This window comes from Prionailurus viverrinus, chromosome B1, assembly GCF_022837055.1.
Source record: "Prionailurus viverrinus isolate Anna chromosome B1, UM_Priviv_1.0, whole genome shotgun sequence".
Lineage (NCBI taxonomy): Eukaryota > Metazoa > Chordata > Mammalia > Carnivora > Felidae > Prionailurus > Prionailurus viverrinus.
Window position 1 is genome coordinate 44,544,978 of NC_062564.1, and position 267,306 is coordinate 44,812,283.

At 44.4% G+C, this 267,306-nt stretch overlaps 8 protein-coding genes, 1 long non-coding RNA gene and 2 pseudogenes across 17 annotated transcripts; 6 read left to right on the top strand and 5 right to left on the bottom strand.

Moving 5' to 3' along the window:
• Nucleotides 1-206: 206 nt before the first annotated feature.
• BAG4 (BAG cochaperone 4) lies at nucleotides 207-31,656 on the bottom strand. Of its 2 annotated transcripts, none has more exons than XM_047856606.1 (5): nucleotides 31,275-31,656; nucleotides 14,072-14,176; nucleotides 2,652-2,906; nucleotides 1,950-2,204; nucleotides 207-1,221 (listed from the first exon to the last, which is right to left on the bottom strand). In XM_047856606.1, exons 1-5 carry the CDS (start codon nucleotides 31,542-31,544, stop codon nucleotides 736-738), a joined length of 1,371 nt encoding a protein of 456 aa, XP_047712562.1. In that variant the 5' UTR covers nucleotides 31,545-31,656; the 3' UTR covers nucleotides 207-735. The 2 variants fall into 2 exon arrangements, with proteins under 2 accessions (XP_047712562.1, XP_047712561.1); XM_047856605.1 differs by having other exon boundaries at nucleotides 2,652-2,909.
• A 267-nt stretch (nucleotides 31,657-31,923) lies between these two features.
• Nucleotides 31,924-42,345, top strand: LSM1 (LSM1 homolog, mRNA degradation associated). Its single transcript, XM_047856608.1, has 4 exons — nucleotides 31,924-32,133; nucleotides 36,317-36,385; nucleotides 37,738-37,853; nucleotides 41,832-42,345. The coding sequence occupies exons 1-4, from the start codon at nucleotides 32,088-32,090 to the stop codon at nucleotides 42,000-42,002; spliced, it is 402 nt and encodes a 133-aa protein (XP_047712564.1). The 5' UTR covers nucleotides 31,924-32,087; the 3' UTR covers nucleotides 42,003-42,345.
• Nucleotides 42,346-50,950: 8,605 nt separating this feature from the next.
• STAR (steroidogenic acute regulatory protein) lies at nucleotides 50,951-55,952 on the top strand. Its single transcript, XM_047856607.1, has 7 exons — nucleotides 50,951-51,047; nucleotides 52,395-52,508; nucleotides 52,836-52,963; nucleotides 53,602-53,760; nucleotides 53,896-54,080; nucleotides 54,650-54,743; nucleotides 55,238-55,952. The coding sequence occupies exons 1-7, from the start codon at nucleotides 50,984-50,986 to the stop codon at nucleotides 55,349-55,351; spliced, it is 858 nt and encodes a 285-aa protein (XP_047712563.1). The 5' UTR covers nucleotides 50,951-50,983; the 3' UTR covers nucleotides 55,352-55,952.
• On the bottom strand, nucleotides 53,731-88,762 carry ASH2L (ASH2 like, histone lysine methyltransferase complex subunit). Of its 4 annotated transcripts, none has more exons than XM_047856600.1 (16): nucleotides 88,534-88,761; nucleotides 87,800-87,866; nucleotides 87,523-87,668; nucleotides 83,759-83,847; nucleotides 83,378-83,472; nucleotides 78,300-78,395; nucleotides 77,576-77,671; nucleotides 76,140-76,215; nucleotides 73,844-73,937; nucleotides 72,877-73,094; nucleotides 64,968-65,135; nucleotides 64,482-64,675; nucleotides 61,485-61,577; nucleotides 60,094-60,192; nucleotides 59,290-59,349; nucleotides 58,459-59,195 (listed from the first exon to the last, which is right to left on the bottom strand). In XM_047856600.1, the coding sequence occupies exons 1-16, from the start codon at nucleotides 88,719-88,721 to the stop codon at nucleotides 59,088-59,090; spliced, it is 1,887 nt and encodes a 628-aa protein (XP_047712556.1). In that variant the 5' UTR covers nucleotides 88,722-88,761; the 3' UTR covers nucleotides 58,459-59,087. The 4 variants fall into 4 exon arrangements, with proteins under 4 accessions (XP_047712557.1, XP_047712556.1, XP_047712559.1 ...); XM_047856603.1 differs by lacking the exon at nucleotides 88,534-88,761 and adding an exon at nucleotides 88,172-88,409; XM_047856602.1 differs by lacking the exon at nucleotides 88,534-88,761 and adding an exon at nucleotides 88,085-88,409.
• A 16,353-nt stretch (nucleotides 88,763-105,115) lies between these two features.
• EIF4EBP1 (eukaryotic translation initiation factor 4E binding protein 1) lies at nucleotides 105,116-128,812 on the bottom strand. Its single transcript, XM_047856609.1, has 3 exons — nucleotides 128,611-128,812; nucleotides 108,442-108,621; nucleotides 105,116-105,570 (listed from the first exon to the last, which is right to left on the bottom strand). The coding sequence occupies exons 1-3, from the start codon at nucleotides 128,753-128,755 to the stop codon at nucleotides 105,539-105,541; spliced, it is 357 nt and encodes a 118-aa protein (XP_047712565.1). The 5' UTR covers nucleotides 128,756-128,812; the 3' UTR covers nucleotides 105,116-105,538.
• On the bottom strand, nucleotides 110,428-113,911 carry LOC125164112 (40S ribosomal protein S2-like; annotated as a pseudogene).
• Nucleotides 128,813-143,991: 15,179 nt separating the features above from the next.
• Nucleotides 143,992-144,332, bottom strand: LOC125164292 (60S ribosomal protein L37a-like; annotated as a pseudogene).
• A 23,330-nt stretch (nucleotides 144,333-167,662) lies between these two features.
• On the top strand, nucleotides 167,663-169,696 carry ADRB3 (adrenoceptor beta 3). The gene is made up of 2 exons (XM_047857249.1): nucleotides 167,663-168,836; nucleotides 169,561-169,696. The coding sequence occupies exons 1-2, from the start codon at nucleotides 167,663-167,665 to the stop codon at nucleotides 169,581-169,583; spliced, it is 1,197 nt and encodes a 398-aa protein (XP_047713205.1). The 3' UTR covers nucleotides 169,584-169,696.
• Nucleotides 169,697-189,868: 20,172 nt separating this feature from the next.
• On the top strand, nucleotides 189,869-219,689 carry GOT1L1 (glutamic-oxaloacetic transaminase 1 like 1). 3 transcript variants are annotated; one of them, XM_047854855.1, is made up of 9 exons: nucleotides 189,869-190,094; nucleotides 190,856-191,037; nucleotides 191,773-191,884; nucleotides 192,132-192,241; nucleotides 192,460-192,549; nucleotides 192,643-192,793; nucleotides 193,302-193,467; nucleotides 193,966-194,108; nucleotides 219,307-219,689. In XM_047854855.1, the coding sequence occupies exons 1-9, from the start codon at nucleotides 189,980-189,982 to the stop codon at nucleotides 219,474-219,476; spliced, it is 1,239 nt and encodes a 412-aa protein (XP_047710811.1). In that variant the 5' UTR covers nucleotides 189,869-189,979; the 3' UTR covers nucleotides 219,477-219,689. The 3 variants fall into 3 exon arrangements, with proteins under 3 accessions (XP_047710811.1, XP_047710810.1, XP_047710812.1); XM_047854854.1 differs by having other exon boundaries at nucleotides 192,457-192,549; nucleotides 219,307-219,687; XM_047854856.1 differs by lacking the exon at nucleotides 219,307-219,689 and adding an exon at nucleotides 194,356-194,529 and having other exon boundaries at nucleotides 192,457-192,549.
• Nucleotides 219,690-223,730: 4,041 nt separating this feature from the next.
• LOC125163320 (uncharacterized) lies at nucleotides 223,731-230,094 on the top strand. Its single transcript, XR_007151406.1, has 3 exons — nucleotides 223,731-223,758; nucleotides 224,436-224,472; nucleotides 229,820-230,094. It is a non-coding gene; the product is annotated as an uncharacterized LOC125163320 (long non-coding RNA).
• Nucleotides 230,095-230,225: 131 nt separating this feature from the next.
• RAB11FIP1 (RAB11 family interacting protein 1) lies at nucleotides 230,226-263,404 on the top strand. 3 transcript variants are annotated; one of them, XM_047856376.1, is made up of 6 exons: nucleotides 230,226-230,674; nucleotides 245,727-246,169; nucleotides 247,423-248,227; nucleotides 249,744-251,618; nucleotides 252,397-252,505; nucleotides 260,256-263,404. In XM_047856376.1, the coding sequence occupies exons 1-6, from the start codon at nucleotides 230,298-230,300 to the stop codon at nucleotides 260,472-260,474; spliced, it is 3,828 nt and encodes a 1,275-aa protein (XP_047712332.1). In that variant the 5' UTR covers nucleotides 230,226-230,297; the 3' UTR covers nucleotides 260,475-263,404. The 3 variants fall into 3 exon arrangements, with proteins under 3 accessions (XP_047712332.1, XP_047712334.1, XP_047712333.1); XM_047856377.1 differs by lacking the exon at nucleotides 230,226-230,674 and adding an exon at nucleotides 240,297-240,557; XM_047856378.1 differs by lacking the exon at nucleotides 249,744-251,618.
• Nucleotides 263,405-267,306: the final 3,902 nt, after the last annotated feature.

The following is a 267,306-nucleotide window of genomic DNA, read 5'->3' on the forward strand; positions in this document are numbered from 1 at the left end:
TAACATGAAAAGTAGGAGTGGTAAAACTCTACCCTAAAGATCTATACAAAAAAGGAGACAAGATACCTCAGGAACTCAATACACATTGCAATATGTTCAAGTGGTGCAAAGATAGAAATTCATTCAGAATTGCCATACTATCGGGCTACCAATATAGTCTCTTGAATAATTATATTAAACATATTACTACAAAACGTACCAAGAAGTAGAGAATAATACTATATTTATGAACTGCAAATAACAAAACAAAACAGAGGTCCAAGAAGGCTAAAGTCCAAGCTGTAATTTACACATGAAGTGTATGCTGAAAGCAGTCACAATGTACAAAAATGTGACAAGTAATCCAGATGTTTAAAAAAACAGAGCCTGTTTGCCTCAGATTGTATCCAGTCTCATCTGGTAGGTTTTTGATAAGCCTGTTACATAAAGCATGTTTCCCTCCTGCTGATAAGAAGCAGCTTGTAGATATCCACAAATTTCTTAAGGAGTGAGTCTACTTGGCAATAATGGTAACTCCACAGTTTCCTATTACATTCATTGGTCTGAAAACTGAAAACAACTCATAACTAAAATGTTCTTTCAAGTCCTTTACCAGTTTTTCAAGTTTTAATCAAAGGAAAGTTGGAATGTATTGCTTCTTGTCACCAACAAGCATTTCAAAAAGAGGGTTAATTAACCAAAATCAAGAGTTCTTTGGTCAAGTTAGTAACAGGCTTCCCCTTTGTTCTAAGTCGTTCATAATCCTTTTTTTTCCAATTTTTCCAGTATGGCCTGGATTTTACAAACAGCCTCTTTCCTGGCCTGCCGGACAGAGTCCTGGCCCCCAGTCTCAACTGAATCCAGTTCCAAAAGTTCCTTAGTTAGCATTTCTTCCAGAAGCCAGTATGCTTTGTCTGTCTTTTTTCCTACGAATTCTTCTACTTCTTGCTCAAGATATTGGACCTTCTCCAGCACATGTATGATTTTTTTAATACTTGGGGGAGTACCTTCATCTGAAGATAGACACTCTTCAGGAAGATTATCACTTTGATCTTGATTGCTGGGGTGTTCATTGGTGGCATTACCATAAAGTTGAGGCTCAGCACTGTACTGGACTTGGGAATCCAAAAGATCTGAATTATCATTGTTCATTGTTCCCGAGGACTCGTACTGATGGACATTGCAAGGAAAGTTGTGCCGGTTCATGCCTTGATCTGATTGGCTGTAGGTGTAGGAGGAGTCCTTGGAGTGGGAGAGCAAAGAGGGGAAAAGAGCTGTTTTAATGGCAATCCATCAACATCAGGGTGGTTAGCCAACATCTTTCACCAGACTGTGAAGTACATGAAAAGAGTCCCCACTAAAAAAACTAGGCATCCCTACTTAACAATTTGAGGAAAACACAACCCTAAAAAGACAAAAGGAGTGCTCTGTCAAGTAAAAGGCAGAGAATTCCTGAGTATAATGAATCTACCCTGAAGTGTTCATCCTCATGAACACCTCACAATCACTCCTTTCCACCTCACAATCTACCCAGTGACTTAATAAATAGGAATTAGATAGTCTTCCTCTGAAGAGTTAAAACCTAAGACAGACCTTAAAAAGGAATGTAGCCACAGACAGATGATGTTTATGTCTGTGGTTTATACAATTTCACATTGATATCGTCTTCTGTGTACTGACTGAGGTAATAAAATGCAATCTTTGATTTTGTTTAACATTCAGATAGCATTACAACAAACAGTAAATGAGCGTTTTTCTGTCTTTTACAAAAAAGATGCGAACCTATAACTGCTCTAAAAAATAAAGTATATTAAAAAAAAAGAGGAAGAAACTGGGCTAAAGCTATAGGTAGTAATCACCAACTTTTTGCAATTAGTCCCCATTTGATACACACCAACGCAGGAAAGTTTCACGTTGTGCCTTTTCAATTACCCAAACATGAAAAGAACAATTTTTAGAAGGCCTCCTACCTTGGGCTGCTGGGGTGGTGGTGAGTGAGGGGACTGAGGAGAGCTGCTGCTGGGCCATGATGAAGTACTCTCACTCATGTAGAGATTCCCAGGTGGTGCTGAGGGCGCAGTTGAAGGCCAGGGGTAACGGGTTCCCATTCCATAAGCACCAGGAGAAGCCCATGAGTCCTCCTGTTGTCGTACAGTTGGTCCTGGTTGTGGAACACTACGATTACCATCCCCATAAGGATAATGGGGCAGGGTCATTCCAGGGTTCTAGATTGAAAGGAAGGAAATATGCTGGTCACTGCTAAAAACAAAAACAAAAACAAAAAAACCTGAACGAAGTAATGAAAATAACTCTAGTATCAACAGATTGAGATGCTTCCTCTCTCCTTAACAGATGTACTTTGGCTGCTACCAGGCTAAGTGGTAGCATCTCTAATCAGTTGCAGTCATTTCTTCACGCCCAAAAAAAGCTTCATTCTGAAGATACCAGGGACAGATTTAGAGACAATCAAACTCAGAAGGAAGAAGGCTTAAAATTCAATGGCTAAATTATAGCATAAATCTGTCCCAAGATACGAGAAATAAGTGGACCCATATGCTATAAGGAATAACAAATTAAGATGTATCAGAACTCCCCTTGAAGGGACAGAGAAACAAACATGGTATCACTCATAGAATATTAAACAAATAAAAACCCAACAGATAACTGCTCACCTGTGAAGCAGGATATCCTGGAACCTGCCCCCGAAGAGAGGGTGCTTCAGTCTGGCAGTCCTGCTGAGGATACAGCCAACGAGAGACTGGGGCTGGGCTGTGGCCAGGTGAACGGTAAGTGCTTGGAACCTCTGGGGAGTAACTGGTCTGAGTATATCCAGGTGTGTAATAAGCCCCAGAGTACGATGCAGTATTCGCCCCAGGGCCAGGAGGGTATGGTGGACCATATGCTCCATTTGTATAAGAATTCAAACTCTGCTAAAAAAAAAAAAAAAAAAAAAAAAAAGAAAGTAAAAAAAGTGACTGAGTAGAAGAACTGAAGTGCTCTGACCCAACTTTGAAAAGTTTGGGAAGGGACAAAGGTCAGTAACTAATGAAAATATGAACTGCCTAAGCAATCTGTGAAGCATTCTTTCTCTCATGTATTATGGCCATATACCATATATTAAACTCAGATTATCACTGTAGAGTCTGTGTTGTAGCAATGACAGGGTATATTGTGATGAATGAGGAAGTGAAGGCCTCAGGGCTGTGCTTCCCAAACACTTCCATAAGTATACCTAACAATTACAACTGACAGTGGAGAACCTGTGCCTGCCACCTAGAGAGGGGTCCTGGGAGACCTAAGATAATGGCTAGTCACAGAAAAAAATAACCAGGGTACAACTAAAAGAGAAGACTAGAGGAGCACCTGGGTGGCTTAGTCGGCTATGCATCCGACTTCAGCTCAGGTCATGATCTCACAGTTTGTGGGTTCAAGCCCCACATCAGGCTTTCTGCTGACAGCTTGGAGCCTGGAGCCTGCTTCAGATTCTGTGTCTCCCTCTCTCTCTGACTCTCCCCCACTCATGCTATGTCTGTATGTCTGTGTCTGTCTCTCTTTTAAAAATAAACATTAAAGCAGGGCGCCTGGGTGGCTCAGTCAGTTAAGCGTCCAACTTTGGCTCAGGTCATGATCTCACGGTTCATGAGTTCAAGCCCCACATCAGGCTCTCTGCTGACAGCTCAGAGCCTGGAGCCTGCTTCAGATTCTGTGTCTCCGTTGCTCTCTGCCCCTCCTCCACTTGCACTCTCTTGCTGTCTCCAAAATAAATAAACATTAAAAAAAATAAAAATAAACATTAAAAAAAAGAAGAGAAGACTAGAGAGACCAAGCTCTCCCATAGGCTTTGTGTTTAATCTCTCTGAGCTTTTCTCTACCAGAAAAAATGGAAATCATAAACTTACCTGGTAGGACTACTGTGAAAATTAAATGAGCTGATATATATAAATGCTTAGCACAGGGTCTGGCACTCGGTATGCTCAATAGATAGTAATTATTTATAATATCATTGTTGTTATTACTATTATGGCAATACCAAGAAATGAACCCAGATCTGAAAAGTACAAAGCCCATGAAAAGCCTACGTTCTTTGTACTATCCCACTCTGCTTCCCAAGTAAATAACAACAGGCTGCAATGAACTATTGGGACCTCACCAAAAAAGAAAAGCTTCTGCACAGTGAAGGAAACAATCAGCAAAACTAAAAGGCAGCCGACAGAATGGGAGAAGATATTTGCAAATGACGTATCAGATAAAGGGTTAGTATCCAAAATCTATAAAGAATTTATCAAACTCAACACCCAAAAAATAATCCAGTGAAGAAATGAGCAAAAGACATGAATAGACACTTCTCAAAGGAGACATCCAGATGGCCAACCGACACATGAAAAAATGCTCAACATCACTCATCATTAGAGATACAAAGCAAAGCCATGATGAGATACCACCTCACACCTGTCAGAATGGCTAACGTTAACAACTCAGGCAACAACAGATGTTGGCGAGGATGTGGAGAAAGGGGATCTCTTTTGCACTGATGGTGGGAATGCAAGCTGGTGCAGCCACTCTGGAAAACAGTATGGAGGTTCCTCAAAATATTAAAAATAGAACTACCCTATGACCCAGCAATTACACTACTAGGTATTTATCCAAGGGATACAGGTATGCTGTTTTGAAGGGGTACAAGCACCCCAATGTTTATAGCAGCACTATCAACAATAGCCAAAGTATGAAAAGAGCCCAAATGTCCATTGATGGATGAATGGATAAAGAAGATGTGGGGTGTGTGTATGTGCGTGCACACACACACACACAATGGAGTATACTCAGCAATCAAAAAGAATGAAATCTTGCCATTTGCAACTACACGGGTGGAACTGGAGGGTATTATGCTAAGTGAAATAACTCAGAGAAAGACAAGTATATGACTTCACTCATGTGAGGAATTTAAGATACAAAACAGATGAACATAAGGGAAGGGAAGCAAAAATAATATAAAAACAGGAAGGGAGACAAAACATAAAAGACTCTGAAATACAGAGAACAAACAGATGGCTTCCGGAGGGGTTGTGGGGGCGGGGGAGGGAGATGGTCTAAATGGGTAAGGGGCATTAAGGAATCTACTCCTGAAATCATTGTTGCACCACATGGTACTAACTTGGATGTAAATTAAACAATAAATACATTATAAAAAATAAAATAAAATGTTTTAAAAAAAGACTACAAAGGCAAATTCCTCATGTGTTGCTGTCATTTTTTTTAAAGATTTTATTTTTAAGTAATCTCTACACCCAATGTGGGGCTCAAACTCAGAACCTCAAGATCAAGAGTCTCATGCACTGCTGACTGAGCCAGTCAGGCGCCCTGTTCATTATAGTTTTGTTTTTTTTTTTCAACGTTTATTTATTTTTGGGACAGAGAGAGACAGAGCATGAACGGGGGAGGGGCAGAGAGAGAGGGAGACACAGAATCGGAAACAGGCTCCAGGCTCTGAGCCATCAGCCCAGAGCCTGACGCGGGGCTCGAACTCACGGACCGCGAGATCGTGACCTGGCTGAAGTCGGACGCTTAACCGACTGCGCCACCCAGGCGCCCCCATTATAGTTTTAAATCACCCATCCACACTACTATTGGCACCCAGAATCCTAGGTTAGATATCCAAATGAATTACAGCCAAACTTTACATTTAAATGACTATCTTAATGTTTCAATTAACTTCTGCTTCATCTTTTAGAAATGCTAAAAACACAGAATCAAGTTTTCCAGTACTTGTCTAAGACTACATAATCTTTTCCACTTCGGGTAGAAAAACAAGCAAAGAATCCTATGATGTTAACTAGACTTACTGTGGTGATCATTATGCAATGTATGCAAATATTGAATCATTATGTTGTACATCTAGAACGAATACAATGTTACATGTTAATTACACCTCAGTTAAAAAAAAAAAAAAAAGACAGCTGGGGTGCCTGGGTGGCTGTCGGTTAAGCGTCTGACTTTGGCTCAGGTCATGATCTCGCCATTTGTGAGTTTGAGCCCCGCATTGGGCTCTGTGCTGACAGCTCAGAGCCTGGAACCTGCTTCAGATTCTGTGTCTCCCTCTCTCTCTGCCCGTCCCCTGCTCATGCTCTCTCTCTCTCTCTCTCAAAAATAAGGAAAACATTAAAAAAATTTTTTTAAAAAGACAGCTGCTAATAACCGAAAAAATAATAGTCAAATTTGATTTCTAGTCTAACACATCAAAAAATGAGATGGATCGGGACATCTGGGTCATTCAGTGAGTTAAGCACCCAACTCGATTTTGGCTCAGGTCATCATCTCACACTTTATGAGTTCAAGCCCCACATCTGTGCTGATAGTGCATAGCATACTTGGGATTCTCTCTCTCTCCCTGCCTCTCTCTCTGTCCCTCCCCAGCTTGTGCTTGCGGCTCTCTGTCTCTCAAAATAATTCTTTTTTAAAATGAGATGGATCAAAGTGGCAGGACAATCATAATTCTGTAGAAAATAAACTCTTAGCCATATTTTTATGGCAAGAGGATAAAAGACAGGGTATTATCACCACATGGTCAAAAAATTCCATGCAAGGACAGGTGCTTGGAAGATCCAGCAAGGCATTCCCTAACCAGAGGGATGACTGAACCACCCCTTGTTAAAGCCACTGGAGGGCTGTTAAGATCTTCCACCTAGATGTGCCTAAAAATAGAATCCTTAATACAATGTATGCTGTTAGAAACTTGATAAAACATCATGTGGCTTTTTGTACTATTATTCAACTTCTAGAAATTCTTCCTAAGGAGAAGATTCAACTACAGAAAAAGTTATAGGCATGAATTTGTTCAACACAGCATTATTTATAATCACACAAAACTGTAAACAACCTAAATTTCCTGTAATAATGGAATGATTAAGTACATTACAGGCTATTCATGGAGGGAATTTTATTGTCTTAAAATTCACTGTTAGACTGACCGGACATTTAATGATATTAAAGAATTATTTTTAGTTTTTTTAAGTTTTAAAAATGACATTGTTATGGGGCGCCTGGGTGGCGCAGTCGGTTAAGCGTCCGACTTCAGCCAGGTCACGATCTCGCGGTCCGTGAGTTTGAGCCCCGCGTCGGGCTCTGGGCTGATGGCTCGGAGCCTGGAGCCTGTTTCCGATTCTGTGTCTCCCTCTCTCTCTGCCCCTCCCCGTTCATGCTCTGTCTCTCTCTGTCCCAAAAATAAATAAACGTTAAAAAAAAAAAAAAAATTTAAAAAAAAAATGACATTGTTATGTTTTTAAATCTTCTTTACATTTTAAAGATATATACTTAAGTATTTACAAGTGAAATAATATGGTGTCCAGAATTTACTTCAAAATAACTCAAGGATACAGATGAAACAAGAAGTCTGTGCACTGATATTTACTGAAACTAAGATGAGTACATAGGAGATTATTGGGCTACTGTCATTGCTTTTGATTATGTTTGAAAATTTCCTTAATGTTAAAAAAAAAACTTCACCTCTTATTTTACCCTATAACATGCAGAGTACATATGATAAATGAAAAGCCATACAAAAAAGTTTATATACCATAAGTTTAAAGCTGTGTAAACATAATAGGAAAAATGCAAAAACAAATTTACCAAAATATAGATCTTTTAGGATGGCAAAATTAGTATTTTCCTCCTTTTCTTTATTTCCCAAATATTTAGTAATAAAGTTGTATTACTTTTGTAGCAAAAAAAAAAAAAAAATTATGCTATTACAAATGTCGTGAAATCCCAAGTGTGTCTAGAATCCAGCGGGCTGCCAGGACCAGAGCAACTTCATCAGTGTCCAAGTAGACTATTTTACTGAAGGGAAACTTGTGTCTAAGGAAAAGAAGTTACAATTTGAAAACTGTCAGCTGATACGGCAACAGATAAAATCTGAAAGAGAAACTATAAGAATTAAGTAAAATCTTTGACAGTTATTAAATTTCTGTAAAAGTCTCATTCTGGCTTCCAGAAGAAATCAAGAGACTGGAAACTCAGAAATCCCAGTTGCTACTCTTGTTCTAGATGTAAATACAGATATTACCTAGCATTCAAAAGTCAAACTAACATCACATCATCTGGCGTCTCCTTGCAAGCTAAAAATCACCCATATGAATACTTCTTCCAACAGTCAATTTCACAGTTGATGGACTGTTGTATAGATGTAGAATCCAAAGAGGAGAAAAGTGGTCAAGTCTCTCACACGGACAGCGATACACTGTTCGGCGGATTCCCTTTCCATTCTACAGCAAACAGACCCAATCCAAGCAAAAACAGATTACCTTTCAGCAACACAGTTCCTCCTATTGTGCTTCTCTTGAAAAACATGGAAACTTTCACCACAAAAGTGCTCCAAGAGTCATAATCTTCAGCAGTCGACATCAACTTGAATTTCTCTAATACTCATTTTTGGAACTAACAAATCTATGATCATCCACAGGTTGCTTCCTCTATTTATAGAACTTTTCCAATTTTTGTCTCACAGGAGCTCCTGACCAGTTTTTAATAGGCTGTAGTTTACAACCTAGTTATCCTTCAAATTCAATGAAATTTCTGACCAGTGTCTTTCTGTATCATGATTCCTGAATTCAGAACCCTATCAAAGGACTTCAGTATTTTTTGTTAGAACTTTGCCAGTTCCTCAAAGTGTTAAACACAGCAGAACTACCTACCGCATGACCCAGTAGCTCCACTCCTACATATATAACCAACAGAAAAGACATACGTCCACATAAAAATTAGCAAACAATGTTTATAACAGCATTATTCATAACAGCCAAAAAGTGAAAAAGACTCAAATTTCTATCAACTGATAAATGGATAAAATAAATGTGGTATATCCATAGAATGGATAGTACTTGGCCACAGACAGGAACAAAGTATCAATACATTGTCACAACATGGATGAACATTATGCTAAAAGAAAAAAGCCAGTCACAAGATATCAAATGTGATACCATTCCTGGGGTGCCTGGGTGGCTCAGTCTGTTGAGCATCTGACTCTTGATTTCAGCTCAGGTCATGATCTCACAGTTCGTGGGATCAAGCCCCATGTTGGGCTCCATGCTCACAGCACAGAGCCTACTTGAGATTCTCTCTCTCCCTCTCTCTCTGCCCTTCCCCTACTTACGGTCCCTCTGTCTCTCAAATTAATAAACATTTAAGAATATATGTTATATAATTCAGTTTAATGACATGTCCAGAATAGGCAAATCCATAGAGATAACAAGTATACTAAAAGTTGCCAGGTGCTAGGGGGAGAGAAGAATGGGGTGATAGGTACACAGTTTCTAACTGGACTGATAAAAATATTCTAGAATAGATAGTGATGACAGTTGCACAATCTTGTGAGTAGACTAAAAACAACTGAATTGTACATTTAAAGGGTGAATTTTATGATATATGGCCAAACCATAAGCATATCACATTAAGCAATAACAATGTGTGCCTCTCAATTTCAGTCACAGGAATGCAGATGACAGAAGTAAAATACAAGTCTGTGATAAGTGGTAACATGGTTTTGGGGCGCCTGGGTGGCTCCGTTGGTTGAGTGTCCGACTTGAGCTTAGGTCATGATCTTGCAGTTCGTGAGTTCAGGCCCTGCATCTGGCTCTGTGCCGACAGCTCAGAGCCTGGAGCCTGCTTTGGATTCTGTGTCTCCCTCTCTCTCTACCCTTCCCCTGCTCATGCTCTGTCTCTGTCTCTCAAAAATGAATAAACATAAAAAAAAAAATTAAGTAGTAACATGGTTTTTTCTTTGTGTTCCATGATCTCCTACAACCTTATCCTAAAGTTGATTTACACATAATCATTATGAAAAATCAATTGCTTTTATATTTTCTTTAAGTAAAATAAGCAAATCTTGCTCTAACTTCAATGAATTCTTCTGGCTCAAAATCAATCTTAAAGGATTATATAACCAAATTGATGAGAAAAAAAGGGAACATGATTCTTTTTTTTATTTTATTTTAAATGTTTTTTATTTATTTTTGAAGGAGAGAGAGAGAGAGAGAGACAGAGGATGAGTGGGGGAGGAGCAGCGAGAGAGGGAGACACAGAATCCAAAGCAGGCTCCAGGCTCTGAGCTGTCAGCACAGAGCCCGATGCGGGGCTGGAACTCACAAACAGCGAGATCACGACCCGAGCCGAAGTCAGACGCTTAACCGACTGAGCCACCCAGCTACCCCAGGAACATGATTCTTTTAATGAATTAATTATTCAGCCCCATAAAGAAACTTCTTTTCATTATTTCAGCCTCCATATCACCAGTAAGTCAGAACAGAATTGAACATATTATTTGACTATTTGAAATCTATCAGAAGAATTATATTAATGTTTTATGGCGATCTGAAAATTTAATTCTGCAGAGAATATCAGTTTACAGAGAATTCTGACCTGGATCTAAATTCAGATCCTTTGAAAGCTACTAAAATGCAACTGCTTTAAATTTGTATATACTACAGTCTTATTTTTTAAAAAAGTATTTGCATATGCAAAGATGGTACCTCAATAGAAAAAAAAATGTGACAATTATTGCTTTATTAGGGTTGGCAGATTATGGGTGACTAACTTTTTAAACATTTCCTCATTTCCACAATGATACAACCATGGTGAAAAGTAATTTGGCTACATTTAATTAGCATGTATACCAAACCCCAACAATTCCATACTCCAGGAAAGTTCTTTCCTCAAATGTATCCAATAGAAAAATGGAAAGCAATGTTGAGTAAAAAAGCAAGCTGCAGGAGAATGCTAGTATGAAACCACTGATATCAAGTTTAAAAACAAGTTAAATAATATTATATAAATGTGTATACAAGTAGTACAAGCACAAAAACACATATGAGATCAAAATATAACTTCAGGAAATAGAAAGAAGTGTTATATGTGACTTCAACTGGGTTTATTTTACCCCCCTTTAAAAATCTGAAACAGGGGCGCCTGGGTGGCACAGTCGGTTAAGCGTCCAACTTCAGCCAGGTCATGATCTCACGGTCCATGAGTTCGAGCCCCGCGTCGGCCTCTGGGCTGATGGCTCAGAGTCTGGAGCCTGTTTCCGATTCTGTGTCTCCCTCTCTCTCTGCCCCTCCCCCATTCATGCTCTGTCTCTCTCTGTCCCAAAAATAAATAAACGTTGAAAAAAAATTAAAAAAAAAAAAAATCTGAAACAAATGTGGCAAACTTAATTATTGACAAAGCTTGGGGCACCTGGATGGCTCAGTCAGTTACACATCCGACTTCCACTCAGGTCATTATCTCACGGTTCATGAGTTTGAGCCCAGCAATGGGCTCTGTGCGGAAAGCTCAGAGCCTGGAGCCTGCTTCAGATTCTGTGTCTCCCTCTCTCTCTGACCTTCCCTGGCTCACACTCTGACTCTCTCCCTCTCTCTCAAAAATAAACATTTAATAAATAAATAAATAAACAGTAAAAATTTTTTAATTAAAAAAATTTGACAAAGCTAGGTGCTGGATAAAAAGATGTACGGGGGCACCTGGATGGCTCAGTCAGCTAAGCATCCAACTTCGGCTCAGGTCATGATCTCACAGTTCCTGAGTTTGAGCCCTGCATTGGTGCAGACCTTGCTTCAGATCCTTTGTCTCCCTCTCTCTCTTTCCCTCCCTTGCTCTCTCTCTGTCGCTCTCAAAAATAAATCAACCTTAAAAAAAGATGTACATATTTTCTGTACTTTTTCAGTTACTTGAAATATTTAAAATTAAATATTTGTCCTAAGAGGTCAGTTTTTTTGACATCAAAAGCAAAGGCAACAAAAATAAAGGTAAACAAGTGGGACTACATCAAACTAAAAAGCTTCTCCATGGCAAAGGAAACCACCAACAGAATGAAAAGGCAACCTACTAAATGGAAGAAAATATTTTCAAATCATGTATTTGATAAGGAGTTAAAAACTAATATATATATATATAAGAACTCATAAAACTCAATAGCAAAAAAACAAACAATCCAATTAGAATACAGGCAGACAACCTGAATACTTTCCCAAAGAAGACATACAGGTACATGAAAGGTGCTCAACATCACTAATCACCACGGATATACAAATCAAAACCACAATGAGATATGACCTCACACCTGTTAAAATGGCTATTCTCAAGACAATAATAAGTGCTGGTGAGGATATGGAGAAAAGGGAACCCTTGTGCACTGTTGGTTGGGAATGTGAATTGGTATAGCCACTATGGAAAGAAAACAGCTTGGAGATTCCTTGAAAAATTAAAAATAGAGTGACCCAGTAATGCCCCTATTTGCAATATATCCAAAGGAAACAAAAAAACTAACTCAAAAAGATATCTGAATCCCCATGTTCATTGTAGTATTACTTACAATAGCCAAGACATGGAAGCAACCTAAGTGTCTACTGATGGATGAATAAAGAAAATGTGGTGTATACAAAAACAATTTACTATTACCCAGCCATAAAAAAGGAGGAAATGTTGCCATCTGTGACAACACAGATGGAAATAAGTCAGACAGAGAAAGACAAACACTGTATGATCACATTTACATATGCAATCTTAAAAAAAAAATTCGGGGCGCCTGGGTGGCTCAGTTGGTTGAGTGTCCAACTTCAGCTCAGGTCATGATCTTGTGGTTCACGAGTTCGAGCCCCGCGTGGGACTCTGTGCTGACAGCTCACAGCCTGGAGCCTGCTTCAGATTCTGTGTCTCCCTCTCTCTATGCTCCTCCCCTGCTCACACCCTGTCTCTCTCTCAAGAACAAATAAAGATAAAAAAAAAATTTTTAATAAAAAATAAAAATTCCTAAATTCAGATAACAGACATGGTTGCTAGAGGTGGGGCCAGGGATGCAAATGACTGAAGGGCGTCAAAAGGTACAAACTTCCAACTTCCAGCTATAAAATAAGCAAGTCATGAGTAAGTAAGATACAGCATGGCGACTATAGTTAATACTGTGTTGCATATTTGAAAGCTGTCAACAGAATAAATCTTAAAAGTTTTCATCAGGGGGCACCTGGGTGGCTCAGTCAGTTAAGCTTCTGACTTCGCTCAGGTCACGGTTTGTGGATTTGAGCCCTGCGTCTGGCTCTGTGCTGACAGCTCAGAGCCTAGAGCTGCTTTGGGATTCTGTGTCCCCCTCTGTCTCTGCCTCTCCCCTGCTTACATTCTGTTTTTCTCTGTCTCAAAAAAAAAAAAACAAAAAAAAAAAACCATTAAAAAAAAAGTTCTTGGGGGGTGTGGGGGGCTCAGTCAGTTAAGCATGTGACTTGATTTCATCTCAGGTCATGATCTCCCGCAGTTCATGAGTTCAAGCTCCACATGCAGCTCTGGGCTGACAGCTCGGAGCCTGGAGCCTGCTTCAGATCCTGTGCCTCCCTCTCTCTCTGCCCCTCCCCTGCTTGCACTCTGTCTCTGTCTCAAAAATAAATAAACATTAAAAAATATTTTTAGGGGCGCCTGGGTGGCGCAGTCGGTTAAGCGTCCGACTTCAGCCAGGTCACGATCTCGCGGTCCGTGAGTTCGAGCCCCGCATCAGGCTCTGGGCTGATGGCTCAGAGCCTGGAGCCTGTTTCCGATTCTGTGTCTCCCTCTCTCTCTGCCCCTCCCCCGTTCATGCTCTGTCTCTCTCTGTCCCAAAAATAAATAAAACGTTGAAAAAAAAAAATTAAAAAAAAAAAAATTTTTTTAAAGTTCTCATCAGAAGAAAAAATTTGTAACTATATGTGGTGATAGATGTTAACTAGATTTAATTGTAGTGATCATTTCACAATAGACACAAATATCAAATCATTACATTATATACCTGAAACTAATATGGTATTACATGTCAATTATATTTCAAAAAAAAAGTCAAACTTAGAAAAATAAGTACATTTTATGTTTATTGTTTCCAGGTCCTAAGAAATAATCTATTACGCTTCAAACTACTTTTGCTAAGGGTAATAGTTGCCTAGATATTTCTTTATCTCTGAGACAAAAACATGAAGACAGAGTCCATTAAATAACAAAAACCCACACATCATTATTATGAAATCTCACATGTTTTGAAAATCAGTATATTAAGAAAAAATTCAGAAAGTCTGGCAATTTTAGACCATACCTGGCCTTGCATTTCCGGTCTTACAGGATATGTACTTGGGTATGGAGCCCTAGGTCGTGCAGAATTCCAATAGTTAGAATTGTAGCTAGGATATGGTGGCTGGTCCTAAGGAGGGAAAAAAAAGTCACCTTTAATAATATTCTTACATCATATTGAAAAGTTGATAGAGGCAAGTATAATTATAAAAAAAAAAAAAAAAGGCAATAGAACCCTACTATAAAATGGGGCACCTGCATGGCTCAGTTGGTTCAACATTCGACTCTTGGTTTCAGCTCAGGTCATGATCTCAGGGTTCTCACAGTTCATGAGTTCAAGCCCTGCATGGGACTCCATGCTGTGTAGGGCTCCATGCTGACAGCATAGAATCTGCTTGGGATTCTCTCTCCCTACTCCTCCCCAGTTGCACATGGACTCTCTCTCTCTCCCAAAATGAATAATCAAAAAAAAAAAAAACTCCATTAGTTACAAACAGAGAGGGAGAGAGGCAAACCGTAAGAGACTCTTAAATACAGAGAACAAACTGAGGGTTGCTGGAGGGGTGAGGGACAGGGGAAAATGGGTGATGAGCATTGAGGAGGGCACTTGTTGGGATGAGCACTGGGTATTGTATGTAAGCGATGAATCACGGGAATCTACCCCCAAAACCAAGAGCACACTGTATGTTAGCCAATTTGACAATAAACTATATTTAAAAAATAAAAAAATCAATAAAAAATAAAAAGAGAACTTTACTATAAAATCACTCATTATTAAATTGATGCTTGAATATTATATTGTAAGTCACATGCCCTAGAAAAAGCAATTATTGACTATCTAGGTCTATTCTTATGCATTATGATACCAAATGACATATAAAGGAAATCTACTATTTTAAGATGATTATCAAAACCAGATACCTAGATTCCTTTGTCCCTCTCCAATCACCAATCCTATCACTACCAATTTAATTAGCACAACAAGAATATAGTTCTTTGCCACTGTTAAGAATAGTATTTGCCCAGGGGCACCTGAATGGCTCAGTCAGTAAGCATCTGACTTCAGCTCAGGTCACAATCTCACAGTTTGTGAGTTCAAGCACAGCAGTCAGGCTCTGTGCTGACAGCTCAGAGCCTGGAGCTCACTTCAGATTCTGTGTCTTCCTCGCTCTCTGCCCCTCCCCCATTCATGCTCTCTCACTTTCAAAAATAAACATAAAGGGGCGCCTGGGTGGCGCAGTCGGTTAAGCGTCCGACTTCAGCCAGGTCACGATCTCGCCGTCCGTGAGTTCGAGCCCCGCGTCGGGCTCTGGGCTGATGGCTCAGAGCCTGGAGCCTGTTTCCGATTCTGTGTCTCCCTCTCTCTCTGCCCCTCCCCCGTTCATGCTCTGTCTCTCTCTGTCCCAAAAATAAATAAACGTTGAAAAAAAAAAATTCAAAAATAAACATAAAAAAATTGTTTTTAAAGAGTAATATTTGCCTATCTCAACAACTTTGAAGCTTGAAAATATTACCACTAAACTTTACTTCAAACACAGACAACTTCAATACTCGTTTGCCTGCCATACTAGTTTTTTCATATTTCTTTGCTTTCTGATATGGCTACACCTTCTGCTGGCAGTCTACAACTAACTCCAGCATCAGGAATTGATACAGAACTACCACTCCAAGAAGAAAATCTAGCTATGACATTAATCTCTACAGCTGTGCACTACAACTCAAAGAGTTAATGATTTGCAATAAGCCAATAAACTCTAAGAGACTAGATCAACTCAAAAAAATTTTAGAGTCTATTTAATGTATACACTTGTTCCTAGAAGTTATTTCCCTTTGAACTTTATAGTTTTAGTTTTAAGCTTAAACAAGATCTTCAAATTGTTTCACAAAGAAATTCACTGGCAGTTGTAATCACTGAGTTTAATTGTCACCATCTTAGCTTAACTGCACTAATCAGTTTCATAATGCTTTGTTTTCAAAGCACGAAACTCTTCCATAAGACATTATACAAGCTGGGCAAGTAGCATCTCCTTTACATAATGCAGAAATTAGAGAACAGAAGATTTAAAAAAAAAAGATCACAGGCATACTTCAGATCCTAACTACCAAATTTCTTAATCAGGCAGATGCCCCCAATTAATGCCCTCCCTTCCTTCCCCTGGTGAAAGGGTAAGCATTTGACTAACTGATTTCTCTCTACCAAGAACATGAATTGTGAGTAAAGATGAAAAGACAAGAGTTGAAGCTGACTCACCCCGGCAGTGTTGAACTAATCCCTAAATCTCCAAAACTAGGTTCCTCTAGCAGGAACCGGGTTCCTGTTCTCTCCTACTGACTCTCTGAGGTACCCACATTTTCACTACTTCACACTCCTATCCCTCACCCTGCCCAGGTCCTCACTTCCTTCCTTCCTCAGCTTACCAACACCTAATCCTTTGCCACTGCTTCCCTCAGATACACTCACCCTGCAAAAACCCAGCCCTGTCTAAACCCAACTGTCCACTGACTTCGCATCTGCACTTCCTCTAAATACTGGTGGAGAAACACAAGCTCTAGTTTCACTTATTTAGAGGCCATAAATCTCAAGTAGAGACCACACTTCCTTAGAATGTTCATCTCACTCTCCAGAATAGTTCCACTCTTCTTGTTCCCTCAAATTCTAATATCCTCTTAGCCTGGGGTGCCTGGGTGGCTTAGTTGGTTGAGCCCTGACTTCAGCTCAGATCATGATCTCACAGTTCGTGGGTTTGAGCCCCACATCAAGCTCTCTGCTGACAGCTTGGAGTCTGGCACCTGCTTCAGATTCTATGTCTTCCCTCCTTTCTGCCCCTCCCCCGCTCGTGCTCTGTCTCTGCTGTCAAAAATAAACATTAAAAAAAAAAAATCTACCAGTATCCTCTTAGCCCATCCCTCATTTTTCAACTGACTTTATCTCATATTTCACCTTAAAAAAAAAATAGGAAAAAGGAATCAGAAGTGCCATCTTCCTACTTAACTAAATTGAATGCACCCTATCTGCCATAGTCTTCCCAGAAAGCGTGAAGGAAGTGCCTCTGGTCCTATTAAAAGCTGATTCCTGGAGCTTCTGGGTGGCTAAGTCCATTAAGCATCCAGCTCTTGATTTCAGCTCAGGTCAGGATCTCAGTTTGTGAGACTGGGGCCAAGCTCAGGCTCCATGCTCACGACACAGAGCCTGCTTGGGATTCTCTCCCACCCTCTCTGCTCACGCCCCACTCATGCTATTGTGCTCTCTTTCTTAAAATAAATAAACATTAAAAAATAAATAAATTAAAAAACTAACAAATTGGATAACCACACACAAAAAATAATTCATTCAAGTAACTCCTGAACAGGTTTCTGAATGGATAGCCTCAGTGGTATACATTCTAAAGGCAAAATAAATACAAAGAAATATTAAACTTTATGTAGAATATTCTCAGTAGTGATATTAGCATTTTAATTTTTAAACTATTTGTGTGTATTTCAGAATAGAGGAAATAAATAGAACAATGGTATTGGGAACCAGTATTTTCACACTAGAAAAGAAAAATAACATATTAAATGGAGAAACATCAGAAGTATTGTGTAGAGTGGATTTGAATTAGACATACAAGTATAAACATATTCTAAAATGTAATTTAACATTTTTTTAAGTTTATTTATTTATTTTGGGGAGAGGGGAGTGGAGAAGAGAGGGAAGAAGAGAGAGAATCCCAAGCAGGCTCCACACTCAGCGCTAAGCTCTATGCAGGGCTTGATCCCATGACCTCTGGATCATGACATGAGCCAAAATCAAGAGTCGGACACTTAACTGACTAAGCCACCCAGGTGCCCCTAAAAATGTAATTTCACCATTTAAGCAAAAGAAACAAATATGTGTGTGTGTGCCACTTCCAAACAAAGGATTTAGGAATTAATGCAAACTCTAGCAACTCTTTTGCATACCTGTCCTCCACCATGAAACCAGCATATCCCATACAGGAGCTGTGATTTCAGCTTCAGTCCCAGAACAAAAAGACACAAGAGCAAACCAAACCCAACCTGGAGCCTGGAGAAGAGTCACTACAGCAGACTCACAGAACATGAGCAAGAAATAAATGTTTACTGTTGGAAGCCACAATTCTTGAAGTGTTTTTTTTTTTACTATAGGAAAAGTCAGGAATACGATAACTAAATACCAAGTTGGTAACAAAACCATACAGAAAGAATTATTTCAAATGACTTTTAAATAGCAGTATTTTTACTATACATCTTCAGTGGAATATATTCTAGGGATAAGCTCAACTGCAAAGAAACCTAAAATTGCACTCATTAGTTAACTGTTAGTCATAACATTGCTGTTATTATTTTTATTAACAGCTTTACTGACATATAATTCACTACAATTTAACCATTTAAGTTGTACAATTCAGTGGTTTTAAGATTCACAGATAAGTGCAATCATCACTAGAACCAATTTCAGAACATTTTCAAAACCTCCAAAGGACACACTGTACCCTTTAGCTATACCCTCCTACCTCTGCACTCTCCCAGCCCTGTGCTACTACTAATGTACTTCTATCTCTATGGACTTGACTATTCTGGATATTTCATATAAATGGGATCATATATGTGATATCTTGTGGCCAGCTTCTTTCACTTAGCATAACATTTTTGAGGTCCAACTATGTTGTACCATGTATCACTACTTCATTTTTTGGTGTGGCCAAATAGTATTCCATTGTGTATAAATTCCATTGTGTATAAATTCCATTGTTTATCCATTCATCAGTTGACAGACATTTTTATTGTCTGTTGCCATCTTTTGGCTATTATAACATTATGTTAATGTTAATATAATACTATAAAACATATTTAATATATATATTTAACGTATATTACATACTTATTTACATAATATATAAATATATGAATATTTAATATATATTTTAATATATAATATAATAATAAAGCTGCTATAATCACTCGTGAAATTTTTTAAAGATTTTTAAAAGTTTATTTATCTTGTGACAGAGTGTGAGGACCCACGCACACAACCAGGGAATGGGCAGAGAGAGAGAATCCCAAGCAGGCTTTGTACTGTCAGCGCAGAGCCTGATGCAGGGCTCGAACTCACAAATGGAGAGATCATGACCTAATCTGAAATCAAGAGTTGGATGCTTAACCGACTGAGCCATCCAGGTGCCCCTTCATGAATAATTTTTTATGTGAACATACATTTTCAGTTCTCCTGGGTATATGCCTAAAAGTGAAATTGTTAGGTCATATGATAACTGTGTTTAACAATTTGAGGAACTAGAAACTGCCAAAGCAGCTACACCAATTTACATTCCTATTAGCTATGTGTGAATTCTGATTTCCCCACATCCTCAGAAACAGTTTGTCTGTAGTTTTGTGTTTATAGCCATCCTAGAGGGTGTAAAGTGTTATCTCATTGTGGTTTTGATTTACAGTTCCTCATGACTAATGATGTTGAGCACTTTTTTCTTGTGCTCATGGGCCATTTTTTGTCTTCATTAGAGAATTATCTGTTCAGATGTTTTGCCCATTTTTATATTGGGTTATTTGTATTTTTATTGTTTAGAGTTTTTCTTTAATGTTTATTTATTTTTGAGACAGAGCAAGAGACAGAGTGCAAGCGGGGGAGGGGCAGAGAGAGAGGGAGACATAGAATCTGAAGCAGGCTCCAGGCTCTTGAGACCAGAGCCCGACGCGGGGCTCGAACTCACGAACCATGAGATCATGACTGGAGCTGAAGTCAGACCCTTAACCGACTGAGCCACTCAGGCCCCCTACTGTTTAGTTTTAAGAGCTCTTTATGTATCTTATATACAAGTCCCTTTTCAAATATATGATTTGCAAACATTTTATTCCTTTTCACTTTCTTGATAGTGTCCCTTGAAAAGTTCTTCATTTTAATGAAATCCAATTTATCTATTTTTTTCTTTTGTTGGTTGTGCTTTTTGGTGTCTTATCTAAGAAACTGTTAGGCAGGAAGCTAGGCATGAGCAGCAGGAGAATGGACCTTACATGTCCTGACAGACAGCCCCAACTGAGGACCGCCCAGGGACTACCTTATTCCACTCATCTAGCAGTCGGTTTGTGGTTACATTATCACAGCAGAGAAAGAGTTAAGTTTGTTGTGCCTGTCCTTATCTGACCTATGTTTCTAGAATACAAATAATATTGCCGTTTCCTATCCCATGCAGGCATTTCCAATACTTCTTGGAAAGGAAATACATAGTTGACTAATTATCATGTATTCCAGGCCTATGTTGTGACCCTAGAACCCACCCAAAAGAAAAAACGGATACAAGTTCACACCCCAGAGTTTGCAGGGCCCTTGTCTGTCTTCACTGGTCCGCTCCTCCCTTGAGTGTACTTAACGAAATTCTGCCCTGCTTTTGCTGCCCTGTAACTCTTTACTATGGCAGTGAAAAGAATCCAGGCTTCCTTCCTTTTCCATCTAACACTCCGTAACATAACCACTCCAAAATCCCAAGTAATGAAGATTTACCCCTTGTTTCTTCTAAGAGTTTTATTTTATAGTTTTAGCTCTTACATCTAGGTCTATGATCCATTTTAAGCTAATTTTTATATATGGTATGAGAGTCCAAACTTTATTGTATATGGCTATCCAGTTGCCATGGTATTGTATGTTGTGCCATAGACTGTTCTTTCCCTCTATTAAATGGTCTTGGATGGGGCCCCTGGGTGGCTCAGTCAGTTAAGTGCCCGACTTTGGCTCAGGTCATGATCTTGCCATCCATCAGTTCAAGCCCCGTGTTGAGTGCAGAGATTACCTAAAAAAATAATATCTTGCAAAAAAAATTTTAAAATTAAAAAACACTTGGGGCACGTGGGTGGCTCAGTTGGTTAAGCGTCCGACTTCGGCTCAGGTCATGATCTCACAGTTCATGGGTTCAAGCCCTGCATCGGGCTCTGTGCTGACAGCTCAGAGGGTGGAGCCTGTTTCAGATTCTGTCTCCCTCTCTCTCTGCCCCCCCCCACTTGCGCTCTGTTTCCCTGTCTCAAAAATAAATAAACATTAAAAAATAAATAAATAAAAATTTAAAAACATTAAAAAAACCTATTTCACAACTCTGTCCATTGAAAGGGTCTAGAAGCAGTGATAACACAATTGCAATCAGTATACCTGGCACCCAAATTTAACTTCTGTACCAGTTATTAAGCTATTGTCCCTCAACTCCACAAATGCAGTGCTTTTCTGTGATGCAGGATTTGGAACATTTCTCCTCTGCTGCTTGCTTATTACTATTCAGTTCTACCATAGGAGGCACCAGGTTAGAGGAGGAGAGAAGAGATTTGCTCCTTCCTGTTTGCTTGTTTGCTGTTTCTGTGTCAGCCCAGCAATGCCCTACAACCTGGAGGCAGCAGTTAGTAGCAATCTCCAGATTCTTCTGGTTTTCCAGAACTCCCTCAGAGAGACCAGCAGCAGCTAGGCAGTGCCTCTTCCTGGATTCCAGCTCCAGCAGGCCATTCTTCCAAGTTTGCTGGTTCTAATAACCTTACCTCTTCTCTTATTTTCCAGCCCTAGGAACTGTAGTTGTTTCCTGCAGTCACCATCTTCTGTGTTACCTCCCTTTTCTCTTTTTGCCTTTTGAGATCTCTAACACCCACTTAACTAATTTCCTAAAACAAATTCTTTCTTTTAAAAGAACTAGCGTGTGGGGCGCCTGGGTGACGCAGTCGGTTAAGCGTCCGACTTCAGCCAGGTCACGATCTCATGGTCCGTGAGTTCGAGCCCCGCGTCGGGCTCTGGGCTGATGTCTCAGAGCCTGGAGCCTGTTTCCGATTCTGTGTCTCCCTCTCTCTCTGCTCCTCCCCCGTTCATGCTCTGTCTCTCTCTGTCCCAAAAATAAATAAACGTTGAAAAAAAAATTTTTTTTAAATAAAAAAATAAAAGAACTAGTGTGGGGCGCATGGGTAGCTCAGTCGGTTGAGTGTCCGACTCTTGATTTCAGCTCAGGTCATGATCTCACAATTTGTGAGTTTGAACCCCACAACAGGCTCTGCACTGACAGTATAGATGGAGCCTGATTGGGATTCTCTCTCTCTACTTCTCTCTCTCTCTGCCATTCCCCCATGCTCTCTCTCTCTCAAAATAAGTAAACATTAAAAATAAAAAATAAATTAAAGTAGGTTCTGTTTTCCTGCCTAGGTCCTGACATAAATGTTTCTGAAAACAATTCCCCATTTAAAAAAAAAAAAAAATCAAGGCTTCTTAAAGGAATGGTTGATTATATGTCTGGACAGAATATATACAAAATAAGCCTGGCACATCTTGTACCAGAAATCACAGAAGGTGACAAAAATCAATGGGTCATGTCAAAAGGACTCAGAAGCTAAGAAGAAGGAACTCCCATTGGCACGATATGAGATCATTTAAGCAATAGAAATCAAATGACTGCAACTGCTTGAAACGCATTGAAAATACTGAATATATTTTATATGTGTATACATACATTTATTCAGGTTATGCAAATGAGATCATAATGATACTTCAAACAACAAACAAGAAAGTTACTTTCCTATAATTTTAATAGGGTTTAGAAGTGAATGAAAACTAAATCTTACATCTTTTTTTTTTTAAGTTTATTTTTGAGAGAAAGAGAGAGAGCACACACGAGCAGGGAAGGTGGGGGGTGGGGAGAGAGAGAGAGAGAGAGAGAGAGAGAGAGAGAGAGAGAGAGATTCCGAAGTAGGCTCCAGGCTCTGAGCTCAAATCCACCAACCATGAGTCATGACCTGAGCCGAGGTTGGACGCTTAACCGACTGAGCCACCCAGGTGCCCCTTAAATCTTCCATCTTCTCTTGGGAATCTTTTTTTTAAAAGATGGGTCAAGGGCGCCTGGGTAGCTCAGTCAGTTAAGTGTCCAACTTTGGCTCAGGTCATATCTCACAGTTCCTGAGTTGGAGCACCGCATTGGGGTCTGTGCTGACAGCTCAGAGCCTGAAGCCTGCTTCCGATTCTGTGTCTCCCTCTCTCTCTCTGCCCCTCTCTGGCTCACATTCTGTCTCTCTCAAAACTAAACAAACATTAAAAAAAAAAAAAAAAAAAAAAAAGAGAGAGGCACCTGGGTGGCTCAGTCAGTTGAGCATCAGACTTCAGCTCAGGTCATGGTCTCCCAGTTTGTGAGTTCAAGCCCCACATTGGGCTTTGTGCTGACAGCTCAGAGCCTGGAGCCTGCTTCGGATTCTGTGTCTTCTCCCCCCCCTCTGCCCCCTCCCCCGCTCACGCTCTGTCTCTGTCTCTCAATAATAAATAAATGTTAAAAAAAAAAAAGTCAATATCTATACCTTGATTATGGTAGTGGTTACATAACTGTATACGTTTGTCAAAACTCACAGAACTATATCTGTAAAAAAGTACAATTTACAGAATGTAATTATACCATAATTTTCAAAATGGAAAAAAAAAAAAAAAAAGAACGTTGTCTATGGTCATACCACCCTGAATACTCCCAATCTTGTCTGATCTCGGAAGCTAAGAAAGTTCAGGCCTGGTTAGTACTTGGATGGGAGAAGGTCTTCAATGAAGTAGTAAGAATTATTATTAATTTTATTAAGTCTTAATAAAAAAATTGTCTTCACTTCTTTTTTTCCTCCCTTTTGGACAAAATGGAACAAATCTAAAAATATCCCCAGTAATGATGAAAGTCTGCAGCTCAAGTTCCTCCTAACACAACACTAATTCTATGAAATAGCATTTGGTCTCACAGGAAGCTGGCTGAAGCTGATCTCTGTTTTATAAACTGAGTTGCCAATTTTATCACATGCTTAACTCTTTCCAAACTTTTTATTTGTTGTCTGAAACTAGACAAAGGTGCTAAAAGGTGATATAAATCAGACAGAGGTAAGAAAAGGCTTTCACAAGAGGTAGTAATTAATGTGAATTAAAGTTCTTATGGCACTGGAAATTTGATCAAAATTATGCAAGAATAAATTAATTTACTTCCCTTTTGAGAAGAAATACTTAAATCGTAGATGAAGGCTGGAGTCAACTCCTTTCACGTTTATCTTAGAACTAGTTAACAAACAGAAAACTAGGGTTGAAGAAGTGGATACAAGATTAAATTTACAAAGTAACTTACCAACATGCCTCCAAAATATGACCCCAGCCCAAGCAAATCTAACCAGCAGAGGAAGCTGACTAGTGCTGCTACTAAACTCCATTTACAGATTTGTTTACCTTGTTAACAAGAATTAGACAAAAACAATTAGAAAAGTACATTAAAAATGGTTTTTATAGCTATCTATGTCCAAATCACTACAAAAGCACTTTATGTTCCTGTATTGACCACCATCAAAAATTTTTCTCAATCTCATTTGGGTCTCTCCCGTGCTTCTCTACAATTTTCCACTTTCCCCTAGCACCTGTTTCAAATATTCATCATATCAAGTTCCCAGCTTAATCCCTGCCATTTCCTTTCCTCTCAGATGACCTCACCTCCTACTTCATCAAGGACACCAAGAGCTATAAACTCCTTCAATGTTCCTCCACTCTGACTCCAAACTGATTTTTCCTTCCTCTGGCTTGGATGGTTTTCCAGCTCTTCCTCACTTTTTTTTTTTTTTTAATATTTTATTTATTTTCGAGGTGGGGGGGAGGGACAGGATCAGAGTGCGAGCAAGGGAGAGGCAGAGAGAGAGGGAGACACAGAACCGGAAGCAGGCTCCAGGCTCTGAGCTGTCAGTACAGAGCCTGATGCAGGGCTCAAATGCATGAACCGTGAGTTCATGACCTGAGCAGGAGTTAGACACTTAACCGACTGAGCCACCTAAGTGTCCCTTTTCCTCACTTCTTAATTCCTCTTTCCACAAGCCACATTCTATTCTTTTGTTCTCATCTTTCTTCTCATTCTACTAGGTTACCCTCCTTTGCTTACAAACATATTCAAAATCACCTAATCCTAAAAATTCTTCCCTCAATCCTGGTTTGCAATCAGCTAACTTTCTCATTTACTAAACTTCTGGAATTACAGTTTTTACACTGGTTGTCTTTTCACCCAAACCTCCTATTCATTACTTTTAATACGATTTTAAACTGTCATCACTAAAATCAACAAGGCCCTTTTAATTGCCAAATCCAACAGCATCTTTTCAGTTCTCATTACCACTTACCTGCAAAACAGTATTACGTCCTTGCTTGCTTTGCATTGCATGACTTTCCTGATTTCCCTACTGTCTTTCCACATATTCTGATTGTCTCCTTCTGGAACCTCTTTCTCTGTCACTATTCTAGATCACTATTTAAAGATCTCCCACAGGAACATTACCCAGTTTAGTACCTCGAATATGCTTCAATCTGATAACTCTCAAATTACTATGGCCATCCCCCATCACTCACCTAACTCCACATCTATTGTTTTGTCCTACCAACAACTCCTGGATGCCAGACTCTAAAATTTGACATCAATGGGTACCTGACTGGTTCAATCGGGAGAGCATGTGACTCTAGATCTTGGGGGGTTTAAGTTCAAGCCTCATGTTGGGTGTAGAGATTACTTAAATAAAATCTTTAAGAAAAAAAAAGGTGACATCAAAAAACCCAAAACATAAACAAAATCATAAACTTCTCTCTAATCAATCATATACACTGCATCCAGAGGTTGGCACATCATAAGCACCATGAGTAACCGACTTCCAACAGAAATGAAATAAATGTAGCACATAAACCCTTGCCAAGTCTTTGTATTTTTTTAAGCTTCTCTATTAAACAATCACTAGTTCTTCTGGTACAAAACTAAACTATTATCTTCCCATTAAAACCTGTTCCTCCTTGGGAATGCAAGCTGGTGCAGCCACTCTGGAAAACAGTATGGAGGATCCTCAGAAAACTAAAAATAGAACTACCCTACAACCCAGCAATTGCACTACTAGGTATTTAGCCAAGGGATACAGGTGTGCTGTTTCGAAGGGACACATGCACCCCCATGTTTATAGCAACACTATCAACAACAGCCAAAGTATGGAAAGAGCCCAAATGTCCATCGATGGATGAATGGATAAAGAAGATGTGGTATATATATATGTACACACACACACACACACACACACACACACACACAATGGAGTATTACTCAGCAATCAAAAAGAATGAAATCTTGCCATTTGCAACTACATGGATGGAACTGGAGGGTATTATGCTAAATGAAATTAGTCAGAGAAAGACAAAAATCATATGACTTCACTCATATGAGGACTTTAAGAGACTAAAACAGATGAACATAAGGGAAGGGAAACAAAAATAATATAAAAACAGGGAGGGGGACAAAACAGAAGAGACTCATAAATATGGAGAACAAATTGAGGGTTACATGAGGGGTTGTGGGAGGGGGGATGGGCTAAATGGGTAAGGGGCACTAAGGAATCTACTGCTGAAATCATTGTTGCACTATATGCTAACAAATTCGGATGTAAATTTTAAAAAAATAAAAAATAAAACAAGTTAAAAAAAAACACAAACCTGTTCCTCTTCCTTTTTATTACTATGGAATATTTACTCCTAGGAAATACTAAAACCTCAGGATCACCTTGTTTCTCCAGCTTCCCTCACTTCCAATTGACATACACTTTTAAAAATGTCTTTCAAATCTATGCAACTTGCTTTGAAATGCATTCAAAAAGTAAGATAGAGGTGCCTGGCTGGCTCAATCGGAAGAGCATGTGACTCTGATCCTGGAGTTTTGAGTTTGAACCCCATGTTGAATGTAGAAATTACTAAAAAAAATATATAACCTAAAAAAAAAGTAAGAGTAAGCTACATAGGTATGATAAAGCAAATATAATAAATGCTAATTACAGAATCTAGTTGGTGGCTACATAGGTATTCACTGTGTAGTTCGATTGTTCCGTATGTTTGAAAATTTTTGTAACAAAATGTTGAAAAAAAGCTGTGTACATTCATTGTTCAAATGCTTGCCTTTTTTACCTCTCCTCTGAACTACTCTGAGAGCATAACTGAGCTGTTTCCCCAGTCCTTCCCATTGTAATCACCCCCTAAGATGGCTCCCAATGATCCCCTAGTGTGGTATTTTCACCTTTGTGGCGATGGCTCCCACACTGTACCAGAATTGGTCTCTGTGACCATAGCACACAGCAGAATTGGTCTCTATGACGCAGAGCACACAGTGATGGTCTATCACTTCCACGACTGGGTTGTAAGACACCAACCCCGCAGCTTCCAGCTTCCATCTCAGCTCTCTCTCTCTCTGATGACTCATTCTGGGGTAACATGCAGATCACCTAGGGATCTTGTTAAAATATACACTTGATTCTGGAGGGCAGGGGCAGGGCCTAACATACGTAATTTCCAACAAGCTCTTAAGGAATGCAGATGCTGCTAGTTCAGGGAAGGTGCTGTAAGTATAACTAACAAGTTAAGGAAAGAAAGAAAACAGGGATAGTTAGATTTCCATTTTCTTCCCCTGCATATTTACATATGTTAATACAGAGTCAAGTCCTTGTAGTGGTTCAATGCAACATCACATCAGTATCTTTAATTCTATACAGCAGTGCTTCTCAAACATAAACAAGCATAGAATCACCTGGGGATCTTACTAAACTGCAGCATTAAGTATGGAGTAGGAGAGATTCTGCATTTCAAACAACCCCCAGGTGACACTGAAGCTTCTGGTCCATGGACCGCATTTTTTGAGTAGTAAGATTCAAAAGTCTCCTATATATACCTCCCAGGCCCCAGAGAGAGAGAGAGAGAGAGAGAGAGAGAGAGAGAGAGAGAGAGAGCGAGCGAACACGTGTGCACGCTAATGAGCATGGGAGAGGGGCAGGGAGGGGGAGAGAATTTCAAGCAGGCTCCACACTCAGCATGAAGCCCAATGCAGAGCTCAATCCCACAACCCTGGGATCATGACCTGAGCCAAAATCAAGAGTTGAATGCTCAACCGACTGAGCCACCCAGGCGCCCCCTCCTATACCTTTTGTTTTTTGACATATTTGATTATATAAAAATGTAAAACGTATTATATGTCAAAAACCACATTAAGTTAAAAGACAATGAATTTGGAAAATACATTTGCAACATCTGACAACATGCATATCTTTTGCATCAATTTTCTATTCCTGTGTAAGAAATTGCCATCCTATGCTTTTCAAGTTTCCAGAACACTAACATGAAAGATAAATTCTTGAAATGGTTTACAAATACCCATAACACATTCCAGCTTCATCGCCAACCACTCCTACTCCAGCACCATCACCCATCTTACATGCACACCTATGCTCCAACCATACCTTACAACACCCTACACAATTCTAAAATCTTAACTTCTCTAACCTCGCCCAGAAAACACACTTTTGTTTTCAGAATACTGCAAGTCCAAGGAGAAGTGTATCGGTCCTCTCTTTTCTTTCCCCTGATCTTCGGTCTAGTTTGCCTACCTATAAGCCAAGCATTTCATCACTCTGATCCCATGGAACTAAAGTTCCATAGCCTGCTTATTCCAGATTTAGACAAAAAAATATATAACCCTTCTTCACAGTTAACCGGTACTACAACATGTTGTTTCTCGCATAATTTTTTTTTTCAACGTTTTTTATTTATTTTTGGGACAGAGAGAGACAGAGCATGAACGGGGGAGGGTCAGAGAGAGAGGGAGACACAGAACCGGAAACAGGCTCCAGGCTCTGAGCCATCAGCCCAGAGCCCGACGCGGGGCTCGAACTCACGGCCGCAAGATCGTGACCTGGCTGAAGTCGGACGCTTAACCGACTGCGCCACCCAGGCGCCCTCGCATATTTTTTTTTTAAAGATAGGACTATCATAGCATAAAACCCACCCTTTTATTTTATTTTTTTTTTAATTTTTTTTTTCAACGTTTATTTATTTTTGGGACAGAGAGAGACAGAGCATGAACGGGGGAGGGGCAGAGAGAGAGGGAGACACAGAATCGGAAACAGGCTCCAGGCTCTGAGCCATCAGCCCAGAGCCCGACGCGGGGCTCGAACTCCCGGACTGCGAGATCGTGACCTGGCTGAAGTCGGACGCTTAACCGACTGCGCCACCCAGGCGCCCCAAAACCCACCCTTTTAAAGTGTACAATTCAGATGCACCTGGGCAGCTCAATCAGTTAAGCATCTTACTTGGGCTCAGGTCATGATCTCTCCGTTCGTGAGTTCAAGCCCCACACTGAACTCTCCACTCTCAGCACAGAGCTGGCTTTGGATCCTGTCTCCTCTCTCTGTCCTTCCTTCGCTCGCATGTGCGCGTGCTCCCTCTCTCCCTCTCTCTTTCAAAAATAAACATTTTTTTAAAAAATAAAGTGTACGATTCTTAGTATATTCAGTATACTCAAAGTTGTGCAATCATCATCACTATCTAATTCCAGAATATTTTCATCACTCCAAAAAGAAACCCCATACCCTTTATCATCACCTCAGAGTCCCCAGTCCCCCTAGCCCCTGTCAACCACTAATCTTTCTCTCTACAGATTTGCCTATTCTGGACATTTCATATCAATGAACTCATACAGTATGTGGTCTTTCTGACTGTCTTTATTCATGTAGCATGATGTTTTCAAGGTTCATCCACATCATAGGACATATCAGTACTTATATCCTCCCTATGGCTAAATAATTCCATTGTATAAGTGAACCATATTTTATCTATTCATCAGTTGATGGACATTTGGGTTATTTCCACTTTTGGCTGCTCTGAGTAATGTTGCCACGAACATGCTTGTTGGTCATAAAAACATGTAAGTTTTTACATAGACATGTTTTCAGTTCTGTTGGGTACATAATCAAAAGCAAACTTGCTGAATAATATACTAACTCTACACTTAATGCTTGAGGAACTGCCAAACTATTTTCCAAAGCACTGAACCATTTTACATCCCCACCAGCAATGCATGAGAATTTCACTACTACATTTTCAACCCATGAAGATGCTATTAATTACTGAACAAAAACAGAGGTGTGCACCTCACCATATAATAATTCTCTACTAAGAATACTGAAATTAGCAAAAGAGAGTATATATCTGGCAAGAATACAAGGAGTAAAATGCTGTAAATCCGAGTGTACAGGTTTCCCCTGCTATCTTGAAAGTAGGACATTCCTATGAAATCTTTTGCAAGCCAAAATGGCATAAGGCGAAAAAGCGATTACCATTAATTTTTATGAAAAACGTTTGCGCAATCCCAGACCCTCAAAATAACCTTTCTGAGGCTTTTCTAATACCTTAGGACATATCCTGCTGATGGATGCACAAAATAAATCGAGATAAAACACAGATGCTCACAGACACAGTTCAAAGCTATGGCAGCATGATACTGAGATGCGGAGTGCAGTTCCCAGGGAAGAAGCTTGGCGGTGCCACTCACTGCCCAGTTGCGCACTGCCTCTACAACTGCTTGCTGCAAAACAAACGCTGAAGCTATTTTCGCTTTTCACCTTTTTTCGTGAGAGCAAAACTCTTCTTCAGATTTCTTTTCGTTAAGTAAAAATAGGCACTAATGTAGGTCTTTCCTGAAAAACCTGAAGTGGCAATGAGGTGAACCTTCAAAAAGCCGGGGATACCTCTATTGACCAAGTTAAGTGAGTTGACCTCTCAGAGCCAACTATTTAAGCATAAAATAGGGAGACTGTGATGACATTTACGTTGCAGCCGCAGTGAAGATTAAGTTAATAATCCAAGTAAAGGTGTTTTCTAACACTGATTATTGGTGATTCAATCCTGGGCAAAGTATTAGGGGCAAAGGGCTAAATGCCGGATCCCTCCTCTTCCTTCACCGCTCCTTCCCGGCGGGAGGGGTTGCTGAGTGACAGCGGGGGCTGCAGCCACCTCCCTTCTTGGGGAGAGCCGGCCATATGAGCCACGCAGGATAAATTGTCAGAGCTCGAAAAGCTTGCCCAGGTCACTCCGGCCCAACATCAATTCTAGGCGAGAGACTCCGCAGCCTGCTACTTAGCTTAGCAAGTCAGCGCAGTATCTTTCTTCCTTTTTTAATGGTAATAGACACATTTACTATGGTCGAAGCAGGAAAGGAAAAGCAAAGAGAACACAAGCATATCCCCCCGCCCCCGCCACGATTCCGGTCTCCGTCTCTCCAATCCTCCCATAAGGAAAACAAATATGAAACCTGATCCATTATGAACTCTGGAGGTTTATCAATCCCGATGGCCCTCACCCCCCACCCAAGACTCCCCTTATCGGAACCCCCTGGGACAGATGGCGCAAAGCTTACCTGGTGGCTTCCTCCAGCTCGACCTGTCTCTGACCAGGCGCCTGCAGAGGCATAGTAGCCATCGCCTCCTCCGCCTTCTCCCGGCCAGGTGGTCTCAGCCGGGCCGCCCCCGCGCACCCGCCAGGAAATGGGAGGCTGGGGAGGTTCTGGGCGAGGAGGATACAAGGGCGGAGGTGGGTGCATGGGCACATCTCCACCCCCTGGCCCGTAGTAGCGGCCATACGACGGGCCGTCACTGGGGCCGTAGCCCGAGCGCCTCAAGGCCGACATGGGGCTCTACTGCCCCTAAGCGCTTCCCGCCCCCCACGACCGTCCCATTGCGCAGGCGCCTGCCCGCGAGAGGAACTGGACAGCAGTGAAAGGGGTCGGCCGACAACAGCCAATCCCAGACCCGGTCCCGCCCCTTCGGCTGTCGAGTCCCGACAATTGAGGAACGGAGGTCCGTGACTTTGGGGTCTGGGAAGTAAGAAGGCAGGCGGGAGCACCGCGTTCCTCAATAGGTAGAATACGTCTTCCCTGCCATCTAGTCAATCTAGATTCCTCTTCCCCTTTTATCAGGGATGGGGAAATGTTGTCTCGGGACCGCACGACAGTCCCGCCTCTTCCTGAGGACGGGCACGTGGTACCGGAAGTGGGTGGGAATAATATGGAGGCGTTTCCGGCAGGCCCCGGCTGCTGAAAGCCGGGGCAGAAGTGCTGCTCCTGGTCGGGGTCCTTGTCCCAGTCCCGCCCAGGCGGCGACTGCGGTCGGAGGAAGGTGTTGGACACGCTGGGCCACCGCCGCTGTACACTGCAGCCTTATCTCAGCTCAAAATGAACTATATGCCCGGCACCGCCAGCCTCATCGAGGACATCGACAGTGAGTAGCTCATCTCCCCTGGATGAAGTCCGGGGTGAGATCCTTCCTCCTGGGCGCGTATCTCTTCGGGAAGGGGCTCGTAGAATGAGTCTGGGGCGGGTTGAGTGTGTTTTTGACACAATTCAGGGTGTTTGGCGTTGACATCCTCCACGTGAGTGAAGAGCCGCAAGACGCTCCGTTTGCCCACCCCCTAGCCGTCTACCTCTGCCCTGCCTCTGGCAGCCTCCACCAATCCCGGGGTCGGTAAGCCACAAGCTGTAGAATTTAAGTCCTGCTGTGGAAGGACGCGGCTACTGAGGCCCAAACACGAAAATTGCCCTCCCCCCGTCTACTATCTCCCACCTGCGATATATCGAAGTACCAGGTTGTTAATGGTGGATGAATCAGAATAGAGAAAGGATTCATTAAGAAACGAAAAATTTAAGACCAACAGTGGTTGGACGTAATTGACACTAAACATAGGCTTTATGCTGTGTAGTCATTGCAATATTCTTCTACCGTAAGGGTCTTAAGCACTTTCAGGTTATGATAGTAGAGATCGCTGTCAGACAAGGTGTTGACTTTTCTGGAAAGGCTGAATCACTTCCAATTTTTTTTTCTTTTTCTGTTCGACAGTTTTCTTTTATTCCTACTAATAAGACATCTCTTATTGCCAGTAATTGTCCTGAAGATGAGTACAGTCCTGTACAAAAGAGGAGCCAACTTAATAGTTGTCCTATCTTTCCTTTTTTCTAAGCTCTCATCTGTGAATTATTCCTCAAGCAACATTTTATAATTTTAATCGTGTGATCTGTCTCATTAACTTGTAATTGCTGTAGAATGGTTTACACGGTTTTGAACAAGTCACAACAATCACAGTTACTGTGTATGCAAATTTAAAAAGTGAGTCTGTGTGGCCCCTGGCTGGCTCAGTCAGTAGAGCATGCGACTCTTGGTCTCTGGGTTGTGAGTTTGAGCCCCATGTTGGGTGTAGAGATTACTTAAAAATAAAATCTTTAAAAAATAGTAAAATAAGGGGCACCTGGATGGCTCAATCAGTTGAGGGTCCAACTTCGGCCCAGGTCATGATCTCGTGGTTGGTGAGTTCAAGCTCATATGGGGCTCACTGCTGTCAACTTGTCAGTGTAGAGCCTGCTTAGGATCCTGTCCCCCTTTCTCCATCCCTCCCCCACTTGTGCTCTCCCAAAACTAAATATTAAAAGATAATAATAATAAAATAAAAAGTGAGTCCATGATCATATTCTCTTTTTATCATTGTCTGAAATCATTTTTTAAATCAAAATTAGTGATTTTGCTGTCAAAAGAAAGTGTAGTGTGAATTGGACCATATTCATATATGAATAAGAACTGCACAAGCTTATCTGTAATATGTAATGAAATCTTCAATTTCTGTCGTCTGTGGATGCCCTTTTGCCTCCACCTCTCGTTTTGTATATCTGAATTATGTGAGGCCCCTAATACATTCTGCTGTTTTACTAAAAATAATGTAGTAAAGCCCTCTAACCCATTCTTTGTAGATTCCAAGCCCCTTCCTTTACTAAAAAGTTTGAAACAATTCTTATGCACCTTTCACTACCCCCACAACCACACATACAATTTCATCTTCTCTCCTCAGTCTTTCTGCATATTCATTCATTGTCTCATCTGAGTAGGAAGTGTTTCTCCCTTTCAGTCTCTTTTATTCCTCTTTCTTCCCACTGCTTCTTCCATTAATACCCTTTTCCTCTCATATCTTCTCTCTTCCCCTAAATTCTTTCCTTCATTTATATTCTTGTGTGTCCATCTCATATTTTCTCTCAGTTATGTCTCCTCAGCAGACTCCCATTCCTTTTTTCCTATCTTTACCCCCAAACCTTTTTAATCTTCTCCATTTGATTCTACTTCCTGAGCACCTCCGTTACCCCTGCAGTCTGATTTTTCTTGTCATCATACCGCTGAAGCTGCATTCTTTTAAGTTTATTTATTTTGAAAGAGAGCGTGCCGCAAGAATGTGCGGAGGAAGAGCAGAGAGATAGAGAATTACAAGTAAGCTCTGAACTGTCAGCGTGGAGCCCAAAGCAGAGCTCAATCTCAGGAACCGTGAGATCATGACCAAGAGGGTGGACACTTAACCGACTGAGCCACCCAGGTGCCCCTGAAGCTGTATTCTTGAAAGGCAGCAGTCTGATGCCTTCTTCTGGGTTCTTCCCTCCCCTCTGCAGCACTGTGATACTGTTACTACTAGATTCTTAATTGTTTTCTTTTCTTGATTTCGCCAGATTGATACTTGGTGATTTTATTACCTAACTCTCACTATTCCCTAAAATAGGTGGTCCCTTAGGTTCTGTCTTTGGTGTACTTCTTTCTTTAAATCTCTAAGAGAGTTCCTGGACTTTAATAATTATATCACCTCCCTGTGGACTTATCCAAAATTCTAATTCTGACCTCTTTGACATTCCAGTCTTAACATTTACAACTGCCTGTTGACATCTCTACATAGGTGTCCTGGTTAGCACTTCAGAATCACAAATACCTAAATAGTCTTCCACCTTAAGCTTCTTTTATTCCCAACTTTTGATAAATGACCCGCCCTGACATGAAGACTCAAAATTCCTACATTTCCTTAACTCCTCTCTTCAGCACTCACCCCCTCCACCCTCCCACACCTTTACAGACTCAGCTGACCAGTCCCATCATTTCGAACTACATAGTGTTGGGGTGCCTGGATGACTCAATTGGTTGAGCATCCAACTCTTGATTTTAGCTCAGGTCATGATCCCAGGGTTATGGGATCAAGCCCCACATCAGGCTCCTCACTGAGTGTGGAGCCTGCTTAGGATTCTCTCTCTCTCTTCCTCTGTCTTTCTCTTGCATGCATGCTGGTGCTGTCTCTCTCTCTCTTTCTCTAAAAAGGAAAAAGGATCACACACAGTCTTAGTTCTCTCTGCCTCTCCGTTTCCATTGGCCTTGGCGTAGGTTTCTTTTTCATGTCTCACATTCTGCTCTCCCTTTTCTGCCGTTTCAGTCTTCAGTGTTTTCTTGTGAAGCATAATGCGAGCTGAACCTGCTTCTGGTACTTTTTGGACTTTATCTCCTGTGACTTCCCTTTACACCCCCAACTTTTAGCCAAACGTATGGATACATACAGACCTATTTTTTTTTTTTTCCTGCTGCCTAAATTACAGATTTCCCTTTCTCTCCCCTTCCCTGTCACTCTTCCCAGAGGCCAAAAATTATCTACCTTTCAAGGTTGAACTCAGATACTTCCTCCAGCTAAATAGTTTCTCTCAGTTTCATATAATTAAGATTTGCTTTCTTGTAATACTTATTTATAGCCCAAAGAAGACTACAGATTCCTTCAGGGAAGAATCACTGTCTTGTTTCTCTGTTATGCTTCTAGTAAGTACTTTATGGCATTAAAGAAATTAATGAATTTTGCTACCTAGTCTAGCAACTGGCTTATTGTCATTCTTCAGTATCAGCTGAAAGTCACCTCTTCAGAGAGGTTTTTCCTAGCTACTTTCTCTCTCTCTTCGTCATACTATCCTGCTGTCTTGTTTGTTATTACATTGCACTAATCACAGTAGGTCGTTTTTTGGTTTTTTGCCTTCCTCCACCAGGAATATAAGTTGATAAGGTTGATCACTTTGAGTCTTCTCTACTGTATATCTCAGCCCCGGAACAACACATAGCTTTCAATAAATATTCATGAATTTTTGCTCTAGCTGATTGTCAGCATCCTTATTTCACTTGAGGCATTGTTTGTATTTAAAACCTTCCCTGATTCCAAAGGGTGAAACAGAAGCTCTTCTAAGTTGAGAGGAAAATAATTGTGGAATTAAGATCACAGAGGTCATCTAGACTAAATTTCTCAATTTGTGGATGTAGAAACTGACATGACACTGGGAGGGTTTAACTGCCAACATTAACATCTAGAGCTGGGAGTCATGCTTCCGTGCTCCTCACCCAGTCCTTTGCCCACTCTGCCACACGCTTCTGCTCCTTTTCACCACGACTGTTGTCATCTAAACCCCAGAATACCTTGGTCCTCTTTCTAATTTCCCAATGAACTCTGCCATAAATACATTGGAAGAGGAAGTGGTGGAGCTTAAATTGCTATTAACTTTTTTTTATTGTTAATCCTGTAAACTAATCCTGAAGCTAACAGTTCTCATTTTTTAAAGATCTTTTTTCCTCTCCCCAGAAAAGCATTTGGTCCTGCTTCGAGATGGAAGGACACTTATAGGTTTTTTAAGAAGCATTGATCAATTCGGTATGTACTAGTTGTGGAGTCTTATCCTCTGGATAATGAGAGACACCATTGTTATGTATTTTTGTGTTAATTCATGTTGAAATTGACTTACCTGCAGCTTTCTCAAGTGTCTGGCATAATGGAATACTGTTTTGAGTCATTACATCATTGTTTTCTAAATTATGATTAGGTGATTCAAAAGCTAGTATTTACAAGTTCGTATTTCTAAAACTGGTTTTCACTAGAACATACGATTACAATGTTTTGGACTGTTTTTTTATTTTCCCCAGTAGAGGGAGCCAAATGATAGAAATAAACTCAGTCCACTGAAAAAGCTGCTCATTTGTACATTGGCTTGGGTGCTACTACTCTTCAAAGCAGTTCCTGCACTGAAGGTAATCCCTCCCTGTCCAATGAAAGTTGGATAGAAGGTATTTCCGGAAGCTTTTTAGGGATCCCAACGTTAAGTTCAAGATTTTACATTTTAGGGATACATCAGACTCAAGAGTCTCGATCTTTGTTTTGCACCTTGCATTTTTCTAAAGAGATCTATATTTGCTTCTGTTTCAAGGAACTTCTCAGTTCATACCAACATTTGTTGGATTCCTGCTAGTGGATTTGGGCATGGGGAAAAGTAACAATTGAAACACTTTATAGGAATTGGGGAAGATAACATAGATATTTGCTTTTCTTCAAATAAGACAAATAATACCAATTTTAAAAGAAAAGTAGTTACTCTTAACAGATTAGAGTTCTGAATCGTAAGTCAAATTTGTCTAATTATTTGGGGGGGGGGGAGTAGCAAATGCTTTATTCTCAGTTTACCAGGTATGGTTATCTGACAGTGTGAAAAAAAGTTTTTGTATGTCATAACCCATGGATACCTGCACTGGGTTAAATGAATCCTAAGTACTGAAACAAAGTTAAATCTTTGGTAAATCGTCATATACACATACCCACACGACATAGAGAGATTGCTTTTGTCTTAAAAAATTTTGATCTCTGCAGTTGTTTAGGCTTTAGAGTCTTCCAAGTGTCCTACTCCTTTGTATTTTCTTACATTCATGTTGATATTTTCAATTTAACTGATAAAGGAAGTTAATTTTTGTGACTGATTCCCACCAACATTCATGCATCAGTGCAACATAATCCCAAATGCTTTCTCAGTTTGCAATTGTTTAGAAGTCTCTCCCAAGTGGTATGTCTTAGTGAAACAGGAGAAGACTATTTCAAATTTTAGCTTTTGACCAGAATTAGAAAATTTTAAAATCATGTTTAGCTAAATCTTTTCTACTCAACTGATTATTTGAGTTGTGGACCTTTACCCAATAATTTGAACTAAATATCTTTGTTTCTTCCCTATACACTTATAGCTAATTTAGTGCTACATCAGACTGTGGAGCGTATTCATGTGGGCAAAAAATACGGTGATATTCCTCGAGGGATTTTTGTGGTCAGAGGAGAAAATGTGGTCCTACTAGGAGAAATAGTAAGTGAAAACTGTTAAGCTGCTGTGGGTCTTGATAATCATGCTAGTTAGGTTTCTTTTTGTCTTTTTAAGAAGGAAAAAATACATTTTTCACGTTTCTCCCAGCTTCTCATAGGAAACCACCAAGTTAGCTTAGGAAAGCTAGAGTGGTAAAAGGAAAATTACAGAGAATAATTAACTTTGTTTCAGTGCCTCTTGGCATTTTAAAGATTTTGATCCCATTAGCAGCAAAGTATCATTGATTTTACTGGATACAAAAATACCATCTGGTACAAATATGTTCATTAATATATTATTTCTGTTATCTTTAATAGCAGAAAATTTAAAAACTTATACCTAACAAGAAATCAATAGTTCAATAAAGAATGATTTATATACACTGGAATATTTTGCAGTCATTTAAACAATTGGTTACAAGTAGGTTTTCATGACATAAAGCTAATGAGCAGGGTTTGGGGGAAAGACACATTGCATGTACAATATGATGTCCCTGTTTTTTAAGGGGGGAAGGGGAAAGAATGGCTGTAGGAGAAGCCATCTGTTACCAGTCCTGAGAATAGAGTTCAGCTTCACTTGGATTCTTAGCTCACAACTAAAGAGGTAGCTGTGTATCTATGCCAGGAAGACCAGTTGGCAGGTGAAAAGTTAAGTCTTCTAACCTGTTATACTGTAGATCTGTGTGTGTAAATACATAACTGTGCGTATACATATATGTAAGCATATATACATACAAAACTATTAGAAAATCATATATAACTATTAGAAATACTCACACTTTGTTTTTTAGCTTTTAAAATTTTTTTTTATTTTTAATTTTTTATGTTTGTTTATTTTTTGAGAGAAAAGGAGAGCACAAGCAGGAGAGGGACAGAGAGGGAGGGAGACACAGAAACTGAAGCAGGCTCTAGGCTCTGAGCTGTCAGCACAGAGGCTGACACGGGGCTTGAACTCACGAACTGTGAGATCATGACCCGAGCCAAAGTTGGATGCTTAATGGACTAAGCCACCCAGGCGCCCCTTATTTTATTTTATAAAGTCTGTTTACTTATTTTGAGAGAGAGAGTGAGCGTGTGGGGGGGGGGGGGAGAGAGAGAAAGAAAGAAAGAGAGAGAGGAAGGAAGGAAGGAAGGAAGGAAGGAAGGAAGGAAGGAAAGAAGGAAAGAAGGAAAGAAAGAAAGAATCCCAAGCAGTCTCCAACACGGAGCCTGACGTGGGGCTACATCTCACCAACCATGAGATCGTGACCTGAGCCAAAAAACAAGAGCGGATGCTCAACTGACTGAGCCACCCAAGTGCCCCTTAAGTTTTTAATTCCAGTTAACAGATTGTTATATTAGTTTCAGGTGTACAATATAGTGATTCACAGACATTTTTAAAAGAAGATAAAACTTGACTTCATGTTTTACATAAAATATTTACTTAAAAATGCTTTCTCTAAAACCTTTGACTTTGCTTCTGATTATTGGGTTTGTCAGGAAAATCAAACTAAAAAACTTTGGCATTTGCTTAATTTTATCCTTTCCTATTTTGTTTTCAATGTAGTTTCTCAATACCTACCCACATCTTAAGTTAGGTTTACATAAGTCTTTGGAGTGGAGTGGTTTGGTCTGTAGCAATTTTCAATAATAAGCCATTTGAGAAAGTAAGATAATTCTGCCAGGATCAGGTTGGTTTAGAGACCTCATGTTGAAACAGCTAGAGATTACTAATCAGTATTATCAATAAATAGCAGTATTGCTAAGTGCTGCTATGAAATGTATGAAATGGTTTTTTCTAATTTTTAAAATGTTTTTGTGGTTGCTATTTTTGGTCCATTAGATCATTTTTTGCACTGTTCAGCAGTTGAAATTGTCATCCCGTCATAATATGTAAAAGTTGAAATACAGCACTCTGGTATCCTGGGGTGTGGGGAGTGGGGCTAGTAAATGTTAAGTTGTTGCCAGTATATTAAGAGAGCTAACCCCTCTCTGGACAGTAGGAGTGTGGGTGATTATTTTTCCTTTGTTTATACTTTTCTCAATCTATTGTTTAAAGAGGAAACATACTCCTTTGCTATCAGAGGAAAAGATTTAAGTTAAAATATTCATACATACTCTGCTTTGGTTTTATAGTTGTAAACACCACAGAAATGCTTTGTGTGCCAGTTAACGTTGGCACAAATGTACCCCTGTGTAGATGTATATGTGTGTGGGGAGGAATGACCTTGCATTTGTTCTTGAAGGTTCATTGTTTCCTAGGGGCCCTTTTGTGGAGAAAGTACTCTTATATGTTAATTGTTTGGATGCTGCAAAATTTCTACAGTGGTACCACTAAACACTTAACGGTTCAAGTAAGTTGAACCATACACAGCTTATGAAATCAATAGTCAGTGTGAAGAAATTAAGTACCAGCCCTAGGGAAGCTCATACCCAGAAACCATTTAGATTCTGTGAACATCTTGTTTAAGAAGTCCCTGGATTCTGCCTCAAGGACAGTAATGCACACAACCTTAAGTAATAAGACTGCTTGTTGGGAATTGGCATCATCATAACCACATGCATAGCTTGATGAATAGCATATTGAAAAGTCCAAGAAGCAGTACACCGGCCTAAGACCTTATCTTCCCTGCAGCTGCTACCCATAGATTGTGAGGGCAGGTTACATTTGATTAGATATATTTTGCCCAGTACAGTTAACATTTGACCCAGGGCAGGACTTGTGTAATTTATTTGGCTTTCTTTCTAACCTCTCTGGTGAGAATCTTCCATCTGCTGTCACTGCCTGTGGCTTTTGAGGCCTTGGCAGGCACATGAAGTGTTAGTATCCGGGGTAGGCTGGAGCATCTGGAGCACATTGTCGATGTGTTGATGCCTTCCCAGAATTTTATTACTGAAAATCATAGAGGAAGAGAAGAATACCTGTGTGTATTGGCCTTCCATGTTACAGAAACACAGAATTGTTTAAGGAGAATAAACAATCTGTGGATAATGAGATACTTTTATAGCAAGGTTCTGCATGAAAAGTTAGTTATCAAATGTTTGTAAGGTGTTCAGACATAAAAATATTAAGCATATGATGCCAGAGTAAGTGAAAAAATTACAGTTAATGTTTGCATTGTAGATTTTTTTTAAGTCAGTATATACATAGAAAAATTGGAAGGATGTTCACCAAAATATTGTTCTATACTGGAATTATAGATAATCTTAAAAAAATTTTTTTTCTGCTGGTCTGTTTTCTAAATTTCATACAGTGAGTGTGTATTTTTAAAATAAGGGGAAAAATGAGGCACCTGGGTGGCTCAGTCAGTTAAGCGTCTGACTCTTGACCTCAGTTCAGGTCTTGCTCTCAGGGTCGTGAGTTCAAGCCCTGCACTGGAGGTGGAGCCTACTTAAAAAATAAAATAGGGGGAAAAATAACTTTTTTTTTAACGCAAAAATATTTTAAATTAAAATAGTGGAGCCAAGCTGATTTTTAGTAACCTAACTGGTCTAATGAGGTTTTCCCTAGAAGACTTGTTGTCTTTGGGTGGGGGTACGTCTTTGAATCAGTGTTCTCTACCTTAGTGAGCCACAACCCCCAGAAATTAAGCTGACTTTGATCATGTAAAAATACAAAACTTATCTAAAGCCATCTTGGCCTCAGTAACTTTTCTCTGGTGTCCTTTGGGGCTGGGGAAATAGCTATTCATACATATATATGCATATATGTCATCTTTTTAAGAAAAACAGTCCTTGAGTAATGTAGGACTTCAGATAACTTAAAGTTTTCTATACACACTGGTACTGATCCCCAATACTGTGTTCATCTAAGTATGTATTCTATAGTAGTGTTGCCATTTCTCTGTGAAACTTCTCTGTCCTCAGGAGAAGGATATTTCAGCCGTGTTACAATCATGAAAAATAACCCAAGCCTGGCATAGGAATCCATTTGCCTAAAGATTTATAATATTTTCTATTCTTGGTCGTCAGTGGAAGTTTTTCAACCCTGCTTATTTTGTAGGACTTGGAAAAGGAGAGTGACACACCCCTCCAGCAAGTGTCTATTGAAGAAATCCTAGAAGAACAAAGGGTAGAACAGCAGACCAAGCTGGAAGCCGAGAAGCTGAAAGTTCAAGCTCTTAAGGATCGGGGTCTCTCCATTCCTCGAGCAGATACTCTTGATGAGTATTAAGTCATTTGCTCAGAGGCCATGGCTCTTGGGAAGCAGGGGCTCTCACTGAATGAAAGTGACATCCTGGTCTCCTCACACGTTTGACTAGAGACTGTAGAGTTTGGAAAGTCGTTTTTATTTTGAATTCTTTCGCATGTGCAACATGAAGAAATCACATGGCTTTGTTGTTTTTTTTCCTTTTTAATGACAAAATCATTGTTTAAGAAAAACCAGTAGCAAGGACTCCTTTCACACGTCACTGTGGAGCCAGCAACTACTTCTTTATGTTGTTCTTGTTCCAAATTAGCGTTCACAGGAGACATTCTTCATTTACTTGTAAATAAAATATGAATCTCCAAACTCATGTTATTTCCCAAGTTTGAGTTGCCGCCAGTGAATTGACAAATTAAGTTTCTGTTCCCAGTGGTAAATGCTGTCCACGGACTGCGATTGCTCCGTGCTGTGAGAGTTCCAAGTTGCTAGTTAGTTGTGAAGGAACATTTTCAGGTCCACCCCTCTCCCCTTTTTGTATTTTTGTCTGGTAAGACAAACGCATTTTCAGGCTTGAGGAAGGAGCTTTCGGTCCAGGTATGCAGTTACTGATGAGAACAGAAGCCTCAGTTTTGAGAAACAGCATCCCAACTGTATTTGCTGTCCTGCTTCACCGACAGCTATTCCAAACTGTGTTCCCATGAGATACAGCACTTTACGAAGGTGACTTCTTCTCTAAATCTTCTGTTAATTTCATGAGGTTTTCCTGTTCTTCGGATTGAGTCTTGAGCCTCTTCTATGTCCTCAAAAAGCACAAATGAAGTGGTGTTTCAGTGGCTGGTAATCTAGGTTATTCCCGGCTAACAACCCATGCGGATGCCACTTTGCTGGCATGGTGCTGATTGTACAGGGAGTGTAACAGACCGTGTTTTGAGAGTGCAGTGTAGTGTGATGGGCAGCGTACTGAACTAGGAGTTCAAACACACTGGCTGATAACTCTGTTCTCTCTGCTAATCTCTCTGACTCCATTTTTTTTTTAATGTGGAATTACTCCAGATAATTTCCTTTTTGTAGTCTGTTGAGCAAAGAACTTTTCCTTAGATACTTGTATCCAATCCCTATGTGTTGACAGTATTAAATATACTTAACGTTTTACAGGTTCAGGTATTTTTAAAACTGCCCCAGATATCTGTAAACCATTTGACTGCTGAGCTATTCATCATTGGATTGATTTTAAAGTAGATAATTTGTTTTTTGGTTTTTGTTTTCTTTTTAACATTTCTTTTTGAGGAGGGTATAAGTAGGGGAGGGGCAAAAGAAGGGGGACAGAGAATCTGAAGCGGACTCTGTGCTGACAGGCTGACAAGCAGCAAGACTGATGTGGGGCTCGAACTCAAGAATAGCAAGATCGTGACCTGAGCTGAAGTCTGACGCTCAGCCGACTGAGCCACCCAGGTGCCCCCTTAAAGTAGATAATTTGTGAAGAAACTATTGCACGTAATGATTTATCTAGTGTTTTGCCTCTAATCTTACTGTTTAATAACCAGAATTTGTTATTAACACAGAAAGGGGAAAAAAAACCATCACCAACCTTTGAAAAACCTGTGTATCTCTACAAGAATTACAGCATCTTTTTCTGAGCACCACTGCATCAGAACATCGGACACCTTCAAGAAATTTGGATTCACTAGGTTTTCTTGTTTTTTCGGCCTCCTTCAAACAATTCTGAATGCAGTAACGAGTTATCGTTTATGAGAAAAAGGGACTTAATTTCCACAATAGAATTTCCCGGCCTTAGCAAGCTTTGATCATTGCTTTCTAACCTTTTGTCACACAACCAGCAGCTAAGAGTTTGACCCAAAGGATGAAACGACTACCTGCTTCCTTCCTTGGTCTCCAGGCTGCTCGGCCCAATGGCTCGCCTTCAGCTCTGCCCAGCCCAGCCTTTTTGCAGATACTGAAATCTGGTGCTTTTTCTCCTGGACCATTGCTAGCCCTCTCTTCCATTATTAGATTTCGGAATCAACCTCAGTTCACACTTTTCTATTATCTTTAATACTTTCTTCCAATAGGGGTTTCCATGAAGCTGCCTTCTAGGGAGACAAGGATAATCTACCAAAGCCCCTTTCCTGTCCATCTTTATTCTGATGACATTGAGTACAGCAGCGTATCTCTTTCCCAGCTGTTCTTTTTCCCTTTCCTTGGCCCTTGACCTTATATTGCGTGCTCTTAGCTAATTTAAACCACAGTATCTGCTCCCCTCCCCTGGCTCTGATAAACTAACAGGTCCTGGATATTTAGTAAAGCCAGATAGTCTCACACTGTTCATTGTGCAGGGCTTTTCAGGGAAGCCCTGTCAGCGTGAACCCAGAGGTATTACATGGGTGAAGATGGCTGAAAGTGGTCTCATTTTGCTCCCAAGAGTATAGGGCTGGCAGGCTCAGGCAGAGTGCAGTACAGACAGCAGACGCACCAGGCAAGCTGTAGCCTCAGAGCCATACGTGAGATTCATAGCACTGCCCAGGTCAGGGAACCAATCCCAGGAACTACCTTACAAGAAAATACTAGAGGAGAAGCAATTAACAAACAATTCCACACCCCCATTCTCCCCCAAAAGAAGTTCTATGTATGTACATATCTGTGGGGGCATTTTTCACCTTTCCAAAGGCATGTTACCAGATGAGCTCCATCCAACTTCCTTTCCCATTAGAAGCCAGGGTTCTCAGGTAGAAAGAAGGCATCCTGGTTGCAGATGTTACAGGCCGATGCTCTCGTGTGGAAACAATCCTGCAGCTTTAAGCTACAACCGACACTCTGCTCATAATGAAGGAAAGTAGCAAGAGAGTCTAGTCTGAGCTGTCACCTTGGAGTTATTATGAGCTGAGCAGAGTGTCATCTGTGATAAAAGGTCACATGCACACATGCTCTACCAATGCCGCTGATTCCTAAGGGTGACCCCCCAACCTGTTAGAACTACAGTTGACTAGGGGCACCTGGGTGGCTCAGTTGGTTAGGCATCTGACTTCGGCTCGGGTCATGATCTCATGGTTTGTGAGTTTGAGCCCCGCGTCGGGCTCTGTGCTGACAGCTCAGAGCCTGGAGCCTCTTCAGATTCTGTGTCTTTCTCTCTCTCTGCCCCTCCCCTGCTCACACTCTGTCTCTCTCTCTCTCAAAAATAAATAAACATTTTTTAAAAATTAAAAAAAAAAAAAAAACTACAGTTGACCCTTGAACAATGCAGGGGTTAGGGACCCCAGCCTCCCCCCACACACACTCAGTCAGAAATCCCCGTGTAACTCTTGACTCTCCACAAATTTAACTGCTGACAGCCTACTGTTGCCCAGAAGCCCTACCAATAACATAAACAACACGTATTCTGTATGTTCTATGTATTATATACTGGATTCTTGTAAGCAAGGCCAGAGAAAATGTTACTAAGAAGATCATAAGAGAAAATACATTTACCATCCTGTACCGTATGTATCTATTTATCAAAATATCCACGTATACATGTACCTGTGCAGTTCAAACACCTGCTGTTCTAGGGTCAACTGTTCATTAAATCCAAGAGAGGTCAGGTTTTTGCCCATGAGACTCAACATGTGGACAGCTGGAGCCAATGAACAACCAGCAGGAGTGATTAGTAGAGACCCTTACACTGAATATGGAGATGTGCTCTTACCTTAGACTACAGCCCTCCAAGTGTGAAGAGTGGAGAGAACTGATGTAAAAATGTCTGGAAGAGCATCCCAGGGAAACATGAGGTTGCAGGTAGGGGACGACGCGTCAAGGTTGCTGGAAGGAAAGAACATGCTCTTCTTTCAGCCTGTCTTCTTCCCAACTGCCATGCCCCACCCCCATCACCCTCCAGCAGCTCCCAGGTAAGAAGAGCAAGAGACTGCTTGGTGGACGCTTGCTTTCCAACTAAGCAGGTCTTGTATCCAGTTAAGTGATCCAAAATCAAAAGTAATTTTTCCTATCCCATCCCTTGATCTCCTAGCCTGAAAAAATTAGAAAACCAACCCTAGGAAATGGAGGCTGGCTGTTTACTCATCTGGGTGGGTGCACTTGGTTAGGACTCCCCTACCTCTCTGCTTCTCCGGTTCTGCCTGGGGTCTTGAAGTAGAGAATAAAATCAAGTTCTTCTTTTGTTTTCTCCTATCTCTCTTCACCACTTTGCCTCTTTTTCCCCTTTTTGTACCCATTCCCCTTTTTAAAAGAAAAAAATTTTTCCCCTAATTCCAGCCACTCAATAGCGGTTGCTGTCACTTGGCTAAACCCAGGGGTAGAAAATGGCCTCAACTGTGGCTGCTCTGGGCAGCCAGCTAGCCCCTAGCAAGGACAAAAAGAAGAGCGAGGGTTCAGTGCTGAGTGTATTTCAAGGTCAGATATCCAGATGGCCTGGGGATTTATCTCTAAGACCAGATTTTTTGCTGTATCATTTACATACAGTAAAATCCCCTCTTTCAATGTACACAGTCCTAGGAGCTTTAACAACTGCATATAGTTATGTACCCAATATTCCTGGCCCTTTGAATTTAACTGCTCCCTCCTTTCCAGCCCCTGGCAGCCAGCCACTGGTCTATCTGTTGTTGCTATAGTTATGTTGGCAACTGATTCAAAATTTTCTTAAAATAGTGTACAGGTCAAAAAAATCTGGAAGGTTAAATTTATCCCACCCACCTTCAGTTTGCTCTTCTGGATTAAGCTATTCCAAAAGGCAGAAAGCTTTGTTTTCTGTGCCCAAATCCCTGGGCAAGGTGACCTAAAGTCTGGCTCACCTGTAGGGGAGATGGAAAGTGAAAGGGAAACAAGGGACCAAATATAACTTAATAGTTGGCCCTGGTTTTCAGAGAGAAACTTGAGATTTTAAAAAGTTAAGCTGTGGGCGCCTGGGTGGCTCAGTCGGTTAAGTGGCTGACTTCGGCTCAGGTCACGATCTCACACTCCGTGAGTTCGAGCCCTGCGTCGGGCTCTGTGCTGACCACTCAGAGCCTGGAGCCTGTTTCAGATTCTGTGTCTCCCTCTCTCTGACCCTCCCCCATTCATGCTCTGTCTCTCTCTGTCTCAAAAATAAATAAACGTTAAAAAAAATTTAAAAAAATAATAATAAATAAAAAATAAAAGGTTAAGCTGTAGGGGTGCCTGGGTGGCACAGTTGGTTGAGCATCTGACTCTTGGTTTCGGCTCAGGTCATGATCTCACGATTCATGGGATCGAACACTCTGCGCTGACAGACAAAAGCAAGACTCCTTGGGATTCTCTCTCTCTCTCTGCCCCTCCCCTGCCTGTGCTCCCTCTCCCTCTCTCAAAAGAAGTAAATAAGCTAAAAAAAAAAAAAAAGGTTAAGCTGTATAACAAAGCACAGACTAGATTGTCTGGTTTTGCATACCAGCATCTTCATAGCTGTCTAAGTTTGGTCAAGCTGCTTACCTCAGTGCCTCGATTTCCTCATCTGGAAAATAGGTATGACTATAGTAACAACTTCTTGGGTGGTGGTTGTAAGAATAAAGTAAGTTAATATGGGTGAAGAGCTTAGAACAGTGCCTGGAACAGAAAGAGTGCTCAGCGTCAGCTACTATAATCCGCTCAATATCTGATATGTGCTGGATTCTTGGGATAGATGCCATACCCTCGATGAACTGATACTTAGCAGTCTCCTTTGTACACATAAGGATACCTTGTGAGGCACCTGGGTGGCTCAGTCAGTGAAAAGTCTGACTTTGGCTCAAGTCATGATCTCGCAGTTTGTGAGTTCAAGCCCCGGATCAGGCCCTGTGCTGACAGCTCGGAGCCTGGAGCCTGCTTTGGATTCTGTGTCTCCCTCTTCTCTCTGCCCCTCCCCTACTCGTGCTCTGTCTCTCTCTCTGTCTCTCAAATATAAATAAATATTTTTTAAAAAAAGAAATAAAATTGAATCCTCTTTCATTTAAAAACAAGAATCAAATAAGGATACCTTGTGAAATACCAGTGACCGACTTGAATTAAGGAATTAAGTACTGACTATACCCATAATTACCTCAAGTCCAACAAGTCAAGTTTGCATTAACTTTCTGCTTCCCTCTCACGGTGGCACCTATGGAGGAAAACACCACATTTTTTCAATACTGAATAAGCATTTACCCTATAAGCAGCCCGGGTTTGTCCTCACCTCCAGGCTGATCACCCTTAAGAAGTAGAAGAAAATCAGTATTTATTGAGAATTTACAAATCAGTATTTATTGAGAAAGCACAGAGTTCTTTCTAATCATGCTTTCTAATCATTCATTAAACATTGATTCAAGATCTTGTCATTAGTACTGTGCGAAGTGCTGGGGATTCAAGAACCTGCAAAAGAGCCAAATTCTCCTAGAGTTTACAGGTCCTTATGGAGCTTACAGACATGTAAAAGGGGGGGGGGGGGCTGCACGTGTGGGGACAGGGGGTACATGAAAAATCTCTGTACCTTCCTCTCAATTTTGCTGTGAAGCGAAAAGTACTCAAATAACTTTAAAAAGGTATATGTGGGGGAGAATGGTCTTACTGATACTGTGCTACACATTTGCCAAGAGGGCCCAAAGGAAAAAGTATTGAATTCTAGTTAAAGAGCAGAGTGAGTGGGGCCCAAGGGGGATCTTTGAGGGGAGGTGATGCTGTGAGCTACCCAGCCATGAAGGTGTGCACAGGGCAGGCCCCTGAGGAACTTGCTGAGCCCTGCCGGAGAAGACAGCTAGGGTGCGAAGCTGGAGGGCCCAGAGATTGGGCTAAGAAGTCTGGACTTACTCTGTGGGCTCCTGACGTATCACCTGATTTCAGCTGGGTCACACCCAGGAAAAGAAAAAGAAAACATATCCCCATTTCACAGATCAGCGAGTCTGGATGGAAGTAGTGAGTGGCTCGCAATCACGAAGCGAGAGGCGGGCCTGGGACCGAGAATAGGACACCTGTGCTTTCCCCACTGCAGCCCCCAGGCTCCCCACCTGACCCCCGGGTGCACAGTGGACACTCAGCAAGGGGGCGTTGAAGGAATGAGTGGAGTCCTCTCTTCTCCAGGCCCTGCCTCTCTCCCTGGCCCGCTGTGTCCACCTGGTCTCCTTCCTTGGGGGCTCTGCCCTCCTCAAATAGCAAAGCCAGACACAGACGACTCCTAGAGCCAGAGGTAATTCCAGACCTGTCCCCCCACCTTACTGCTCAGAGGGACAGTGAGAGTTAACTAGTCATTCGTCCTGGAAAGGATGAGGGAGGATAAAGGGCCTTGGCCTTGGGGGAGGCCACCAGCACCCCTCCCTGAGTCAGTGGCAGCTTCTGACATCAGCAACAGCTGTGTGCCTCAGTCCCGAAGTCTCCCCCCCACCCCCAGCTGCGCCCTCTCACAGTGGCCATAACTCTCCACAGGATGGCAACAGCAGGGCCTTGAACATTTTCTGCACCATCCGTCCATAATAAGCCCCTCCCCACTCCCCACCACCTCCACTGAGGTACACATGTGCATGAGGGCTCACGTGTACAGGCAGAGAGGAGAAGCCTGGGTACCTGGTGTCCGACTTCTGCCGCATGCCCTCTGCACCTCCTCTTTCCAGCCTGTGAAAGGTTAAGTCCCCCCCAACCCCTCACCCAGGCCAGAGATGAACCAGAGGCCAAGGCCCATCCCTTTGGTGTTGTCTTCCCCAGGACTCCACAGGGGCTGGAAACGAAGCCTACAGGCACGTTTCCTAAGCCAAAGACATAGCTACGCCCCCACCCCCCACCCCTGCGGCCCCGCAACTGTTCACCCAACAGAGAAGCACCAGTCTGCTCTGTGCCCCGCCTCGAGCTGAGTGTGGGGGCGGCGGGGGGGGGGGGGGGGATGCGGGGAAGGGGACATGCCTCAGGGAGAAACAGTCCCACAGAAGAGACAAGCCAACACTTACCAACTGTTATACAAAAGGGGACTTGAGATGATGAGCCCTCTGGGGGTAGTGACAGGGTGTGCTTCAGAAGAACAAACCATTCCAGAAGGTTGAGGTGGTCAAGGAAGGTCTCCAGGGGAAGAGGGCCCACAGTGGGCCTCGAGAACTGGGCCTCCAGGCAGCCACCGCTCGGAGAGGAGCCCAGGACAAGGGCCTCTGGATTACTGGACCCTTCCCACTCTCCATGAGGAGTTGACAGGGCAGGTGTGGGACTCTGTTCTGTAGGGGCTCCGGGTACTGGGCCAACCTGAACAGGTCCTGTCCCCTTCATCTTTCTATAGTGAGGAACCCAGCAAGAGCCAGTGGGGACCACCACTGCTCCCCACTTTTCAGGCCTTCCCTCCCTGACTCTGGACAGCAGTGCTAGGACACAGAACTCTCTCACACAGAAGGCCCTGGGCCAGGGGCCAAGCCAGTGTGCTTCTCTCGCCCCCAATACTCTTGCTAGGTGAATCTGGCTTGAAAGCAACCACAAGTTCAACCTTAAAGGGAAAAGACTTTGTCCCAGACCGGGGCAGGGTTTCTCAAAGAGTAGCGTGCAGTTCACAGGATACCTGCGCGGCAACCCGGGCATTCTAGCCTCAATTCTAGACCGGGTTAGATCTAGAGTTTCTGAGGCCAAGGGCCGGAAATCTGCATTTCACATGCTCTTTGAATACCACAGTTGGATGGTGTATGCTTTCTTCTAAACGGCCTTGACCTCAGCTGCTGCTTTTTCTCCCCGCTCCATCCGCTGGAGTCTGGCACCAACCTCCCTGCTCCTTTCTGTGCACCCGCCTCCCCCCCCCCCCCCCGCCTCCCCGCAAATGGCCAAAGCCATGGCGTGAGGCAATCCCTCTGCCCTTGACCCTTTCCTTTGCATAGCGAGTGATGGCTTTTTTATCTCCTGATGATGAAATACAGCCTTCAGCTGGGGGGCATTTAAGACACGGGACATGCAGCTGGGCGCAGCCACAGCCGCAGGACCCAGAGGTAGACGTTGACAGCTGGGGAAGGAGGGAAGAAGCCACCCTCGTGAGCAGAGGCCACAGCAGCAGTGGCAGCAGCACCGTTACCCTGCCTGTCCCCCGCCACCTGGAAACAATGCTCCTAGCGACGTTCAAGCTGTGTGCTGGGAGCTCCTATAGACACGTTCGCAACATGAAGGGTGAGTTCTGGGGCGAGAGGCTGGCCGTGTGGAGGCCATGTGGTTACTGGGACGGTGGGGGGGGGGGGGGGGCGGGGTGGCGGCCACTCCGCGCTCATCTCACTTGCGCCTCTTGTTGGGTGAATGTGAGCAAATCTCTCACCTTCTGGGACCTCCCTTTTCCCACCTGAATGGTTGGCCTGGATACGAAGACGCCTCTGTCTCTTCTGGATTCTGTCACTTGTGCTGTCCTCTCTGGGGCACCAATCTTTCTTGAACTTTGCCTGGATTGGCACTAAGGGTACCAAGAGAGCCACAGCCACAGTGGCAGAGGTGGGAGTGAGCCTTGACGCCAGTGAGCAGTGTTGGCAGGCCTGAGACATCATGGGCAGGGAAGAGAGGAGAAAAAAAAGAAAGTGGGGAAGGCCCCGAAGAGCAAGGCAGAGAGAGGAAGTGGGTGCAGCAGGAAGTCGTGTTCCCATCCTACAAGGAGGAAGCAGAACCAGGTACTGAAGTCTGGTTTGGTAGAGCTAATCAGGACCCAGGGCCATCCTAGTCAGTCCCCTGCAGTCACTGAAGGGTACACAAACCAATCTAAAGTCCTTTCCAATTACCCTGGGTTGAACAGGCTTCCGTTTATTTTATTTTCTTAAGTTTATTTATTTTGAGAGAGAGAGAACACACAAGCAGTGGAGAGGCAGAGAGAGAAAGAGAGAGAGAGAGAATGAATCCCAAGCAGGCCCTGCACTGTCAGCGTGGATCCCAATGCAGGGCTTAAACTCACAAACTGTGAGATCATGACCTGAGCCAAAACCCAAACTGGACTGAGCCACCCACCCAGGCATCCCTGGGTTCTGTTTAGAAGGAAGCCGTGCTTAGAGACCCGGCCCAGCAGTAGGGCTGTTCCACCAGATCAACAGGATCCCTTGCTCAGACCCCAGTGGCACGCAGAGCAGTTACTCATGTGAAGGACCCCAGCTGCTGACAGCTACACAGGCCTCAAGGGCTGGGGGTCTTGAATTCTCCTTCCACAGCCAGGATTTTTCTGCTTGTTTGAACAGAGCTTCTTTCCCTTTCAAGAAGGAAACTGCAGCAGGTTCTGGTGCAGCCCCTGCCTCCAGGCAGCACCAGGCCTGGCCAGCCCAGATGGAAGACCGACTCTGGGCCCAAAGGCGGCCTGGCACAGAGTGACAGCACTGGGTGGAGGTGGCCTGGCTCTCATTCAGACCCCACCAGGGATCTGTGTTCCTGTGCAAGTTACGTCTCCCTCCACGCATTTCCTCCCCTGTGGCAAAACGAAGGGGTGGAACCATCTCGCTCTAAGGGGATTCCTCTGTTCTACGCAACAATATTCTCTCCTCTCTGCAGGGCTGAGGCACCAAGCCGTGCTGGCCATCGGCCAGGAGCTGAACCGGAGGGCACTAGGGGGCCCGACCCCAGGTGCATGGATTAACCAGGCTCGGCGTCGGAGTTCTCTGCTTGGTGAGTGCTGACGCTTCTGGGCTTGTGCCAGTGGCAGGAGCTTGTGTACATTGCTCTGTGCACGACCCACCTCCCCCTAACTAGCCCTCAGCTGGCCTTTCTCACTTTGAGGGGGTGGGACTGGGGTGCAAGGCTCTGCAGACCCCCTGTCGGCTGTAGCTGTGTGTCTAACTTCACCTGCAGGCCGGACCCTATGACTTTGGCCTTGGCTCTTCAGAGGAAAGAGCAGATCCAGACTCAAGGATGGAAGCGCGGGTGGCAGGTGGGGGCGGGTGATAGGCTAAGGAAACGGAAGCAAGCTCGGTCTCTCCTGGGCTGTGTATCCAGGTTCTCAGCTGGAAGACACTCTCTACAGTGACCAGGAGCTGGCCTATATCCAGCAGGGAGAGGAAGCCATGCAGAAGGCCCTGGGCATCCTCAGCAGCCGGGACGGCTGGAAGAAGGAGAACCAGCAGGTGAGGGTGGGCCTGGAACCCCCGTGCCTCACTGTTCCATTGCCATCCTCAAGGCCATTCTCACAATTCCTGCCTCACGCAGCAAGTGGTTTTAACTTACATGCTGCCTAGTGTCCAGAGTTCAGGTAAACCCTCTCCTTCTCCCAAGTTCTGAGTTAGCAGACACTAGTTTGGGAGTCAGGAAATCGGGGATGGAGACCCAGCAGTGCCCCAAGGGTCTCTACATCTTTCTGGTGTAAAATGAGGACTGAAAACATCCTTAAGATCTCACCCAATACTGTGTGTACGTAATGAGCTGGTTGTAGACCAGACTTTCCCGCTTCCAGTTTTGTTTTGCTCAGGAAATTTGAGCTTCTGAGGTCAGGTAGGGGGGCCTTTTCAGTTGGACCTACCCACATTTACTACCAAGAAACAAGGGTCCAGAAGCAGGCAGGTTACTGCTCAAGGTTTCAGCAGATGTATGAGGCTCATGGCGGGAAAGATGACCAACTGTCTGAGAAGAAGCAATTTTAGGCTTCCTCATGCTTAGAGTTCTTTGTGCTGTTCCCCTTCCTGCCTTGCCTGTCCTTGTCATATTCCTGCCTAGGAATATTTTTCTGTAAACTTTATCCTAAAGCTCCTTTTTTTCTCCCTGACAGGCAAATGGGGACACGGTACTGAGTAAAGTGGTCCCAGATATGGGCAAGGTGTTCCGGTTGGAGGTGGTGGTGGACCAGCCCATGGAGAGGCTTTATGAAGAGCTTGTGGAGCACATGGAAGCGATGGGAGAGTGGAACCCGAACGTCAAGGAGATTAAGGTGAGGAGATTCCAGGTGTGGGTGGCAGGAACCCATGGGAGCCCAGTCTGAAAGGTGTGCCAAAAAGGTTGCAAGCTGTGGGTGGTGCCTTAGCCTCAGCACTGGCTAATGATTCTGGCTCCCCGTGGCCGGTAGGTCCTGCAGAAGATTGGAAAAGATACAGTCATCACCCACGAGTTGGCTGCAGAATCAGCAGGAAACCTCGTGGGGCCCCGGGACTTCGTGAGCGTGCGCTGCACTAAGCGCCGAGGCTCCACCTGCGTGCTGGCTGGCACGGCCACACGTTTCGGTGAGATGCCCGAGCAGAAAGGCATCATCAGGTAATACTGGCAGTCGCCCAAAAGCTCTCTTCCCTCACGCAGGCTTGTGGGCACGTGCCCGGCGAGGGTGTGATGAATCCTCGGCTCCAAGAAACCAGTCCTTGGTCCCTACCTTCAACTGCCTTTTGCACAGGAATATGGAGGAAGACAAGTTCGGCCCTAACCAACCTTCCTAGAAAGTTTAAGAACCTTAATAATTTTCTAAAACATGAGGTAGGGCTGAGGTTTAGCTGGTACGCTCAGGTCTGGCCATACTGGCGACTGAAATGCAAGCCATACTGCTTAGAACACAGCTGCTGTTTGTGAGGGGCCACACCCATCACCCGGGACCCTTTCCCTGGCATCCGGCAACTCACAGGCACCACAGGGGGCCTTCAGGCTCCAGCCCCAACCAGCATGTGTTCCGGTGAGCTGGTAACCAGGCCAACTGTTAAGTTTATCACCCTTGACAAAATAGTTCTGAGACTTAGAAAAGACAAGGTACCAGAGAAGTGTGGCTCGTATAACTGGTCAGCATAAAAAGAGCATTCTGCCTTGTCCTCCTGACTGGACTGCTCTCCATTTGCCAGAGGAGAGCATGGTCCCACTTGCATGGTGCTCCGTCCCCTGGCCGGAAGTCCCTCGAAGACCAAACTCACGTGGCTGCTCAGTATTGACCTCAAGGTGAGGGGCACAAGAGGTGGCTAGTGGGTAGGGGGTGGGGAGAAAAACTGACTCTTACCCTCCCACGTGATCCTGCAAGAACAGGAAAAACCCTCCTCCATTTTGAGAGACAGACTGTTGGGAGAAAGACGAGGCTTGAGTATCGGCCTGCTATTCCATCATCTCCACAGACTACAATAGCTCCCTTTTACCTCATATCAAATTTCAACTCTGTAGTTGCCCGTTTGGAAAGAAGGAAACTTAGGCCCCCAAAGATATGGTTGCTAGCTCAGGGTCACACAATTGACCTTTGTCTTGACACAATTGACCGTTCTTACACGGTCATGACACAGCAGGGCAGTAGGGCAGTCCTCCCGGGTCAACTCCAAGGTCACACCTATAAACAGAGCTGGAAGACCAAGCCCCAAGCAATCCATGTTTGTGACAGGGTACAGAGGTGTCTACAGGGGAACACCACCCACAAGGTGGCCAAATTCTTCTATCTTCTACTCTAGGGATGGCTGCCAAAGACGATCATCAACCAGGTCTTATCACAGACCCAGGTGGACTTTGCCAACCACCTGCGCAAGCACCTGGAGTCCAGCCCCGCTCCTGACGCCAGGTGTTAAGGACCAGCCTGCTGCTTCCAACTGTTTCTAGCGCACTGGCTCGCATGCCCTTCAGGGAGATCCCTGCTAGAAGCCTACAAGTCTGTTTAAGCTCTTCATCCAGGGACTGTGGAATGGGCTGGAGTATATTTAGGATGCTGGGACTGGCAAAATTTTAGGACCAAGAAAATGGGGACAGAGCTTTTAAGAGAAAGAGCTTTCTAACTCTATTCAATGATTAGCTCTGAAATGAAGGTTAAGGGCTCCAAAATATTTGTAAAACTTCCTTCTGGGCCCTTACACATCTATTTAAAAACATCTTTATAAAATGCTACTAGCTGACACAGGGTGCAAGTACAAGGACTGGGACCTCATACTTTAGGGGCTCAAGAGCTCCATTCCCCGCAGTGTGTGGGGGGTCTTACAAAAGGGACTCCAGCAACTCTCTGCTCCTCTACCAAACAGGTAGAGAGCTGCATCAAAGACCAAGTAACTCCCCACAGCGGATGCGTTCTAGAAATGTAGTCTAAGTTTTCTTGATTGAAAAAGATATGAAACTAATTAAACTAGTTACCCTATTTCTTCCATGGGCACCAGTCAGAATAAAGAGTTATAACTAAGACGCAAACTTCAGTCTGTACCTGTTTAAAAATTCTACTCTTAAAAAAAAAAAAAAATCATTCTAGTAAACAGCAACTTCATGCTAAAGGAGTCCTGGACAAAGATTTTAATTAAACTAGATCCCCGAGCTCATTAAAAGGAAAAACTACTGGGGACATAGGTCACTCAATTATTTAGAATCTGCTGCCAGAATCTTTCATGAGTACTTAATTTCCACAATAAGCACAAGCCTAATTCAATTTTTTAAAGTTTATTTAGACAGAGAGAGTAGGAGTGACAGAGGGAGAATCCCAAGCAGGCTCAGTGCAGAGCCTGATGTAGGGCTCGAACTCACGAACCCCAAGATCATGACCTGAGCTGAAATCAATAGTCGGATGCTTACTGACAGAACCACCCAGGTGCTCCAAGCCTAAATCAATTCTTAAAAGAATTCTAGAACTGGTAGCTGACAGGCATTGCAAGATGAAGGTGATGACTGAGGATTTTTATTTATGTAATTAAAAGATAGGATGGTACCAAATGAAGAAAATTAATGATATTACTAAGATAAACAAAAACAAATTTTATTATTTTCCCTTCTGTGAATGTTGACACCTAACAAGGGAACTGAATCTGTAAGGTTTACTTATTTATTCTGAGAGAGAGAGAGAGAGAGAGAGAGAGAGAGAGAGAGAGACAGGGGCAGAGAGAGAGAGGGAGACTCCCAAGCCGGTTCCACACTGTCAGGGCAGAGCCTGACACTGGCCTCTCACAAACCCCAAGATCATGACCTGAACTGAAGTTGGACACTTTACCTACTGAGCCACCCACGTGCCTTGGAAACTGAATCTTCAGTTCACTCAATTACATCTGCTTCCAGCTTGGCTCAGGGCTGCCAATTTCACGGCTTTTAACAGGTCACTGTTTTACTATTTTGAGAGGCCAAAAGAGGGAATATGGTGAGAGCAAATTCCCCTTTCAAGATTCAGAGAATTTATGCTTTCACATATAGATTGGGGTGGGATTACTTTGCTAAGAAGGGTGAGTAGGATGAAAAGCCAGCCATTACCACTTGAAACTTTCCCATTCTAGTTATAACAGCACTGATGATTTAAACCGTCCAGAAACAGAGCCCCGGCTTGTTAAGTAAACAGGTTAGCAGTCGTGGGAATGCTCCTATTTACGGAGGTACTGAAATTTTATATCTGATAGAAGTGTTTCTTCTTATTTATTCTTATCTCATAGAGTAGTCTATTTTTAGCACAGACCAAATTATTATTTACCAGGGAGCCTCAGAGCTGTAGAAAGTATTTCTAGAACAGACTATCCTCCACCCCCAGCTAAGTAAGGGAAAATGACCATCTAAAGATGTGTAAAGTGATACACACTGATTTCAAAAAAGAGCAGGCTGGAAGCAAGGAAATGGGCTTTCTTGCTGCACACCACTGTTTGGAGCTCAGTTAAAATTTGCCTTCTCCAAACTGTGCAACTGTGTCTTTGAGGGGACTGGGAGCCACTTCCCCACTTGTTTAATTTTATGTTGGAATAAAGTAAGTGGTCAGTGATGATATGCTCACTGACACCATTTTATAGAGGACTCCATGGAGAGTGGGTATCCTGTGAGTCCTTCAAATGAACCTTCTCAAAACACACACACACACACACACACACACACACACACACACACACACTTTTGAATATGAAATATAAATAGGCAACATCATAACTTCTGTAACCTGATTTATGAAGATCCAATGTACAGAAATTTTATCAAATGGAGAGTGGGTGTACAAGTAATAAAATACGTGGTAATTTATATTACAAAGAATTTACCTCCAGCTTCCTCTACAGAACACTACCCTCATTCTCTTAGAGTTCTTCAAACTCTGATGGTCCAGCTTTATGACCAAGTCTGCCCTCTAAGACCGGCCACGAATGAATGGGTGTCCAGCGGTGACAGGCTGAGCCTTCAGCCTACAATCACACTGATTCTGTTAGGTTTCCTGTTAAGAGATGTGGAATGGCCAAAACAGCCTGGATGGTTCATTAGGAGACAAATCTATTAGTCAAAGCTACCAAGTTAAGGTACCAATAGTCACATGAAATTTGGGAAATTCCTGGGAGGCTGCATTGTCACTGATGTATTAAAAAAGGGGACAGGGAAGCCATAAGGGAGCTCAAGGGAAGGCTCGTTCTTACATTCCAGTTTTTAGTATTCTGAATTGTCATGTATTTGGAAGGAAGGTAAGTAAGGCAAGAAAACAACGTGCACGCGTTAGCATACACATTCAAAGGGAAATGCTGGAGGGACACCATTAACCCTTTTAAACTCTTGTTCATCTCCTTGAGGTGACTTCCACTGGAGAAAAAGGGTGGCTGAGCTGGCTAGAGAGGATGGAAGCAGAAGAGGGGTTGGGATAGTCAGAAACCCGCCTCCCTCCCCCTGCGCTGGCTCCCTTCCTCACTGCCCACATCGCTACCCCTGTCACCAAGAGGAACCCACCCCGAAAGGGAAGCAGAGTGCCACACACACTTGAAGACAGGTTTTATTTGGGAAGAGTTTCTAATTGTTAAAGCTGCAAGCAAGTTCTTTTTACAATTACAGTTCTAGAGACCTAGTAGTTTCAGAGACCCCAGTGTTCAAAAATATTTCAAAAGGAATAAAAACCCATACCAAAAGGAAAGACCTTTTAGATCTGGAATGTACAGCCACTGATTTCAGCTGTTCTCAGAAACTAGGCCTACTACTTCCTTGGAAATCGGATGGGATGGAGTCAATGCCACAAAAGGAGAAGTCTTTAAATAAGTCAGTGCCTTAGACGAGATTATTCACTCCTTAGAAAATACAATAAGGTAACTAGTCCTGGTCGGAGGGATACGTGGAACAGCACCAGTTTCACAGGGGGCGCAAAGGATCCTGGGGTCAGCAGATGTTGGCATATGGCACACAAAATAGAAGCAGTCACCAGAAGTGGGGAGAGTGTTGAAAAGCAGGGAGTCTCCCAGTCTCACCCATACTTTTAATTTGCCTACAGCACAGGCTGTGTCCTGCGGTATCTTTGGGAGAATGTTTGCAACAGTTCAAAAAACAAAAACAGGCCTCCCTCCCCAATTTATTCCCCAGCAAGTCCATGTCTGCAAAGAAAGAGGGACCTGGTCACGGTTCCCATGGAGGACTCCGCCTCCCATCCACTTCTGTTTCCACATGATATAAGACATCAGCCAGAGTATGTTCTACCACAGCGCCCCAGCCCATGTCACTCATCTGTGGGAGGAACAAGAAACAGAAAGGAGGTGATCAGAATAAGTATGGCAAGAAGGAGCAGAGATACTGAGGATGCACTGTGAATGTTACTCACAGGGCGGTAAGTGAGATCCTTTGGAGGATACTTGAAGCACGGTCCAAAGTTAATGGAAACCTGGGATAGATCAATTCAAGCAGACAGGAGAAAACAGAGGAAAATAGTGAAAAAAAGCTTAATGTGACCTGGGAACTTTTTATTTTTAAATGTAGCTATGATATTCAGGGTATAAGTGGAACTAATGATATAGATCACCAGTGCTAAAAGTGGTCAACACCCTAATGTCCATCAAAAATTAGGTAAATAAAATAGACTTTTGTTGATTTCTGTTTATTACCTGAAGATTTCCTTATCTTACTCCAGTGGTGGTTACTGACAGACTAAAAAGTATATGTAAATTTCCAGATATTACCTTTTCAAATCACTTAAAAAAAGACAACAAAAAAACCCCACAATAGGATCTGATGATAGTCCCCTTCATACTGTATCGTGTTAAAAAAAAGATTGGCATAAGCAACACTTACTAACCAATGATGGTGGGTTATCATGACATATAACACCAAGCTGACTTCTGCATGCATATACTTCACATCCTTTACACTGAACAATGACATTTACCGTACAGCACATTCAAAGTCAAAGTATGGAGCACACTAGTTGCACAATCTTTTAACTATCCAAGCAAATACTTCCTAAGACACCCAACTGTTTTTGGAACAAACAGTAACAACAGGAACGCATTCCCATCTCACTCTTAGGCTACTCAGATTTCTTTCTAGAATTCACATCAATGGTCATCCGTCACAACCATTCACCTATTTCCCTCAAGTTCTGTTCACAGGATGAACAGACGATACATACCGTGCAACTCTTATACAGTGAGATGGCCGGAAAGTAAACCCCTTCAAAAATATCTTTGTAGGCCACACCTTGATTGACACCGTTTTTATAAAATATTATCTGAAACAAAAACAACGGTTTTACTTCAGAATTTAACAACAGAACAAGCAAACTGAAGAACTCCCTTGGAGAACCCTTTACAAGCACTGCCACCACACTGGTAATGATGTCTTCTCAGAAGAGCATACAGCTGGTGTAATAACGTCTTCTTACATTTTTAGGGCGTATTTACATGCACCAATCTAGCTGGTCTTCAGGTTTTTCAGAGCATATTTATATGCACCATGTAAATGGTGGTCTTTAGGTTTATTTGCTTCGGAATTCCTACATTACCTGTACCAAAGCATTCTTTCTATTATTCGTTATACTATCTGTGTAAAAAACAAACTGGTCTTCTGCCGATTCCTCAGAACCGTACCTACTTAAGCTTATTTATTTGATCCCTTCCCTTGCATCAGATTCTCACTTCTGCATTTCTCCTTTGAAAATCTCTTCAGATCCTCTAAGTTTCTGAATCCTCATTTTCTTTGTCCTTTCTGTCTGGAAATTATTCTGAATATCCTCTCTTAATCACTACATATGGACTTCAGAAAAGACCCCCTTTTCTCAAGTAACTTTCTCTGCCTGTTCTTCCCAGCAAGAGCTGTCTTCTCCTGGGCTGGATTTTCTGGCTGTATCATCCTAGGTCCATTACCTGTTTCCCTTTACTATTTTCTCCCCTAAAAACAACTGGAAGCCTACTTTATTTTCTCCTACATTAGCTTCTATTACTGTCCTAGACAGCGATCACAGCATTTTTAGGGAACAGTGTTTCTAGCTCAAAATTTTATTCCACCCCTTCTCCTATTTGGGGCCAGACTGTATTTATGGTACGACTTTGGCCAACAACCTTGGAAAGGGGAAGTAGGGAAAGTTCTAGAGGAACTAAATAAGCCATTACAGCTCCTGCTGCCTCTGGGTCACAGAGCAAGGTCCCCTCCTCTTCTATTCAGTGTTCCTCCCTCTGTACTTGATACTTCCCGAGCAGAAGAAATATCTCTGCCTTGCTTCCTCAATCGCATATGGATTTCCTTATTAGGCTGCTGCTTTTACCCTCTGCACTGGAGACTGTCCCTAGAAGAACACTGATCATCTCTCTGAAAGCGGGATGGTGACACAGGAAGAGCGATCTGGTCCCACAATCACAGCAGGCAGGAGAGGGCGCTTGCTCTGCGGCTGGCGAGCTCTCATAGCACATACCCCTTCAGTCCTCTCTGGGCCTCACTTTCCTCACTTTTATAATTAGGAGCCTGGTCCCAATCTTCAAAGTTTTCTAGTTCTGACATTTTTATGATCATGACTCACCGACTCACCTCACTATGGGGGGTCTGCTTTAGGCTCTTCTCTGCTTTATCCACAAAGTCTTTTTCCTCAAAATACAAATAACTCTTGAACTTTATCAAAGCCTTGAAAACCAAGAAAGAAGGAAAGGGAAAAAAGGGAACATTGAAGCATCAGCTACATCATTATGAAATTAAAAAAAAAAAAAAAAAAGGCAATTTCAGACAAGTAGCACTGAGTCCTTGTGTTTTGCAACAGAAATTAAAAATCTATGCAGGGTTAGCTTTGCTAGATTTTATTTATTTTTTTTTTAATTTTTTTTTCAACGTTTATTTATTTTTGGGACAGAGAGAGACAGAGCATGAACGGGGGAGGGGCAGAGAGAGAGGGAGACACAGAATCGGAAACAGGCTCCAGGCTCTGAGCCATCAGCCCAGAGCCTGACGCGGGGCTCAAACTCACAGACCGTGAGATGGTGACCTGGCTGAAGTCGGATGCTTAACCGACTGCGCCACCCAGGCGCCCCTGTAATGTGTATTCATTCTTGAGAGAGAGTGAGCAGGGGAGGGGAAGAGGGAGAAGGGGACAGAGGATCGATCTGAAGTGGGCTCTGTGCTGACAGCAGCGAGCTGGATATGGGGCTCACACTCAGGAACCGTGAGATCATGACCTGAGCTGATGTTGGATGCTCAACTGACTGAGCCACCCAGGAGCCCCCAAAAATAATTTTTAACCAAGGACCATAATCCAGAATATATTAAAAAAAATTCCACAACTCTATAAAAAAAGATAAACAATCTGATTCTTTTTAAAAAGGCAAAATATTTGAAAAGAAACTTTACAACAGAAAATAGATGAATGGCTAGTAGCACATGACAACCTGCTCACCAGCATTAGTCATCAAAGAAACGCTAATTTAAACCATAATGGGACACTATACTAGGCACCCATCAAAATGGCTACAATTAAGTTGGCAAACAACAAATGGTGACAAGGATGTGAAGCAACTAAAATGACCTTACATCACAGGTGGGAATGGAAAGTATGTCAATTTCTTCTAAAACTAAATCTATAACTACCCTTTGACCCAAAGAAATGAAAACATGTTTACAAAGACATTTGTACAAGAATGTACATTGCAACTTAATTCATAATAGCCCCAAACTTGAAACAGCCCAAGTGTCCATCAATAGGAAAATGGAACCATACAATCCAGTAATCCCATTACTGGATATTTTCAAAAGATACATGAACACTTATATTTGGTGAAGCATTATTTACAACAGCCAAATTATGGAAGTAACCCAAGTATCCATCTATAGATGAATGGATAAAGGAGATATGGTATATACATACAATGGGATATTAGTCATAAAAAATAAAATCCTGCCATTTGCAACAACATGGATGGATCTAGAGGGTATAATGCTAAGTGAAAGTAATCAGTCAGAGAAAGACAAATACCGTATGATTTCACTCATATGTGGAATCTAAGACACAAAACAAATGAACAAAGAAGAAAAGAGACAAACACAAAAAAAGACTCTTAACTCTAGAGAACTGGTGGTTACCAGAGGTGGGGGTGGGGGAGGAATGTGTGAAATATGTGAAGGGGGAAAACAAAAAAAACAAAAAAAACAAAAAAAAAGGAACATGTGAAGGGGATTAAGAGTATACTTATCATGATGAGCACTAAATAATATATTGAATTTTTTTTTTAAAGTTTATTTATTTATTTTGAGACAGAAAAAGTGTGGGCAAACTAGGGAGGGGCAGAGAGAGAGGGAGAAAGAGAGAATCCCAGGTAGGCTCCGGACGGTCAGTGCAGAGCCCGACGTGGGGGTCAAACCCATGAGCCACGAGATCATGACCTGAGCCGAAGTCGGACACTTAACTGACTGAGCCACCCAGGCTCCCCTGTATGGAATTTTTTAATTACTATATTACACACTTAAAACAAATGTAACACTGTATGTTAATTATAATGGAATTTAAGAATTTCTAAAATAGGAAAATGGATAATTATATGTCAACTATAATCAATAAACCTAGAAAAAATGGGAAAATAGATAATGCCCCTTCCTCACATGCTCTCTCTCACAAAATAAACCTTTAAAACAACAATCACAAAAAATCCCAAAACCCAAAAGATTATGTACTGCATGGTTCCATTTATAAAATAAGTTTAAGAACAAACAAAACTAATGGAATAGAATTATGATAGGGAAAAAAATTTCAAGAATGGTTGGCTCTGTAGGGATGGCAGTTGGGACTGATTGGGAAAGAGCATGAGGGCACTTCTTGGGGTGATAAGATTCTAGTGTCTCCTTAGGGGTTTGGGCCAAACTCAAAACTCAGTGAATATACATTTAAACTTATACATTTCATTTTATGTAAATTTTGTATCTAAATAAATAAATAAATAAATAAATAAATAAATAAATAAAGGTTGAACTCTAGCTAATGATATGTATCTTGAAGTACTTGGGCGCAGGTGATGTATACATATTTTAAAAGTTCATTTATTTTGAGAGCGTGCACGCACACACACAAGCATGTGTGAGTGGGGGAGGGGCAGAGAGAGAGAATCCCAAGCAGGCTCCACACTCAGCATAGAGCCCACAAACTGTGAGATCATGACCTGAGCTGAAATCAAGAACTGGATGTTTAACTGACTGAGGCACCCAGGCGCCCCCTCCCCCCTCCCCCCCGCTGGTGAGGTATGTTGATGGCTGTAATATTTTCTGAAGTGCATTAAAGCAAGGTGGATGGATGGATGGATGGATGGATGGATGGATGGAAGAATGAACAGATAATAGGTTAAGGTAGAATCTAGGTGATTGGTATTTGGACACAGACTTTAAAATTCTTTCAACTTTGTTACGTCTAAAAACTTTCAAAATGAAATCTTGGAAGAAAGTGTGAATGCTAGGTCAGCATTACAAGAGAACACTCAGGCCACGGGTGCAGGAATATATTGGTTGCCACAGGTCTTCAAACCCAGGAATCTCTCAGGGATACAAACTCACCTTATCTTTATAAGTATCGGGCAGTGACTTGGCTGTCTCTGTATCTTCAGGAAGATTGATATAGAATCCCAGGACGTCTCCTTGTCCATAGCCAGAAGAGTAGTGTTTGCCAATTGACTGGTGGAACTTGGTTCCCTTTTTGCTCCTCCACGAATAGCTAAATTTATCATAACCTAAGGGAGCTTGGAGGTTACCTGTCCCAATAAAGAGATGTACAGGAAGTCACAAGATTGCAAATTGACTCTGGTTTACTAAAAGAAAAATTTCTACTCCTTTTCACTGTATTTTTTGGTCGGTTTTGCAAAATTCCTGACAAACTATTTCTCACAAGAGTTATAAAAATATTTCTAGGAAATGCAAACCACCTTACCCTTTAGGAAGTGAATTTTATGCCCATAATCCAATAAGCCAAAAAGTCATGAAGCATAACCACATGGTCTATACCTTTATGCCTGCTGTGATGTCCTCATGATCGCTCCCACTCACCTAAGGGCTGGGACCAACCCAGTCTGGCAGCAGTGTCAGGCGGCATCTCATCCACTGTGATTTCAAAGTACCAGGCACCCTTCCGTACCCCATGAGAAGCCCGGACCATGGAGTAGCCCTTCTCTCCAACCACAGTCAGCCGGTCATCAGAGATCTTTAACTGGGGAGCTGCAGTGTGGAGATGGAAACAAAGGCCTGCATCTTACTGGAGGCACTTAGAGACGATTGCCACAAAAACCAGAGTCTCCTACACTCCAGTAAAACAAAGTAAAAAATCAGAAATACCAGATCAGGGCTCTCAAGTTCAGAAGGTTCAAAATCTCAACATTAAGATACGGCCGAAGGAGAGAGGAAGAAAACGGAAGTTAAGTGGTCAGATAACCTAGTTTCTATTAAATGTGATATTTGAGATAACAGGTTAAGAGTTAATTATGCTGTCTATTCCCTAAAATATAACAAACCAACTGTAGTGTGCTTGGATCCTGATTTGTATAAACCACCCCCCTTTTAAAAAATAATATGTATTAATTTTTGAGAGACAGAGAGAGACAGAGCAGGAGCAGGGGAGGGGCAGAGAGAGAGGGAGACATACAATCTGAAGCAGGCTCTACGCTCTGACCTGTCAGCACAGAGCCCAAAGTGGGGCTCGAACCATGAACCGTTAGATCACGATCTGAGCAGAAGTCAGACACTTAAATGACTGAGCCATTCAGGCGCCCCCTTCCGCCCCCCCTTTTTTTTTTTAAGTAAGTTTTAGGCCCAGCATGGGATTGAACTCATGACCCTGGAACCAAGTCACATGCTCTACCTACTGAGTCACCCAGGTGACCCTGTGTAAATCATCCTTTAAAAGACTTGATATTTTAGGGGTACCTGGGTGGCTCAGTTGGTCAAGCGTCCGACTCTTGGTCTCAGCTCAGGTCGTGATTTTGCAGTTCGTGGGTTCAAGCCCCATGTCAGGCTCTGCACTGATAGCATGGAGCCTGCCTGGTGCTATCTGTCTCTCTGCTCTGTGTCTCTCAAAATAAATAAACTTTGTCCCTCCTCTGCTCTCTGTCTCTCAAAATAAATAAACTTTAAAAATAAAATAAAAAAATTAATAAAAGACTTGGTATTTTATTTTGAAACAATGTTAGACTTCCAAAAACAGTACACATTCCCCATATGCCCTTCACTCAGCTTCCCCAAATGTTAACACCACCTACAGTCATAACACAATTACCAAAACCAGAAAATTGACAATGATACAATGCTATTAGCTAATCTATACATCGTCTTCAAATTAAGCCGATTATCCAAATAATATCCTTTTTCTGTTTCAGGATTAATCCAACATCTACATTTCATTTAGTTGTCATGTGTCCTTAGTTTCTTCCAATCTGGGACAGTTCAAGTGCTTCATGACCATGACATTTTAAAGAGTGCTGGTCACTTTGTTTGTAGAATGGCCCTCAATTAGGTTTGTCTGATGTTTCCTCCTGTTTAAGCCCAGGTTAAGCTTTTTGTAAGGAATATCACTGAAATAATGCTGTGCCTCTCAGTGCGTCATATCAGGAAGCACATGATGTCAAAATGCTGATACTGTATTAAACTTTGATCACTTGATTAACGTGGTACCTTACAGGTTTCTCCACTATAAAGTTACTATTTTCCCTTTGTAAATAATGAGTATTTTGTGAGGAGATAAAAAGATATTTCAAGGAAATCTGATTATGGACTGAATTCAGATGATAGCAAGAAATGATCTATTTTGTTAAGTGTGATAATAGCATTGTGGTTATAAAACAAAATATCCATATTTTTAGAGTATGAAGGGTGAGATTTACTTCTTACAAATTCAGAAAAAAAAGAGAGATGCAGAAAGAAACAGATAAAATAGAACAAAAACTTGGTAATTGTTAAATCTGGGAGAAAAGTATATGAAGATTCATCGTATTCATCTTTCTATGAGGCCATTATGTAAGATAAGGGGACAATCTAAACCAATAGGAGGGGACATAATGACTTGGAAGTGAAGAAAAAAATGACAAAAGATAGGAGAACATTTCCAGGTGGTATAGGTTGATTTTATCAATGTAGAAACATCACAAATCCAATTAAGACTTAATTGAGGAAAAAGTATTTGAAACAGTGTTTAACACTAGAAGTTGTCTGAATTCTACTGGAGGAAGCACAAAACTTAGCTCTAGCTTTTACAAAGGCCTTTATGACTTACACAGTACTTTCGTAGGTAGACAGGCAGGTAGGCAGACTCTCTGACCCTTGCAACCACCATGCCTACTATGCAGATGCGGAAGCAGAGCATGTGGCTGTTCAAGATCACACCGCAGGCCGGTGTGGCCTGGCTGACAGTGGCAGAGACTGAAAAGCCCTGGATCTGCACTCTTTTGGTTATGCCACCACGGCTTGTGTACCAGCCAGATACAATGGTAACCTATTTAAATTAAATGCATGTTGTTTAGCAGAACTTTCTTAGGTGTTTGGGAAATTCTACCTTCTCAAATACAAATTCTTCATCCTTTACTCCTTCCTGAGAAATTCAGCCCCTGAAATCACTAGGTGGGGGCTGAGCAAGGCAAGTGTTCAGGACAGAATAAAACACTAAAGGACTTACCTCCTCATAAAACACTTATTAATTACATAGGGGAAATAAGTTAACATTACAGTGGCTAAAGCCAGCCGATACCACCTTAGCAAAACGATCAAAGTGGACATGATCAGTAATGGGACAAATTAAAATCAAGAACCACCTGATAGGATGCAATATGAAGAACACAGCATTTTAATGATATTTCTGTCAAAGATGCAGAACTGAATTAAATCCCAAGTATTCAACCAGACAAACTCAAACTGAGGGATATTCTATAAAACAAGTGGCCTCTAATTTCCAAAAGCTTCAAGGCTGGGGTGCCTGCGTGGCTCAGTTAATTAAGCGTCCGACTCTTGATTTTGGCTCAGGTCATGATCTTACAGTTCGTGAGTTTGAGCCTCGTGTCAAGCTCTGTGCTGACAGAGCGGAACCTGCTTGGGATTCTCTCTCTCCCTCTCTACTACTTGCCTGCTCACACTCTCCTTCTCAAAATAAATAAATAAACTTTAATAAAAAAAAAGCTTCAAGGTCATCAAAGTCTAGGAAAGACAGAAAAACTATTCCAGATTAAAGAAGACTTGAGACAGGACAACTAAATGTAGCACACACTTCTCAACTGGATCCTCTGTTATAATGACATTGGATCAACTGGAGAAACCTGAATATGATCTGAGGACCATCAGAGAGTAGTTAATTAGTGTTAATTTCCCATCTTTGATGGCTATATACTGGTTCTGTAAGAATGTGAAAGTTTAAAAAATACCCACTAACTCTTTGATACTCTTCCTTTGTAGAGGTGGAGCCTAATTTCCCTCCACCTGAGTGTGGGCTGAACTTAGTGACTCATTTCTAACAAATAAAACAAAATTGAAGCGACCAACTTCAAAGATAGGTCATAGAAAATACTCAAACTCTATTGCGATCTTGGATCACTTGCACCAGAACTCTGCTTCCAGGGTGAGGATAAATAAGTGGTCTATGGAGAGGCCCACATGGTGAGGATCTAAGGGCATCCTGTCAAAGCGGCATGAGTGAGCCATCTTGGAAATAAATCCTCCAGTCTCTAAGTCCTCAGAGACGGCAGGCTCATCTAAGAGCCTGATCTCAGCCATGTGAATTCTCCTGAGCCAGACCACACAGTCAAGCTGCTCTCAGATTCCCAACCCTCAAAAACCATAGAAAATAATGAACATTTGTAGTCTTAGACTGCTAAGTTTTATGTTAATTTGTCAAGCAGCACTAAATAACAACAGAAGGATAATGTCCTTGCTTGTAAGAAATACACAATCAAGTTCTCAAAAACCAGAGGGCATCATGGCAACTTACTCTCAAATGGTTAAAAAAAAAAAAAATTTGGTACTGTTCTTACAGCTTTTTTTTTTTTTAATTTTTTAACGTCTGTTTATTTTTGAGAGAGCAAGACACACACAGCGTGAGCAAGCAAGAGGCAGAGAGAGAGAGAGAGAGGGAGACACAGAAACCCAGGCAGGCTCTAGGCTCTGAGCTGTCAGCAAAGAGCCCGATGTGGGGCTTGAACTCATGAACCACAACACAATATCATAACCTGAGCCTAAGTTGGACACTTAACCAATTGAGCCACCCAGGCACCCTTGTTCTTACAACTTTTTTACACATCTGAAATTATTTCAAAATAAAAACATTAAAAGATACAATACAGATTTATCATTAATTTTTATTAGGCTCAACATGAGTAGCATAAATGGCAAGCATGCATTGCTTTTTCTATATATTCTAATAAATGAATTTACTATTAAGGACCAGTGTTCCTACTTTTTCTCCCCTCCTCCAGAATTAAAGCTGTGAAGTATAGTGAAACAAGACAAGTCTCACTTCTTAAAACCTGAAGTCACTTATTTGGCCCTCCCCTACTTGCCCTACTAGCAAAGTATGTTCATCACTACAAGAAGTCAAACAATCCACATATAATGGACATCACACCATGGAATTACATCACTTCACTTCCAAATGACCAGTATCAATACATGTGTTCATTTTTAGCATGAAATCAAGAAATAACGGGATTCCAAATGCAATAAATATATGACCTGTTTGGATCCAATTCAAAGAAACAACTGAAAGAAGTGTATTTTAAACAACCGTGGAACTGTGAATGTGGACTGGGCATTAGATCATTAAGGAATTATTATCCACCTTATTTAGGAATAATAATGGTATAATGGTTTCATTCTAAAGAATCCTTGTTAGACACAAATACTGAGGGTTTTTTTTTCATATTTATTTTTGAGAGAGAGGCAGAGAGAGAAAGAGCGAGAGCACAAGCAGTAGAGAGGCAGAGAGGGAGACACAGAATCCGAAGCAGGCTCCAGGCTCAGAGCTGTCAGCACAGAGCCCAACACAGGGCTCAGACTCACAAACTGCGAGATCATGACCTGAGCTGAAGTTGGACGCTTAACTAACTGAGTCACTCAGGTGCCCCTAAATACTGAGGTATTTATTGGTGGATAATATGCTATTTGGAACTTGCATTAATACTCTAGAAAAACAAAGACAAAATTCATAAGGTACACTTGTCTAAAAGTAGTGAGTTTATTATTTTAAGTAGTGAGTGTATTTAAATTCACTTTCACATTCTAAAGGATAATGAAGGCTATTCTGAATAAATCATGTCATTAAAAGAGCTACTAAACATTAAAGAGTTTTATGACAAAAAAGTCATAAAATCAAAAGACAACTGACAAACTAGGAGAAAATGTTCACAATATGTACCACAAAAAGCCAATATTCCTAGTATATAAAGGGACAGATAATTCAAGGAAACACAAATTAAAACAGCACTGGGGTATCATTTCTCACTTATGAGACTGGCCAAAGTTAAAACACAGGACAACACATTCTGTTTGTGAGGCCACGCGGAAATAAACACGCTACATTGCTGATGGGAATACAAAATCACACAACCTTCTGAAGGGAAATTTGGCAAGGCTAGCAAAACTACATATATAGTTGCTTATCTTTTGCTCCAGCAATTCTACTTCTGGAATTCTACCTTGAAAACACACCAGCAACAATACAAAACACACATGCTCACAGTTATTCACTGTCTTTTTGTGATTGCGAAATACTAGAAATAATCTAAGTGCCCACAGAATGGCTGAATAAACCAGATACATCCACATAATAATCATGAAGCTAAAAAAATAGAAAACAATTAGGATGATCTCTCCAAAGTGCTGTGGAGTTATGACATGAAGCAAAACGCAAAAGAGTATCTATAGTATGCTGCCCTCTGCATACGAAAAAAAGAGATAAAAGGAAATACACATATATCTGCTTATTTGTGCAGAAGAAACACAGCAAAGATAAACTAGAAACTAAAGAGACTGGTTACCTATAAAGGGTAGGTGAGGGGAAAAAAGGGAGAATGGGGTTGCAGGGATGGGGTTGCGTTAACCTTTTCATACAACTTTACTCCTGGAACCACAGTAATGTTTCACACACCCTTCACATAACCCCCTGACACAGACACATAGACACAGACACATAGACACACACACACACACACACACACACACACTTTGCCTCTCCCCCGAAAGAGATGGGAGAACCTAAAAACAGCATACAAACACTAACAAATGAGCCTGTTATAAATGAGAAACACAAGCACACTGAAGGTGGTGAGAAAGAACAGAACGAATCTAAGTTAACAGTAACTTGAAGGGATACTGCGAGGCCAAAGACAAAGAGCTGTGCGTAAACACTGGAAGCTCGTGAAGGTTTCTCATAGAGGTTAGCAATTCTGAGACTGCTTTATGTGCATATGAGAAGTGAACAAGGGAATACAATGCAGATAGAGTCAGGTGTCTCACAGTTGGAGAAAGAAGTGACAAATAAGGAAAGGTGGAGGCCTGAAACAACCCTGCAAGCATTTGGGAGCCAAGCTATCAGTACAAACTCAGTCTAGCCCTGTACGTATACGCGTCAGTTGGTATACATATACTTTCCTACTTCTGTCGAGGGAGTCTGGAAGTGACACTCAGGGAGCATACCTAACACTTAGGTCTTTATTTCTAAACATCATTTTCCAATCAAAGGAACCAGGGCTCTTCAGAGAAATAGCAGATACTTGGCCTGGGGCATGGAAAATACAAGATAAGCCAGGAACATTTTGATGCCAGAAAGTAAAGAAGTACTTAAAAAAAAAAAGATGAGGCTTATCAAAAAAAAAAACCACACAGGAACTAACCTAAAGAAGCTCCCAATGGCCAAAGCGGGAATAATTTGAGCAACTAGATAAAGTATACCCCAACAGAATAAAATAAATATCTGAGTTCACACTGATATAAATAATCGAGTAAATAATAAATGGAGAATAAAAAATCATCAGGCAAACACCATGTCAATAATCACTGCAGAAAAGATCCAGGTACTAAAATTAGTGAGCAAAATATAAACAGAATCCAAAACAGACCTGGGAAAGGTGGCCAGAGACTTACAAATTGTGAGATCCTAGAAAAGAGGCATTAATGAGGAAACTAGTGAAATGTAAATGAAGTCTTTAGTTTCATTACAGCATTTACTAATGTTTACTTCCTGGTTTTGACAACTATCAATCCTATAAGATGTTACCATTAGAAGCTTGAGGAGGAGATGTTACCATTAAAACTATTATTTTTGTAACTTTACTGTAAGTTTAAAATTAGTTCAATAAGGGCACCTGACTGGCTCAGTCAGTAGAGCATGCAACTCCTGATCTTGGGGTTTAAAGTTTGAGCCCCATGTTGGGTGCAGAATTACTTAAAAAATAAAAAATAAAATTAAAAAAATAATAAGTTCAAAATAGAAAAGTTAAAAAAACCCACATATATATACACATATATATATATATATATATATATATATATATATATATATATGTGTATATATATACAAATGGCTAGAGCTTAAAGGAAGACAACAAGGAAATTATTTCTTGTGTGTTCAGCTGAGTCTAGTTAGAACTAGGCGGCAGGGGAGTGGTAAAAGACCGACATGTATATCTAATTCTAAACTAGACAAAGCTGAGGACAATATTCAAAGTAACATCTGGGTCCAACATGAACATTATTATTTTAAAGGTGTTTTTAAGTTTGTTTTTGTTTTTTTGAGAGAGAGGGAGAGATGGAGACAGGGAGGGTGAGAGACAGAGAATCCCAAGCAGGCTCCATGCTATCAGCACAGAGCTTGATGCGGGGCTTGATCTCATGAACCGTGAGACCATGACCTGAAACAAGAGTCAGACACTAAACTGACTAAGCCACCCAGGCACCCCCCGACATTGAGTATTAATATGTTACATACCTCGATCATGTAGGGCTAACAAAACCCGTTCATATAAGCAGGCTCTGTAGAGGTCTCCAGGAATAGGTTTTCCTGCCCAGCAGTCAAGTTCAAGTTTCTCAGGGTCAGGGGCATGGGGATCAGGCTCAGCTAGAATATACCGATAGCCGTCTTTGTTAAACGGGTGTTCCAAGGGGTAGCCATGAGGGGGAAGGCGCTGAGCAGAAAACAAAGGATCACTGCGGAAAGGAAAAAAATAATATCAAGAAACTAAAACCCCCTTAGCTCAAATGGCTTCAATTCTTTAAGAAGGACATCTGATTTATTAGATTTCAGCAGGAACACATGCAATTTCACACATGCTTTTCATTGCTCAAACAGAGGATCCTGCCCTCTGCAGGTAAAACAGGGAAACAAAAAGTATCCGCTTTTAAATTTAGCAAAGTAGTTTTGGTCAAATTACTCTAGCCTGTAGGAATAGCTATGAAAAGGAGGCAGTATGTCCTAAGGGGAAAGTAAGGAAGAAGGGGAACAAGGGTGATTTCCTTTATTATGTTAATCACTAAAACTAATGAACAGAAACTCAGAGATAAGACTGGGAGTACTTACAGTCTTAAATAAGAAAAGACCAGGATTTACTGAATAAAGAGAAGGGAAGAGGCTTGAGGGCAGAGGCACACAGCTGAAGTAAAAGAGATAAAGTTCAATCCTTTCTCAGGATGTCTTAACAGCATTGAACTCTACTTCCCAGGCAATGCGCCCCAGGTGCTGCCCCAGCACTCCCCTAACAAAACAAATGTGTAAACTTCGATTCCCAGCCTGGCATTATTTTATCCCTCAAAGCGCTCAAGATTTGAGAAAAATGGACAGGCTTTTTAATCTCAGACACCTGAGCTACTGAAGAGTGCAGCTCTGTTCCCTCTGATGGGCTGTGCCAGCACCAAAGATGGCCTAACAGTGGTGAGTGCGAGTGGGTGTTTCTGCCCACCTCCGGGCCTTCTTGGTGGTCCCCGCGGTCCCTCCATCTTGCTGCTTGCGCTTCGCTCCTCTTCCTTTTCCACTGCTTCCTGCTGCAATTCCCCCTTTGAAGAGAAGGCAGATCACTTTCAATAAGCTGTCACAGAAGCTTCATGTGGATGTGGAAATTCCATGGTGACTAACACTCCTGTCGTGCATTTGTGTAACACCACACACAGGAGGATTTCCTTCCTGAAAGCATATTGGGGTTTCACCCTGGTTCTGAGAGAGTAGGCTGAAGGTCTCACAGCTCAGAACATTGGGTTCTGGCAGTAAGCTCAAATGAACCTAGCACTAATGACACCTGTGTTACACACTCAACCTTCCTTTCTTAAGGAACTGCAACTACTGGTACACTTTCTGAGGATGTGACACAAATGCATTTTCGCGCATTCAGACTCCAAACACCCACATCTAAAAACAACTGCAAGGATAAAATTTGTTTTCCATCCAAATCAATATGAACACCCACAACGAATATCCTCACTACAAGTAGATGTTCACTCACTTGATCTATGCAGGATATATTCCATAAACATAATAAAGGCACAGTATCCGCTAAAGCACTTAACTTGAATACCCAACAAGACAAAGGTACATAAAACATAGAAAACAGAAACAAAAATACTAAAAAGGTGTTTCTCTCCAGTGCTGCTAGGTATCCACTCTGGTTGTTCATGACCCAAGTAGAAAGGCTTTAAATTTAGTAGGCAACTTTTACAATTAAGATTGTGCCAATGCATAAAATTCAGGTCAGACTAACCCAGCTTGTGGAATTAAGAGCGAGTATCAATAAAAATTTACATATTTTATGCAAAAAATAATTTAGCAACGTACTAAGGCCACAAGGAATACTACCTAGTGATTTCTGAAATAGGTACTTTGAAGTTTTTGTCCAGTTCTGTCTTTCCTCTCAATTTGTTTTTCTGTCAGAAAATGTCCCTGAACTGCAGGAAAACACCTTTATGGTAACAACTGCATAGAGTACTGTATCTTAATTTGGGGCAAGCTTGGAAATTCTCAGCAGTTCTGCTGGAATAAAAAGGATCAAGACATTGAGAGCAGGTCATATTCTGCATATACAGGACCAGATTGACGCAGAACTTCCTTTTATGAACACACCATGTATTATTCCTATTTTTCATTTTTAAAAAGGTTTAATATTACGCTGTTGCAATATCAATTTGAGTTTGTGTTACCTTAAAAGACTATGGATTTCTTACTGTTATTGGTATTTTAATTAATTTGAAAGAGAAGTTTTAGAACCATCTTGAACAAGACGCACTATATTAAGGTGACTGCTGGCCATGTTAGGCAGAATATGACAACGTACAAGCTTTTAATTACTAACATTCAACTGGAACTATGGTTTCATATCAAGTGCTATTGCCATCATTTCACGATGCTTTAAAATTTTAATCTAGTTTTAGCTTCTACCACAACTCAGCAAAAAGCGTTTTCCAAACCACATAATACTTAAGTCTGAGAGGATGAAAGAAGACAGAGGAGGAATTCACCTCCAAAAGAGACTCCACCTGTAAGAACAGAAGTGGCACCATGTATTTGTCAAATTTTAACAATTAAAAAGGGAAAAAATGGTGTAAAAAGATAAACAATACAGTTAGCTATTTCCAACCCATCTCAGAATATTAGTGACAGTGGAAATGATTACACATTTAAGATGCTACTGCACCAAAGGACAAGTTAATGTTGCCAAGTGTTAGATGAATAGCTAGTTGCCTCCCAGCTACCCCAACCTTTGTTAGATTACCATTAGTAATAAAGTCCATTCCTGTCATTAGGTGGATTACTGACAGAAAAACATCTACAGCTAGTGATCAGTACAGAAACGCTGTCATGGGAATAAGCTGAAGTTTCAGGGCAAGAACAATTAGAAGATGGGCAGAGGAAGTCTGTTAAATAACAGCTGAATTAGCAGTAAGAGAGAACAACCAAAACCACACTGGGTGTCAGTGATAAGAATATAGATGGGGAGTCTAAGATAATAAGCACAGTAAATCTGACTTTAAACCTGTACTTTGTTTTATGCTAAATCTGTTTCACTTAAGACCAAACTGTGGTGTAAAGAACAAACAGTTCTCCACTACCATCTGTCAAATCTTTGGCCAGCTTCACAAAACTGAGGTTTGGACTGTAAAGCATCTTTCTAAATATCCAGTTAAGAGTCAACCCAAAGGATGCCCAATTCTAGGCATATTTGGATCCAACAGCTTACAAATATTTCATCGAGACATTTAAACACTTACCATTTAGATTCCCGCTTGTAGACACAGCACTGCTTTGTTTTTGGTTGTCATAAGCAGGACCAATGTTACTAAGATCCTAGAGGGAAAAACATTCAATTATAAAGGGAGGCTATATAATCAAACCTGTCTGGCAATGCTCAAAAAACCAGGAAATCCTAGTAGAATGTGAATCAAAACTGACAATCCTAAGAAGCCTGAAATTTACAGGGGTCCAAACCTGGATGCTTCAGAGATCAACAAGTAACATGTGTGAGGCAGGCCAAGTGTAAGGATCGAAGTTGTTAACAGTGAATTGGCAAGGGGCGGGGTGGGGGAGGGGGTTGTTGGAGCGGGAGATGGCAAACAGGAGTGCATGAATGCTATTTTCTCAGCCCCCTGTGGGAATTCAGGCCCACTGTAATCAGATCTTCTCATTCTAGAAGAAAAGACAGAAATCTGAATTTCTGCCCCCAGCACATTAAGTTAACAAATGCTTGATTCATCTACCCTAAGAAAACTCTGGCTAACCTGACTGATTCACATGAGCCTGTTTTGTAGAGTCGCCTGACCACAGATAAGGGGAGCCAAGCAACTGCGAAGAAGGGACCAGGAGTGAACAAAAGTAACCTCTGTGAGGACATGCCCCAAGATCCCTCCACCCCACGTCATCATCCTTTATGCTGTCATTTTTAAAGCACGCGTCCCATGAAGAGGCTTGATTCCTTAATGTGCACGCCCAGAAAGGAAGAGACCTCCTTTTGTCCCTATATCAAATCAGCATATTCCATTCAACCTACATACCACCCCGTGACATCCTGACTCCTACCATTAAAGGCACCCAACCCACACCCTTTGTGAAGGCCGATTTGAGAAATTTTCTCCCATCTCCTTGCTTCGCACCCTGCGATAAAACCCTTTCTGCTACAAAACCGGTGTCAGCGTTTGGCTTATGTGCATCATCAGGCAATGGGTCCTCACAGAGTAACATTTCTATGTGAAACCTTTAACTTTCAATGCTGGCAGATCAAACATTTCAAGGCACAGCTGAAAGATTTGGCCTCCTGAGATGCCAAATGTGACCCATCGAACAAAGAGTGGACATTTTCTTTCTCCTCAATTGTTCACCACAAATTTCTCTTAATAACACATTTTGAAGAGTAAAATTTGAGATGGAAAGAAAATTAGAAATAACTTGGCCCAGCATATTTGTGTTACAAGTGAGGAAATTAAAATTAAAAAAGATAAAAATGATATGCAAAAGGTTGTAATGTTAAGGGGAAGAACCACAACTAAAACACTAGTCTCCTGGTTTAAGGTAGGGGTTTTTCTCCCCACACGTGACAATAACTGCTTACTTGGGGCTCACCACATTAGAGGCCTGGAATGGCCTGCAGCAAACAGACAAATGTAAACAAAACCTGATTCTGTCTCCAAGTCAAAAGGGGAATATAAAGTACCTGATCCAAAAGTCCAAATTTGGGGTAATCTTCTTCTGGGTCCTTACTCCCGGGATCAGGATGTTCCTTTACTAAGAATACATCTCTTTCTTTACTCTAAAAGGAAGCAGTATTTTAGCGTTACCGGAAATTTTACACTTCAAAGTAGTATCGAATGGATGATCAATGAGCAACTCCAATTCCTAAGTGTAATCTCCCCAAATGATAGTATTGCTTTTCCCTCTGATTAGAAAATACACGACCATCAAAAAATTCAAACAGAGGAACTTGAAGAAATGAGAGCCAAAGTCCTTTGGAATCCTCCCCTATCCCTCCACCTCACAGATACAAGTTAGCACTGTTAACAGCTTGCTGTGGCCTTCTCCCCAGGTACTCTCTTTAATTCTAAGGACAATAATGTTTAGAACAGTGTTGTTTTTGTTTTTAAATCAAAGGGAAAAACAGTCTGCCATGCCAATATAAATTATACTTGCAAAAGCACAGTGGACCAAGGTTCCCCTGTCGTGTATAAAACGACATTGATGTTCACTTCAGACACAACTTGGTGATTGTGCGAAAACTATTAAACTTTACAATCAGTGATACCTCACTGTCCAAGAATTAAAACTAAGTTGTTCTCATTTTCTTAGTCATCACGCTATTTCAGTGAGACTAAAACAGATTTAATACTTACAAAGAACACGGATTTTTGAAACGTCAAGTCTGATCATTTTGGTCTACTCACCATTGTTTTAACAATATTATTTGGCCAGGTCATTTTCCCAGGTCTCTGTCTGGTCGTCATGCACTCCCAGTATTTATCAATAAACGGTATGATATCCTAATTTTTCAAAACAAAATATATTAAGAGTTCTATAGTTGCTTTCAAAGTTATACTCACAAAAATGGAATGAAAACTGCAGCATTTTCAAAGAGCTTGTCAGAATCGAGAGAAAAATCCACGTTTAGTTTTTTCATGATTAAACAAATACATAATTGCATGCAAACAATATACAGATTGTGAGGAATTTCATATAAGTATATACAAGTCTTAGCCTCAGAAGGTTTACAATCCAGTTGGAGGGAAAGATCCACCCCATTCCCTTGGGTGACATTTGGACAATGACTCCCAAGTGATTCTCTCTCCTGAGCTCCTGTTTTACCTGCTTCTAACATCTCTATTTGGTCATCCCAAAGGCACCTCAAACTTCTTGTTACAAAACTAAACTTTGTATCTCAACTCATAAATCTGCTCTGCAGATCTCTATTCTTGCTCTTAATGCTCAGAATCACCTACCTCCTAGAATCACAAGCTAGAAGCCAAGGGCATCATCCTTGATTCTTCTGTGCACAACCATCACATCTAAACCGACACCAAATGAATTTTAAGATTTCAGAAAATTTCTCACCCATCAGGTCTCTTCTATCCCCACTGCTCTGATTATTATCCTCACCAGTTCTTGCTGACATGACTAAACAGATATCTGAGCTTGACCTTGACATCGACCTTCCCCCACTGTCACCATTCTGCCAAAGTCCATCAGAGTTAGAGTCTACCACCAAAACCTTCCACCGCTTAGTTCCATGAAATGACAACCAAATCTTTACCAAAAGGAACTATTTGGAGTGCCTGGCTGGCTCAGTCAGTGGAGTGTGTGGCTCTTGCTCTGAGGTACAAATTCAAGCCCCATGTCAGATGTAGAATTTACTCGAAAAAAAAAAAAATCTTTAAATAAATAAAAGGAACCAGGGTTGAATCAGGGAAAGTAGAAGGGAAATCTGGAATATTCTGTTGTTCCAGAAAGTAACCATAGGGACATATCAAAAAGTGTCAGGTGGGGCGCCTGGGTGGCGCAGTCGGTTAAGCATCCGACTTCAGCCAGGTCACGATCTCGCGGTCCATGAGTTCGAGCCCCACGTCGGGCTCTGGGCTGATGGCTCAGAGCCTGGAGCCTGTTTCCGATTCTGTGTCTCCCTCTCTCTCTGCCCCTCCCCGTTCATGCTCTGTCTCTCTCTGTCCCAAAAATAAATAAAAACGTTGAAAAAAAAAAAAAAAAAAATGTCAGGCATCAGACTCAATGGGGATACACTGATCAAATCTGAGCACCAGAAATCAGAAATCCACAAATTGGGGCACCTGGGTAGATCATTTGGTTAAGCCTCCAACTCTTGAGTTCGACTCAGGTCATGATCTCACAGTTGGTGACATCAAGCCCTGCGTCAGGCTCTGCACTGAGGGTGCAGCCTGCTTGGCACTCTCTCTCTCCTTTTTCTCTGCCTCTCCACCTCTCTCTCTCTTTCTCACTCTCTCTCCCTCCCCCTGCCTCCCCACTCTCTCTCAAAAATAAACAAACTTAGGGGCGCCTGGGTGGTGCAGTCGGTTAAGCGTCCGACTTCAGCCAGGTCACGATCTCGCGGTCTGTGAGTTCGAGCCCCACGTCAGGCTCTGGGCTGATGGCTCAGAGCCTGGAGCGTGCTTCCGATTCTGTGTCTCCCTCTCTCTCTGACCCTCCCCCATTCATGCTCTGTCTCTCTCTGTCCCAAAAAATAAATAAACGTTGAAAAAAAAAAAAAATTAAAAAAAAAAAATAAACAAACTTAAAAAAAATAACCCACAAATCTGCAGGAATACTTAAAAAAAAAAAAAAAAAAGATGGACAGAAAGGAAAACTCTCTTAACAGAAGAATTGCAAGTAATAAATGTATTCTTTTTCACAATGACCACTCTATTAACTGATTCAGGCTAGGATAATCAGGCTAGTTGCTAAAACCATTGCTTGAAGGGGTCCCAATGAGACATTTACACAATCTCAACACATCACCACACAGACTGCTTAATAATTACAAAGACAAAAGGTTCCTTTACAATGGAGAAATCTGATAGATACCTCCTCTTTACCCAAGTAATCAAATTTAAGGTCATTAATAAAACAAACCAGTATTTTATGCCTCCTGATGTGATACAAGGAAAAAATACACTATACATACATTATCTACATAATATTCTTGCCAAAAATGTTTAACCTGAACTCTATCATGGGGAAACAATCAGATAAACACAAACAGAAGAATCACGCCAAACAACTGTCTGGGCTCCCCAAAATTTTAAATGTCATAGCAGACTGCGGTGCCTGGCTGAGTCAGTTGGAGAAACACACAACTCTTGATCTCGGGGCCATGAGCCCCACATTGGGTGTAGAGATTACTTTTTTTTTTTTTTTTTTGGGTTTATTTATTTTTGAGAGACAGAGAGAGAGGACGAGCAGAGGAGGGGCAAAGAGAGAGGGAGACACAGAATCTGACACAAGTTCCAGGCTCTGAGCTGCCATACAGAGCCCAATGTGGGGCTCGAACTCATGGACCGTGAGATCATGACCTGAGCTGAAGTTGGATGCTTAACCGACTGAGCCACCCAGGCATCCCTGGGTGTAGAGATTACTTAAATAAATAAACTTTATAAAGAAATAAACTTTATAGAGAAATAAGTAAATAAATGTATGTCACAGCAGACCAAAAAAACAAAGTAAAATAAATTCAGGAACCATTTTAGATTAAAGACAAAAAAGACATTACAGGGCACCTGGCTGGCTTGGTTGGTAGAGCATGCAACTCTTGATCTCAGGGTTGTGAGTTCCAGCCCCATGTTGGGCATGGAACCTACTTAAAAAAAAAAGAGCAAGAGAGACATTACAACTAAATGTAATATGCAATCTTTGCCTGGATCCTGGATAGAGAAAAAAAGCTATGGAGGATATTAAAATGATAATTAACAATGAGAAAATATAATTATATACTTTATATAAAAAATAAAAACTATATATTAGATAGTAGTATTACATCAACATTAAGTTTTCTGAGTATGATCACTGTACTATGGTTATGGGAAAATACTGGGTATAGTATTCAGTTTAGTCTCATATAACTTAGGGAGATAAAGCAAATGCAGTAAAATATTAATAACTGGCAAATCTAGGAAAATAACTAACAGATGGTTCACTGTACTATCTGAATTTTTCAATGTTTGAAATTTCAAAATAAGAATTTGGGAGGAATAAAAAAACCAGAAAAAATGCAAATCTAATCATAACACATCTCTACTGCAGGAATAAAAAGGAGGTGAGAGGGCTGTCTGACTACTCCAGCCTGCAGGATTAAGTCCTAACTTCTATTCAGTAGAAAAGCCCTTACAGGTCTGATCCCAACTATATTGGTCTCACCATATACCCTATGCCAGTGTCTTTCAAACTGTAGATTGCAATCTATTAGTAGGTTATAAAATCAATTCTGTAAGTCAAAACTAGCACTGACTAGAACAGAAAATAACAATGCAGAGGAAAAAGAGTGGAGGGTAAGCACTGTTCAGTGAAAAAAAATTTTTTTTCAAGTTTATTTTGAGAGAGAGTATGTGTGCACACACATAACAAGGGAGGGACAGTGAGAGGGAGAGAGAGAATCCCAAGCAGGCTCTGTGCCGTCAATCTCACAGACCACCTCACAGACTGTGAGATCATGACCTGAGTGGAGATCGAGAATCAGATGCATAACCAACTGAGCCACCTAGGCGCCCGTGTTTGGTGAAATTTTTATTTATTTTTCAAGATTTTATCTTTTATATTTTTTGAATTTTTAAAAATATTTGTTATTTATCTTTGAAAGAGAGAGCGTGAGTGGGGGAGGGACAGAGAGAAAGAGAGGGAGAGAGAATCATAAGCAGAGAGAATCCACACTGTCAGCACAGAGCCTGACGTGGGGCTCGATCTCTCAAACCATGACATCATGACCTGAGCAGAAATCAAGAGTTGGATGCTTAACTGAGCCACCAGGGACCCTTAAAGATTTTATTTTTAAGCAATCTCTACCTAGGCCCAACATGAGACTCGAACTCAAGATGCTCTACTGACTGAGCCAGCCAGGTGCCCCTTGTTTCAGCTTAAATGAAAGTGGGCAGGTATGAATGTATAGTAGGCATAATGTAAACTCCATCGTTCTAAAATTTACTTAATTTTCATATTTTCTTACCGTGAATCACAGTAGGAAAGACTCATGGGTGGGCTAGTCGTCTAATTTTGAGTCCTGACTTCAGTTGTGTGGTTTTGCAGTTTAATAATAAAGGATAATTCGTTTAAATAAAAGGCATGTATAAACCTACCCCCTTCCCTCTGACAAAATCTATAATAATCGTCTATAAAAATAGTTAAACTGGGCTGAGAAGGTTCAGCTCGAGATCTGATTTTTTTTCCTGGTTAAGTTTATTTTTGAGTAATCTTTATGCACAATGTGGGGCTCGAACTCAAGACCCTGAGATCAAGAGTCACATGCTGTACTGACTGAGCCAGCCAGGCACCCCCTCAAGATTTTTTTTTTTTAAGTTTGAGAGAGACAGAGATAGCGCCAATAGGGGAGGGGCAGACAGAGAGGGAGAGAGAGAGAATCCGAACCAGGCTGTCAGCGCAGAGCCCGACATGGGGCCAAAGTCACGAAACCGTAAGATCATGACCTGAGCCGAAACCAAGAGTCAGACACTTAACCAACTGAGCCACGCAGGTGCCTCAAGATCTGATTATTAATTGGGGGATAGACAGTTGTTTGCTTCTATAAAGCCAACCAAAACTATTTAAGGATTCCCCCAACTAATAATTTAGCCAACTGACATAATGTGCACATATTAGAAGTTAGTAAATCACATGAAATCAGTAACAACCACTGAATCTACAGTCATACATTCATAAAAATTGGGGGCAAAGTACTCATTGTTAAAGAGTATATTTAGATGTTCTACCTGATTCTTTGGCATAATTGCAATTACATTAATCTCTTCTCTACCTTATCTTTGGAGAACATGGTTTTTGGATGTTCATCTTGTGTTCGAGACTGCCAAGTTAGGTTGGCCAAAGCACTAAGGCACATTTCTTTCAAGTCTGTTAAAAATAAAAAGGAAGAAAAAATGATCTATAGTATTATAGTCATGTTACCTAAAGGATATTCAACTAGGTGATCCACAAGTTAACAATTATAGCAGCAAAAAAATAAGAGTCATGATTTTACCTGAAGTGGACCATAGCCATTATTTGGAGCTAAACTCCAATGTTACATAACTTTTACCGGCTACTAGGCAGGAGTTCCCTGATCCTGCTAAGCCCAAATCTCTTTTCTTTTGCAGCTACCCAGAGGACAATTTTGCGGCACTCGTGAGTTTGTTCTTACTTGCTTGCTTCCGGAGGAAATAGGTATTCCCGCTATGATGGCACACGTTGCAATGAAAACTGTAGTTGGTCATGAAAGGCAGACAGGATCTGCAGAACAGCCAGATTAAAAAATCAGTGAACTTCTAAGTACACACTTCTTTGTAGAAGTAAATCAACTGAATCGACAGGGATCCCTTCCCTGCAGTGAAAATAATGTTAATATATTAATGTATGATTAAAACTTACAAAGGTCATCAAAACCAAAACAGGGCTTATATTTTCACAAATACCTGGATTTTTCTGTTAAAACATTTAATAAGATATTATCTATCATAGTAAATAATTCAGCACCAGGAAGATTATCACTGGTGCCTTGTCCAAGCTAGTTTATTATAGTATTTAAGCACCTAAAAAGAGCATGCCAGGCCAGTTGTGGAAGACAAAGTAGTCTCCTTAAATATAGTTACATGCAAATATTTGTATGTAAATTATATTTAAATATATACAACTCTAATTTACACACAGACATTTATACACTTAAATACTTAAATATCTCTTTAAAAGGCCAATAATACTGCTGGAAAGGGCAGACAGAAGATATGACAAGATTAATTAAAAATGTAAATAATTATTCAAGAAGACAACATGTAAGTCACAAAACATTACTTGTCTCAGTACCAAAGGAATCCTACAGGTGATAATTACTCCAGAGGAGTTTTAAGGATCCAAGTAGTAACTTCAGATTTAAGAGTTAGAAACATTTTGGAGAACGTAAGTTATGAACTAGATTTGGGAAGATGAGTTGGTTTTCTTTTGTCTAAGTGAACTATATACAGAGATGAGAAAGGCCAACAAGGGGGCAGAGGAGCAAACTGCTGTAGATGAGTTTGTCCCAGAGAGGGGATTTGGAAGAATAAAAGAAACAAAGAAAAAAAAAATAAAGAAAAATAAAAAAGGCTTGAAAGGCAGGAAGTGCAAGGAGCCAGGTAGAGTTGGATTTTTTCTGTGGGTAATGGGAACTCCTTGAAGGGGAAGTGACATGGTTAAAATTTTAAGTGACAGGTTGGGTCTGAAGGAAGAGATGAGAAAAAGCAAATGTAGGGGCACTTGGGTAGCTCAGTCAGTTAAGCATTAGACTCTTGACTTTGACTCATGTCATGATCTTACAGTTTGTGAGTTTGAGCCCCAAGTTGGGCTCTGCACTGACAGAGCACTTAACAGAATGAGCCACCCAGGCACCCCTACGTAAGACACTTTTGTAGCAGTTCCAGCAGAAGGCAAAGAAGGCCTCACTTAGGGTGAAAGAATAAAAACGGAAAGGACAAGCCCATATACAAGAGAAAAAAATTGGTAAAGCTTGGTGACTGATTAGATATGGAAGATGGGGCAGGGGAAAGGAAGTGAAAGGAGTTCTAACTATTAAGACTGCTTGTATCACAAAGATATCTCCTCAGAAGTGAGTTTGGGGGCAAGTGAAAACTTGTCTGTATTGTATAAGGGGGCCTTACTCTTTTTTTTGTTTTTAATATTTATTTTTGAGAGAGAGAGCAAGAGAGAGCCAGTGCGCGGGAGGTGGGGAGGAGGGAGGGGCAGAGAGAGGGAAATCGCAGGCTCCAGGCTGGGAAATCACAGGCTCCAGGCTCTGAGCTGTCGGTACAGAGTTCCACGCTGGGCCTGAACTCACAGAACCAGGAGACCATGACCTGAGCTGACGTCAGGTGCTTAACTCACTGAGCCACCCAGGTGCCCCAGGAGACCTTAGTCTTAAAAAGGAGAAAGTAATAGAAAAATACAAGACTGGTTTAGGTTGTAAGAGAAGAAATCAAAATAAAAGCAGATTTATCTGGACTCAACTGAAACTTGCTTTAAGTATCCTCGAAGAGAAGGTTCCCAAATGTGTGTCTATTGTCACCACTCAAGAAATTAAAAAACATTCTTGTGAATGTTAAGACTGAATTCCCTTGCCTTTACCTTGCTCTTGAACCCTTTCTGTTCAACAGCCCACCATGATAAAATCACCTACAGAAAGTAAAGCTTCAAACTAGAGACATGTAGAAGTATAGTTATTAATTCAAATATAATCAGGTATTCACAGCAGCCTTTTTCCTACCCTGACTAGCTCCCTTCCTCCATCTCAGCTGTGAAAGACAATCCGTCTCACCTAGTTGGGCTTTAGGTGTAACTTCTCAAATTCAGGTACAAACTGGTTTCTACCAAAACTCTTGAACTGTGGTTTGCTTCTTCCCTAGATCACCCCAAGTTAGCTCTCTGGTAAATTTCCTTTCCTAGGCTCTGTCTATCCAAATAAATTCTCTTTGGCCAAAGCGGCCAGATTTTAGTTGGGTCTTATCTAAGTGACCAGCTTTGCTTATCTTGTATACTTTCCCTATAGATCCTTCTACCAAGATCAATTCTTTCTTCCAGATCCTTCAGTATTTTTTTTTTTAAATACCGTATCCTAGATCACTAATCACATGTTAATTAGAACATTAGCATTTCTAAAGTCCCCTACAACTTTTTAATTAGAAAGCACACAATAAATTATAAAGGAAGGTGTTTCCTCGACAACCCACCCAAGAAGGAAGAATTTCAAAATAGTGCAGCCTTATTTTGAGGCAGTCTTATCTGAATTTACTTGCACAGTAAGAACCATAAAAAACACCAAAGAGAGCCAGCAGTACAATGATTTCCATAGACAGTACGTCAATATCAAGCACTTGCTACTGTTGGCTAACTCCCTGCAATAAAGCAAAAATTCTTTTACTTTCAATCAATCATAAAGTGATTTTGATTTATTAGAAGAGGTAAAAGATAGGAAATATGTTTTGCTGAGAAGTGAACACAGAATACTTAAAGGGAGTGAGTTTGAAGCCAAAGAGAAAAAAGGATCGCTCAAGCATGAAGAGTCACTGGTTATCTCAAATTTTTGACAACAGGCTTTGTCCACCATATACACCAACCCTCTCCCCAAAATCTGTAACACCAAATACAACATCTAAATGCTACTGTCCCATAACTGTTTATATAATGCTTCGTAATTGCATGGTTTTGTCTCCTAACCAGGTTGTAAGCTCAAAGCAGGGAGAATACCTATCATTGTACCTATTAGGGCTCGACCCTCAATAGATAGAAAACAGTTCAGATTATTAAAACAATTCTTGATTCAAATCCTACTACTCACTGAAGGTGAGGTTAGAAGACATAGGAAAGAATATGCTTTTATATTTGCCTACAAATTATTATTCAACTGTTGAACATACTGAGATTTATTTTAAAAAGCGATTTTAATTTTTTTTAATTTTTTTAACGTTTATTTATTTTTGAGACAGAGAGAGACAGAGCATGAACGGGGGGAGGGTCAGAGAGAGAGGGAGACACAGAATCCGAAACAGGCTCCAGGCTCTGAGCTGTCAGAACAGAGCCTGATGTGGGGCTCGAACTCACTGACCGTGAGATCATGACCTGAGCCGAAGTCGGACGCTCAACCGACTGAGCCACCCAGGCGCCCCTAAAAAGCGATTTTTTTAAACATTTTTTTTAATGTTTATTTTTGAAAGAGAGACAGAGCATGAGCGGGGGAGGGGCACAGAGAGAAAGAGACACACACACATAGAATCCGAAGCAGGCTCCAGGCTCTGAGCTGTCAGCACAGGGCCCAACGCAGGGCTCAAACTCACAGACCGCGAGATAGTGACCTGAGCCGAAGTCGGACATTCAACTGACTAAGCCACACAGGTGCCCCTTAAAAAGCGATTCTTAGCAAAGATTACAAAAAATACTCACGAGGTATCTATGCCAAAGGTGTCCGCTGTGAACCATTTTGTACATATGCCACACTGCAGCTCTACCTCTCCTAACTGTCGGCCATTCTCTTCATCCACGGAGCCCGCCTGAGTATCCATCACCTCTGAAGTGTCCCCAGCACCTTCCTGTGTCCACACAGCAATTAGAGAATCAGGTCAGTTGACCCTATTGTATTTAACTCACTTAAAAACTTAAAACAAACAAACAAAAAACAGAACCTATTTTGCCTTGCATACATCCAAAAAGAAATACTTACTAGTGTATCTTTTCCATTAGAAGATTCAGTCTCCAAACCACCACCTACATCAACTGAATTTGCATCCCTACAAGATAGTGAAAGTACTCAAGTGAGAATCTTCAAGGGAAACAAACCTCAAAACGCCTATGCCTAAGGATAATGATCAAAGTACAGGTGAACTTCACACTCCTACAGCTTTTTCAGCTAAGCCTATTCTCTCAGCCTGGGTGCCCAGGGTTAGGAAGAATATGACCAAGACAGACGCAGGCCCATAGGGCAGAGGGAAGCCTAATCTGTCCTTACTGACAAATCTACAGGAGATGGAATTAGTCCTGGGGGAGGTTCGCCTAGATGCAGCTCTCCCACTCTTGTTTTCAGAGGAACCGTTACTTCTTCCAGTCCGGCAATGCAAAGTGGTTTCTCCTCTGGGATATCTGAGGAGTTCCTGCTATAAGAGTGAGCTACCAGACCTCTCAGGAGCCTGAGAGAGAACAAGAACCTTGACTCTCAGGACCCGCGAAAGGTACGGAAAGGGGCGTAGTTACAGACACAGTTCAGAGGGGAGGGAGAAGGGGACGGGCCAAGCGGCGGGCGGGACTACAGTCCTGGAAGGCGGGGGGGTGCGGAGGGCGAGCCGTTGGCTGCAGGGCCTAGGTTCGGAGGGTGCGGCAGGAGAGTTCCAGGGAGCCGCGGGACTCCAGGAGGGGTGGGCCTCCCTCCCAGTGTCCCCCTCGGGCTGCAGGACATCTTACCCACTTTCTGCCTCTCCAGAACCGGGTTCTGCTGCTGGAGCAACAGATGTTCCCTCTCCAGCCGGGGCAGTTGCCACCGCTACCACCGGTTTTGTCTCCCCTTCTTCTGCCACTGTTGCATTTGCTGCCGCTGCTGGGCCGGGTCCTGCATCCACCCCAGGTCCCGGTCCGGTTCCCGCCGCCGCCATCACTGCCGCCTCCCAGAGTTCTCGCGAGAATACGCTCTCCGTCTCGCGTGAGTTGCTGACTGGCTTTGTAATCTTCAAACAGTAAACGCGTTTGGTGGGTCCACCGCTTGCCTTGACGAATGGGCCCTCCAGGCCCACTTTAAGGTCGGGCAGGCGGAGGCGGGCAGGGTCCTGGGATTTGGAGTGGTAGCCACAGAGCTAGGAGAAGGCGGACGTACTAGTTTGATTTCCTCCAGGGCTCACTTCGTTTTCCGGGCTGGATGTTGTGATTTTCGTGGCCGACACTGGAAATCAGCGCTGATGAGGCGCCTTGAGAGCGCTGGGTGCCTACGGACTCTGAAGGCTGTGGTGTGCATTGCAAACGTTCCTCACCATTAAATGTAGGAAATGTCTTCTACAAACACTAGCACTCACTGCCCTCCCGCCCCAGAAGCAGTTCGTTACTGCCGTGGTGATCTGCCACTTTGAGCACGTTTTCAAGTGGCTACTTAGCCTAGAAAGTAGGAGTCCAGAGTCCCAGCTACATAGGTGAGGACCGGAGAGGGGATGTTCCATCCAGGCGGAAGAGGTAAGCAGCAATGTGTGTTCTAGAAGCTGCAAGCCACTTAATATTTTAAGAGGAGGAAAATGAAGCCCGAGTTAGGAAGCCAGGTGCTGGAGGACTTTCCAGTTGAGAGAAGATTGTCCTTAGAGGAAGGAACAGGTAGCGACCAAAGGTAAGAGAGGAATCAACCTCAATATTGGTAGGTGAAGTAACTGGAGTAGACTTATTCAGAGTCTTCAAACTCAAGAATATAAACCTCTAGAAGTATTCAGGCCAGGAGAGTTTTCAGGAAATCAGTGTGTACATCCTAATTTTTAGAGTCGCCCGAGAACACACTTTTCTCCCACTTTACAAAAAAAAAAAAGGCATACCTCTCTCCAATCGTGAATCAAATCTTACTATGATGTCTTGCCCAAGGGTGTACAAACCTATGGGACACCAGACACAAGAACAATTGGAAATATGTAAGTATTTGGATTTCCCAGTTGGTTCCCAATTATTTGTTTTCAACAAAATTGAAGGGGATCCTAATTGAGTTACCAGTTGATAGATTATTTTAAAAACTATTATTATTTTTTAAATGTTTATATATTTAGTTTTGAGAGAGAGAGAGAGCACAAGCGGGGGAGGGACAGAGAAAGAGAGGGAGACACAGAATCTGAAGGAGGCTACAGGCTCCGAGCTGACAGTCCATCGCAGGTCTTGAACCCATGAACCGGGAGATCATGACCTGAGCCCAAGTCGGATGCTCAACTGGCTGAGCTACCCAGGTGCCCGGAAAAATTGATAGATTATTTTTAAATTTTAAATAATTATTTTAAAAGTGGTGGGTGAAATTTTAAGAAGAAACAGAATACTTTGCACAGACTCAAAGTATCTCCTCCAAAATACTTACTCTAGTATTAAATGTTTTAACATACAGCTACAAAATCTTTGATACTGCTTCCTCTGAGGTAGAGCTTGAATCCCACCTCTTATTGAGTGTGTGGGCTGGATTTAGATACTTGTTTCTGAACAATAGAATATGGAAAAGGAAAATGGTAAGTTTTACAGTAGAGAAACTGGCAGATACCACCTTAACCAAGTGGTCAAGGTTAACACCACCAGTAATAAATCAGGTTGATATCATTTGCCCCTTTGATACGATGCAATGAGAAGGACTTCATCTCTGTGGAATTCTTCCCCCAAATCTAGAGCCCCAGTCTAATCAAGAGAAAACAGCCAAATCCAAGTTGAGACATTCTAGAAAATATCTAACCAGTACACCTCAAAACTTTTCACATCATGAAAGACATGAGAAACTCTGGAGGAGACGAGGAGATGACAACTAAATGCAACGTATCCTGGATTGAATCTTGGAAGAGGAAAGGGACATTAGAGGGAAAAAATGGTGAAATTAATAATGTCTGTAGTTCATAGTATTACAGCAATGTTAATTTCTTAGTTCTGATCAATGTACCATGCTTCACGATGTCAACATTAGGGGAAGAGCTGGGTTAAGGCTATGTTCGGGAACTCTTTGCACTATCTTTGTGACGCTTCTGTAAATCTAAAAGTAATTGAAAATCTAAATTAAAAAACTGGTGGTAGATTACAGTGTGATTTGGCATAGAACTTCGAAGGAGTTCAAATAATTGAGTTCCGGGGCGCCTGAGTAGCTTAGGCAGTTGAGCGTCTGACTCTTGATTTTGGCTTAGGTCATGGTCCCAGGGTTGTGGGATCAAGCGCCTCCTTGAGCTCCTCACTGAGCGTGGAGACTGCTTAGGTTTCTCTCTCTCCCTCTCTCGTCCCCTCCCCTGCTTGTGTGTGTGTGCACATGCATGCTCCTTCTCTCTCTCTCTCAAAATAAACATTAAAAAAAAAGTTGCACAGTCCACAGACTGAGCCAGCTGGCACCCCAGAAATTTTTTTTTTAGTTTTATTTAACAATGCTAATGTTTGCAATCTGTCTGAAACCCCCTGTGGGTAATTAAATTTACAATGATAAATTCATTCATGCAAACAAAATTTTGAAGACCACTAATTTAGAACAATGTCTTTCAAATGTTTGGCCACAACTCCCGTAAGAAACACATTTTGCAATGTGACCTGGTATACACGTTATATTAGTTACAATTAGGAGATTTATGAAACAATCTGCATTTGTATTATGTCTTTTTTTTTTTTTTTTTTTTTTTTTTTTTTTAATGCCAGTAATGACACTCTAAATTGATTGGACAACCTCTGATACAGAATTGTTTTCAAAGAGCTGTGATCTGGGGGTTGTGTTCTGGGCAGCAACTTCATTTTATTTTATTAAAAAAATTTTTTTTAAGTTTTTATTTCTTTTTGACAGAGAGACAGCGTGAGCAGGGGAGGGCCAGAGAGATGGAGACACAGAATCCGTAGCAGGCCCTAGGCTCTGAGCTGTAGCACAGAGCCCGACGCGGGGCTTGAACTCACAAGCCATGAGATCATGACCTGAGCTGAGGTCAGATGCTTAACCGACTGAGCCACCCAGGCGCCCCTTAAAAAAATTTTTTTTTTTTAATTTTAGAGAGAGCATGAGCAGGGGAGAGGCAGATGGAGAGAGAGAATCTTAAACAGGCTCCCTGCTCAGCAGAGAGCCTGATGGAGGGCTCGATCTCATGACCTTAGCCGAAATCAAGAGTTGGATGCTCCATCAACTGAGCCACCCAGGCACCCCATCAGCTACATTTTAAATGAAGGCCATGAATGATTCATTTTAAATGAAAGTGATGAGTGATTCCAGTTTCTTGGAATCATTTAGCAGAACCCACATTATAGTGGATTGAAAAGGGAGTGGAAGGATAGAAGCAGAAATAGCTGTGTAGACAGATCTTTCCAGTTTTTTGAGGCTCACTCTTTCTTTCTTTCTTTCTTTCTTTCTTTCTTTCTTTCTTTCTTTCTCTTTCTCGTTTATTTTGAGAGCGAGCTGGAGAGGGACAGAAAGAGAGGGAGAATCCCAAGCAGCCTCCAAGCTGTCAGTCAGTACAGAGTCCGACACGGGGCTTGATCTCATGACCTCGAGATCATGACCTGAGCCGAGATCAAGAGTCAGGAGCTTAACTGACAGCCACCCAGACATCCAGAGGCATTTTATTTCTGCAAAGAAAAAACTGAGTCAATGTGGCAAAATGTTGACATTTGTTAAATCCTTGTTTGTTACCTGGTTCTTTACTCTGTTTTCAGTGTGTTTGAAATAGTTCCTAAACAAAGGTTTGGTTCTGAAGGAGCAATTAGATGATAGCTGGAGGGGAATGCAGGGTTAGGAGAGAGGCTCGTGACACACTTTTATTCATCAGTATGGAGCCAGAGGTTGAAAATGCAGGAGAGGTGGTAGTTGATGAACAGCTTTCTAAAGAAACTGGGTCAGGGCACCTGGGTGGCTCAGTTGGTTAAGCATCTGACTCCTGATTTTGGCTGAGGTCATTATCTCACAGTCTGTGAGTTCGAGCCCTGCGTTGGGCTCTGTGCTGACAGTACGGAGCCTGCTTGGGATTCTCTGTCTCCCTCTCTCAGCCCCTCGCCCCATGCATGCGCACTCACTGTGTCTCAAAATAAATAAACCTAAAAAAAATTATTATTTTTTAACGTTTATTTACTTTTGAGACAGAGACAGAGCATGAACAGGGGAGGGTCAGAGAGAGAGGGAGACACAGAATCTGAAACAGGCTCCAGGCTCTGAGCGGTCAGCACAGAGCCTGACGCAGGGCTCGAACTCATGGACTGTGAGATCATGACCTGAGCCGAAGTCGGATGCTTAACCGACCGAGCCACCCAGGCGCCCCATAGTATTATTTTAATGAACCGGGTCAAGGAGCTGAGTCAACTGGCAGAGATGAAGTTCGGCTTGATGACAAGGAGAGAATCCATTCATCTGAAACAGGAAGAAATCGGGAGGATGGAATAAGGATGTGGTTTGTAATTAGGAACAGGAGACTATGAGAAAATATTGGTGGCTGATAGCGAGGGCTTCACTGAGCTCTGAGCCTGCATATTGATAGTGCCTACAATTTATATCTTCCAGTTCCTGCAACACCACAATGCTATATAACAGCGAAGATGATTTGAAACAATCATCTGAGTTTTCATTTTTGCCAGGCAGGTAAAAGTAAGGGCCAGGATAAAAGGCAGCCAAAGATGATAGCAAGAAAGCAGTTCAGGTGATTAACCATGGCATCTGAGGAAGCAGAAAGACAGGGAAACGGGGGAATTCAGCGTCCAGAAGTCTGGATGAAAAGGCAGGAACTAGAATGGGGAGAGGTCAAAGTAAGAATATTTGAGTTCAGGATTTTCGGAGAATTCCACAGCCAGCTCACCTGTGGGTAAAAGTGGGTGAGGCTAAGGTGGAACCAGACCTAATTTCTAGAATTGGGAAGCAAGGCATCGCACACACTGGACAGCTGCTCAAGATGAAGGTTAATAAAATCATTCATAGCACCAGCTTACAAGTTTAGGCTGGATAAAAACAGGAGAAACACATTTTGGGAAGGTTTCCCGGTCAGCAGCGGGGGAACTCACCCAGCTTGTCAGAAAGCGGGCTATCCAGCTGGAGTGTCGCTTATTCGCCTGGCCCTGGTGAAAATATGGAGCACATTCTCTCATCCTCAAATACAGTATTCAGAATGTTCACAATTGTTATTCTTGAGCAGCGGGTTTATAAAGACTGCCTCTTACTCTCTTCTCTGTATTTTCCAAGTGTTTGACAGTGTGCCAAGAGTTGCTCAGAAGTAAATAAAGTCTTCAAAAAGAAAACTTGTCTCCTTCCACACTTTTCTCCAATAGGTCTCAGATTTGTCCCTTCTCCAACCTATTTGTCCCTCCAACCTATTGTGGTTTTGTTTTGTTTTGTTTGAGAGAGAGAGAGAGCAAGCAGGGGAGAGGCAAAGAGAGAATCCCAAGCCAGCTCTGCACTGTCAGTGCAGAGCCCGATGCAATGCGGGGCTCAAACTCCTTGAGCGAAAGTCAAGAGTCTGACACTTAACCAACTGAGCCAGTCAGGTGCCCCCAGCCATTTTTTTTTTTCACCTCACTAGGTTTACCACACCTGAATCTTCCTGATTCGGGCTTTCCTACTCCAATTCAGCCTGGCCAATGATCTGATACCTCTGCAGCACTTCATCTTTGTTTAGGGAACTACTTACTGCCTTTCAGAGAAAACTTAGAGTCCAAGAGTGCCCAGCAAATGACCCCAATTCCTGTGGGAACCCACCATTCTCAGCATACTCTACCCCATCTTCCAATCTCTAGGTTTGGTTCTGCTTCCCTCCATCCCGATTGTCCCTGGCCCCCCGCGTCCATTACATCAAGACACATGCCTAAGTTACTTCCCCTGGAAACCTTGCTTCCCACAGTCTTTATGTGAATGTATGTGATTCACTAGGCCTCCGTTGCAAATTAGAACATTTTTATTGTAGACCCAGTGTTCATAATCCTGTTTGGCTCCTCTGTACGGGGACCAACACAGGGGATCATTTCGTTTGTAACACACCATGATGTCTTATGAATAATTGACTTTAAAATGTTTAAAAGCAGTCAGCACCCCACTCTGCATTCAGTTCACTTTCGTTTCCTTTTTCTTTTTTTAAAGATTTTATTTTTTTAAGTTTATTTTTTTTGAGAGAGAAGGAGCACGAGTGGGGGAGGGGCAGAGAGAACGGGAGAGAGAGAATCCCAAGCAGGACTGTCAGCGCAGAGCCTGACATCGGGCTCAGAGCCTCACACGAACTGTGAGATCATGACCTGAGCTGAAAGTAAGAGATGCTTAACCGACTGAGCTACCCAGGCGCCCCTAAAGATTTTAAAGTAGTCTCTGCACCCAACCTGGGGCTCAAACCCACAATCCCAAGATCAAGAGTCACATGCTCCAATGACTGAGCCAGCCAGGCACCCCATTGTCTCTCATTTCTTTGCTTGAGCTGTTCTCTCCAGTTCGAGTGGCAAATGTTAAAAATCAAGTTTCAAAAGAGTGTTGTTTCATCCCATAGGGTTTTAATATTTTGGATGAAGTTAATAGCGCACCTGGCTGGCTCAGGTGGTAGTGCATGCGACTCTTGATCTCAGCGTTATAAGTTTGAGTCTTGCGTTGGGTGTGGAGTTTACTTAAAAATAAATCTTTAAAAAAAATTAAGCAGGGCCCCCCGGGTGGCTCAGTTGGTTATGTTTCTGGCTCTTGATTTCGGCTCAGGTCATGATCTCACAGTTGGTGAGTTCTAACCCCACCTAGGGGCTCTGCGCTGACAGTGCAGAGCCTGCTTGGGATTCTTTGTCTTCCTCTCTGTCTGCCCCTCCCCTGCTCTCACGCGTGCCCTCTCTGTCTCCAAAATAAATAAGTAAACATTTTTTTTTTTAATTTAAGAAGCAATTATTTTGACTAATGGATCTTCTGGATTTGAGAATAAAAGAGTGTAAAGAAAAAACAGTATTGGGGTGCTCTCTCAGTCGGTAGAGGAAGCGATTCTTGGAGTTTTGAGTTGGAGCCCCACGTTGGATGTTGAGATTACTTAAATAAGTAAACTTCAAAAGAGAAAAAACAGTATTATGTTGTGATTCTACTTTTGTATATTTTTAGTATACACAAAGAAATCTGGAGTTATAGCTTATATCAGTGGTTATGTCTGAGGGAATGGAGGTGATTACAAAGACTTTCTGTAATGTACTTCTCTAGTACCTTAGATTTTTCTATGAACTAGATTTGTAATCTGAAAAAGGTGGACACATGTTTAAGAACTGTACACACAGGTAAACTAAACCACACAAAGTAATTTCCCCAGGATAAGTGTTGAAGTGAGCTAACCTACTTCTATCATCTTTCAAGCAGAAAAAACGATGCTCCCTCTCCTTAAGGAACGGATCATTTTCTTCTCATTTAAAGACAAAACGAAGACATGGATGAGCTGGCTTCTAATTGTTTTGAATTACTCCTTGCTCCTGAAACGCACCCAAGCTGTGTCCATTTTGTCTGTCACCAAGCAGCCCCACAAACTTCTTGCATGAGTGTTTTCTTGCTGTTTTCTCAGAGATGAATGAAGCTTTCCAGAAAGTTCTACAACTTAAAAACCCAGTTCCAGACTTTCCTCCTCCCAGGAGTCTGCTTTAGCAAAATAAATGTGTTAGGCAGTACTTCGCACATGCTGAAAGTCTGATGGGGGGGGGGGGGGCGAGGGGGGCTGAGATTCTTGCATTTCTAACAAGCTCCCAGGTGGGTGGCAGGAATGCTGGCCTGAGGATCATAAGTATTTCTGACCCTATTTCATCTCCCGACTAGCTTCTCTAACGTGATCCCTTTCAACAGGGCTTTGTATACAGCTGGTAATAACTAACTATGCTTAGCTATTAGCTAACATAGCAGAGTAATTCCACATAGTAATGAATTTCCCATCTACCCCATCTCCCTTCCCACATAGTGCTTAACCCTGGCTATACTTTAAAATCACCTGAGGAACTTTACCAAAAAAAAGGCAAGGACCCTTGGCCAATACAATTTGACCTTGTGAACGGGGGATCCAGGCATTGATAGCTTTATTAATTTTTCAAAATTTTCTTAAAGTTTATTTATTTATTTTGAGAGAGAGAGAGAGCACAAGCAGGGTAGAGGCAGAGAGAAGGAGAGACAGAATCCCAACCAGACTCCGCGTCATCAGCACAGAGCCTGATGGGCTCAGAACTCAGAAACTGTGAGATCATTACCTGAGTGGAGATCAAGAGTCTGGATGCTTGGCCGACTGCGCCACCCAGGCACCCCTAGGCATTGATAGCTTTAAAAAAGCTTCCTGTGTGGTTCTAAGATGCAACAAGCGTTGCTCTGTGCTTGTCACTGAAGGGGAGATAGGGCAAGGTGAAAGAGAAATAGTCTGTCATCTCCGTTCCTTACAGGTACAGAAAGAACTCAGAACTAAGATACTTGGGATACATACTTCTACCCCCATGTAGATTACCTACGAGATGAGAAAGGGATGCACCATGACTGTGGGGTAAGTCTAGACAGACCAGGACTGAGCCTTGCAGAGATTTGGGTGCCCTGGTGCAGCGCACGCAAGATGGGATGACTCCCATATCCTCTAACCTGGCCCAGAAATAGCAGAAGGGGCTGCTGGAGCTGCAGGGCCAAGGCTTCAATTCCCCACGTGGGGCCATAACTGAACATCCGATGGGGTGGCTGAGGAAGCCATTGGACGCCTTGGGGGTTAGGCTTGGGTATACCACGCTCAACAGAACAAGTTCAGGAGAACTTTGTTGGATTATAAAAAGACATGTAAAAAGAATGTAAATTATGTTGAATTACAAAAAGATAGCCCTATTCCTTGCTAACGAGTTGCAGACCAAGATTCACATCTGTTACACTAGTAAAGATTAAAGTGTGAGCCCTTCAGAAGCACTGTATTTGTACTTTATATAGAGTTCTTGACTAGCAGAGGGCCTTCAGTACCCAAGGGAGAGAACCTGTGGGAAGCAAGCATCCCAGACCAGCCTTTGCCAAAAGTTTCCAGGCCCTTTCCCAAAAAAGAACAGTGGGTCGGATGTCCAGGACTCTGCTCCCTGCTCCCCCTTCCCCTGCCCATACCTCCATGTTTTTATCATCTGTAAAGCAAAACAACAACAACAAAATGTTATGTTTGTTGTAACTATCAAAAAGATGATGATAACTACTGCGGTGGTTTGTCTCAATGGAGCATTTATTTAGTCTGCCTGAGTTCTTGGTCCTTAATCTCTAGTGTATATAAACTGAGTTAACTAAACACTCCTGATTCCTCCCAGTAACCACATATCTGAGTCCTGAAAGCAGTGAAAGGGTTTTATCCTTCCTTTTTAAAGAAAAAACGAAGCTCCACTGGGTGGGGATTTTTGTGTTTTGCTCACTGATGTATCCCAGACACCTAGATCAGTGTCCAGCACACAGAAGGCACTCAGGAAATATTTGTTGAATGAATCAAACTGCATCACTCTCCTGTGAAGGCTTGTCCCACTATAAGGCCAAAGGTGCCACCAGTCCCACTGAGGAAAGTGGCCCAGAGGCTTCAGCAAGGGGATCCTCTGGAGTCTGAGGAGGACCTACCCAAGGACATGAGGGCACCTGCTGGCTGATTCTCCACTCTGGCTCTTGTAGTGGATGCAAGCTTGCTGTGATTGTTTGGACTAATAGAGCTGACGTCCTCAGATTATGTAGCTCAGTGGTTCTCACAGTGGACTAGCAGCATCAGAATCATCTGGGAATGTACTAGCAATGCAAATTCTCAGGCTCCACCCCAGACCTCCTGAATTAGAAACTCTGGGGGTCCAGCCTAGCAAGGTGTCTTAACAAGCTCCCCAAGTCGTTCTAATGCCCTCTGAAGTTTGAGCATCACTGATGTAGCAGGATGAGGGGCAAGAGGATGAGCTGGAGAGGGGACAAGGATTGGAAGTTCGGGGCCCATTTTGAGTCTTAGTGTGGGGTCTGCATCCAAGCAAAAAGATGCTTCCTGCCTTCCTGCGGTTCCTCAGGGAGCTGGTGATGAACACTGTTTAGAACACATGGGGTAGGCATGAGTTTCCCTGGTGAGAGTCCCTGTGGAATACTCGAGGCCAAAAATGTGGGCAGGGAAAGAGTGAGGTTACAGTTTTCCCTTGCTCTAGACATAGTTCTGACCAGGACGTGGTGGATGGTTGTTCTGTTGGAATTGTAGGAGATGAGGTGTAGTCAGGAGCACAGAACATAAATGAAGCTGTATGGTACAAGAAACCCAACTATCTGGGAAAGGTCAAGAAGACAGTAATTATCAGAGAATTGAAGTAGGGGAAATCAGAGAGTGGGTTTACTTCATTCAGGAGTCCATGAAGACTCCTGGGGAGACAATGTTACGACCTCCTTTCTTTCCCTTCCTTGGCAAAAGAAAGCTTCTGACTGAACTGTAAATTTTAACGCAGCTACTCATTCAGGGATTTAAGTTTTCATGATGCAGGCCCAAGAGCCAGGGCCCTCTGCTACCCACCCCTCACTGGATCCAAATACCCACTGGTCACATACACTTTGTGTGGCATCTATGTGAATGTTATACATAGCAGGCCAACTGTCTTGATGGGTCAGGATCAATAGCTCTCCTTGGGTTGATAATGTCTTCCTGTTTGCAATGGCTTATCTTCAACCCTGGAGGAACATGAAGGAAGCTGTCAAGTCTGAGATGAAGAAGAAAGAATTGGGAGTCTCCAGGAGGGAAAGAGGAATCAGTGGTAAAAGGTTTGTTCCATTTGAAGGTGCCAAATCTTGTCAAAGGAGGGACTATCCACTGATGATGGAGTGGCATTTCCAATTATATCTTGACTACCGCAGAAAAATGGTGGTGCCATCTTCTTCCTTTGTGATTTGAGATCTTCTAAACCCAGGGCTGAATAGGTGGAGGTAATGAACCACAGCCTCTGGGCCCCTTGCACTACAGAAAGCTGATCGGGTTCAGATACCATCTATGGAGGAAAGGAGAGAGGAAGTCATGCTACTTTCCCTCCAAATCAGTACCACTAGCATCATTTGTCAGTGAATTGAGTGGCAAAGTTCATCAGGCTTACAGAGTAGAGTTCAATGCCACTATGTAGGACATCAGAACTGTCTAGTACATTGTAAAATGTCCCTAGTCTAAGTTAAGAGGCTCAGCTCGGGGGCCAGGAAACACAGCTGTGGATGGGCTTCTTGGTGGTTCTAATGGCTCAGAACTTGAAAGTCCCAAGAGCTGAGGGATTACCCGAGGGACAACTACATTTATTATTATTATTTTTCAATGTTTAGTTTTTACAGAGAGAGAGACAGACACAGAATCCATAGCAGGCTCCAGGCTCTGATCTGTCAGCGCAGAACCCAATGCAGCCCTCAAACTCACGAACTGTGAGATCATGACCTGAGCTGAAGTCAAACAACGGACTGAGCCACCCAGGTGCCCCAGAACAACGACATTTATATCCATGATTCCACTGCAAATCTGAACCTATCCTGATAGAGCCTAAGGAAAGAGTTCTTAATAGTTCAGAGTCCTGTCTGTCCTATGGGAAGGAAGTCTTGTTCCTCCCATGTCAGGGTAGCGTGACTAGAAAAAGGTTTAAATGCAACCCAATGGCAAAAGCTCAAGTCGAGAAGCCATGTAAACTTTGTTCCTAGCTGGATAGAGCTGACTGATGAGTGGTGAACTGAGGTCAGAAGGTAGCACATCTGCCTGCATGGCTGTGTTTGACTGGAGAGGGGAGGCAGGGTTGTAACTAGCTTGTCCCAAACCAGATCTGAGCAGTGCGGAAGCGTTCTATGCCGTCCCTGGTTCTGCCCCCCCCCCCCCCCCACCTCCCCCAGCAACTCTGGTTAGGCTGTCTGGAACTTTTCCTTCAGTATTCATCTCAGACAGCGTGAAGCCAGGCGCATCATCTTGAGATAATGTGAAGCAGTATGCTGAGGTGTACAATCCTTGTGGCACCCCTCACTGAATGGTACAGAAGCATGGAGACTAGACTTCCTTCCTTGTTTTAACGAACTCTTCCAGCAGGAGGCAGCACTAACTTGAGTATTGTGGCTGGAAACTAAAAACACACACACACACACACACACACACACACACACACACAACTTTTCGTAAAGAACCTAAGAATAAGGAACAAATGACAGCTCAAAGGTCTTCCTTTATTTTTACTTTTTAACATTTAAAAAAATGTTTTATTATTTATTTTTTGAGAGAGAGAGAGCAAGCGAGGGAGCAGGGGAGGACCAGAGAGAGAGGGAGACACAGAATCCGAAGCAGGCTCCAGGTTCTGAGCTGTCAGTGCAGAGCCTGATGTGGGGCTCGAAGTCCAGAACTGTGAAATCGTGACTTGAGCTGAAGTCAGTACTCAACCGAGCCACCCAGGTGCTCCCAAAGGTCTTCCGTTAAAAACCAGCTTCCTGTGCTATGGCCTCTTAACAGCTGGAGGAAGGAGGGATTTGCTTCTATTTTGGCCATGGGGTCCCCTCCCTCCCTGCAGGGCACATTCAAGTCATATTCTTTGGAATGTGTACATTCAAGAAAACCTAATCTTCAGGGGTTGTGCTTTCCCCCAATCAATCTACAGTTTCCTCTACTCCTCATATTCATTTAACCTGTTGCAGATGAGGAGGGAGGTTTGTTCTAGTTATTTCCAGAAAATGAGGTATCGACTGCCTGTCACTGGGGTGTTGGCTCTTCCATGCAGGAATACTTGTCCCACAGCACATGGCACCTGTCCTCTGCTTAGAAGGGCAGGGAGGGTTGGCTCTGCTAAATTCTGAACCTCATTTTGAGGGGGCCAGGTTTGTGATTTCAGCAACAAAAGCTGAATATACAAGATAAGAATCATGCACAGGCTCAATCCCTAAATGTGTTACCTCCACTAGGTCAGCTCCTAGAAGGCAGTGCTTTGTTGTGCCCACTGCTGTCTCTAGTGCCTGAAAGTGCCTGCATGCAGGCACACAGTAGGCACTCAATAAATAGCCCTTCTGGGGTGCCTGGGTGGCTCAGTCAGTTAAGAGTCTGACTTCAGCACAGGTTATGATCTTGCTGTCCGTGGGTTCGAGCCTTGCATTGGGCTCTGTGCTGACAGCTCAGAGCCTGGAGCTTGCTTCAGATTCTGTGTGTCTCTCTCTCTGCCCTTCCCCTGCTCATGCTGTCTCTCTCTCTCTCAAAAATAAACATTAAAAAAAAATTTAAAAAAATAGCCCCTGCATAAATGACAAAATGTACCAACCTTCTTTCACTTGCTACTTTTCACCCCCCACCCCCACCTCCCTAATTCTCAGCAACCCACCAAACATCTGAATGACTTCTTTGCTCTATTTACCTTCACCTGATTCGCCTTAACACCTGTCACTGCCTTATTCTAATACCTCCATCCAACATCCTAGTTGTCTATGGCTCAGAATCTAAATAATGCAGACCTCCCTTCCGTCCAGTGTGGTATGAAGAGCATGGGCTGTGGACCTGGACAGACAGAAGCTGGAAACCCTAATTCTGCCATGCATCCACCACGGACATAAATAAAATGGGAATAAGAACATCCACCTTCTAAGTTATTGGGGCCATAAATAAGATTGTAGTAAAGCTCCAGACATACAAAAGGCACTCAATCAATGGCTTTTTACCCCAATAACCTAATCTTACGCTATCTAAATTTAGCTCGTGCTACCCCACACACCTGAGCCTCACATAGTCTTCCTATACACACCGTATGTATATTCCAGACACCACCCCCGCAGCCTACCTATCCATCATACTCCAACTGCTCCTGCCCGGCTCTCATTCCACCTTCTTGCACTTCATCATGCCTCCTTGGATTTTTGCCTCATGTGGTGGTCTTGAAATTCTTTTGTATTGCTTGGAAGGTCTAGCACCATGCTGAGTATAGATAAGGGGCTTAGCAAAGGCTTGTTAAGTCAGAATGCAGTTGGATTTTAGCTGGAAAAGACCACATGTAGGTCTATTAATTAATGAACCCTGCCCCTCCTGAAATACCATGGGATTCCTTGGTTGGCTATGTGTCTTTGGGCCGCTCCTTGCGTCATTTCCACAATGAATGTCTCACAAAAGGATGCTAGTAGAAAGACAGCCTCCATCAGGACCTCATCTAGCTTCTTGGGAATTGGAGGGATGCCCACAGCTGTGCCAACAGCAGCACGGAGGCCGGAAAAATCACTGGCAGTCGAGGTCCCTACTCCGCTCGTGTTCCCTGGGAACATTCCCCAAGGTTCCGGTTTTAGCCTTCTCACTGTTTATTCTGTGCAACTCCTGTCCCAGCATTCCCTTCTGACCACTCTTCTGGGTCACCCAGACCAGAAACCTCCAGGACACGTCTTTCCGCCTTCCACCGCACCAAGTGCCTTCAAGCCTCCTTTCCCAGTATAGCCCTATTGCTGTCTCCACTGCCCCTGACCTGGCCTCTTCATTTGTGTATGGAAAACCCAACAGCTTTGACAGTCCTCCAAACTGCTCTTGGCCCCTGTACCTCAGGCCATTCATGACCCAGGGAAGGCCCTTCCTAGGATCAAGTCCTACCCTCCTCCTCTCTGAAGACTTCTCAGATTCCCTTAACTCATGGCACCTGCATAACCACCACACTGGACAAACACAGAAGTATTGTTTTATGATGTTTCTAGGTGTACTTTTCCTATTCGTAGCAACTCTCGTCTCCAGACCGCGTCGATACCTTGGAAACATATACTACAGCTTGAAACACTTCTTTGTATTCCCTGCTTCACAGCATGTGGTGTCTGTCCTAACAGTTGTCACTGGGGTCCCAACTGCCAGAAACAGTGCTGTTGGTGATGTCAGTGGGTGGGCAGGCCAAACTCTGATGGTTTCCTAGGATATCTCTACAAAGGCTTTATGACTCACTACACTGGGATGTTCAATTGGGCCTGGGGAGCCTTATCTCCCAAAGATTTTAACTTCCTCAAGGGCAGGGACTGACCTAGATCTTGGCCACTCCATAGCATCCAGCTAAAATGATGTTCAAGAAACACCTGGGTTTCCTGAAGGATGCTTTCGTTCAGTGGGAAAGGCATACAACTTATGATTTCCTTATTGTCAGAGAAGCCTCTTTTTTACACTTTCTTGGACCGTAAGATGTAGGACCAAGGGGACTAGATCTACCATGTAGACTTGTGGGCAAGACCTCAGGTTGGATATCAGGAGGGGAGAGTAAGATGTTTTTACTGGAAAGCTAAGGGATGGGGAAGGCTGACTGGTCTCCATGCTGAACCTAGTTAGAGCTTCCGTTGTTGTCTTTGCTCTGATGGCTTCTCCAGTCTCACTTTCCATCTATAAGAAAAGGGTATCCTGTGTGCCTGGAGCCAACATGCTGCTACGGCTGGGCCCTTCCACACACCCTCAACAGGCACACTGATTCCAGCTGCCTTCATAGTCCTTGTGGGGGGAGGGGACTCCAACTTGGCTGTAGAAAAGGCCAGGCAAAGGACTTGACCACTAAGGCCTGCTGCTCCCAAATGGTAGACTGACAAGTGTTATGAGTCCAGAACTGTAAGGTCCAAGTCAACCACTGCCTCTTGCCAAAGGCCACCCATGCCCAGCATATCCTATAATGAGAAACACCTGCTGCTTCTCCATAAGACCTCCGCCTGGCATTTAAGGCCCTGAGAAATCTGGCCCTTTTATGGCCATTTATACAAGCCATCCCCACCCACACAAATTACCTGCTCTGGCTAAAGCGGGCAACTTGATGTCACGTCCTTGTATGTCCTGGTTCCCCAAGATCACTTGACCCTGGCAATTCTGGGCCCCTGCCTCTCCCCAGCCCACCCAGCTGTAGCATCACCTCCATGAAGCATTTACTTGCATGGACCACTCCCTGATAACCAATCCTATACAGTCTCTTTTATACTCCCTTTCCCTAGGGACGAATTTTGTGTGTCAGTGAAATCCTCAAGACAGAGCACCTGTCTCATGTGTGTGCCCTCCCATGACAGCTCACATGAAGGGATCACTGGACAAATATGAGGGGGGCATGCCTGTATCAGCCAAAGCTCAGGTTCTTCCCTTTGAATCTTGCAGGGAACGGACGACAGAATGAAGGTGACCAGGTCACTTGACAGGCTTGGGGGACAAAGCCCAGAAAAGAAATCACACCCAGCACTGAACAACAAGAGATGGAGAGCAGCACAGCTCAAAGCCAGTGCCATCCGTCATTTACTGGTATGTGATTTTAACTTCTCTGAGCTGTTCAATGAGGAGAACACTTAGCCTACTTACCTTACATGTTCAGTGTGAGAAGCAATGGGAGAAGTATAGGAAAGTGCTTAGAGGCACCATGCAAATTGTAGTTGGGGTTAGTTATCCACATGGAGTTGAAAAGAGCTCAGACAGGGGCCAACTCTTGGCCCTAGGGTGAAGGTGGCTTTTATTTCCTCTCTTAGGGAAGGAGGGGAGGGCAGTTTTCCCACAACACCGACCTAAGGAAGGGGTGGGTGCGCCCCCAGAGGTTGGGGCTGGAAGAGCCGGACAATCATTCAGAAGGGCTCCTCCATGTCCAGTTCCTGGCCCTGGGCTGCAGGGTGTGCTCCTGAGAGTCACTCCCCTTAGGGTGCATGAATGGAGGCACATGGAGGTATCTGCTGGTGTTCACGAAGAGGAAGGGGGAGTAGGTGCCCTGAGTAAGGGAGCAGAGGGCCGGGATGGCCGGCCCCAAGCTCAACGCCTGCCCAGGATTAGAACTTGCAAAAGATCTGGCTGGTGTTACTCTTCCCAAGAAGGGCCAGAGGGGCCCAGAGGCATCACTCAATCCAATGGCTGGTCCTTTAAATGTCCATCTCAAACTGTGACTCTTCACCTGGGGAGAGAAGGGACAGATGGCCAGGTAAGCAATGGGGGAATGGTAGGGCTCACATTTTAGAAGCCAGTGAGACGGTTTATTATTTTTCATTTTGTTGTTCCTACAAGACTAGGAGAATGGAGGGAGGGCAGAACTCCACTAGGAATTCCTAGAAACAGGCCTGAAGTTTCCCTGTCCAGCTGTGCTCTCTTCCCTAGTCCCAAAGGAAGAAGGGAGACCAGGTATCCCCACAGAAGAAGTGGGAGTCCTGAATTTCATACAATTTTTATTGTTTTTTAAAAATATTTTATTTTGGGGGCACCTGGGTGGCTCAGTCAGTTGAGCATCCGACTGTGGCTCAGGTCATGATCTCATGGTTCGCAAATTCGAGTTCCACATAGGACTCTCCATTGTCAGTGCAGAGCCCGCTTTAGATCCTCCGTCCCTCTCTCTTTCTGCCCTTCCCCGACTCACGCACTCACGTTCTCTCTCTCAAAAATATTTAAAAAACATAAAGTAAAAATTGTATTTTTTGGAGACAGCATGCATGTGCAAATGGGGGAGGGGCAGAGGGCAAGGGGGAGAGAGAATCTTAGGCAGGCCCCCAGGCCCAGTGCAGAACCTGACTTGGGGCTTGATCTCACAACCGTGAGATCATTACTTGAGCCAAAATCAAGAGTTGGACGCTTAACCCAACTGAGCCACCCAGCCACCACTGATTTTTATTTTTTAAAATGTATTATTTATTTTTGAGAGAGAAAGCATGAGCAGGGGAGGGGCAGAAAAGGAGGGAGTCAGAGGATCCAAAGTAGGCTCCACACTGAGAACAGAGAGCCCGATACAGGGCTCAAACTCACAAACCCACGAGATCATGACCCAAGCTGAAGTCAGACACTTAACCAATTGAGCCAATTTTTATTGTTTTTAATAAAAGTGAATGGTTACTTGGATTTGACATAAATACAACCTCACAGGCACCTGGGTGGCTCAGTTGGTTAAGCGTCTGACTCTTGATCTCAGCTCAGGTCACGATCTCATGGTTCATGAGTTCGAGCCCCGTGTCAGGCTCTGCACGGACAGTGCAGAGACTGCTTGGAATTCTCTCTCCTCTCTCTGCCCTTTCTCCAGTCGTGCTCTCTCTTTCTCTCTCTCTCTCTCTCTCAAAATATACAAATAAACTTAAAAAAAAAATTAAAACAAAAACACAACCTCACAGAAAAATATTCCTTAAACATAAAACTTTTTTGAGCAACTGTGTCAGCTGTGGTTTAGAAAATGGTAATACAACCTACTAGGCATATGTCCAATTGCCCGCAGAATAGCCTGACTCTGCAGTAAAGGAGTTATTTTGGTAGTTCAGCTACTCACTGCCCTCACCCTAACTCTTTCCACAAAAATCTCCAAGTAACTCATGCTGCAGGAAGTTGTTTTCTGAAATGGAGCTGCCTCATTCATGATCTCCTGGGTAAGGCTGCTCTCTGGTTCTATATACTGAGATGCCGGCTCTGGCCCCCACGGGGAAACTGGCCACTTCTTCTGGTTATATTTACACAAATATATGGTCCAAGGCTAGGAGCTTTGGCTAATAGCCTGTTCAGCAAAATGAAAAACTATGTCCATCCCTACCACCCCATCACAATGGAACTCTTAGGCCATTATTGTGGGTTAAGTGTTGTCAGCCTGGGGCACCTCTGGGCCACCACTGCATTTGCTATGGGGATCACTGCTCCAGAAACTGGGAGGGGTTAGGGATAGCCTTCAGGCAGTGCTGGCTCAGCAATGTCAGGTGTGACCACCTTCATCCTCAACTTCCGGTTTTTGGTTTGAGGCAAAAGTGGGTGGCTGGGAAGCACCACCTTACTGACCACATGAATCTATCCATCTTTCTCTGCATCCTCTAATGAAAGGCAGGGAGCCACACTGCCTGGTGCCGTCTTTCATTCGGCTCTGTGTGCCCAACTCTGCCTCCCTCCCACTCTTATCCAAGTCTGAAAGGAAAGGCAAGGCAAGGGTTGCCTGTCATGGCTGTGGGGTTCGCTGGGTAACTATGAATCACATCCTGCAGGCCCTGGGTACATGGGCTCTGCTGCTGTCAGCAGGGCCAGCCCAGCCTGAGGTCCCAGCTGCTTCCTGTCTGGGCTTGGTGCACTGCCTTCCGGGGGAAGGGTCAGAGGGTTCCAATCTGACTCAGGTCATCTGCAAGTGCTTACACTATGTTCTCCCACAATGGGAGCACTCAGACGCTCTGGCTAGCTAGTCATGATACCACATAGAGTACATTCACACGGCCCTCTACCAGGGTGGCTGCTCTGATTACTTAGGGGGAAGGTGGGCAGAGATACCAGGAAGGACCTAGCTGCCCAGTGTCAAACCTGCAGAAATAACCGCTTGCACGGTTTCTGTCTTCATCAAGAATCCACTAGTGGACCAATACCCATCCTGGGTGCCTTTTTGATCCTGCAGACATGTGATTTCCTAGAGGGCAAGTACACCGAATCTTTGAGAAGTCCTCTCCTGCACATGCACATTGTGGGTGTGGCCCACATGAGGCAGACAAGCAGAAATGCTTTAATACAATGATACAAAGGGTTATACTTATTTATGAAAGCTGCTGTGTGGAGTCCCCCTCATTTCAAACAAGCTCTCCACTAATTAGACTACCTGATGGGGCCAAGTCACCTCTCCTGGAGTTCTTGGGCCCCTTGCACGTGGAAAGTTGGCACTGGTGACAATACTGTCCCCCAACGCCACCTCTGCACTCTAAGCTGCTCCACAGAGGGTGGGGCAGCCACCATCAATCCCCCTCCTGAAATTTCCTCTCTGAAGGGGATCCACAGGTTGCATATGTTCCCTTCCCAAGGGAGAGCCTGGCCAAGCCCGGCCACTCACCACCTGCCGGCTTCTCTTCTGGGCTGTTGCGCAGGTGGTTCTGTCTGGTGTCTGTGGGGGGCTCATCACTGGTAGGGCTGGTGACCCCGGGAATGGTGGGCAGGTCTCGTGGAGGTGTTTTGGTCACAGGCGAGTTCCGACATTCCATCAGGAACTTCCGGTCATAGATGATCCTGGTACCTGGGAGGAGGCAGGGACATTGGAAAAGCCATCTCAAACCTCCTGCCTGTGCATTTTCCACATCTTTGAGGCATGGCTGCAGCAGAGGCAGCAAGTTTTTCTGCAAAAGCCAGATCAAGGAGGAGTGAGACCGGGGCACCTGGTTGGGTCAGTTGGTAGAGCATGAGACTCTTGATCTAGGGTCATGAGTTTGAGCCCCACCTTTGGGGTAGAGTTTACTTAAAAAAAAAAGAAAGAAAAGAAAGAAACAAAAAGGGAAGGCACCTGGGTGGCTCAGTGAGTCGAGTGTCCGACTTCGGCTCAGGTCATGATCTCACGGTTCTTGAGTTCGAGTCCTGTGTCAGGCTTTCTGCCGTCAGCACAGAGCCCTCTTCAGATCCTCTGTCTCCCTCTCTCTCTGCCCCTCCCCCGCTAGCACTCTCTCTCAAAAATAAACATTTGGAAAGGAAAAGAGGAGTGATGCAGATTCAGGTGTCTGGCTGCAGCCCTACTCTGCTGCCTCAGAACCACCAACGCCATCATGTGGGGCACACTGATGGAAGAGGGGCCTGGCAAGGCCACCATGCCATGCTTCTTCCCCTTGGATCAGCACATCCAGGGCTCTCTCCTTAAAGCCCACGTGGGGCTCGAATACCTAGCCAGTGCTTAGTGTTATTACTCAGGGGGCTCAAACCCACGAACTGTGAGATCATGACCGGGGCCAAAGTCGGATGCCCAACTGACTGAGCCACCCAGGTGCCCCAGGGATATCCAGAACCTTTAACTCCATTTTACAGATGAGCCAACAGAAAATTAAGTGACTCCCCCAGACTAGTAAAAATGAGAACGCTTCCCTTCCTGGGCTTTGTGGACAGGAGTGCCACATGGGCTCCACCTTTCCCACCAAAGGCTCTCCTGCTACGTGTGTCCCCTTGTGACACCTGCTCTGACATGTCATTGCACCTCAGGGCTCGCACATGGTCTGTGTTCTACCCACTCCCTCTTCTCTCTCCTTTCCCAAGCATCACCCCAGGGCGAGGACCAACTCTGAGGGAGTTGGTCCTTCACCCACACCCTGGACCCATCCCATCCCGCCATCCTGTGAGGACGGCTGCCTGAGTGATACCTTAAAAAGGAGAATTTTCTAAAGTCCAGGACCCGGGATTCTGGTGGGAGAATCAGCTGATTTCATCAAAGAACAGTGACTAAGGAGAGGTGATTCATGTTGGGTTCTTATTTAATCAGGATTACCTCTAAAGCACCAGTGTGGTACTAGTAACTTATCTTAAACACCTCACTCACACTCCTGATTCTTCCTTTTCAACAAAGAGCAGGTCTCAGGCTCAAAGCCTTCAGCAGGCAGTGGAATCCAGATAGAATTTAAAACTCTCTTGGTGTCATATTTCTTTTTATAGTTACCTTCTATTTATGGTAAGTGGATCAGGTTTTCCATATATGGTCGTGATATCAAGTTTCCTTTCAATACATAACAGGATATAATTTAATATAATAGTATGTATGTTATAAATAATGCACGTAATTAAATAAAGTAACAAAAACTAAGTTAAAAAGGTATGAGATATAAGGAGAAATACTTAATATAGAATGCAAGCTGCAACTGTAATGCAAACTGCAGAGGGAATAAGTGCCCGGAGTTTAGAAGCTATGATCTTTTAAAATATTGTTTTAAATATTTATTTATTTATTCTGGGTGAGAGAGACTGCAAGCAGGGGAGGGGCAGGGAGAGAAGGAGAGCGAGAATCCCGAGCAGGCTCGGCTCTGTCAGCACAGGACTCAATGTGAGGCTCGAATTCATGAAGCGTGAGATCATGACCTGAGCCAAGGTCAGGAATTGGATGCTTCGCCGACTGAGCCACCCAGGTGTTCCTGATTTTTTTTTTTTTTAACAAGCTTTAATTCCTTTTGCTTTTCTTGTATAAAACCATGTGGTGACCATAGCTGGAGCCTGGATCTTCTGCACAGACACTCTGGTGTGGGTCTTTATAAGATGGCCAGTAAATTCCTGATAGGGAGACTTGGTAAACACCATCTTTTTCCAGAGGCCAGGGGTGAGACAGCTGTAGATCTTGGAAATGGCATCAAAAGTAGCCACGGTGAAGTTGCCCAGGGTGGCAGCGCAGCCCATGGGGGCAGGGATGAGGTGCACCAGCACAGCCAAAGCAGCCGGTCACCTTGCGTGGGACAATATAAGGCTTGCTGATCTTGTCTCCCCCCCTCAGCAGCCTTGCTGCACCGGGATGATGGAAAGCTTGGCAAGGATGATGGCCCCTTGGACGGCAGTGGCTACCTCCTTGGAGCACTTAACATCCACACCAGCGTGTCAATTGTAATCTCTGATGGCAAAAAATGCCTCGAACCTGGTCCACTGGCAGCACGGGTCTGCTTTTACACGGCATAATCTTCAAAACCTCATCTTTGGGGGATGCCCCCAAGAAAAGTCAATGATTTCAGATTCCTTGATGAGCAGGGAGAAGAGACAGATCTCCAGGAACTTGATCTTCATGTCCTTGACTAGGCGGCCCAGCTTGGTGATGCAGACCCACTCTTTGTCCTTGGCCTTGCCTCCTGGAGCTCCACAGTCCCACCCTGGCCCCAGATGCCACTGCCCAAGACTCTGTGGAAGCCTTCTTGGCCTCCCATTTCCACAGCACCAAGGTCATCCGCCATTTGGTATTTTCCTGGAGAAGCAGCTAGAAGCTATGGTTTAGACTTCAGGAATGCCCCTCCTTATCAATAGCCCTCAAATATTTCCCTCACTTAAAGGCTATGACAGTGTGCTGTCCCAACAGCAGGGACTCCCGTCTCAGATGTTGAGCACTGGCTCTCTGTGAGTGGCATCCTAGAGAAGAATTCATTCGCATCTCTGGGCTCTGAGTAGGCTTGCGTGGGGTCGGGGTCCTTCTGTTGAGGGCTAGGATGCTAAAGAGCAGAAAAATGGTCAGAGACACCAAAACGTGCACTTGGCCTACTCATGCAGGATGTCCTAGTCTGACTCTGGCCCTAAGTTACCCAGAGCCTTGCTCTCCTTGGCTGAGAGGCAATGATGCTGAAGTTGAGTCTTGTTCATCATCACTATGTGGGCTAAAGTTCACAGTTCACATTTCTTCCTTTTTTTTTTTTTTAAGTTTATTTAGAGAGAGAGAATGAGAGAGGGAGCACAAGCAAGGGAGGGGCAGAGAGAGAGAGAGAGAGAGAGAGAGAATGAATTCCAAGCAGGCTCCGTGCTGACAGTGTAAAGCAAAGAACACAGAACCCAGGCTGCATTTTAGGCTCGGCCACTGGCCAGTAGTGTGACCCTGTGCACACAGACCTCTGTTCCTCCCCCGTTTGAACCTCAGTTTCCTCGTCTGTAACATGAAGGGCTGTGAGCCCAGTGGGCTACAAATGGAGAACAACAGTGCCTTCTCCTTGAGGGTAAATGCCTTGGCTTCAGAGAGGGACCACTCTTCTCTGTTTCTTAATCTTCAAGGTTCAGCAAGAGTCTCCCCTGTCCTGGCCTCCCTCCAGCTTTGCTTCTTTGTTGGTTTTTTCACCACAGAATAGGGAACTGACCCCATCTGAGTGGAACCTAAAAGCTGGAGATTCAAGGGTCTCAAAAAACAAAAGAGGGGGGTCAGCACTCCTGGAGAAGCTCTTTAAAGGCCACTAGCCCCCAGAAATTTTTCTGTAATTGTGGTAAAATACAAATAACATACAATTCACCTTCTTAAACATTCCTAAGTATACAGTTCAGCAGTGTTCAGTACCTTCACGGTGTTCTGCAACCAATCTCCAAGATGCTTTTCATCTTGTGAAACTGAAACTCTACACCCATGAAATAGCAACTCCCATTTCCCTCCCCGCTAAGCCTTGGAAAGCACCGTTTTATTTTCTGTATCTATGAATTGGGCTGCTCCAGGTACCTCGTGTAAGTGGAATTATACAGTATTTGTCTTTCTGTGACTGGCTTATTTCATTTCGCATGATGTCCTCTAGGTTCATCTACATTGTTGGCCATGTCTCAGAATTTCCTTCCTTTTTAAGGCTGAATGATAGTCCATTATGTGGATATGCCACATTTTGTTTATTCACCCTCCATCTTTTGGCTAGTGTGAATAATACTGCTGTAAACCTGGGTGTGTAACTATCTCTTCGAGAGCCTGCTTTCAGTTCTTTGGGGGTCTATACCGGGCGATTTTTAAGTCATTAATTATACTTAAAGGAGAAAAAGAAAGAACTTCTGTGCCCCTTGCCCTCCACCTAGGTAGGGCACTTGTTTAAAAGTAGGAATCCTCATTTGCGCTAATAAAATCCAGAAACCAAATGCCAGCAGAGGTGGTTCCCAAGATGCCCACTGTGGGAGTATTTCAGCTGGGGAGGGAGGCCACGTGGGGGGCAGGAACAGTGGTGTTCAGAAAGTCAGCTGGCAAGGTGTCAAGCCTAGGAGGGGACCACTAACCCCCACTGACTCATCTGGGGTCAGTGAGGAATGTGAGCTGGAGATCAATGTAGTGGAAATGTTTCCTGTGGAGGCAGTTTTAGCTTTTTAACCCTTTTTTCCCCCTGTCCCTTCATGGGGTCCACCAATACATGGCAACAGTGATCTTCTGGAAATTCCCTATGTCTCCCACAGATGAGGCAAACAGCAAAACACACAGTCTCATATCGTCAAAAATAGGTACCCTTGGCTGAAACGCAGTCTCCAGGAGCTGGGGACTTGGCCTGCATACAGGAACAGGAAATGGAAACGGGGGGGGGGGGGAGCGGGATGCCAAGGTCCCTACAAAGCGCTGAGCAGCAGGCAGCTCCTTGGGTGTCGGTCAGGTGTGGTCTTCTGGGGTATGTGGGTATCACACCCGTGGTCTCCACATAATCCTTTTCAGCCGAGGGCCTACCTTTTCTCTCTATATTAGGGAACATGATCCAACTCCATTAGGCTTCTACAAACAAGATCATGAAGAGCTTTTGAGGATCCAGGCGGCTCTAAGATGGCAAAGCCAAGACACTTTTTTCCCTGATGCTTCTCTCAAAAGTCTCGTAAACACCGAGAAATAAAACAAGAAACAGAAGCCCATACTCAAGTTGGAAGCAAGTGGGGCTCAAACTGTTACCCCAAATCACAATACATTGAAGACAGAAAGTGAATGGAGGAATAGTTCTAACAGAGAGGATGAAGGTGGCATCTAAATGCAGGGAGGTTCGTGGGTTTGAGCCCCGCACCAGGCTCTGTGCTGACAAACAGCTCGGAGCCTGGAGCCTGCTTCCGATTCTGTATCTCACTCTCTCTCCCCCTCCCCTGCTCATGCTCTACCTCTCTCTGTCTCTCAAAAGTGAATAAATGTTAAAAAAATTTTTTTTTAATGCAGGGAGGTAGGGGTGGACATTACACCAGGAAGCGGGGTTCTGAAGAACCCCAGGAAGGTTCAGGAATTAGAGTCAACATGGAAAATGGGACTGGGGAGAGGTCCCCTATGTCCCTCACCCCAGGAGGGAGGGGAGACAGAGAAATTAAGTTTAGGTTGACCTCCTGAATGGTGAGCCTCACACCCCCCTCCGTGCTCTGCTTTAGAATAAACAGCAAAAATAAAGACCAATAGAAGTTGATTTTGGGGGGTGTCTGGGTGGTTCAGTCAGTTAAGCGTCTGACTCTTGACTTCAGCTTAGATCATGATCTCTGGTTCACAGAGTTCAAGCCCATGTCGGGCTCTGTGCTGAGAGTGAGGAGCCTGCTTGGGATTCTGTCTCCCTCTCTCTCTACCCCTCCCCTGCTTGCTCTTGTGGGCGCTCTCTCTCTCAAAATAGATAAAAATAAACGTAAAAAAAATACAGAATATTAAAAAAAAAAAAAAGAAGTTGATTTTGGGAAGGGGATTCCCAATGAAAAATACCAGCTAGCCACCAGATTGAACCCACCAGCCTCCAGACCTCACAAAGGGCTTCCAGTCAGCTCTGGAGTGCCTAACTCTTAAATATAACCAGCCAGATGTCTCCATACATTTCTGAGAAAAGCTTACATCTAAGGAGAGATCCAAACAAACCAACAGAAGGAAACAGTTAAGGTACTTTACTGTTTATTTGTTTGTTTAAGTTTAAGAGAGAAAAAGAGAGAGCAGACGTGGGGGAGGGACAGAGAGCGAGGGACAGGTTCTGAAGCAGGTTCCGCACTATTAGCAGAGGCTGATGTGGGGCTACAATTCATGTAAGATCATGATGTGACCCAAAGTCAGGCGCTTAACCAACTGAGCCACCCAGGCACCCCAGACTTTACTGTTTTTTAAACTTTTCAACTTTTTAAAGACTTTTTTTGAAAGAGTATATATATTTTTAATTTATTTGAGACAGAAACAGAGATACAGAGAGAGTGAGTGGGAGATAGGGATAGAGGGAGAGAGAGAATTTTTTTTTTAACGTTTATTTACTTTTGAGAGAGAGAGAGAGACAGAGACAGAGTGCAAGCGGGGAAGGGGCAGAGAGAGGAAGAGGCAGAATCTGAAGCAGGCTCCAAGCCCTGAGCTGTCAGCACAGAGCCCGATGCGGGACTCGAATCCTTGAACTGCTAGGTCACGACCTGAGCCCAGACACTTAGCCGACATAGCCACCCAGGCACCCTAACTTTTTAAAGACTTTAAAGAACAGAAAGACAAAAATAACAGGCAAAAAGAGACCAAATTAGAAATCCAGCATCAGATAACAAGAAGTTAAGAAAGAGAGAAAAGACAAACTGCTAAGCGGAATTTACCTAAAAAGACAAAAAGGGAAGAAAAATTTCCCGAATTGAAAGAGATCAGTCTTGAAATGCCCCTTGAGTATCCTGTGTAATGAATTAAAAACACCAACTTAACATTCACTGCAGAATTTCACAACACTGAGGATAAAAAGATCCTAAAATCTTCCAGAAAGGGTGAGAAAACAGCAGGTGCACTCAAGGATTGGGAATAAAAATGGCATAAATGTTTTCAATGGCAAGGCTGGAAACCTGAAGATGGTGGGTCAACGCCTTCACAATCTCCAGGGAGAATTCATTTTGGCCTCATTTTATACCCAGCCAAATACCAACCAAGTAAAAGTATAATAGAAACATTTTCAGAAAGCTACAGGATGAATATTGTAACAAAATTAGAATAAGATGAAGGGCTTCAGGAGATCTCATGTCAGCAGCTACTAGAGCCGTTCTAGAGCCACCAAACCCTGTCAGTTCAGGACAGAAGGAAAGAATGTACTGATAAATCCACAAGTCGAATTTGTGTGTAAAACTGTATTTTGTTTAGTATTTTAGAGGTACTGGAGGGTGTGGGAGACTTACCTGAATGAAAACCAAGCACATTTAAAAAAAATGTTTATTGGGGCGCCTGGGTGGCTCAGTCGGTTAAGCAGCCGACTTCGGCTCAGGTCATGATCTCTCGGTCCGTGAGTTCGAGCCCCACGTCGGGCTCTGTGCTGACAGCTCGGAGCCTGGAGCCTGTTTCGGATTCTGTGTCTCCCTCTCTCTGACTCTCCCCTGTTCATGCTCTGTCTCTCACTGTCTCAAAAATAAATAAAACGTTAACAAAATAAAAAAAAATGTTTATTTATTTTGAAAGACAGAGAGTGAGTGGGGGAGGGGCAGAGAGCGAGGGAGACAATCCCAAGTGGGCTCTACACTGTCAGCGCAGAGCCCGACATGGGACTTGAACCCATGTACTGTGAGAGCATGACCAGAGCCGAAATCAAGAGTCAAATGCTCCACTGACTGAGCCACCCAGGCATCCTTTAACTAAGCACATTTTTATTTATTTTTTTAATTTAAAAAAAAATTTTTTTTTTTTATTTTTGGGACAGAGAGAGACAGAGCATGAACGGGGGAGGGGCAGAGAGAGAGACACAGAATCGGAAACAGGCTCCAGGCTCCGGGCCATCAGCCCAGAGCCCGACACGGGGCTCAAACTCACGGAGGGCGAGATCGTGACCTGGCTGAAGTCGGACGCTTAACCGACTGCGCCACCCAGGCGCCCCATAACTAAGCACATTTTTAAAAAATTGTTTTATTTGGAAAAAGTGCTTCTTATAAAGGGCAGCTGCAAAATACAGACACTCCTGCAACAATTACTTGTTTTCTCTTAAAGTGAAAGAATGGGTGGGACCCAAGGAATCACAGCAGTGGATGGACAATTGAGGAGCATCTCCAAGTTACTTCAGGAACTAGAGCAACAAAGCTCAAAGCTAAAATTTCCAATCAAATTCTCCTAACAACTTAACTTTAGCTTATCCCATGGATTACCACCCCTCCCCCACCTTGAGCGGAAAAGCGTGACTTATTCCTGCAAACCAATTACTCTGCTGCAAGAAACACCTCAGAATGTGAGTTTTGAATCACATCTGTCTACTGCAAAGCTCAGGGATGGAATATTCACAAAAACAAACGCAAAATCCCAACAACGAACCTCACACAAGGACAAAGGTTTGTCCAAAAGCTCCTGGGCTGGAAAGGCTAGCAGACCACAAAACACTAAATACAACTGTGTATCCGAGCCCTGGGTTGTGTTTATGTATGGGACAACCAGATAGTTTAAACCTCTGTGGCTAAGCTAAGTCCATTTCTCTATTTCAATAGACAGACAGGGCTAGCACTGGTCTATGCTACCGAGATAATGCTTTGTCCTTTACAATCTATTTGCCCCCCCAGGCTGAAACCACCAAACCAAGGTTTTCCACTAAGGCTAAGAACACTGCATCTATACAGGGACGAGAAGCTCATCACAGGCTCACAGTCCTGCGTACCAAGTCTAGCAGCCCCAGGGAGTCCACTTCCAGCTCTGCATTTATTTTACGCCACTGGACCTTTTCTGTGTGTTTCTACATTTTCACAATTTGCCGATCATGCTAAACAGCAAAAACCTCAACGCATCTGCACCTGTTTCTGGCTACCCAGTAATATTACAAGACACCAGAACCACAGAACAAGTGCACAGGTGTGGGTTAGAGGGTAGGAAACAGATATGAAGCACAGATGTGCAGATTTCACTAGAATTCTCAAATAGCCACCTCGTAAGTCTATAACAGGTTACTTGCCACAGTCCAGGTCCTTCACCCATCACGCCTATTCTTAGACCCCAAAGTAGGGCCAACACTGTTACTTTTGAACCTGGGGTCCTTAAAGTGAGTGTAAGCACATTTTTTAAACGTAATCTCTACACCCAATGTGGAGCTCAAACTCACACCCGAGATCAAAAGTCCTATGCTCTACGAACGGAGCCAGCCAGGCCCCTGAAAACGAATTACATTTTAAAATGAAGCAATTATTAACTCTATTTTTCTAAGTTGTACAATAATTAACTACCTGGCTCATCAAGGGCCATAGTAATAAAAATAATGTGTATTTTTTTTTTTTAATTTGTGATATAATTAAATTAGGGAATGGGAAGAGATGAGAGGGGTTACCTGGGTGGCTCAGTCGGTTAAGCCTCCGACTTCGACTCAGGTAACAATCCTACAGCTTGTGAGTTCAAGCCCCATGTCGGGCTCTGAGCTGGCAGTTCAGAGCCTGGAACCTGCTTTGGATTCTGTGTCTCCCGCTCTCTCTGCCCCTTCCCCAGGTCGCACTCTCCCTCTCTCTCTCTCAAAACTAAACATTAAAAAAAAAAAGGAAGAGATGAGGGTGTACAGACAATAAGTCCTCAACTATCAATAAAAGTCAAGAAAAAGTCAGAAAGAAAGGGCTGAAAAATGTTAGCTGCATCTAAAGAGTGAGATGGGGGGGGGGGGGGGTGCCTGGGTGGCTCAGTTGGTTGAGCGTCCGACTTCGGCTCCTGTCACTATCTCACAGTTTGTGGGTTTGAGCCCTGCATCGGGCTCTGTGCTGACAGCTTAGAGCCTAGAGCCTGCTTCGGATTCTGTGTCTCCTTCTCTCTCTGTCCATCCCCCACTCGCTTTGTCTCACTCTGTTTCTCAAAAATAAATAAATGTAAAAAAAAATTTTTTTTAAAGAGATGGGGGTGGAGAGAGGTACGGGGTTACTGTTTTGTTGGGAGGCTTTCAGTAATTTTGAGATTTAACTACTTACCTACATAAACAATTTACAAATAATGTTCACATACTTGTATTACAGAAAAAAATCAAGTACATACAAAAGAAGATAGAATTATATAATTATACACACACATATATATGTATATAAAACTTTGATTTATTTTTTAAATTAAAGGACAGGTTAAATTATGGATCAGACCTATAATTCGGTGCTGTGTGGTTACTATTTGGAACAAGTGCACATTGTCTGCAACATATTGTGTGGAAGAGTCACAGAACTGTATGTATTTTGCGTCTGGTCACCTCTGAGGGTGAGATAAGGATCAAGGCAAGACGAACATCTTTTACGCTGAGTATATTTTGTTTTTTAATACAAAACTCTAACACATAGGGCATTAAGCAAACAAATAAATAAGGGTATAGGGTCAGAATGTCTTTTCTAGTAAGTCAAGTGAAAATGGCCTTGACTGGAACTAGGTAGACTCCCCCCACTCCCCACAAAAAGCCTAGGGGCTCTCTGCTGGGCAGGGTAAGTGGAGTGGTGAGCCCGTCCCTCCAGCACCTCTCTGGGCTGTGTGCTAGGCCCTGTCCATGCTAGACTGTAACTCCCAGGACATGTATCCAAGGATAGGGACCAATCCAGGGATAAGTGTTAACCTCCATGGACAAGTGTTAACCCTCACCTACACATTTATCAATCTTTGCTTGATCCTGCATCCCCAAACAGGTGTATTGGTCTCATGTATTTGAACCCCTTTGTACCAGCACCATGCCAAGTGCTAGGCATGTAAAGAACAATTTCCTGACCTCACTCGGAATTTAGTTGGAAAGATCTGTAAACAAACAACTATAGTCAAGTGGGCAAAGTCTGAGAGCAGAGGCATATGTGGGGATCAGAGACAGGGGAGAGATCTACCCTGTGTGTGCCAGTGTGGACAGAGACATCAAGCCCTCCAAAAGTCAGAGGCATCCAGAGAAATCAGTGTCACCCCAATTCTGCACTCTCCCAAAGTGGAATGGGTCTATGGACTGAGGGTGGTCTAGACTGGAAAAACTGGGGGTACAGAGTAGGGGTATCCAGAACTTGCCTCCCAGAAGGGCAGGAAAAGAACAAAGGCAGACCCCCGCCCCCCATGCTTCAAACCATTTGTGTAGCTGGGATCCTGCTGGGTGCAGGGGTAGCAGTCAGATTTGGTTCTGAACTACTTGTAGAGAAGAACTGAGTCTATTTTCTAAGTGAAAGCCTTTTTATTCATTTATTTTTAATGTTTGTTTATTTTTGAGAGAGAGAAGAAGGGCAGAGAGAAAAGGAGACACAGCATCTGAAGCAGGCTTGAACCCACCGACCTTGAGCTCATGACCTGAGCCGAAGTCATACGCTTAACCAACTGAGCCACCCAGGCGCCCCGAAGTGAAAGCCTTTTAAACACGTCACCACATAAACACACGTGGGGAAGATGTTAAGTCCAGCGGGCTGCAAGAGTTACCTGCCCTGTAGAGAGAGGGTGTGGGTACAACACGCCAGGATGAATACGAGCTCCTCTCCCCATACAGTCTAGTGGTTAGAAACCCAGCTCTCCCATTTGCTAACTCTACTGACCCTGGGCAAGTTATTACTCAATCTCTCTGTGCCTCCATTTCTTCTTCTGTAGAATGGGGACAATGATGATGGTGCCTACGTCATAGGGTTATGGTGTGGAATACAACAGAGGCTGACATGAGGTCAGCCCTATGCAAACAAATCCTAGCTATTATGACTGGCACAGCTTCAGATGACATGATTTAGGGACCAATTATATGGTCAGAGCTGGGACGAATCAGAGGGGAGGTATGCAACCCTGGAAAAAGAGACTGGGGGTGAAAGGGATAGGGTAAGGGCACCCTCTACCCTATTTTTGGCCCACGGAAACATGCTTCAAGAACCAACGTGCGCTTCAGCACGTTTGGTAACCAGTGTCATTTGGGACTTTGAAAACTTCAGATGTGCGCCAAATACAAGAATGGTATTTTTTCTCAAGACATGCTTTGTGGTGACAGCAGTTTCTTTGAATGTACAAAGCAATGCAGACATTCCCCTCGAGTCTGTTTTCCTCACTTGTAAACAAGGGCAGTGTACTAGGCTCATTCAAACTATTTTTAAAGTACCAACCATGTGCCAGGCTTTGTAGGTAATCTTTAGGGTCTGTTCCAGGTCTGATACACTACCATTTTTAGGAGCTCCTGGTTGGCAGGTGCTCAGTGTGGTGCAAACAGCACGGGGCTTGGAGGCACAAGTTCTGGGCTCAAACCTGGGTGTGCCGTGTAACAGCCCCTCAACTCTCAAGGGCTGCTGAATTCCTCAGCTCTAAGAGGACGGTACTAACAAAATCCACACCTCACAGGAGTAGTGTGGAGATTAAATTACTGCTTATAGCCTGACAGGCCAGGTCTTAGTGCCCCATCCCCCACTCCCTGCAAGGGAGATACAGTATCCTCAACTGGCAGACAGGAAGCTGAGGCTCAGAAAGGCTGTCCCCTCCATGGCCATACAGGGGGCAGACCTAACCTGTATTGCCTCCAGTCCTAAACACCAACTTCTGTTTAAAACTAGTAGGGCAGACCAGGCTACCGTGCCTTAGCCAGCACGGGCAACTGGGAACATTCCAGGGGTCTCCAGACTGCTACCTATTCTTCTGAGTGTCTGGCCAGAACAGGATGTTCCCTGAGAGAGAGGCTGGCCTTGATCTCTTCTCCATTTTCCCACAGTAGCCACACTCAGCTTCAAAATGGGGCTGGCAGGGATTTCTGTAAATTGAGCCTTGCTTGTTCCTCACTTTCCCCTGCGCCTCTTCTGATGGAAACATTCTTCCCCTGGGCGGAGGGCGGGGGACGTGAGGCCGAGCCAGAGTACAAGAACAGAATTCCTAGAACTGCTGTTCCCATTCCAGGGAAAGGGAGAGTGTTTCACAACATGCTTGGGGGAGGCTCAAATGCCTACGTTCGTTCGGATGCAAGCCAGCAGCCTGTGAACAAAATACTCCGGATAATTTTACATTCAGCTCTCGCCAGCAGCTCTGTGTCATCCTGGAGGCCAACACGCGGGGTCTACGGGGGGGGGGGGGGGGGGGCTCCCAACCGCCCGCCACACACCAGGCAGGAGCTCGATGCGTCAGGGTGGCTTTCCTTGCTGGGCAGTCTGCTTAGCAAGCAGAGCCACCTCGTCAAGGAGAAAATCTTGGGGAGACAATCAGGGTGTGCTTGGTCTGAGATTTTTCTTCATCTCTGGCCCTACCAGGTCTGCAAAGAGAACCAAAGTCTGGAAGTTTCTTAGGGGCCGGGAATCTCATGAAGATCCTCAAATACCAAATGAGGGCATTCAGTGAGTAACAAAGGGCCCTCTCACTAGTCCCTCCCTTCGAGGCCCTGACATGTGAGGAAGAGTCTGCTTTATTTGAAAATTAAGCAGGAGAGGGGTGCCTGGGTAGCTCAGTTGGTTGAGCGTCTGACTTCAGCTCAGGTCATGCTCTGTGGTTTGTAAGTTCAAGCCCCACATCGGTCTCTGTTGCTGACAGCTCAGAGCCTGGAGCCTGCTTTGGATTCTGTGTCTCCCTCTCTCTCTGCCCCTCCCCTGCTTGCAGTCTGTCTGTCTCTCTCTCAAAAATAAACATCAAAATAAAAATTTTGTTTTTGAAAATTAAGTGGGAGGGACAAAGTTTTTACAGAAATGTGCAGAACAAAATAGCTGGAATAATTATTCTAAGGGCTGGCCAAGCTCCTTCCCCTTCCCTCACCCCCCTCACACCCACCCCAACCAAACATTTCAAAATGCACCCAGGCCAAGCAGGTTAAGCCTCCATTTGAAACGCCTCCCTTTACACGCAACAAAAGCTGTGGTTGGAAAGAGGAGGGGCTCTGTTTTTTGTGTGAATTGCCCCCCAACCCCTCGCATCCAAATTCATATGCTGAAGTCCCAACTCCCAGCCTCAATGTAGCTGAATTTGGAGATAAAGTTTTTAAAGAGGTCATTAAGTTAAAATGAGGCTGTTAGGGTAGGGCCTTGATCCAATATACTGGTGTCCTTATAAGAGAGGGAGATACCACACCACATAGAGTGGCAGCAAAGAGGACAGTCATCTGCAACCATCAAGAAGGGCTTCAGGAGAAACCAACCCTTCTGGCACTTTGACTTGGACTTCCAGCCACCAGAATTGTGAGAAAATAAATTTCTGTTGTTTAAGCCACCCAGTGTGTGGTATTTTGTTATGGCCGCTTGAGCAAATTAAGATAGGCCTGCCTTCCCCTTTTATTCCAAAGACCAGAAGAGAGAAATTGATATACACACACGCACTCTCTCTAAGGCAAAAGACCTGGTTAACCTCCGCATTGTATGTGTCACCAGGAAACCAAGGGGAGTTCTGAACCCACCTGCACCTGCACCTCCCGGGATTCTCACTCCTACGCATTTTTGGACCGCTGGCCTCAGAACCTGACTCCATCCTACTGCCAGCACTCCAGAAAATCAAGGATGTTCAGATGGAAGTGCTGGGCAGGGTGGGCAAGCGTGGGCTCCTCTGAAGGGAGTTCCCAAAGCCTAGCTGCTTTGAGGAGGAAAGAGGAGGCAGGCTAGGTAGCAGTTAGCAAGGAGGGGCATGACACACAGTGGAAGGTATGGCCCAGTGGCCTGGCATCATGGCCACCCGCATAGTTTGCTCTGTGGAGCTGAACATAAGGCCTTGAAAACGGGGCATCGGATTGAGAACTCTGTGTTTTCAGGAAGGTGTCTTCAGTTCTTAAACCAAGAGTCAATTCACAGGCTTGCAGTTCTGGTCTGCTTCTAATTCCTGGCCTTGGCCCTGCGCAGCCACACAGCAGGATGGGCAGTTAAGTTCCCTCGAAGGACCACTCTTTGAGGCTTGGCCCTTGTGGAAGACTGCCTGAAAACGTGGCCCCGCGACTCTTCCCATCCCTGTCCCTACAGGAGGCTCCTCTCATTCCAAGGCTGGTATCTCCCCTCTCCTGGAATCTGGGGTAGCCCTGTGGCTTGCTTTGAGTAATAGAATACAGAGGAAAGAGAGAACTCCCAGCCTTCCTGGTGTCCCCAGATATGTGGGTACAGCCATCTTGGACCTTCTAGCCCCAGACAATCTAGCTGCTAACTGTATGCAGCCAGATGAGTGAGTTCAGGGAGATCATCAGAAAATGCCCAACCAGCCTAAAGAATTTACTGTTGCTGTTGTTGAAGTTACTAAGTGTTGTGATACTCGGGGCCTAATATCTGAACTCTCTCAAACTTTCAGGGGCATGGGCACTGGATTGCAAGACACCTTGTGTTGCCCATGTCCTGGAGCATCCAAATGACCTGGGCAGATGTGACTTACTCCTGCCTAGCAGTGAGGTTGGGTGCAAACAAGTAAATAAGGAGCACAAATCCCAGTGTCTGAGACCCTGGCCCCAGTAGTGACACGTTCAGTATAAAGGCTACCTCCTTCTACTTTCTGTGCAATAGTTGGAAAAAGTAGTATTAGCAATACTGGGATAAGTGACAAAGTTCAGGGAAAGTTAGTCTTGCCCCTGGGACATTCCAAGGTAAGCAATTATGCCCTGCAACTGAAAGAGCAGAAAAGAAAAATTTAGATGTCTTCATTAAGCCAGCTCAGACCCAGGCCCAGTGGCAAAGGAACTAGGTTACCCTGAGAATACGGTCATTCCAGGATTCTTTTCAACTCTTCACCTGCTAAACACCAGACTCAGCACTCAGTCATTGCAATACAAAGATGAGTAAGACTGCTCGGAAAGAACTTCCCATCTACCCAGGGAACAAACATGTAAACAAGCACATGTGATTCATTTGTCATGAATCATAACGGAGGAAGAACACTGGCGTGGCTCTAAGCCCAGAAAGCAACAGGTTTTTTTGTTTGTGTGAACACGTAAAACGTAGGCGTGAAAATGAACACTCCTCGTTCAAAACTTGCGCCCTGGGAAGCAATCCTTTTTTCGGTCCCGCTGCCCCTTCCCCGCTCTTTTGCAAGGATATCAAATAAAGACCCACACAAGAGGGGCACCTGGGTGGCTGTGGGTTAAGCGTCAGACTTGGACTCAGGTCATGACCTCACAGTTCATGGGTTCAAGCTCTGCATAGGGCTCTGTGCTCTGGATTTTTCTGCCCCTCCCCCGCTTGCGCTCTCTCTCAAAAATAAATAAATTAAACTTTAAAGACCCACACCAGAAAAGGCCTCACTGCTTGATGACAACAGCAGACAAGGTACCACCCTGCCTGTCCTTTTACTAAATTTGGTAATGGAGGACTTTTTTGCTCTTTCAAAAAAAAAAAAAAAAATCAATACGTAAAAGATCAAACTCTCCTTTCAAATAAGGCCCTGCCATCCTTTGAGGATACTGGAAACAAAAGCAACAACAAAATGTGAAGGCAATTACAATCTCACAGCTGTGTGTGCATTGCTAGAATGTAAGGCTTAGCAGGCTGCCGACCTGGAGCAGGCAATTCTCACAATGAGAATCATACAAGTTCTACTGGTTATGAAGGGTGGGGGTATCTGCCTAATTGCCTCATTCTACCACTACAACTTTGATGCTCCTAATTCTATTTCAGGTGTGTCTTCATCTTCCTAAGTAGCAAGCCAAGCCCTTGAGGTCAGATTGTTTTCCAGGTTCTGGATGTGGTCAATGCCTTAAACACACTGAGTCTGGTGGGCATCAGAGGGAGTCTGGGGTGCTCTACACCAGGGCTCCCCGTCAAAGTCTTTAATGAGGGACATAGTGTGGAATGTTCTAAATGTCTTAATAGGAAGCTCAGCTCAATGGGAGAAGAGGGCCCATTACATTTCCCTCACTGCCTTAATGTCCAAGTTCTTTTAACCCATCCAGAATAATGAGACCCTAGTCTCATCAGAGTTACTGTCGACCCTGGGTAATTAGGAGACATAATCTCCCACTGTGTGACCGAGGCCTCCGGACACTGGCTATACTTTAGCTTCAGTGCCCAGGCCACCTCCTCCTCTTCCCAGCACTGTCTGTCCTATAGCCAAAGACCTGGGAGCTGCTCCAAGGTAAGCTTTCTGGGCATAGACTTTGTTTGTCTATATCAGGGTGCCATTAACACCTGCAGCCCCACCTGCCTACCTCTGATTAACCTTACCCAGTTACAGGGTTTAGGTATGATTACCAGCCAAGCAACCCTAGTGGCTTTGGGGTCAAACAATCCAACATGAAATGGGGAACGTGGAGGTTGATGGGAGAGGGGTGGAAGAAGGTTTCTGACCATTCAAAGGTTCTGCAGGGCTATGGTGTCACTGGTGATTTTTAAGCCTCAAACATTCATATGCAACACTCCTTTCAACAAATTTCTCTGAAGTTTTCCAGACTTCTAACCAGATCAGTGGTTTAGCCTGTGAAAGGTTAATGACCATGGAAAGTAAATCGGAGCCTGAGGAATGAAACGGTTCAAATCAACCACAGCTCCTGTTCCTCTGGGGACAAACACTGCAGAGCCATTCCCAGAAGAGTGACCTGTGGACACTCCAAGAGCTCCTGACACCTGCAAAGAAACTAGCATGGGCACCTGTGCAGACTCTCTCCAGAGCCTGGTTTGAGGGCTGATGCCAAACCCAACCTCAAAAGAAGTTTACTTGGAGAGCAGTAGCATTTTGCCAGACCCTGAGGTCTGCAAAGGTGAGGGAAGTCACATTCCACTCATTCCTGAGTACTCAGTGTAGTACTTAGATCAATCACTGGGCGCTGGTTAGAAGTGTAGAATCCCAGGCCCAATGGCAGAATCTACAGAATCAAGAGTCTGCACTTAACATGAGGTCTCCGGGTGGAGTGCCTGGGTGGCTCAGTCAGTTAGGCGTCTGACTTCAGCTCAGGTCATGATCTCACAGTCCGTGGGTTCGAGTCCCACGTCGGGCTCTGTGCTGACAGCTCAGAGCCTGGAGCCTGCTTCGGATTCTGTGACTCCTCTCTGCCTCTCACGCTATGTCTCTCTCTCAAAAAGAAACATTAAAATGAGGTCTCCAGGTAATTCACATGTATATTGAGGAATGAGAAAGAGCACTCAAGGCTACAGCAAAAGGGTGCCAGAAATGACCTTTCCTTAGGTTAAGCTTCTTTGCCCTGGCAAAGAAGCAGGGTGAAGCAGACTTTGGAGGAAGACTCCAAGCCTTGGCTAACTGAGGCAGACCAGACTGGCTGACTTTGGCAAAAACAAGGTGTGTTTTTCCAGGTTACAGCCTGTGCGTTATGCCTGTCCTGCTGGACACTCCAGGACAAGAAAGCTGGCTTTAGGCTCCTGGCACTGCTAGCTTCCCTCCAGTTGGCCTCAGAAACAGAGTTATACTCTGATCTCAGAGCCCCTTTCCCTCTCTCCCAACTAGAGACCTTCAAAGGCAGGGAGATATGCTGAGGTTTACCAAAAACAAACAAAAAACCCATTTCCCAGTCCAAGGTGAGAAGTAGATCAGAGTTCCCTGTAAACAGTGCCCTTGGCTGTGCCTTCCAATCTGACTTGTCCCCATCCAGCAATAAAGAGTGCAGAAAAGGGCACCTCTGAGCCTTCAGGGCTGCCTCAGTGCCCACTCTGAAAAGATCAGAGATGCACACCCTCACTTGAAGAACCCCAAAACTGTCAGGAAGGATCCTGGCAGACACAGTATGACACAGAGAAAGCAGACCAAATGGACTACAAAAGAACTATAGCATGGAAAGAGAATTTGAGTCAAGGGTGGACAGAAGGCTTACTGAGAACTTTTCCTTGGATCATTTTTAATAGAAGAGAGAGCATTTTCCCCTCTACACTTGGATAGTATTTCTCGTTCAATCTGAGAAAACGGTGTGACATCGGACAAGGGACATGTGTTTTCCAGTTTGGGGCCTCATGAAACAAGTACATCTGTGATTCCTAACAGTTCTAACGTTGTATGTTTTGGATCAAACGGCCCGAGACCTCGGATCTGGCTGTGCTTGCTGATGGCGGGACCGCAGCCTGAGAAAATAAGCATGTGATGTGGCCCGCGACGCTGCTGCTCCCCTGGCTCCACCTGCACCCGTGCCTCTCAACGGAGCGCCACTGTCTGCGAGTGGTTTTCGAGTAGTTTGGGTAGTTTGGGCAGGAGCGGTGGATGAGGGCTTAGGGGAGGGGAGAAGAGCAAAGCGGGCTGAGGGCAGCGCGGGGATGGCAGGGAAGTGGTGAGCCACGAGGATTTCATCATGCAAACGCGCGGGCAGGTTTCATCAGCGCCTGTGCGCCGGGGCTCCCGGGCTGGGAGGAATGCCTGGCTCCCGGGGGCAGCCTAAGGCTGGCCCCAACCCGTGCCAGTTCAGCTTCCTCTTCCTTATACACTCAGGGAGGTCACAAGGCTCCCCCTCCCCCTGGACAGAAGAACGTGTTTTTCTGCACAGTCCTGCCCGCGGCCCCAGGTCCCTCTGCGTAGATCCCACATGCGTAAGTGGGCAACCTGCCACAGGTGCAGGTGAGGCGCTGCTGGAGGAGAGAGCCCTCGGCCCAAATCCTCCTTCAGAGGCGGAGGCCCAACGCAAAACTGGGGGCGCCTCGGGAAGGAAAAAGGGATTCTGCAAGAGTCGTTTACCCCCAAAAAGAACGCCCATCCCATCCCCTAAAAACCCCAGGCCAGGCCTCTCCTTGCTCCCAGGCCACCCTGAGCCGGCGCTATTTTCCCTCAGTACGCCCCACACCCACAAGAGGCAGCACACCTCAGCATGTGGTTGCTCTGGAAGTGTGCGTATCCGTCTGGGTAGGGGGACTCGGCTGTCTCTCCCAGGAGGAAACGAATTGGGGTAGTTTGCAGCCGGGGCTTCGGAGGACGCACTCAGAGAGCAGGCAATGGGAAGCGGCCATCCGCTCGTGACCCTCGCTGTGTCCGTGGTGCCCTTTTTTCCAGTCGTCGGGCCCCTCTGCCCCGTCGCCCCGTCCAACTGGCCACTCCCGACCCCTCCCGCTCTGCCCAGTCAGTCCTCCCGCGCCGCGAGCACCCGAAGCCCGCGCCTACCTCCCGGGGTGGTGCTGAAGAGGGTGCCGCCGGGAGTGGTGCTGTAGTCCCCGGGCGGCAGCTGCACACCGTCGCCGAGGTCCACCCGGCGAGTGGCCGGGATGGCCCGGCTTGGGGTCTGGCTGCAGCTGCTGCTCCCGGACATGGTCTCCCGCTAGCAGTGCCTGCAGCCAGAGCGTGGCCCTCCGGCCGCTCTGGCCCGTCCCTCCTCGCCCCGCCCACGCCCACGCCCACCCCTTCCGCCTCTGCGTCTCGGCGGCACCTGGGATTTGTAGTTCCCGCCGCGCAGCAGCAGCAGCCACACCCGCCTCGGCTTGGCCGCCCGTACGTGCGATCCTCCGCAGCCTAAGTTTGAGGCCTCCTCCCCATGGCCTCCGGCGCGGGTGCGGGCGCCGCCCCACTACGGCCTGCCCCTTTCGCTCCCGGGACCCTCTCCTCCACGCTGGCAGCGATGGGATGGGGCCGGAGGCCGGGGGCTGGTGCAGGTTAGTTAACCCCACACCGGGTCCGGGGCGTGTCGCAGAGCTGTGCGAGATTCTAGCAGTCCTCGCGGTTGGCGAAGGCCTGGTTTCTGCCCGAGGACTTTGGGCAGATGGTCCCCTCCCCGTTCCGTGCTTTAGTTCCTCCGATGAGGAGGTGGGGGTTGATTGGTCATTCACCCCACTTCGATGTTTTGAGCCTTCACGGTGTGAAGAAATAACCAAGAATGGGCGTTCCACGGCTTGGGGGAAGGTGTGGGAGGACGGGTGAACAAGTCACACAGATGGGTGATCAAAACTAAAACTAGAGCCCAGGTGGAGCTGAGAGGGGTTGACGTCAGTGGTGGCTGGGGGGGCGGGGGGGGGGAGTGGAGAGGGTAAGAGTTGGCCAAAGAGGCTCCTTGTAGCCCTTTGAGTTGGGTACAAGGTCCCACACGCTACCTGACATTTAGTAGTCACCCCTTTGAAAGAATGGATGAACGAACGAATGAATGAGTCTTCAAGGACCTCTCCGAGTGGGGACAGAAAAATGCTAGGAGGAACAGAAAAGCCTGTTGTGTGAGAGAACAGTTTCTATCGTTGTGGCCACGTCATGCAAGGCGAGAGAAGACAGGCGAACACTCTGAAAGAGAAATTGGGGTCAGGGGCGCCTGGGTGGCTCCATCATTAAGTGTCCAACCTTGGCTCAGGTCATGATCTCATGGCTCAGTGTCCGACCTTGGTTCAGGTCATGATCTCAGGCTCATGACTTCGAGTCCTGCCTCAAGGCTCTGTGCTGACAGCTCAGAGCCTGGAGCTTGCTTCAGTTTCTGTGTCTCTCCTTCTCTCCCTCCTCTCTCTCCTTCTCTCTCTCTGCCCCTCCCCCACTAGTTCTCTGTCTCAAAAATAAACTTAAAACAAAATTTTTTTTTTAAAGAGAGAAATTGGGGCTGAATTGTGATGTTTTTTTTTAAAATCATGCCAAGGTGTTCAGACTTTGTCCCACAAGGGTAGGAGATATCAGAGACCTCTTAAACTGGGGAGTGACAGGATTAAGGTTGGGTCTGTTTGTTTCAGAAAGATGACTGGCCAGCTATGGAGTTTGAGAAGGGACCACAGGCCCCAGGTAGGAGGACTGGCTGGGTTTGGGCACTCCTGAGCTAACCCTAGGCCTACACTGCCTACTGTGGGGGACATTGGCCTTCTGTGCCTAGGGAGCAATTTAGATATGGCTAGTCCATATTTACAAGTGTAAACTAAATAGATTTCAAGGATTTAGCATGAAAACCACTTCAGATATCTCAATAATTTATGTTGATTACATGTTGAAATATTTTGACTGTATTGGATTAAGTAAAACATTAAAATTAATTTACCTGTTTCTTTTTACTTGTTTTGGTCAAACTATAAGAAATTACATGTATGTAATATGTATGTATATATTTCTATTGGATAGTGCTGCTCCAGAATGATAAAAGCAATCCTAAAGTTCTTCCAGGAAATTTCCTCCCGGGAAACTATGCAATCACCAAATTTTAACTCTGGCCAGGTACGTTATAAGTCATCCAGGACAACATTCACCACCATCTTATTTATTTATTTGCTTATTTATTCATTTATTTAATCTTTCTTCAATCATTCAGGCCATAATTTGCACTGTTCGTGAGGAAAAAGCTAATAATTAAGGAAAGTGAAAGCATTCATTGGCATTTAGGTCAAAAAGAAATCCCACAATAATTCCATAATTTGTATAATTTTAAGCTCAGGTTTTTTTTTTTTTTTTTTTTTTTGAAAAATCTGTCCTGGCCAAAGATTAAAAACGAAAATTCTCTGAAAGAGTAAATGGAATATGTATGTCAAATGATCCTACATACGTATTTTCTCCAGTTGAGGTTTCTACAAATTGAGCTCAAATATGCTAACATTCTGTGGCAAAATCTTATAGTTCTAGTGTTGAGAGCTCTCCACACCTTTTTTTTTTCTTTTAATTCACCACATTCTTATTCAAAAAACAAAACCCAGAGTGTCAGAGAAGAGCAGGGGTTTGCCCGAGATCACACAGCGATGAAAGACCTGAGGCAAAACTAGGTGGCCCAGTGTCCCCTCCCTTCCAGGCCTGTCCTTTTGTCACCATACTAGAAAACAAAGTGGCCCATCGTCTTGCCTTGGGAAGAACTGTTTTGAAAGGAGGTTGGCTCAGTTGCCTTATTGAATGTGCATATTTGGTTAGAGCTGAAATTCCAGGGAAAGCAACTGCTTAGCTGAACACTTGTAATGATCTGTGCACACAGGTTGGGGAAGTTTCCATCCCATCTTGCTCTACTTGATCTGTAGTCAGGGAGGGACAAGGGACCGATTTTATCACTTTAAGTAAGTGGAATTTCTCTGGGTAGCCAACCAGGCACAGAGGTCTAATCCGTAAGCAGGCACTGGCCCTTCCCAGTTTTTGTCTCAACACATCTCTGCTGAGCTGGACCAGTGTGGGGTTAGCAGTGCCAAGGAGGGTCCCCCAGGAGTGGCTGCCTGGGAGGAAAGTAGCAGGAGCCACAAGAGTGACAAATGCTTTCAGAGTCTCTGAATCACACTATAATAGATGCTGTTTAGGAAGCCCCTCAGGTCAGGGAATCCATTCCCAACATATTTGGTGCTGAAAATGTTCCCCATTCACCACTGGAAGTCCTTTGAATTAGCTAATGCATCCTGTTGCCATGGCCCCAGTGGCTTCTGGAGGCTATTGTGTTTTCTTGTACAATTAGGGCTTCCTATACTTACTGCCCCTGATCGAGATTCAGCCATTTAAAAAAAAAAGACATGTTCAAAAGAAAAACAAAATGAAAAAAAAAAAAGCTCATAGATACAGAGAACAGATTGGTGGTTGTCAGAGGCAGAGCGAGGGTGGGGAGGAATTCTCTCTCGAAGGGGGTCAAAAGGTACCAAAAAAAAAAAAAAAAAAGGACACGTTAAAAAAAACAGGCACATTCTCCAGTGACTAGAGGATAAACAGATTATCGTTGAAAATAAACATCTACAGTGAGAAATAGCTTGGTCATTCGTTATCATCCGAGGCAAAGCAGAAGTGAGAGTCATGGTGTCATGGCCAATGACCATGAAGGGACTGAATGTTGGGGAGCCCGAAGACACATTGTGGAGGTCACATGAGCTAACATAAAGGAGTCTGTTAAAAGAGTTCTACTGAGTGAATTTGAAGACCTAATTGGCTTTATTAAGCGATTTGCTAATTGCTTAATCGATTTGTGATTTATTAATTGATTTCCAATCAGTGGGCAGCATCCCACCTAGCAAGTACAGGGATGCTCCAAGGATTTGTACAAAATAGAAGATTTTTATAGGAAGGAGAATGGGGCAAGGACATTATCAGCAAAGAAAAGGATTGTTACATCTTTTTTCTAAGAGTTTATTTTTTTTTGTGGAGGTGGGGTGGGGTGGGGTGGGTGAGGGTAGCACCAACAAAGTAGAAACAGAGAAAGAGGGAAAGAATCCCAAGCAGGAACTGCACTGTCAGGGTGGAGTCTGATGTGGGCCTCGAACTCATGAACCATGAGATTATGACCTGAGCTGAAACCAAGAGTCGGTCACTCAGCCAACTGCCACCCGGGCACCCCTGTTACATCTTTTTTTGAGGAGGAAGGGATTGCAGGGTTTTTATCACGCGATTACTTTAACCAGAGCTGATCAGGAAATTTCAGATTAACTTAAAAGGTCACATTCCTGAGAGAGGTTCAAACTACAATTAGGTCTTGGTTTGCTGTGGTTGGGGACCAATGACTCCATTTTGGACTTCTTGTTTCTCTTTCAACAATTCCCAATGGTGGATTTAACATTTTAGTACCATTTCTAGGCTCAAGAGATTCCAAAAAATTTTAGTGGCTCAGAGCAGGGTATGCAATCTTTAAAAGGACCTCAAGAAAAAAATTAATTAATTAAAAAAATAAATAAAAGGACCTCAAGAGCAGATTCTCAGGTTTAAAATCATCTTCTTCCCAGGCATCTGGATGGCTCAGTTGGTTGGGCATCCCACTCTTGATTTTGGCTCGGTTCATGATCTCACAGTTTGTGAGTTCGAGCCCCACATCAGTCTCCCTGCTGACAGTGTGGAGCCTGCTTGGGATTCTCTCTCTCTCTCTCTCTCTCTCTCTCTCTCTCTCTCTCTCAAAATAAATAAATAAACTTAAAAAAAAAATAAAAATCATCTTCTTCCCATGTGGGAACAATACTCTGGTGCTGACAAGTGCCGGGAGTCACCACCTGCGATTTGCTTGGGGTTGCCCTCCTACAGGTGGCTCTGGGTGTGTCCACCTGAGAAGGTTTTGTGTCCTGGCCAGGAGAGCAAAACAGCAGAGAGCCTTTGGTGGCAACTGAAGAACAGTGGCCCCGTGGTCTCCATGGATCAGTGGGAGACCAACTGCTTGGGCCTAACCAGCCCTCGGCGATATGGTTTGGGAGTAGTGGAGGTCTGGAGCCAATGGCCAAGAAAAAATTCTTGAGACATCTGTGGTGCAAAGAGGTGATTTTATTAAAGCACAGGGACAGGACCTGTGGGCAGAAAGAGCTGCACTGGGGTTGTGCAGAGTAACTGGTTATATACTGTGGAGCTGGGGGAGGTAAAGACAAATGGAGGCCTCCAGAAGGACTTTGCTATGCCAAAAAGGACTTCTAAAATACCTGAGGCCTTGCTATTATCAAGCTAAGGTTGTTTTCCCTCTAGGAAGGCATTAACATGCTGACAGTAGGGGTTTCCTGGAGAGATGTCATACTCTGTATTTGCCTCAAGTATTTGTTAATGGGCTGCAGGTTATAAGGAAATTTAAGTTCACCTGCCATTTCCTTCTTGCCTTTGTTCCCCACATCATTATGGAGGGGAGGGTAATATTAGGGCTCCAGGAAACTGAGTCCACAGCTTTCTGGAGATTAGGCTGCTGATAAGATTGCCTTTTTCTTGTAATTTACTAAGACATTTGTAAACTGACGGAGACTCATGTCCTGCATAGCTGTGATCTCTATCAGTTAACTACTTGTTTTCTTTCCTTTGTTCTTGGACGAGCAGGGGTGCCTGAGGAGTATCATACATATCCCACCTGGGGAGAGGGGTAAAGCTAGCTCCTTTGCCCTCAGCTTACCTTTTGCATCCTCATCACCAGTGTTATATCAATTAGGGTCACTCAAATTGGGTAATTTGGAGAGAATTTGACAAAAGGATGATCTACAAAGGTGTGGGCAGGAGGTAGGGAAGCCAGAAGATACACTGTGGTATCTGGCACTGAAATTGGGCCTGAAGGAGCAAGGGGAAGGTGTGGGGACTGAAATCCAAAAAGAGGGAGAGTGTGTTCTTGTTAGGGAAAGCACACACTCACTGTGAGAAGAAAAGCTAGTAAAAACAAGAGAAAAGGGGCCAGCCAGATGTCCGAGGCTGGACGCTCCCCTTGCATACTACTTTGGCTTCTGTAATCTTGCTTGCCTCCTGTGCCTACCAACTGCCCAGACAGCACCACTGATAAATGCCCCCTCCCCCTTTTCTTTTGTCTCTCAACCCCCTACCATGCCAGCCATAAAAGGAAGATGATGCCAAGTTTCCAGGCTCAGCCTTTGGAGGTGACTCTGCTGGGCTGGAACCAGTGTGCAATAAACAATCTTTTCCTGATTCCCCGAGTGCGTGTGGCTTGTCTCTTCCTGGGCGCCGAGTATTTGCAGTAACAACTGTGTGGAGAGGCCACCCTGGAGCTGTGGCCTTCAGTCCTGGCCAAGCACAGGGAGGGAGCTAGGAAACAGAAACTCTCACCTCTCTGGCCTCCAGCCCTCAACTCGCCTGCCTGACTCCCTGACAGCCTAATCTAGCTGGAAAACAAAGGACAAGCCTGATAGCCCAACCTCCTGGGGCACTGAGTGGGACAGAAGAGAGTGGAGGGAGGTTGGATCTACAGGGACAACAGAGGAGTCCAACACAGTGGAGTAGAGAAAAAATCAGGAGGGGAGTAACTTGTGGAGCAGTCCAGAGAAAATCTTGGTCCTGAGCAAATGTATGTGCTGGAAGCCTGTTGAGCCTCACAAGGCACTCTTCTTGTTTTGAGGTGAGGGCAGGGACCCGTGTGCACAATCCTCTTGTGTACAAGGTGAGAAGTCAAGGTCCTTGGTCCTCAAATGTTCCTCCCTACCCCCAGATATCTTCTCCACTCACAGGTTGATGCTTGAAATTCTTCCATTTTAGCTTTTTCCTTTGAGCTAAAGGTTCTGCTAAATATAAACTGTCCTTGGCATTCGTGACACCACAAGTAAGGAAAAAAGGAAACGAACACTTCCTGAGTTCCTGCTCTGTGCCTACAGACCCAATGCAAGAGGTTTGGCATTGACAAAATCAATAAATCACACCACAACCTCATAAGGCAAGTATTATCCACGCTGCATATACATGAGGAAAATGAGTCGTGGGTGTGGGGGATTAGCCGGCCTTTGCACAAAGCCTCATATTTATTTTTATAACCTGCTTAATCCAAAACCCATGCACTTAACCACCACCGCAGGGATTTCCAAATTTTGGAAAGCGTGAGATTAGCTGCAGCGCTTGGGAAGTAGGTGGGATCTTCACCTGAGAGCAAGTTCTCTCTTTTTTTTTTTTTTTTTTTTTTTACCTGAGAGAAAGTTCTAATTCGAGGAGAAGAGACAACTATCCCAAAGAAAAGGAAAGGGTACAGCGGAGGCAAGGATGGTGTCTTAGTCTGCTTGGGCTGTTATAGCAAACTGTCATAGGCTGGGCTGCTTAAATGACAGACATTGATTTCTCACAGTTCTGAAGGCTGGGAAGTCCAAGGTCAAGGTGCTGGCAGATTTGGTTCTGGTGAGGGCACTAGTCCTGCCTTTGGGAGGGCCACCTTCTTGCTGTATTTTCAATGCAGCGGAGGGAGAGGGCCCCGGTCTCTCCTCTTTTAAAGGACACCAGCCTCATCAAGGGAGCCCCATCCTCATAACCTCATCTAAACCTAATTACCTCCCAAAGGCCCCACCTCCAAATGCCATCTCTTTGGGGCTTACTTGTGGATTTGGGGGTCAACACAAACGGTCCTTTTATTTTTTTAAATTTTAATTATTTATTTATTTATTTATTTTTGAGAGAGGGACAGAGGGGCAGAGAGAGAGGGAGACAGATTCAGCTCCAAGCTCTGAGCTGTCAGCACAGACCCCAACACCCGACACAGGGCTTAAACTCACTAACTGTGAGATCATGACCTGAGCCAAAGTTGGACACTTAACTGAACCACCCAGGCACCCCAACACGCAGTCCTTAAACAGAAATCTTGAAGACTTTGGCCTGTGATAGGTCCACCCTGCTCTTCTGGGTGGTAACAGTGCCAACACCCCCCCCCCCCCCCCCCCCCCCCCCCCGCCGAAGGACTCCAATGTAACTGCCTTTTCTTTCCCTTTCCTGACTCCAGTGCAACCCCCAATTTCAGTCTTCTAGCCTCACTGGCTCTCCTAGAAAGCCATGCTCTCAGCATTGCCGAATTTGAACTCGAAACCAATGCTACAGAGTTAATTCCAAGGGTTTTGTAGGCAAATCATCCTGGGTTCAAAATCCACTTATAATCTATGTGACCTTTGCCAATCACTCTGAAATTCAATTTTCTCATCTGTAAAATGGAGATAATACTACCACCTATGGGAATCTTACAGCACAGTGTTTGGGACCATATTGGACTTACATTGAACAGAGTTGTCTAGAAACCCACCTCCTGATTCCCAGGCGTGGGCTGCTGCCTATGACTCTCCATTTTCTTTATTTGAAGCGCAAAATATGACATTTATTAAGCGTCCTAGCGTGATGGGGGCCTTGCATTGCCCATACATAGATACATAGACGTGATCCTAACATCTAAGTCAGAGGGTTGTCTGGTATACATGAGAAAACATACAGACAAATAAAAAAGAAAGAAAGACATGGGAGTGTGATAAGAAGGGAGTGGTGGTGGCTGGGATTTACTCTTTTACAGCCACCCTAGAGCGTGGGAAGTGCTAGGGAAAACCCGGGAATTCTCCCAAGGGGGAGAACGATTTACCTGCGGCGGGTCACCAGTTAGCGGCTGGACTGGAACGCCCTCTAGTGGCCATTCGGCTGAGCCTAGAGGTTTTGCTTTATAAATTGTTCTTTTTCTTAAGACGAGTTCTCTGGCAGTCTGCCTCTCCTTTCATTCACTCAACAAACTTTTACCCAGAATGTTTCTTGCCAGGGGATAGTCTAGGCACTGGGGATATAACGGTCAACAAAACAAGCCAAATCTCCATAATATTCTTTCTCTAACTCGATATAGGCTTAGTAACTTCCAAGTGGATCCCTGAAGCCTATGATATGCTCCTTCCCTTATATTGCCGAAAGTGATCTTTTCCCCCCAAACTAGCATGCATAGAGCTAAAATAAAGTGAAACCAGAGCATCGTGTAATATTGGTGCAAATTTGAGATGTGAGGTTTTGTCTCAATTTTAAGTGAGTTGCCATCGCATCTTAGTACTTCCCTTATTATAGATTATGCTTCTGGTTTTCATATGCTTTTCAGGTTTGTTTGTGAGTGCATTTACAGGGGTTTCTCTGGTTCTGGGCTATCCAATACAGTAGCCACTAGTCACATATGACTAGTTAAGTTTAAATTAATCACAATCAAAAATTTAGTATTTTTAGTTGCACTATTCACATTTCCAGTGTCTAATACCCCATAGGACTAGTGGCCATCTCATTGGACAGTGCAGATATATAATATTTCTATTGCAGAAGGTTCTACTGGATGACATCCTAAGCAGTGATGGGGATCCAGCTGTGGGAATGTCATGTTATTGTGCAGGTATAATCTATCCACTCCTTTCTTCTGCCTTTTTTTTTAAAATTAATGTTTATTTAATTTAAGAGAGAGAGCACATGCACAAGCAAGGGAGGGGGAGAGAGGGAGGAAATAGAGAATTCCAAGCATGCTCTGAGCTGTCAGCACAGAGCCCAATGTAGGGCTCCATCCGACAACCGTGAGATCATGACCTGAGCTGAAATCAAGAGTCAGGCACTGAAGTGACTAAGCCACCCAGGCACCCTATCTTCTGCCTTCTTATCTACAGTTTGGAGAGTGGTCTCTGGCTCATACCCTAAGGAAATGAGGACTAAGAGGGCTCATACCCTCTTTCCTTACCTTAAGGAAAACAGGGCGTGTGATCAGGAAACCCTAACTTTCTACTGTTTGCTGACCCTGTTGGGAGAGGTGCCCATGGTCTCTGTTCCTCTTTGGCTCAGCCTCTCATCCAAGTGTCTATCAGACCAACAGAGGGGGCTGATTCCCAGGCTGATCAGCCCTATAGTTGCTTCTTCCTTGGTGGATTTGTTTGCCAAAGTTTTGCCTCTCTGCCCCGTTGGCCATGGGTTGCCAGCTCTGCTCTTGACTCCTGCCCTTCCTGGTTCTAACTTTGGGGTGGAAGGGGCTTGGGGAATCTTCTTATTGAGGGCTTATACACAGGGAAGCATTTGATCTCCTCCTATGAGACAGTGAGTGGGCAATGAATGGGAGGGTGTTTGAAAATTGAGTCTTCACTCTTGAGCCACTTTCATTTACTTAGCAGCAAAGAAAGCTGGACTGAGTATCCTGAAACACAGGCTCTTCTCATTTCTACTACTAACTAGCTCTGTGACTTTAGGCAAATCACTTTCTTCATATGTGGTGAGGGATGTGGGTGATGATTTCCAGGGTTTTCTGCAATTCGATATCCTAAAACTTGGCCAAAACCTTTGTGACTTCAGTGGACAAAGATGTCATGATCCAGATAAAACAGATTTCCTTCCCAAAGAGAAATCCCCAGGCTCAGATGATTTCGCTGGAGAATTCTTTCAAACTCCTAAAGAAGAATAAATAACAATTTTCCGCAACTTCTTCCAGAAAACAGAGAAGGAGAGAACACTTCCCAATTCATTTTATGAGACCAGACAAAGACAGTACTAAAAAAAAGAAAACTATAAGCCAGTATCTGCCATGAACTTAGAAAAAAAAGCTATAAACCAATATCTTATGAACTTATACTAATTATCTCCTTCAAAATCCTCAAAAAAACATTAGCAAATTGAATCCATCATTATAAAATAATTATAAATACAAAAACTTACATACCATGACCAAGTACAATTTATTCCAGATATATAGTCTGATTCAAATTTTAAAAGTCTATCATATCAAGTAATCAATAAAGCTGGATTAACAAAAATGTCTACCATATCAACAGGCTAAAGAAGAGAAATCATATAATCTTATCAATTGGTGCAGGAAAAGCATTTGACAAAATCCAATAATCGTTTATAATAAATATTCTCAACAAGTTAGGAATAAAAAGGGAACTACCTCAACTTGATAAAGAACATCTATAAAAAGCCTACAGCTAACATCATAGTTGATGATGAGTCACTGAATGCCTTCCCCCTAAGACTGAGAACAAGGCAAGGATTTCTATTCTCATCACTTTTATTCAACTTAGTACTGGAATTTCTAGCCACTGTAATAAGGCAAGAAAAAGAATAAAAGTCATACAGAGTGGAAAGGAAGAAACAAAATCGTCCCTATTTGCAAATGACATGATTGTCTAACGAGAATCCTGAAGAATCTACCAAAAAAAAAAATTCCTCTAACTGCTAGATGAGTTCTGCAAAGTTGCAGGATACAAGATCAACACACAAAAATCAACAAACATGTAGAAACTGTAACTTAAGATGCTATACCATTTATAATTGTTCCAAAGAAAACGAAATACTTAGGTTTAAACTTAACAAAACATGCACAGGATCTGTATGCTGAAAACTACAAAATGCTGATGAAATAAATAAAAGACCTAAATAAATGGAGAGATACACTGTGGTCATAGATTGGAAGGCTTGACATAGTAAAGATGTCAATTCTCTCCAAATTCATCTATAGGTTTAATGTAATTTCTCTCAAAATCCTAGTAAGGAAGTGAAATAGGCCAGTCAGAGGAAGACAAATACCATATGATTTCATTCATATGTGGAATTTAAGATGTAAAACAAAAGATGAAAGAAAAAGAGACAAACAAAATGAAACGAAACAAAACAAAACAACAACCCCCGCCCCCCCACACACACCCACACAAAATCCCAAACCCAGACTCTTAACTATAGAGAACAAACTGATGGTTATCAGATGGGAGGTGGGTGGGGGGATGGGTGAAATAGGTGAAGGGGATTAAGAATACACTTATCATGATGAGCCATGAGTAATGTATAGAATTGAGTCACTATATTGTTCACCTGAAATTAATATAATATTGTATGTTAATTACGCTGGAATTAAAAAATTCTAACCAAGTATTTTGTAGACATAGATAAGCTTATCCTAACATTTAGACAGTAAAGCACAGACCTGAGAATAACTAAAATAATTTTGGAAACAAAACAAAACAAAAAAGGAAAAAACTGGGAAGAATTTCTCTACCCCAAATAAGATAAAACAGATACGGTAGAACCTCAGGATGAAAGGAAAGGAGGATCAAAACCTGGCCAGCCCTTCCCTGAAAGAGCAGAGATGGAACCTCCGAGGCTCAGGAATCAGTGATCACAGGGGCCCTAGGAGGCCCCAGGGGACACAGAAAGCCCTATTTCCCAGAGAAAGTACCCTATCCTCTTTGAGCTCTTTCATGAATGGCAGGGACTGGGGGTCTTGAGTGTCTCAGTCCTTTGAGCGTTTGACTTTGGCTCAGGTCCTCATCTCATGGTTGGTGAGTTCAAGCCCCGCACAGGGCTCGCTGCGGTCAGCCCTGAGACTGCTTCGAATTCTCAGTCCCCCTCTCACTCCGCCCCTCCCCCACTTGCTCTCTCTCTTTCTCTCTCAAATATAAACATTAAAAAAAAAAAAAAAAAAGAATAGCAGGGACTTAGGTACTCCATAGTGCTGGGGAGGGAGAATGTGCAATGCTGCTGTTTTCTTGAGGGTGTCTCATGGGGGAGTCATATGTTCTACTTCTTTTCCCCAGGGGCCCCCAAAATTTGAAGGCAGACTGGTATCTTCTCATTCCTGGTTAATAGGTTGTGTGCTAGACACGATTCTGAATATACCATTTGCTTTTTGTCTTCTGTGAACTTTCATTTTTTTTTTTTTCAACGTTTATTTATTTTTGGGACAGAGAGACAGAGCATGAACGGGGGAGGGGCAGAGAGAGAGGGAGACACAGAATCGGAAACAGGCTCCAGGCTCTGAGCCATCATCAGCCCAGAGCCCGACGCGGGCTCGAACTCCTGGACCGTGAGATCGTGACCTGGCTGAAGTCGGACGCTTAACCGACTGCGCCACCCAGGCGCCCCCTGTGAACTTTCATTTTAACAGGAGAAAAGATGGGCACCTGGGTGGCTCAGTCAGTGGAACCTCTGACTCTTGATTTCATCTCAGGTTATGATCCCAGGGTGGAAGGATTGAGCTCCATGTGGGGCTCTGTGCTCAGCGTGGAGCCTGCTTGAGATTCTCAGTCTCTCTCCCTCTGCCCCTCTCTCCCACTCTCTAAAAATTTTTTTAAAAAATATGTGAAAGGAGAGGTGTAGAGTCTATTTCAAATTTAGGTCAAGAGGCAGGATTGAAATTGGGGCTATCTAGAACAAGTCACACACAAAGGTAAAATCAGGAATTTCAGTGATTGTTAATTTCTAGATATTCTATTTGATTCTTTTCCAAATCTGTCTGTTCTTTCTAAAAATGGTCTATTTTCTTCATTATAGGCTGTATTCTGTTATCTCTTTAGTAACTTTAAACTTGCTTGCTTTGTTGCAGATTATTCTATTATTTCTAGTTCTTGGGACACTGATTCTCTTATTACCTGTATCTATTTAATCTTCTTCAGGTGGTTCACTTCTTGTGGTTTCTAAGTGTTCATTATGTATTCATCTTCAGCCAGGGCTGTTTCAGTAAGAATGTTCTAGAAGTAGAACTGTTTCGTATTTCCCTTTGCTGGGGCCCTGGAGTGAAACAGAGCCTCACTGAACTTTAAATTTCTTCCCCTAGAATTCTCATATCATGGGGCAGGTAGTACAAATTTAGATCCACACAACGTAGACTTGGGTTGGTAATTTCTTATACAAGTGTTTTTCTCCCACTCTATCTTGAGCTCTGAGACACAACTATCTTGCTCTCTGCTTCTTTGGACTGGCGGGAAGAATTTTTCAAGTCCCATTTGGGAAGCTTTAAATATATATTTTTTTACATTTATTTATTTTTGATAGAGAGAGACAGAGCACTATTGGGGGAGGGGCAGAGAGAGAAGGAGACACAGAATCCGAAGCAGGTTCCAGGCTCCGAGCTGTCAGCACAGAGCCCGACGCGGGGATCAGACTCACAAACTGTGAGATCGTGACCTGAGCTGAAGCCGGATGCTTAACTGACTGAGCCACCCAGGTGCCCCCCCCCCCCAATTTGGGAAGCTTTATACAGGGTCTCAGTTCCAGCCTGAAGCCACGCCCAGGCCCCACTCCCTCAACTGCTACGTCAGGCTCATGTGACAGCTCTCTCTAGCTGTGAGTTCTGTAACATGGGAATTTCCTTTTTATAAATATATATATATTTGAAGCGGGCTTTGTGTTGACAGCAGAGAGCCTGATTCAGGGCTTGAACCCATGAACTGTGAGATTATGACCTGAGCCAAAATCCAAGTCTTAACCAACTGAGCCACCCAGGCGCCCCCAGCACATTTATATAGTTTATGTATTCGTAGGGTCCATTAACCCAGTTCTACATGTTTTAGGAAACTCCCCTCTTCTGAGAAATTTATTTAACAAAATAATTTCCAGGCTATCCACAATATGTCTTGGTATAAATATGAAATCATCCCAGGATTTTTGTTTTGTTTTGTTTTGTTTTGTTTTGTTTTGAGAGAGCATACTTGGGGGAGAGAGGCAGAGGGAGAGAGAGAGAGAATCTTGAGCAGATTCCATGCTCAGAGTGGAGCCTGATGTGGGGCTCGATTCCATGAACCTGGGATCATGGCCTGAGCCAAAATCAAGAGTCAGATGTTCAACTAATTGAACCACCCAGGCACCCCTCATCCCAGGATTCTTTTTTTTCTTTTTTCAATGTTTGTTTATTTTTGAGAGAGAGAGAGAGAGAGTGCACAAGTTGGGGAAGGGCAGAGAGAGAGAGAGAGAGAGAGGGAGAAACAGAATCTGAAGCAGGCTCCAGGGTCTGAGCAGTCAGCACAGAGCGGGGCTGATGCGAGGCTTGAACCCACGGACTGGGAGATCATGACCTGAACTGAAGTTGGATGCTTAACCAACTGAGCCACCCAGGCGCCCCTCAAGATTTATTTTTAATGTTTATTTATTTTTTGAGAGAGAGAGAGATACAGAGTGCAAGCTGGGGAGGCGCAGAGAGAGAGACACACACACACACAGACTTTGAGCTGTCAGCACAGAGTCCAACACAAGGCTCCAACCCATGAACCATGAGACCCTGACCTGAGCCAAAGTCGGACGCCGAACTGACTGAGCCACCCAGGAGCCCCAGGATTCTTTTTTTTTTTAATTTTTTAAAAAAGTTTATTCATTTATGTATTTATTTTTAAATTTTCATCCAAGTTAGTTAGCGTATAGTGCAATAATGATTTTAGGAGTAGATTTCAGTGATTCATCCCCTGTGTACAACACCTAGTGCTCATCCCAAGTGTCCTCCTTAATGCCTGTCGCTCTTTTAGCCCCTCCCCCTCCCCTCCCCCCTCCCCCCAGCCCCCACCCAACCACCCTTCAGGATTCATAGTAAGCGCCATCTCCCTTTACTGGAGTAAGAAGGAATTTTTTTCCAATAAAAATTAGAAGGATTTTTAATTTCCAAGTCTTTTGAGAAAGCAAAATTAATGCAATGTAAATCAGAACATCTAATTAATAAATTTAGCAAGCCAAAGGAATTTTGTTATATAAATTAACCCATTTATCGTAGGCTAGCCACGTTTCAAATGGTGGAGCTTCTACTGGTGTTTCAACTCCTTCACTCTCCTGATGGCCAACTTTACTGTCACCTTGGAGTGGTGTTGTAGGTCCAGGCACCACCCACGGCGTTTGTCATGCAGGAACCGCAGTGCAGGATCCCCGCAGCTCATCTTTTCATAGTGGTTTGGCCACAGAAGGAGCAAGTGCACTTGGCGTGCTGGCTTATTTCAATCTTCTTCACCATTTTTCCGAGGGAGGCACCATATAACAGGGCCCATATTTCCCGACAATTCTGACTTCTTGGTGTGTTTAGCCATGTCAACACAAACTAGGTCTGAGCCCACTGGAGTAAGAAAGAATTTTTAAACATGCATTGTTACAAAAAAAAGAATTTTGAATCACTAGAACATTCTATCACACCAACATGCTGATTCCTTATGGTCAGTCTTCCATCACCTCAAACTTGACTTTTTTTTTTTTTTTGAGAGGGAAAGACAGAGAGAGAGAGAGAGACAGAGAGAGAGAGAGAGAGAGAGAGAGAGAGAGAGTGGGGGAGGGGCAGAGAGAGGGGGAGACAGAATCTTGAAGCAGGCTCTGGGCTCTGTCAGCACAGAGCCCAATGTGGGGCTTGAACTCACAAGCTGGGAGATCACGACCTGAGCTGAAGTCAGAGCCACCCAGGTGCCTGTAAACCTTGACATTTCTTGCTGCAAAAGGATATCTTTGGTTTTAAGATTTTTCACTTGTGTTTTTCCTTCTCTAGGTAAGATCCTTTCTCTCTGCAGGAATGTAACTTATTACTTCTTTTTTAAAAGAAATTTCTAGTGTTTATTTATTTTTTATTTTGAGAGCAACAGAGGCAGCATGAGTGGGGAGGGGCAGAGAGAGGGAGAGAGAGAGAGAATTTTTAAGCGGGCTCCCCACTGCCAGCACAGAGCCTGACACGGGGCTCCAGCTCACAAAACCGCGACATCATGACCTGAGCTAAACGCTTAACCACCTAGGCACCCCAGATGTTTACTTATTTTTAAGAAAGAGAGAGAGCCAGCAGGGGAGGGGCAGAGAGAGAGAGAGAGACAGAGAACCCCAAGCAGGCTCTGCACTGTCACTGCAGGGCTTGAACCCATGAACCTGCGAGACCATGGCCTGAGCAGAAATCAAGAGTCACCCTATAAAGGTGCCCCTATTATTTCTCAATCATAAACTTCATCTATACACCCTTGCCCCCTCATCCATCAAGACTCAATTTAAAATTCAAAACTCACCTACGTTCCTAAAATCTTCCTGGATTAGCTCCTGTACTTAACTTGCCCCTGTTGTACCCTACTTGAATTGCATCAAATGATTTTGCCTTTGTTACCATAAGGATGAGTGAGTATTCCCATTTTTCAGTGTGTATTCAACAATCTACAATAACATGGGACTTGGTGAGGGCATTGTTGCATCTTCTACTTATTTGCATCTCACCAGGCCCAGGAAGGTGTTCTGTACCCAGTGGGCATTATTTTGCAGACAGAACAGCCTGAGATGAACATTCTCAACCTACTCTTCTCACAGCCTCTTGGTCCCTACCAGGCAGCTTGTCTCCAGAGGGCATCAGCAACCCAAGGCCCCAGCTTGAGACTTCAGAAGCTTCATCTCCTCCCTGTGCCAGCTGCTGAGCCCATAACCCAGAGCTGGGCAGGAAGAGCCTCTTGAATAACACTGATATGCTCCTTCCTTCACCCACCAAGCTCTGCTTTGGGGCCAGTGAGGTGACCAGCCCCCCTGCCCCCATCCTGCTGGAATTTCCTCTTCTGGTACTCATTAAGGGGTGGGGGTAGGGGGCTTGAGTGGAAGCCAGGAGAAATGGGAACAGTGGCTGGAATGAAAGGCAGTTGCCAGTGACCCTTGGGTCTCCATGCTGGAGGTGTTTGTGGAGAGGCAGCATTTCATTTTCATATCGGGAAGGTGGAAGAGGTCGTGGCAGGATTGCACCGGAGGGATTTCCTCTCTGCAGCCTATAGAGAGGATCCCAGATACTAGAAGTGTCTAAAAAGACAATTCCCTAGCCCATGGGACCCACTGTGTTTCCCCGGTGATTACAGATGGTGTCTGAGTGCTCTTCCTGCTCCCTGCAAGCCTAAAAACTCCTTATTCCCACCACACTGTCCTGGAATGTCTTTGTCCCTCCCGGGGCTGCTGCCTTTGGTCCCAAAAGGCATCGCAACACTGGGGTCATTTTCTAATCTGGGGCAGATGTGACTCAGGGATGTGAGTCGAAAGTAAGGTAAACCAAACAAAGCAAAGAAGTAAGAAATGAGCACTAAATGACGCTTAATTGGTCAAGCAAGATCTGAGCAGTCATGGTTGCTGCCATGGCCCAGTGCAACACGGGGCTGAGTGTGCCACCTCATCATGTGATTTCCCTTGACCTGTGTTTTTCATGACACCCGCATGACACCCACTCCCTGTTTCCCCCAGAGAAGGCTCCCCAATGTCCCGAAGAGTAGCTGGCATTGGAAGTTGTGTCCCTCCCCTTTAACCAGCCAGCTTTCTCCCAGCCCTCACAGAAGGCTCCAGAAGAGGCCAGGGCTGGCTCACATCCCAAGTTGCCATTCCCTTTCCACTCTGAGGACTCCTCCTTCACCCTTCAGGGCAGCTGAGGGGACTGAGGAAGGATGGTCCCTGGAGAAGACCTCCCCAGTAGGGCAGAGGTTGGACACAGTTGTCTGCCAGCATGAAATTTGGAGGGCAGTGGGGACAGGCAGTAGGGCTCTCAGGAGGGAAGTTTCTGGTTCTTGCCTTCTTCTAACTTTCCTTCTCCTTCTCCTTCTCCTTCTCTTCCTTCTTCCCCACCCCTTCCTCCTCCCCTCCCCCTCCCCCTCCCCCTCCCTCTCCTCCTCCTCCTTCTCCTCCTCCTCCTCCTCCTCTTCTTTCTCCTTCTCCTCCTTCTTTTTAAATGTACTTAGGTCACTGGGGAAAATGTGGGAGGAGGGAGCAGAGAGGAAGGAGGGGGTTTGGAAGGAAGCTGAAAAACAGCAACTATCCATTGACTTGCTGCATTCCTGAGGCTGGACTCATTCTAGTCTACTCCCAGCAGCAAATGACAGATGTGATAGATGTGGAGCATTGCTGGCTGCCTCAAAGATTGCAGATGGACTGTTCAGACCTGGGCCTCCCAGACATCCTGGTTGCAGTGGCCCTAAGGAACTGGGCAAACTCGTCTCATTACACAAGCCCAGAAACTCCTCAAGATGCCCCACTTGACTTAAATGTCCCCCGAGCACTGGTCAACTCTAAACAACTCCTCCACTAGTCTACAATGAGTTTGACTTATAAACACCAACGTAGCTGTGAAAGGTTTAATATTCTGTAAACAACCCTGAATTAGAAGGTTAGTCTGGTAGATTCAGATCAATCTTGGGAACCTCCAAGCCTTACAAGACTGTTGGCAGCAAGCTTTCCCTTGGCCTCCATTGGTGTGGCATGAGCCCCACAAGCATGAGTGTGGCTGTGTTTCAGTCAGACTTTATGTAGGGCCACTTAAATTTGGATTTCGTATAATTTTCATGTGTTGTAAAATACACTTTTGACTTTTTTAGTGTGGTAAGAACACTCACCTCAATGTATCCTCTTAACAACTTTTAAGTGCACAGTACATTGTTATTGACTCCAGGTCTTTTGATTGTTTTCAACTCTTAAAAAGTTTAACAACTACCTTAGCTCTCAGGTCATACAAAAATGGATAGTGGGCCAGACAGAATTGGCTCATGGGCTGTAGTTTGCCAGCCTCTTGTCTAGAAAATGTGGACAAGAGCAGCCAACTTTGAAGCTTCTGTTCCAGCATTAGTTACCAAAAAGCCAGGACAGCAAAATCTATGAACCTGAGGGCCCCTAAAGAAGAATCCCTAATCACTTCTGTTACTTCTCTCACTGTCCTCACTGTCAGTAAACCTCATTTTTTTTTTTTTTGGTTTCACATAAAAAGAGTTAATGAGGTTTCACTTTTGTTTGGTATAAGAAAACAGTGTAAGTGTAGCAGCAAAACAACGGACATGGAACCAACAGCCTTGAAGCTGTTCACGGATAAAGTTGGGGTCCTCCTACTTTGCACAATGCGGTGTCTCAGTCTGTCACGGTGCTCACTGAGGCAGGCAGATGGGTCCTCATCCAGAAAGAGAACCTGCATCTTGGTCTACATACCTTTGCCAGAATGGGAGGAATAGTCTTGTATACTCAATCCCATCACATTTGCCCCATGCAGGCACCGGTGGTTCCCAAAATGGCACCATGAGCCTTGAGCTCCTTTTTGGTACACGCGTTTCCTGATTTCAGCTCCTCGATTCCTTTCTTTTCATTTCACGCAGATCAGTCCATGTGTGGCTATCAGAGCAGATTTGAAATGGAAATCTCCCTACCGTGATCTGATGGCTCCTCATTTCGCACTGGTTTTAGAGGGCCAGAATCCTCAAAACAGACCAGTGCCTTGAGAGGATTTGTGTTCTTGGGTTCAGCTCCACATCAGGGATATTAGTAGAGATCTCCTTAGAAATGGTTGGCTGGTCAGTGGCCATTCAGTTACTTGAATGTCCAGCTTTTCCCTGGACACTGAGAATTATTGATGGACGCATGCAGAGAATCCTAGCTGGTAGTAGAGTGGGATTAAGTCCATAAGTGTCAGGGGCTAAAGCTCCCTGCAACGCTCTCGGATGTTCTTCCATGTTGAGGAGCTGGTGTTCTTGTGGGGAAGAACTTCGCATCTCAGTTCAATTTGTTTGTTTCCCTGAGGGTTTTCTAGACAAACCCAGAACAACTCTAACAGAGTCACCCACACGCCAAACCAAAACCAACCAACCAACCAAAAAAAAAAAAAAAAACCAAAAAACCAAAAACAAAAAACCACACAAACGAAAAACTAAAAAAAACCCAAACTCGTAAGGCTATCCGCACCATCTCTAAACTCGGCAACACTGAACAAATAGTTCTCTGAATCCACTGCTCCATGCCTCGGGATCTCAGCTCATGCTGTTGCAGATTTCTCCCTCTGCCTAGAATGCCCTACTTCTTTTCATCTGGCTAACAGCATCACTCCACAAAGAAAGCCTCCCCTTACCCCCGGCTCAGAGCTAAATGCCCTCCCTCTCTGTTTCCTCAACATATCTGAATTTGCACGTCTCCAATGCCCTAACACAGCCCTTCATCAGCCACATTACAAGGTTAAAAACCCCACCACAGTCTCACTTGAAGCTGGACAAAAAAAGCAACCATAATTAAGAAGAGCACTTGAAATAGGTTTCACAACCTCTAAACTTCATGATGAACTTCTCCGTAGATGTAGAGCTGAACTTAAAAGAGTAACTACAAATAGTTTGAGGCCACTGTGGTTAGTCTGACATTTGAAACACTCACTTCCGGAACAGTTTAGTTATAACATCTTGTTAGCAGGTACAAAAATAGCTTTTGAATTATTGATAGATAAATAAAATCTTTAATTTTTTTAATGTTTATTTTTGAGAGAGAGAGAAACAGAGTGTGAGTGGGGAGGGGCAGAGAGAGAGGGAGACACAGAATCTGAGGCAGGCTCCAGGCTCTGAGCTGTCAGCACAGAGTCCAACGCAGGGGTGGAACTCACAAACTGCAAGATCATGACCTGAGCCCAAGTTGGACGCTCTCCTGACTGAGACACCTAGGCGCCCCTGATAAACAAATCTTTAAATATTGTTTATTTGTATTTCGTTCTTTTTAAAAAGTTTATTTATTTATTTTGAGAGAGAGATAGAGTGCAAGCTGGGGAGGGGCAAAGAGAGAGCAAGACAGAGAATCCCATGCAGGCTTTGCATGATCAGTGTAGAGCTTGATGCAGGGCTTGATCCCACAAACTCTTGAGATCATGACCTGCACTGAAATCAAGAGTCGGACACTTCACAGACTGAGCCACCCAAGTGCCCCTATATTTGTATTATTCTTATAGGATCTCAATTTTTGTGCCTTTCTTATACTGCAGTAATATATGTAGAGCACTTAGAACAGTGCACAGCATATCATAAGCAGTCAATAAATGTTAACTGTCCAAAAAATTAGCTGTCTTAAAAGGTATGCACGTGAAATTTATTTATTTTTAATGTTTGTGTGTCTTTGAAAGAGAGAGAGAGAGCACTAGTGGAGGAGGGGCAAAGAGAGAGGGAGACAGAGGATCCAAAGCAATCCAAAGTCATTCAAAGTGATTCAAAGTCATCTAAAGGGAATCTGTGCTGACAGCAGAGAGCCCCATGTGGGGCTGCAACTCACGAGCTGTGAGATCATGACCTGAGCCGGAGTCAGATATTTAACCAACTGAGCCACCCAGGCGCCCCGTAAAATTTATTTTTTATGCACACACGCCAATATAGAGGGTCCATATACAATTATTATTTTGTTTGTTTGTTTCCACTGAGGGACAAATGTTTTTGAGGGTGCCTGGCTGGCTCAGTCAGTAGAGCCTATGACTCTTGATCTCAGGGTTGTGAGTTTGAGCCCCACATCGGGTGTAGAGATCATTTAAAAGTGAAATCTTTAAAAAAAAAAAAAAACACCACGTTTTTGATGTTCTGTACCGTGAGGTCTTGGAGAGGCAGAAAGCACATCTGAACTATCTTTTACTTCTTGAGCATACAGCATTGAAAACACACTAAGCTGAAAGTTACCTGAGCTTTCCATGGTGGGTAAGGCCATCTGGAAAGTTTTTATGGAAGAAGAATGTAGGTCACAATAAACAGAGGACAGCTTTAGAAGAGAATAAGAGTCAAAGGGGTCCTTGCCGTGTGGGGAGAGGGAGGGGAGCTAGGTGGGTGTTCAGGAGCCTTGGCATGAAGTTGGCATTTCCATCTGGGCTCAGGGTCCCGTTTTTCTGTTTCTCCAGGGATTCTGTTCTCTCTCTGCCCAGCCTGAATGGATGGAATGGCTACTCTCCTGCACCACTCGCATCTTGATGTTCTTATATAAAGATTTGGGGGCTGTAAATAAAAATCTTTTCCTTTTAGCTCAGTTGTAACCACAGTATGATTAGGGGGTTTGTTATCATTTTCTATTGTGGAATATTTTGAATACACACAAAAGTAGAGAGGCTAGTATTTCCCCTTCCGTATGCACATCACCCAGCTTCCAGAACAGTCAAAACACGGCAAGACTTGTTTCATCTCTATACTGCCTGGATCATTTTGAAGTGAACCCCAGTGATCCTATCACTTCATCTATACAATCTATTGCTAAAAGAGAAGGGCTTTTTATTAAAGGAACATAACCACAGTAACATCATCACATCTAAAAAAAATCAACAACTCTTAATACCACCAAATACCCTTTCAGCGTTCAAATTTCTTGGAGTCTCATATTTTTATTCAATTTTTCTTATCTTTAAAATTGGGGTAAAGTATATTTAATCTAAAATTTTCCATTTTAGGTGCACCTGGGGGACTCAGTCAGTTGTGTCTGACTTCGGCTCAGGTCATTGTGTCACAATTCATGGGTTCGAGCCCCGTGTCGGGCTCTGAGCTGACAGCTCAGAGCCTGGAGCCTGCTTCGGATTCTGTGTTTCCCTCTCTCTCTCTGCCCCTCTCCCACTCACAATCTGTCTCTGTCTCTCTCTCTCAAAAACAAATAAACATTAAAAAATTTTGCCATTTTAACCACTTTGGATGTACAACTCGGTGGCATTGATTACAATGTTGTGCGATCGTTACCACTATCTTTAAATGTTTTCATCACCCAAAACAGAAATTCTGTACCCATTACACAGTAACTCTTCCTTCCCTGTCCCCTCAGCCCCGGGTAATTTCTAATCCACTTTCAGACTCTATCCTAGATATTTCATGTAAGTACAACCATAGCATATTTGCCCTTTTGTGTCTGGCTGATTTTGCTTAGCACAATGTTTTCAGGTTTCATCCCTGTTTTAGCATGTGTCAGAACCTTGTCCCTTCTCAAGGCTGAATTATATTCCACTGCATTTTGTTATCCATTTGTCTGTTGATGGACATTTGGGTTGCTTACACCTTTTGGCTATCGTGACTAACGCTGCCATGAACATGGGTCTACGAGTATCTGTTTGAGTTCCTGTTTTCAGTCCTTTTGGGTGCACAGCTAGGAGAAGAATTGCTGTGTCATGTGATAATTCTGTGTTTAACTTTTTGAGGAATGGTGTCACTAGTTTTCACAGTGGCTGCACCATTTTACATTCCCACCAGCAATGCAGAAGGGTTCCAGTTCTTCCACATCCTCGCCAACACTTGTCTTCCATTTTCAAAAATTATAGCCATCTGAGTGAATATGAAGTCGCGTCTCATTATGGTTTTGGTATGCATTTCTGTAATGACTTGTGATGTGGAGCATCTTTTCACATGCTTATTGACTGTCGGTCTTCTTTGAAGAAATATCTATTCAAGTCCTTTGCCCATCTTTAAATTGGACTGCTTGCCTTCTTGTTGTGGAGTTGCAGTAGTTCTTTATATATTCTGTATATGAAACCTTTACTAGATATTTACAAATATTTTCTCCTATACTGAAGATTGCCATTTCACTCTCTTGATAGCGTTCTTTGATGCACAAGTTTTTAATTCTAACAAAGTCTAATTTATCTATTTTTCCTTTTTTTTTTTTTTTGAGAGAAGGTGCAAGTGATTGAGGGATAGAGAGAAGGGGCAGAGAGAGAAAGGGAGAGAGAGACAATCCCACAAAAGGCAGAGAGAGAGAGAGAGAGAGAGTGAGAGGGAGAGGGAGACAGAGAGAGAAGCGGGGCTCACCCAAAGCAGGGCTCAAGCTCACTCAATGCGGTGCTGGAGCCCATGTGCCGTGAGATCATGACCTGAGCCAACATCAGATGCTTAACCGACTGAGCCACCCAGGTGCCCCTCTATTTTTCCTTTTGATGCCTGTGTTCTTGGTGTTATATTTAAGAAACTGTTGCCAAATCTAAGTTCATGAGGATTTGCCCCTAAGTGTTCTTGTAAGAGTTTTATAGTTTTGGGGTGCCTGTGTGGCTCAGTTGGTTAAGTGTCCGATTTTGGCTCAGGTCATGATCTCAAGGTTCATGAGTTTGAGTCCCACGTCAGGCTTTGTGCTGACATCGCAGAGCCTGGAGCCTGCTTTGGATTCTGTGTCTCCCTCTCTCTGCCCTTCCCCTGCTAATGCTCTGTTTCTTTCTCTCAAAAATAAATAAATAGAAAAAAGTTTTAAATAAAGAGTTTTATAGTTTTACTTCTTAAACTCAGGTCTTTGATCCATTTTTGGTTAATTTTTGTATGTGGTGCGTCAAAAGTCCAGCAACAGCAGAAGTAAAACCAGTGAATCACCAGAGTAGTAATTAGTAGAAGTTTATTGTGCAAACACAAAAAGGAGAGTTCATGAACTGGGAATACTCAAACCAAATATGCAGTGAGGCTCAGAGGTATATTGTTATAAAGCAGCTTGTATAGTGAGGAGGCAGTGACTGTTTATTCTTTGCAGTGACTGGTTATAGTGTTAGAAAGTTTTTAAATTAGGGAACAGGTTAGTGGTTCCCTCATATAAACCTTGGGGAAGTGTTGCTTATCATTTTCAGAGGCATAAGCAAGAAATGACCCAGGTCAAGTTAGTCTTACTTGTCTTGAAAAATAAGCTAAATGAAGCTTTGCTTGTATGATTAAATTGGTTTTGTCTGTTCAGGGAATTTTCAAGTCTGGTCTCTGTGCTTGAGTTTAAAAGTTGTAACATAGGTGGCTCAGTTGGTTTAGCATCTGACTTCAGTTCAGGTCATGATCTCACGGTTCATGGGTTCAAGCCCTGCATCGGGTTCTGTTGCTGACAGCTCAGAGCCTGGAGCCTGCTTTGGATTCTGTGTCTCCCTCTCTTTCTGCCCCTCCCCTGCTTGCTCACTCACTCTCTCAAAAATAAAAACATTAAAAAAATTTTTTTTTAAGTTGTAATATAAAAGTCCCACTTCAGGGGCGCCTGGGTGGCTCAGTCGGTTAGGTGGCCAACTTCGGCTCAGGTCATGATCTTGCAGTCCGTGAGTTCTAGCCCCGCATTGGGCTCTGTGCTGACAGCTCAGAGCCTGGAGCCTGCTTCATATTCTGTGTCTTCCTCTCTCTGACCCTCCCCTGTTCATGCTCTGTCTCTCCCTGTCTCAAAAATAAATAAACGTTAAAAAAAATAAAAAAATAAAAAAATAAAAGTCCCACTTCATGCTTTTGTACGTGGATATCTAGTTTTCCCAGCATCATTTATTGATACTGTTCTTTCTTTTTTTTTTTTTTTTTTTTTTTTTTTTACTTTTTAAAAAAATGTTTATTTTATTTTTTTTTTTTTTAAATTTTTTTTTTTTTTTCAACGTTTATTTATTTTTGGGACAGAGAGAGACAGAGCATGAACGGGGGAGGGGCAGAGAGAGAGGGAGACACAGAATCGGAAACAGGCTCCAGGCTCTGAGCCATCAGCCCAGAGCCGGATGCGGGGCTCGAACTCACGGACCGCGAGATCATGACCTGGCTGAAGTCGGACGCTTAACCGACTGCGCCACCCAGGCGCCCCAAAAAAATGTTTATTTTTGAGAGAGAGCGAGAGAGAGGGGGATAGAGAGCAAAAGCCGGGGAGGGGAAGAGAGAGGGAGACACAGAATCCAAAGCGGGCTCCAGGCTCTGAGCTGTCAGCACAGAGCCCGATGCGGGGCTTGAACTCAAGAACTGTGAGATCATGACCTAAGCCTAAGTAGGACACTTACCTGACTGAGTCACCCAGGTGCCCCCAGACTGTTCTTTCTTTACTGAATGGTTGGGTCAATCAATGACAATCAATTGACCATTGAATGTTCATTTCTGGGCTCTCAATTCTATTCCATTGGTCTGCATATTTATCCTTATGCCAGTACCACACTGTTTTGATTACTGTTGCTTCATAGTAAGTTTTATAATCAAGAAGTATGAATCCTCCACTTTACTCTTTTTTTTTTTCAAGTTTGTTTTGGCTATTGGTGGTTTCTTGAGATTTCATATGAATTTTAAGATGGATTTTTCTATCTCTGAAAAAAAAAGCATCATTGGGATTTTTTCCATTGAGATTTTTAAAGTTTATTATTTTTTTAGTTTTTTAAGTTTTATTATTTTTTTACACCCAATGTGAGGCTCAAACTCATGACCCTGAGATCAAGAATCACGTGCTCTTCCAACTGAGCCAGCCAGGTACCCCTCCATTGTGGTTCTGATATGAATTGCATTGAATCCGTAGATGGCTTTGGATAGTATTGCCGTCTTAACGATACTGGGACTTTCAATCCAGGAACTTGGGATCTTTTCCATTTATGTAAGGTTTTCTTAATTTCTTTCAGCAATGTTTTGTAGTTTTCAGTGTACACATCTTTTACCTTCTTGATTACATTTATTTCTAAAACTGTAATTTTTTTTTTTTGATGCTATTGTAACTGGAATTATTTTCTCAATTTTGGGATTGTTTGTGGTAGTGTATAGAAATACAACTAATTTTTGGGTGTTGATTTTTGTATTCTACGACTTTGCTGAATTCATTTATTAGATAACACTGACAATTTTTTTTTGGTGTGGATTTGTTAGTGTTTTCTACATATGGGATCATGCCATTTGTAAAGAGAGATAGTTTACCTTTTCACGTTGGATGCCTTTTATTTCTTATTCTTGCCTACTTGCTCTGGCTAGGGCTTCAAGTAATATACTGAATAGAAATGGCAAAGTGGGCATCCTTATCTTGTTCGTGATCTTAGGAGAAAAGCTTTCAATCTTTTATTATTGTGTGTAATGTTTTTCATATAACAGTTTTATCATGTTGAGGAACATTCCCTTATATTTTTAGTTTATTGTTTTTATTACTAACAGGTGTTGGATTTTGTTAACATCAAACTTTTTCTGCATCAATTGAGAAGACCATGTGTTTTTCTCATTCATTCTATTAATGTCACATATAACATTGATTTCATATGTTACATTTCTGGGACAAATCTTACTTGGTTATGGTATATTATCTTTTTAATATGCTGCTAAATTTGGTTTGCTAGTATTTTGTTGAGGATTTTTCTGTCTATATTCACAAGGGACATAATTCTATAGTTTTCTTTTTTTGTAGAATCTTTGTCTGGCTTTGGTATCAGGGTGATGCTGACCTCATAGGATGAGTTAGGAAGTGTTCTTTTGAAGAGTTTGAGAAGTATTAGGATAAATTCTGCTTTAAATGTTTGGTAGAATTCACTAGTGAAGCCATGTGTTTTTGTTTTGTTTTGTTTTCTTTGTTGGGGAGTTGTTTTTTCTTTTATTAGGTTTTTATTTAAATTCAAGTTAGTTAAAAACATTTTTTTAATGTTTATCTTTGAGAGAGAGAGTGACAATGAGTGGGTGACAGGCAGAGAGAGGGTGACACAGAATCTGAAGCAGACTATAGGCTCTGAGCTGTCAGCACAGACCCCGATGTGGGGCTCAAACCTCCAAACTGCAAGATCATGACCTCAGCTGAAGTTGGGCACTTAACCGACTGAACCACCCAGGTGCCCCTATATTCAAGTTAGTTAATATACAGTGTAATATTAGCTTCAGGTGTAGAATTTAGTGATTCATCACTGCCATACAACACCTGGTGATCATCACAAGTGCCCTCTCTTTTTTTTTTTTTTTTTTTAATTTTTTTTTCAACGTTTATTTATTTTTGGGACAGAGAGAGACAGAGCATGAACAGGGGAGGGGCAGAGAGAGAGGGAGACACAGAATCGGAAACAGGCTCCAGGCTCTGAGCCATCAGCCCAGAGCCTGACGCGGGGCTCGAACTCACGGACCGCGAGATCGTGACCTGGCTGAAGTCGGACGCTTAACCGACTGCGCCACCCAGGCGCCCCAAGTGCCCTCTCTTTAATCCCCATCACCTTTTTAGCCCATCCTTCCACTCTATTGGGAGGTTTTGATTACTGATTCAATATCCTTGTTATAGATCTACTTAAATTTTCTATTTCTTCTTGAGTCAGTTCTGGTAGAGATTTTTGTTTCTAAGAATTTTCCCATTTCATCTAGATTATCCATTCTGTTGGCATACAGTCGTTCATGTTATTCCTTTATAGCCCTTTTTATTTTTGTAAAGTTGGTATTAATGTCCCTTCTTTTATTTCTGATTTTAGTAACTTGAGTCTTCTCTTCTTTTTTTCTTAGTCAAGGTGCCATGCACGTTTATTGTGTTATATTCAGAGACACATAAAATCTGACCATCTCTCATTTGGTGATTAAAATTAATTAATTGGGTTTGGGTATTGTGAGACTGATTGTCTCATAATATTTATTTATTTGTTTTTTAAATGTTTATTTATTTTTGAGAGAGACAGGGTGCAAGCAGGGGAGGGGCAGAGAGCAAGGGAGACACAGAATCTGAAGCAGGCTCCAGGCTCTGAACTGTCAGCACATAGTCGAATGTGGGGCTTGAACTTGTGAACTGTGAGATCATGATCTGAGCCAAAGTCACATACTTAACCAACTGAGCCACTCAGGCACCCCCTGATTGGCTCATTATAAAACTCTCCTTCAGCTTTCATCAGATTGTTTTGTCAGCTTTTGACAATAATTGCCTATCCATTATTTCACAAGAGAATGCTGAAATTTTAAAGAGAATACATTTTAATGAACTCAAATATGCCAAGACAGGATAAAAGGTGCATTTTCAATGTCCAGCTTTGCAGTTCTGAAGCTGAGTGTGGTGGAAAGGAAACACATCCAAGAGTGAAGAACCTGGGGATCAGCCACATGCTGTAAGATCTTAGATAAGTCATTTGGCCTCTTTAAGCTTCAATCTGCAAAAGCGGGACACTGAACATGATGACCTGTGAAAGCACTTCACAACTTTGACTCTCCAGAAGTCTATTCTTTTTCTTTAACATGTAATGGCAGTTATGACTGATTAGCTTAGCTTTTGGGACACCAAACCCTTAGTTCCTCTCTGTAGCCTTCAGGCCCAATGTGGGGCTTGAGCTCACCACCCTAAGAACAAGAATCACAGGCTCTACCAGCTGAGCCAGCCAGGCATCCCTCCAAGAATGTTTCTAGTTTCAAAGATTCACTTAAGATTGTGGTTCAATCTATTGCACTTCAGTGGTGATGCTTATCACATGAGACATCACTCCAGACAAGCTGCTCAGAGAGACCATCCTTTCCTTTTATCAAAGTGCTCAGCCCCCAAACTTGGCCCATACTTGGGCTGTGTGGAGAGAAATTTCTCCCAGCCTCCCCAAGAACGTCAAGTATCTTCACATATTTTGTCCCTTGGGCAAACTCGTCAGGAAAGGATCTTACAAGTCAGTCACCCTAAGGTATAACTGACCAAGAGACTTTCCCTTTCAGAGGCCTTTTCATTTTAATAAGAGATACAAACTTCAGTAAAATATATATATATATATATATATATATATGTATATATATATATATACATATATATATATGCATTTATAATGATGAAATTTTAAGAAGAATTTTTTTTCCGTGGAGGAAGCAACTTTCTATCTCCCTGAAATCACATGCTTTATTGTCCTTAAAGCAGCAGGCCTGACAATGGTTCTAACAACATTTCTTTTTTTTTTTTTTTTAATGAAACAAACAATTTTTAAGTTTATTTATTTAAGTAATCTCTATACCCAGCATGGGGCTTGAACTCATGACCCTAACATCAAGAGCCACATAGTCTTCCAACTGAGTCAGCCAGGTGCCCAGGTGCCCATCTAACAACATTTCTTTTTTTCTTTAAAAATTTTTTTTGGGGGCGCCTGGGTGGTGCAGTCGGTTAAGTGTCCGACTTCAGCCAGGTCACAATCTCGTGGTCCGTGAGTTCGAGCCCCATATCAGGCTCTGGGCTGATGGCTCGGAGCCTGGAGCCTGTTTCCGATTCTGTGTCTCCCTCTCTCTCTGCTCCTCCCCCGTTCATGCTTTGTCTCTCTCTGTCCCAAAAATAAATAAAAAACGTTGAAAAAAAATTTTAAAAATTTTTAATGTTTATTTATTTATTTTGAGAGAGCGAGAGCGAGGGAGAGAGAGAGAGCAAGCAGGCTCTGTGCTGTCAGTGCAGAGCCCAACTCGGGGATCCATGTCACAGATCATGAGATCTTGACCTGAGCTGAAATCAAGAATCAGATGCTTAACTGAGCCCCTCAAGTTCCCCAAACAACATTTCTTGATCCATTGTTCTTCCTGGTGTGCTACAGCATCTGGAAGCTGTACCCAGGAAAGACCCCCTCCTTGGGAATATCTCCAGTTGGGGTTCCTCACCATCCTCTTAGGCTGGTGAATCAGGCGAGAAGTTACCCTTGGAGGAGGTGATAGTGGGTGAGCGTCCTACGGTCAGGTCAATCAGGGAAAGAGTGTCCTAGGAAAACTGGGGTAGGATATCCAGCCCTGGGAATGAGGAACCTTCTTAGTAGGAAGGCATTACCTTTTGTCAAATTCAAAATCAGAAGGGAGAACCACAATCGAATGAGTATCATGTCTGTAAGTTTGAATGTAACTAGGAATGAATGGATGAAGGTAAGACATCCAGGATTGAGGCTGCGAATGGTGAGTAAATGTCAGTGGGCCCTTTCCCAAGGTGCCTGGAGTATTAACCAAGGCAGGCAAGGCAGCTTAAAGAAGCCACTCCAATCCGGAACCTCCACACTTTTGCTTATGCCAGTCCTACCATCTGGGCTGCCCATTTTCCTTTTTCTATGCCTTTCTCCATCCTAATTATTTGCTAACTCTCAGCTCCAATTCCAATCTTCGTGAAGTTTTTTCCTGCTCGGAATCTGGCTCTCACTGATTCTCACTGCCCTCCTTCTGCCCTTGTCACATGGCTGTTACTCTCTAGTTGTGTTGGAAGGGTGCTCTCATGTCCGATCCCTCTTGGCATCTCCCGCACCTGTCCTGGTGCCCAGCACACGGTTGTGCGCAGTAGTGCTGACTGATCAATGGATCATTGACACAATGGGGTAGGCATTCTTTCTCAGCCATCTTCTTGCAAAAAAAGGACTCTCCTGAGGAAATTCCCTGGGACAAATGACAATGAAAAGTGGACAGCTGGCTAGCCAGTGACTTGTTCCCTCTGAGCAAGCAGGGCCGGTGCTGGGTTTAATTTAGGCTGCTCCGCCTTTCATGCTTTAAAAGGACTTTCCCACGACAGACTCGGGACCTGCGGTTCTGTGCCATTAGCACCACCACTGAGAGATGGGTGGTGAGAGACGCAGCCAAGTGTGCCGGCCTCTGACCTGGTTCTGCTTTTGCGCTGGGCTTGGAGCTTTTTGTAGCAATGCGGTTTGCGGTTTCCTTCCCAGCTCAACAGATGGAGCGTGCCCGTGTGGTGTACAAAGTCTGGGCTTCGGGGCGGGGGTGTGGTTTGCATCTACAAGTGGGTGGACTTTGGCTGGTCACACATAAGTATGCATATGGATGTGATGACTCTCTTTGGGGGACATCTCAGTCTCTCAGTCTCTGTAGGTTGTGTGCACGTACCTCCGAGTGTGTGTGACTCTGAAGATGGGGTGTACTTATCTGCACGTGTGTGTGTTGTGTGCATGTTACACTTGTGTCCATCTGTGCGTGTGGCTATCTGGGAGAGCTCTCCCACTTCAGTTTCTGCCTTTCTGGGTAGGCACATCAGCGTGTCTCAGCTTCCAGGATGTGTGTCCACCCAAAGCTCTCCAACTGGTTTTCAAGAACAATGGCTCCTTTTTGTCCCCGGATCCTAATCATGGTGCCACATGAAATGGATTCCAATTGGCCCTTTGGCTCCTCCTTCTCCTTCCTGAGAGGGGAATGAAGGAATGGAGGAGCTCCCCGCCCCGTGCTCCTAACAAGGACTCTTTTCCTTCATAATGCCATTTCTTCTCAGTACTCTGTGGTTCTGATAGGGCCCCGGGACCCACAGAAGCATCATTGGGAATCATTTGGCATCATTCAGAATATTTTAATGGGGTCCAGATGCCACAAAGGGAAGACCTTTTTAGAAATCCAGGGCTGTCTTCCACTGCCCCCACCTCCCAGGAGAGAGCTGACATTCTTAGCACTGTTTACATTCTTTTCCTCCTTGCCTGTCTGTTCCCCACCCCTTCCAGGACCTCCTCACTTGGGGTTCACCGATAAACTGTGCCCCTATAAACAAAGCCCTCCTTCCTGCTCTGGAGGAGCCCAGCTCCACCCTGAGTTGCCACAGCTCAGAATCCTGCCTTTCCTTTATCCACTCTCCTTGGCCACCCTCCTTCACCACTGCATTAACCCCTTCGTCTCCTTCAGGGCCTCAGGGTGGAATTCAAAATCCAGGAAGCAGAGAAGGTCGATGTTAATGACTTGCTTCCAGTCTCCAGCCCTCCCTGCACCTCCACTCCCCTACCCTACATCCCAAACCCCTTTCCAGCAGAGAAGGTAGGACAAGGTGCCAGCCAAAGCCAGAGGCTGGAGATCCAGGACACCTGGCTTCTCTTCCTGGCCTCACCGTGCCATTTCCTTTGTGACCCTCAACAATCTCCTTGCTTCATCTGAATAGCACAATTTAGAAAATATATGTGATCATCCCAGCCTCCTCCCGCTGCTAATATCTTGTGGAACATCCACGAACCAATATTTTCACAGAAGCCCAGGACTGCTGGGGTCAAGCTTAGGCATGTGAGAGGTAGCATGTGTGACCCAGGATTGAAGGCAGAGGATTAAAGTGTAACTACCTTACTAGCAGTGGGAAAATACCTGTCTGCTCATGGGGGGCTGGGTAGAAGGTACAGCGGTCCCTCTTCTAAGATGTCACCTTGATGTCCCCAAGAGATGCCCTCCTTGCTTTCTTTCTTTTCTCTGTCATGGGATAAAGCCACCCTATTCAATGTCTATGCCCAAAGCTGCCTACCACTGGCAGGACTGCTTTGGGGGAACAAAGTGAAACCCAGCTCCCTCTTTGGGGCTGGGAGCTCTCTACCTCGCAGGCAGGGGATGGGTCCTCGTCACCCGTCTATCACTGGGGACTGGCACAAGAGAAAGTGTGCCGAACAGTGACTGAGAGGCTGGAAGACCAGGCTGCCACACCTCCACCACCGAGGTCCTCCTGCAAAGACTCAAGCTGCATGGCAAGCCTGAGAATGTCTCCTCTCCTCCTGTTGCCCATTTATCATGAGAGGGGAAGACAGTCCCCTCCCGACTAGAAACAAAATGTCTTGCCTCCTCTTGGGATTAAAAAAAAAAAAAAAAGTGCCGTTTTCTCCATCCATGCCTTCTTCAAAAACAAGAAACACTTTCCTTTCTCCCCTGCCACAGCCTCTCCACTGGCATCTGGATCTTGGCTACCCCCAGCCTTGATTCTTCCGTGATGGGCTTTTGGCAATCTAAAAGGATTTGTGGGATTTTGCTTCCTTCCTCTTTCCAGCCAGGATAGCTCCTCGTTCCCGGCTCAGTTGGAGGGGTCGAATCATGTGAGGCATTAGTTTCTTTGTTGGAGGAGAAACTATCCTGCTTGTGTTGCTTCTTTTCCTTCCAGGCACCAGCCACTCTTTCCTCGGCACCTGCTTCCTTGGGGAAAGTGGGGGTCGATGTGAGAGAAGGATCTAGAGCATGTTCAGCTTGAGTACTAGCCTCTTAAGCCAGACATGCTCCAGCCTTGTTTGAGTTTTCCCTCCCAGGGAGGAGTAAGGAGAGAGACCACAGATCCAAGAAGCATGGCAGATATGACCTCTTCCAAGCTGAGTCCTTCTCCTGATCAGAGAAAGGAAGTGCAAAGAAATCAGGCAAAGCGGTATCCAGGGGTGCCTTGGAAGGCCAGGAGAGAAATGTATCTGTGGGCTGGTGGGCAGCCTCTCCTGCTCTCTCTCTCCCACAATGGATTGATCTCACCCCATCTCCCTGGGTGGTGGTGCCTCACTGATCCTCGAAGAAAGTCTTGTCTGCGCTGCAGGTGGGGTGTGTGACCTTTCCCAGCCCCTGGGGGACAGCTTTACCAAGAGTCAAGGACCTTCATGATTATTTAAGGAGACTAAAACAAATATTTCTTTTTCTACTTCAGGAGGGAAAGAAATATGTCCTGGTCCCTTCTTCTGTTGATGGCTAGGAAGAAAGAGAAAAGGCACTGTTAGAAAACCCTGAATGTCTATCCTTTCTCTGCCTATATAAGGTCTGTCCCAGGCTAGCGCTTAGGCACCAGAGGACCTTTTGTTTCCAAAGAATGGAGGCCCCTTCTCTGCCTCCCTTCAAGCTCCTTGCCTTGGTAAACATCAGGGTGTAGAGTTGGCCACACCATGTTGTAGAACATAAGGAAAGTCTTAGGTTGGGGACTTCTTTTCAGTTCCAGAGGCAGGGCAGTGGTCCATTCTGGGGCCTGGTGGGAGTGAGGGGAGGTGTTCTGGAAAACGATCTGGCTCCTTGGACTGTGCTTCTGACAGGAATGAACCTTTACTGTATGATCGTGGCCAAGACTCAGTTTCCCCTCTGGGCCTCGGCCTTTTAATTCTGTAAAATGTTGGTGTCAGATTTGACCTTTAAGACCCCTTAGCTCCGATTCTATGTCACCACCATCTTATCCCCCTGGACTAATTGGAGAAGATAGGCAGGGTAAAGAGAGGGAAGAAACTTCTGCCTAGTTTGTGGTCCCTTCCAAGAACTTTAAAGCAAGATGGAGAGATTCTAAATCATAGCCTATAACACCTCTAACACATTGGATGAGGTATGAGGCTCTCAGTCACCTAAACTCCCCTAGGCTTCTTTCTTCTCTCTCTCTCTCTCCTCTCTCTCACACACACACACACATAGAGTTGTGATGCACATAAGACCGACCACAAGCTACTAAAGCAAGGGAGGGACAGACTCCCTCTCCCACTATTAGAACCTCTACCCACCAAGCAGTCTCTGCCTCTTCTGGTTCTACTGACCACATATTTTAAATCACAGACCATCACACAACTGCCCTCTTACACAACAAGATAACTTGCACCCTTGGAGCCCCCAACACATAAACAGCAGCCCGGGGGGGGCCTGAATTCAGCAGATTAAGAAGCCCACATTCACTGTCTGCTTCCAAGGGCACAGAACAAAGGTCATTTGGGGGCCCAGGGCTCTCCCTGGGCAATGTATGCTTCTGCCCAGACTTGGATGACCTTTACAGACCAGGCAGCACTAATTCTCCTGGGGCCAGTCATTAGGACGACTTCCCGGAGGAGCAGGTCACTTGCCTCCAACCTCCAGCTGGCTGGCAAAAATGATGGCAAGAAAAAAAAATGATGGCAAGAGTATATACATGGGTACATTGCCTGGGGAGGGTAATTTGGCAGTAAATTCTAAATTGCAAATGTAAATTTATAAATTATGATACAGGAATTCTATCTGCAGGAATTTATTCTTTTCTTAATTAATTAATTAATTAATTAACTTTTAAGAGAGAGACAGAGTGCGAGCAGGGGAGGGGCAGAGAGAGAGAGAGAGAGAGAGAATCTGAAGCAGGCCAGGCTCTGAGCTGTCAGCACAGAGCCTGTCGCAGGGCTCGAACTCGTGAACCATGAGATCACGACCTGAGCCAAAGTTGGATGCTTAACCAACTGAGCCACCCAGGCACCCCTGCAGGAATTTATTCTATAAATATACTTACACATATGTGAAATGACATGTTTCAAGTTATTCACTGCACTATCATCTTTTAGTAAAGATTGGAAGTAAATTAGATGTCCATCAGTAGCCAATTGTTTTCATAGATTATGGTATAGCTATATTATGGAATATTAAAAATGGGAAGCTATTATGTATTGGTATGGAAGGATTACAGATATACATTGTTAAGTTAAAATAAGCAAGGTGCAGGGCACCTGGGTGGCTCAGTCGGTTAAGCATCAGACTCATGGTTTCATGGGTTCGAGCCCCCATCGGGCTCTGCGCTGATGGTGCAGAGCCAGTCTGGGATTCTCTCTCTCTCTGCCCCTCCCCTGCTCACGCTGTCTCTGTCTCTCTCTAAATAAATAAATAAAACTTAAAAAAAAAAAAGCAGGGTGCTGAATAGTGGGGATATTCTACTACCATTTGTGTAGAAAAGAAAGGACAAAAGCACATGTACTTGTATTGATTTATTTACATATAACATATCACTAGATGGATAAAAAGAGACTAATGGTGGGTACTTGTGAGGGTGCTGAAAACCAGGATAAAGGGAACTTTCTATTACATGAATTTTGAATATTTTGATGGTTGAATAAAGTTGAATGCATACCCGGGGCACCTGAGTGGCTCAGTCGGTTAAGCTCTGACTTTGGCTCAGGTCATGAACTCGTGGATCCAGAGTCCGAGCCCCACGAGGGGCTCTCTGCTGTCATCGTGGAGCCTGCTTTGGATCCTCTGTCTCCCTCTCTCTCTGTCCCTTGCCCTCCCTCCCTCTCTCTTCTCAAAAATAAATAAACACAAAAAAGATTAAGTTGAAAAGCACAAAAGCAAGAAAAACAGAATAATCCCACGGACCAAAGTGGCAAAAGAAGGAGCCCTTCTGGCTGTCAGCCTCTTGGGCAGGGGGAGGCCAGACTAGGAATGAGAGCAGGAAGGGCCAGAGTAGAGGGAAGCATGCCAGGTGCTTCGGCAGTGCCCTGCTTACTCATAAAAGCCTTCACTAACAGGGCCTGGAATCTCTCTGCTCACACTCTCCTTTGGTTATTGCCCTAATCAGTCCCCAAACTCAAGCACACTCATGTGGCTTCGGAAAGCTTGTCTTTTTGGAAAATGTAAACATTATTACGCACTTGTTCGGAATAAAGAAGTCACCCCCTAAAGCAATGACAGCCTTTGAAGTTGCTTGACTTCCTAGCCCCCTTCCCCCACCCTGGCCCCCAACTGATGTCCTGGAAAAAAATTGCTGAATGATATGTATTTGTTTTAGAGATTACTCTTTGAGAATCTTATGACACCCCTTTGAGATAACTGGCAACACTCTGGGGTGTTGCAAAACCCAACTGGGAAGTGGACATCCTGATGATCAGCAAGAGGGCACAGCCAAGACTCAAGGCCAAGTGGGGCCTGCCCCACTTGGGCAGGACTGGGGGTGGAGGGCAGAGGATAGGCTTTCCACCTCCACCTAGTGGGCATTTCCTTGGATCCAAAGGTTGGCTTGGGGTACTCATGGGCATGGAAGGCATTTGCTTGGGAGCCACTGACAAACCCTGCTTGTGGGTGAGCTGCTGGGTCCCTGGGAGACAAAACTGGTTCTTTCTCCTCAAGGATAATTTTAGGCCCTCACGTCCCCTCCAGTCTTTCTTACTCCCAACCCCGGGCTCAGCCTCCCAGAGGGATTGCTTAGACCATACAGCGTTCTTTTGAAATATAGAGCTGTTCAAAAGAGACATGTGAGGGTATGGCCCCGGAGGCATTTTCCATGATCATTTTTTCCCCTTTTGTCCCATTGTTACCCCGGGTGGAAGCAAGACATCTCCAGGATCAGGTTGTGATAGGATTTAATAAAGGTGTTATGTCGGGGCACCTGACAGTACGGAGCGGGCATGGGATTCACTCGCTCTCCCAAAATAAATACATAAACATAAAAAAATAAGGGTAATTTTTAATTTATTTTTTTAATGTTTATTTTTGAGAGAGAGAGAGAGAGAGAGAGAGCATGGGAGGGCCAGAGAGAGAGGGAGACACAGAATCCAAAGCAGGGCTCCAGGCTCCGAGTTGTCTGCACAGAGCCCAAGGCAGGGCTCAAACTCACCAACCTTGAGATCGTGACCTGAGCCGAAGTCCCATGCTTACCCGACTGAGCCACCTGGGTGCCCCCAATTTTAAAGAAATTTTAAAAGCAGGGACCCATCTAGAAATTCTCTAGGTGGAAAGGTGTGTGGAAGGGGCAAGGGTCAATGGGGAAGATGGAGAAATGGAAACTTTCAGCATCTTAGGCTATGTGAAGCCTAATCAAAATTCAAATGAGCAGGCAAGTATAAAGACTCCAGGAAAACATCAAATTTTCCTGCTAACTGAAAAGAACAGCAACAAGACAACGGAGAACTGGAGGGGCACGGCAGGTAAATGAAATAGAAGGGAAAGGGGCCAAGTCTCACTGGCGCGAAGTCTTGGGAAAAGAGAGAAGATACTTTGACTTACAATATTTTAGAGAAGGACCCTCAAGTAGGTGCGGTGCTAGTGAGGATCATTTTGCTGGCCCTGGGAGGGTTCCCTTTTCCTCTGACAAGGTAAGGCGGTGGTGGTGATGTCTTCATGACCTTTCTGCTAGCGTCGCTGCAGGACCTTCCGGGGAAATTGGTGCGGCGTTCCAGGCAATCAGTGCCGACGGAGTGTTGAGCTGAGTGCCTGCGGTGGTCACGGCAGGAGTGGGCACATGGTGGCAGAGAAGTCCGGGTGTCGGCACTCCAGATAAGGTTACAGGAAAACTCAGACATCCATCTCATTTCCCTCCCCTCCCTCCAATTCCCTTCCTGGCGCCCAGCATAGAGACTGTTGGCCGCTGCCCCTTTAAGGGCCTCCACTCCTCCCCACCCCAAGCAGTGGCACCGGGGCGGGTAGTGGGGGGGGGGGGGGGGACGCGGGGGGGGGGGGGAGGTTGAGCGTTCTCGCCCCGGTCAACTAGGGAAAATGGCCCAGGCCCGGGAAATCGCTCCCACGCCCCGCTGTCCCCGCCCCCGAGCCGGGTGAGCTGGGAGACCCCTTCTCTCTTTCCCTCCCGCCCCACGCACGCCGCGGGAATGGCTCCGTGGCCTCACGGGAACGGCTCTCTGGCTTCGTGGCCGGATGCCCCCACCCTGACGCCCAATACTGCCAACACGAGTGGGCTGCCGGGGGTGCCGTGGGCGGTGGCATTGGCGGGGGCGCTGTTGGCGCTGGCCGTGCTGGCCACCGTGGGAGGCAACCTGCTGGTCATCGTGGCCATCGCTCGGACGCCGAGACTCCAGACCATGACCAACGTGTTCGTGACCTCGCTGGCCACAGCAGACCTGGTGGTGGGACTCCTGGTAGTGCCGCCGGGGGCCACCCTGGCGCTGACCGGCCACTGGCCCCTGGGCGCCACTGGTTGCGAGCTGTGGACCTCAGTGGACGTGCTGTGTGTGACGGCCAGCATTGAAACCCTGTGCGCCCTGGCCGTGGACCGCTACCTGGCAGTGACGAACCCGCTGCGCTACGGCGCCCTGGTCACCAAACGGCGCGCCCGGGCAGCCGTGGTACTGGTGTGGGTCGTGTCAGCGGCGGTGTCGTTTGCGCCCATCATGAGCAAATGGTGGCGCGTGGGAGCCGACGCCGAGGCGCAGCGCTGCCACTCCAATCCGCACTGCTGCGCCTTCGCCTCCAACATACCCTACGCGCTGCTCTCCTCCTCCGTCTCCTTCTACCTTCCGCTCCTTGTGATGCTCTTCGTCTACGCGCGCGTTTTCGTCGTGGCTACGCGCCAGCTGCGCCTGCTGCGCGGAGAGCTGGGCCGCTTCCCGCCAGGGGAGTCTCCTCCGGCCGCGTCTCGCTCTCTGTCCCCCGCCCCGGCGGGGCCGTGCGCTTCTCCCGCAGGGGTGCCCTCCTACGGGCGGCGGCCCGCGCGCCTTCTGCCTCTCCGGGAACACCGGGCCCTGCGCACCTTGGGTCTCATCATGGGGACCTTCTCTCTCTGCTGGTTGCCCTTCTTTGTGGCCAACGTGGTGCGCGCCCTCGGGGGCCCCTCTCTGGTTCCCAGCCCGGCTTTCCTGGCCCTTAACTGGCTAGGCTATGCCAACTCCGCCTTTAACCCGCTCATCTACTGCCGCAGCCCCGACTTTCGCAGCGCCTTTCGCCGCCTGCTGTGCCGCTGCCGGCGGGAGGTGCGCCACGCAGCAGCCTCCGGGGCTGGAGAAACCTCGGATGCCCCTGCGACGCTGACCAGACCCGCAGAGTCGGGTAGGTAACCGAAGCGAAGGGGTTGGCGGCTCAGGATCTGGAAGCATTCGGTGTCTCATGTGGTCATTTCTCAGAGTTTGGGGCTCGGGAGGAGAAGGTGGGGTTGGGGAGGTCTCTGCATCGAAAGAAGGGGGACAAGGAGGACGGAACCAAAAGGGAACCCAGGACACTTTTTTCTCCGGCATCCCACCCACCTGCCCCAGGGTTGAAGCAAAGAAGGGCGGAGGATTGTTCTTCACCCCAGGACCCAGTGCGGGAAGTGTGGCCAGGAAGTGCGGCTTTACCGTGGGCCTGCCTGGTCAGCTCTAGATTTTCTAGCCCAGTTCTTTGGCCTCCCATATTTCTTGCCGCCACTTGGGCTGGCTTTGACTTGCGGAGAAGAATAGAGGCCCCCGCCCCCCCCCCCCCCCCCCCCCGCCCCCACCCCCGGCCCTTAGTCTCAGCTGTGGTTTCTTTGAAAGGTTTGATAGCTGTGGAGGTGAGACTCTGCTTCGGCTATGAACGGTAAACAGGAGTAGGGGAACCTGTGAGCCCCAGTTCTTCTCCCTGGCAGGAACAGGGCTGGAGATGGGGGTGGGTATTTTGTGGCTGGGTGGAGCCCGGATGCTTTTGTGTGATTACATACATATTCTTTCCAGGGTCCCTGAGTTTCACCCCTGCTCTTTAGGGCTTCTGTTCCCACCCTGTGCCCCTCACCCCAAGATATATTATCTCCATTTTTCAGGGCTTCCTGGGGGAATTTCTTAGGTCCTGAACGACAAGAAACAACTCTGTTCATCCAGAACTTTTGGAAAGCCTCTGGCCTCTGTTTAGAATGAGCCCTGTGGAGTTTCCCAGCTGGAAATCTCTGACCTCCAGAAACTGGTGACTTGGCCTTGGGGTGGGAAGGGGGGCCGACTGGGGAGGGAAAATCTTTAGCAGGTGGGTTTTCACTATCCTCTCTGCCTCTCTGTTTCTGAGAGAACTTTTCTAAGCCCTGAGCTTCACCACTACCTCAGCAGCTGAAGTATCCAGAAGCCTGGAGCAGCCGGACTAGCTTTGGTGGGACACCTGTCACCTTGCTCACTTCTGCGCTGTGTGCTTAGGGCAGAGACAGCACTCCTCCTTCCATCCCTCCTGCTGCCTAGACCTGACGGACCACTCAGTGCTCCCCACGCTCGCTGCTTGCTCTGTGGCCTAGGCTGGGAGCAGGAAGCTAGCAAAGGTGCAGCTTTGGGGTTTTGTCCCTGACACATCGCTACGGATCTCTAAGCACCGGCCTCCCCCACTTTGGACACAGGACAGCTCTGATCTACCTCACAGCAGTGCCAGAAGGACTTCTTCAGGGTTTTTTTTTTGGAGGGGGGTGGGGGGGTGGCTCCGGGATTCATAGGAGGCCGAACCATTAGAACAGATCCCTTCTTTTCCTTTTAGCATCAAATGAATAAATATTACTGAATGCGATTCCTCCATTGCCTTCTTTTCTCTATCCTGCACCACCCCCATAATCCACTTACACCCTTCTTAGAGCTGGCTTTTGACAGATGCGGTAAATTAGGACTAGTCCTTGCCCCTCTCTTCCTAATCCTCATGAAACAAAAAATGAGAAGTCTGTTTGGGTAAAGGGGAGTGAGTTTAAGCCTTTGACACTCCTGTTTGTCCACCTTTCCAAAATTCACAGAACCCAGTTGCAAGTGGGTAGCAAAGCCATGCTACCCAAAGACTTGAGTGTAGTGCTCGTAGGAGGACAGAGTTTGCTGTGCTCAGGATCAGGGCCTATGGGCATATGTCAGCTCCCATGCTATAAGCCAGCAGTGAATTCCTAAGATCCCATTGCCCTTGGGAACCAGTTTTGTCTAGTGTTGTACGTGTATGTGTGTCTGGAGGCCCAGAGTGTTGTCTGTGTTGGGCAAATGTCTTTGGTTACAAATGTATTCTGATGCTTCCTTTCCATAACCTCTACCTTTCCTGGGCTGCAGAAATCAATGTTATCCTCTTGAAGTAAAACTGGAGTCCCAAGTTTGAGCCAGTTGATAAAGTTGTTTCCTTATTTCCAATTCTTATGAACCTTATCAGCAGTTTCCTATGGAAAGGAAATTTCTGTGGCAACCACTGAATCATTTTGCGAGTTCTTACTTAAACTCCGTAAGCAGAGACCATTGCCCGGGCTGAGGTACAGGATGACCAGGAAATCGTCAAATATTTAATGTGCTGTGCGAGAGCGGTGTGCGGTGCACAAGGTGGGTTTGGGGGCTCCGGAGTTATGAAATTTTGATCTGTCCTGAGGATAAGCCCAGTGGATTTCCACATATGGGTGTTCCCTGTGAATTTGACCTGGGCTATGCGGCTCCCTTTCCTCCAGGAGCCCATGTTTTATTTCTCAGGATGTTTGCATACCAAAGATGACTTTCTCCTTTTGAATCCAGAGCAGTGTGAGATCTCTGGGGTCCGAGGTGTGTGGGAGGTTTCTTGGCAAGAACTCAAGTTTTGAATGCTTAGTGGAGAAAGAAGTCTTGCTTTGGCCTGGGATAAGTAAGAGGGCCTCCTCTCTCCATCTCTGGATATTTTTGCAACATCACTGAGGAAAGCTGTCCAGTCATTCCTGGGCAGGGAAGAAGGATGATTTTTGGGAGGGGGGCAGAGAGTGGGGCTCTGGCTTGGAGAAATGTCCTTGAACGTTTTCCAAGAGCTCATACTGCGTGAGTCTTGCTCGACACACACCCATGTGCCAGCTGTCAGGCTCCTTTAGAGTGTTTAGACTTGCACTGGGCTGTGGACTCCATCTGCAAACTGTCACCAGTGCATCTGACAGATGGAGAGTCAGCCATTCTGGTCGTCTCTCCGGCAACTTGTGGCCAGGTGTCAGGCTGGGGGAGATTTACATCTTGGATGCTGAGCAGGCTGCTTTTGCTAACGGGGCCTGAGCAAACAACCATCCTCTGAAGCTAGAGAGGTGAAGACTTACAGACCGATGAGACCGAGCGAGCCTGTGGACCCCTGGCCTTCCTAGAACCTGTTAGCAGGAGCTGGGCATGCACAGAGATGACAGCGCGAAGGGGGCGGAACTTGGCAGAGAGCAGATGAGGAGTGACTGGCTAGTCCAGAGGTGACTTGACCTTCTGCTTCAGGTGGAGCCTCGAAGGAGCAGGCAGAATCAGGGTAAGGAGGAGGCGGAGAGCAGGCTTTCCTGGGACACTCCCCGTGGTAGATTCTTCTGGGGAACAGTGGTCAGCACCGGCTGTGGTTGTCACGGGCAGTCACGGGGCCATCAATCCCCACCAGCTCCATTCCTCAAGCTCTTACAAACTGGGAGCAGCCTTGCTCCTTTCATTCTGGAGCATAGGTGAAGGCCATGGAAATCACGCTCCTTTGTGTTTTGATCCTAAAACCCAATCATCTGGGCTCCCTCTCATGCTTCCTGGCTGTGTGCATATATTCGTGTTTGCATGTCTCTCCAGAGGAGCGGGAACCTGCAATGGGGAGCACAGCTAATGCCCTCCCCGACGCTGTGCAAAAAAGCCCTGGATGTGGTCCACTACGGGACAATGGTTGAGGCAACTCAGTTAAATTAGCAGGAACTCCAGGAGGCCATCTAATCTTTCCTAGCTCGTCCTATTATGATACGAAGGAAAAGCAAAACGCTTTCCTCCGTTTCTTCATCTATAAAGTAAATGGAGAAGGTTTACTTTCTCTCCTCTCTAGGGCTAGCTCTCCCAAAGCTCTGTGCTGGCTGAGGTCGAGCATCGCAGTTTCAGACTTTCCTCCACCCAAGGCGTAAACGGTGCCGGGCGCCACCTGATGGCAATGGCAGGTCCAACAGGTGTGGGCTTCGCAGGGTGGGTCCGTTGGGACTTGCGGCAGGAAGGCAGTGTTCAGAAGGCCACAGACTATCAGGGCTGGAAGAGACCTTGCGAATGATTTAGTCCAATCCTTTGATAAAGCGGGTGAAGAAACTGACTTCTAGAGAGGTGAACTGTGAGTAGCCAAGATCACTTTAGTCAGAGAAAGGCAACACTGGTAGTGTAATGAGCACCACACTTGGAGCTGGAGAAGCAAGAAAGGGAAGAGGAAGGAAATGGTCATTTACTGAGCATCAGTCAATAAGCCAACGCTGTAAGAGGCGATCTACAAATGGCAGGTGAAGTGATACCAAACAAACAGTAGAACCTCATAGAAACCAAATATCTTCTTTTCTTCTTCTTCTTCTTTTAAAGTTATTTATTTATTTTGAAGCGTGTGTGTGGAGGGGGTGTGGGGACTGAGAGAGAGGGAGAGAATCCCAAGCAGACTCCGCACTGTCAGCACAGAGCCTGGCATGGGGCTCGAACTCACGGACCATGAGATCATGACCTGCACTGAAATCAAGAGTTGGATGCCTAACCGACTGAGTCACCCAGGCGCCCCTGGTGATAATCAGATAGCTTCTAACCCAGCCTACGAGACTCTAAATTTCATTTTCCTCCCCTCCACACACACTGATAATCAGTTATGTGACACCGAGCAGGTTACTTGCATCTCTGACATTTTGTTTGCCTGTGAGTCGAATGGAATTCTATTATTGTTCTACTCAGCCCACGCAGACTGGTTTTGAAGACCAACTAAGAGGTGACATATAAAGCAGGAAACTGAAGGAAAACCTTTGGAAACCGAAGGACTCCTCCAGTGTAAGCGGAGTCATTGGAGTAGGCAGCGAGGACTAGTCCCAGGCCTCTGGGGTTTTGATTTGTGGATGGTCCTGCCTCCGTAGACAGCTTAGATCTTGGACTTGTCTTTGGCCAGGGTGGGCACGTCCCACCTCATCTTTCTTCTGCAGGTTCATCCGTGCCTCGGATTGATGCCCCTGGTTTCATATCCATGTCACATTCACATCTCCCCCTCTGGCTCCTTTCTCACACTTAGACTCTCATCTGGCCTGTGTCTGACGTTTCGGTCCTAGTTTGGCTCACCCTTCCATTTCCCACATAGCATTTATAATGAGCTAATTTTTTTTCTTTAATTTTAGAAAGAGAGGAGGGAGGAGAGGGGCAGATGGAGAGAGAGAGAGAGAGGATCTTGAGCAGGCTCACACTCAGCACGGAGCCCAATGAGGGGCTTGATGCCACGACCCTGAGATCATAACCTGAGCCAAAATCAAGGGCTGGATGTTCAACTGATGGAGTCACCCAGGCACCCCAGCGATGAGCTAAATTTTAAGGAGGGACAGAAGTTTAGGACACAGAGCACTTCTGGATATCAGGGCTTTATGGTACATTATAGCAAAAGTTCATTAGAACAAGGCCACGAGAAACCAGAAAGGGAGACGGTCAATTCGTTTGCTAGGGCTGGCATAACAAATTACTTTCCTCATAGTTCTGGAGGCTAGAAGGAAAAAATCAAGGTATTGGCAGGATCATGCTCTCTCTGAAACCTCTAGGAGAGGAATCCTTGGCTGCCTTTTACACGTTCTCCTGGTTGCTGGCAATCTTTGGCATCACATGGCTTGTAGCTGTGTGATTACAACTCTGGGGGCACCTGGGTGGCTCAGTTGGTTAAGCGTCTGACTTCAGCTCAGGTCACAATCTCATGGTTCATGAGTTCGAGCTCCACGTCAGGCTCTGTGCTGACAGCTCGGAGCCTGGAGCTTGCTTCCGATTCTGTGTCTCCCTCTCTCTGCCCTTCCCCCGCTCGTGCTCTCTCTCTCTCTTTCAAAAATAAATATTAAAAAAAACCCCAAAAGCTCTGCTTGTCTTCACATGGCCTCTGCCTGTGTGTCTGTGTCCACACTTATAACAACACCAGTCATTGCATTAGGGCCCAACTTAATTCAGTATGAAGTCATTTTAACTTGATTACATCTGCAAAGACCCTATTTCTAAATAGGGTCACGCTCACGGGTTCCGGGGGATAGGACTTCAGCGATTCTTTAAGGGGGACACAGTTCAACCCACAACAGAGGGTATGGGAAGGAGGAATACTATACTCCTAGCTTTTTTGTACTCATCTTATTCCTGCTGGGTTTTTTTTTCATTTTTTAAAGTATATTTATTTATTTTTTAGACAGAAAGAACAAACAGGGGAGGGGCAGAGAGAAAAGAAGAGAAAGAATCCCAAGGAGGCTCCACACCGTCAGCACAGAGCCCGATGTGGGACCTTAGCCGAAGTCAGACACTTAACTTACTGAGCCACCCAGGCACCCCACTCTTACTGTTTTTTTAGTTTGTTTACTTTGAGAGACAGAGAGAGAAAAAGAGAGAGTGAGGGAGGGGCAGAGAGAGAGAGAGAGAGAGAAGCCCAAACAGGTTCCACACTGTCAGCACAGATGAGCTCTGAGATCATGACCTGAGCTGAAATCAAGAGTCGGACGCTTAACTGACTGAGCCACCCAGGAGCCCCATTATCCCTGCTGTTTTAAACCCACATTTTAAAGGTTCTTCTTCATCCTGTTATCAGTTTGAAGGGTGGTAGGCATTTGATCTACTTATGGATTTCCATTTCAGGGACTTTCCTCCCTTCTCCACTGGCCCCAGATTTGGGAGGCCACTGGACAAGTCAGACCTTGTGTTGTCTCCTGTGGACAGAAGTTGCTCTCCCCTCTCTGGTTTCCTTTATTCCTTAGGTTTTAGGAAGAAACTGGAGTCTTAGCTTAAGTGGTAGAACCCTTAGCTGGGTACCGGGTCTTGCTGAAGATACCCTGGAGCCTTGCTTGCAGCTAGTAGCTAGGTCTGACTATGTGACTAAGGTCTAGCCGGTTTAGGTATGCAGCTTCCAGGTCTGCCATTAAAGGAAAAGGACACATCCTTCACATCCAACTTCTATCTTTTCCACTGGCTGGAATGCAGGTGTGACGGTAGAAACTGAAGCAGCCACCTTAGGTCATGAGATGGCAACTATGTGTTGCAAATGGCAGAAGAACGTGGGTGTTCAATAATGTGGAGTCACCATTTCCACCATGGACTGCCTATGTTTAAGACCCTTAAGTGAAGGAGAAATAAACTCCGATCTTGTTTAAGCCACAGTTATTTTAGCCTCCCCACATTTTTTTTTTAACGTTTATTTTTGAGACAGAGAGAGACAGAGCGTGAACAGGGGAGGGGCAGAGAGAGAGGGAGACACAGAATCTGAAACAGGCTCCAGGCTCTGAGCAGTCAGCACAGAGCCCGACGCGAGGCTCGAACTCATGGACCATGAGATCATGACCTGAGCCGAAGTCGGACGCTTAACCGACCGAGCCACCCAGGCGCCCCTAGCCTCCCCACATTTTAAGCAGTAGCTGAATCAACAAATTCATCAATGAAGGGATAACAAAAGAGGGTAGAAATGAATGGGCATCTGCTGACATTCCATGATGAATGTAGCTGGGGTTGTAGAGCTGCCCTGCTTTGCTAACTCTTAGGGCACCTCTGATCCCTGGGAACTGGCATCTCTATCGAGTCTGAGTTCGTGTTGCACCTGAGACCATCAAGTCCATTTTTTTGATGTTGATTCGCATGGGGACAATGATCAGTGAGTGTATTCGTTTTCCAAGTCTGCTGCAACAAGTTGACCTTGATGACCTCGATGGCTTAAAACAACAGAAATTTATTCTCTCATAATTCTGGAGGTCAGAAGTCTGAAAGTAAGGTGTCAGTAGGACTGGCTCCTTCTGGTGGTTCTGAGGAGGAATCCATCCCATGCCTCTTTCCCAGCTTCTGGTGGTTCTGGCAATTTTTAGCATTCCTTGGTTTGTAGACAAAAATCACTCCGATCTCTACCTCTGTTTTCACTTTCTCCCTGTGTCTGTAAGGGTCTCTTTTCTGTCTCCTATAGGAACACATGTCATTAGATTTGGAGCCTATCCTAATCCAGGATAATCTCATGTCAAGATCCTTACCTTAATTATATCTGTAAAGACGCTTAATCCAAATAAGGTCATATTCAGAGATTCCAAGTTGACATATATTTGGGGACTACTATTCAGCCCACTACAGTGAGAGACACATAAATCTTTTAACTCAGAGTTCCGGTCTCAAAGATTATAATCCACTCCATTTACCCTTCAGGAAAGGGCTGTTCTCTCCAGAAGCTCTTGGACTCTGGTAGGCAGAATTCTGAGAAACCCCAAGGACCCATGTCCTTGTATAATTCCCTCCCCTTGAATGTGGGTGGGACCTGTAATTTGCTTCTTTTTAAAAAAAATTTTTTTTAAATGTTTATTTCTGAGACAGAGAGAGACAGTATGAGCAGGGAAGGGCAGAGAGAGGGGAAGACACAGAATTGGGAAGCAGGTTCCAAGCTCTGAGCTGTCATCACAGAGCCCGACGTGGGGCTCAAACTCACGAACCACAAGATCATGACGTGAGCTGAAGTTGGATGCTTAACCAATGGAGTCACACAGGCACCCCTGTAATTTGCTTCTAATGAATAGAATATGGCAAAGGTGATGGGATATCACTCCTGTGATTATGTTATATTATGTAGCAGAGGTGAAAGAATTTCAAAGATGAGATTAAGGTCTCTACTCAATTGATTTTTTTTTCAATATATGAAATTTATTGTCAAATTGGTTTCCATACAACACTACTCAATTGATTTAAGTTAATAAAAAGGTAGATTATCCTGGGTGGGCCTGACTTAACCAGGTGAGAGACCTTTAAAAGAAGGTCAGGGGTCAGAGCTGGAAGAAGTCAGAAAGATACTCTTGCTGGCCTCAAGGATGCTAGCCACTATGAGTTCCACAACTGCGAGGAAGTGAAGTGGATCCTGCCAACAATCATGTGAGTTGGAAGAGGACCCTGAGCCCCAGATGAGACTGTAGCCCTGGCTGACGTTGTCACTGCAGCCCGGTGAGACCCTGAGCAGAAGACCCGGCTCCCTCATGGCCAGACTCCTGACACATGGAAATTGTGAGTTAATAAATGTGTGTTGTTCTAAGCTGTGATGTTTGTAGTCATTTGCTACACAACAGAAAACAAATGTAGATTCACTGCACAATTCTGCCCAAGGCTGCTCTTTTTAACTGTACTTCTCTGGTGGTGGTTTTCTGTTTTTGTTATTTTTGTTTGTTTTGTTTTGTTTTTAAGTTTATGTTTCTTAAGCTGTCTCTACACCCAACATGGGGCTCAAACTCACAGCCCTGAGATCAAGAGTCATATATTCCACTGACTGAGCCACCCAGGTGCCCCTCTCTGGTGGTGTTTTTAAAGATTTCTTATCAGAAACCAAAGACAATGGACCACGAGCTCAGGAAGATCCCATGATCTGCCATGGTTTACTATTCTTCCAAAGGACCATCGGAGTCTCTTGCTTGGGTGTCCGAGGAATGGGGTCTTTCAGTCTTTGTTTTTCACGAAGACCTGAGAGAATGACCAGTCGGTCTCTGATTCCTTGACCCCCACACACTTTTTAAGAAAATTAGGAGCTAAAGGTCCAAAAGCCATTTAAGTACAGGTTTTATTTCTGAGATGCTAATGAGGAGACCCCTTTCTACCATGAACACACAGCAAACACAGTTCCCAAAATCTCTTTAACAAAACACAAGATGAACTATTGTTGCTTCCGCTGTTAGTATTCCCAGAAGGGACAAGGGATGGGTCACTTCTTCCCAGGGAAGAGAGAAATGGGGACAGGAGAGCTTTGCATCAGCTCAGAGCCACCCACAGTGTCTCTGGTTTCTCTCTAGTCACTGGATCATGTGAGTGAGCCCTTCCTCCCAGGCTTCCCCCTGGGCCCAAGTCTAAGCCTAATTGATGTTGGAACATTCTCCCAGGACCACAGGGAGAGAGACTGGGGAACTAAGGGAGGCATAGGCAGCTGCTGTTCCAATGGAGAAATTCCTACCATTTTTGGGGAAGGAGAAACATATGGGGCTGATGGCGAACTTTACTGCTCCAGCAACCTCAAGTTCCAGAGCCTAGCTGAGTGATGGCTTCCTCCCATTTTCTGAGGGTAGAACTGGTCTTAAGAGCAAACTGTTTTTATCCCTACCCACATCCCCTTGGTCTGGTTGGTAGGTACCTTGGTAGGGTTGCTGGCGAGCTGTGATTGACCTGGGTGGTCTGGTATTGGACTTCTGACTTCACGGAATGAAAAAAAATTTAAACTTTGCCTTTGCTGTCGTCCTTTAACATTTCTTGCAAGTTGTAGTGAAAAATATGTTTCTTTAAAAAACAATAAGGAGGCAGAGGGGTGCCTGGGTGGCTCAGTGGGTTAAGAGTCTGACCTTGACTCAGGTCATGATCTCACCATTCATAAGTTCAAGCCCCAATGTAGGGCTCTGAGCTGACAGCTCAGAGCCTGGAGCCTGCATCAGATTCTGTGTCTCCCTTTCTCTCTGCCCCCACCCCACTCATGCTCTGTCTCTGTCTCAAAAATAAATAAACATTAAAAAAAATTAAAAAGCAGTAAGGAGGTAGAGAAGTTGTACCAAAATAAGTGGAAATTATTGGTGACACATAAGATATTGTTTATGTTAGGCAAGTATTTTTCAGAACTGCCCCTGCTCACCAACATCTCCCTCTTGCTTGGTTTGGTGCCTGGTATTTTTGTGTAGGACATCTGACAAGTCTACCCATTAGCGAATGCCATAGCTGAGGCCCTCATCACTTCTTAACCAAATTAACTAAAATAGTCTCCACTTGGCCTGCTGAGTTCTGGATACCCTCCAATTCATCCTCCACAAGCCCCCAGAGAGATTTTTATAAAATATAAATCTGACAATGTCATTCCGTTTCTTAAAATCATTCAATGGCTTTTATTTTTTATTTTTTAATATGAGATTTATTGTCAAATTTGTTTCCATACAACACCCAGTGCTCATCCCAACAGGTGCCCTCTTCAATGCGCATCACCCACTTTCTCCTCTCTCCCACCCCCCATCAACCCTCAGTTTATTCTCAGTTTTTAAGAGTCTCTTATGGTTTGCCCCCCTCCCTCTCTAACTTTTTTCCCCTTCCCCTCCCCTATGGTCTTCTGTTAAGTTTCTCAAGATCCACATAAGAGTGAAAACATATGGTATCTGTCTTTCTCTGTATGCCTTATTTCTCTTAGCACAACACTCTCCAGTTCCATCCCATTCAATGGCTTTTAAAAAAATATTTCTTTATTTATTTTGAGAGAGAGAGAGCTCACACACGCAAGTGGGAAAGGGGAAGGGAGAGAGGCGGGGAGAGAGAGAGAATCCCAAGCAGTCTCCACACTGTCGGTGCAGAGCCTGACATGGGGCTCGATCTCAAACTGTGAGATCATGACCTGAGCCCAAATCAAGAGTTGGACGCTCAACTGACTGAGCTACCCGGGTGCCCCCATTCAATGACTTTCTGAAGCATTTGGGGGTAAGTTTCAGAACCCTCAACAGAGAGATGTGGCATTAGATGGATAGTGCCTATCTTCCTAATCTGATTTCCCACCACTCTCCTCCCCCATACACTTTTATTCCAACCACACTTACATTTACTAAAGAACTCATGTTCTTCTTTGTCTTTGTATCTTCACACAGACTGTACACTCTGTCATCCATTTAAACACAGATTGTTCACTGTGTTCATCAACTCGTGCATCTCAGCCGTGAATTTTTATTGAGTGAACAGGCTTTAGGTATGTTACAAAATAAAACTCACACAATTTGCCAAGGGCTTGAATGTAGGGTATAAGAGAAAAAGAGAAGTCAGGGACGAGACCAAGATTTTTGGCTTGACCACCTGGCACAATGACTTGCCACGTACCACAGTGGGGGGCGAGGGAGGTGCGATATGAAGCTATGTGTAAGTTTTTGGACACAGTAAATTTGAAAAGTCTATTAATTATTGGAATATCAATAGGCATTTGGATTTCCAAGTCTGTAGGTTAGGAGAAAAGTAACTAGATATATAAATTTGACAGCTGGGTATTTAAGCTCACAGGAGTGGATAAGCTTACCTGCATGGTGACTGTAGACAGAGAAGAGAAGAATTCAGAGTGCATCAAATCAACACAGGGGACACTTTAAACTTATCTGATGTCATATGTCAGTTACATCTCGGTAAAGCTGGAAAAAAAATAAAAACAACTCCAGGCATTAAAAAAAAAAAAAAATAAATAAAGGAACTCAGAGGACCGAGCCCTGGAGCATTCTAACGTATAGAGGTCAGAAATAGAAGGAACCAGGGGTGCCTGTGTGGTTCAGTCAGTTAAGCGGCCAACTTCGGCTCAGGTCATGATCTCTTGGCCCATGAGTTCGAGCCCCGCGTCAGGCTCTGTGCTGACAGCTCAGAATCCTGGAGGCTGTTTCAGATTCTGTGTCTCCCTCTCTCTGACCCTCCCCATTCATGCTCTGTCTCTCTCCGTCTCAAAAATAAATAAACGTTAAAAAAAATTAAAAAAAAAAAACAGACTTAAAAAAAAAAAAAGAAATAGAAGGAACCAGCAATGCCAACTGAGAAGCTGCAGCAGGAGGGTTAAAGGAGAGGCAAAAGCAAGTGGCATTCTGTTTCCCAGAATTCATATTAGATTCTGGGGGTAGAGTTGTCCAAAGAGGAAAAATTTGCCAAGATATGAGAGGCAGAAGTGAAGTAGTACCCATTAATACCTGAAGGACTTCAGAGTGAGCTGCAGAAAGCAGAGGTGCTGGTGGGTCCTGGTTTGCCTTCAGACTCTCCTCCATGCCATGTCCAGCTCTGCTTCCAGCCTGTTGACTCTGACAACTGTTGGCTGCAGACTCAGAGATGTAGGGAGCTGCACAGAAGCCGTATGTTCCCATAGACCTCTCTACGCATTTTCCCTTCTTAGTCCCAATTCTATAGCTGGAGGTGCCTGGCTTCTGGATTTCCCTCTACACTCTGATTTGCCCACCTGCAGGTGCGTCAGACAGCCTGATTACTGATTTTTCTTTAATTCTCCAACTCCCTTCCATGGCCCTTTCTTTCCCTGGGTCCTCTTCCAATTGTGTGAACTCTAATTCCTACAATACCCACACCACTCACCGTAGTTCTGCTTTAGATGAGTTCTGACACATGGGGTAACAGCTGGAGAAGGAAGGGGAGTTCAATGGAGTGCTCTTGATTTTTAAGGTGGGAGTTTTGATGCCTGTTTGTATGTTCGAGAGAGTGTTCTAGTGGAGGGGGCTGGATATAGAGGAGAGGAAGGACAGCTGCCGGACAGTGCAGCCAGGACCTGGGGCACAAAGGCGAAGGGTCGGCCAGGATGGGGCACAGAAGAGGTGGGCCCTAGCACTGCACTAAAAGACGGAGCAGGTGGGTACTTAGGCAAATAGATTGGCAGCTGTAATGGGAGTATGTGAAACTCTCTTTCCAGAGCTTTTCTGTCTCTGTGAAATAAGTTGAGACTCTGTGAAATAGTTGAGACTACCAGGAGGAAGTGTGGGGTATTGGAGTTGAGAGGGAAAGGGGTGATATAATTGTGAAAATTTGTCGTTTTTTGCTGCCCAGACTGTGTACCTCTTGGCAAACTCTCCATTTTCTAAGTCTCCTAAAGGCAGAACTGGCCTCCCACATTTGAAGCCATAACGACCAGGCTAACTGCTCCACCCCTTAGCTAGGAGGGGGGGGGGGCGGGAAGAAGAGGGGGAAGGAGAGGCTGAGGGACACGTGAATGGGGTCAGCCAATCAGGTACGGACTTCCTGGTCCATGGGCCTTCAGGGCCTCCAGGTTAAGAAGGAAGTATGGCAAGGGTCCTGACCCACGCAGAATCTGTGGCAACAAAGTCCCATATCTGGGGCCTGTAGTGGCAGCCAGCCTTCCCGAGGCCAAGCAGAGGACTATGAGGGTGGGGCAAATCACAGCATCATCTGCTGTTCAGCAGTAGAATCCCCCACCTGCTTCCTTTTGTGGTTTGACGGTGGCCATGCTCCTGCTTCCAAATCGCCAACTTCCCTATCAATTCTGTCAGCCACCGTATGTTTCCAGTAAATCCCTCTGAGACTTAAATCAGCTAGAGTCCATTTCTGTTGCTTGCAACCACAAATCTAAACTGATACAAGAATCAGAGACTTGAGTCATCTAACAAATGTTCTTTCTTCCAACTTCTCTTCACAAGCAGTTGACATCATTTTGGGGGGTTTCCTATATGACAGGGCAGTAGTTTCTGAAAGCTTCAGGATCATTTCCTTATAGCTCTATGACTAGAGAGTAATGAAAATCTCTTCTCTTCCAGCTCCAACAAGACTCCAGCAGAGCAGGCTTGAGCCACATGCCTCTTGTCTGAGCAAGCACTGTGACTCAGGATTCGGGAACCAAAGCTGGGGAGTGGGGTGGGGCCTGCTACCAGAAAGAGCAGGAAAAGGGCTTCTGGGTGGACTCAGCAAAAAATCACCAACCTTTCACCTTTTGAAATCACCATCTTCTACCTTCCACCTCATCAGCCCATACTTGTTTTCCCCAAACATGTAATTTTAATAATGGTTAAAACTAACAATAAATTTTTCCACATGCAAAAAAAAGTCACTGTCTCCTCCCCAAAGAGAACAACCCATACTCACACTCAACAACCAGCTAGGAGTTAGATCTCTGAGTGAGATGCATTTTCTTCATCTGAAAGTGGTTACCCATAATACTGCAGCTTATGGACTAAAGATGAACTTAACCATTCCCAGTACATTCAATGTTCAATGCTGGGCAGGAAAGTGCTATAAAGTCCATCTAGAAAAGTGAAAGGAGAGCAACACACAGTGACCACTGGTCCAGACCTCATACCATGTTTATGTGGACATAGACATTAGGTGCAAACATTTTTTTGATCCACACTTCTAGCAATGGAATTGGCTCTTTGGATCAGCTAATAAGGGTGCCCTTCTCTTCGAACCTCCCTTTAAGAATTGTTTTTTTTTAATCAATCTTTCTCTTTCTTTCTTTCTCTTATATGTATATATATATTTTTTTGAGAGAGAGAATTACATGGGGGGCAGAGAGAGGGAGAGAGAGAGAGAGAGAGAGAGAGAGAGAGAAGCGGGGCTCACCCAGGGCTGGTGTTTTACCTGAAGCAGGGTGTGTGTTTACCTGAAGCAAAACTGTAAAGTTTCAGGGCACCTGGGTGGCTCAGTTGGTTGGGTGTCTGACTTCGGCTCAGGTCATGATCTCACAGTCTGTGGGTTTGAGCCCCGCGTCGGGCTCTGTGCTGACAGTTTAGAGCCTGGAGCCTGCTTTGGATTCTGTGCCTCCCTCTCTCTGACCCTCCCCTGTTCATACTCTGTCTCTCTCTCTCAAAAATAAATAAACATTTAAAAAATATTAAAAAAAAACTGTAAAGTTTCAAGTTACCAAAGATTTTGAAAGCTATCTTAACAATTACCCATAAAAACTTTGAGACAGAATTAACCATCATTTTAAGTCATGTTTTTGCTAACAAATTGCAATAGAGATAACAGAAGCTTATTTGACTTTTAATAAACCTTAGTAGAATAAAAGTTTCATATTTAATGCTAATAGACAGGTCTATCTCAAACCAGCAAACTTAAAGTAGCTTAAACATCAAATATGTTCCACCTGTGTCCATGTAAGACAATTTGTTCCCCATTGTCAATTTTTACCTGGAACACTAGTGGGGAAAGCTAAAGTGGGCAGTCCAAGTGGGTGCTCTTTGTTCCTTGACACTGAGGGTGGGAGGAAGAGCCAATGGTGCTGCAGGCCCCGAGGATGGTATAGAATCAGTTAGGCAGGCCGCACTCTAGGTGGTGCAGAAACAGGAGGAGGCAGAAGAGGCAAGATGCTGCCAGCAGGTAGGGAAAGGGTTCCTGGTTCTACATGTGCTCAGTGTGGACAGAGGAACAGGCACCATGTTTCTTTTCCTCCAAAGTGGAAATATGCAGTCCATGTCAGGCCAGAGAAGACAGGGAATTTCCCTGAAACAAAGGGAGTTTCGGCAGCTGCTCTGCTTGAGAATATTCCTTAAAGTCCAGGGATACTAACCACAGTTGGCTCCAATTAGAGCCATTACCTGGGATATGAATAGGGAGAAGCCCCCCTCTATTAGGAAGAGGAACAGAGAGAGAGTCAGCATCCCCTTCATCAGGGATGGCCTCTGCTTCCTCCAGGGATTGAGTTCTATCAGGTGGAGGCCTGTTTAGACATCCAATATGTCAGGAGGGAGTTTACTAGTTAAACATATTCAGGCAAACACATTCTGCAAGAGGCCCTTAAGTCTAGGTCCTGATTTAGAGCCATGAAGGGCTGGACCTAGATAGGGTATCTCTGTTCATTTGCCTTGTTTCCTGCAGGAGAGATCTAACTGCTGGATCCAATGAAGACCATGCAGTGTTAAAGAAGATCACTACTTTCCCAAGTTTTGCAATTCCAATGCTTTCCAGTGGGTTAAAGAGGCATCCCAAGGGAGAGCCCCTGGGGACCAAAGAGAATCTCCCATGCTCCTCCTAGAGAGAGAAGGTCCATTACTAGAAAAATTCCCTCTGACTTGCCGGTGGTGTCCCGCACGCAGGATATGTCAGAGGTTCCTGAGGTGTCAAATCAACCCAAGGTGTCCCTGGAACAAAATCACTGTGATCACCAACTGGCCACTAAGGGCCCCTGTAGAAGAGAGGCTGGCTCTCCCCCCACTTCCCCATTGCATTCTAGAGTTGGGGGGAGGCAGAGTCAAGGAGAAGTTTCCAAAGGGATTTTCATATGCTAAAGAAGACTCACAGGATACTGCAGGCCTAGCTATTGTCAAGCTAAGGTTGTTTTTCCCTCTAGCAAAGGATTAGCATTAACATTAGACTACAAATGGGTGCTGGCATATGAATGGCATATTGCTGTGCTGAGAAGGCCATGAAGAACCCGCTGGTATTTTTTTTTTTAATTTTTTTAATGCTTATTTTTGAGAGACAGAGACAGGGTGCGAGCATAGGAGGTGAAGAAAGAGGGGGAGACAGAGAATCCAAAGCAAGCTCCAGGCTCTGAGCTGTCAGCACAGAGCCTGATGCAGGGCTTGAACCCACAGACCTCGAGATCATGACCTGAGCCAAAGTTGGATGCTTAATCAACTGAGCCACCCAGGTACCCCAGAACCCACCATTTTTAACCCACAGAAAACACTGGAAAAGTTTTACAAAATTACCCAATTCTGTAGTTGAGGACAAGGATGGAAAACAGTAGTTAGAAATCCATCATGATCTAAGTGACATTTCAACACATGTAGTCCTTATAGCTGGCTTCTTAGGAAATAGTCCCCAGCTGGGTTTTAATTCAATTGGATACTGGTTTCAGCTGGCTCCCAATGGAGTTCCCATGGTCAGAAGCAGCTAGACCAGAGATGTGGAGAGGATCACGTTAGACCAAACAGGAGGAAACCTCACACAGGAGTCTTAAGATTGGCAGCCATGCTAGTCACTTAGGTGGCTGTCCCATGCCCAAGACAGACAACTTGTATAAGGACAGGAATAAAGACAGGGCATCAAGGTTTTGAATCTTATTACTAGTGTGGCCAGGGTACTAATTTCCAGCCAAAAGGCAGACTTTCTCCTCTCCATAGAGTAGCCACAGGCAAGAGGATTGCAGCCTGAGAAATCGACCTGAAAGTGTTCCAATAAGACCATACTTCTCAAAAACAACAACAACAACAAAAACAACCGTGAAATGAGAGTAAAAGAGGAAACGAGAAAGGTATACTCACCAAATTTGCACGAAGGCTTAGAGTCCAGATGAAAAGACTCATAGTCCCACGTTGGGCACCAGATGATGAAGTTTTGAAGTGATGGGGGGGGGGGGGGTTCATGGGGTCCATAGCCAATGGCCAAGAAAGAATTCTTGAAGATGTCTTTGGTGCAAAAGGTTGATTTATTAAAGCATGGGGACAGGACTCATGGGAAGGAAGAGCTGCACTGGGGTCCTGACAGGTAACCCATTATATATCCTCAGGTTGGGAGGGGGTCAGGGATAGAGTAAGTCTCTAAGGAATTTTGGAAGCAAGGTCTCCAGGACATTGAGGGGCTAGTTGTTGCTAGAGAAACACATTTATCACTGCTTAATAAAATCTCAGTCATGAGACCCTTCAGATGTATATTGGCGGGCCATAAGCTTGGAGCATGATTGCCAGCATATATCTTGGGGGAGTTGAGATAAAGGAAGTAGACTTACAGGATCCTCGAGGTTGGGTTAATGTTAAGCTAAGGTTCTCTTTTGCCCTTAGCAAATGTCATCATTGAGGCAGCTGAGCTCCTAGAGGGAGGTCACTCTGCCAGTTCAAGGACTTGGCAATCAGCAGTAGGCAGTAAGGGAATTTAATTTTTCATTTACCTTAGTTTCCCACATTACCATGGCAAACACTTAAACCCCTTTCCTTTGTTCTTGGGTAGCCAGGAGTGTCTGAGGAATATCATACATATTCCACCTGGTGGGGGTGGGGGGTGGGAGGGGCAGATGGTGGGTGCTACCTTGTGCTCAGCCTGCCTCATTCTCCTTCATCAGTATTACCATTTCAACTAGGTTATTAACTTCCAGCCAAAAGGCAGGCTTTCTCCTCCCCATAGAGTAGCCACGGGCTAAAGGATTGCAGCCTGAGCAATTGACATGAAAGTGTACCAATAAGACTATATTTCTCAAAAAGCCCCTGAGATGGAGTAAAGGAAAAGAAAAAGTATTCACCAAGTATGCACCAAAGCTCAGAGTCCAGATGAAAAGACTCATAACCACACGTTGGGAATCATATGATGAGGTTGTGGGGTGATGGTGGGGTTCATGGGGTTCAGAGCCAACAGCCAAAAAAGAATTCTTGAAGACGTCTTTGGTGCAAAAAGGTGACTTTACTGAAGCACAGGGACAGGACCTGGGGACAGAAAGAGCTGCCCCAGGACCTTGAAGAGAGACTGGTTATATACCTGGGAGTTGGGGGAGATCAGGTCAAAGGGAAGTTTCCAAAGACATTTTCATATGCTAAAGAAGACTCAGGATACTGGAGGCCTAACTATTGTCAAGCTAAGATTGTTTTTCCCTGTAGCAAAGCATTTACATTAAGTGAGTAGGGAGTTCCTGGAGAAATGTTTTTTCTGCCTTCCTCAAATATTTGCCAATGGGTTGCAGGTTATACGGAAATTTAGTTTTATCTGCCATTTCCTTCTGCCTTTGTTCTCCACATCACTATGAAGAAGAGGGTGATGTTGAGGCTCCAATAAACTGAGTCTATAGGTTTCTAGAGATTAGGCTATTGATAAGATCATCCTTTTCTTTTCTTAGGCAGCCAGGAGTGCCTGAGGGCTATCACATATATCCCACCTGGGGAGGGAGGGGATGTGTGTGCTAGCTTGTGCTTTGCCTTCAGCTTGCCTTATGCTCCCTCATCAGTTCTGTACCTGTACTACATTTGCTTTTGCTCCCACGCCCAGAGTCAGCTGGCGAACAAAGCTGAAGATGCATCTAGAAGAACAGAGCCAAGGAAATCACAGAGAATGAAGCCGGAACCCTGATGGCACGTTGACACTCTGGACCGAACAGCAACTGAAAACAGCGGTATCCTGGGCTGATCAGTTTTAGAGCCAATAAATGATCTCTCTGCTCAAGCTATTTTGGGCTGGGCTTTTTTTTTTTTAATTACTTGCAACATAAACAGTTCTGATTGGCACACATGTTAAAATTCTCACAACTGAAATGTCAAGTGGGAATTCATGTAAATTACATGTAAATTTTGATATCAATTACCTTAAGACATAAACATCATAGAAAAGAAACCAGAAGGGGATACACCAAAATGTTAATAGTGGTTATAAATTGACTGTAGGAAATCCGTGCTCTTCATTAAAGTTTTTTTGGGTTTTAAGGTTTTCTATCATAATAGGGATAATTTTCATAATCATTTGTCACAAGGCAGAATTTGAAGCAGGCTCCAGGCTCTGAGCTGTCAGCACAGAGCCGGATGTGGGGCTCGAACCCACAAACTGTGAGATCATGATCTGACCCGAAGTCGGATACTTAACTGACTGAGCCACCCATGCATCCCTTTAAAAAAAATTTTTTTAATGTTTATTTTTGAGAGAGAGAGAGAGAGAGAGAATGAAAGCAGGGGAAAGGCAGAGAGAGAGGGAGACACAGAATCCGAAGCAGGCTCCAGGCTTGCAAAGTTATTTTTAAAAAGTAAAAGAAGAGGGATGTGTGGGTGGCTCAGTTGGTTAAGTGTCTGACTCTTAGTTTCGGCTTGGGTCATAATCTCACCGTTCGAGCCCTCCCTCTCTCTCTGCCCCTCTCTTGCTTGCTCTCTCTCTCTCTCTCTCAAAATAAATAAACCAAAAAATAAAATAAGATAAGATAAAATAAATAAAAGAAGAAAGCAAAATGCAAGACTGATCCTACAGAGACTGGCTCTTTCTGCCCTTGATATCTGCCATCTACACTTGCTGCTTGGTCTACTGCTGAACCAGTTAACACATGTAGAAGTCTTGGCTCTAGAACTGAGAGAAAATAGGATTGGCTTACTGAGCTGCCTATGATACTGTTTTCTTTTTTTTAAATTAAGTTAAAATTTTAAAATGAAGTTTATGTATTGATTTTGAGAGAGAGAGCGCAAGTAAGCATGTGCTCGAGGGAGTTGTAGAGAGAGAATCCCAAGCAGGCTCTGCACTGTCAGCACCAAGCCTGATGGGGGGCTTGAAATCACAAACTGTGATCATGGCCTGAGCCAAGATCGAGAGTTGGATGCTTAACCAACTGAGCCACACAGGTACCCCGTATTATACTGTTTCTAAACATAGTAGTCTTATTTAAAATAACTGTGGAAGAAAACAGTGCTCTTTCCATTCCTTTTAAAATCTGGGGCCCTTAGCAAAATGAAAGCAGAAACTTTTGAAATGTATCCCTCAACTTGCGTCATGGCTGGGTCTGAGGTTCTCACTTCTGCAGGAGAAGCTCTCCCCTGGCTCAGAGGCCTCGTTGCCTTGCCCTTTCTTCCAAGGGGCTGCCTTGTTATTTTGGATTGGGCAACTGGGGGAAGAGAAGGCAGTGAGGTAGAGAGAGGTGCCTAGAAATTCCAGGTCCTCCCACCGCCTGCTCTCTGCCCACTCTCTCAGGGGATCGTCCTCAACTGCCATGGAATATTCCCATAGCCTTCGGGAATCACCCCCTCAGAGACCAGGATTTGTAGGGTTCTGTTGCTCTGGTAACCAGAGATCTGGAGCCTCTACATTGGACCTGCTGCAGTTCTGGAAAGAGGCAGCCCTGGTTGGGCCAGGCTTGGGGGAAGGCTTTGGGGCAGGAGCAGGGGAGAGCAGAGGCTTGGCCATACTTGTATCTCAGTGATGCCCACCCTTTCAGTGTTCTTGGATGTGCCCCTAGCCCAGAAGCTAGAGGGAAGCTTATTAAAGACCTACAAGCAAGACAATTGTCCTAACAAGATGTTCCTGGCCTATAAAGGTAGATGTCTCATGGTTTTGGAAAAAAGCAGAAAATGTCCTGGATCATTCTGTGCCCTTTGCCTTTCACTAGGACTTCCAGGGATGGGGTAAGACCTATGTCCTCTACCCTGGCTCTATGCTTCAGGGTCTGCTTGGGCACTATACTTTTTCCCTGATCCTCTCCCCTTTTCTGTTCCTGAACTAAGAATGGCTCCCAAAATGGACTCTTGTGAAATGCAGCCAGCCCTTGCCACTGTGAAAGTCAGGGTTACCTTTGTTCAGCCTTGTATATATACGGCACGTGTGGTGTATCATTTTTGCCCTTTAAAATGGCATAGATTTAGGGGCACCTGGGTGGCTCGGTCAGTTAAGCCTCCAGCTCTTGATTTCAGCTCAGGTCATGATCTCACAGTTTGTGAGTTCGAGCCCTGACAGTGTGGAGCATGCTTGGGATTCCCTCTCTGCCCCTCCCTCTCTCTGTGTCTCTCAAAAAAACGAAAACAAAAACAAAAACAAAAAACTTTAAAGAAAGTGACATAGGTTTAAAAAAAATGGCATAGGGTTCAGTTGTCTTTAAAAAGACAAAAATTATACACATTCACTGACAGCATGTTGTTTTTATAAAGGGGAGGGAAGAAAAAAGTTGTCTTTTCCTAGGCAACTTTCCAAAGCCCCAAGAAAGCCAAGACAGATGAATTGTTTGTGGGCTATCTGCAGAGCCCAGACCTGGAGGCCCTGAGGCAGGGCATCCAGAGCTCCCTCTGTGGTTTTCCCTCACAGTCTGTATGAGTAACAAAGGCCAGCCCTGGGTTTCTTCCGTGGTGCGCAAGACCCGACTGCAGATTGCACAGGATCCCTCTCTGAACTACGAGTACATGCCGGTGATGGGCATGAAATCATTCATCCAGGCCTCCTTGAAACTCCTCTTTGGAAGGCACAACCAAGTCATTGTGGAGAACAGGGTGAGATGAAGGGCCCTTTGTTTATTCACCCAGATACAGGGAGTGGGACTCTGGGGTTGCACAGTCTTAAACCCGGAAGGGGCCTTGGAGGGCTCCCTGGCATTGACAGAGGACACCCCTGAGACTCAGAGTCCAGAGACTTAGTCCGTGAAGGGCAGAGCCAGGATCAGAACCTGAAGAACCACACTGCTGATGTACAAGCTCTTTCAAGAAAGGAATAGTCAGGGGGCGCTTGGGTGGCTCAGTCGGCTAAACGTCTGACTCTTGATTTTGGCTCTGGTCATGATCTCACGGTTCATGGGATAGAGCCCCATGTGGAGCTCTGAGCTGACAGTGTGGAGCCTGCTTGGGATTCTCTCTCTCCCTGTCTGCCCCTCCCCTGCACACTCACATGCTCTCTCTCTCTCTCTCAAAATAAATAAATAAACACTAAAAAAAAGAAATAGTCTGGATTTGAGGCAGCACTAATATCACTATTACTCTTTTTTAAAGAGTTCATTCTTTTTTTAAAGTGTATTTATTTTGAGAGAGAGAGAGAGAATGAGGGGAGGAGTAGAGAGAGAGGGAGAGAGAGAATCCCAAGCAAGCTCCATGCTTTCTGCATGGAGTCCAACTTGGGGCTCAAACCCACAAACTGTGAGATCATGACCTGAATCAACATCAAGAGTCAGACACTACCGACTAAGCCACTCAGGCTCCCCTCAAGAGTTATTTCGTTTTATTTTCTGCTGGCAGGTAGGGGGTGTGCACACTGTTGGTGACAATGGTGCCTTCCAACTTGGGGCCCAATTCCTCAAAATTTGGCGTCAAGATTCTCAAGTAGTTTACATTATTTCTTCTAGAAAAGGTGAGTATTATGCAAAGTGAGGGTGACAGAAGATTCTTCTCCCCTGTTCCTGATTCCTGCCCCATTTGCAATCTTCACTGTTGTCTTTCTCACTCTCTGTCATGAACAAAATGGTGTGGATGAGCCAAGTATGTTTGTCCTTTTCCTGTTATTATCCCACCTTCAGCCATTGACCTTGAGGCCCATTCTCTGGCATGTCTGCCGCCATTTTTTCTGTATCAACTGGAGGGGGGCTGTGTTCCCACAGAGCCACATGGACTCGTCTTCCAGGACATGGGCTTTAAAGTTTCCGAATACTCCTTCTGGGACCCCAAGAAGCTGCGAGTGGACCCCAACGTGCTTCTCAATGTGGTGGAGGTAGAGGGGCCCTGCTCAGAATCTTCTCCCCACACCTGATTACAGTTTTATTTTCCTTTCCTCCCCTCCACCCCTGTCATCATGAAAGACCTTTCCTAGGCTTGGATTTGCCTGTTTAGTAGGAACTAACATGGAGGATCCCTTCTCCTCCATGGGCCCTGGTACCACTCCCACTTGGTAGGGAAAATGCCTGATGAGACAATGTCTACCTGCAGCAGGCCCCACATGGCTGTATCTTTGTGATCGGGAACACTGGTGACTGCAAGTTGACACAAAGTCAGTGGGCAAGGTTGATGGCCAGCATGAAGGTGAGGCCAGTATCCACCTGACTTTCCTCCCTCTCACCATCCACCATCTCCTCCACCAATCTTGTCCTTTTCCTGTTCTCCTTTCTCCTACAGAGAAAGCAGATATTCCCATTTTTTGACATTCCCTATCAAGGCTTATCCACCGGGGACCTGGAAGAAGATACTAATTTCTTACAATACTTTGTGTCTCAAGGTTTTGAATTCTTCTGCAGCCAGTCTCTGTCCAAGACTTTTGGCATCTATGGTACAGTATGGGGAGAAGGGCAAGGGAAGGCCTAGTGCTCATATGGTGCCACGGCCATGGCACTAACGATGTATTTGACATCTCTACTGTCTGGAGAGAGCCAAGGCCTCCAGGGAGAGCACCATGGAGGCAGATGGGAAGAACACCAAGCTACAAGTCAGGTTCTGTGATATTGTCTCCATTCAGCTACTAAAACTAGCCACTAAAACTGACTCCAGTGAAATCATTTTGCCCCTTTGGGCCTCTGTTTCCTCAGCTATAAGATGAAGGGGTAGGACTTAGTGATCCTTCAAGTGCCTCCCATCTTTGAGACACTTACTTATGGCTACTTTTTCTGGAAGAAGAGCCTCTGGCAACTTCCTGGGGCCTGGATAGCTGCTTGGCTAGGCTACAAGTAGGAGGGCCCTGTAGTCCAACCCTCTCTTCTACAAGGTTGGAGGTAGGGTCATAAAGGAAGGCTCTGGTAATGGAGGAGGAGACTGAGGGGCTATCTGTTTCAATGCTGCAGATGAAGGAGTGGGGATCCTGGTCGTGGTGGCACTCAACAACCAGCTCCTGCTATGTGTCCTCTCCCAGCTGATGACACTCACCCGGGCCCTGTGGCTAAACTCTCCCAGTAGGGGTGCTCGCATTATCACCTCCATCCTCTGTAACCCTGCTCTTCAGGGAGAATGGTAAGGGCAGAGGGTGGGGGCAGGAAGGGGGATGGCAGAGCCTCTAGACATACCTGTAGACCTGCCAATTCACAGGATTCTTCCTTGCCTCTTTGACTCCATTCATTCGTCAACATTTGCTGAGTACCCACTGTGTACTAATTGTAGGGGCCATGCCAAAAGTTGCCTTACCTTGGGGGAGGGGGTAAGAGGACATTCTTTTTGGACACAGTCCAGTGAATTACTTACTCTTTCAGATTGCAGGAGGAGGTTAGGCAGCATCAAGGGTTTGCTACTCTGGCAAAATCTGCCTACAAGCCTGCTTGGCTTGCTTTAATTTATATGGGCTGAAACTCTCCTATTTATAATCATTCCAGATCCCTGGCTCTCCTAGTGTGCCCTCAGGCACCCTGGTTGGGGTTTATGAAGGGAAGAAGAATGGAATGGCAATGAGGAGGTTGAGAGCAGGGGGAGGGTGGAACCTCATACTTTAATTCCTTGCTGTCTTTCCTTTCGCAGGAAGCACAGCCTGAAAGGACTTGTAGAGGACATCATGCTGACCAAGGAAAAGGTGAAGGAGAAGCTCCGGCTCCTGGGAACCCCTGGTTCCTGGGATCACATCACGGACCAGAGTGGGCCCCATAGCTACCTTGGACTCAACTGTAAGTATCTAAGAGGGGGTAGCTCACCCTTTCTGGCCTTGGGCTTATAATTGAGCATTAAACTTCACTGACCTGTCCCTAGCTTCACCTCAGAGTCTGATTCTTTCCTGAGGGAAGTAGAGCTGCTTTAAAGACCCTTCTGGATCCCCAGAAATGCTGACACTCCCTATTCTCTGTAATCCACCCTGGGCTAGAGGAGAGTTAGAGGTGGCCACCTTTGTATCTCAGACCCTGTGATTATCACCAGCTGAACAGGTGGAGTACCTGGTCAAGGAAAAGCATATCTACATCCCCAAGGATAGTCAGATCAACTTCACCTGCATCAATGCCTGCAATATAGATTACATCACTCAGAGCATCAATGAGGCTGTCCTTTCCATCAAGGGCTCACAGTAATGTCTTCAGACAGTCAATGTCTTCTGGCCAGAATAAAAAGCTTTAGTCTTTGCCAAAATTCTGTGCTGATTATTCATTGCTGCAATTCATTTCTCTGCAAAGCACTCTCTCTTTCTGTCTATTTATGAAGCATTGGTCTGGAATCAACAAGGAAAAAAGGCCCAGAGAGAAAGGGAATGTCTATCTTCATTGACCTTCTCATGTTTGTTGAACACATACTATATTAAGGCCCTGATTTGGTGGTGTCTTTGTTTGGGTTGTTATACCAAAATACCAACAAATTTGGTGTCTGGTGAAGGCCCACCTCCTGGTTCATAAACAGCATCTTTTGGCTGTAATATCACATTGTGGAAGAAGCAGGGAATCTCCCTAGGGCTTCTTTTTATAAGGACACTAATCCTATTTGTGAGGGCTCTGCCTCTATGATCCAACGACAGCCAAACACCACCACATTGAAGATTAGGTTTCAACGTGTGAATTTTAAGGTGTCATGAACATTCAGATAATAGTATCTGGGCAACAAAGGGAAAATAAAGAGAAGGCAAAAAAAAACCCCAGGTACAATCCAGTCCTTTTTCTCCAGAACCACACAGGTGCCTTTTTTTTTTTTTTTGAGAGAGAGAGAGAGCACAAGCAAAGGGAGAGTGGGAATCTTAAGCAGTTTCCAAGCTCAGTGTGGAGCCCATTGTTGGGTTAAATCCCATGACCCTGGGATCATGACCTGAGCTGAAATCAAGAATTGGTCGCTTTGGTAATGCAAGCTGGTGCAGCCACTCTGGAAAACAGTATGGAGGTTCCTCAAAAAAATAAAAATAGAACTACCCTACGACCCAGCAACTGCACTACTAAGCATTTATCCATGGAATACAGGTGTGCTGTTTAGAAGGGACACATGCACCCCAATGTTTATAGCAGCACCATCAACAATAGCCAAAGTATGGAAGGAGCCCAAATGTCCATCGATGGATGAATGGATAAAGAAGATGTGGTATATATACATACACACACACACACACACACACACACACACATAATGGAGTATTACTTGGCAATCAAAAAGAATGAAATCTTGCCATTTGCAACTATGTGGATGGAACTGGAGGGTATTATGCTAAGCGAAATTAGTCAGTCAGAGAAAGACAAATATCATATGACTTCACTCATATGAGGACTTTAAGAGACAAAACAGATGAACATAAGGGAAGGGAAACAAAAATAATATAAAAACAGGGAGGGGACAAAACATAAGAGACTTAAATATGGAGAACAGAGGGTTACGTGAGGGTTTGTGGGAGGGGGGATGGGCTAAATGGGTAAGGGGCACTAAGGAATCTACTCCTGAAATCATTTTTGCACTATATGCTAACTAATTTGGATGTAAATTAAAAAAATAATAATAAAACAAGTTAATAAAAAAAAATTGGTCGCTTAATCAAGTGACCCACCCAGGCATCCCTGCAGGTTCTTCTCAAGATTCCTTTGGTCCTTAGCTTCTAAGGGCTTCTAGCCTCAATGTCAGAAGAACTCTAGAGGAACGAACCCTCGGTGCATATGGATGGCATGTTTTAACCATTCTCAAAGGTGTTTTAGCATGAGGATAGAATTTATTCAACCAGGTTCTCCCCAACATTCTGAGCCTATGAAAATAATACTAGTGACTTTTAGATTATATAGGTTAGAAAGCATTGAACTAGCAGAGCAAAACCACTGCCTGTGACATTTTCTACTAGTGGCTTACATGAGATACAAGGGGTTCTAATGCCCCCAGCCCAGGATTCTGGCAGCATTTGAGGGAGGAATAGTTGTCCTCCCACCCTTTGTTTCTAGTTGACTTCAGGACCCCATTTAAAAATTTCTTACTGAATGTTCATTTAAGCCTTCCTTGAAACTAGTTTCTGTCTTGATCACCTCTTATTTAGTATCAGATGCCTGATCATTACTCTTTTTTTTTAATTTTTAATTTTTATTTTTTCCTCAAAAATTTATTTTATTTTTTATTTTTATTTTTATTTTTATTTTTATTTATTTAAAAAAATTTTTTAACGTTTATTCATTTTTTTGAGAGGCAGAGAGACAGAGTGTGAGCAGGGGGGGGGACAGAGAGAGAGGGAGACACAAGATCTGAAGCAGGCTCCAGGCTCTGAGCTGTCACCACAGTGCCTGATGAGGGGCTTGAACTCGTGAACTGCGAGATCATGACCTGAGCCAAAGTCAGCCACTTGACCGACTAAGCCACCCAGGCACCCCTTTTTAAAATTTTTACTTATTTTTTAATTTTATTTCTTTAAAATTTACATCCAAATTAGTTAGCATATAGTGCAACAATGATTTCAGGAGTAGATTCCTTAATGCCCCTTACCCATTTAGCCCATCCCCCCTCTCACAAACCCTCACGTAACCCTCTGTTCTCCATATTTAAGAGTCTCTTATGTTTTGTCCCCCTCCCTGTTTTTATATTATTTTTGTTTCCCTTCCCTTATGTTCATCTGTTTTGTCTCTTAAAGTCCTCATATGGCTGAAGTCATATGATATTTGTTTTTCTCTGATTGACTAATTTCGCTTAGCATAATACCCTCCAGTTCCATCCACGTAGTTGCAAATGGCAAGATTTCATTCTTTTAGATTGCCGAGTAATACTCCATTGTATATATATACCACATCTTCTTTATCCATTCATCCATCGATGGACATATGGGCTCTTTCCATACTTTGGCTATTGTTGATAGTGTTGCTGTAAACATGAGGGTGCATGTGTCCCTTCGAAACAGCACACCTGTATCCCTTAGATAAATACCTAGTAGTGTAGTTGCTGGGTCGTAGGGTAGCTCTATTTTTAATTTTTTGAGGAACCTCCATAGTGTTTTCCAGAGTGGCTGCATCAGTTTGCATTCCCACCAACAATGCAAAAGAGATCCTCTTTCTCTGAATCCTAGCCAACATCTGCTGTTGCCGGAGTTGTTAATGTTAGCCATTCTGACAGGTGTGAGGTGATATCTCAGTGTGGTTTTGATTTGTATTTCCCTGATGATGAGTGATGTTGATCATTTTTTCATGTGTCGGTTGGCCATCTGGATGTCTTCTTTGGAGAAGTGTCTATTCATGTCTTTTGCCCATTTCTTCACTGGATTATTTGTTTTTTGGGTGTTGAGTTTGATAAGTTCTTTATAGATTTTGGATACTAACCCTTTATCTGATATGTCGTTTGCAAATATCTTCTCCCATTCTGTTGGTTGCCTTTTAGTTTTGCTGATTGTTTCCTTCGCTGTACAGAAGCTTTTTATTTTGATGAGGTCCCAGTAGTTCATTTTTGCTTTTGTTTCCCCTGCTTCCAGAGACGTGTTGAGTAAGAAGTTGCTGAGGCCAAGATCAAAGAGGTTTTTTCCTGCTTTCTCCTCGAGGATTTTTAAAAAAAAAATTTTTTTTTCAACGTTTATTTATTTTTGGGACAGAGAGAGACAGAGCATGAGCGGGGGAGGGGCAGAGAGAGAGGGGCACAGAATCGGAAACAGGCTCCAGGCTCTGAGCCATCATCCCAGAGCCCGACGCGGGGCTCGAACTCACGGACCGCGAGATCGTGACCTGGCTGAAGTCGGACGCTTAACCGACTGCGCCACCCAGGCACCCCTCTCCTCGAGGATTTTGATGGCTTCCTGTCTTACATTGAAGTCTTTCATCCATTTTGAGTTTATTTTTGTGTATGGTGTAAGAAAGTGGTCCAGGTTCATTCTTCTGCACGTCGCTGTCCAGTTTTCCCAGCACCACTTGAAGAGACTGTCTTTATTCCATTGGATATTCTTTCCTGCTTTGTCAGAGATTAGTTGGCCATACGTTTGTGGGTCCATTTCTGGGTTCTCTATTCTGTTCCATTGATCTGAGTGTCTGTTTTTGTGTCAGTACCATACTCTCTTGATGATTACAGCTTTGTAGTATAGCTTGAAGTCTGGGATTGTGATGGCTCCTACTTTGGTTTTCTTTTTCAAGATTGCTTTGGCTATTCAGGGTCTTTTCTGGTTCCATACAAATTTTAGGATTATTTGTTCTAGCTCTGTGAAGAATGCTCGTGTTATTTTGATAGGTATTGCATTGAATATGTAGACTGTTTTGGGTAGTATTGACATTTTAACACTATTTATTCTTCCTATCCAGGAGCATGGAATCTTTTCCCATTTTTTTGTGTCTTCTTCAATTTCTTTCATAAGCTTTCTAAAGTTTTCAGTGTATAGATTTTTCACCACTTTGGTTAGATTTATTCTTAGCTATTTTATGGTTTTTTGTGCAACTGTAAATGGGATTGATTCCTTGATTTCTTTTTCTGTTGCTTCGTTGTTGGTGAATAGGAATTCACCTATTCACCGATTTCTGTGCATTGATTTTATATCTTGAAACTTTGCTGAATTCATGAATCAGTTCTAGGAGTTTTTTGGTGGAATCTTTTGGGTTTTCCATATAGAGTATCATGTCATCTGCAAAGAGTGAAAGTTTGACCTCCTCCTATCCGATTTGGATGTCTTTTATTTCTTTGTGTTGTCTGATTGCAGAGGCTAAGACTTCCAATACTATGTTGAATAACAGTGGTGAGAGTGGACATCCCTGTCTTGTTCCTGACCTTAGGGGGAAAGCTCTCAGTTTTTCCCCACTGAGGATGATATTAGCGTTGGGTCATTCATATATGGCTTTTATGATCTCGAGGTATGATCCTTCTATCCCTACTTTCTTGAGGGTGTTTATCAAGAAAGGATGCTGTATTTTGTCAAATGCTTTTTCTGCATCTATTGAGAGGATAATATGGTTCTTGTCCTTTCTTTTATTTATGTGATGAATCATGTTAATTGTTTTGTGGATATTGAACCAGCCCTGCATCCCAGGTATAAATCCCACTTGGTTGTGGTGAATAATTTTTTTAATGTATTGTTGGATCTGGTTGGCTAATATCTTGTTGAGGATTTTTGCATCCATGTTCATCAGGGAAATTGGTCTATAGTTCTCCTTTTTAGTAGGGTCTTTGTCTGTTTTGGAATCAAGGTAATGCTGGCCTCATAGAAAGAGTTTGGAAGTTTTCCTTCCATTTCTATTTTTTGGAACAGCTTCAAGAGAATAGGTGTTAACTCTTCCTTAAACGTTTGGTAGAATTCCCCTGGAAAGCCATCTGGCCCTGAACTGTTGTTTTTTGGGAGATTTTTGATCACTAATTCAATTTCTTTACTGGTTATGGGTCTGTTCAAATTTTCTATTTCTTCTTGTTTCAGTTTTGGTAGCATATATGTTTCTAGAAATTTGTCCATTTCTTCCAGATTGCCCATTTTTAAAAAATGTTTGTTTATTTTTGAGAGAGAGACAGAGCATGAGTGGGGGAGGGACAGAGAGAGAGGGAGACACAGAATCCAAAGCAGGCTCCAGTCTCTGAGCTGTCAGCACAGAGCCTGATGTGGGGCTCGAACTCACAGACTGTGAGATCCTGACCTGAGCTGAAGTCAGATGCTCAACCTACTGAGCCACCCAGGCGCCCCCAGATTGCCCATTTTATTGGCATATAATTGCTCATAATATTCTCTTACTACTGTTTTTATTTCTGCTGTGTTAGTTGTGATCTCTCCTCTTTCATTCTTGATTTTATTTATTTGGGTCCTTTCCTTTTTCTTTTTGATCAAGCTGGCTAGTGGTTTCTCAATTTTGTTAATTCTTTCAAAGAACCAGCTTCTGGTTTCATTGATCTGTTCTACTGTTTTGTTTTGTTTTGGTTTGGTTTGGTTTGGTTTGGTTTTGATAGCATTTATTTCTGCTCTAATCTTTGTTATTTCCTGTCTTCTGCTGGTTTTGGGTTTTATTTGCTGTTCTTTTTCCAGCTCTTTAAGGCATAAGGTTAGGTTGTGTATCTGAGATCTTTCTTCCTTCTTCAGGACGGCCTGGATTGCAATATACTTTCCTCTTATGGCTCCCTATGCTGCCTCCCAGAGGTTTTTGGGTTGTGGTGTTATCATTTTCATTGCCTTCCATATACTTTTTAATTTCCTCTTTAACTTCGTGGTTAGCCCATTCATTCTTTAGTAGGATGTTCTTTAGTCTCCAAGTATTTGTTACCTTCCCAAATTTTTTCTTGTGGTTGATTTCGAGTTTCATAGTGTTGTGGTCTGAAAGTATGCATGATATGATCTCAATCTTTTTGTACTTGCTGAGGGCTGATTTTTGTCCCAGTATGTGGTCTCTTCTGGAGAACGTTCCATACGCAGTGGAGAAGAATGTAATTCCACTCCTTTAGGATGAAATGTTCTGAATATATCTGTTAAGTCCATCTGGTCCGGTGTGTCATTCAAAGCCATTGTTTACTTGTTGCTTTTTTGATTAATCTGTCCATTGCTGTGAGTGGGGTGTTGAAGTCTCCTACTATTATGGTATTACTATCAATGAGTTTCTTTATGTTTGTGATTAATTGATTTATACATTAGGGTGCTTCCACATTTGGCACATAAATGTTTATAACTGTTAGGTCTTCTTGGTGGATAGACCCCAATTTTTATTTATTTTTGAGAAAGAGAGACAGAGTGTGAGCAGGGGAGGGGCAGAGCAAGAGAGAGGTGCAGAATCTGAAGCAGGTTCCAGGTTCTGAGCTGTCAGCACAGAGCCCGATGTGGGGTTTGAACCCACCAACCGAGAGATCATGACCTGAACCGAAGTTGGACACTGAAACGAGTCACCTAGGCACCCCACTACTCTTTGTTTAAAGTATTAATGAGTTTAAACTTTTTATTATGAATATTTTCAAACACAGTAGGAAGAATTATATAATGAACCCCCCTTGTAGCCATATCCACCTTCAGTGACCAAATCACGGCCAATCTGTTTCTTCTATCTCTCCAGGCATACCTCCAAATTATTTTGAAACAAACTGTTACATACTTTAATCTGTAAGTATTTAGTATGTACTCCTAAAAGACAAGGGCTCCTATTTTTAAAGTAGCCATAATACCAACATCACACACCTCCAAACCAACAATTACTTCCTATCAACATACATCCAATATATCACACGTCCACATATGTAATATCATTTATCTTCATTCCTGATTGTCCTACACTTGGACTTCTTAAAATAATTTTTTTAAGATTAGTGCTTGTTTTGTTTTTTATGTTTTTAAATTTATTTTATTAAATTTTTTAATGTTTATTTATTTTTGAGAGAGAGAGAGAGACAGAGCGTGAATGGGGAGAGGCAGAGAGAGAGACGGAGACATAGAATCTGAAGCAGGATCCAGGCTCTGAGCTGTTGGCTCCTGTCAGCACAGAGCCTGACGTGGGGCTGGGAGCCACAAACTGCAAGATCATGACCTGAGCTGAAGTTGCGCGCTTAACTGACTGAGCCACTCAGGCGCCCCTGTTTTATTTTTTAAAGATTTTAAAATATTTATTTATTTATTTTAAATTTACATTCAAGTTCGTTAACATATAATGCAATAATGATTTTGGGAGTAGAGCGTGATTCATCCCTTAGATATAACACCCAGTTCTCATCCCAACAGGTGTTCTCCTTAATGCCCCTTGCCCATTTGGCCCATCCCCCTACCCTAAACCCATCCAGCAACCCTCAGTTTGTTTTCTGTGCTTAAGAGTTAAAGATTTTTTTAATATTTATCTTTGGGAGAGAAAGAGAACGCGCACGCACGAAAGAGAAAGGTGGGGGGGGGGAGGGGAAAAGATAGAGGAAGACACAGAATCCGAAGCAGTCTCCAGGCTCCCAGCTGTCAGCACAGAGCCTGATGAGGGGCTTGAACTCACAAATTGCAAGATTGTGACCTGAGTCAAAGTCAGATGCTTAACTGACTGAGCCACCCAGGTGCCCAAGTTGTTTTGTTTTTTTTTTTAATTTTTAATTTTATTTTTTTACTGTACCTTCCATGCTACTTCCTTGTCTTTCATAGATAACTTTTGTAAATGTTTTATGGTTTATTCTTCTATTTTGTTTAAAATGTAATCAAATGTCTAAGTGCATGTGGGTAAGTATTCCTAACTTTTCTTAAACAGTGGACTACTAAACATAAATAATATCTCACTGGTTAATCTCAAGTTTGAATGGTTCAGCTTCAAGAAGTATGAACATTTACCCTCTCCACATTCTGTATGCATCTGGCTTTTATCTCTCCAGACTAGAGTCTAACTTTGTAGTTTGAAGTCCATTCATGACATGAATAACCAGTGAGATTCTAATGAGATGTGTATCTTTGACGAGTCATTTCCTTCTTTGGGAGCTCATTTGATAAATGATAGGTTGGAAAAAAAATAAATGATAGGTTGGAATAAGATTTTCTCAAGATCTTTTCTTATCTGAAAACTTTATTATTCCCCAGACTTCCTTAAATATATATATATATATATATATATATATATATATATATATATCTGACATTGATATATATATATATATCTCATATATATATATTACATTGATATATATCTATATCTATATCTATATATCAATGTTTGTTTATTTATTTTGGGAGAGAGAGCACAAGCAGGGGAGGGACAGAGAGAGAGGGAGAGAGAATCCCAAGCAGGTTTCACACTGTCAGGGAAGGGCCTGATGTGGGGCTAGAACTCAGGAACTGCAAGATCACAACCTGAGCTGAAATGAAGAGTTGGCCGCTTAACCCCCTGAGCCACCCAGGCACCCCTTCCCAGACTTCTTAAATTTTTAAATTTAATTTCTTAAATTACCTTAAGTTTTCTTACATTGTCCAGAATGAAATAGAGGATCACCTAAACTTTCTTCTGGCTCTTAAATTCTATAAGACTATGTCAAGCACTTGCCAAGGTGGCTTCTCTAGAAAGCAGCCTTTGGGAATTAGGAAACTTTTGCTCTAAGATATTCCTGTATCATTTCAGTCATCATCCACAGTAAATTTTGAGCCTCCTTTGTGTTTTGTATGAGGAACATTTTTAGCTCAGGGGGATACAAAAAGGTATAGGACATTATGAGTTGAGCTGTTTAAATGTCATTGAGAAACACCAGTTCTGACCAATAGCATTTGCTATTAGCTCCAAAGTAAAACACACACACACACACACACACACACACACACACACACACTTATTGATATGCAACATATATGACATCAAGAAAAAGAATACCTTGGGGTGCTCAGCTGGCTCAGTTGGTAGAGCATGCGACTTTTGATCTTGGGGTTGTAAGTTCAAGCCCCATATTGAGTGTAGAGATTACTTAAAAACAAAATCTTGAAAAAAATACTTTGATGGAAAAATGGACATAAACAAGCAATTTATTAAAGGACTTAGGATATAAGCAAGAAATGTGCTAAAAAGGAAATTTTCAACCTGAAAAAATTGTTGTTCATCATGAATTAAAGAATGCAAACTAAAATAACTGGCAAGAGTGTGGAGAAAGATTCAGCAGACAGGAAGGATGAACAGTTAATCTCATCAGCATTCAAAGGCAGGAAATGAGATAGTCTGTGATAATGCACAGGAATTGAAAAATCAGGAGTCAATACGCATTTCTCTGCTTCTCTTTAAGACTGGGAAAGAGTATTAATTAATTGTAATAAGACTGTCTGCCTGTGCTGAGTGCCCATTTGAGGTCAGTTATATGGTTTTCTCCAGCAAAATTCAGCTACTTTTTTTTAATTAAAAATTTTTTAAATGTTTTTATTTATTTTTTGAGACAGAGAGAGACAGAGCATGAACAGGGGAGGCACAGAGAGAGAGGGAGACACAGAATCCAAAGCAGGCTCCAGGCTCTGAGCTGTCAGCACAGAGCCCAACGTGGGGCTTGAACCCACAGACTGTTCAAGACCTGAGCCGAAGTCAGATGCCCAACCAACCAAGCCACCCAGGCGCCCCTAATTTAAAAATTTTTTATTTTTTATTTTACACACACGCACACACACACACACACACACACACACACACAGTACATGAGCAGGGGAGAGGGGCAGAAGGAGAGAGAAATTCCCAAGCAGATTCCATGCTGTCAGTGTAGAGCCTGATGTAGGGCTTGATCTCATAACCCTAGGATCATGGCCTGAGCTGAAATCAAGAGTCAGAGGCTCAAACGTCTGAGCTACGCAGGTGCCCCAAAATTCAGCTACTTATATGAAGACTCAGAGAAGGAGGGTAACCCAGTGTGATCAGGCCAGAAATCCTGCAGTAAAGAGTAGGGCAGAGGAGAAAAAGGCAAGAGGGTCATGAGATTTTATAGGCAGCCACTGTTGTCTGGACCCTGGCACCAGGGCTGGCTGTGAAGGAAAGTTAAGACAAGAGGGGAGGAAGTGACGTTGGTGAAAATTGTGCAGTAAGGACCTCTGAAAATTCTCTCCTCTGTAAAAACAATGAGAAACCGGCAACATTGAACAGAAACAACTTTTTCATAATTCTGGAAATTAGTCAAAGGTTTGCAGCCATCCAGGGACTGTTTATTCAAAAAAACCCAGCTGATTCTTTTTTTTTAGTTCATTTATTTATTTTGATAGAGAGGGAGCAGGTGGGGGAGAAGCAGAGAGAGAGGGAGTGACAGAAACCCAAACAGGTTTGAGCCTGCAGTGTGAGCAGGGGCGGGGCAAAGACAGAGGGAGGCACAGAATCTGGAGAAGGCTCCGGGTTCCCAAGGCGGGTCTCAAACCCACAAACCGTGAGATCATGACCTGAGCCAAAGTTGGACGCTTAACCAACTGAGCCACCGAGGCGCCCCACAAAGCGGACTCTTAAGAGAACAAACTAATGGTTGCCAGAGGGGAGGTGGGTCGGAGGGAAGGGGAATATAAAACCAATAAACAAACAAACTTCATGTGGAAATGCAAAGGACCTAGAATAGCCAATTTTGAAAAACAACCAAGTTTGAGGACTAACACTACTTGATTTGAAGTTTTATAAAGCTATACTAATCAAGATGGGGTGGTATTGGTGTAAAGGTAGACCAGAAGAGAGCTTCAGAAACGATCATACACATACACATGGACAACTGATTTTTAATGAAGAGGAAAAAGTAATGCAACGGAAGGGGGCTGTCATGTCAGATATCCTATGGGGAAAAAAAAAAAGAAAAGAAAAAGAAAGAAAGAAGAAAAAAAAGAAAATAACTTTAATCCGTACCTTGCACCATATATAAAATTGAACTCAACATGGGGTGGGGGTGGGGGTGGGAGTGAGAAAGGACTCGGAACTGCTCTTGAGCGCCCCCAGCGGGTCTTCGCCTTTGCTCCCTGTTTCCTCTAGGCCTTCCATGGCAGCCAAATATGTGTACTTGCCCACTCACTCCTCTCCCATAAACCGGTAAGGGGGGACCTTAACCCTACTCTGTGATACAAGATTTGGGCCTCGTTCTCTCGCTTGTTCACCACACTGCAGCCACACCGGTTTTCTTTCAGTTCTTGGAACATAAATAGGTCTCGCTGTCTCAGGACCTTTGCACACTCTCATGCCAGGAACACTTTCTCTGCTTTTTGCAAGGTCAGCCCCTTTCTCATCGTGTGGGTCTCACTTCTCAGCTTAAATGCCTCCTCCTCACAAAAGCTTTTATCGCACTCTCCTGCAAAGTAGGGTCTCTGCTCCCCACAAACATATTTATTTCCTCTTTCTTGTTTCCTTTATACCTCCTTGTGTGCACTTTGTGTTTATTTTATTTTATTCTCTGACTTTGACAATTTGATGTAACATAAAGCAGGAAACGTATTTGCCCTGTGACCTGTGACCGGCATATAACAAGCTGTCAAATGTTTGTGACAGCACTTTTATTAATTAGTTGACTCCTGGCTCCATAGACAGAGCCAGAAAATGCCTCCTGGGATAGGGCACTCTACTCAGTTCTGTAGAAACCAGCACTTTTGCAGAAGCTCCAAGTTGTCAGTGTGTAAGGTGGGTGCCTAGGTGTAGTCTTTATTCCCTGAATTTTCCCTTCAGAGACCTAAGTCAGTTACCTCTGTAGGGCAGTATTCCTAGGCTCTCATGCAGGGTCTGGCACTCCTAGGAACTCAATAAATATGGGACACTGAGTGGGGATGGGCCTCCCACCCCCTTGGTTCTTCACCATTCTCCCTTTGAAGCAAATTCAGCACATCACCACATTTTTCTAAAACTGATCTCACACCACGAAGCTGAAACTGTCATGGGGACAGACATTGAATTTACCCCCTATGGAAAACTTTTTTTTTTTTTTTTTTTTTGGCCTTGAAATGCCAGGATATAACTGAGTAGCATTTTCTTAGAATGCAAAAGATCATTGATCTACCTAAAATCCTTTTTAAGTTTACAAACATGTGTATCTTTTTAAATTAAATTTAAAACTTTAATTCCAGTATAGTTAACGTACAGTGTTATATTCGTTTCAGGTGTTCAATATCGTGATTCAACAATTTTATACATTACTCAGTGCTCATCATGATAAGTGTACTCTTTAATCCCCATCACTTATTTCACCCATCACCCCACCCACCTCCCCTCTGCAACCATCAGTTTGTTCACTATAGTTAAGAGTCTGTTTCTTGATTTCTCTCTCTTTTTTCTTCCCTTTGCTCATTTGTTTTGTTTCTTAGATTCCACATTTGAGGGAAATCATATGGTGTTTTTCTTTTCTGACTTATTTCACTTAGCATTATACTCAGCTCCATCCATGTTGCAAATGGCAAGATTTTATTATTTTTTATGGCTGAATAATATCCCACTGTGTATATATACCACATCTTCTTTGTCCGTTCATCAGTCGATGGACACTTGGGCTGCTTCCATGATTTGGCTATTGTAAATAATGCTGCAATAAACATAGGGGTGTATGTATCCCTTTGAATTCGTTTTTTGTATTTTTTGAGATAAATACCCAGTAGTGCAATTACTAGATCATAGGGTGATTTTATTTAAATTTTTTAATTCTTTTTTTTAAGTGTTTATTTATTTTTGAGAGAGAGAGAGAGCAAAGGAGAGAGAGAGAGAGAGACAGAGCATGAGCAGAGGACGGGCAGAGAGAGAAGGAGACACAAAATCTGAAGCAGGTTCCAGGCTCTGACCTGTCAGCATAGAGCCTGATGAGGGACTCAAACTCACAAACCACGAGATCATGACCTGAACCTAACTCAGATGCTCAACCGACTGAGCCACACAGATGCCACTTATTTAAAAAATTTTGAGGGGCGCCTGGGTGGCTCAGTTGGTTAAGCCTCCGACTTCAGCTCAGGTCACGATCTCACAGTCCGTGAGTTCGAGCCCCGCGTCGGGCTCTGGGCTGATGGCTCAGAGCCTGGAGCCTGCTTCCAATTCTGTGTCTCCCTCTCTCTCTGACCCTCCCCCACTCATGCTGTGTCTCTCTCTGTCTCAAAAATAAATAAATGTTAAAAAAATTAAAAAATAAAAAATAAAAAATTTTGAAGAAGCTCCATACTGTTTTCCAGAGTGGCTGCACCAGTTTGTATTCCCAGCAACAGTGCACGAGGGTTCCTTTTTCTCCACATCCTTGCCAATCCTTTTTGTTTCTTGTGTTTTTTAGTTTAGTCGTTCTGACAGGTGTGAGGTGATATCTCCTTGTAGCTTTGATCTGTATTTGCCTGATGATGAATGATGTTGAGCGTTTTTTCATGTGTCTGTTGGCCATCTGGATGCCTTCTTTGGAGAAATGTTTGTTTATGTTTCTGCCTATTTTTAATTAGATTATTTGTGTTTTGGGGGTGTTGAGTTGTGTAAGTCTTTATATATTTTGGATACGAACTCTTTATCAGATATGTCATTTGCAAATATTTTCTCCCATTCCGTAGGTTGCTTTTTAGTTTTGTTGATTGTTTTCTTAACTGGGCAGAAGCTTTTTATTTTGGTATAGTCCTACTAGTTTATTTTTGCTTTTATTTTCCTTGCCCCAGGAGGCATATCTAGAAAAATGTTGCTACAGCTGATGTCAGAGAAATGACTGCTTGTGCTGTCCTCTAGGATTTTTATGGTTTCATGTCTCACATTTAGATCTTTAATCCATCTTGAGTTTATTTTTGTGGATAGTGTAAGAAAGCGGTCCAGATTCATTCTTCTGTATGTTGCTGTCCAGTTTTCCCAACACCATTTGTTGAAGACACTGTCTTTTTCCCATTGTATATTCATTACTCCTTTATCAAAGATTAATTGGCCATATAATTGTGGGTTTATTTCTGAGTTTCTGTTCTGTGCCCTTGATCTATATGTCTCTTTTTGTGACAGTACCATACTGTTTTGATAACTACCACTTTGTATTATAATTTGAGTCTGGAATTGTGATAAGTCCAGTTTTGTTTTCCTTTTTCAGCGTTGTGTTGGCTGTCTTTTGTGGTTCCATAAAAACTTTAGGGTTGTTTGTTCTAGTTCTGTGAAAAATGCTGTTGGTATTTTGGTAGAGATTGGATTAAATCTGTAGGTTGCTTTGGGTAGTATGGACATGTTAACAATATCTGTTCTCCCAATCCATGAGCATGGAATGTCTTTCCATTTCTTTGTGTCTTCCTCAATTTCTTTTATCAATGTTTTATAGTTTTCAGAGTATAGGTCTTTCACCTCTTGGGTTAAGTTTATTCCTCAATATTTTATATTTTTGGTGCAATTGTAAATGGGATTTTTTTCTTAATTTGTCTTTCTGCTGCTTCATTATTAGTGTATAGGAGTGAGACAGATTTTTGAACATTGGTTTTGTATCCTATAGCTTTACTGAATTAATTTATCAGTTGTGGCAGTTTTCTGGTGGAGTCTTTAGGGTTTTCTATATATAATATCACATCATCTGCAAATAGTGAGACTTTTACTTCTTCCTTACCAATTTGGACGCCTTTTCCCCCCCTTATGTTGTCTGAATGCCATGGCTAGGACTTCTAGTACTATGCTGAATAAAAGTGGTGAGAGTGGACTTCTTTGTCTTGTTCCTGATTGTAGGGGGAAAGTCCTCAGTTTTTCTCATTGAGTAGGATGTTCACTGTGGGTTTTTCATATATGGCATTTATTATGTTGAGGCATGTTCTCTCTAGACCTACTTTATTTTTTAATCACGAATGGATGTTGTGCTTTGCCAAATCCTTTTTCTGCATCTATTGAAATGATCATATTGTTTTTATCCTTTCTCTTATTCATGTGATGCACGGTGTTGATTGTTTTCTGGATAGTGAACCACCTTTGCAACCCAGGAATAAATCCCACTTGATCGTGGTGTGTGATTTTTTTCTAATGTATTGTTGAATCCCGTTTGCTAGTATTTTGTTCAGGATTTTTGCATCTATGTTCGTCAGAAATATTGGCCTGTAGTTCTCTTTCTTCGTGGTATATTCATCTGCTTTTGGTATCCCACATGGCAAACTTCGTGAATTCCCTATTAGACCTCCCTGTTCCCTCAAAGTCCCTGGCTGATTACCAGCTCATTTTCCTCCCCTTCCTCTCTCCTATTTATGCCTCACAAATTTCTTAATGATCTTGAGCAGCTTAGTTCAGACCCCAAGCTTATAGTCTCCGCTCCACAGAGTCCAGTCTTCAGAAGGCGGCTCAGAAAGCATCTCTTGTTACTGGAGCGCACCCCCTGGGGGTATCATCTCCCTCTACACACACCTGAGCAGGTTATTTCGTATTTCTTCAGGGAAAATGGATTTCCCTGGAGGGGGCTGGGAGGACGTAGGGTATATTCTGTACTTAAGAAAAGTACAGGCGCCTGAGTAGCTCAGTTGGTTAAGTGTCTGATTCTTGGTTTCAGCTCAGGTCATGATCTCACAGTTTATGAAATGGAGCCCCGCATCAGGCTCTGTGCTGACAGTGTGGAGCCTGCTTGGGATTCTCTCCCTCCCTCTCTCTCTGCCCCTCCCCTGCTTGTGTGCTCATGCTCTCTCCCTCAAAATAAATAAACATTTAAAAATAAATAATCTTGGGGCGCCTGGGTGGCGCAGTCGGTTAAGCGTCCGACTTCAGCCAGGTCATGATCTCGCAGTCCGTGAGTTCGAGCCCCGCGTCAGGCTCAGGGCTGATGGCTCAGAGCCTGGAGCCTGTTTCGGATTCTGTGTCTCCCTCTCTCTCTGCCCCTCCCCTGTTCATGCTCTGTCTCTCGCTGTCCCAAAAATAAATAAACGTTGAAAAAAAAATTAAAAAATAAAAATAAAAATAAAAAATCTTTTTTTTAAAATGAGCTTTTCTTCATTTTATTACAATTAAAACAACAAGGGATAGCCTACTGGTCAGGAGGATGTGCTCTGAAGTGAGGCAGACCTGGGTTCAAATCTGTGTTCTGACCTTGGGAAAATTACCTATTATTCCTAAGGCTCTGTTTTCTCCTTTGCAAAATGAGGATTAAAATACCCACTTTGATGAGTTGTGCTGAGGATGAATAAGGTCATGTCTGAAAAGAGCATAATAAGTGCTCAATAAGAGTTATTAGCAGGAATCTTCCAGAAGGTTCTATGGTGACTAAAGTCACTAGGTGAGAACTCAAAGAGCCACCCAAGGCCACACTGGGGGGTAAAAAAAGGCCTCTGTGTAGCCTCCTTATCTCTCTGGCTTCCCAGGAATATTGGCAGATTCTAACCCTCCCCTCATGATTCCACTTCAATCTTTTTTCCTAGCTCTTTGCTCCAGTTTTCCTTCTGTGATGTCCTTGCCACTCCTTGATGTTTTCCCTCACTCAATCCACACTGTGGTCAAAACAAGGCAAGGAGGGGCGCCTGGGTGGCGCAGTCGGTTAAGCGTCCGACTTCAGCCAGGTCACGATCTCGAGGTCCGTGAGTTCGGGCCCCGCATCGGGCTCTGGGCTGGTGGCTCAGAGCCTGGAGCCTGTTTGCGATTCTGTGTCTCCCTCTCTCTCTGCCCCTTGCCCATTCATGCTCTGTCTCTCTCTGTCCCAAAAATAAATAAACGTTGAAAAAAAAAATTAAAAAAAAAAAAAAACAAGGCAAGGATACTGTTGGGCAACATGTAGTTCACAGCCATAGGCTGTTCAAGGAAGGAGCTGGATAAATGAAATCTCCAAGGGTGGGTGTCGGTGGTTGGTGGCTTTTAGGCTTTTCTGGGCTAGGGACCCCTTTGAGAATCTGAGGAAAGGTAGAGAATGTCTCTCTGTCCCTCCACACACACACACACACACACACATGCACTCCCACAAGCACATACAATTTGCATACAATTCCAGGAGTTCTTGGACTCAGGGAACCCTGTCCAGTGCCCCAGAGGGATCCTCGGGACCCAGGCAGCCCAGATGCCCACTCTTTAACTCCTTCCTGGGCAGACTCTTCACAGAGCTGTAGCAGCAGAAAAATGGGAAAACCTCAACTCTTTTCTCTTTTCCTGCCTTCTCTTTGTCAGAAGGAACTAAAACTGCCTTAAGGAAGGGAGAAACAAAAGTGAAATAAACCAGCGTTGAAACATAGCCTGTGGGAAATTGAGAGATGGCTAAGCTGATGGAGTAGATTTTGTGAGCTCCATGAAGATTCATGATGTCAATTAGGGAAAAGAAAAAAAAGTATGACACGGGGCACCTGGGTGGCTCAGTCAGTTGAGTGTCTGACTTTGGCTCAGGTCATGATCTCATGGTTGAGTTCAAGCCCCCCATCAGGCTTGCTGCTGTCAGCAGGAGCCTAATTCGGATCCTCTGTCCATTTCTCTCTGCCCCTCCCCTACTTGTGCTCTCTCTCTCTTAAAAATAAACCTTAAGGGGCGCCTGGGTGGCTCAGTCGGTTAAGTGTCCGACTTCAGTGTCCGTGGGTTCGAGCCCCGCGTCAGGCTCTGGGCCGATGGCTCAGAGCCTGGAGCCTGCTTCCAATTCTGTGTCTCCCTCTCTCTCTGCCCCTCCCCCGTTCATGCTCTGTCTCTCTCTGTCTCAAAAATAAATAAACGTTAAAAAAATTAAAAAAAAAAAACCTTAAAACAAACAAACAAAAAATGTATGACAATGCAGAAAAACTTGAGATATGAGAGGGGACGGGAAGGTTGGAAAGGGGGGGAAGGCTGATGTCAAAAATGTTACCAGGGTTAAGATGAAAACAGTTCTGGACACTGTGAATTACTTACCCCTAGTAAACTGTACACTTGAAAATGTAAATTTTATGTTATGTGTGTTTTGCCACAATTTTTTAAAAAATTACTGGGGGGCTCCTGGGTGGCTCAGTCGGTTAAGTCTCCGACTCTTGATTTTGGCTCAGGCTGTGATCTCATGGTTCGCTGGATTGAGCCCTGTATCAGGCTCTGTGCCGACAGTGAGGAGTCTGCTTGGGATTCTCTCTCTGTCTCTCTCTGTCTCTCTCTCCCCCTCTCTCTCCGCCTCCCCCACTCCTGCTTGCACTGTCTCTCAAAATAAATTAAAAAAAAATTTTTTTAAGACAGTAGGCAACATGTCCCTTATGAGAACTTTTAGGGGTCTACTACCCTACCGGACTCGAGGCAGTTGACCACCTCTTCCTGCCAGGAAGTGCAAAAGTCAGTGACAGAACTCGGGTCTAGGACCCCCTTTATGGATGGTAAGTGGGTGTTGGGGAGTTGGTTGAGGTGGTGCTGGTGAGGGAGTTAGCGTAAAGCTCTGGGAAATTGGTGGGTTTTGACAGGGGAGGGGTGGCGTGGAGAAGGCAGGGGTGGTGGAGGAGAGGGTGTAAAGCTGGCCTGCGGTGTGGGGGGTGGGATCCTGCCCCCTTTCTGTTTTTTCTGAGCCTCTCCCAGTGAGGAGGACACCTGTTCCACCCCAAGCAGGAGTCTGCGAGCCTCATACATGGCGGCTCTCTCCGGTTTCCTGACTTTGGAGACAGCAGGTGGTGCTGTTTAGTAAACTTGGGAGGCGAGGAGGGGAAACCTGAACTTTTCATGTAAGAAGGTGTCTCTACCCTGGTGACTCTCTCCCTTCCAGCGGCCACAGCAGAGGAGGGTGTGGGCGATGGGAAGCATCTTCCTCCTTGAGCTTCTTTAGAGCTCCTCAGCTGGCCCAGGGAGGAGGGAGGGCTGAGATCTGTTCTCTTGTGTGTTTCCCACGTGCGCTGGTATCCCAAATGTCTTTGGAATGTGGCTCAGGTGAAATCCTGGGTGGTGGCCACCGGTAGTTTGTCTGGGAGGGGTAAAGAAATTCAGAGGCTTTCTTACACACCCCTCCATCAGCCTTGCTGACTCACCCTGTCCCCAGCTGAGGGTAGCCTCGATGGCTTTGCCCGCTCCTCTCGCTCTTGGGATTCCCGTCTCCCGAGAAAGCTCAGAGTGCTCTTAGGGGTCTGGGACTCCACAGTAAAACAGACCAGACACTTGGGAAACATCTCTTCAATTGTAGCTTTAAATTTCAGGCTTCTATCCAGTGAGCTCAGGTTCCAGAAAGCATCCATGGGGACTAGTTAGTGAACTGGGGGCTTTCTGCTGAGCTGGGGCATTGGGTTAGGTAGGAGGTTTCCTTCTATCCAGTGAATCTGGACTTGATTGTTTCACTGGGCTTTGTCCCCAACAATGGTAGGATTCTGGGGAATGCAAACACAACACTGGTTTGACAGCTTCAGCAAGTTTTAAAAAGCCCAACACACCAAAGCCCCGTGTGCCTTTGGGACTCCACATTGCCAGTCTCGCTCTTGATAGGCTTTTATGTCCCTACCCTTGTTTTTCCTCTGCCACACCTTACCGTGGTGTTCTCATTTGATGCTGTTGAACTTCACTTACGGGATTTTGTAAATGGTCTTAAGTACTTTTTGAGACGGGGCAGGGTACAAATAAATAGAAAGAAAAACACGACTCTGAAAGGTCAGATGTTTTGATATTGGCTAAACCTTGGGCTAATATAAGAAAATGACTGCACTCCTTACTGACCATAACATCCAGAATCTTCCACGACTCACAGAAGAGAGAGGATCTCCTCATGGAAAGAGGTGACAGGACCGCACAGGCTTAACTTTTGACTCCTGGCATTCCCGATGCCTCTCCCCTCAGCATCTTTCCAGGGTTGCTGCTGTTACCACTAGGCTTTGGGGTGGGGTGAAGGCTGGGGATTGCTGTGACATTAACCATTTGCCACTGTGGACTCATGACCTTTCCCTAATACTCCCTGCAGAGCCCCTGAAGCTCTAAACTCATAAGACCGGAACATTTGAAATGACCTAAAAAAGTCTATTAGATGAGCAAAACGTAAGCAGAAAATAACATGAAACTAAGTCATCCGAGCGATAGTTCATGATTTTTTATTTTATTTTCCATTACGCACCACATGGTGACCTCAACATTCAGACGAAGGCCGATCAGGACAGTGGTCATATTTTCATACCAGCTACAAACCTAAGTAATTCTCAAACTGCAGGACCCTCTGTTCCCCTTCCTCAAAAGGGTGGTGCTTCTAGCACCCCTGCCTAGAGCAACTTTCAAGCCAGATGATGCTTCGTAACTTCCAGCACCAATCTTGGCTTTCAGTTTTAACTCACGCCCCCACCTCCACCCTCCAATGGTCCCTCCCCCCACCGCAATCTTAAAAGATGAATGTAGCTCTACCAAATACTTAGAAGTATCTCCCTGCCTTCTCTGACGTGTTTCAGTGAAAGGTGTGTGGTCAGAGGCATCTAAGTGTTGAAAAGCCATTTTTACTATCAAATTGGATTCCAAAACATCTTGGAGATGTAAGAGACCATTTATAGCCATTCATACAGAGTACTCAGGCTGGAAGTGATTAAACGACTTGCTGAAGGTCCCAGAGCTAAAGAGTCTAAACTAAGATTTATGCCTATTGTTACCCAGACCACTCGGTCCTATTGCTACCCAGACCACTCTGTTTCTCATGGAGATTGGCCTCTTGCACATCTAAACGGAAGTGTGATCGTGACTGGGACTTTCTTACAGAAGAAGATGATATATGTCAATGCAAACACATATGCATATATACACAGGCAAGGTAATGGAATTAGGAATGCAAGTAATAGAGGAATGATTATTTGTGCTATGTGCACAATTTTAACTGTTTGTCCTGAGTGTCTTAAGGACCAATGCAGACCCCTAATAAATGAATGAATGAGACTGAGGGAGAAAAAAAAATTAATTTTGTGCACTGAATGCAGAACTCTCGGGCAAACAATGAAATTTAGGCAGGGTCCTACCCTCTAGAGGTTCTTGCAGGGTAGACATATGCTTCAATAATTCTAATATAAAGCCGACTTGGATCAATACTCTCACAATTTAATGAGGAGTTTAGCGTCACAGTATGTGAAAAAAATAGTAACTCTAACAAACAACGAAACTTATCAGCAAGTACCAGCAAATTGCCTGTGTGCAGGTATGTCGTGGGTGTGCATAATCCATGCATACAGATATGTAGTAGCTGCCCACAAACATGTTAGTTTTCAGTGTATTGCAAGTGTGCAGTAAATTTGGGATGAATTCTTGTACAACTTCCAGCCCCGCTTTATGCACACAAAGATACTTCCTGGTATGTCTCTTATCCCTTGGTTCGGTTCTAGGTCTGATGAAGAAAATACATTTCCAGGCCAGACCTCTCCTGTGAGTTGCAGACTCGTATATCCATTTACCATCCTCTTGGGTGTTTCAAAAGCACCCAAAGCTCAACATGAAAATAGCACCTGATCCTGCTTCCAGGATTCCCTGTCTCAGTCAATGGCATCATCGTGTGCACAGTTAGGCAAGCCAGAGGCCGGGAGCCAGAATATAATCTTCCTAAGGGCGGGGACCTGGCCTGGCTTGTTTTCTGCTGTGTCTTCATGACCTAGAACAGAGCATGGCACAGAGCGGGTATTGATTGAGTTCTGTGGGATAACTGCCTGCGCTCATTTTCCTCCATCTCCGCCATTACTATTCAGTCCAGGCTGCCGTAACTTCTCGCCGGCACTGCTGCAAGAGCCTCCTGACTAATATTTCTATATATCTTCCACTCTAGCCAGTGATCGTTTCAAAACAAATCTGAATCTAAGGCAAGCGTTCTTGCCGTGGCCTCTGAGGTCATACGTGGTATGCATCCTATGACTCTTCTAGCCTTGTCTCATATCACGATCACCCTTGCTTTTGAGATCCAGCCAAGTAGCCTTTTTTACAGTGCTTATCATTGCTTGCTCTGTCCTGCCACAGGGCCTTTGCACGTATTGCTTTCTCTGTTTGGAACATTCTTCTTCTCTTTACCCACTTAATTTCTACTCATTCTCCTGATGTCACTGTCAGAGCTTAAAGTACTAGTTCCTGTGTGTCCCGATGTCAAATGTCATTGTAGTCAAAATAACTTGAAAAATAAAAAACTGCTGACAAGAGATAGCTCCATAGCACTTGTCATGGTTTCATTTTTACATTTGTCTGCATAATTACTTTCTGCATGAAACTACGTTTTTGTCTGTCTTCCTGTATGAAGACAAGGATCTAGTTGAGGACCCTTAAAACATAAGCCAACCTTTCTTTTTCTTCATGTATTTTTGGAAAGTACCATTAAATATATTTATCTGTATTCTTTTTTTTCTATTGGATACACATCTTCTGAAGATTACTAATGTTTGATTAAAATATCCCAGGAAGCTTTTCTCTCAGTGAGTTCCTCCTTAGTTCATGAATGCTATGGGATTGTTTAAGTGTCGCTCATCCTGGAGACAGGCTATGGACATTTAGAAGATAGAGCTTTTGCCTGTGATATCAGGATTCAATAAAATCAAGCAAAGAGGGCTCAACCAAGTTATCTTCTCCACTGTATATCTTCTCTTTTCTTGAAAGTTCCCAAAATGGGTAAGTTGACGGAATCTTATATATTATTAAGATGATTAGAATCACTCAGGCAGACTAAGTGTTTCAAACAGACCCTGTAAATATAAGAATTACATGATAAGGAAGGATTATAAATCCAATTAGGGAAGAGTCAGGTTATTCAACAAATTCCGTTTGAATATTTAAGTAGCACTTTGTGGGAAAAAGTAAAATTTATCTTTAAACCACATCATGTACTAATATAAGTTCCTGAAAGATTAACATGTAAAATGGTAAGAACTTAGGCCAAAAAGGGCTGTATGAAAACATAAGTGAATCACACATCCAGAGGAAGACATTCTAAGCTTGAGAGCAATGGAAAACATGACTTTCATCCCCCCTAGAGAAAATGTTTGACTACGTGAAAATGAAAAATTAATGACGAAGTTAAAAAGTAAACAACAAGGGGACCCTGGGTGGCTCAGTTGGTTGTCTGACTTCGGCTCCGGTCATGATCTCATGGTTCATGAATTTGAGCCCCGCGTCAGGCTCTGTGCTGACAGCTCAGAGTCTGGAACCTGCTTCGGATACTGTGTCTCCCTCTTGTGTCTGCCCCTACCCCTGCTCACACTCTGTCTGTTTCAAAAATAAATAAACATTAAAAAAAAAAGAGGTAAACAACAAAATGGGGAAAAAATAGGCTATCAGAAACTATGCAAAGGGTCAATGTCTGTATTACATGAGGACATTTATAAATCAGTAACCAAGTGCTAAGACCCCAGTAAAGAAATTGGGCAAAGGATACGAACAGACACTTCACGTGTAAAATAATTGATTTGACGAGCAAGAAAATATTCAAACTTGCTAGAAATCGGGGGTGCCTAGGTGGCTCAGTCGGTTGGGCGTCTGACTTTGGCCCAGGTCATGATCTCGCAGTCTGTGAGTTCAAGCCCTGCATCCGGCTCTGTGCTGACAGCTTGGAGCCTGGAGCCTGCTTCAGATGATTCTGTGTCTCCCTCTCTCTCTGTCCCTCCCCTGCTCATACTCTGTCTCTCTCTGTCAAAAATAAGTAAACATTAAAAAAACAATTAAAAAGAAAACTTGCTAGAAATCAAAGAAATGCAAATTGCCTATTTTGCAGTCGCATAAATGCAACAATTACCATTTTAACCTATCAAATTAACAGAAATAAAAAGTGTATTATACTCAGTATTGGAGAAGGATGGGTGAAATAGCTTTTCATCCAATACATTGCTGTGGGGAAGTGACATTCATCATTATGTATAACGAATATTAAAAATGTTCACAACTTTTTTTTTTTAATTTTTTTTTTTAATTTTTTTTCAACGTTTCCACCTATCCTCGGGACAGAGAGAGACAGAGCATGAACGGGGGAGGGGCAGAGAGAGAGGGAGACACAGAGTCGGAAACAGGCTCCAGGCTCTGAGCTGTCAGCACAGAGCCCGACGCAGGGCTGGAACTCCCGGACCGCGAGATCGTGACCTGGCTGAAGTCGGACGCTCAACCGACTGCGCCACCCAGGCGCCCCAAAATGTTCACAACTTTTGATCCACTTCCCAGAATGTATCATTAGGAAATGTGTTAAGGAAGTAAGTCTAAATATAAGCAGTGTTTTATGCACAAAGATTTTCATGGAAGTATTACGTATAGTATTATGTGTAATAAGAGGGAGATCGCTAAAAAACGAGGGGACATTCACATAATGAAATTAAACCACCATTGGAAATTAAGTATATGAAATTTTCCAATAAAATGAGAAAATGTGGGCAAAATGGGATACAAGAGTGTGTGCTCCATATACTCTCAACTACATAAAAGACAAGTGGGCAGAGAGAAACACCGGGAAGAAATACACTGAAACAGGAACAAAACCAGTCATTATTTTTCCAAGGTAGAATATAAGTGAATTTTTATTTATTTATTTTTTATTTTATTTTTTTTTTTCAACGTTTATTTATTTTTGGGACAGAGAGAGACAGAGCATGAACAAGGGAGGGGCAGAGAGAGAGGGAGACACAGAATCGGAAACAGGCTCCAGGCTCTGAGCCATCAGCCTAGAGCCTGACGCGGGGCTCGAACTCCCGGACCGCGAGATCGTGACCTGGCTGAAGTCGGACGCTTAACCGACTGCGCCACCCAGGCGCCCCAAGTGAATTTTTATTTTTACTTGTTTCTCTTTGTTTTCAAGACTTCCTACGAACCAATCCTCACTCCGTCCTGTGGGAAAACAGAGGCCATGCCATAAAAACGAATCAAGTACTGACACAGGCTATGACCTGGACGAATCTCGAAGACACGAGGCTACGTGTAAGAAGCCAGACACAAAAGGCCACATATTGTATGATTCCATGTACATGAAACGCAAATCTACAGAGACAGAAAGCAGATTAGCGTTTGCCAGGGGCCGGGAAAGAGGAATTGGACTGATTGCTCATAGGCATGGGGTTTCTTTTTTGGGTGATGGAAATGTTCTGGCATCAGTGGCGATGGTTACACAACACAGCGAAGATACTAAAAAAACACTGCACTGCACACTTGAAAATGGCTAATTTTAGTTATGTGAATTATATCTCAAATAAATAAATAAAGCTTGATATTAAACAAAGACAGAAACAGAAGTAAATGAGGGCTTTAGGTGAAGAACTAAAAGTCCATTTTCAAATGGTCATCTCTGCATTCTCAAGGGAGCCTCCCACTTTTTCCTGATAGGCGTCAAGGACCTCACTGGGTGGTGCATAGTTCAGAGAAGAAGACAAGGAAAATGAGGGGAGCCTTGGTGGCTCAGTTGGTTGAGCGACCAACTCTTGATTTCAGCTCAGGTCATGATCCTAGGGTCGTGGGACTGAGCCCTGCGTAGGGCTCCACACTGAGTGTGGAGCCTGCTTAAGATTCTCCTTCACTCTCTCTTTCCCTGCCCATCCCTCTCCCCCACCATGCTCCCTACCCCATCCCTCTGTTCTCCCCATGCCCCTCTTTCCCCCCACCATCTCCCTCTCTCCTCCTACCGTCCCTCTCTCTCCCTCCCCCCTCTCCCCCATTTATCTCTTCCCACCCCACCACCTTCTCTCCCCACTCTCCCCCCGCCCCCGTGCTCTTTCTCTCAAATAAAAAGTGAAAAAATTGAAAAAAAGAGAGGAGGAAGACCAAACATTGCTTTGTGTTTTTAAGATTTTAAAAAAAAATTTTTTTTAACATGAGACAGAGCACCGTGGGGAAGGGGCAGAGAGAGAGGGAGACACAGAATCTGAAGCAGGCTCCAGGCTCTGAGCTGGCAGCACAGAGCCTGATGCGGGGCTTGAACCCGCGAACCATGACATCATGACCTGAGCCAAAGTTGGACGCTTAACCAACTGAGCCACCCAGGCACCCCTTTTAAGATTTTATTTTTAAGTAATCCCAATGTGGGGCTTGAACTTACAACCCTGAGATCAAAAGCCATGTGCTCTACCCACTGAGCAAGCCACGTGCCCCAGGATCAGAGAGACTTTACAAATTATGAATGGCTATTAAAAATGAAAATGTAAAGTGATACTGTTTACAATAGAATCAAGAACATCAAATACCTAGGAATAAACCTAACAAAAGATGAACAAGACCTACACAGAAAACTATAAACATTGAGGGAAATTAAATTTGAAAAGGGTACATCTTGCACATTGTTTAGAAGATTCAATATTATAAGGATATTAAATTTCCCCACATTGATCTATAAATTCAATGCAATCTCAATAGAAATTTGAGCAAGTTTTTGTTGTTGTTGTTTTGTTTGGTCTTGTTTTGTTTTAGAAATGAACAAGTTGATTCTAAAATGAACATGAGGGGCGCCTGGGTGGCGCAGTCGGTTAAGCGTCCGACTTCAGCCAGGTCACGATCTCGAGGTCCGTGAGTTCGAGCCCCGCGTCGGGCTCTGGGCTGATGGCTCAGAGCCTGGAGCCTGCTTCCGATTCTGTGTCTCCCTCTCTCTCTGCCCCTCCCCCGTTCATGCTCTGTCTCTCTCTGTCCCAAAAATAAACGTTGGAAAAAAAATAAAAAATAAAATAAAATAAAATAAAATGAACATGAAAATGCAATGGGCCAAGAATAGTCAAGAAATCTAGGAGGAGGAATGACAAAGCTGAAGGCTTTACATTAGTAGATATCAAGAACTATTAGAGAGCTATAATAATTAAGACAGTGTGGTATTGGCTCAAGAATAGACTAATAGACCAATGGACCAGAATAGAGGTCAGAAACAAATCTGACATAACCGTGACAGTGAAGAGCTAGGTTTTTCAATAAATGGGGCTGGGTCTATGGGATATATTTGTGAAAAAACTAAAAAAGAATCTTGATTCTTATCTGATACTATATGGTAGGAAAAATTTATGCTTCCGTGGAAAACTGCATTTTTGTAGCATACCCTCTGGGTTATCTGATTGTGATTTTATGGCAACTATTTTATAACTCTGTAACTTGTAGATAACTGATAGCAAAGCAAAATTCATGAAAATAAATTCTGTCTCATGGAGGGATACCATCTCCCCCAGGGAAAAATTTATTTTGCCTCAATTTGCATATTCATTTCAATATTCCCGACCTATCAATGTGTCTGTTCTTTGGACTCACCTTTGAACAGGTTGAAACACCTTGCCAGTTTTGCTTCTTTATGAATTAAATAAAATTTTAACATATGTTTTTCTTTTTAAAAAAATTTTTTAATGCTTATTTATTTTTGAGAGGGAGAGTCAGAGTGTGAGCAGCGGAGGGGCAGAAAGACAGGGAGACACAGAATCTGAAGCAGGCTCCAGGCTCTGAGCTGTCAGCACAGAGCCCGACACAGGGCTCAAACTCACGAACAATGAGATCATGACCTGAGCCAAAGACAGACGCTCAACCAACTGAGCCACCCAGGCGCCCCTAAATGTGTTTATTTTCATATGTGTATGAGTGTCATGATTTTATGTTTAAAATTTTTTTTAAGTTTATTTATTTGAGAGAGAGACAGCACGTGTGTGCGCACATGTGGGGGAGGAGCAGAGAGAGAGGAAGAGAGAATCCCAAGCAAAGATCCACTGACAACAAGAAGCCCGATGCAAGGCTTGATCCGTGAATGGTGAGATCATGACCTGAACTGAAATCAAGAGTTAGAGTCTTAACTGAGCCACCAGGTGCCCCATGATTTTATCTTAAAAAAAAAAAAAATTATCTTTTAACAATACATGCAGATTAATTCCAGATGGATAACGAACCTAAATGTGAAAGGTAAAGCAATAAAGCTTCTAGAAGATTATAAAGGAGAATATATTCATGACTTTGGGGGCAGCAAAGATTTCTTAAACAGGACACAAAAGCACTAACCATAAAAGAAAAGATGAATAACTCAAATTTCATTAAAACTAAGTACTTTTTACCCAGGAACACCACTGAGAGTGAAAAGGCAAGCCACAGAGTGGGAGAAGATATTTGCAAAGCATTTTTATGTGTTACATATATAAAGTATTATATATTATATGTATGATATGATAGAAATATATGTTATATATATTATATAACAATACAAATATTTATTACAAATCAATAAAATAGATAACAGAAAAGAAAAATGGACAAAAGACTTGAATAGCACATCACAAAAGACCATATCCAAATGGCTAATAAACAAGTGCTCAACCTCTCGAGTCATCAGGGAAATACAAACTAAAACCACCGTGCATCTCCCAGAAGGGCCACATACAAAAGATTGACGATGCCAAGGTTGACAAAAATGTGGAGAAACTGGATCTCTCGAACAGCACTGGTGGGAGTATAAATTGGTGTAACTGCTTTAAAATATTATTTGGCAATATCTCCGAGTGCTAAACATATACCCAACCCTACGACCTGGCAATTCCATTCTTAGGGGTGTGTGTGTATGTTTATGTACACGTACAAAAAGACACATGAGAATGTACAGCAATTTATTCTTAATAGCTCTTTGTTGGTTTCCCGTGGCTGCCATAATGAACTACCACAGACTCAGTGGCTTAAAACAGTAATTAAATCTCTCTCTGTTGTCTCTGGAGCTCAGAAGTCTGAAGTCAAGATGTCAGAGCTACACTCCTTCCCGAGGCTCTAGAGGAGATTCTGTTCCTTGCCTCTTCCAGCCGCCAGTAGTGGCTATGGGCATTCGTTGGCTTGTGGATGCCTTTGCCTCTTCTCATGGCCTTGGCCCCTTCTGTATAACCTCTGTGACTCATTCCTTTAAGAATGTCTGTCATTGGATCTAGGGCCCACTTGGACAATCCAGGATGATCTCCTCATCTCAAATCCTTAATTATATCTGCAGAAACACATTTTCTAAACAAGTAGCATTCACAGGTTCCAGGGATTAGGACGTGCATACGTTTGTTTTGGTTTTTTTTTTTTTTTTTTTTTGGTGGGGGGGAGAGCGTCATTCAACCCACTACAAGCCATGTCTATCAACTGTAGAATGAAAAATAAATTGTGATATATTGCTATAAAACAATAAAGATGAACAAATTACTATACACGAACACCACTGGTGACTCTCGTAATACTGAGTGAAAGGAGCCTGACTCCAAATAAATACCTAATGTATGATTCATTTATACAATGTTCAAAAATAGCAAGACTAATGTAGAAGACAGAACCTGGGATGGTGGTAGGTACCTTATGGAAAGGAGGGGACCCAGGGACTGAGAGGGATTCTAGCATGTTTTCTGCAGGTGTGGATACTGTCCTGTTTCCTGATCTGGGTGCTGAAGACTCACCAAGCTGAACGCTTTTCTGCACTTTTCTGCTGATAATGTTTATAGTACATTTTCCTTTTCACCTTCTTTCCTTTACTATGGCTGTGGTTTAAAAAAAAAAATCTGTTTCTATGTTATACAGTTTCTTCTCTTTTCTGAATATATTAGATTCCAATACCTATGTTTATGAAAAATTATGAATGGAGGCACCTGGGTGGCTCAGTTGGTTAAATCTCTCAGTCTTGATCTCAGCTTAGGTCTTGATGTCAGAGTTGTGAGTTCAAGCCCGGTGTTGGGCTGCAGCTGGGCATGAAGCCTACTTAAAAAAAAAAAAAAATTGTTAAAAAAATTTTTTTTAACATTTATTTTTGAGAGAGAGAGAGAGAGAGAAGAAAGGGCAAAGAGAGAAGGAGACACAGAATCCGAAGCAGGCTCCAGGCTCTGAGCTGTCAGCACAGAGCCCAATGAGGGGCTCAAACCCAGGAACTGAACTGTGAGATCATGACCTGAGCCAAAGTCAGATGCTTAACCAACTGAGCCACCCACGTATTCTGATTATTGACAATATTTTCTTTCTCATTTCCCCAAGGTGGGCAGAGATTTCATCAGAGGGACTATAAGGGCAGGTAAGAAGAGGGTACTTAAAGATAGGACCTGGTTTGAACCTGGTTCAAAAGGTTGCCTCCTAGAGGGAACCCCTAGGTAAGGAGCTTTATTCTGGCTGTGCTCCCCACCCCCAACCTTGGACTTAGTGAACTGTCAAATGCTGGGCTTGCCTTGAGGCTTCCCGGCCTGCGTTATAGTTCCTTAGGGTCAACAGTCGACATGCCCGTCAGCACTGTGCCGTGTGCTGTGGCGTTGAAGGGGAAGCGAAGTGAAGGGACGGTGGGCTGCTTACACCACGTCTTGGCCGGCTCTGCCTCCGCAGGTCTGTGTCCAGGGGCCAAGAGGTTGAGAAAGCGGAGGGTCATGGACCAGGCCAGGAGAACAAGGCCCTGAGGGGTAGCTTCCAATGGGACAGTTTGCGGAGGGGTAAATGCTCGGAACTTCTGCCTTCCTTCCCCCTATGCCGTGACACGGATTATGGACACATATTTCTTTTATAATCAGAAAGAATCAACCTATGTTTTCAAAAGACGGTTCTATTGGGTTGTGCTGCCAGTGGCCTTGACTGGACAAATGCTGGAGGCTTCCAAGTCCTCTATGCCTCTCCTGCCTAACCTGACCTGCCTTCTGCTAGCAGGGCATCGGGAGATCTGGAAATGGTGAAGCCCACATTTCCTGCTTCCAGACGCTTACAGGTGAACGAAACAAGTGCCCAATCAGAGCGCAAGAAATAAGCTAGGAAACCAGAAGTAATTTCTCAAAGGGAGAGGTGCAGGGAAAGGTAAGGGGTCCACATTCTCTAGACCTGGAAGATTCCAGGACCTTCTCTGAAGAGACTTGGCAAATTAGAGAATGCCTTTGTGTCTTTCATGACACAAGCTTTGTTAAACAAAGTAACATTGCCAGCAAGACCGCAGGGGGAAATGTTAGCCATTTGCCTCTTGGGACCATCCTCTGTCCAGTGTGGCCACAGTTTTAACCTCCGCATTGCCACACCCACTGGGACAGTGGAAAGAGAGCCTGATGTTGGGGACTTGTTTCCCTGGCTCGGTGACCCCTGAGAGGGGAGCCCCTTGCTCACAGAGCCTACGCACCTTGATCGTCTCCTTGGTTAGTCGGGCAGCTGGACTTGAAGCCAGAAGGCTGTTTACCAAGCACGGCAGTGAATGAGTCATGTGTGGACATCTGTCACCACACCCCAGAGTCCGAGGCAAAGGAGAAAGACAAGCAGCCATTACCGGCCTCTCTGCTCCTCCCTGGGGCTGGCTAGCACATTAGCTCGTTCAGCGCCTCCAGAGGTGGGTTTTGAGTTGGATCTCTTGCAGTTGGGGGTGGACTGAGGAGCTGTGGGCAGGAGCGATTGGTTGGCAGTGGCAGAGTAGTGAACGGCTCTCCCTCTGTTCGCTCTTCCCACCCCCAGCATGGCTCTACCGGAGACCTCATCCTGGGGGATTGTTCCCGGCTCCTCCTAAAAGCAAATGCCCCCCTGGTCACCCAACCGCACAGCTGGTGTCTGAAGTCCTGGTGTGCTCCTCTGTGGGAGGAGGGCAGGAGGGCTAACCTGTCCAGTCCAACCTGCCAGGCACCTTGTCCACGTGCTCAGGGCTCACAGAAACTCTTTTCCTCTTTCTATCAGGGCTAGAGGCCAGCCGGCCAGAGGAAGGAGGTCACCTTGCCCCACCCTGGCCGTGGGAGGTGTTTATAAACACTCCCGGAATGCAGTGAACCTGCGAGGGGTCAGCCGCCCCAGGACCGCCCAGGCTTCCAGAGAGGGTGGGAGGGACGCCCAGGTGGATTCCTCCGAGTGCAAGTGGGGAACAGGGCTCCTGGTCCTTGTCATTGCACCTGCACACCCCCCGGTCTGGACCTGGGGGCTGTAATATTGGGAGAAGACAGGCTCACCCCCGGGTGGTCAGCAAGTGAATCTTGAGGGACAATGTGCTCTGGCTGGAGGAAGGGAGAAAACAGCCACCAAGGCGTCTAGCAGGCGGTAAGCCAGCTCCAAGCACACCTTGTGCTCTAGCTCCTGGCTTCTCTCTTCTCTGACAAATCTCCAGTGCCTGGCTCTGGTGAGCCCACACTCCTCTGAGTGAGCCCCTGCCAGTGTCCTGTGTCTGGAAGGATCTTGATCTTGATTTCTTGAGGTGGTAGGGCAGCCATGTCCTCCCCAGCCTACCTACCACCTCTGCTCTAACCACAGAGCCTATGTGTCTGACAGAAACCCAAACACATGACGTCACAAGGTGCTCATAATTTTTCCTCCCTCCTTCCCCCCCTCCCCACACTTTGTCTTCTAATCCTGTCCATGAATGGAAGGGATGCTTTGTGTCATACTCAGCCAATGAAGCTCTCCAGCTAGGTTTAATTCCTTGCTATCTTTATTGTGGGGCTGCACTAACAATGTGAGTGTGGGGGAAGATAGGAGATGAGAGCTGAAAAACTTTATTCCCAGGGTCAGCTTTTTTTTTTGATTAAAAAATTTTTTTAAATGTTTATTTTTGAGAGACAGAGAGAGAGCGCGAGCAGGGGAGGGCAGAGAGAGAGAGGGACACACATACACAGAATCCGAAGCAGGCTCCAGGCTCTGAGCAGTCAGCTCAGAACCCCATGTGGGGCTTGAACTCACGGAGCGGTGAGATCATGACCTGAGCTGAAGTCAGACGCTCAACCGACTGAGCCACCCAGGTGCCCCTCCCAGGGTCAGTTTTGACCCCAAATCTCTGACTTTGTTCAGCTGGGATGTAGTTGAGCAGTGCACAGGTAGGAAAACCGGGAGGGAAGCATATGCCTTATTTAATACGGTACCAACTTGAAATAGACCCCGAGGATTAGTAAGTGGCAGGGTGGAATGGCACCAGAGGCAGGCAGTCCCCAGGTGAAAATGAAGCCATATGGCTGTGACCTGCCATGATATTGGCTGCCAGGCTACTTCGGCTCATACCTGCCTTACAACTTGAAGCACAGCCTCATCACACCAGTGCTCAAAATCCTCTGAAGGTGGCTCACCCTGGCCTAACACGGTGGTATAAACTCCTTAGCCTGGTGTTCATGATCTACATGATCTGGGCTCACCTACCTCGGCTGTCTTACCAAGGTATCTCTACGACCCACCCCCAGTGTCCTCCTAAAATATCCCACATTCCAGCCCCAATGGGGTGTTCATAACCCCTGCACATGCCATGAACTCTCTGGCCCTCATACCTTTGCATAGGCTGTTCTGTTCTTTCTGAAATATTCTTCCCCCGTGCCCCCCCTCTGCCTGTCAAATGTGGTATATGCCTTAGGGCTCAGCTCAACCGCACTTCCTTCATAAAAATCCACCCGCCAAGAAAAATCACTCCAACCTCAAAACCCCCAAAGCATTTTATTAGCACAGAACTTCCTTTACAGCAGTTGTCAGTGTGTGCCTTGGAACTGGATCTTGTTCAGAAGGCTTTGTGCCCTCCGTAGTTCCTAGCACATGCCGGGCACCTAGTAAGTTCTCAATAAATCTTTATGATAGTGAATGGAGTCATGAGGTTGAATGACACTAATATATTGTCAAGAAAGGGAAATGGTTGGGGTGTCTGGGTGGCTCAGTAGGTTAAGTGTCTAATTCTTTTTTACTTAAAAAAAAATTTTTTTTAATGTTTATCTACTTTTGAGAAAGAGAAAGCCAGAGCACGAGCAGGGGAGGGGCAGATAGAGAGGGAGACATAGAATCCAAAGCAGGTTCCAGGCGTTGAGCTGTCAGCACAGAGCCCAATGCGGGGCTCGAACCCACGAACCGCGAGATCATGACCTGAGCCGAAGCCTGGGGCTTAAACAACTGAGCCACCCAGGTGCCCCAAGTGTCTGATTCTTGATTTTGGTTCAGGTCACGATCTCACCATTTGTGAGTTTGAACCTGGCATGGAGCTCCACGCTGACAGTGTGGAGCCTGCTTGGGATTCTCTCTCTTTCCCTCTCTCTGCCCCTCCCACAGGCTGTCTCTCTCTCTCTCTCAAAATAAATAAACTTAAAAAAAAAAGGGGGGAGGGGAATGGCACCAAAACAACAGAGTTCTGTTAGGCTTTCCCATGACTTACCTGCCTGGTGCCTCCTTCCTTTTCCCTTTCTATCCCCATTAAACATTTACAATGCACTGAATAGGTCTTACCCACAGGGTAGCTACCCTCCGTTGCAAACCTGAGGCATAATGTATCTTCTAATCTCCTCCACGGTAATAGGAAATGCTATGTACTGATATAGGCTGGAACAACCGGCAAACTCTTGAATTCCAAGGCACTTTGTGAGTACCTACTGTGCACCCAGGTTTCTGCCAGGGGCTATGGAAGACACAAGTAAGTCACCACCTGGTCCCCGCTCTGACAGGGACTACTGGAAGCTAAACCGTGGGGGAAATCTAAGTGAAGTCTCGCAGGACCGGGGTAGGCAGAGGGGTTGGCAGGGCAGCCACAGGACAACCGAGTGAGTACAGGCCTGGAGGTTTGTTTGGGAGATAGAGGATGAGTTAGGGTGGGGACAAAATAGGAATGCCTTGAAATCTGAAGTCTGAAGTATATGCAGTTGGTGGTGAGGCAAAATTGCAGGTTTACGCAGGTCAGGGAAGCAATGTGTAGTGTGAATTGAAGGGAGGATAGCCTAGTGATCAGGTGAGAAACTAGCAGCAATTCAAGATTGGAGTTCTGTAGCAAAAACATTGGACAGGAGTCAGGACACCTAGGTTCTAGTCCTGGCTCTGTTGTGGGACCCTGAACGAGTTACTTCTCTCCTCTGGGCCTTTCCTTAGCTGTATAACCTAAAACGTTCAAAGTGCCCTTTCCAATCTGATGACCCACCCATGGTTGAGCCTTTGAGGTAGCATATTGGGAACGAAGGGAATCTGCCAATCCAATGGATATCTGGAACAAGGAAGTAAATGATTGGGAGCCGAGAGATAAAAAGAAGGGAGAGACTGAAAAGGATCCAGCCAGGGAGAATTGGGGAACTGGGGGGGGGGGGGGGCGGGGGAATGGCACTCTGTTCCTGAGGTCTGGTTTAGCAATCCTAATTTCAGTTCCTCTTTCATTCTCCTTCCCTAATTTAGCCTCTTAGCCTCACCTTTTTTGGTGAGGGCAGGGCAAAATAAGACACTCCCACACCACCTCCAGGTCGTCTCCCCCGCCTTACCTTCCCCTTTTCTGGCCCTCGAACGATCCTCCTCCTCCCCCGCCCACCTGGCGCCATCCCAGAACCCACCGTTCTCCAGAGTAAGCCGCCGACTGTCCCAAACAGAAAAAGCGGTGAATTGGAAATCACGTTCATTATCACCCTCATAGCTACTCTTGATTGAGAACTCACCGCGTGCCAGGCTACGTTATTATTATTATTATTTTTTTTTTACAGCACTTGTTTGAGGTGATTGTTATCTCATTTTATGGATGAAGAAACTGAGACCAAAAGATGTTAAGTAACCTGTGCCAGCTCACACACCTGCCAGTTGGCGGTGCCAGATTGGAAAAGAGGTCTGACTCCCAAGGCAGTGCCCCGACCAGTTCCGGTTGGGCCGTGCGACCTTTGGCAGTTGGGGACCTCGTCCCTTAACTAACCACACCTCTCACGCCGGAATTCTCCAAGTCCCCGCCCCCGCCCGGCCGCGCCGGCCTCCCGCACCCCGGTATTCTCCAGCCAGTGCGGCGGAGGCCCGACCCGGAGCGGCAGGTGGGGCGGGCGGAGCGGGCGGGGAGGGCAGGGCGGGGGAGGCGGGCCCTGGGGGGGGCGTGGCCGGAAGCCTTAAAGCGGCTGGGGCGGCGGGGTGGGCCGCAGCGGCCGCACATCCCGGTGATCTTCTCTTCGCTTTACAGCCGGCCGCGGCGCGGTCACCATGTCCCTGGCGGCCTCGGCTGGCCGGGGCCCGGGGGCCGTGTGGTCCCCAACGCACGTGCAGGTGACGGTGCTGCAGGCGCGGGGCCTGCGGGCCAAGGGCCCCGGGGGCACGAGCGATGCGTACGCGGTGATCCAGGTGGGCAAAGAGAAGTACGCCACCTCGGTGTCGGAGCGCAGCTTGGGCGCGCCGGTGTGGCGGGAGGAGGCCACCTTCGAGCTGCCGCCGCTGCTGTCCGACGGGGCCGCGCCCGCGGCCGCCGCCACCCTGCAGCTCACCGTGCTGCACCGCGCGCTGCTCGGCCTCGACAAGTTCCTGGGCCGGGCCGAGGTGGACCTGCGTGAGCTGCACCGGGACCAGGGCCGCAGGAAGACCCAGTGAGTGCGGGCCGGGGGAGGGGACGCGGAGCGGGGAGGTGCGGGGCGAACGTGTGGCTTGGCGCTGCGATCCACTTAGAGAGCGCGCGGCAGACACCGCGCCGCTGCGTCCCAAAGGGACGGACGGAGAGAGGCCTTTCGAGAGGGATCTCCCCGGCCGGTCACCGTATTCTCACCTAACTTCAACTTCTCCTTCGGCTGTCCCACCCCAGCTCTCCCAGCGTGTGGGCTCTTTGCGGCGGGCGTGCGGGGTGGGGGCGGGGAGTACCTGGGGTAGTTTTGAATCTGCAGGGAGACGCTCAGCGCCCGGAACTTAGTAAGCGCTTAATGAATTTTTGATGAATTGAAAATACATGTGGGCTGACGAATTCTTCTTATTACTGTGGGTAGTGTGTATGTGTGATACACACATTAGCTTCTGTGGAAAGCCTCCTGGGTATTTCACTGTCCTAGCCACTGAGCTGGGAATGGCGGGGCCAGAACGCAGGGAGGATTAAGTGAACGAGTGAAACCCACTGACACTCTCGGGCCCCAGAGGCTCACCGAGAGGCAGAGCAGAGGCATTGCAGTGTGGCCGCGCTGCTTAAGGGGTTGGTGAAGAGAATTTGCCTCTCTCTCCTCCCCTTTTCAACCCCCTCCTCCCCTGCCTCCCCAAAGCATGCTAAAACAATTTAACTTTTCAGACTGAAAATTATTAACCCTGTTTGTCCTGGGCCCCAAATTAGTAAAGTGTGCTGGTTGGAGCCAGGCTCTGCCCTTGGCCAAGCTAAAGTGGGTGGTAGGCACTGTTTCTCTTTGGAGTTTGTCAGGTTCTCTCTGGTCCTACTCAGAATGGATGACTGCTCGCCTGTGGCTTCTCAGTGGCTTCTAGGTGTGGAGTTCTGTGCTAGGGTATCTCGCTCCCACAGGGAAAGCTGGACAACACCCAGTTCACTTCAAGGTGTCACCCATTTGTTTGTTCTCTTTCACACGTGTTTGCCATGGAGCATTTGATTATGGAACATTTGATTATGCTCATATCCTATACCAAAAGCTGGGCTCCTTAGCTTAATCGGTTGCTTTGTGCTGGACGGTAAATAGGCACGTCAGTCATATTACCACAGGTCCTCCAGTTAGTGAAGCATACTGATTCACATTGGGTGTTTTAGATATACAGGGCATTTTCACTTTCCCTTGTGAACAGGACAGTAAAAGCCAGAGGGTTTGAAGTTACCAGATTCCCTTTTCTGCAGGGTGGGTCCAATTTCAGCTTGCATGCTTGTGAATGTATTACCTGATTCACTTATCTGGCCAAAGATGAATAGGCATTTTCTGAATTCAAATCAGATAAAAATAGAGAGCCTTGAGGTGAGGATGGATAGGATATCTCTTGGCATCAACTTACGAGCCAGAAGGTGAGCAGTGTCTTTGCTAAGGAGGTGCTGAAGCAATGCTAATTTTCCATTTGATTAAATGACATTTGGGGCCTTGGGTTGGCTTCCTTTCCGGCTTCAACTGGGAGTCATTGGCTGTCCTTTGTCTTGTCCCATCCCAAGATGTGTGGATATTATCATCTGTTTCTGCCGTCTGTTTCTGTTGGAACATTTTATTCCCTTGAAGGATAGATCACATGTCCCTGCCAGAGATGAGGGTTCCAGATTCCTGGGTCGGGTGCCCACTCTGGTCCTGACTCATTGTTAGGCTTCAAGCGACTCGATCTCTAAACACCCAAGTTTCCCTATTTATACGTGGAGCTTGTTACCGGCTTAATTGATGTTTATAAGATGTTTCCAGGTTCCTGGATTAATGGGGCCTGGGTATAGGCTCAGAAGGTTCTGTTACTGCTTTGTGAGGAATGAAAACCTCCTTAAATTCCCTATTTCAGGAAGGGTTCAGAGGTCTACATCTTCCTTTCTGTCATTCTCTCCAGTGTAATCCTAAACCTAGATGGTTCCTCCTGTCTATTGTAGGAGCTGATTACCACTTAGTCGCAGTATCAGCTCTGTAGGAAAATGATGCTTAGTTGATGTGGTTTTTTTTTTTTTCGTAACTGCAAAGGAAGTCTTCTTTGCCCCATCAGCAGTAGGTGAAATTGCAAGCTTTCCATCTGCCACTTCCTGGGACTTTCCAGGGTGCTAGGGAACCTAGTGAAACCGAGCTTCTCTGATGCCTTGGTACATCACTTGGGTGCTCAAGATGGCTGACATGTGGAGAGTGATGCATACCGAGAGAGGTGGAAGTTTACCAGAAGGAAACTGGTTGGGCTAAGAAAATTATTTGAACTAGTTATTAATGGTTTGACTCCACCTTAGACATTAAAAACCAAAAACAGGGGCGCCTGTGTGGCTCGGTTTGTTAAGCATCCGACTTCGGCTGGGTCATGATGTCACGGTGTGTGAGTTCGAACCCTGCGTCGGGCTCTGGGCTGACAGCTCAGAGCCTAGAGCCTGTTTCGGTTCTGTGTCTCCCTTTCTCTCTGCCCCTCGCCTGCTCATGCTCTGTCTCTGTCTTGCTCTCAAAAATAAATATACATTAAAAGAGAATTTTTTAAAAAATAAAATAAAAACCAGAAACAAAACATAAGTTCAATTTTGGTTTCCAGGTGTGTGTGTGTGTGTGTGTGTGTGTGTGCGCGTGTGCGCGCGCACGCGCGTGCACGCATGTGTGTTAATCTCTAGCAAAGAAGAGTTGCTGCTATTTAGAGTATGACTTTCGTCACGGGTCCAGAAACTCAAGACGTTAAGAGTTAACTGTGCCCATACTTCCCTTTGTTCTCTTGATAAGCCCTCATCCATCATATGTTTGGAATTCAGAAAATGTGCTTTTCATGACTCAAATTTGGGGGACCTCAAATTTAGTGTGATGACACACGTCTTTAAAATACCAAGTGGAGACTGACATAGAAGTAGGATACTTCTAATAGGGAATAGTGTGTGGCCCCTTTTGTTAAGAAGAAATTGAAATGGGGGCACCTGGGTGGCTCAGTCAGTTGGGCATCTGACTTTGGCTCAGGTCATGATCTCACGTTTTGTGGGTTTGAGCCCCACGTCAGGTTCTGTGCTGACAGCTCAGAGCCTGGAGCCTGCTTCGGATTCTGTGTCTCCCTCTCTCTCTGCTCCTACCCCACTCATGCTCTCTCTCTCTCTCAAAAATGAATAAACATTAAAAAGTATTTAAAAAAAGAAGAAGAAATTGAAATGTGTTTATTTTGCACTTATTAAAGACCTGGGGTCACAGTTGGGCCTTGGTGAAATGGGAACCAGTTAAGTCTCACGCTCATAGAACAGACCTGAAGCTGAGAGGCCAGAAGGGTGGGGGGAACCTTTTTAGGATACTAAGAGCAACAAAATTTGGGGGAAATAATCTGTTAAAAACAGATTAAAATAAACATCCATTCAGGCTAGTGACTGAAAGGCCATTGTGTAACTAAATATCATGACACTTAATACTGTAATAGTCTTCCAGCTGTGAAGGGAGAGTGAGTGATGGAGAGTCATTTTCTTATGTCTCTTGAAGATGCAAGAGGGAGTTTGGTTGCACATGAAAGATTTGAGATTTTGAAGAACTGTAAGTGTAGTAAGCTGCTATAATAAGTTGCCAGAGGAAATCCGGGTTATTAAGAAGAAATAAAGGCTCAATGGTTGTTTTCCTGGGAGAGTTGGATGTGGAGAAATGATTTAATTGACCGGAGAGATAAATAATAAGCTGTCAGGGGTACCTGGTTGGCTCAGTAGGTTAAACGTCCGACTGGCTCAGGTCACGTTCTCATGGTTCATGGGTTCAAGCCCCGAACTGTCAGCACAGAGCCTGCTTCAGATCCTCTGTCTCCCTCTCTCTCTGCCCCTCTGCTGCTCTCTCTTGTAAATAAATAAACGTTAAGAAAAAAAAAAAGCAGTCAGTGTTTGTGCTTGAATGTTAAGTTTCCTAAGTGCAGTTAGGTTTTTTTGGTAACCGATTGGAAAATTGGAGCAGTGTTACTGATTAAATTTTTCCTTTCTTGGGATTCCCCTTAAAGGTAACATTGGGCCTTTCTGGAAACCCTCCTGCCTCTCACAGTCCCCTTCTACTCCAGTGTAGGAAACTGACAGCTCAGTGCTTGAGACAGAGTTGTCTGTCAGCTCTGGGACAAGTAACCCCAACCTGGTTGTAGCCATGGAATGAAATGACTAAGAAGGGGAGAGTCATTGTTCCGGTGATGGGCAAGATGCTCCCTCATGTTCCTCATGGTATTATTTGTTTATTATTACTTTTTGAAGGGCAGAGGAGAGAGAGAGAGAGAGAGGGAGAAGAGGAGAGAGAGAGAGAGAGAGAGAGAGAGAGAGAGAGAGAGAGAGAAAGCCCGGGAAGGGCAGAGAGAGAGGGAGAGAGAAATCCCAAGCAGGCTCTGGGCTGTCAGTGCAGAGCCAGACTCAGGGCTCGAACTCAAGAACTGTGAGATCATGACCTGAGCCGAAACCAGGAGCCGGATGCTTACTTGACTGAGCCACCCGGGAGCTCATGGTATTGTTTGGTTACGATTTCATTTATAAGATATTCAGTTAGCTTGGGGAAAGTTCCAACCCCCCCCCCTTTTTTTGGTCTTTAAAGTCCATATTTTTAGTACTTTTTTTTTTTTTTTAACTGAAGTATAGTTGACCCACAATACTACATTAGTTTCAGGTGTATACCATAGTGATTCGACAGTGCTATACGCTGTGCTATACTCACCGCCATCCGTCAGTGCATGCTGTTATAGTACCAACGATTGTTCCCTATGCTGCACGTTCATGGCTGTGACCGATGCCTTTCACACCTGGAAGCCTGTGTCTCCCACTCCCCTTTACCCCTATTGCCCATTGCCACCCCCTCCCTTCTAGCAGCCACCACTTTGTTCTCACTGTATTTATGGGCCTGTTTCTGCCATTTGTTCCGGTTTTTAGATTCCACATAGAAGTGAACTCGTATGCATTTGTCTTTCTCAGTCTGACTTATTTCACTTAGCATAATACCCTCTAGGTCCACCCATGTTGTGGCAGATGGCAAGATCTCATGCTTGTATTTTTAGTAAATGTATTTTAATACCTTCTAGGTGCCAAGCAGTGGGGTGTAAACAATAGTGACCAAAACAGACATGATCCTTGCTTTCAGGAAGTTCAGAGCCTTGTGGGGGAGACAGACGTTAGGCAAATGAACACATAAATAAATAATCATGGATTATGATAAGTACTGTGGAGGAAGAGAACAGGGTGTCATAAGAGGAAAGAACAGGAAGGACATGGCTTAAAGAAGGGGATGCTTCTCTGAGGCAGAAACCTGAAGTACAAAGAGATTTTTCTGGTGACAAGTGGAGGAAAAGGGCCTGAGGCAGAGGGAACAGCCTGCACAAAGGCCCTGAGGCTGGAACACACCTGGGAAGCTGGAGGGATTGTATAGATTGAGGCTGAAGAGGGATTGTATAGATTGAGCAGTGAGAAGTCACCGAGTATTAAAATCAAAGGGTGTTGTGATCCGCGTTGTCAAAAACCACTGTGGCTGTTGGGTGGAGAATGGATTCAAAGCAGGCCTAGCCTGGAATCAGATAGACAAAATGGGAGGCTGTTACAGTAATCTAGGCCACCAGTGGTGGTGGCTTGCACTTGGGTGATGGCCATGGAGGTGGACAGAGGTGGTGGATTTCAGAGATATTTTGGAAGTTTAGTTGGCCTGATTTGTGATAGATTGGATGTGGGTGGGGGGAGAGAAGAGGAAGTGATAAGAATGAACTAATAAAATAAAGAGAGCTTGCTGTTGAAAATGAACCAGGAAGTGATGGTGCCTTCTTTCCCCAGCAGAGTGAGGTCACCATTACAAAGACAGCTTTGGGCAGTGACACCTGTGAGTTGAGTCTTCTGTTGGAAGGAATTAGTAGGAAACACCATTGAAACCAGGGTGGAAACCAGGGTGTGTATATGTGTGTCTCCAAGTATTTACAGTTTTAAAACAGGCCGAGTCTTTGTTTTGTAATAGTGTACGTAGCTAGTAAAATCTCACCGGTGCGCTCTAACACAGCTGATGAGGTCACTGCTTCAAGGAATATAGGACTAAGAAAAGGGAAAATAATACATAACATTAGGAAAAAGAAACCTATAAGTGAAAAATAAAACTCTAGTAAGTTAACCATTTACATGTTTTTCACATTAGGGAAGGTGAGCGTACAGGGGAGTCTTGTGCCTTTTTTGTTGTGCTTAAACTTCCTTTTGGTTACAAAGACCTCTATTGTAGTTCTGTAACTACCATCGGAGGGAGGTTTTTATAAATAGTATTTGATATGTCATTTTAATTGTAGCGATTAACCAAAAAATGTTATAATTACATGGAAAGCAATACATGTGCTTATTAAAATGTCACCCACTCTGACATAGGCTTGCTGACCTTACCCTTTCCGCCCTTAACAGTAATCTTAGGTATCTATTAAAAATAGTACAATTTTAGTTGCCATACATCCTAGAAAACTGTGCTCCTCACTCTACACTTTGGAGACGCCAGCCCTGGCTAATTCCAGAAGGATGAAGCCCTAGGCTAATGGAGAAAGTGATAGGAGGTCATTTTGGGCTTTATTTGCATCTCAGAGCAGTTCCTTGTGTGACCTTTGGTTCTGGGTCTTGTGCAGATCTCTAAATCTCTGGGCCTTTGAATTCCAACAAAATCAACACCGGGACCCTTGTATTGGCTTTTGAAGAAAATCGGTCCACTGCCAAGATATTTGTTTGGGAAAAGACTTGGCAGTGAGAGCTTCTCCCCTTAAGGTGTCCTGGGTCAGATCTTGCGCCCGAGCTGTGGCTTAGGAGACCAAGTCTGACTCTGCCTGCCTTTCCCTTGGCCCCGGACCACTTTGGTCTTGTTCTTTGTTGTGTGACCCAACGCAGGAGCTCGTAACATCTGTGTGAGTGAGTGAATGGTTGAGGTCCCTGTAGGCACAGAGCGGGCGGTCTTTTGCCTGCGTGGACACGGAAAACTGTTTAATCTTAGAATTAGCCCAGTGGATCAAAGACCAGGGGTGCCGGAGGTATGAAGTCAAAGCTCTGCTCTTTCAGTTTCTTAGTTTGGGCTGTGGCTTGTCAGTTGCCTTTTCTTAACACCAAGGAAGCAGGTTCCCTTCTGCTAATGATGCCTTTGGCGAGGGAGCTGCAGTTAGCCACTAATGAGATGAGAAATTCCTTTCCTGCAGAGAGAAGGCTGTAGATCTTCTGTTAGAGAAAAAGCAAGGATTTTAGTCTCCAGGGTGTCCCTGAGGGACACATTTAGGAATGTGCCTGCGGAGAGAAAAAAGGCAGCGCTAATTAAGTGTCCTTTCCTGAATGCTGGGCTTTGAATGGAGTAGAGGGGAGGCATTTATAAGAAATCCCAGAAAAATGTTTCTAGAGGTGTGGCTGCTGTATGCTTCACCTTTTAAACACTCTTTTATGAGAAGGGACTTGGCTAACCTAGGTGGAACAATTCAGGCTTCCAGAAAGCCTGGTCTGAAAAGGCCTCTTGTGATCATGAAGAATGGATGTCCTGTGTGGAGGGCACCAGGCGGCACACTGGGTCCCAGGATATTTCTTCAAGGGTGTTGCCTCTTCTAGCACCAAAACTGGGGTTTTCCTTTTATGCTAATGGAACTTTGCATTTTTGCTAGTCATTTGTTGTTAAAACAGGATTTTAAAATGTGGGTTCCCCTCCTCCTCTTTCTTGGGACTTAGCTGATTACACGATAAATCATAGACACTCTGCTTTCTTGCCAGGAACTCTCATAGAAAGAGTGTGAACCTGTTTGTGGGGTGGGGAGTGGACTGTTGGATCCCTTATGCTAGAGTGTATTTGTTTCCTTTTGTCCTGGTCCTTAGAAGGTGAACAAAAACCATTGCATGTTTGTCCCAAGTCTCTTTGCATGAATAATAAAGGACCCTGTGGTTGCCGTGACATTGTTCTTTGACGGACCAATTGGGCAAGAGGCGAGATACCTGATCTGATGGTAGAATATTAACATTTGTGGCTTTTTGAGATATGATCAAGTAAAAAAAAAAAAAAAACGGCAAGTAAATGAATACAGGAGGGGTGCACTTCCATGTTTAAAAACGAGTTGATGTTTTTCTAATTTGTAGAGGATCTTAAAATACCGATACTTGCTATTTCTTATAGTCTTCACCTATAAGGAGTCTAGCATTGAGTGATTTCAACTTAGAAAACATGTCTTGATCCTTATACTTCAGTCACGCCATCTCGGCATATCCCTGCAGTAGTTTGGAAGCCCTGTGTCTTGTCTGCTGTGTAGAAACCCTGAAGGGTTTGATCTGAGGATCGTTACATCTCTCAGTAAGTTACAGAAAATACACACTGACTGGTGTTTTAAAAGACTCTCGTATACTTTTTAATTTTGGAGATTGCGTAATACAGACTTACTTTGTAACTGAGCCATTTCCTCCTCCCTTCAAATGCAGATCTTTATTGTTTGTGTTTGTTGGATAGGTTTGGTTATCTAGGGGCAGGGCCAGTCAGAAATGTTGAGATCTTAAATTCCCTTCTGAGAACTATCTGCGGGGGTAAACCATGGTATAGAAGCATTTGGCGGGATATCATACAGCCACTAGAAATGGTGGGTATGAAGACTGTAGGGCAAGAACGCACCACACGCTATAAAAATAAAATCACATGTAAACTCTGGTTACAACCAAGTAAGGATTATAGCTAATACTTATTGAATGCTTATTAAGTGCCAGGCACTACATATATTAAGTCCCTTAATCTTCATTAGCATCCTTATGAATTAGGTGCTTTCAGCCCTGTTTCAGAGGAACCTGAGCCACAGAGAGGTTAAGTAACTTGCCTGAAGTGTCTCAGCTAGTGGTTGTTAAAATGTACAGGAAAAACACTTCAAGAAGATATGTAAAAAGGAATAATGGTCACATTAGCATGAAAGTAAGTCCATTAAAAAATTTAACAAAAAATTCTCTGTAACTTGTTGTGCTCACTTTCTAAGAGAATTTCTGTAGAGCAAATAATAGGGAAGGGACCCAGGGCATTTTCAACCTGCTTTTTCTGTTCTGCCTCCTTTAGCACACCACTTACCAGTTTTCAGGATGGAGTTTGGTGGCTACAGGTGGCCTTTCAGTGCCCCTAGAATGGCTGTTTTAGGGGTTGGGGTAAAAAATGAGCCATTTGCCACTCTCAGGAGTTCTTCCAAGTTGTTAACAACGGGCAGAGAGGAAGCGTCACCGGGGGAGGCAAGGTTGGCCGATTGGTCATTCTGTAGTCAGAGTAAGGTAATCAAGACCAGCTACAAAGGGCAGTAACAAAACATGTGAAACTGCCTCGCCCGTGTAGGGAACACCACAGACGTTTTATAGGCCATAAGCATTTCTGTCCCTGTTTGCTCTCCATTGCTTCTAGGCTACCAGGAGAAGAGTCTGGACATTTCTCCCATATGGAATCACTCCTTTTCAGAACCCCATTCGGATGTTCTCAACTGCTAACCCCACATGTTCAGCCTTCTTTTTATTCCCTGGGGAAGACAACGAATGAGTTGCTTTTTAAAAATTCTTCATCCATGAAAGATTGAGAGTGTCCTCTGTGTCAAACACTACATCAGGTGCCTTTCTGTTCTTCCTGCGTCTTCTCTCACCTGAGGCCATAATCCCCTGTGTCATGATGCTTGGTTACCATGGAGATGACTCATGCTGTAAATCACGGTTGAGATTTTGCAGGGAACAGGTTGGGGCGGGGGCCAGTCTACCACTGACCCTGAGTCCAGACCAGACCCACAGACGGAGAGCCCTGGAAATTAACACACATGAAAATGTTGAAGTGACTCGTAGAGCCATAGTGGTCTTTCTTTCCCTGCCTTCCCTGGAGCCTCCTGTGTCTAATACAACTATGCAGTATTAATTCGTTTTGCTGGAGCCCCTAGGTAGGTGGTTCATATTTAATTTTGCTGAGGACCTTATTTGTGTGTGAGAGCCCTTATTTGGGATGAAATTGTATGCGTTAGCAGGCATTTCTTTCCGTGTCTAATTATTTTCTCATGCTTCAAAGTCAGAAAGAAAAGGCAACAGTGGTTCTAATGGAGCACTTTGTGATGTTTGGTGAGCCAGCTCTCTCTGTGTCCCACTGGAGGGTATGCCTTTTAGGGCAGAATCTGGCCTTTTCATTTTGTATTTCCAGTGGCTGCTATGTAAAAAAAAAAATTGGAAGCGAATCTTTGAAGTCATCATTTCTCTGTACGTGTCTGCCCTGCGGAATGTTTCAAAGGAAAAACATGTTTGTTTCAGCTGCAGAAAGGTTATTTTTGAGACATACCGGCTAGTCCTTTACAAGGATAATCCCGAAAGCCTGCATTGCTGCGAGACTTCTCATTTCCCAAGAGTAGGAACCATACTCCCCTCACCCTGCCGCATTCCGATGGAAGGCCCCCTGTGATCAGCTTTCCACGTATTTGAGCCCGAAGTGAGACACGGTGCATTCTGAAAGCAGACTGGCCCTGAGAATTGGGCATGGTTGGATAATTCTAGCTCTTCTCAAAATGACTATTGAAAGGCCCAGAAGATTTGACGATACGGGCCCAGGCAATAGAAGACATAAATGAATTTTTCTGTATTTTTAGCTCTTGCCTTGTCTTGTGTTCGATTAAAAAAACCCTTGGGGCGCCTGGGTGGCGCAGTGGGTTAAGCATCCGACTTCAGCCAGGTCACGATCTCACGCTCCGTGAGTTCGAGCCCCGCGTCAGGCTCTGGGCTGATGGCTCGGAGCCTGGAGCCTGTTTCCGATTCTGTGTCTCCCTCTCTCTCTGCCCCTCCCCCGTTCATGCTCTGTCTCTCTCTGTCCCCAAAATAAATAAACGTTGAAAAAAAATTAAAAAAAAAAAAAAAAAGAAAAAAAGTAAAAAAACCCTAAAACCCCAAACCCCCCAAAACTCTAAAATAGCAGGGTAGCCTGTTTGGATAATGGGCGTTTTTGTTTTTGTGTGCCCAGGACCATCATCCCTTGACTGAGGGGCATGGAGGGGTGGGAAGATTGAAGTTTTCATTTTGTACCATTTTGTATGATTTGAATTTTTACCCTATGCCTGTTATTACTTTCGAATATAGTTTTTTTTATGTTTCCTATCACTTTTTATGTATTCAGAGATCCTTTTAATTTCCAAAGAATTGAATTTTTAATTATAAGTTAAAATAATTACTTGATTACAGAAGGGATCATTTGATTTTCTTGATAGGTTGCAGGAATTTTTCAGAAATACGGGCTTAAAAACAAACTCACTACCTTGGAATTATGGCTTTCTTTCTGTACCCTGCCCTTTGGACTAGGAAAATCAACCCAGCCCTGATTTTTGAGATAATTCAAGCTTTCTGGGCCTACCTGAAAGGTAATGCTGGAACACACCCACGCTGCCACCTTACCTACACTGGGTGGCTTTGCTGGGACTTTGTTATTCAAGAATTGCTTCCGCGAGGTGCTGGAATTAAGTGAGCTAAGAAACAAATGCATAAAAAGGCACTTAAAATAAAATTGATGCTTGAATGCGGAAACCCACAAACGTATCTGGTTTGGGATTTCTTAGGGTGAGAGACATTTATGAATCATGGCTTTCATTTATTATAAAATTATCCTTGTGCCAAAGATTCCTTGCTTAAGTGGTTTGAATGTCATGTTGTTAGACGGAACAATTCCTGTATTCTTTTCCAGCTTTAACAAATCCAGCACAGATTGTTAAAAATTCTGAACGTTTGCATGGGACGCTTACCTGTGATTCAGTCTGCTTTTCACATCCTTAAATAGCTCTGTGGCTGTTCTTGGCTACCTGGTCTTTGGTTTGAGGTTTGCCTGTGAAAATAAAGGATAGGAACAGTTGCTGGAGCATCTATTCACACCTCCTAGTGGTTTTAGAAGTTCCCCAAACAGATCCCACTTTAGTTCCCCGGGGACTGATCCTGGGTATAGGTGCCCAGGGAGGATTCTAGAGTCGGTTGTAGCTTCGCTCAAAGTAAACAGACTGGTGGTGATACTTTTGGAAAGGAGGGCTGGTCCCAGGAACTGTCGATGGCACCCTTTGAAGGTCATCTTTGCATCCCCTGCTTGGCTAACAGTATGAGTTGTGTGGAGGAGGCTGGGGAGAAGGCCGGACTGACCCCGCTTCCGTGGGCAGAGAGGTCAAACTTCTTGCGGCCGGTGTGGTCATCGGAACCTCTGCATTCAGCTTCAGCAACTTCCCCTTTCAGGTGCCTGCAGTGGGTATTTACCAAAGCTAACCACCCTTCATCACCAGGGCTACCATTTAGCCGCATGACGGGCAGATGAGAAAAAGAAATAATCCTCTGGACATCTAAACGACAAATAAGCAAGCTATTCCAGGCTAGGTCTTGGAAAATATATTGTGAAGACACTAGGCTGGCAGGGGTGAGGTTGTCCGTAAACACCTTGCGTCTCCCCCTGCCCCGCCCCCCCCAGCCCCCAGCTGTGGATTGTGGTTTTAAAAACCATAAAAAATCTCCTCTAAAAGTCCAGAATAGTAGCTTATATCATTTTCTCCAATTTTTGGATGTGTTTTTTTTTTAATTTTTTTTTTAACGTTTTTATTTATTTTTGAGACAGAGAGAGACAGAGCATGAACGGGGGAGGGGCAGAGAGAGAGAGGGAGACACAGAATCGGAAGCAGGCTCCAGGCTCTGAGCATCAGCCCAGAGCCCGATGCAGGGCTCGAACTCGCGGACCACGAGATCGTGACCTGAGCTGAAGTCGGACGCTTAACCGACTGAGCCACCCAGGTGCCCCTGGATGTATTTTTTAACTCAAGTTTAAGTTGTTCTTGATGACTTTGTATACTGGACTCTATATGTAATCTCATGATTTATGGTTGGTGGTGACTGTGGTGGGATTTCCCCCTTTTCTTCCTAGAACATTTCTTAGTACTTTTTTCCTCGGTACTTTCTTTCTTATGGTAGGGCCTTTTAAATGAGAAGCTTAAACCTGCCTCAGAAAGAATTTATTTATTTTCTTAAGTTTTATTTATTTATTTGTTTTGAGAGAGAGCTGGCGAGGGACAGAGACACCTAGAGAGAATCCCAAGCAGACTCACCACTCAGCACAGAGCCCAACATGGGTTCAATCTCACAACCTTGAGATCGTGACCTGAGCCAAAATCAAAAGTCAGCCGCTTAACCGACTGAGCCACCCAGGCACCCCTCACAGCCCCCGCCTTTTTTTTAAGTTTATTTATTTAGAAAGAATTTACATTTGAATCTCCTCTCTGTGTGTTGCGAACATGGCCCATGGGAGGTGAGTTAGCAAAGAGTGTAAAGCAGGAATCTTGGGGTTAGAGAATGAATAGGACCTTTGGAGAAATGCGGAACTGATTCAGAATCCTGGCTGTGCCCCTTAACAGTGGTAAGACCTTGTATGAAACACTTAACTTGTGAGCCTCAGCGTCTTTGTAAAGTGAGTATAATGTCTACTGTGTGTCATTCTGGGGACACTAATTCCAGGATGTTCCTAAGTGTGCACAGTGCCAGGTTATGTTGTAGATGCTATTTAAGTGTAGGTTTCTGCTTCCTTCTGCCCCTTTCCTCTCAGTTGTAAAACGAGCTAAGGTAGTGGGGCAGGGATCTGCCCTGCGAGCAAGACAGGCTGAGAGTGAAGGAGGGAACTGTGCTCTTTTGAGCAAACCCGTCATTTCCTTTACGTCCACGGCCCTCAGCTCTTAAGTAGGTCACCCCAAAGAACATCCAAATGCGGTTTCTCAGTTTGTATGGTAACGCCGGGGATGGCTGTCGGTGGACCGTGGATTCAGACCTATTTGCTCTGTAGTGGTCATGCCACGGATCTGCCTCACCTTCTTGGAGGTCACCAGATGGAACATGCCAAGGGGAGATTTCTTTTTCTTTTCTTTTTTTTTTTTTTTTTATTTAAAAAAATTTTTTTTTCAACGTTTATTTATTTTTGGGACAGAGAGAGACAGAGCATGAACGGGGGAGGGGCAGAGAGAGAAGGAGACACAGAATTGGAAACAGGCTCCAGGCTCTGAGCCATCAGCCCAGAGCCCGACGCAGGGCTCGAACTCACGGACCGCGAGATCGTGACCTGGCCGAAGTCGGACGCTTAACTGACTGCGCCACCCAGGCACCCCGAGATTTCTTTTTCTGAAGTTTGTCTTTCAGTCGAGTTGGACTGATACAATACTTGCCCTGTCTTGAAGTAGTTTGCAAATGACCCATTGAAATACTTGGATAATGTTTGAAATCTTCTCTTTTTAGGAGTATTAAGCTAGGGAAGAATGCCTCCTTTCTACTTCTAATTCTTATTATTTTTTTAGTGTGGTAAAATATACGTAACAAAATTTACCAACCGTTTTTTAGTGTATGGCTCAGTCCAATACATTCACACTGTTGTGCCACCACCAACCGTCCTTGTCCAGACTTTTTTATTTCCCGAAACTGAGACTGTACCCATTAAGGACTAATTCTTATTCACTTCTGGCCCCGGCCCTGGACAGCCACCATTCTACTCTGTGGATTGGACTGCTCTAGGTACTTCATAGAAATCGAATCATACCATATCTGTCATCTCGTGACTAGCTTATTGCACTCTTTTTGAAAAACAATTTTTTTTTTTTTATTCTGTCCTGTGTTTTCTATCAACTCCCCGGCAGGGACGGTTCTACAAACCCTTGCCCTTTTTTCTGAGATTTATGTGTCAATTTCCATTTTGCCTTCTGTGTGTGTATGATCTTTGCATCTTTCCCCTATTGAAGCCAAATACCAGTCCTAGGAGAGGATTTGATGGAATGTTTGTTATATTTATTTTATTTTTAGAAATAGCTTATCGAATAAAGATTTTAAGTGACTGTACGTTCAGTACAGAATCAGATCCTATCTTTGCCTACGGGGTGTCTTCTCAAAAATAAAACTACAGGTTCTGCCTTCATTCCCCACCCCACCCTCTACTCTCCTAAGAAGAGAGCCCAAGAATGCATTTATCTAAGAGGTTGGTAGTAGCAGAGAAGAAGAGAGGCCAAGTTAATGGACATTGTGAACATTGTTTTAGGCCCAATTCAAAGGTAACCTCTCAGCCTTTCTCCTTGTAGGTGGTATACCTTGAAATCCAAACCAGGAAAGAAGGATAAAGAGCGAGGCGAAATTGAGGTTGACATCCAGTTTATGAGAAACAACATGACCGCCAGCATGTTTGACCTTTCCATGAAAGACAAGTCTCGGAATCCATTTGGGAAGCTGAAGGACAAGATCAAGGGGAAGCATAAGGATAGCGCGTCCGATACTGCTTCAGCCGTCATTCCCAGCGTCACACCCTCCGCCGACAGTGATGATGAGTCTACTTCAAAAGACAAGAAAAAGAAGTCGAAGATCAAGACCTTGTTTTCCAAGTCAAATTTGCAGAAAACACCACTTTCTCAGTCCATGTCTGTCCTGCCTACTTCAAAGTCAGACAAAGTGCTGCTTCGTCCTGGAGGCTTTCAGTCCCGGTGGGAGGATGATGAAAATGAGGATGAGTCCTCCTCTGCCTCGGATGGTGAGTTTTCTCCTCCTCCTTACTTGGCTTGCTCTCTCTCTCTCTCTCTCTGTCTCTCTGTCTCTCAGTCTACTTTGCTTTAAGAGAGAAGAAACAATGTGGTGTCCGGGTGGCTCAGTCAGTTCAGCATCTGGCTCTTGACTTTGCCTCAGGTCATGATCTCACGGTTCCTGGGATCGAGCCCCGCATCGGGCTCTGTGCTGACAGCATGGAGCCTGCGTGGGATTCTCTGTTTCCCTCTCTCTTTCTGCCCTGATCCTGCTCACCTCACTCGCTCTCTCTCTCTCTCAAAGTAAATAAATAAACTTAAGAAAAAAAAGAGAGAAGAAACAAATCTTAAGAGAAAGATTTTAATTCAGTTCCTCAGTTACTAAAATGGTGATGATGGTTATGATGATGGATGATCTTGGTTAGAAAGGCTTCTTGGGCCGCTTGGGTGGTTTAGTCAGTTAAGTGTCTGACTCTTCATTTCGGCTCACGGTTATAATCTCATGGATTGTGGGATTGAGTCCCGCATTGGGCTCTGTGCTGACAGTGCAGAGCCTGCTTGGGATTCTCTCTCTCTCCCTCTGTCTCTGCTTCTCCCCTGCTTGTTCATGCATGCATGCCCTCTTTCTCTCTCAGAATAAATAAATAAATAAATAAAAAGAAAGGCTTCTCTATTTCTAAGCACTCTGGTTTCTAAGAATGCATAAATTCTTTTCTAAAACGTCTGGCTCTGTAACTGATGTACATTAATATAAGCTTTTGGAATTAACAAAATGTATGTATCCATTTTTTTTTTCTAGTTAAGGGTAAAATCATACAACCTTAGAGTAATTCTGATATTTCATTTATTCATCAGGTATTTATTGAGGTCCTATCGATGTGCGTAACCTTCATGGGCTACATCCTTAATGAAAGTTGAGGAATTCAGTTCCTTTAACTGTGAATTAAATGTGTGTTTTGAACTTCAATTTCAATGACCAAATCGTTGCTGTTGGCCAGATTCTGCCCTTCGCATTGGTTTAATGCAGGGCTTCTCAATCCCAGCACTATTGGTAGTTTGGGCCAGATAATTCTTTGTTGTGGGGCTGCCCCCTGTGCTGTAGGATCTTTAGCAGCAACCCTGACCTCTACCTGCTAGATGCCAATAACACACCCAATGGCGGTTTACCAAAAATGTATTCAGACGTGGAGAGACGGACCCCCTTCCAGTTGTGAACCACTCGTTTAACATCGTTTCCTTTGGATCTTTGCTTTTCTTCCCATAGTCCTGTCTCCCAAGAGAACAGAGAGTGCACATCCTAAGCAACTGAACCAGATCAATTTCAACCTTCCCAAGAAGGAAGGAGGACTCCCCTTTCTTGGTGGCCTTCGGTCTAAGAATGACTTCCTTTCTCGCTCTAATGTCTGTATCAACGGGAACCATGTTTATGTGGAGCAGCCAGAAGCCAAGAGCGAGACCAAGGACAGCACCCCTTCTTCTTCCCCGTCCCCTCAGGGCTTCAGGAAGAAGCATTTGTTCTCCTCTACCGAAAACCTGGCCACTCGGTCCTGGAAGGAGCCTGGCGACGTTGGGGCAGTGTCTTCCGACAGACAGTTCTCTGAGTCTTCCACAAAAGACTCTCTGAAATCTATGTCTCTGCCATCCTACCGGCCACAGATCAGTGGGGACATTCAGGAGAACACGGCTCCAGTGAGCTTGGAGGCGGCAAAAGAAACCAAGGAGAACAAGAAGCAGGAGAACAAGAAGTCCTCTTTGCTGTCTCTGGTGACAGGAAAGAAGGATGCGGCTAAGGGCAGTGAAGGTGGAAGCCCCCCTATGGTCCCAGGAAAGGAGAAGGAAGGCACGCTTATGGAAGTCACACCGAGGGGGGACCAGGCGGGGCCTGACGGAGACCTAGTAGAAAGATCCGAGAAGGATACTACCGCTGTTGTCTCCGGACGCGGTAAATCCCTGAATCCCTTTGAGGACGTGCAGATCACAGAACCGGAAGCTGACCGAGAGCCCAAGTCTGAACCTACACCACCTGCTCCCTCTGTAAGGGCTCCGCAGACCAAAGCTGTCAAGCCTCGGTGAGTCTTGTTCCTTCTCATGCAGGGCCTGCCCCTCACTGCTCGGTGTAATCAGCGGGGTCTACCGTTACAGCACCTCTTGCTCGTCATTCTATGGCGGTCCCTGTGTGTGGCAAGCATTTGATAATCTAAGTGGTTTTCAACCAGCCCCGCCTGCCTGCCTGCCTGCCTGCCTGGCCCGCCCTGCACAGACGGCAGTGTTGCGTCCCAGCCCAAAGCCACGGCCACCGTGTGTGGCCTGCCCGTCTCAGTAGGACGTTCAGACCCCGATGGAGTGCCGCAGGGTGTAGCAGATTCTGAGTATCGCAAGTTGGGAATACCAGATTGGGGTTGTGGTTATGCGCAGAACATGTGTGTATTTAAAGTTCTTACCACATATTTCCATTTGAGGCAGATGTTATCTCCTCCTTGCACTTTGGCTCTGGTCTGCTGGCACCAGAGACCCTTGATCCACCCTTGAGTGTGCCCGAGACAGTTCTCAGAGTGTTTAGGGTGCCCCTCGTGGCAGGAGCCTGGTGGGGGGGTGATGCATCGGGAACTTTCTGCTTTCAGCATGACTCACGTTCGCATGAACAGTATTTCTGTGGTCTGGGTGGGGGAGACTTTTTTTGAGATTCTGCTTACTTTGATTTCAGACACACAGACACATACACGCAGGCCATTCCTCTTCAAAATTTGTGCCTGTTGCCTTGAGGTGCCTCTTGTACTGCTTTGAACTTTTTAGATGCTTTTTGTTTATCACCAAAAGACACTGTAAACTGTTGCTTTACCTGGAGCTTTCTCTTTCTGTGGCAACAGCCCTTGTGTGGCAGGTGTGCTTGGTGATCAAAGTGTCCCTTTCATGGGGCACCTGGGTGGCTCAGTCTGTTGAGTGTCCGACTTTGGCTCAGGTCGTGATCTCACAGTTCATGGGTTTGAGCCCCGTGTTGGGTTCTGTGCTGTCATCTGGGAGCCTGCTTCAGATCCTCCCTCCAGCCCCTTTCTCTGCCCCTCCCCTGCACGCTCACACACTCTCTCTCTCTCTCTCTCTCAAAAATGAATAAACATTTTTAAAAAATGTTTTAAAAAGTGTCCCTTTTATGTGTTAAATAATTCGTGTTTCTTCCTTAACTTCTTTTTGTTGTTGTTGTTTCTTCCTTAACTTTTTTTTTTTTTTAAGTTCACTTATTTATTTTCAAGAGAGGGAGAGGGAGAGAGAGAGCAAGGGAGGGGCAAAGAGAGAGGGAGAGAGAGAATCCCAAGCCAGCTCCACACTGTCAGCAAGGAGCCTGATGCGGGGCTCAAACTCACAAACCATGAGGTCATGACCTAAGCCAAAACCAGAAGGCAGATGCTTAACCAGCTGACCCACCCAGAAGCTCCCTCCTTCTTTAACTCCTTAAGATACTGCCCCAAGTATAAAAAAGCTCTCCCCTTTGGATCAACTTTATTTTTACATGTTTTTGGGTTTTTTTTTTGGGGCCTCTTCTGATGCATCTGCAACTGACCTGCAGATTTTATTTTGTCCTTTTTGCAGACTGGAAGTGTCTCCAGAGGCTCAACCCACAGCCAGGCTTCCTTCTTCCCCTGACTCTCCTCTCTTTTTTTCCGCTCTTCTTTCCAGTTCTGGCCAGACACCTGTCCTTTCTAAATCGGGTCATGGCTCAGAGACACTGTCCTCTGAATCTCCTTCTGTCTTCTTCTCTTTCTCATCTCCCATAGCGGCCCCCATTTCCACATCCACGCCGGTTGAAAACTGGCCTTCCACAGACAAGGGCCAGGCCGGTCCTGAAGAACCATCCTTACTCCTTAAAGCAGAATGGCAAAAGGAGAGTTTAACACAAGTTCCAAAGACTGTTTCTTGTGCCTCGGGGTCACTTTCTAAACAGCTACCCACTCCAGTGAGAAAAGGGCCAGAAGATTCTCCGAGGAAGACCAGTGAGGTAGGCCCAGAGAACACTGTCAGTAATGACTCAGCGAAGTCTCTCCTGAAGCAGCCTGAGACCGAGCCACAAGAAGTTCTGAGGTTGCCCCCCTCAGAACAAGCCTCTGTCCCTTCATCTCAAGGGACCCAAGAAATGACATTCGCCCTTTCATCCCCAAGTGGCGAGATTGAAAGCCCAGCTGGGAAGCCTCCGATGGGGGAAGACACAGACGTCACAAGTCCATGTGGGTCTTGTGGGGAGAACAGAGTGAAGGACGGCAGAACGGCTTCTGTGGTTCCAGAAGCAGTGTCCCCTCTTCAGATGGCAGAATCATCCCCCACTCTTGGCTCTGTGATGCAGACGCACGAGGAGAGTGTCCACGAGGGCCGAAAGAAAATCAAGAAGCGGGTGTCATTTTCTGAGCAGCTCTTTACGGAGGAGGAGTTAGAGAAGTCCCCCGGGTCAGAGGAGGAGGATGAAGGGAACCCCAAGGAGCCGCCACGGGAAGGAGCCACGGCTGGAAATGGGTCAGATGGGGAGCCTGCCGGGTCTGTCCACACAGAGGACTCCAAGAGGGAAGCGGCCAGTCAGGGTGCGCTAGCTTCCACGGCCGATCCCCTTGCCCTCCCCTGCGAGGAGAGTTTCTCAGAAGGCCCCGTGAGTGAAGCAAGCTCGGGGCAAGACCTTCCCCTCTGTGGGGTTGAGGGAGACCATCTGCTCATGGCCGAGAATCAGAGCAAAGCCAGTGATCACGAAGGCTTATTGTCTGACCCCCTGGGCGGCCTTCCCTCTGCCCCAGGTGTTAGCTCTCCAGTCCTGGCTGACCTGGGCTTAACCCTTCCTTCCATCCCCGAAGTGGCATCGGATGACGAAAGAGTGGATCAGGTTGAAGATGACGGAGATGGAGAGACGGCCCGGGTGGCAGCCCCGGAAGCCGGGCCTTCTTCCTTGAGCGTGTCACCTGCCCGTCCTGAGATGGGAAAGGGGCCGAGCGGCCAGGCGGTTGGGTGGGTGGCGCCCACCGAGAGCCTGCCTGACCCCCAGTCGAAGGCGCCCAAAGCATCCGTTACAGCTTCTTCTTCGGACCACAGCTTCCCGACCACAGCTTTGGGAATTCATAAACCAGATTGTGGCAAGAGTTCACGCTCGGATAAACAGCGGTCAGGTCCTGGCGGTGGCGAGAAGGAAGAGTTGCCGGGAAATGGGGGGCCAAGCCAGCGTCCTGAAGCGGCCCTGGATTCTCCTGTACCCAGCCCCTCCTTTTCTGAGACCTTTCCTGTTCCACACTCTTTCCCTAGCTACCCACACGCTGACACGCACCACAACAGTACAGCAGAATCTCAAAAAAAAGCAACAGCAGAGGGCCCTGCTGGTAAGGTGGACAATTCTGGCAAGAGGAAGCCGCTTCTTCAGGCCTGGGTCTCACCCTCAGAGACACATCCAGTCTCAGCTCAGCCGAGCACAGGAACGGGGTCAGCCAAGCACAGGTGAGAGTCGGGAAAGGTTGTTTCGACATGAGCGATGTCGCCCACCCTGCCCACCCTGCCCTTTGCTTTTTGCCTGCCGAGGTTCTGGCTTTCTAACCGCACAGATATCTTGATGGTACATACTGTGCATTTGGCTGGTAGGGGCTGTTTTCAAAGGGTCTCCCCCTGCGGTGGGAATCCCTCCCCTAGACACTCCTACGTTTGTAAGGAGGACATAGTGACAGGCTTCAAAGCCAGTTTTGGAATAATTCACCATAGTCAGATTTGGGGCTCTCAGATTGCAGAGATGTCTCGTGACCAGCATCTTCCTAGTATCAAAAGCCAACGGAGACAGAGTGGTGGAACCTAGCAGGGTTGAAAGCTTGCGTTAAGCACCGGCCAATGTGAAGCGGGCGTATTTGTTCTGAACTCTTCCTTTACTGTTGAGGAGCAGCAGGCTCTGTAGGGACTCACACGGTGCAGTCTGAGGCTGTTGTTGTCTCAAAAGTAAGAGACCGTCTTTAATGTTCTTCTGACAGTGATCAGGAGACCAAGGGTCTTGCGAGAATGTCAGGACCCCTGGCTGTCAGGTGGGTGGGCTTTGTTGACCCTGTGGCTGCCTTGTGCTGACTGCTTTCATTTCCACAGGAACAGTGGCGTGTGTTGGACTGGGGGTGTGAACACAATGTATCACCACTCTGTCCCCTTGTCTGTCTTGCTGACTGCCATCTGTGAGATGGACAGTTTCTCAGTTTTGTCATTACAGAAAGGTCTAAGGATCCTATCCCCTTCTCTTTAGACTTCATCCCGTGAAGCCAATGAATGCAGCAGCCCCCAAGATTGTTAATTCCAGCTTGGGCACTGCCACCATCATCAGTGAGAACATGATCAACGAAGCCATGATGAAGGTATGCTTTCTCCAAGAAATAGGCATGCTAGGGGTGCCTGGGTGGCTCCTTCGGTTAAGCGCCCGACTTCAGCTCAGGTCATGATCTCACTCTCCGTGAGTTCGAGCCCCGCATTGGGCTCCGTGCTGACAGCTCAGCTCAGAGCCGGGAGCCTGCTTCCAATTCTGTGTCTGCCTCTCTCTGTTCCTCTCCTGCTCGTACTCTGTCTGTCTGTCTCTCTCTCAAAAATAAATAAACATTAAAAAAAAATTAAAAAAAAAAAAGAAATAGACATGCTAGTTAGGGATCTATACAAAACCCGTTTCTAGAGCCACCATTATGTACACCTCCTTGGGTAGCAGGTAACGCCAGGAGCAATTTAACCTTATGTCTGTGTCTTTGGATAATCTTTGGGAACTTCTACACTTTCCATTGGATAATTACTATTCCCCTTTTGGTTACTGACTTATTGTCAGATTGTTTGTTGTCCCCAAGCAACGTGATTGATACTGTTACTTCTTGTCAGTGAGAAGAAAATGTCACCCACCATCTGGTCCATTCAAATTCGATATTTTCATTTCCCCGTGTATCTTGTCTTATCTTTTGGCACGAGTGTAAAATTCCTGGGGTTGTAATCATGGCATAGATGTAATTTTCTGAAACTTTATTCTGCAGTCATTTCAAAATTAAAAGTTGCAAGAATAGAACAAAGAACTCCTATATTCCTTTCATCCCAATTCACCAATTGTTGACATCTTACCACATTAGTTTTATCATTGCCACCCTCTCTCTCCCCATCCCTGTCTGTTCTGTCTTTGTATATACATACTTTTTTTTTTTCTTCTGAACCGCTGGAGGGTAAGTTGCCTACCTCATGCCCCTTTTACCTCTAAAATACCTAAGCATGTGATTCCTAAGAATAAGGACATTTAATCAGGATCACAACTTTTAAAATTGGCGTAATCCTCTTTTCTCATCTCTAGCCCAAATTTCAGGTCCACCCGTTGTCTCATTAGTGTGCTCCTTTGTTTTTCTGTCTTTCTTTCTAGTCCGGGATCCAATCCAGGATCTCTCGCTCTTATGTTGCTGTGTCTCTCTAGACTCTTTTATCCTGGATCCCCCAGCCTTCTTTGTCTTTCAAGACCTTGACATTTTCTAAGACTTCAGATCAGTTGTTTTGTAGAGTTCTCCTCAGTTTGGATTTGTCTGCTCAAAACCTCATGGTTTGGTTGAGGTTATGCATTCTTGGCAGGAATTAACCATGCAAGTCATGTGTCCCTTCCCGGTGCATCGTGTAAAGAGGCACATGATATCAGCTTGTCCTGGTAGTGGGAGTGTTAACTCTGATGACTTTCTGTAGGTGGTGCCCACCAGCGTCTCTAGGATAACATTGCTATTTATCCCCTTTACAATCAATAAGAATTTGTGGGGAATTAATTTCAGACTCTGTAGGTATCCTGCTCCTCACCAACCTTTCATTCTCAGGCTTTTGTATCCACTGATGAATACATCAGTGGCCAAATTGGTGGTTTTCCAGCCCCATTGCCTGCATGGAGACACTGGTTCTCTTATTCATTTGGTGGTTTATCTAGTATACCATAAGCATTTTTGTATGTTGCTACTTAATTCTTTGAAATGGTTATATCAATATTTACTTAACCTGTTCCCCTATTATTGGATATTTGGGCTGTTTTCTGTTTTTCTTAAGCTCTTTTTTTTTTTTTTAACGTTTATTTGTTTTTGGGACAGAGAGAGACAGAGCATGAACGGGGGAGGGGCAGAGAGAGAGGGAGACACAGAATCGGAAACAGGCTCCAGGCTCTGAGCCATCAGCCCAGGGCCCGACGCGGGGCTCGAACTCACGGACCGCGAGATCGTGACCCGGCTGAAGTCGGACGCTCAACCGACTGCGCCACCCAGGCGCCCCTGTTTTCTGTTTTTCAGTGTGAGTGCTGTCATAGTCAATAATTTCTCGCATAGAACTCTTTCCCTTCTTAAGCTAAATCTCCAGGAAGAATATTGCTTGATTAGAGGGTCTCTTCTCTTTAAAAAGCTTGGGCTAACTTTAAAACAACAACTCCTGCCCACAAATCAAACAAAACCAACCCCCCCCCCCCGAGCCCCAGATGATCTCTGCTATAGAGTGTCTCCATTCTGCCCTTTTTGGTTCAAAAATCAGGAGGATTTAGAACACTGCCTTGTTGCAGACCTCTGGTCTTTGACTCATTGTCACGTGGGCTGGAGGAGAATGATTTACTGAGGGACTGGTGGGCAAGGATGTGTTGCGTTTCAAATATGTGGAGAGGAATTTCCTAACTGACTCCTGGGGTAGTCACTGTCAGTAGAAATGAACCTTATTTCTATTTTAGTTTAGGGCATCTAGAAATTGCATTCAATCAGAGATCTTACAGTCTTGTGCAGTGTAAGACATCAAGTAGCTTTTCTCTTTTTATTTTTTATTGTTTAGTTTATGTTTTAAAGTTTATTTTGACGGGGGGGGGGGAGTGGAACACGAGCAGGGCAGAGAGAGTCAGAGAGAGACAAAGAGAGAGAGAGAGAGAGAGAGACTGAGAATCCCAAGCAGGCTCCATGCTGTCCACGCAGAGCCTGATGCAGGGCTGGATCCCATCAACTGAGATCCTGACCTGAGCCCTAATCAAGAGTCGGACGCCCAACTGACCGAGCCACCCAGGCACCCCAGTTTTTGTGTTTTTATTCTTTTTTTTTAAGTTTATTTATTTTGAGAGAGAGAGAGAGCGAGTGGGAGGGGCAGAGAGAGAACCCCAAGTAGGCACCACACTGTTAGTGCAGAGCCTGATGCGGGGCTCGCACTCACAGAACTTTGAGGTCATGACCTGAGTTGAAATCAGGAGTTGGACGCTTAACCAGCTGAGCCACCCAGGCGCCCCAGTTTTTGTGTTTTTAAAATAAAAACTTTTCGCTCATGCCTCCTTTACTCCCACAAGCATTTTTAAAGCATTGGTTAGTCGGTATTACCTCTGGCTCCATTGCACCTGTGCCACCAGGAGCTGGGCTAAAGGGTCCCTGAGATCAGAGATTCAGGTAAAGAGGCTGAGCGGTGATGACAGATGGTTGCTGCGAGCTGTTTAGCATCTTCCAGCCGCCTCGTCTTCTCTTTCACTTGTACTACATGCTTCCGGGGCTGCCGGTAAGTAAGCATCATTCTCAGAATGATCAGCTGTGGCCGGTATGGTGTGCCTGCTGTGTTTTAGCCATAGCCTAAAACCACACCATAACTCGACCAACGCAGCTTGGCTGGTTTCTGTGGGTGTGGAGAGGAGGCCGAGTTTATCTTCCTGGAGTTAACGATATTTACCAGGAAACCGGGCAAAAGGACAGCATAAAAGGGACAGTAATGAAAACCAGGGTCGTGGAGCAGCCTCCCATCCCTCCTTCCTTTTACTGTGGAATGCAGCTGGGCTCCAAAGAGAAACAAACACCTAGCTGTCGGGAAGTGAGCAAGACCCTTGGCTCCCATTTTATTTATTCTTCAAAGCTCATGTAATCAGGGGCTTATCTCCTGGCCCTGATTGAGAGAATAACTTGCCTTACAACAAAGGCAACTGCTGCTTATTTTGCTTACGGTTTGTCCGCCCCACCGCTGCCCCTCTGGCTGACTGCAACAAAGCGCTTGGTCCTGGACCATGCCTCGTAAATATTCTGAGTAAATATGGAAAGTTTCCTGGAGACTGCTATTGGCCCTCTGTATAATAGATGCTTTGTACTAAGCCGTAAATAATATTTATAAAAGTAACTACTCTTTGGAATGTTGCAAAATAAGACAGAGGTTAGGGAAAGAAATTGCATAGCTAAAGTTATGAAAAGATAGCTGAAGCATTGCTACAATGGCTTTTTTTTGGGAGGCGGGTTCATGTTTTAGGGCCTCCGTTCTTTCTAGATGATTTAAAACTTAGTGTATTATTTACCCAAATGGCTTTAACACTTCCATTTAAAAATAATACAGCCACCTAGAGGCACCTGGGTGGCTCAGTCATTTGGGCGGCTGACTACAGCTCAGGTCATGGTCTCGCGGTTGGTGAGTTCAAGCCCCACATCGGGCTCTGTGCCGACAGCTTAGAGCTGGAGCCTGCTTCTGATTCTGAGTCTCCCTCTCTCTCTGCCCCTTCCCTGCTTGCTGCTCTCTGTCTCTCTCAAAAATAACAAACATTAAAAAAAAATTTAAAAATAATACAGCCACCTAGATCCAAAAATCATCTGTCCTATTAATATGGAAACAGTTGGACCCAAATTTGAATAGACATTATTATTATTATTATTATTATTATTATCCAATGCAAAAATCCTGGAAGGAAATAATGTGACAAGGAATTAACAGATATTTTCTTTGTACCTCTTCCTCACCATGGCTGTTGCTCACTTTTTGTAATGCCAGATTGTTTTGCAGTTTTTTAAATGATCACATGTCTAGGATCGTGTAATGATTTCAAAGTCTTACATTCTTTCCCCTTTGGATTATGAAATCAAATTGAATCGCTGTTTCACAGTTTGTAAGGTATGAAGTATGCATGCTCTTTCAATCCTCTGCATCTATCGTAAGGAAATATTTTAGAGATATGATCAAAGATTTCTGCTCAGGCATTTTAATAAAAACTGTTATGTATAATTTTGAAAACAACCTAAATATCTAGCAATAGAGAGATGGGTAAAGTATAATGAAATTTTAAGCATCTGTTAAAAAACGTGATTTTTGCCAAGATTTAATGATGGGAAAATGCTCACAAAACAATAATTTTAAAATGCTTTTAAGCCATATTCTGCGTGATGCTTAAAGTTTGAAAACATACCATAAAGAAACCAAGGAAACAATAGGAGACCCAAATGTTAAGTGTTGGAGTTACAGGCAATAATTTTTTCCCTCTTCTGTAGTTGAGATTTTCCATTATGAGGGAATATTCCCTTTAAAGTGAAAAACAGAATTCTGTTATTTTGGGGGGGAAATCAATTTTAATCCATGCCCAAAGTCTAGTTGACTCGTCACTCCCATCTGTGAAGTTTGTCGTGATCTCTTGTGTGACAGTGGGAGCTTGGTTGTCCAGCTCTCTGGACTCTGAGCCCCTGAGCCCCTGTGCATACCTAGTCCCTACTCTCGAGGAATCCCTGCCTGTCCCTCCCTCCAGGTGACAGCTTCTTCATGTTCTATCTCACAAACTGTCTTACAGAGAGTATCTTATGTGATCCACATTTTTTAATGAAATCCTTACATGACAGAGTTATGATCTAAAAACCCTTGAGAACATATTCTTTGCTATTGTTTCTAAAGAGTATTTTTTTTCTTGATAGGATGTATCAATAGACATGCAACTAGTTTTTTAAAAATTGTGGTAGAGACACCTGGGTGGCTCAGTCAGTTGAGTGTCTGACCTTGGCTCAGGTCATGATCTCACAGTTCATGAGTTCGAGCCCCGCGTCAGGCTTGCTTCTGTTAGCGCAGAGCCTACTTTGGATCCTCTGTCCCTCTCGCTCTCTGCACTGCACCACCCCTACCTCCCCCCCACCCCCCGTGCTCTCTCTCTCTCCCTCTCAAAAATAAATAAACATTAAAAAAAATTGTGGTAGGGGTGCCTGGGTGGCTCAGTCGGTTAAGTGTCCGACTTCAGCTCCAGTCTTGATCTCACGGTTCATGAATTCCAGCCCCACTGCAGGCTCTGTACTGGTAGCTCAGAGCCTGGAGCCTGCTTCCGATTCTGTGTCTCCCTCTCTCTCTGCTCCTCCCCTGCTCATGCTGTGTCTCTCTCTGTCTCAAAAGTAAATAAAAACATTAAAGAAAATTGTGCTAAAATAAACATAAAACTTACCATCTTAAGCATTTAAAATTTTTTAAAATTATTTTTTAAAATTCAAGTGTAATTGGCATTTAGTATTATATTAGTTTCAGGTGTACAGTTTAGTGATTCATCAATTCTATACATTAGTCGGTGCTCATTATGATGTACTCTTAGTCCCTTTTGCCTGTTTCAGCCATACTCCCACCTACGCCCCCTCTGGTAACCACTAGTTCTCTATATTTAAGAGTCTGAGGGTTTTTGTCTCTTTTTTTTCTTTCTTTGTTTTGTTTCTTAAATTCCATATGTGAGTGAAATCATATGGTATTTGTCTTTCTGTGACTTATTTTGCTTAACATTATACTCTCTAGATCCGTCCATGTTGTTGCAAATGGTAAGGTTTTGTTCTTTTTTTGTGGCTGAATAACATTCCATTGTATATATTACCACATTTTTTTTTTTAACCCATTTATCTATTGAGGACACTTGGGCTGCTTCCATGGTTTGGCTCTTGTAAACTATGCTGCAGTAAACATAGGGGTACATATATCTTTTTGAATTAGTGTTTTTGTTTTCTTTGGGTGAATACCTAGTAGTGGAATTACTGGATCAGTTCTACTTTTAATTTTTAAAGGCACCTCCATACCATTTTCCACAGTGGCTGCACCAGTTTGCATTCCCACCACAGTGTACGAGGGATTTTAAGCATCTTTAAGCATACAGATCGGTACGGTTAAGTACAGTCACATTGTACAGCCAGTCTCCAGAATTCTTTTCCAGGCATGCAACTTTCTGGCTGAAGGTTGTTTTAGAATTACAAATAGAGCGATTGAGGTCTAGAGGGATGTATGCCTTCAACAAGGTAAAAACCAAAAACAACAGAAAGATTAAGGGAGAAGTTGTTTTTTGAAAAGTAGTCCAACATCTCACCTGTTTCTGTGCAGCCTGTGGTAGGTGAAAACCTGCTCTGCGGATGGAAATGTTGGTGTGGGCTTCTAAGCCAGTCGTACAAGCACTGTGCTTCCCTTCTGAGCCAGGATGGGAGAGGTGGGCTATCTCTCTGATTTCCAGCTAGTGTGTAGGCAGCTTATGTCACGGGACTGAACAGGGCCGTCTATATGTTTTTGTCAAAGAGTGAATGATGATGATTCTTATTTCTTTATTATAATATATCATAAATAAATATGTTTGTTTATTTTGAGGGGGAGAGAGAGTGGGCAGGGAAGGAGCAGGGAGGTGGGGGAAAAAAGAGGATCCCAAGCAGGCTCTGTGCTGCCAGTGCAGAACCTGATACGGGGCTTGAACCCTTGAACCATGAGATCATGATCTGAGCCTTGGTCATGACCCGACCAAGAGTCGGACGCTTAACCAACTGAGCCACCCAGGTTCCCCATGAGGATTCTCTTGACTTAGCTTCTTGTAGAAGGTGGTCTCTTAGCCTTCCTAAGTGAAATTGTTTGACCCTCAGGGTGGTGAAACTAATTGCCTCCGAGTTCTGCAGGCAAAAGTGTCTTGAGGTGGCTCTAGGAATTTGTTTCTTTAAACTTCTAAATCCCCTGAACTACAAATTTCAGGAAAAGTTAAGTTGCGTCCCCCGCCCCCTCCCCCACACAACTGGAGACTTGGTATGATTAGGTGCTTTTTATTCAGTCCTTACCTAGTGTTTCCTCACCGTTTGGGCCTGGTCACTTTACAGGTGGACATCAGTCATCCCAGGTGTTCACAGACCTCCTGTTACTACATTGAATAACAGGCAACAAAGGCCCTATGTGGCCTGGAAGGCCTAAAATATTCACTGTCTGGTCCTTTGCAGAAAACTTTGTCAATAACTGCTTTTCCACCAGAACTGAAAACACATTCCCAGGAGGCTCAGACGGCTAACATTTTCCTCTTTTGTATTTCTTTTAGATATTTGACATCTTTGCTGACTTTACCACTTTTTCTCCCCCTCTCTCCTCCCCCTAAAGAAATACAACCCATCGGACCCTGCCTTCGCTTATGCACAGCTAACCCACGATGAGCTGATCCAGCTGGTCCTCAAACAGAAGGAGATGATAAGCAAGAAGGAGTTTCAGGTCCGCGAGCTGGAAGACTACATTGACAACCTGCTAGTCAGGGTCATGGAGGAGACCCCCAACATCCTCCGGATTCCCGCTCAGGTCGGCAAAAAGGCAGGAAAGATGTGAATCGTCAGCCTGCGACACCGAGACTTCTTTGTGAGTTTGTTTCCACCTGCCCCGGAGGTCAAGGACTCAGCATGCCTGATAACCGGCACACAGGCTCAAAATCACCATCTATCTCCCTTGTGTGTTATCTGGCAAAAGTCCGTTCTACCAATTGAGACCAGGTTAATTATTACAATGAATCTTTTACTGTACAGTCCCAGGGTTTTGTTTTTAAATGCCACTGTGCCTTTGACTATCCTGTAAATATTTTATGCTCTGATCGGAGACATGGTCATAAGATCTGCTCCTGGCCCAGAGATTCAGATGGCGCAGGGGATATTCATGTATTTAACATTGGGATGATTTTCTTTCTTTGATATTGAAATTTAAAGATACGTACCCCTTCCTCCCCCAGTCAGTAAAGCGTGGGGTGAAGTGAGAAGAACCGTGTGGTTAGTGTTGCGTTACACACACTTGCTTGGCTTTTGAGTAGCTCAGGGTGGCTTTTGGCTGCGGGTGCTAAATTCTGATACCGTGTGAACCTTCTGGGCTTCTTCGACTTGGTCTTGTTGATTTGACTGGAGCAGGGGAGTTTAAAGAAAGCCCCTGAGTGTGCCTTGCAGATTTTGAACAAGCTGCCTTTTCTAAACATTAGCTACCACTACTCTCTAGCCTTAAAATGTGCTCTTTATCAATCCTTAGGGCGTGTCTGTAGAGACATGAGAAGTTGAATAGGGAATTAGAGAATCATTTTGCACTCACTTAATGGGGTTGGTCAAAGTCTCATGAGAGCCGGGTTCCTAGCTGGCTAGAGTAGCCTAGTCAGTGCCTTGATAAGGGATTGGATGACCCATACACTCACTAAAATGGTTCCGCCAGGTATGGAATGATTTTAGTAGGATTCCTTTGGCCTTGCTTGGCCCCCGGATTTCCTCAGCAGCATTTCCCGGCGTTTCCCCCACAGTATTATAAAATTAAGAAGAGCAAGAAGGTAACACTTAGTTTTGGTTTGCTGTATTTTTAAATCTAGGAGGATACCCTTTTTTTTTTTTTTTTTTTTTTTTAAAGCTAGGACACGTCTTCACTAATAGCACCCAGTTCCGATCCTTCAGGTAGTTTCATTGTCCGGAACCTAATACTGGAATTAGAATATTTCTGCGTTGGTCAGTTTTTTCTCGTGGTTGTGACAGGATCTGATCAAATCTTTACCTCTCTCCCGGGGGAAGAATATCCGAGGCTAGTCCGAGGCTAGCGTGGTGGGCGGGGCTTGAGGATTGGCTAGGGATCGCTTCTCTGTCTGTCCTTGTTATATGGAGGTTAAGAGGCAAGATGGTTGTCAGCAGAGGCCCTTTTCAGGATCACATTTGCTGCAATGTTAGTTATATCGGAGCACTTTAATCTGAAGGATGATACTGTAACTTGATTTATCGAATTAGCTGTTAATTATCTTTAGCTATTTTATTTAATACTGTCTTACAGTAGTGGGGACCACTGTAAGCCTCTCAGATGCCTTGTATTTTTGGAGTGCTATGAAAGTTATTTACATACCTGCAAAAAGAACCTTATATTCCACTTGAACTCTGAAAATGTGCGTGTATATATTTATTCTGCAATATATTTTTTACTTATAAGTGTATTTTGACTGTGATAACCCAAGTGTACTGGGGGCAGGTGTGGTCTGAATGATTTCTCCTTAGAAGGGCTGGTGTGGAGACCTGTTCACGAGAGGTGGTTGGTCTGGAGATAATCTGCTTCTAGGACCTTGGGCACGTAACTAACTCGGTCAGTGTTTGAGAGGGAAGTCTGGGTAGAGGAGTGAATTCCTGTGCTCTGAAATGCCACTTGAGAACTCTGGAGAATGAAGGACAATTTACTTCAAGGGTTTCTGGCTTCTACCACTGCTGGAAAAAACCCGAATTCATAGCATTCCTGCACCTCTCAGCGTAGATCACCTGGAGGTCATTAGTTAACGACTGTCCTCAAGGACTCTCGACTCTGGGGGAGAATTTATCTAGGAAGAATTTTAGTCTGCTCTGAGCCATTAGCAAGGGTTGGAGCTCCTCTAACTGGCGGGGGTTGGGGGGGCACACACCCAAGTACACAAAGACAGCTGGGACCCGCCTCTGGCTGCTGTAAATGCTAACCCAGTTGAAGGACCCTGGGAGGAAGCTGTGTTCTGGAGAAGCTGGAGCAGCTCTCCTCTTCCTGGCCTTGCCCGGCTGCCTTCAGAAAGAGCAGTCAGGACTTTAGGGAAGCATCCGATTAAATACCAAACACCTTGCAGTGAACTTCAGTTGGAGGTCAGACTCCTGAAAAAATGTCAGTCCTTTGCCCGACTACTTGCTGTCCATCTCATTGGACTTTGACAGGTTTCTTGCCCTCCGTCTTATTCCTGTGTGTTAGCCACATCGGGGTGGCAGAACGGAGGAGCAAGAAAGTCTGCCCTTTGCCTCTGCTGAGTGGAGAGGTGTGTGCACGGATGGGGTGTATGCATGCCGTTTCCAGCTTTGCCTGCAGCGGGCGGCGCTCAGAAGGTCAGAGAGGAGGGAGGATCCTCGCCGCTCAGCCACATACTGTGTTGAAAGTCAGAGGCAACTTAATGTTAAATTAGGATCTTCCCTCCCTGGGTCCTTTTTCCCAATTGACCTTTCTGTTTTCTTTCTGAGAACTACTAGTGAATTATCCCTCAAGGCTGAAAGAGTCATTGCCTTAGGTGGAGAACTTAACCTCCTACTAGTCACATCAACGGCAACTCTGGTTTCTCAGTATCTACTATGGGAGCCACTGACTTGACCTCTTCCTCCCTCCGATTGCAGGATTGCCCAGCATTTTTGGATTGTAAAACTATTCCCTGCCTTGTTACTTCGGGAATTTTTAACTTCTTTGGTTTCGTTTTTAACAAGTAACCTAAAATTTCTATAACACTAAATAAAATGGTACTACCTTTCAAAGATTTGTGTCTGTACTTTTGTGTGGGTGCAGCAAAATGTCTTCCGTCTTCTAGAAAACTTCTCTTGGGGAATGACCAGTGTTTCTCACCCCATGAAGGGTCTCTCACCTGGATTCCTGCTGCTTCCACCTTGCCTGATGCCCAGAGGTCCCAATGCCCTTTCTCCCACAGAGGATGGGACGTCTCTGATCCCTTCCCTACGACACGTCCCTCAATCTTGGCCTGCAGGGACCGTGGCATTTACCAGAAGGACATCATTTGAATTTTCTGTCCCCGCTACTAAAAGCTGCCGCCTGTTCCTCAGCACCGGGCACTTTTGGCTGAGTGTATAAGCAAGGTCCCTTCCTTGATCCCTCCACCCCAATCCCCCACCAGTTTCCTAGAGAGTGAAAGGTTCACTGTGGGGATGTGATTTGAATTCATATTGTGTTCACACTGCCCAAGATCTGGGAGCCAAATCCCTGGTTCAGTCAACTTGGTTTTTCCATTCCTGAATAGAGGGTACTGGGGAAGCACAGGGAATCTTCTCCTGAGCTCAGTTCTCCTGGAAGTCTGAGCCTTTCCTGATGAGGTGAGAGGTCGGCCTGCCTCCCAACCATAGTCCATGCTCCAAGGGCCCCGACCTCTTGAAAGGGAGGAGATGCTTTTTCTTGTCCTGTGATAAAAGTCACACTGTAGAGGGACAGAGGTGGGCCTGGTACAGGTACTGCCCTGTGAAGCCCCTCCCGGTGGGATGGGGGGGGGCGCCCCTGAAGGCCTCCCTGGTTACCCCAACTAGTTGTCAGTGGTGGGGCCGCCATGTAAAGTGACATGAAAGCAACTTCTCTTAAAACACAGCCCTCCAGGTTCAATTTAAGAAAAACAAAAGGAAACAAAACCCTCTGGAAGGAGAGTCTTAGGGAAAGAAAGTTTCTTTATGCAAATGACCCTAACTTTTCCCTCTGAGGTCCTTCACTTTATGTTTTGCAGTTGGTTCTGCCCCCCCCCTCCGTGGCCGCCAGACCCAGCCCTCAGGGGCAGGCTGCTGTGTGTTTCAAACTCCAGGCCTCGGAGGGACACAACTCTCTCCTTTCTCTGAAGTCTTCTTAGCTTAGCTGCTAATAACAAAAAACAAACAAACATAACAACAACAACCAGGAAAATACAGAGAACAATTGTAAGATATATGAACAGCATAAAGAGTGAACTTTCCCAAATCCAGGATTCTGAGCTGAAGGAAGTCAAGCCCCCCTGGACCCTGGGAGCTTGGGCGTCTGTCAGGCGGCTTCAGGTTCTCACCTTGGCTTCCCAGTTGGTGAAAAGCCCTCTCCTGCTCTCCTTCTGAAGGAGTGGTGTCTTTTCCTCTCCCCTACACTCCCTTGTCCACTCACTTGGCCTGTAGATTTTTCTAAGTAATGTCGTACATGCTTATGCCCAGAACAAAAGAAATCCTAAGCTCCTCGCTACCAAGAGGTAACTAACCACTGTTATTTTGATTCTTTGTCCTGGCATTTTCCCTCTTAAAGAAATAGATACACTTTATTTTTTTTAAGAAATTTAATTTGTGATGGGTATTGAAGAGGGCATCTTTTGGGATGAGCACTGGGTGTTGTATGGAAACCAATTTGACAATAAATTTCATATATTAAAAAAAATAAAAATAAAATGGCAGCATGACTTTCAAAAAAAAAAAGAAATTTAATTTGGAGTTTTTTTTTTTTTCTTTCCCTAATTGAGGTGTAGTTGACCTACAATATTGTATTTGCTTCAGGTGTACAACTAGTGACGTGACATTTTATATACATTAGGAAGTGATCACCATGGTCCAGCTCTTACAGCATGCACTAGACTCCTGTTGCAACCTGGTGTCTTAATTATCTAGATACAATTTATTAACTTAAAAAAAATGTTTATTTTTGAGACAGCAAGAGAGAGAGAAGTGGGGGGGAGGGGCAGAGAGAGGGAGACACAGAATCCCAAGCAGGCTCCAGGCTCCGAGCTGTCAGCACAGAGCCCGACACGGGGCTCAAACTCACGAGCTGTGAGATCATGACCTGAGCCGAAGTCGGACGCTCAACCGACTGAGCCACCCAGGCGCCCCAGATACACTTTAAGATGAAGATGGGAGCAGGCAGTGCAGTAAGTACGGACTGCTTTGAACATTTCTGCGTGCCTTTGGATACTGTTCTGCAACCAGGACGGATAGTGATCCTGGGGGAGAACGTGCCCAGCTAACTAACCCCCCCCCCTCCCCCGCGCCCCCTGAAACACACGCACATGGAAGAACTGTGGTGGCCGCGGATACCACCCAGGTTACTTCCGGCTCCGCTTATCATCGGCCGCCTCTGGGCCAGAATAAACGCTTGCTGGGGAAGCACCCCGCCCCCCCCCCCCCACCCCACCCCGCTGCCCGTGGAAAGCAGTCATTTACCGGGTGTGGTTCTGACGCTTTAACCAGGGCCCAGACATCAGCAGCACAGGCTGCTGGAACCCAACGTCCACCAGCGAATGGATCCCATTCCCATGGCTTCTCTCCAGGTGTTCTCTCCGGCGCTGTGCCCTCACTCTCAGGGGAAGGCGGATTCACATTCAAAACAGGCTGCCTGAGCTCTGTGAGCCGACTTGTCCCAAAGCCCCCAGATCTCGACAGGTTTACACAGAAACCTGTATCTGAGCCCTGAAAATAGTCCCCTTGGTGCCCTTAATAAGCCCTCAGAGGAGAGAGAAAACTGTTGTCCTTGCCTATCAAGTGCCCTTCAGGCTAGCTTTGACTGCAACAGCATCTTTGCATTAAGCATTTGTGTTCTTACTAGTCACTACACGCTGACAGGTACTATTTCTAATTCTCATCAAGGTAGATAATATCTCCATCATGCAGATGAGGAAACAGAGTCCTAGACATGGGGAGAGTTTTAGTTCCCCTGGGGTGGCAGAGTGAGTAGTTAACAGATTTCGGGCCACCTGGGTGGCTCAGTTGGTTGAGTGTCCAACTCTTGATTTCAGCTCAGGTCGGTGAGATCCAGCGCCTCAACGGGCTCTGCACTGACAGTGTCGACCCTGCTTGGGATTCTCTCTCTCTGCCCCTCCCTCCCTCTTGTCTCTCAAAAATAAATAAACTTTAAAAAAAAGCAAAAAAAAAAAAATTAAAAAAAGAAGAACAGATTTGAACTCCTTGTCTGTCTGACCTGGAGGTCTAGAACAGAGGTCAGTAAATACAGCCTGCTTCCTGTTTTTATATGGCCCTCGAGGCAAGAATGATTTTTGCTTTTTTTTTTTTTAACATAAAATGAATAAGTCTGGAGATCTAATGTACAGGATGAGCATAGTCAACAACACCACACCGAATACTGAAATTCTTACAATTAAAACAACAGTATTTCATGACACACGAACATTACATGAAATTCAAATGTCAGTGTCCACAAAGTTTTACTGGAATACAGCCATACTCATTTGTTCCCATAATTGTCTATGGCTGTTTCCACGTTATAAGAGCAGACTTGAGGGGTTGTAACAGAGACCTTATCATCTGCCAAGCCTAAATATTTGCTATCTGGCCCTTTACAGAGTTTGCTAACCCCTAGTCTAGGATCACTTTGGGAGTCAAGGAGATCATGTTGTAATTCTCTTGGGATCCTGGAGGACTGGCGCAGGCGGGGAAACGGTATGACTCTATTCCCTCTCAAGATGAGGCCAGCTAAGCCACAGCCTCCCTGAGGAGGGACGTTCCAGGTAAGTAAGCTGACTGGTATTCATGCTCTCAGTCTGTGCAGCGAATGGTGGCCTGGGACCACCTTCTTAGAGTTATCGGATGCCTTTGTTCCTCGGAGTTGAAGAAATGGAACACATTAATCCTCAGCCCAGGAAAGGCGATGTGTGTAATGGGGATGGCATGAACAATGCAAAAGGAGAAGGCGGATATGA

What these genes read in the sequence shown, in the direction of transcription:
- ASH2L (XM_047856600.1), bottom strand. Translation starts at nt 88,721, where the DNA reads ATGGCGGCGGCGGGAACCGGACCGGGACCTGGGGTGGATGCAGGACCC. An exon ending in TCTGGAGAGGCAGAAAGTGG is followed by an intron (nt 87,867 to 88,533) that starts GTAAGATGTCCT and finishes ACTATCTTGTAG; the next exon opens with GGATGCAAATTCAGTTGATG. An exon ending in GGGTTGGTCCCAGCCCTTAG is followed by an intron (nt 64,676 to 64,967) that starts GTGAGTGGGAGC and finishes TTATTGGGACAG; the next exon opens with GTAACCTCCAAGCTCCCTTA.
- LSM1 (XM_047856608.1), top strand. Translation starts at nt 32,088, where the DNA reads ATGAACTATATGCCCGGCACCGCCAGCCTCATCGAGGACATCGACA. An exon ending in CCTCATCGAGGACATCGACA is followed by an intron (nt 32,134 to 36,316) that starts GTGAGTAGCTCA and finishes TCCTCTCCCCAG; the next exon opens with AAAAGCATTTGGTCCTGCTT. An exon ending in AAGAAGCATTGATCAATTCG is followed by an intron (nt 36,386 to 37,737) that starts GTATGTACTAGT and finishes ATACACTTATAG; the next exon opens with CTAATTTAGTGCTACATCAG.
- RAB11FIP1 (XM_047856376.1), top strand. Translation starts at nt 230,298, where the DNA reads ATGTCCCTGGCGGCCTCGGCTGGCCGGGGCCCGGGGGCCGTGTGGTCC. An exon ending in CAGGGCCGCAGGAAGACCCA is followed by an intron (nt 230,675 to 245,726) that starts GTGAGTGCGGGC and finishes TTCTCCTTGTAG; the next exon opens with GTGGTATACCTTGAAATCCA. An exon ending in TCAACGAAGCCATGATGAAG is followed by an intron (nt 252,506 to 260,255) that starts GTATGCTTTCTC and finishes CTCCCCCTAAAG; the next exon opens with AAATACAACCCATCGGACCC.
- GOT1L1 (XM_047854854.1), top strand. Translation starts at nt 189,980, where the DNA reads ATGCCCACCCTTTCAGTGTTCTTGGATGTGCCCCTAGCCCAGAAGCTA. An exon ending in CATTATTTCTTCTAGAAAAG is followed by an intron (nt 191,885 to 192,131) that starts GTGAGTATTATG and finishes GTGTTCCCACAG; the next exon opens with AGCCACATGGACTCGTCTTC. An exon ending in CCTGCTCTTCAGGGAGAATG is followed by an intron (nt 193,468 to 193,965) that starts GTAAGGGCAGAG and finishes TTCCTTTCGCAG; the next exon opens with GAAGCACAGCCTGAAAGGAC.
- STAR (XM_047856607.1), top strand. Translation starts at nt 50,984, where the DNA reads ATGCTCCTAGCGACGTTCAAGCTGTGTGCTGGGAGCTCCTATAGACAC. An exon ending in GGAAGAAGGAGAACCAGCAG is followed by an intron (nt 52,964 to 53,601) that starts GTGAGGGTGGGC and finishes TCTCCCTGACAG; the next exon opens with GCAAATGGGGACACGGTACT. An exon ending in CGAACGTCAAGGAGATTAAG is followed by an intron (nt 53,761 to 53,895) that starts GTGAGGAGATTC and finishes CGTGGCCGGTAG; the next exon opens with GTCCTGCAGAAGATTGGAAA.
- BAG4 (XM_047856605.1), bottom strand. Translation starts at nt 31,544, where the DNA reads ATGTCGGCCTTGAGGCGCTCGGGCTACGGCCCCAGTGACGGCCCGTCG. An exon ending in GAGCTGGAGGAAGCCACCAG is followed by an intron (nt 14,177 to 31,274) that starts GTAAGCTTTGCG and finishes TTCCCTCCTTAG; the next exon opens with GACCAGCCACCATATCCTAG. An exon ending in CACCACCCCAGCAGCCCAAG is followed by an intron (nt 1,222 to 1,949) that starts GTAGGAGGCCTT and finishes TCCCACTCCAAG; the next exon opens with GACTCCTCCTACACCTACAG.
- EIF4EBP1 (XM_047856609.1), bottom strand. Translation starts at nt 128,755, where the DNA reads ATGTCCGGGAGCAGCAGCTGCAGCCAGACCCCAAGCCGGGCCATCCCG. An exon ending in CTTCAGCACCACCCCGGGAG is followed by an intron (nt 108,622 to 128,610) that starts GTAGGCGCGGGC and finishes GCCTCCTCCCAG; the next exon opens with GTACCAGGATCATCTATGAC. An exon ending in AGAAGAGAAGCCGGCAGGTG is followed by an intron (nt 105,571 to 108,441) that starts GTGAGTGGCCGG and finishes TTCTCTCCCCAG; the next exon opens with GTGAAGAGTCACAGTTTGAG.
- ADRB3 (XM_047857249.1), top strand. Translation starts at nt 167,663, where the DNA reads ATGGCTCCGTGGCCTCACGGGAACGGCTCTCTGGCTTCGTGGCCGGAT. An exon ending in GACCAGACCCGCAGAGTCGG is followed by an intron (nt 168,837 to 169,560) that starts GTAGGTAACCGA and finishes TCCATTTTTCAG; the next exon opens with GGCTTCCTGGGGGAATTTCT.